At 40.9% G+C, this 288358-nt stretch overlaps 3 protein-coding genes across 12 annotated transcripts in view; all 3 read left to right on the forward strand.

The window, feature by feature from the left end:
• Positions 1-22661: 22661 nt before the first annotated feature.
• Positions 22662-211547, forward strand: LOC140730957 (histone-lysine N-methyltransferase EHMT1-like). Of its 10 annotated transcripts, none has more exons than XM_073052063.1 (28): positions 22710-22792; positions 32238-32410; positions 73096-73180; positions 77882-78495; positions 111591-111708; positions 112128-112255; positions 115648-115863; positions 117035-117142; positions 121923-122040; positions 131916-132023; positions 132248-132393; positions 135736-135879; positions 136996-137219; positions 139157-139345; positions 148517-148599; positions 150683-150789; positions 151365-151487; positions 155979-156080; positions 157195-157299; positions 160625-160779; positions 162205-162372; positions 163708-163852; positions 174278-174355; positions 175731-175846; positions 191363-191449; positions 196782-196860; positions 207801-207976; positions 210783-211547. In XM_073052063.1, exons 3-28 carry the CDS (start codon positions 73105-73107, stop codon positions 210964-210966), a joined length of 3897 nt encoding a protein of 1298 aa, XP_072908164.1. In that variant the 5' UTR covers positions 22710-22792; positions 32238-32410; positions 73096-73104; the 3' UTR covers positions 210967-211547. The 10 variants fall into 10 exon arrangements, with proteins under 10 accessions (XP_072908161.1, XP_072908164.1, XP_072908166.1 ...); XM_073052064.1 differs by lacking the exon at positions 22710-22792 and adding an exon at positions 23099-23177; XM_073052060.1 differs by lacking the exon at positions 32238-32410 and having other exon boundaries at positions 22662-22792.
• Positions 211548-225269: 13722 nt separating this feature from the next.
• Positions 225270-251404, forward strand: LOC140730059 (uncharacterized). The gene is made up of 3 exons (XM_073050201.1): positions 225270-225373; positions 247061-247547; positions 251046-251404. Exons 1-3 carry the CDS (start codon positions 225310-225312, stop codon positions 251212-251214), a joined length of 720 nt encoding a protein of 239 aa, XP_072906302.1. The 5' UTR covers positions 225270-225309; the 3' UTR covers positions 251215-251404.
• Positions 251405-286419: 35015 nt separating this feature from the next.
• cacna1ba (calcium channel, voltage-dependent, N type, alpha 1B subunit, a) overlaps positions 286420-288358 on the forward strand; it is an 846233-nt gene continuing 844294 nt past the window's right edge. Inside the window, exon 1 of the mRNA XM_073052070.1 lies at positions 286420-287016. Coding sequence (XP_072908171.1) covers positions 286754-287016 — 263 coding nt within the window. The 5' untranslated portion in view covers positions 286420-286753. The remainder of the gene's footprint in view (positions 287017-288358) is intronic.

Here is a 288358-nt window from a genome sequence, read left to right on the forward strand (position 1 = left end):
CTCCTCCACACTCACTGTCACCACATGAGTAGAGTCACAGTGAACCTCTCATTCAATGTCAGCAAAAGCCAAAGAGCTGATCAACAATTTCAGGAGGAACTAACCAAAATTCCATGAGCCAGTACTCATTAGGGAAGGGTCAGTAGTCAATATTCTTTGGCATCAACATGTCAAAGAATCTATCCTGTGACCAATGCATACACCTGTAAATGTCATCACAAAGAAAACACGATAACACCTCTACTTTCTTAGAAGCGTGCATAGATTCAGCAAACTTCTGTAGGTGGACAGTGAAGAGTATCCTAACTGGTTGCAACACGGTCTAGTATGGCCAAGAATGGAAAAGGCTACAGAAGAAGGTGGATACTGCCCAGTCCATTATAGGTGAAGCCCTCCCCACCACTGAGTATATTTATGTGGAGTGCTGCTACAAGAGAACAGCATCTGTCGTGAGAGACTTTGGGTATTTGATAGTTTTCTTTTTTTAATGGGTTCTATTAGGTTTCTTTATTTTGTGACTATCTGTAAGGAGATGAATTTCAAGGTTGTATACAGTATACATATTTTGATAATAAATATACTTTGAGCTTTGAACTTTTATTGGTGTTTGTCATTCTTTGTGTTTATGTGTAGTTTTTCATAAAATTCTATTGTATTTCCTTTATCCTATAAATGCCTGCAAGAAAATGAATCTCAAGGTATAATGACATATATGTAGTTTGATAATGAACTTATTTTGAACTTTGAACACTGGACAATGGATCTCCCAAAGCATAACATTTCAGATTTGACCAGATTAAGGATGGCGCGGTAGTGTAGCAGTTAGTGTAACGGTATTACAGTGCCACTGACTCGGTTCAGTTCCACTGCTGTCTGTAAGGGGTTTGTATGTTCTTCCCATGATTGCGTGGGTTTCCTCCAGGTGCTCCAGTTTCCTCCCACGTTCCAAAGACATAGAGATTAGCAGGTAAATTGGTCACATGGGCATAACTGGGTGGCGTGGGCTCATTGAGCCAGAAAGGCCTGCTACATCTCTAAATCAATACGTAAGTTAACCTCCATCTGCTACTTCTCTGTCCACATCTACAAATGATCTATGTCCTGCTGTGAACTTTGGCAGTCTTCAACACTGTCCACAATATCACCAACCTTAGTATCACATGCCAACCTGCTAACCCACCCATCCACATTTTTATCCAAGTCACATACAACAGGGGTCCAAGTACTTTTGCACTAGTAGGTCCCAGTGGAAGTCTCCCACTCAACCCTTTTGGTTTCATACCTGATGCACCATCAATAACTCTCGGAGACGTGAGGTGAGATATCGGCTTTCATTGGCTGGAAGAAAGAACAAGCAGCAAATGACCACCACACTACATCCTGGAGACTGAGGCCGGGGCTGTGTCTCCAATCACCTTTATACCGGGGTCTGTGGGAGGAGCCACAGGAGCAGTCAGCAGGGGGAGTGTGTCCAGACAGGTATCCCTGTGGAAAACCACTGGTCATGGACCTCCAACCAAATAAGTTCACTCGAGCATTGAGGGAGCTTGTCAAACACCTTACTGAAACCTGCGTGGGCAACATCTACAACTCTACCTTCATCACCTCCTTGAAAGACTCAGTCAATTAGCTAAGACGTGATTGCCCCTAAACAGATCATCATTTTCCTATCCTTATTTCCCTTCTTGAACAAAGGAACAAAATTAGCTAATCAGCTGTCCTCTCGGGCCTTGCCTGTGGTGAGACAGGATGCAAAGATCTTGGTTAAGGTCCAGCAGACTTACCTATTGACTCTATCAATAACCTGAGATATATCCCATCAGGTTCTAGGGACTTATCCTCCTGAACATTCTTCAAGGACCCAACACTACCTTTATCTTTGTCTCAAAATGCCCTAGTATATTAGCATGTTCCACATTGGATTCATTATCCTCTACGTCCTTCTCCTTGGTAAATACTGATGCAAAGTACTCATTTAGGACCTCGTCTAAGTCCTCTGCCTCAAAGCACATGTACCCTCCTTTATTCTTGAGTGGTTCTAACCTCTCCCTAGTTACCCTCTTGCTCTTGATGTACATATCTATAGAATTCTTTAGGATTCTTTTTAATCCTACTTGACAAATATTTTCACAGCCACTGCTAGCTCTTCTGTTTCCCCTGCAGAGTTATTTTCTAATTTCTGTATAACTTCAAGGGCTTTGTTTGATTTTAGCTTCCTAAATTTTACATACATTTCTTTTTTCTTCTCGACCTCTTTCTTCACCACCACTTTCATAATCCATGGTTTCCTTATTTTGCCATCCTTCTCCTTCATTGTTCCTGTCCTGTACTTTATACAGTTGGTCTTTAAACAGCTTCCACGTGTCAGATGTGGACTTGCTCAAAAGCAGCTGTTCCCAATTAACTCTCCTTTGTTATTTTCTCTGCTCCAATTTTATACCATTTCAATGGTTCATACTTATCCTTAATAAAACTATCTTAAAACTTCAGGAGTGGAGATCACTGTTTTATAAATATTCTCCCACTCAGTTACCTGGCCAGGCTCATTACACAACGCTATGTCCAATATGGCCCCACCTCCCATTGGACTATCTACATGTGGGATTTAAGAAACTGTCCTAAATGCACCTAACAAATTCTGTCCTGTCTAAACCTTTTGCACTAGTAGGTCCCAGTGGAAGTCTCCCACTCAACCCTTTTGGTTTCATACCTGATGCACCATCAATAACTCTCGGAGACGTGAGGTGAGATATCGGCTTTTATTGGCTGGAAGAAAGAACAAGCAGCAAATGACCACCACACTACATCCTGGAGACTGAGGCCGGGGCTGTGTCTCCAATCGCCTTTATACCGGGGTCTGTGGGAGGAGCCACAGGAGCAGTCAGCAGGGGGGAGCATGTCCAGACAGGTATATGTAGTTCACCACATTCACCCCCCCCTCTTTGTTTTAAAAGAGAGTCCCCAGGGGGCGAAGTTTCTTACAAGTATATTTACAGGTTAAGTCTATCAGGTGGTCGAATCTGTCGCTGTGATCTACGTAGCACCGGCTGTGATTGCACAGGTGCCGGTGGTGATTGCACCGGAGACGGTGGTTGTGCTGGTTCCGGCCTGACTGGAGGTGTCAGCCCACTAGGATTCAGTGATCCCTCATGCGTGTGCGAGGCGCCTGGTATATGCGTGCGCGAGGCGCCCGGTATGGGAGTGTCGTGAGGAGTCTGTGTAGGGCTCGGTGTGCGCGGTGTCACCTCGGGTACAGGGTTCATAGTTACCTTGGAGTGTTCAGGGTAGTGGTCTGCTGCTCCTGCGGGCGCCAGGTCACGGACGGAGACCGTGTCCTCCCGCCCATCAGGTAAGACCACGTAGGCATACTGGGGGTTCGCATGTAGTAGGTGAACCCTCTCGACCAGCGGGGAGTATTTATTGCTCCACGCATGTTTCCAGAGCAGCACTGGCCCTGGGGATGTCAGCCAAGCTGGTAGGGTGGTCCCAGTGGCAGACTTCCTGGGAAAAGAAAATAGGCGCTCGTGAGGGGTGGCATTGGTGGACGTACATAACAGGGAGCGGATAGAGTGGAGTGCCTCGGGGAGGACCTCCTGCCATCGAGAGACCGGCAACCCTTTTGACTTAAGGGCTAAAAGTGTGGCCTTCCACACTGTGGCATTCTCCCTCTCCACCTGTCCATTTCCCCGGGGATTATACTCGTGGTCCTACTAGTAGCAATGCCCCTAGCCAGCAGGTACTGGCACAGCTCGTCACTCATAAAGGAGGACCCTCTATCACTGTGGATATAGCACGGATATCCGAACAGAGTGAAGAGCTGGCGCAGGGCTTTTATGACGGACGTGGTAGTGGTGTCGGGGCAGGGGATGGCAAAGGGGAACCGCGAGTACTCGTTGATAATGTTGAGAAAGTAGACATTGCGGTCGGAGGAGGGAAGGGGGCCCTTAAAGTCAACACTCAGTCGCTCAAAGGGGCGGGTGGCCTTGATAAGTTGTGCCTTTTCAGGACGGTAAAAGTGCGGTTTGCACTCAGCGCAGACTTGGCAGTCCCTGGTCATGTCCTCAAGGGAGTACAGCAGGTTCCGGGCTTTCACGAAATGGTAAAATTGGGTGACCCCCGGGTGGCAAAGATCTGCATGGAGGGCGTATAACTGGTCGAGCTGTGCGCTAGCACACACTCCCCGGGATAGGGCATCAGGGGGCTCATTGAGCCTTCCAGGCCGGTACAGGATGTCATAGTTGTAGGTGGAGAGTTCTATTCTCCACCGCAAAATTTTATCATTTTTGATTTTGCCCCGCTGTTGGTTGCTGAACATGAATGCACCAGAGTGCTAGTTGGTCAGCAAGGTGAACCTTTTGCCGGCGAGATAGTGCCTCCAGTGCCTAATAGCTTCCACTATGGCCTGGGCTTCTTTCTCCACTGCGGAGTGCCGAATTTCAGGGCCTTGAAGGGTATGAGAAAAGAATGCTATTGGCCTTCCTGCGTGATTGAGGGTAGCAGCCAGCACGAAATCGGAGGCGTCTCGTACTAGCAGCTCCGCATGTTGTTCCGCCATCAGTCCCTTGCAGTCGCAGGCTCGCACGAGTGTCTGTAGGGCCCGGACAAACTCCCCGCTCGACTCGCCAGTTCGCTGTCGCCGCATCACTAAGCGATGTCTTGCGTAGACGGTGTTCACCGGCTGCAGGTACTGTCTTTTGAAGGTGTCCAGTGCCCCTTGGTAGGTCAGCAGGTCCCTGATAAGGGAGAATACTTTCAGACTTACTCTGGATAGGAGGATTTTGTACATTGTGGCAGGCTTAGTCACTGGAATCGCTTCCAAGTATGATTGGAAGCATGCAAGCCAGAGTTCAAAGGCAAGAGCTGCTTCTGGAGCTTGGGGGTCCAAGTCTAACTTTTCCGGACGTAAAATACTCTCCATGTTTTAAAACTTCCAGCCAATAAAATTGATGCACCATCAATAACTCTCAGAGACGTGAGGTGAGATATCGGCTTTTATTGGCTGGAAGAAAGAACAAGCAGCAAATGACCACCACACTGCATCCTGGAGACTGAGGCCGGGGCTGTGTCTCCAATTACCTTTATACCGGGGTCCGTGGGAGGAGCCACAGGAGCAGTCAGCGGAAAGTGGGGGGCTTGTCCAGACAGGTATATGTAGTTCACCACAATATCTTTCCCTAATCTACTGAAATATCTGTTCTCAATATCCCAGTGGTCTGTAATATAACCCCATCAGAGTGATTATAATACACCTTTCTTATTTTTGAGCCCCACCTCAGTGAATGAGCCCTCCATCATGTCCTCTCTGAGCACAGCTATGACATTGTTACTAATTGATAGCGCAATTGCTGCATCTTTTTAACTCCCACTCTATCTTTCTTAAAACATGGAAACCTGCAACATTAAGCATCCAGTCCAGTCCCTCTCTCAACCTAGTCTCTCTAATGGCCTCAACATCATAGTTCAATGCAATGATCCATGCTCTAAGCTCATTACCCTCACACATAAATGTCCCAGCAATAAAATAAACACACTTCATCATGTCCATCCTATCGTGCTCACTTCTTCGCTCCTGCCTGTCCCTCCTTGGCATTCACCTTCCTCTCAATCCCTCCTCCTTCTGACCTTGTGCTTTGGTCCCTATCCCCCTGCCAAGTTAGTTTAAACCCTCACACGGATTACCTTATAGTCTCTTAGGGGCCCACCTTTCCCATGACTACCCTCGATACGTGCTTTGCTTTCTGAAAAGGGAACAAAATTCGTGCAATAAATAGTAGGATCTTTGTCAGAACCCAATCTCAGAAACTTTTGGCCTGCTATTGGAAGTTCAACAAATATACCATAGAAAGATGGGAACGCATTGCAATGTGCTCTTGTATTGAGTTGAATTGAATGATCTTTATTGTCATTATACATAGGTACAATGAAACTCTGTTTGGCTTCCTCTTAGGCAATTAAATAAAGCGGTAGATTAAAAACAAGACAGTAATAGAAAAACAGTATTAAATAAGTAGTGGAAAATAAGTTGTAGCAGCACCAGTAATGCACAAAGTGTTAGTGCAAGTAATTGAGTCCTTGTGTGTGCTCACAGTTTCAGTCATTGTTCTGTGGGAGTGGTGTGATGGAGGCCACAGCTCTGGGGTAGAAGCTGTTCCTCAGTCTATTTGTTCTGGCTTTTAGTGTCCTGAACCTTTTGCTGGACGGCAGCGGGTCAAACAGGGAGTGGCCGGGGTGTGTGGTGTCCCTGTAGCACTTTATTCTACCTTGACTGCAATATAAGTAATCATTAAGTATTTGTTAGGTCTATGGTTTCATTGTGCTTATCATTTCATTTTTAATTTGCACCCTATCTCCACAGCTGCTGAAGGGGCTACTGAAGATATGAAATATTTGCAGCTTTGTTTTAAACTTCTGGGCGATTTTCTCTTTCTATCATTTATCATTATGGAACAAAGGGGAAATAATTCATTTGCTCAGTATGAAATTAAGCAAGTTATTTTTTGGCGTTGTTACAAATAAACCATAGAGGCAGTCTCCCAGCAACGGCAGTATCAGGGCATTCTGAGAGAGATGTGCATTAAATTGTTACCATTTCTCTCACCTCATAAACTATCACCAGCTCTCCTCACTTTTCTGCTGGCCGCAGAGGCTGTTCTCTTCACAGGTTCGCGGGATGCTCACCACCAACAGCAGGTTTGTGCACCCTGGAGAGCGCCGTTAATTCTGTGTGTGCACTGAGTTGAGCACAGTCGGTGTAGGTGATGTGACTCCGGTTCTATCACTGCAAAGCTCAGTCCATTCTCCTCACACCTCTGAGTGTGCAAACTATTATGCTGGAGTCATGGAATATCAGCCCGAGAAAGGTCAGCAAGGGTAACTTTTCCAACTGAGCCAAAAGTATTTGCTGCTTCAGGTTTGAAGGTCTGAGGAAATTGACCATGATATTATGCAGGCTCTATAACTAGTGATACAATTCTATTGGTCAGCTGGGATCATTTTATTGATTTTTTATATTCATAATAAACTGAACATTGAGCTTTCCCAAGTACTAATAATCTAAACTCATTCAGTGGTAAGTGAATCCATGATCTTGGAGTTAAATGTGACTTTGTACATGGACAGGAATAGTTTAGAAGGAAATGTGGCAAATAGGGACAAATGGAAGCAAAAACAAAAAAAAAACCAACCTGCTGATGGAACGCAACATCCAAGCAACATCTGTGGGAGGAAAGGATTGTCAACGGTTTGGGTTAAAACCCGGCATCAGAACAAAAAGTGAGTACTGAGAAAGGACGTGTGGGTGCAGTAGTAGGTCTTAGAGCAAGCAGTGGAAACCACAGCGAGGGAGCAACAAGACAGGGTCTCACAGAACCGGCACTGGAGAGAGGAGAAGAACATCTCAAAGTCAGGTCTTTCCTCATTACCTGTCTTTACCTACCAAATTAGGCTGAAGGGCCTGTTTGTACTATGCCTCTATAACTGGCGACAACTTACTTATCAACATTGTGTTAGAGCAAGTTTTCTTTAGGTTTACATCTTTCCATATATCCTATATCTTCAGAGTGTGACTGTACGCCATAAATAATGTAAATTGCTTTAATTATTAGATCCATTAAATCACTGTGAAGCCTAGAATTTAAATGTACAGGTTTATCAATTAAAATCTGATTGCTATTACATAGTAAAAATTTTTTAAAATGAGGTGAAATGTTAATTATTAAACACATTGCACAAATGTCTTTTTACAATATTTATTCCCTCTTTGAAAATTAGGAATCAATTAATATTTATTACTTATAATCCACTGGCAGCACAGTTAATAGTGGTGCTCAGTGGTCTAGGGACTCCGTGGGCACCAGGGCTTGTGACAATGACCTGGCCCGGGCTGCTCAGCCGAGTGAGCAGCAGATGCAGGCTGTGCAAGGGGAAGCAGAAGCGCGGCAAGAGAGCGGGCGCACTAACCGGGCCAGCGGCCCCCTCACTTGTTCCTGGCCAACACTTGCTCACGAGAAAATAAAACGGATTCACTGAGAATGAGCACACAGAAGGAGATGAGAAACTGCTGCACTCTTCTTTTCGCCAAAACGTGGTCAAAGAACAATGCGCCCAACTCGGCACAATGACGGATTAAAAACTCTCAGCTGGCAGAATCCAAAGGAGGTAGACTGTGTGTGCACATTAACAAAGGGTGGCGCATAAACCCATCTGTAGTTAGCAGTCACTGTTCTGGGGCAATTGAGCATCCTACAATTAAATGCCGGCCACAGTACCTGCTCTGGAGTTTACTGTTGTGTTCATCATCGCCGTCTACATTCTCCCAAGCGTGAACAGCAAGGACACACTGGAAGAGCTCACAGTAATTACCAGCTCTCTACAAAACAAGCATCCGGACAGTCTCTTCATAATTGCAGGAGACTCCCATCGCGTCAACCCGCAGGACATTTTACTCAAATTCCACCAACGTAGGCACGAGGGGAACAAACAGACTGTACCGTGTTTATACAAATAGAACCAGTACTTGCAAAGCCATCCCACACCCTCATCTTGGCCTCTCTGATCTCATCTCCATAATGTTAAGCCCAGCATACTGACCACTGCTGAAAATGGAGAAACCATTCAAGAGGACCGTCACTATATGGCCTAATGAGGCGACCTCTATGCTACAGGACTGTTTTGAATGGACTAACTGGTAGATGTTCAAGGAGGCAGCCACAAAAGGAGAAGACACAGACTCATCTATCACCGTTTATATCTGTAAGTGTGTAGACGACGTCGGTACCTCGGGAACAGTCATCTCACAGCCTAGTCAGAAGTCCCGGATGAACGCAGAGGTGCATTCACGACTAAAAGCCTGGGAGACAGAACAGCTCTCAGGGAAGCTAAGAGAAACCTATCTTAGGCATCCAGAGGACAAAGACCACCTACTACAAAAAATCCAGGTAGACCTGAGTATGTGGTTCAGCATCAAAAGCATTATTGACCATGCAAGTGAAACAGCATCGACTGTACCTGTGACACCTCCCTCATCAAGGCTCTACACAACTTCTATGCATCCTTCAGGGCACACAACGCAACACCAACCATGAGAGCTACTCCTTCCCAGGTGAAAAGCCACTGTCTGTAACAGCAGGAAGCATGAGAAGATGAGAAGGGCTCTGCAAAGAGTCAAACCCTCCCCCCAGAAAAGGCTGCCAGGCCAGACAACATCCCAGGCTGAGTACTCAGTGTACACACTAGCTCACTGACATCTTTACAAACATCTTCAACACTTCACTCATCCAGGCTACTGTCCCCACATACTTCAAATCAGCCACCTGTAACAAAGAACTCTACACTTTCAGAACTAAATAACTACCACCCAGTGGCACTGAAGACAATCATCATGAAAAGCTTTGAATGATTGGTAATGACACACATCAAAAACTCTATTCCTGCCACACACCGGATACTGACTGAAATGCTTACCGAGATAATAATCACTGCGACAGATGCCATAGCACCTGTTATATACCTGACCCTGACCCACCAAGAAAACAGGACACGTCAGAATGCTGCTTCTGGATTTCAGTTCAGCATTCAGTACTACTGTCCCTTGGTGAACAAACTCCTACTCCTTGGTCTAAATACACCACCGTACAACTGGGTGTTGAATTTCCTAGCGAGCATAGTTATTCAGGATGCACAACCACTCCTTCCGCCCCATCATCCTCCACACGAACGCCCCCACTCCCCGGGGCTGTGTGCCAAGCCCACTGCGGTGCACTCTGCTCACACACGACTGCACAGCCAAACACATTGTCGACATCACCGGACAATCACCATCAATAAAGAGTCAGCCTACAGAAGAGGAGGTGGAAGAGCTCAAGGCCTGGTGCCAGGGAAATAACCTCTTCCTCAATGTCATATAACCTATATATATATATATTTACAAAATCTATTTACAAATTTATTGTGTTTTTTATTATTGTGTTCTTTATCTTATGGTGTTTTGTTTTTGTGCTGTATCAGATCTGGAGTAACAATTACTTTGTTCTCCCTTAAACTTATGTACTTGGAAATGACATTAAACAATCTTGAATCTCGAATCTTTTCTCTAAAATCAAGCTTTTCAAATGATCTCTCCATCTGTTAAAGCAGAGTACAAAGTAAATGGCAGGATACTTGGTAGTGCGGAGGAGCAGAGGGATCTGGGGGTACATGTCCACAGATCCCTGAAAGTTGCCTCACAGCTAGGTAGGGTAGTTAAGAAAGCTTATGCAGTGTTAGCGTTCATAAGTCGAGGGATAGAGTTTAAGAGTCACGAAGTAATGATGCAGCTCTATAAAACTCTGGTTAGGCCACACTTGGAGAACTATGTCCAGTTCTGGTCGCCTCAGTATAGGAAGGATGTGGGAGCATTGGAAAGGGTACAGAGGAGATTTACCAGGATGCTGACTGGTTTAGAGAGTATGGATTATGATCAGAGATTAAGGGATCTAGGGCTTTACTCTCTGGAGAGAAGGAGGATGAGAGGAGACATGATGTACAAGATATTAAGAGGAATAGATAGAGTGGACAGCCAGCGCCTCTTCCCCAGGGCACCACTGCTCAATACAAGAGGACATGGCTTTAAGGTAAGGGGAGGGAAGTTCAAAGGGGATATTAGTGGAAGGTTTTTTACTCAGAGAGTGGTTGGTGCGTGGAATGCACTGCCTGAGTCAGTGCTGGAAGCAGATACACTAGTGAAGTTTAAGAGACTACTAGACAGATATATGGAGGAATTTAAGGTGGGGGTTATATGGAAGGCAGGGTTTGAGGGTCAGCACAATGTTGTGGGCTGAAGGGCCTGTGATGTGCTGTACTATTCTATGTTCTATCTCTGGAAGCCCTCCTACAATGAACGATATAAATAAATGAGCAAACACGAGGAAATCTGCAGATGCTGGAAATTCAAACAACACACACAAAATGCTGGTGGAATACAGCAGGCCAGGCAGCATCTATAGGGAGAAGCACTGTCGACGTTTTGGGCCAAGACCCTTCGTCAGGACTAGACGACAAAGGGTCTCGGCCCGAAACGTCGACAGCGCTTCTCCCTATAGATGCTGCCTGGCCTGCTGTGTTCCACCAGCATTTTGTGTGTGTTGTTATATAAGTAAATGAACTGTGTTTAGTAACAGAAATTCCACATAAGCAACATGATTACCATATAATCCCACCAAGACTGGAAGTATTATGTGCAGAAAGATTTAATGACAGACATTACGTGCACAAACTCGAATGTTACTCTACAAATGTGCAATTCCAATGTGCATTTTCCACCCCTGCCAGGAGACAGTCAGATTACAATTCCAAAGACTGAACTGAAGGCAGACGGTATTACACCAGAACGAGAAGATAAAGTAATATCTGTAGAAACATCGATATTGAGGGCCTGAAGTACATGCAATGGCTTCTGCATATTCTTTCATACAATCTGATGTAAGTCCATGAAAAAAAATGCACATAGAAGCACCACACAGGACAGAAGGGCAAGAGAATGTTAATGGGGGGAAATCTGGAGCAAATAAAGCAAGCTACTGGAGAAACTCAGCAGGTTAGGCAGCCTTTGTGGAGGTAAAGGGTTAAGGGATGTTCCAAGACCAGAGCCTGCAGCAGGACTGGTGAGTGTTGCCCTGAACGGTAATGAAGAAATTGTTTAATCATGCTGACCAAATATCTTAAGCAATGAAGAACGAATGTGCATGCAAACTTCTTGTCATCAATTCATCAATAAAAGTTGAAGTTTTGTAAGAAATGTATTATTAACCCAGTTCCTAAGACCATAGAGGCACAATAAAGAAAACTAACAATAATTTAGAACAAGTGGGTTATAGATGCCTTTTTCAAGGAAGTCATGCAAGAGTAAAAATGCAAGGTTCAGCGGGAACTGGTATATTACTGAAGTCTTTACAGAACTCAATATTTTGTACTTCTGTATAACTATGGTGATGGAAGAAGAAACTAGAGCTTCCTGGATTCCATTTAAGAGTCCATTTAAAACTATACTTTAAAGGTAGCTTTAAAAATCAAGACGATTGAACATCCAGGGCAATGGACAGCCTGTGATAGGTGGAGTCAAGCAATCCCACAAACAGCAGATCAGATCTCAGCTCTGCGGCCCTGCCACATCCAGTCGCGAATGGTGGTGAACAATGAAACAACTCACTGGAGGAGAAGGAGGCTCCACAAATAACCCCACCCTCAGTCCTAGAGGAACCCGCAGAAAAGAAAAATGCTGAAGCATTTTCAAGAATCTTCCACCAGGACATGGAAGATATTACATAAAACAGTACAGCACATGATGTGCTGAATTAATTAAACTAGTAATTAAATCCCTAACTAATCCCTTCTGCCCACGTATTATCCATATCCCTCCATTGTCTGCAGTTTTATGTGGCCATCTAAGCATCTCAAATGTCTCAGTTGTATTTATATATACATGTGTTCTTTACTAATCAAGTTGTTTGTATGCTTCGCTGTCTCTTGGTTCGATGGTCTGTTTTTGTTGCATCAATTGTATTGTATCTTCAGTTCTCCATTTCTTCTTACTTTTCCGCTCTTTTCGTGGGATGGTCTCTTTTGCAGCTTCAACCATGGATTCCCTCAGTACGTCCCAGGAAGGTTTGCCTCCTTCATCCTGCAGTAATTGAAAATGGTTTTTCACCTTGACTGGTTCTACAGGAGAATGTTAAAAATAGCACGGACTGCACACACATCAAATGAAGAAGTTCTCAGAAGAGCCCAAGCAGTTAGACCACTCAGACCAACAAGAAGAAAAAGACAACTCCAATTCCTAGGACACATGCGGAAAGATGAACTAGAAAAACTCATACTCTCTGGAAAGATCAAGGGGAGCAAAACTAGAGGAAGACCTTGGCTTATGTACATCAAAAGCCTAGCCAGGTGGCTACACATCGAGGAAATGGAAGTCATCCAAAGAACAAGGGATAGATCTGAATGGAAAACCATGGTCACCAATGTCCGCATCGGATATGGTACCTAATACCAGACTTTAATAATAACTTTACTTTGAACTTTAATCTTAATCAGTTCCCTGGAGCAGTACCCGCTTTCTGAAAGCTATGGATTTGTCCGTGTAAGGAACATTGCCGTCCCTCCCACTACCTGCTGCTTAGCTGATGACATCACGCACCAGTAGAGTTTAAATCTAGCACTTGGTAAACATGCGGCCTGCTTTTGGTCTCTAGGTGGCCGTGGACCAGATAGTGAGGGTGACACAGAAAGGTAAATGGTGGGAGTGTGCTGAAATGAAGAGGGCTCAGGCGCACGCTATAGATTGTTATTTGCCACTGTGTGTGTGTGTCAGGTATCTGTTTTGTCCTGCCACTTCACTCGCTCAGTTTAGGGAAGTATCTGAAACAAAGTGTAACTTGAAGTGTTTACTGAATGTTTTGTGTCTGTTTTGTCTTGTAAATAAATATTTAACCTACTTACCCATAGTGAGTTTCTTCAGTCCCCACTCACCAAGGCCGCAAACCTGATTTCACACAATTGGTGCAGTGAGCAGGATTCAGTGATTGAACAGAAGATGAAAATCTTTAGCAGGAACACCCCCCCCCTCTCCCACCTTGAGTGAGGAGTGGCAAGTCCTGGACTGGACCAACAACGGTGCAGGATTTGGGAGTCTTGTCAACCTACTGACAGACTACGGGACACCCACAGACTGGTCAGACAAGTTGGACTCCCACAGGGTGAAAAATGAGACACCACATCAGGTCCGTAATTAATGAGGTACTCTTCCCCAAAAGCAAGGGGAGCCAGGAGGGAGCTTTCTGGCTGCTGGTGGCCACAGCACGCCAGTGGCATGAGGTGATTGCACAAGAGGAAGAGGTCAATAGTTTGAGGAAAGAAGTGGAATTGCTAAGCCAGAGATGAGTTACCATGGAGGTCATTGCCCGGTCAGCACAGCCCTGGTCCAGAAAGGTAGAGGATAAGAGCACAGGGATGGCCTGTTAGCCAGTAAAGGAGCAGCAGTCAGAGGCTGCCCACAGGGCTAACTGGCAACCAGATCCCTTTAAGGTCCAAGCCCTGATGCTGTGGGATGGCAGATGGGGACATTTGGATAGTAAGGATAGGAAAGAGAGGTTAGAAGAGACCCTCGGGGCTCCCCCTGTAGGTGAGTACAGGCCAGACTGTTGGCCATTGCCCCTCCAGCATCCATGGAATGCAGTGAGGAAGAGCATCAGGCTGGGGGAGGGGGACCTGGGGTGGATAACACTATGGGTCTCTCCAAGGTGTTTACCATCAGGGAGTTCTCCGCTAAGGAACCGGCCTGGGGAGTGAGGGCATTCGTGTGGAGGATGATGGGGGAAGAATGTTGTGCATCCTGAATAACTATATTCATTAGGAATAATAGAAAAGCAGATTATTATTTAAGTGGTGAAAGATTGCAGCATGCTGTTGTGCAGAGGGACTTGGGAGTGCTTGTTCATGAATACCAAAAAGTTGGCTTGCTGGTACAGCAGGTTATTAAGAAGGCAAATGGAATGTTGGCCTTCATTGCCAGAGGGATTGAATTTAAGAGCAGGGAGGTCATGCTGGTGAGGCCGCACCTGGAGTACTGTGTGCAGTTCTGGTCTCCATACTTGAGGAAGGATATACTGGCGCTTCTGGCTGTGCAGAGGAGGTTCACCAGGTTGATTCCAGGGATGAAGGGGTTAACCTATGAAGAGAGATTGAGTCACCTGCGACTATACTCTCTGGAATTCAGAAGAATGAGAGGGGATCTTATAGAAACATACAAAATTTTGAAAGTGATAGATAAGATAGAAGTAGGAAAGTTGTTTCCATTGGTAGGTGAGACTAGAACTAGGGGACATTGTCTCAAGTTTCAGGGGAGAAGATTTAGGATGGAGATGAGGAGAAACTGTTTTCCCGGAGAGTGGTGAATCTGTGGAGTTCTCTGCCCAGGGAAGCAGTTGAGGCTTCTTCACTAAATATATTTAAGATACAGTTAGATAGATTTTTACATTGTAGAGGAATTAAGGGTTATGGGGAAACGGCAGGTAGATGTAGCTGAGTTTACAGACAGATCAGCCATGATCTTATTGAATGGTGGGTCAGGCTCGATGGGCCGGATGGCCTACTCCTGCTCCTATTTCTTATGTTCTTATGTTCTTCTGAGCCTCTGCTCGTGTGGTTGCTGAGTCTATCCAACAGGGAGATGGGTGTCCAGTGGAGGAGTTGGCTGTCGTCCCACCACACAATTAGCAATGCCCTGAGAGTGCAACCAGGTTTCCAAGGGGGTGAGCAGTAATAGCAGCTGTGAAGGTTAGATATCCTTCACTCTTCGAGTAGGATTTGCAAACCCCAGGGGGAGTGGAGCCCTTCGGGAGTGGGTCTATCATAACAGTGACAACCCATCAGAGGACCATAGGTTAACCTCAACCATGGTGGGGTAATTAGTTAAAGCAGCATCTCACAGGAGTGGTGCAATGCCAATGCAATATGCCTTATTCCATTCATTTTCATGAATGACTGAAATTGCTCTGCAACAAACTGTGGCCCGTTATCACGAAGTGTTCTGGAACACCAGTCCTTGAGAAGAGACTTCTCAATACATCAGCAGTGCATGACATTGTAGTGGAGGTCATTAGGAACATTTTTGGCCACTTTGTAGCTCCATCCATTACTATCAAGAAATTTCTCTTGAATTCTCTGCTCAGGCAATGCAGGCCATTCCCAGAGATGGAGAGGCATTGCTCTTGGAACCACCTGGATGTGTTGGCATCCCAAACAGTGCATGGTGAGCGCTCGATCTGCTGACCTATACCAGACCACTAACAAAGCGTTGAGCCAACACTTTCACTTTGACCATTCCTAGATGACCGACACGTAGCTTCTCCAACACTTGAGCTCTCAGCTTGGGATGGTACAACAACTCTCAATGCCCGCATAAGGCAACCTGAGTCAAGGCCAAGTTCATCTCGGCGCTGGTAAAAATGAGGGAACTGAGATTTCTGCTGCACATTCCAGTCATTTTTAGTGGCCATGTAGACCTGAGATAGTACGGAGTCATTTCTGGTTTCCCTTTGATCATTGCTCCCATAATAGAGAGACTTTATATTTGCATTAGGAAGAATATGTCAAGAGGAATGTCCACTTCTATAATTCTTTGCAGGTATTTCCTCTTCCAAGGGGAAACGGGATAATCCATCAGCATTTCCCTGTTTAGATGTCTTCTTGAAATCGATCTTGTGTTTGTGTCCTCCAAGTAACAGAGCCCATCTTTGCATTCCTGCTCCTACTGTTGGTGGAGCACCTTTCCGTGGATTGAAAGCGGATACTAGTGGTTGATGATCAGCAATAAGGACAAACTCTCTCCCCTAGTTGAAACTTTTTACACCCCAAACCTGACGCAAGGCCTCTCTGTCCGTCTGTGCGTAAATTTTCTCTGCAGTGGTAAGGGAGCATGATGCAAAGGTTCTGTACCATAAGGCAAGGCATCACAGACAAGCTTCCCTGGATGATATGGATCATAATGTGTGAGTACAGTATCTGACATCACTATTTTCTTTAATTTTGGAAAGCCACCTCACTGCTTTTTCCATTGTGATTTCTCCTCAATCTGTAGTAATGGTTTCAAGGAGTAGAGCATAGTAGCCATATTTGGCAGGATCCTGTTATGGTATTTTAGAACACCTTGAGTCTGGTTTGGGGTGTAAAACATTTCAACTAGTACTTGTATGGGAGAGAGTTTACCCTCACTATCGATCACCTAGCACTAGTCTTTTGGCCTTGAGGCATCCAGCACTGCTTGAAATTTCTAGGCACACTTGTGCAATACTTGTACATCAACGGTGTGACTACAGTAAGTGATGCTTGGCTTAAAGAATTTACACGTGTTGCATTGTGCTCTGAGCCCATAATCTTCTAAGTTTTTTAACACTGTCTTGAGAGTTTGGAGATGTTCTTTGCCATCCTTATTGTTGACAATGATGTCATCCAGATAACACTGAGTGCCTGGGCAGCCTTGCAGCACCTGGTCCATAGCTATCTGCCAGAGCGCAGGTGCAGATGCTACCCCGAAAATAAGCCTATTATAGCAATAAAGCCCTTTGTGAATGTTTGTTGTATTTCACTATTATGAACATCATTCCCACAGAGATTATGTTTTCTCCAGTATAAGTTCTTAGTTGCATATCTGCAGGCTTCAGACTTCATCTTTGATATGCCATTTAAACATTTTGTGTAATGACTGAAACAGCCAAGCCACTATCCTATTCCATTTTAATTAAATTGCTGTTCACTTCTGGTGTAGTCTATATTGTTTCGCTGATGTTAGTTTTCACATTGTAAATCTCAAGGCTACGCAGGAGTGTTTCACTCTCATCATGATATTTTTCATCAACAGCATGCAGATTGCTGGACTTTTGAATTTGTCTTTTTACCCTTTTCTCTTCCCTGTACAGTCCATTTACTTCTGTCTGCCCAACCTGCTCTTTTGTATGTGTCCTACTCTGTTGCACTTTCTTAAATTTTCACCTTTAAATCTGGTGTATGTGAGGTCCTGCCACAATGGTAACACAATCTGTTCAGCCAGGCAGCTTGCTGTTCAGACTTTGCAATTTTGTTCACTCTCACTTTCATCCCTGACTGGAACACAATTGCACCTCTGTCTGCTGTTTCTATTGATACAGCTATTTCAACTGTTCTTTTAAATCTGAGCTGTGCTTCAATTAGAAACCATTTTTGAATGCTTTCTTGTAAGGTTCCACAAACCTAAAAATCTCTCAGTGCATTATTAAGCCCATCACTGAATTCTCAAGCTGTTTTGGATTCCCTTTCTTTCTGATTACACCTATGAAACCTAAAGTACTTTGCAATCAACAATATTTTTTGTTCTAAATGCTCTTGCAATACATTCACACTAACAGCTAATTTTGGCTGGTTTGGTTGGAGCAGTTCAACTTCTAAACAAACTGTGTGCTTTTCCACCTTTTGCACTCAGCAGTCCAAATGTATACCAGATAGGGTAATTGGTTATTGTAAATTGTCCCATGATAAAGTTAAGGTTAACTGGGACATTATTCCATCAGGCGGGCTTCGCCATTCACTTGCTTGACACCAAACTCCTGAATCAGACATTATATTCCAAGCTCTGTCACAGGAAGATAAACGTCAGACAGATGAAAAGATCCACAGGTGTGTTCAAAGTCTCCTTGAAAACATGCATCCTCCCAGATTCTTCGGAAACTCTGGCTCAAAGTGGAAAGGGAGCACTTGGGATGGTTTTGAGCTCTATATGTTGGGAGCATGCTGAAGTTCTGTGTAAACAGCAGAAAGTTGGCACCCAGATAGTAAAGAGACCTCACAAACCAGCTCATTGGACATCTCCCTCCCCATCTATTGCAGAGACCACCACTCCAACATCGGCCTCATCATTCACCTAGGAATCCACAAAGCCAGATTGGAAGTCTTCCACAATATCCTAAATTGTAGAGGTAAAATACTTCTGTTGTGAAGTTACAATATATAAATATATATTTATATCAATTATTTATATTTAATTACTACAAACTATATGTTAAATGAATGAAATAACATTACATCGCATTATATCATGGAGCCTTAATGTAAATTCATTTGCATTAAGGAAATTGAAATGAATATAATGCATTTTATGGATAATTTACTGAAAATACTTGTGTTCCTGAGAAGATCTTCTAAAAGATAATGTGTGAGCTGAAGGCAATAAAACAAGAATTATAGCCCTCAATAAAAATATTGTGTTAAAATTTAAACAGCATCCATCCCCCTGAAGGAATTTGATTGTAATCAAAGTCAAAGTTAAGTTTATTGTCATATGCACAAGAACATGTATGTTTAGGTGCAATGAAAAACTTATTTGCAAGAGCATCTCAGACCAACAGCATCATATAAGCAGCATTCAAGAGAAAAAACGTAAACTATACACAAATTATACAGTTATTTACAAGAAAGAAAATAATTAGAGCAAAAAAGTCTATTTTAATGCAAAGTAATCAAAATGGTCTTAGTATTGCTAAGCTGCACTGATTAGGGTTTCACATAGTGATCAGGGTAAGAGATACATTTGATCTATGCATCTGATTACATGTTTATAATCAAGTTTATGTGCTATAGTACAGCAATGCGCGGACTGCCTTTAATGCCAAAACTTTATAATGTTTCCAATCATCCTTTAGCAATTTTCATCCACAACTAATATATTTTTCAGCTAACTCCTGAATTTCCTGCCATCACAGAAGCCAGACTTCTGACAATTTGATTCACTTTCTCTGATATCAAGAAATGGCTGAAGCCACTTCTTGAGGCAAAGGAATTACACAAGAACCTGGTGATAATGCTCCACATGACACACAATTCTCATCAAGCTGCAAAAGAGTTCTACCAGGCAACATGGAAATGTTAACAATTAAATGCAGCAGACGATAAAACACACCAGACAACAACTTTGCCCATCAACCATACTTCTTTATTAATCAAGATTGATTGAAATATCTCGCAGATTCACCCTGTATTTTCAACCAAGGCTCATTAACTCTTCAGCTTCAGAACTTTTTTAGTTACTTGCACAAATTTTCAGCTTACATTCACGACTTCCAAGCCCTACTACCTGCATTCAGATATTAAAAGCTCTTGAAGAGCCTGGCCTGGGTCAGTCGCGGTCTCCGGAATCACTGCTGATGGCCATCTTATTACATATATATATATGTATATATATATATATATATATATATATATATATCCTCACGTACTTCCAATACTTTACTTAGTGGTTTATTGCTTATATACAGAAGTTGGTCTCTGTACCTAAGGAAGATTGTACTTGCATTAGAGGGAACATAGCAAAGGTTTGACCAGATGGATTCCTGGGATGGAGGATATTAACCAGACTGAGCTATACATCTTAGAGTTTAGAAGAATGCAATTTGATCTCATTGAAATGTTCAAAATTCTCAAGGGCCAAGAACGTTGATGTTTCTCCTGGTGGATATGTCTGGAACCAAGAGTCAGAATTCATAACAAGGAGTTGACCATTCAGCGCTGAACTAAGAGGTTCCTTAGTACAGAGGATAATGAATCTTTATCGAAGAAGTGTGTGGAGATTCAGCAGCTGAGGATATTAAGTTGATTTGTCATTATGCAATTATTATTATTTCCATTTGAAGAGAAATTCTAACAGCTCTCCAAATACCTGCCATTCGAGCAGCTGCACTCAATTCATATTTGTATTGTCTCATAGGTTTGTGATTGTGATTCTCGGTAAATGCTTGGATTCATTATTCTAAACTGTCTAAAACAAGACAGTAATCCACACCTTGAACTCATACATCTTTCACAATTGCACCCCAAGTTTGGTGCAGGAAGACGTTGGCTCCATGTATTATGTGAACCTGACACATGCACTTCAGGACAATCCTGATTTATTTTTTAGCTATTTACCTTTGAATTTGACAGAGTGTGACTACTAGCTAATCGACTGGCTGTAAGTGGACACTTTTCAAAGGCTCGACTTCAGCTTTCAAGATTTCAATTCTCAGTGGTTTTCTACACAAGGCACTCAGAATATAGAGACAAGCGATCAGTGCTTTAGAAAATATACAGATACATTGCTCTTTATCTGTGAGTTGGTTCATCCTCCTCTTGTCTGCAAAACCCATTTTCTCAGCATGCAGTCATTGCTGTGTGAAGTTAGGAGCTTCCACATTGATGTGACACCATCATGGCAAGAGAAGCCCTTTTAAATAAAGTTACACAGTGGATTCTGGTTTATTGGCCCATTGGTTAATTGGAGCAGCAGCATATTTGGGGCAACTCTTAAAGAACTAAAACTAATTGAGTAAATAGCTGCACCTCCCTGCATTTATTTGGGACAGCAGACTGTTGCTGAACAGGTTCGAACAAGTGTCAGTCGTGCACACTTGTGTGGCCGTTAGACACGCTACCCTGTGCTTAGAGCGAACAGTCTTTAAATAGCAACAGTTGTGTGTGTTTGTGTTCAGAAAGCAGTGATTTATTTAAGGGACTGCTTTGTCGAGCACCTCCACACCATCCGCCACAAACAGGACTTTCTGGTGGCCAAACGTTTTAATTCCCATTCCCATTATTGTTCTGACCTGTCGCTTCTTGGCCTCCCCTTGTGCTAAGACAAGGCTACCCTCAGGTTGGCGGAGCAACACCTTGTATTCCATCTGAGTACTCTCTAACCTGATGGCGTGAATATCGATGAACAGATTCCCCCCCCTCCTCTATTCCCCACTCTCACCTTTCACTTCTTCCAACCGACCTATTAATTCTCCCAGGTCGCCTCCTCCTGTTGTTCACTCTCTTCTCCTGTCAAATTCTTTCTTCTCCAGCCCTTATCCTTTCCCACCCACCTGGCTTCACCTATCACTTTGCAGCTGGCCTCTTTTCCCTCCCCCCCACCACCTTTTTATTCTGGCACCTCCCTCCCTCCTGCTCAGTCCTGAAGAAGGGTCTCAGCCCAAAATGTCGAAAGTTTACTCTTTTCCATAGATGCTGCATGACCTGCTGAGTTCCTTTAGTGTTTATGTGTGTTGCTTTGCATATCCAGCATCTACAGACTTTCTCGTGTTTGTGATGTTTTTGTCAATGATAGTTGGCGAGAAGTAGACAGTAAGACAATTCCGAGCTGTTTTGCTCACTGTGGTGTCAAGCATTCAAGCTTGGAGATGTCAGAAATAGCAGGGAGTGAAAATTAAAATTTCAGCAAGTTACAAACTACAAAGAATTTGAAGGTATCGACAATCATCTTGAATGCTTCAATGAACATGAAGATTTGGAAGATGCAGTCATTGATCGCACTGTATGAAGGCAGTCCATTACCTACAGATGCTGGAAATCCAAAGCAACGCACAAAATGCTGGAGGAACTCAACAGGTCAAGATGGCACCCACAGAAATGAACAAACTGTCAACGTTGTGGTCCTGAAAGATGGATCTTAGCCTGGAATATTGACTGTTTCCATTGTTCCTGTTTGACCCGCTGAGTTCCTCCAGCATTTTGTGTAAGTCCATTATCCGCACTGAATTTGTTTGTTGCGTATATTGGAAGAATTGCTCCGATGTTAACTGTTGGGAACTAATACACTGTTTTACAATACTGCAGTACTATTGGCAGTGTTCTAATTTGTTCCATATTTCATTCAAATAAATAATTTGTTACTCAGTCCTGATGAAGGGTCTCGGCCCGAAACGTAGACTATACTTCTTCCTATAGATGCCTGCTGTGTTCCACCAGCATTTTGTGTGTGTTGCTTGAATTTCCAGCATCTGCAGATCTCCTAGTGTTACTCAGTTTGTCTATTTATACCTTTTTAACTATTTCTGTAGGTGTTCAACTAATTGGGGCAGCCACTTAATTGGGCCAAAACGTACTGGTTGCTGATGTATCCCAATTAACTGGAATCCACTGTACTGTATGTGCATGCTGTTGATTGTGAGATCTTCGATGTATGCCTACCCTGGAGAAGTGTTTTATGTGCGTGTTGGGCGGTGGGGGACACGACTGCATTCTTTTCAATGGAAGAGTGTGCAGCAGCCACTCGAGCACATACAAGGGCGAGGAGGAGGGTGGTGATTTCGGTGCTCTGCAATACCTGAGCGTGCAATAGCCATAGACACATAGGCGCGCACTCACACTCACACACACGCGCGAGCAAAGAGCCCCGGCTCCCGGGGTGACGTCACGCGGCGGGCGCTGCGTCAGCTGCGCGCAGCCTGGAGCCATGGCTTCGCCGGATTCTGAGGTAACGACCAACTTTTCCCTCCAACCCGGCACCCTTTCCCCTTACCCCCGCCCCCACTTGCAAACGCCGCCGCCGGGTATTTTCTTACGGGGCGGAGGCCCCGGGCTCGGAGTGCGCCGCCTTGTAGCTGGAAAATACCAGCCGGCAGATCGGGTTTTGTTTTAATTAAAAGTTGGCGCTTTGTGTGTCTGTGTGCGCGTAAAAAAATAGGCTGAGGGGGTGGCCTGTTGGCCGGAGGCGGCGGCCCCGCACCCTGAATAACGAATACGTACTCGGCGTATGCGGACACGCAGCGCAACCGGCAGGCTGGGTCCCGGGCGGTGGTTAATAGAGGGAACGCAAGTCTGACTCCAATGTCGAGGCGCCTGAGGAGATTTTTGTTTGGGTAGGCGACTGGGAAGCGTGTAGGGGGAGAAAGAGAGCATTAGCTAGGGAAAAAAATGCAGAAATACCTCACCATTGAGTGAGAAGAGTGCGTTCTTGCCTCTGAGGTATGAGTCTGCCCGATAGTTGCCATCACATTGAGAGGAAAGGTGATGATTTTTGTGTGGGGGCGAGTGGTTGTTGGGGAAGCGGAACATGGAGGATGGATGGACCGACACCTTTCCCAATGGTCAACAAGAAACCCCTACGAAATTCAGTTTCTGCACGCTGAAATAGTGGTCTATTGCCCAGTCCGCGCATTGCTGTACTTTTTGTAGTTTTATTTGTTTACACTATGGCGATTAATGTGTAAAAGAATTTCTTTTTCCCAAAACCAGCTTCTTCCTCCAATCTAGATTAAAAGACATTTTTTGTTGTTGTTGGGTTGTGCTCAGTCTGGAGTGGATTAGCTCTCTTGAGGTGTCTTAAGATTGTTTTTCATAATCTAGTGGTACATTAAATTGGTTTAAGGTGTGTTGTGATCTGCTCTACTGAGTTCTCAAGTCTGCTTGAATAGCTTATTGTGTTGCAAGTGGACGTCAGAGGAAATTTTACCAACACGACATGTTATAGATCTTGTGTTTGCTTGTTATAAATTGATGATCTTCAGTACTGAATTTCCTTTGAGCTTTTGCTCATTTGACAATAGTTATAAGAATGAATATAGGAGGGGATCCATGTACCTGATTCTGGGGTTTTAGCACCTTGTCTTCTAATCCTTTTATTCTTAGGTTTGTTTTCTTGTTCATGCCAAAATGTTTTTTTCAGCAATTCACTTTCTTGTCATCAATCAGTCTAAAGTTGAGGTCCTTTGGAATATGGCATAGCATTGGATTCTGATACTGGATCAGAAAATTACATTTTTTGGTGGTGGTTAAACAGTTGTTGAGCCAGGAACATTTGTATTTCATATAGAATTTGCTTCCCTTTTGGCTGTTTACAAATTTGTTAAAGTTTGCATTCTTAATCTGCATAAAAATGCAGCACTTTATAGTTTTTTAACATGGTGAACCACTAGAATCTTAAGTTGTACTGCAAGAAAATGGCAAAGTGGTAAAAATATTTTAACAAAATATTATTTTTGATATTCATATAGGATAAAAATCAGACTAAGCAAGATTGTTGAAGTCTCATTTTTTTGTTACTGATTTTTGACTGAGTCCTTCAACTGATAGAAACAAATCATCAAAACTGATAAAGATGTCAATTATTTCTGTAGCTATAATTGGGTTTACTTATGAAAATCGGTAGCAACTGGGAGTCAGTTGGCATACATTTGGACGTTAATACATATTTGTTCTTCTTCTTCATCCACTCTTTTTGATTAACCAGAGGAGTTTATTTTTCAGAACTGAAAGAAAAGGATGTATTGGCTTGGGCATGTAGCATTGTACTTTTGGTAAATGTTGAGCCTTTCTTTTATGTTGTCAGTTAAATGCTATCTAGGTTAAGTTTTAAGTGTTTCTGAGTAAATTGGAGTTGGCATTCCATTAATATAGGATACTTATTGATGGCTATATGAGTGTGCGCAGTGACAAGTATAATTATTTTTTGGGGTTACTCAGGACTAGAAATAAAGATATAAGATCTTGTTGAAGGCTGGGACATTACTATGCCTTTTAAACTGGTAACCCTATCTGGTGGACAAATTTTAGCTGCTGATGCAGGATTAGAGATTATCTTTTACCTAGTTAACAGAACCTCAATTGTTTTGAGTAATTTACTGACATCCAACCATTTCACCTAGTTAACTCAACCATGTGAACTACTGTGACCATTGTTTCAGGCAATTGTCTAATTTTTTTCAGTTGAGTCTGCAGAGTAAAAGATTCTTAAAATAAGCTAGGGTGTTTTAAAGTAATGTATAATTTTTCTTTTACATGTACAGGAACAAAGAGAACAATGTAGCTCTACTTAGTTATGGAATAAAACCTGGTAACTAGATAAATTGTGTTAATCCATAATGTGAATTTGTGTTCATTTTTTTCTGAATTCTAATATAGAAGTAAACTTCATGATGTCATTTGCCTGCACCTTGGCCTTTGAGGTGCCATTGATCTTTCTCTGTATGTGAGATAAAACTGTAAATGAAGTACGTCTAGATTCTTCATTGTTTTTGCTTTGCTTTGTTTAAATGATGCTTCTACTTAATCTGTTGCACCACATTCGTTGATGTCGTCCAATTTGTATTTACACTGAATTCAGTTACTATTCTGTATTAAAATGCTGATACAGGGTATTTACATTGGACCAGATGATTTTAGCAGTGAATTAACATGGTTTATCTTGGTAGGATGAGAGATCTGAATAAGACGTTGGGTTTCAAAATTGTATGAAGCATTGTAGTGCAAATATATAGACTGTATTAAGATCTTAATTTACAATTATATTTTCATTTGTTAAATTAACTGGAAAATTTTGGACTTAAGATCCTGAATTTGTTGATATAAAATCAATTAAAGATGCTTTTTAAAATTAAAAAAAGATTCAAAATAGTGCAGTGTATTAGATTCCAAATGGCAGGCCTTCATGTCTGCCAGCAGCTTGGACCATGAAATGGCTGAATCTGCAGTGAATTTATATCCAATGAGCATGCTCAGAATGCTGTAACTGAACCAATAGGGGGGGTTGAAGAGTTGGCTTATACACTGTATTTAGATGTAGTTGATCAAACACAACTAGAAAAATATTATCGTTAGTTGAGTAATTTGAACTTATTTCTTCCCAAATTCTTCACCTGCTGTGGTTGCAATGTTCTAGTGAGTTTTAGGTGTATTCTTCTGGTACCTTACTGGATTGGTGAAGTGGGACAATGCCAGCCTTTTAGTTGCTATTAATTCAACTTTCTGTAAGGCATATAGTGTACTTTGTTGCACCATTTCAAAATGTTAAATTGTTGAGAATTTGTGTGAAATACAGTTGTCTCTTGCAACTCATCAGCCATCTATTAAAGACATGATTGTATCTACTGAATATAACTGGTGAAATAAACTTTCTACCAAGATGTTGTCATTTAAGATGAAGCTCACTTAGCCATTTTGCTGAAACCCATTTGCCAGTAGTTCTGAGAACATATGTTGTACAGATTGGCAAAATAGATGGAGAATGTGATCCAAAATGACATTTTGAACAGTAGCTTGATAAACAATGTGTAATGAATGATCTTTATGTGTCATCTAGGACTTCAGTGTTTCTTGGTCAAAGACTGAAACTATATTTGATGGCAAGAATACCATTAAATATGGCTTCAGAAATTAAATTTGTTTTATTGTAGATTGATATGAACATTTTTAAACAATAATTAATTTTATAAGCCATACAAGAAATGGACTATGAATACCACTTTATCGAAAAGTCACAAAACCATTGACTGAAGGGCAAACAATGAAATATAGCATTTAGATTTTTTAATATATTTATAAGATATGTCTGTAAAGCTGAAGTTATCAGAATTTTGCCTGATTAAGACTCCGATTTGTTTAAATCTATTAAGTTTTTCTTTCAGGTTGAGTAGTCTCATTAGTCTCAATGGTCATGTCTTCTAGTAAAGTTGATGTTTCTGTTTTATTTCATTAAACATAAGTTAAAGATTTTAGGATAAAAACATTTTGGTGTTTAGCAACATGTTTCTTGTGAACGGATTTGTTGATTTTTTTAGCAAAAGACATTGCTGGGGAAATCCATATACTTGGAAACTTTGATTTACTTGATTTGTACAGTAGGATCATTGGATTTGTGGGGAGCACTTTCAAAATCAGAATGATAACCTGGTGGTGTTTGTGGTCATCCTTAATTTGTATTCTTGGTTGATAGATTATGGGTTTGTTGTATAGTTGCTTTGATCAAAATACTTAACCAGTAACAAACAGGAGATCATTTAGCTTTTGGGTCCTTGCTCAATTTCATTAGTCTCGCTTCCCCTGTAGCCCTACAGCTTAGTCTCTTAAATGGTCAGCATCCCCCGTTAAATCTTCTGGCATTTAAAGGAGCCATATAATCTATCAGCATATCTTTGGAACATGGGAGGAAACTGGACATATAACTGCATAACCATAAAATTCCACAATGAGAGAATGTGCAAACTGAACCATGTAGTATTTGCTTGAAACATATATGTTTAAATTTTAAGTATCTATGTACATGATAAGGAATTGTCTATTGTTAAAAGTTTTATTCAAAACTGGCATTTCAGTTTTGAATATTCTGTACAATAATATGGAATGTTTTCTAAATTTAACAACCATACTTGGTGCAGCATTGAGCATCATTTTACTGTTTTCAGCTGGTTTATTTTTATTTTAGAGATACAGTGTGGAATAGGCTCCTTCTGGGTCTTCAAACTGCGCTGCCCAGCAATCCCTAACAACCCCTTATTCAAGTGCAAAATCCAAAAGCACTATGAGTAAGACATTATTTAAATGTAGTTCACTTCTATCAACGTATGCAAACCAAAGCAAGGTAAAAATTAATTTAAAAATGTGCAAAAACAATAATTGAAGGAAAGCAATGACAACAAGACATCTCAACAATGAGCTTTGTTAACATATTAGACTCTTTCAGATGTTTATTTACAGTGACCAATTAATCTACTAACCGTTATATCCTTGGACTACGGGAGGAAATTGGAGTACGCGTCGAAAACCTACGCATTCCACAGAAGATCCAGGACTGAACTCCAAGCTATAATAGTGTTGTACTAACTGCTATGCTACCATGGCACCCATTTTTGCTATATTTAAATGCCTACCAAAGAACATTTAGGTTTAGATTTTGGACTCTAAAGTGAAAAATGGTTTATTGGCAAATTTTGTTAATGGGTTAAAGTGCCTTATTTCTTCAAAGACCAAATATGAATCATTATGTTTTGAATTCAGTGTTGAGGAATTGTTTTTGTGCTTTACTCTTGGCATCTGTTTTTCAATTTTAGAACTAAGCATCTGAAAGAGTCTGATTTGATATCAGAACTCATTGCTGAGATGTCTTGCTGTCATTGCTTTCCTTCAGTTTTGTGCACTTTTTAATTAATTTTCACCTTTCTTTGGTTTTCATAATTTTGATTTAAGTGAACCATATTTAAGTAATATCTTGCTTATAGTGCTTTTAGATGTATCAACCTAGGAATAGTGTTTATGTTTGCAGCAGCTTGGAAAACAAAATGGCGGTATCTACAGAGAAGTTATCTCAAAAAAGTATTCTTGTAAACACCATCTCAACCAAAAGGGGGAGTTATACTGGAGTTGCTTATGAAGAAAGAATAAAAATGTCCTGTTAATCATGCTGTATAATACTGCAAGTTTTTTTTAATAAGTCAGTGCAGAATATAGACTCTGATGTTTGGAGTATAATACTCTGAATTTGCTTTTAGTGCTGTAGAAGATAGCCTTGGTCATTTATCTAATCTTCTGGAAGAGGGAAGGTATAGGAAGTTTCTAAGAGAAAAGCCAAAGTGATAGTGCAGGGTAGCAAAATGATAGCCAGAGTTTTATTGGGAGGAAATAGTGCATAAAAACATGAAAGGAATTGGATTTAGATCTAGAAAAATAGAAATAGACAATGTTGAAGGTTCTAACTGAGTACTTGCAATGTTTGTTGCAAAATACATGAATTAGTGGCACAAAACAGAAATTAATGTTTACAATCTAATAATCGAAGTGACCAGATTGGTAAATTAAATATTTTTGAATACTGACTTTCAGAAGTGAAGCAAAATGGAAATTGTGGTGTGGTAGCCCAGTACTAAAGAATGGCATGAATGTATTAGAGAGGGAGGATCTTAACTTGGGAAATTAAAAAGTGAATGAGACTTCATGGAATTAAGAGACGATAAAAGACAAATGCATGGTATAAATCAGGAAATTGACGAGGCACATACCTGGGTCATTATAATTTCAAAGACTTTGGATATAGACTTGGTAAACTAAATTGGCAATGATAGTGTGAAGGATGACTTGATAGAGAATATAGAGGAATAAGATGAATTCCTTTTTTTTAGAACAGTATGTTGAAGAGCCAACAATTTCAGATCAGTAGTGTGGAATGAGAAATTGTTAATCAGTGATCCACTAATTAAGGGGCTTTCAGGGAACAATGGAAGAACTTTAGATAAAATTTGAAGATAATTTGGTTCAATCTGAAATCAGAGTCTTAAATCTAAATAAATGAAATTATAAAATCATGAAGTTGTGAGTTGGCCGAGGTTTTTTAATCTTTTATTAAAATATTGGATAATAAGCAAGCAAAGGAAAACAATATTTAAATTTACACACACACATATACTCTTTATATGGCAACAAAATAAATACAGGAAATGTTGTGTTGCCTTGACTATCAGGAAGCTAACAATAGTATTAGGTCAAAAGAAAAGGCCTTTATTGCCAAAAAAGTAGTGAGCCTGAGGATGGGGGAAATTTCAATTTTTAACCAAGAAGAACCAAAGCATCAAAAAAGGAGAAAGCAAACTACCAGTGTAGTGAAAAACATAAACAAAACTTAAAATCAAAAGCAAATGATGGACAAAAGTTCAGAAGAAGAATGTGATTCTTGCCTTGGGAGCCACCAGTTTTTCTGAGTTACTTGAAGTGAATATAGAGTTTCCTTTTGTACTGAGCTGGAAAAATTATATTGAGAAATAAAGAAAGAGCAGTTAAGTATTATCTGTTTTTGTTGAAGGAGACACATCAGACCTCTTGGAATGAGGAGCTCAAAGAAATTAACCTTATCAATTTTCCCCAAAAAATAATTTTTGGCTAGGACTGAGGCAAAAAAGATTCTGATAATCTGCAATCTAGGATTTTGAAAGAAGTGGTAGTAGATATACACTGATTGTCATAAAATTCAAATTCTAGAATGGTTCCCAGAATGGAACATAGAAAAAGGAGTAAAAGAGACAGAAACAGTAGAGAAAATGCTGAAGTTTGTCATTTGAGGAACTGGTAACTGGCACTTGAAGATAATAGACTTGGATAGAGTCAACGTACAGTTATGGAGGAGAAATCTGTTTGATGAATTGACGAGATTTCAGGGGTTGTAACAACAGAATATATACAGGTGAACCAATTAATGTATATTTGGCCATTATGAAGGTCTTTGGCAAACTCAGATTATTAAACAAAATTATGTCAGTTGATATTGGGGTGATTACTATTGTAGATTAAAGATTGGTTAATGGGTAAAGATGGGAAATAAACATGTATTTTTAAAATGGGGAGAAAATAACTCATAGGATGTTTTGGCACTCAGTGCTGGAGCCTAGAGTGTTCACAAACTCTTATCAATGATTTGTTTGAAAAGACCAGGGCAGTGTATCTCTGCTAATGATACAATGCTGGGTGGCAACATGGATTGTGAGAAGGTTGTGGAGGTATATCATGAAGGTTAAATGAATGGGTAAAGACATGGAATATAATGTAGAAAAATGAGGTCATTCACTTTGTTTATAAAAATAGAATTTTAAAAGAATGCAAGTTTGAAAGTTGTTCAGAGAAACTGCGTTGTCCTTAAATGAATTGCTGAAAGCTAATGTGCAGATACAGTAAACAATTAGGAAGGCATCTATGATTTATTGCAAGATAATTTGCAGAAAAGAACACAGATGTCATGCTTCAACATCAAAAGCCCTAGTGACATTGGATCTTGAATATTACTTGTAGGAGCTGGTCACTCTTAAGGAAGGATATAATTTTGATTGAAGGTATATATTAAAGATTAAGCAAGATGATTGCTGCAGTGGTGTGTATGTCATATAGAATGGTTAAGCAAGCTAAGTATTCCTTCCTGAGTTCAGTTGAATGAGAGAGATTCCCATCTAAACGTACACAATTCTAAAGAGTCTTAATGAAATAGATACCGTAAACTGCAGGTGCCAGAGATCTGGAACAACACAGTGCTGGAGGAACTCGGCAGATCAGGCAGCAGCATCCAAAGAAGGAAATGGACATTTGACAGGCAGCATCTAAAGTTGGAAATGGACAATTGATGTTTTAAGTCATGACGCTTCATTCCAACTGGGAAGAAAGAAAGGAATAGCTAATACAGAAAGGTGGGAGGAAGGAGTGTTTTTTTAAAAAAAAAGTAGATGTGGGATGATGCTTTCCTAGCTTAAAATTTCTAGAAGTGACAGTCTTTGTATATCTTGAAGGATTCTAGGTTAGTCTGGGCATGTGACACTGAGGCAGAAGATCAGCTGCAGAGTAATTGAATGGTGGAGTACGCAAGAGGAAACAAATGGCCTCGTTCTGCTATTATGTTTTGTAATTTAGATATTGTGATCTAAATGTTCCTAGAAGAGTTGTCTGTCATAACTTAAATTTGTAAAATAGTATGTTGTTCAAATGAACTCTTCAAATTGGGGCCTGAATTAAAATGAAAATGGGAAGAGTACGAATGGTTAACATGTTTTAAGAGTTTTAGACAACTAATCTTAAATGACCATTTATGTATGTGTAATTTCCTTTAGGTTTAGGAAATAGAGGCAAGAGTAAGTTGATAAAGGAAATGGAAAACTGAATGTTGAAGCTAAACACCCAGGCAAATATATTTTCAATGGCTTACATAAATTGTTCATCCAGAAATTTCTTAAAATTCTTTTACAGATGTTTTGTACATCATAAACTCAGTTAACATTGCCCATTGAATTAATGAATGATAATCATGGTCCTCAAAGCATGGTAGTTTATTGGAAACATCTTGGAGTTTACAACTTTGAATATGATTATCCAACTAAACAACCAAATGGTTACAAAGAGAAAATGCTAGAAACATTCAGTAGTCAGACAGTAGGCCCTTGGTCTAAATACTTGATGACTTACTAACTGGGTTATATTTTACCTAACTATATTTGGATAAGCTGTAGCGATAGCTTTGGTAACTCATGCATTGTATGTTACATTATTGCTGCCTTATAAATGTAATCCAAAGCAAAAATGAGTTGTTACGCTTGCAGTATGAATGTGTTTATAAATACTCAAGCATTCATATCTTAGCTCAATTGATAGCTTAAATAAATTTTTTTGTGTTTTTTTAGATATTTGAAATTTGATAGACTACTAAACAGCAGAAACTTCCCCTTCCTGAAGTCCACAATCAATTCCTTGGTTTTGCTGACGTTGAGTGTGAGATTGTTGTGATACCATTCAATCAGTTGATCTATCTCACTCCTATACGCCTCCTCATTACCATCTGAGATTTTAATGACATGTGAGTTATAAATTCAGTTGCTTGTGTTGTATGTGCAGTATCATAGTGATTTTGTGCTGTACTCAACTTCTGAAATTCAGTTTAATTGAAATCAATAGAACTCCAATTTTCATAGCTTCGAATATATTATGTGATTGGCCCAAGCAGCCTAAGATAATTTCTGGGCTTGTAATTTGCAATTATACTCATGAAGCTTTTAGATTTTCCCATCATTGTTTTCTGTAAAACTGGTATCAGCATCTGATTAAATGCATTTGTGCAGTTAAATATAGAAATTTGGAAATATCTGTCTGTAATATCTTGGATCTCCATATGTTGTGCTGTTGCAGTCTTCACAGAATGAATGGTTTAATGTGGACCTCAACTTTGTTATGCACCACTCACACTTCAAAACACTGCAAGAATCACCCAAAATTGCACTTAGATATATAGTTATTATTTAGTTTAAGGTTAATAGCTTTTCATGATTTCTGATGTCTCAGTCTGTATTTCACTAGTAGTATGCTGGATGTTGGAGAGTGTCAAGGGACAGAAGTGAGTGCAATTGCTATTACCAGGGAGATGGTGCTTGGGAAACTGAAATGTCAAAGTAGATAAGTCATCTGGACCGGATGGACTACATCCCAGGGTTCTAAAAGAGGTAGCTGAAAAGGTTCTGGAGGCATTAGTAATGACCTTTCAAGAATCAGATTCTAGCATGATTCCAGAGGACTGGAAAATTGCAAATGTCACTCCACTCTCCAGGAAGGGAATGAGGCAGAAGAAGGGAAATTATATGCCAATTAGTCTGACCTTAGTGGTTGGGAAGATGTTGGGGCATAGGCTCAAAGCACAGGGACGTCCATTTAGAACAGAGATGAGGAATTTCTTTAGCCAGAGGGTGGTGAATCTGTGGAATTCATTGCCATGTACGACTGAGGGGGCCAAGTCATTGAATATATTTAAAGAGAAGGTTGTTACGTTCTTGATTAGTCAGTGTGAAAACCTGTGAGTGGGAGAAGGAAGAAGAATGGGGTTGAGCGGGAAATGGATCACACTCAGTGGGCCAAATGGCCTAATTCTGCTCCTGATGTCTTATGGTCTTATTATTGTGGTAAAATATTTTGAAAGTGCATTTAATTTGACTTAAATAAGTTAAGTGCATTTCACTTGTTTTCAGTTTTAAGTATGGTTGAGTATTTAGTCAGGCTGATAACATTCCTGCTGAATGTCATAGATCATCTGCAGAGGGCAGCTGATTTATCTCTAAGGGCCAATTTCTTTGAAGTTATTGCTAAGCACCTATAGATTAGGATATTTGCATTGCATGCTTTTTATTTAGAATTCCTTTTTTTTCCAATTTACTGGGATCTGGGCATTGCTGCCAAGGTTGGCATTTATTGCCTCAACTTACCTGCCATTTATTAGTACATGTCTACACTTTGCTGTCGAAAGGCATGGACTGGTTCATTTATTAATGAAGTTTGCAATTATCATCCTCAATTCTGAATATATATTTGAAGGAAGGTCATTGCTCAAAGATGGTTAAAGATGTTTAAACCATGTTTAAAGATGGTTGAAGAACTCCGAGTGATGTACTGGGATTGAGCTTCATCAATCACAACTGTTTTTCTGTAAGCCATTCAAGCTATTGGAATGTTATCCCCTTGATGTCCTTAGATTTGAGGGAGAAAATTCCTGCCATCTTTGCCAAGACTGGGCTATGGGCCATCCCTGGGTAATGAATAGATTCAATTTAACATGTGCATAAGTTGATTTACCCAAAATGACTCGATTATAGTAATCTTACCTCTATAGTACTGTAGTGCATTACAAGCATATAGGACAGATATGAAAGAGCAATTACTAAAATTTTGAAGAAAAAGAGAGAAAACTGCTTTGTCTTTTGTAGGAATGTACACCAGACTTCCAAATTTAATAATATTTATTCATTGTATGTAGGGGGTATCAGTAAATTGGGGTTTGTAACTTAGGGATGGCCTGTATTTGTGACTCCAGGTTAACCATAGAACATTACAGCACAGAAACAGGCCTTTTCGCCCTTCTTGGCTGCGCCGAACCATTTTTCTGCCTAGTGCCACTGACCTGCACCTGGACCATATCCCTCTCATCCATGTACCTGTCCAAGTTTTTCTTAAATGTTAAAAGATGAGTACCACTTCATCTGGCAGCTCATTCCACACTCCCACCACTCTCTGTGTGAAGAAGCCCCCCCCAATGTTCCCTTTAAACTTTTCCCCCTTCACCCTTAACCCATGTCCTCTAGTTTTTTTTTCTCCGCTAGCCTCAGTGGAAAAAGCCTGCTTGCATTCACTCTATCTATACCCATCATAATTTTATATACCTCTATCAAATCTCCCCTCATTCTTCTATGCTCCAGGGAATAAAGTCCTAATCTATTCAACCTTTCTCTGTAACTCAGTTTCTCAAGTCCCGGCAACATCCTTGTAAACCTTCTCTGCACTCTTTCAACCTAACTAATATCCTTCCTGTAATTGGGTGACCGAAACTGCACACAATACTCCAAATTCGACCTCACCATAACAATCCAGCTGTTATACTCAATACTTTGATTTTTAAAGGCTAATGTACCAAAAGATCTCTTTACTACCCTATCTACCTGTGAAGCCACTCTCAGGAAATTTTGTATCTGTATTCCCAGATCCCTCTATTCTACTGCACTCCTCAGTGCCCTACCATTTACCTTGTATGTTCTACCTTGTTTTTTCCTTCCAAAGTGCAACACCTCACACTTGTCTGTATTAAACTCCATCTGCCATTTTTCAGCCCATTTTTCCAGCTGGTCCAAATCCCTCTGCAAGCTTTGAAAACCTTCCTCACTGTCCACTACACCTCCAATCTTTGTATCATCAGCAAATTTGCTGATCCAATTTACTACATTATCATCCAGATCATTGATATAGATGACAAATAACAATGGACCCAGCACTGATCCCTGTGGCATACCACTAGTCACAGGCCTCCACTCAGAAGTAATCCTCCACTACCACTCTCTGACTTCTCCTATTGAGCCAATGTCTAATCTAATTTACTACCTCACCATGTATTCCTAGCGACTGAATCTTCCTAACTAACCTCCCATGCGGGACCTTGTCAAAGGCCTTACTGAAGTCCATGCAGACAACATCCACTGCCTTCCCTTCATCCACTTCCCTTGTAACCTCCTCGAAAAACTCTAATAGATTTGTTAAACATGACCTACCACGCATAAAGCCGTATTGACTCTCCTTAATAAGACCCTGTCTATCTAAATACTTGTAGAGCAATCTGACTCTGTAATTTCTTATCAAGACACTTAATAACTACATTACTGCTGCAATGAAATGAAAAGAATAAAGGAAGACAGATTGCCTGCCACCATGAGGTACTAAATTTGGAATATCAAAATTGCTTCTAGCTTAGCAGACATTGCAAAGTCCTCCTCACAAATATTGAGGATTTGTTGGGAAAGCTGTCCAATATGGCAATGTTTGCAAGCTGCCCCCAGCACATCCTTAGGTTGTGTTGTTTGTTAACGGAAACAATGCATTTTTCTGTATGTTTCGATGTACATGTAATAAATACACTTGGTGGCTAGTTATTAGGTACTTCCTGGATCTAATAAAGTGGCCACTGAGTTTATGTTCGTGGTCTTCTGCTGCTGTTGCCCATCCACTTCAAAGTTTGATGTAGGTTCAGAGATGCTCTTCTGCACACCTCTGTTGTAAAGAGTGTTTATTTGAGTTATTGTCGCCTTCCTGTCAGTTCGAACCAGTCTGGCCTTTCTCCTCATTATCAAGGCAATTTCTCCCACAGTCCTGCCACTCACTGGATTTTTTTTTTGTTTTTCACACCATTCTCTGTAAACTCTAGAGCAGGGGTTCCCAACCTGGGGTCCATGTACTCCATGCTTAATGGTATTGGTCCATGGAATAAAAAAAGATTGGGAACCCCTCTAGAGACTGATGTGCATGAAAATCCCAGGAGATCAGCAGTTTTTGAGAAACTCAAACCACCCATCTGATACCAACAATCATTCCATGGTCAAGGACACTTAGATTATATGTCTTCCCCTTTCTAATGTTTGGTTTGAGCAAAAACTGACCCTCTTGATAAAGTCTGTATGCTTTAATGCATTGAGTTGCTGCCACAGGATTGGCTGATTAGATTTTTGCATTAACAGTAGGTGTACAGGTGTACCTAATAAAGTGGCCACTGAGTGGAAATGAATATGAATCTGAATACTCAAAATTGTACCTTAAGGCAATATGACAGATTTAATCGTAATCCTTAGACATGCTATGATGGCAGCATTAGCTCTGGAAATTATTAACATTAATTTGAGATGTCGTGAAATGTCCTGGCATTAATTCAAACGAGCAAAATTACTTCCTGGTTATCACATACCATCCTCTCTCAGCTGCTGAATCAGTGTTTTACATGTTGAATAAGAATTGGAAGAAGCCAAGGGTGAATGGAATGAGTAGGTTCTCAAGATTGTACTCTGGATGGATGACTTGGTAAGAGCATGGTAGCATCTCATAAGTGACAGGTAGTGAATGAACCAGTATGAGAAATAAACCTCATTGTTCTTAACCTCGCCAGTCTACCTGTGACAGGTGCATTGATCGAAGTAGCCATTATGTGGAGGAGTGTTGAACTGCTTTCATTTCTCTTCTGTTAAATGTAGGATTCATTTTCTTCATTGTGTTTTCTCTTGCCTATAACTTTTCTCCATTGCCATGATCTTTATTTCATTTTAGCATGTATTTTTGCTCCTTTCTATCTTTTCCTTGTTATCTCTTATTGCGCTGCATGCACTTGATACAACCTGTCATTTCCAGTTTGTAAATATCTTTTTATACTTGTGTCCTTCATGCTTTTTTCATTTTTGCTCTTGTGATTATTTATTTTGTCCCCCACTTTTTCATTTAGCAACTCTTAATTTCACTAATTCCCCTTGTGCTTCTCCCCTTTTCTTAACTCTTATTTATGCTCAGTGCTCCATTTTGTTTCTTTTGGAATCTTTAACCATAGTTTCTCTCCTAATTTTCCCAATTACTCTGAAAAATAGAGGGTCACAGAGCCTGAAGCCTACCCAGCCATTCAATATTATTATGAGAGACCCCAGCTCCTCTTCTTTGTAGGTTCCTCATAATTTAAATTCCCTCATCTTTATACACATATATATATGTCTTACAATAACTTCAATTCTGTAGCCTTAACAACTCTCTGGGGTAGAAATTTCTAGAGACTTGCCACCATTTGCAGTAATTGCCCCTCATCTTATATGTCCCCTAATGGAAACATCTCAATATTTACTCCAGTATTATCCCACAGGATCTTGTATGTTTTCATAAGTCAACTCTCTTGCTTGATTTTTATTCTGATCCACTCAGATTTCTGTTCTTTCTCTTGATGCATAATTGTGCATTGTTCCTTAAGCTGTCTTTGTCATCTTGGGCAAACCAAGTTATTCTGCACCAAATACTTATCATGACCCCACTCACACCATTGCCTGGCTTGCTGACATTACTTAGTTCTCTTTATCCTGTCTTTTTGCTAAATTTTGTCTTGCTAGTTGTCTATTTTGAATTGGTTAAGGAGGCTTTGGGAAGTTGTACAGACTGCTGAATTTCGCATGTTCTCAAGGACATTAGAGCATCAAGTATGTTAAGTATAATTTTAGATGTGAAACATCCCTTCTCTCAAGGGCTTTCTCTATTGGTGAGACTAAACGCTGACAAGGCAACCACTTTGTGTAATATTTGTTCTCGGTCTGGCATGACCATCAAAAGCTGGTTGCTAACCATTTTAATTTTCCTTCCCATTACCAGACTGATCTGTCTGACCTCAGTCTTCACTGTCAAGATGACACTAAACACAAACAAGAGGAGCAGCAGCACATAAAATTGCTGGAGTGGTTCAACATGTTGGTCAACGTTCATGAAAGGAAATGGACAATTGACATTTAAGATCAAGACCTTTCATCTGGACTGGAAAAAGAGGAGCTTTTGCTAGTATATTGATGGCAGAGGGAAGGGAGGAAGAAGAGATGAAAAGTTGTAGGTGGATACAGATGAGAGGGTGATAGTGACGGTGGAAACATGGGAATAATGTCAGAAACTGGATAGTGATTGGTGAAAGTGAAAAAGGCTTGAAAATGGAATCTGGTAGGAGAGGATGCTGGAACATGCTGCAAAGGGAGGAAACCAGTGGGAGTGGGTGATGGGCAGACGGAGAGGGTAAGGGAAGGGGAAGAGAAAGAGTGATGGGATCAGGTGCTGCGAGGACAAAGAAGTTTGAGAATGAAGTGTTCATACCATCAAACTGGAGACTTAATTTTCCTCTGATTTGTCTTTAGCCTCAACTTAGCAGTGGAGGAGGCTGATGATTATATGTTGGGGTGTGAATGAGAAGCAGAATTAAAATAGCTGGCCAATGGGTGATACTGGCTAGCACAGTGGATGATTAGAAGTGCTCAGTAAAGCAGTTGCCTATCCTGCATCACCTTCACAAATGGAGAAGAGCCCATAATGGAAGCACCGGATGCATTAGTAACACCACAGGGCTCACATGTGAAGAACTGCCTCACCTGGTAGTGATAGAGCACTGGATTGTGGTGAGAGAGGTGGTGTAGGGGCAGGTATTACGGTACTTTCTGCAGTTACAGAGGCACATATCTGGGAGGAGGGAGTAGGTGGATGAGGAATCACAAAGAGACAGATTCCTGTGAGGGGAGGGGAAGATCTGTCTGGTGGCAGGATATACATAGGCTATGGAAGCTCTCTATATGTTATGACTGGGGAAGGGGTTGGGGGGAGCAAGGTGAGGGCAAAAAATGCAGGAAATGGAGATGTATGCTCAGACTATCAATAGCAGTCATGGGAGCAGGCATCTCGTTTCCTGAAAAAGAAGGAAAGCCTCATCTATTTTGGAGACAAAGGAAATAGTGCCCTTGCAAGTAACAGAGTGAGTGGAGGTGTAGTTGAGGTAGCTACAAGAGTCAGTGAGTTTGTAAAAGGTATCAGTAGGTAATTCTACCTTCTGAGATGGAGGCGCGAGATCAAGAATGAGCTGAGTGGTATTGGAGATGGACCAAGTGAATTGGGGTAGGATGAAAGTTGGTAGCAAAGTTGATGAAATCGATGAGCTCCATATAGGTGCAGGAAGTGGCACCAATACAACCGTTGGTGTAGCAGAGAAAGAGTTGGGGAGTGTTACTCATGTAGGATTGGAATATGAATTGCTCCATGTAGGCAACAAAAAGGCACGTATAGTTGTGGCTCATGCAAGTGTCCATGACTACACTTTTGATTAGAAGAAACTGGCAGGTACCAAAAGAGGAACAGCACCTTGTATTTTATTTGCATAATCTACAACCCAATAGCATCAACCTTGAAATTTGCAATTTCATGTAACGTGTTCCCTCTCCGTCCCTTTTTTCCTCTCTCCTCTTGATTTATCCAGTTCCACTTATAACCACCCTAGCCACCATCACTCTGTTTATTCCTCCTTCTCCACCCATTCTGTCTACCCATCATTCAGACACGCCTCCCATTGGGTCTCATGCTATATTGTTCCCACCTGCCTTATTTGGTTCCCTGCTCCAAATTCATTATCAGATTCCATCATCTGTGACCCTCCGTTGCTTCCACATCGCCTCCACTTATCGCCTCCCAGTTTCTGTCACACTTAATCATCTTCTATTCTCCACCCCCCCCCCCCCCCAATCACCCCTCCTCACTTGAATCCATCTGGCGCTTCCCAGGTCTTACTACACCATTTTCCCTCACTCCTTTATACTGGCAATCTCATCTCTTATGTTTCAGTCCAGATGAAGTGTGCCAATCTAAACTGTCCCATTTCCTTTCAGAGATGGAGTTCCTTCAGCAGTTTGACCCCCTCACCCCCTCATTGATCTCCCTCTATTTGCATCTCCTCCAGACAAATAACTTATGACCGTACCACCAGAGTTGGGTTGTAAGAGATGTAGCACCTTGAGCAGCAAGTGTACTTCTGAAGGAGTTCCTCCAGCAGACTTTGTGTTACCAACAGAATAATATTACTTAGATTTCTTGGTCTTGTCTTTGTTCACTCCTTCTCAATTTAAAGCATGCTTAGTTTCTCACTTTCAGGTCTGATGGAATATCATCAACTGGAAAAATATTGCTTTTTGGAAATCTGCTAGATTTCCTAAGTATCTGTATCATGTTTTAATTTCAGATCTCTTATTGTGGTTGAGTATTTGTAAATTATACTTGTTAATATGCAAGAAATAAAATTTATCATTTTGATGAGAGGACGTAGAGGATAATGGTATTTTTCTGACTGAGTCTCCAACAAGTTGTGCATTTCTGTTTTGGGGCATTTCATATTTTGATAACATATATAAATTACTTGAATAAGAATGAACTTGACCAAATTAGTGAGTATGCAGACAACATGAAAATTGGTAGATTCATAGATGGTGAAGAAGGTTGTCTTAACAACACAGATCAGCTGCAGAGTTTGGTGGAGTAGAAGCAGACTGAATTTGATCCAGACCAACATGAGGTAATCCACTTTGGGAAGACAAATTCTGATAAAACATTTCAAGTAAAGGTTGGGAATATTAGTGTATGGACGAACCTTGGGGTGCAAGTCCAAGGTTCTTCTGTCCATCAATGTTCCTGCCCTTATTGGAAGTGGCAACACATGGATAGAGTAGATTATGTTTTCTTTCACTGGAACATAGAGTTTCTGAAATATTCAAAATGTTAGCTTGCTGCCCGTAGCTTTCGTTACCTTTGTGAACAATGGGAATCTTTTATGCAATAGATCATCTCCATGCACTTCAGTGAGGAATAAAAGAATATTTGATGCCAAATCACAAAAAGAGATGGTTGAACAGCAAACCAGAAAAAATTGGTAAATTTGAAGTTCAAAGTTCAAAGCAAATTGCATAAGGAATAAAAGTAAGCAAATAGCTTCAGAAGTGAAGTTTTACGAAAGACGCAAAACTGCGCATCACTGCAGCTGGAGCAGGACGCAGCCTCAATTCATCACAAAGCTGAGTAAACATTGTGAGACTTCAGGCATGAAACCAGGCATCACTGCAACTGGAACATGCCTCTGCCTCAGTTCAGCACAGAGTAAACTTTACAGAGCAGCAAGCAGAAAAAGCCCTCCCCTTGTCTCCAGTCTCAACACCTTGGCACAACCTGGCCCGGCACTTAAATTGTCCAAATTTTGATCATTCCTTGCTCTCAGACTGCCCTGGGGTCTGAACCCTGCCGCCACGATTCAGCCTGTACCAATTTGACCCAGTACTGAAATCGATCTGATATTGAGACTTGCCTCACTCTCAGGGATACCATGACTCTGCTTCGAACCCTCCTCCGCCTTCAATTGCCTCAACCTTACCTTTCCCCTGCCTCCACTACCGCTCGCCTCCACTTTTAATCATTTCTTGTACTTGTCACAACTGCCACTAACCTTTCCATTGTTAGTGTTGATCATTATCAATAAGGTATTTAGTAGTTTACTGTGTTTAGTTTTGCTGCCAACAAGTAGTTGCTGGACATCACCAGCGCCATCTTAAACTGAAAGCAAATGAATTAGAAAACATAGGGCCTGATAGCGTACAGAAAATTTTTGGGGGGAATTATTAGGAATGGGTATGAAGCAAGTCAGGGAGTAATTTGAAAGCTAGGATGTGATTTGAAGAACTGGCTCTCCTTTTCCCAAGCAATTCTACATTTCTTTAAATGTTTAGTTTGAGCAATCCTTCCAGAAATATCAACCTAACTCATGAAGTTGGCTGGAATTTTTATTAATGCCATATTACTTTACCAAAGCAAAAGAGAAAGGGTAAGAAAGGTGAGTTTAAGAGAATAATAAAATAGATAGAAAAGGTTTAAAAAAAATTGTTGAAAACATACCAGGAATTGAAACTTGAAAGACTGAAAGCAACATACAAAATGCTGGAGGAACTCAGCAGGTCAGACAACATCTATGAAAATGAATAAATAATTGTCATTTGGGTTGAGACCCTTCTTGAGGACTAAAGGAAGGGGGAAGATACCACAATAAAAAAGGTGGGGGAGGGGAAGGAGGACTAGCTAAAAGGTTAAAGAGCTGGAGAGGAAGGAATCTGATGGGAGAGCAGAGTGGACCATAGGAGAAAGGGAAGGAGAAGGGAACTGGGGGGAGATGAGTAGAGTTAAGAGGCCAGAGTGGGGAATTGAAGAAGTGGGGAAGGGGAGGGAAAAATGTTTTTACTGGAAGGAGAAATTGATACAGGTTGGTTACCCAGGTGGTGTTGCTCCTCTACTGTGAGGGTGGCCTCATCATTGCGCAAGAAGAGGCCATGGACCGATTTGTTGGAGTGGGAATCAGAATTAAAATGTTTGGCCACTGGGAAGTTCCACTTTTGGCAGATGGAGTGGAGGTGCTTGCTGAAGTGGTAACCCAATTTACAACGTGTCTCACCAATGTAGAAGAGACTGTTTCCAGAGATGGATATAGAGAGAATGAGAAAGGAGAGAGGTATCAGAGATAGACCAAGTAAATTTGAGGGTAGGGTGGATGTTGCAGGCAAAGTTAATGAATTTGACATGCTCAGGATGGGTGAAGGAAGTAACAGTAATGCAGTAGTCCTGTAGTAAAAGTGCTATACAAGTAACATGGCTTTAGAAGATTGACATCTTGATAAGTAACCCATCATTGAAATGTGTGTCATGTGAAGTTGGTAGTCGGCCCTCCATATCCGCGGATTCCGCATGTGTGGATTCAACCAACCGCGGATCGGGAAAACCCGGATGTTCTCTCTCCAGCACTCGTTGTTTGAGTATGTACAGACTATTTTTTCTTGTCACTATTCCCTAAACAATGCAGTATAACAACTATTTACATAAGTAATCTAGAAATGACTTAAAAGTACAGGCAGTCCCCGGGTTATGAATGAATTCCATTCCTGAGTCTATCTTTAAGTCGGATTTGAAGTCGGAACAGGTACATCTGGTATTATTTAGCGTCAGTTAGTCAAACGTTTTTCTTAGTATATAGTACATATTTTACCTTTCTATGCATATAAAACACTTAAGAAACATACATATTTCAATAATTAAACCACTGCGTTGCTTAGTAATAATTGTAGCTTTCATTGGGGCAGGGCCTTTCACGTGCTCCATTAAAATTGTTCCGATTGTTGAGTGACTGTAGCCTAACACTTTTCCAATGACCGATGGTGTTTCACCTCTTTCTAAGCGCTTTATTATATAACCATATAACAATTACAGCACGGAAACAGGCCATCTCGGCCCTTCTAATCCGTGCTGAACGCTTAGTCTCACCTAATCCCACTGACCTGCACTCAGCCCATAACCCTCCATTCCTTTCCTGTCCATATACCTATCCAATTTTGCTTTAAATGACAATACCGAACCTGCCCCTACCACTTCTACTGGAAGCTCTTTCCACACAGCTACCACTCTCTGAGTAAAGAAATTCCCCCTCATGTTATCCTTAAACTTTTGCCCCCTAAGTCTCAACTCATGTCCTCTTGTTTGAATCTCCCCTACTCTGAATGGAAAAAGCCTATCCATGTCAACTCTATCTATCCCCCTCATAATTTTAAATACCTCTATCAAGTCCCCCCTCAACCTTCTATGCTCCAAAGAATAAACACCTAACTTGTTCAATCTTTCCCTGTAACTTAGGTGCTGAAACCCAGGTAAATTTCTAGTAAATCTTCTCTGTACTCTCTCTATTTTGTTGACATCTTTCCTATAATTCGGTGACCAGAACTGTACACAATACTCCAAATTTGGCCTTACCAATGCCTTGTACAATTTTAACATTACATCCCAACTCCTATACTCAATGCTCTGATTTATTAAGGCCAACATACCAAAAGCTGTCTTCACCACCCTATCCACATGAGATTCCACCTTCAGGGAACTATGCACCATTATTCCTAGATCACTCTGTTCTACTGCATTCTTCAATGCCCTACCATTTGCCATGTATGTCCTATTTGGATTATTCCTACCAAAATGTAGCACCTCACACTTATCAGCATTAAATTCCATCTGCCATCGCTCAGCCCACTATTCTAACTGGCCTAAATCTCTCTGCAAACTTTGAAAACCTACTTCATTATCCACAACACCACCTACCTTAGTATCATCTGCATACTTACTAGTCCAATTTACCACCCCATCATCCAGATCATTAATGTATATGACAAACAACATTGGACCCAGTACAGATCCTTGAGGCACACCACTAGTCACTGGCCTCCAACCTGACAAACAGTTATCCACCACTACTCTCTGGCATCTCCCATCCAGCCACTGTTGAATCCATTTTACTACTTCAATATTAATACCTAACGATTGAACCTTCCTAACTAACCTTGCATGCGGAACCTTGTCCAAGGCCTTACTGAAGTCCATATAGACAACATCCACTGCTTTACCCTCGTCAACTTTCCTCGTAACCTCTTCAAAAAATTCAATAAGATTTGTCAAACATGACCTTCCATGCACAAATCCATGTTGACTGTTCCTAATCAGACTCTGTCTATCCAGATAATTATATATACCATCTCTAAGAATACTTTCCATTAATTTACCCACCACTGATGTCAAACTGACAGGCCTATAATCGCTAGGTTTACTCTTAGAACCCTTTTTAAACAATGGAACTACATGAGCAGTACGCCAATCCTCTGGCACCATCCCCGTTTCTAATGACATTTGAAATATTTCTCTCAGAGCTCCTGCCATTTCTACACTAACCTCCCTCAAGATCCTAGGGAATATCCTGTCAGGACCTGGAGATTTATCCACTTTGATATTCCTTAAAAGCGCCAATACTTCCTCCTCTTTACTCGTCATAGTTTCCATAACTTCCCTACTTGTTTCCCTTACCTTACACAATTCAATATCCTTCTCCTTAGTGGATACCGAAGAAAAGAAATTGTTCAAAATCTCCCCCATCTCTTTCAGCTCCACACATAGCTGTCCACTCTGATTCTCTAAGGGACCAATTTTATCCCTCACTATCCTTTTGCTATTAATATTACTGTAGAAACCCTTTGGATTTATTTTCACCTTACTTGCCAAAGCAACCTCATATCTTTTAGCTTTTATAACTTTCTTAAGATTCTTCTTACATTCTTTATATTCCTCGAGCACCTCATTTACTCCATGCTGCCTATATTTACTGTAGATATCTCTCTTTTTCCTAATCAAGTTTCCATTATCACTTGAAAACCATGGCTCTCTCAAACTTATAACCTTTCCTTTCAACCTAACAGGAACATAAAGATTCTGTACCCTAAAAATTTCACCTTTAAATGACCGCCATTTCTCTATTACATCCTTCCCATAAAACAAATTGTCCCAATCCACTCCTTCTAAATCCTTTCACATCGCCTCTAAGTTAGCCTTTTTCCAATCAAAAATCTCAACCCTGGGTCCAGTCCTATCCTTCTCCGTAATTATATTGAAACTAATAGCATTGTGATCACTGGACCTGAGGTGCTCCCCAGCACATACCTCCGTCACATGACCTATTGCATTCCTTAACAGAAGATCCAACACTGCCCCTTCTCTAGTCGGTACGTCTATGTATTGCTGCAAAAAACTAGCCTGCACACATTTTACAAACTCCAAACCATCCATCCCTTTTACAGTATGGGCTTCCCAGTCTATGTGTGGAAAATTAAAATCTCCCACAATCACAACCCTGTGCTTACTACAAATTTCTGCTATCTCCTTGCAAATTTGCTCCTCCACTTCTCGCTCTCCATTAGGTGGTCTATAATACACCCCTATGTGTTACGACACCTTTCCCATTCCTCAATTCCACCCAAATAGCCTTCCTAGACGAGCCCTCTAATTTATCCTGATAGAGCAGCGCTGTAATATTTTCTCTGACAAGCAACGCAACACCTCCCCCTCTTACCCCTCCGATTCTATCACACCTGAAGCAACGAAATCCTGTAATATTTAGTTGCCAATCACACCCCTCCTGCAACCATGTTTCACTAATAGCTACAACATCATATTTACAGGTATCAATCCATGCTCTAAGCTCATCCACCTTTCTTACAAAGCTCCTAGCATTAAAATAAATGCATTTAAGAAATTCTCCACCTCTTCCTCTCTGTTTATCTCTTAACAGTACAAAGAACTTTACTGTCTTTTTCTTCCTTCTCCCATCCATCTGTTCCTACACTCTGGTTCCCCTCCCCCCTCATATCTAGTTTAAATCCACTGGAGCCTCTCTAGCAAACCTACCTGCACGAATATTTGTCCCCTTCAGTTCAGATGTAAACCGTCCTGCTGGAACAGGTCCCACCTTCCCTGGAAAACTGCCCAATTATCTATAAATCTGAAGCCCTCCCTCCTGCACCATGTCTTCAGCCATGTGTTGATCTGCACTATCTTACTATTTCTAAACCCACCTGCACGTGGCACTGGTAGCAATCCTGAGATTGCTGTCCTGCAGGTCCTGTCCTTTAACTTGGCACCTAGCTCCCTAAACTCACCTTTCAGGACCTCCTCTCTCTTCCTACCCATGTCATTGGTCCCTACATGGACCACGACATCCGGCTGCTCACCCTCCCTCTTGAGAATACTGAGAACTTGATCCGAGATATCGAGCACCCTGGCACCAGGGAGGCAACAGACCATCCAGGATTCTCGATCTCTTCCACAGAACCTCCTATCTGTCCCCCTAACTATCGAATCCCCTATCACTACTGCTCTTCTCTTTTCCCTCCTTCCCTTCTGAGCTGAGGGTCCAGTCTCGGTGCCAGAGATGCAACCACTGCAACTTGTCCCTGGTAGGTCGTCCCCACCAACAGTATCCAAAGCGGTATATTTATTGTTGATGGGAATGGCCACAGGGGTGCTCTGCTCTTCCTGTCTATTCCCCTTCCCTCTTCTGACAATCACCCAACTACCTGTCTCCTTACTCCTAGGGGTGACTATCTCCCTGAAACTCCTGTCTATTTCTGCCTCTGCCTCTTGAATGATCCGAAGTTCATCCAGCTCCAGCTCTAGTTCCCTAACACAGTTTGTCCGGAGCTGCAGCTGGATGCACCTTTTGCTGATGTAGTCATCAGGGACAACAGTGTTCGCCCTGACTTCCCACATACTGCAAACGGAGCACTCAACTGCCCTAACTGCTGCCTCCTAAGCTAATTATATTAATTAAAGGAGCTTACCCGGCCTTACCTCACCTGAAGTGAAGCTCATACTCAGCCTCTGCTCGCTATTTAAATTCTCCCGCTGTCTCACGGGCCGACTTTCACGCGCTTACGCAGTTGTGCCCCATTCAAACCTCGCCTCTGCCTATTCTCGCTGAAGCCTGCTTGAGCCAAAGCTGACCCACTCTGCCTCCGATGATGGCCACTGTATATGGTGGTCTTTCTTTTTAAACCTTTGGTGCGCTACGTCACACACCTGTGCAGTCTAGCCTCTTTGCCACGATCTGTTTAAAAAAAAAATAGCTTCTCTACGAGCTTCTCCTCTTTCCTCTCTGCCTCTTGCTACGATTATTACTTCCACCTTATTTTCGATGGTGATTATTTTCGTGAACAGAAAGACTGCGGATTCAGAGCTGCGCTGGGTCCTAATGTCCACCACACTGAGACATGTTAAATAAAGTCTAGGTTCCGCTGGGTCCTAAAGACCACTGCATTGAGACAGGCTAAATAAGGGACTTCAGCATCCGTGGGGTGTCTCAGAACCAAACCCCTGCGGATAAGGAGGGCTGACTGTATATTGGCATAACAGCTAGTAAATAAGCATGTTCCAGAAAGTTAACTGTCATTTCACTTGTTAAGTAACTTAAAATGAAATGAGTAATGTTCATTCTGCTAATCAATCTTTCTTGCATGAAAAGGAGCTTTTACCAGTATTAGGTTTCATTCCTTAGTGGTAAGAGATTTAAAAATAAAATGAAAACCTGTCAAAGTTTACTTTTCCTTTAATTTCTCTGCTTCATCCTAGTATTAATTTTCCTGTTTCTTGTTATAGCATTATGTTCATCTAATCTTCATTTGGATTTCTCATCTCTGACACTTATTTCATAATTCTGCAATTTGATTGGTTAAGAGGTCACTTCTTTTTCAGGTCCCCAGATACCTTTGCCAACCTGTTGGCAACATGTACTTTTCAATAACCTGTATTGCAAAAGATTTATAAACCTGCATGTCAGTTCAAATAGCTATAGATGCTGTATACTGCTGTACCTCACATACTGTTAATTTTGGATCTTGGAAAAAATCTTTAATGCAGAAGCTTTGTCATCTTATTCTGATCTTTATTTGATTCTCCATTTTTCTAATTGCTGAAGGTAAGTGGCACTCTTCTGTTGGAGGAGAATGCAGATAGGTGTAAGAAAGGGACCAAAAGAGATCTAATCTAAGATTCGACAAATGTTCTTTTACCAGTGCTAGTTTCTGGGAATTTAAAATAAAAGGCGGAAAGTAAAGTTACTTGTAAGACGAATTAGAAAAATTATGTTTATCAAAATGCGTAACTTTATTTCCTATATGTAATTTTGATGTTAATCAGGCAATCATTCATAAATGAGAAGTGAAAAGAAATAGATTTAAAACATTTCAGCAAATTTGCTTTCTTCATAATATAGAAGGTCTATTTTTTTAAGAAACTTGTTAAAATATCTAGTAATTTTAGGCAGGCATTATTTTGGGTCACCTGAGTGAGAAAGATTACAGGTGATTAAATGATTTGTGGGTGGTAATATTAGAACCAATTTGGAAAATAATTTTTGTCTGATTCCACTTGCACATTGTGAATTGTTGCACAATAGCAAATAGCTTTATGTGTAACAGGTATTTGGCCAGTTTAATTTACTTTGCCCTATTTGTTAGTTTTGTTTTTCTAAGCAAGAGTATTTAAATCTATACAGGTAGTACCCGAGTTATGAATGTCCGACTTATGGACAACTCGTACTTACGAACCGAGGAAGGAGAACGTTGTCCGCTATTTTAAGTCATTGCCGTTGACACTGTGTTGAGTGTTTAACTTTGTATTTGGCTTAAAATTTTCTTAAGAAGATTCACCCTGACCCCCCCCCCCCCCCCCCGTTCTGGTGGCGCAGTGAGATCAGCGCCGGGCTGGAGAACGGAGGTTTCTGTGCCGGATTGATGTCGATCCAGTGACTCCCGTACCATCCGTGCCAGGTTGATATTGAGCTCGCAACTCGACCTCGTAAAAAAACACTGCCACTTCCAGTTTAAATTCCCACGCGGAATACTGTGGATGATCAAAAACGTAAACCTAGCACAGTCCCCACTTGTCCCATTCAGCCTGTCTCAGTGCGGTGGTCATTAGGACCCAGCGGAGCTCGGGATCCGCTGCCCGCAGTGTTTCTGTTCCGTTCACAGTGTGCAGTGATCCTTAAGACCCAGCGGAGCTCGGGACCCGCTGCTCGCAGTGTTTCTGTTCCGTAGACGGTGTGTGGTGGTCCTTAAGACCCAGTGGACCTCGGGAGCCCGAGGTCGGGACCTGACACCTGTAGTGTTTCTGTTCCATTGAAGGGAAGCTATCGTGATTGAAAATAAAGTGGAAATAATAAAGCATTTGGAAAGAGGTGAAATGCCATCGGTCATTAGAAAAGCATTAGGCTACAGTCGGTCAATGATCGGAACAATTTTAAAGGATAACGGATAAAGTGAGAATAATGGAGCATTTGAAAGGCCCTGCCCCGATGAAAACTACAATTATTACTAAGCAATGCAGTGGTTTAATTATTGGAATACATACGTTTCTTAAGTGTTTTATATGCATAGAAAGGTAAAACATATACTATATACTAAGACAAACGTTTGAGTGATGCTAAATAATACCGGATGTACTTGTTCTGATGTACGTACAAATCCGACTTAAATACGGACTCAGGAATGGAACTCATGCGTAACCCGGGGACTGCCTGTAATTTATGTATGCAACGATTACTCTAGTTTATTATTTGCTGTTTGATAAATTTGTTAGTTTCTACCTCAGTCAATCACTTCTTTCAACCTCGATGATCTGCATTGAATTTATGGAGTATCCAGTAATTGGAAACGTAGTGACAAATATTTTTTTCACAAACCCTAAATTGGCCAGCTACTCACAATAAAACTAAACTTCCCATAAGAACGAAGTACTCGCCAAAGCTCTGAATGTGAGGTGTCAAATGAAAATCCTAAAGCTTCTTCTCTAGGAAAGTTTAAGAAATTAGAATTATACTGTATGGAAATTTATCCTTTGGCTGAACCTGTCCAAGGTACCAACCTAAGCTAGTCTCATTGCCTGTGTTCAGCCCATATTTCCTGTCTATGAACCCCTGTCTAAATGTCTTTTCAATGTTGTATGGGTACCTGTATCTAGTACTTCCCCTAGCAGCTTGTTCCATACCCTACTACCCTTTGTGTTGTGGAGGAGCTTTCACGTCAAATGTTATATGTGTTATAAGGAGAGGCTGAGTAAGTTAGTGTAGTTTGTCTGGAGTGTTGTAGGTTGAGAGGCAACCTGATAGGAGCATAATGGATTTGGTTAATTGGGTCATATCAGGACCAGTATATTTTGGCCCAATTAAGCAGCTGCCCCAATTAGTTGAAGTTTCTTGGAAATAGTTAAAAATATATTTTTAAAAAGCCGAACTGCTGTTTAAGTGAGTAGCAGAGTATGTATTTAAGTGAGTGAATAACAGAATAAATCAGAACACTACTAAAACTACTAAGTACTATAAAACTGTATTAGTTCCTAATAGTATCGACAGAGGATTTCTTTTAGTGTATGCTGACATGTTCTTTGTTGATACCTTCAAAATCTTTGTAGTTCTGAACTTGAAGCAGTGAAATCATTTCATTTTTACTGTCTGCTGTTTCTGGCATCTCCAAGCCTGAACACTAGAAACTGCAGTGAGCAAAACAGTTCGGAATTGTCTTACTGTTTATTACTTGCCCACTATCAGTGACAAAAGTCACTGTTTTTTGAACACAAATATGGAAGTGACACTGTTTAAAAACTTCATTTTAGTGTCTAATGGCCACATGATACACATGTAACTGCTGCAGTCTCCAAATGACTTGCCATCTATAAATTTGCTGATGATACAACCATTGTTGGAAGAATCTCAGTTGGAGATGAGAGGGTATACAGGATCGAGATATACCAGCTAGTTGAGTGGTGTCGCAGCAACAACCTTGCACTCAATGTCAGTAAGATGAAAGAGCTGACTGTGGAAGGGTAAGGCAAGGGAACATGAACCAATGCTCATGGATGGATTAGAATTGGAGAAGTGAGTAATTTCAAGTTCCTCGGTGTCAAGATCTCTGAGGATCTAACCTGGTCTCAACATATTAATGTAGCTATATATCATTAGGAATCCAGGTTTCCCTGCTATCTGAAAGTAGAGCATTCCTATGAAACTGTAAGCCAAAATGTCGTAAAGCGAAGAAGCGATTACCATTAATTTATATGGGAAAAATTTTTGTGCGTTCCCAGACCCAAAAAATAACCTACCAAATCATGCCAAATAACACATAAAATCTAAAATAACACAAACATATAGTAAAAGCAGGAATGATATGATAAATACACCGCCTATATAAAGTAGAAATATTGTATTACGGTGTAGTTTCACTTATCAAAATCGGGAGGACAGTAAGCCAAAATCGATTTAGAGAAAAAAAATCGGCATGTACACGCATGCGCACACAATTGCCCACATAAGGCTTCACGGTTATGGTAGCTTTTCTCGGGGTAAACACACATATAAAGCGGGCATCTTTTTTTGTAAAAGTGAAAATCCTCTTTGGTTAGCGGAAACAGGTACTATTGTAGGTCTTCAGTAACAGTGAGCTGTCGTAAAGCAAACGTTCGATAAACGGGCCACCTGTATGAAGAGATTTGGTTTGTCAAATAAAATACTTAAACTTCTACAGATGTACCAAAGAGAGCATTCTAACAGGTTGCATGACTGACTGGTATGGGGTTGGGGGTGGGGGGGGGGGGGGGTTCTACATCACAGGACCAAACGAAGCTACAGAAAGTTGTAAAATTAGTTGGCTCCATCTTGGGTTACAAGCCTCCATAGTATCCAAGACATCTTCAAGGAGTGGTGCCTCAGAGAGGTAACATCCATTATTAAGTACCTCCATCACCCAGGGCAAGCCACTTCTTGTTAGCGTCAGGAAGGAGGTACAGAAGCCTGAAGGCAGACATTCAGCGATTCAGGAACACTTCCTTCCTCTCTGCCATACGATTCCTAAATGGGCATTGAATTCATGACCACTCCCTCACTTAAAAAAAAAATTATTTGTTTTTATACTATTTTAATCTATTCAATGTACATATATACTTACTGTAATTGATTTTTTTCTTTCTATATTATGTATTGCATAGTACTGCTGCTGCTAATTTCATGACACATGCCGGTAATAATAAATCTGATTCTGATGGTAGCCCAGTTACCTTCATTCTGCACCTTGGGTGAAACTACCTCCTTGTATATTCTGTTGATTATAATACATAATACATAATCCAACATATTCAAGGGAACTGTGGCACACAAAATTTTCCGACTGCTGTGACCTCCATAGTAAATAAAGATGACAGGTATTAATCTAAGTCCTTACCCATCACCCATGATTTTGCATATTGATGACCACATTGATTTCTGCCTAGTTCTCCCTATCTCTTAATATACTTATATAGAATCTTTCAGAGTTCTATTTTGCATTATCTGCCGAAGCTGTTTCATGTCTTATTATCTCCTGATTCCTCTCAAGTGTACTCCTACGTCTCTTTTTTACTCCCCAAGTCTATACTGGGCAAATGACATTTTTTCTTCTCAGAGCCTCAGTATTCCTCATCAACTAGGGTTCCCTATTCTTGGCCTTCATTCTAAGTGGAATATGATGGTTCTGAACGTTTTCGATCTCACTTTTAAAAGCCTCTCATTTGGTGACATCCCTTTGCCTGTTAACAGCCTTTCCCGATCAACCTTCACAAATTCTTTAATTTGTGGACCAGTCCTCTATTTATACATAACTGTTATAAAGTTGTATGGTCACTGGTCTCAAAGTGGTTAGTAATGATACTTCATCCATTTACTTAGTCTTATTTCCCCATTAGGACGCTAAGCATTGTCACCTTTCTAGTAGGCTTATCTACATATTGCTGGAGAAAAATTTCATGGAGACACAAGTTCTACACTGCCCCGTCCCTTAGCACAGTGGTTGTCCTTGTTGACATCAGGAAAGTTATATCAACCCTATTATTACTACACCTTTTAGTTATTTCCCTGCATATTTGCTCCTCTAATTCCTGCTGACTATGGGGGGGTCAAAAGTGCAATTTCATCAAGGTGATCACCCCCTTATTTATAAATTCTATCAATATAACCTTGCTACCCCAAAATATCCTCTTTTCAGTAGTACTGTGATGTTCACCTTTATCAATATTGTAACTCCTGGGAGAGTACTACCCTTCCTTTTCATCTCTAGAGCAGTTCTTTTCCTGTTGATAATTATTTTTTTTCAACATCTGAAATTTCTCCATCTTGAGATTTTTCTGACTATAAGTAATTGAACAAATACTTACAGGAACATTGCACTTCCAGCTTTTTAAACCCATGTGTTGTAATTCAGTGACAAACTAATTTTGAAGTTGTAAAATACCATTTTATTCATTAAAGGAAACCTTAAATGGTAAATTGATTTGTGGGAGTCTGGAATTAATAAAGGCAATTCTGTTTGTATGTATGTGTAATGATGTAACGTAGCATCATAACTCAGTTATGCAAGCAAATAGAGCTAACTCGGCACTTCAGGTGACAGCAAGAGGCTTTTAATCCACTAGCTTGACAATTAGTTATCTACTTTGTTTGAAAACTGGTGATTACCTCCTTTTTAACTGAGTGATGGCAAAAGGTAATGAATCTGAATTTGATGGGAGCTTCTTCAAGTAAAAATACCTTGAGAAGAAATTAAGACAGTTACATGAAAATCAAGGAATTTGTGTTAGAGTAAGGTGTCCTGTTTCAGCCAAGTTACGTTTGGCGAACAATGTATTTTTTAATTTCACTGAAGCCAGATTATGCTATTGTATACTTTTTTCTTCAAGACCATTCAGCCAATTCATTTTTTTTGTGGAGTTGTACATTTTAATTTTATAAATTGATTCCAAGATTTTTATGTAATGGCAATCCTTGAATAGTTGGCTCATCAAAAGATTTTGTGTTATTTGACTTTTGGTACACTTACAGATCTTAACTATGAAAGTCTACATTTACATTTTTTTTGCAGTATTAGTTCTTAACTGTTTCTTAGGTGCTGACATGTTTGGTGCTTTCCAGATTGTCCAAACCTGAGTCTTCTCTGATCGGAAGCTTCAGAGTCACCTTCACACCCTGGTTGATGCTAATAACCTCGTTTGCCTAGATTTCTGGTTTGCAGTGATCCTGCCATTTCTTTGGTATTTGACAATCTCAGCAAATTCGAGAAATGATGTCATAGTGGTGTCGAACAACTATGCTGTGGTTCCCTGCAAAATTTGAGCATAAAAGAAAGTATAATTTGTCTATGAATGTGAAGCTCATAAAGTGGTTTTTACATAATTCGTGTGCCATAGATTTTATCTTTGGTCTTTAAGCAGGAGCATGAACAGAATCAAAACTCAGTGATCATTGTTAAATATCTTAATAATGAAATATTCCTGTGATAGGTCATCTACCTGAAATAATTTTTTTTCTTTCTTTTCTGAAAAAGGATCTTTGTCCTGGAATATTAGCTTTGTTTCTCTTTCCAGGAATGATTCCAGAATTTTCTAATTTATTTTTGATTTTGTACATCTGCAGTTTTATTGCTTTTTGAGATTTCTGGTCTTTTTAAGTGTGACTCGAGCATGTCTAGGGCAGTATAGTCATCGTTCACCTAATTTGATTTAGTCATATTCGGCTTGCTAAGATTTTGCCAAATGTTGAAACCTCCAAAAAGAGGTTAGATGTTCTGCACATACAAACAAGCTGGATGAACTTAGCAGATCGGGCAGCATCCATTGAAATGAGCAGTCAACGTTTTGGACCGAGACCCTTCTTCGTCAGGACTGAAGAAGGAGGGGGCAGGTTTGTACGTGTTGATTGGACCACAGCATCTGCAGTGTACTTTGTGTTTACTGGATGTTCTGCAGCTAGTCACTTATCTCCTGACACCCCAAATTATTTGCATCATCAATGTTGAGCAAGTTGAAGTTATAATAGAATGATTTTTGCATTCTTGGCAGTAGAATGCAGTTGCTCTAATGCCCAATCAAGATTATATGAAACAGAATTAAACAGTTTTTTTTGATGAGCACACCATATATAACTCTAAACCAATGGCTCTCAGCCTGTGGTCTATGCGCCAAATGCAGCTCAATCAGCATATTGCTATGGCTCATGTGATGTGGGAAGCTGGAGAAGAATTTCAGAGCACTGGTGGAGATAATCTTATGTCAGGGTGAAATACAAGAAGTCTAGAGGATGGCTAATATTCCCTTATTTAAGAATGTACTTAACTAAAGTTTTTTAAATATTGAAATTGTACCTACCCCCTTTTTTGTGTAGTTTGTCCTATATATCCAGCACCTTCTGTGTGAAAAAGTTTCCTCTTTGATTCTTGTTTAATTCTTTTAAGACTCAAGATTACTTACTGTCATTTTTCAGTGAATAATTGTGAAGGAGAACAAAATGATGCAGCATTAAGAAAAAGACAGTAAGCATAAAGAACCCAAAATACACAATAAATATAAATGATGAGATTGGCTTATATACATAGTCTAATTGTATGTACCCTCTGTCACCTTAGATCAATGTCTCTGTGCACATAGACACAACATTCATAGATACTGCCCTATCTGTCAAACAATTTCAGGTTCTGACACTGCTGCAAGCATGTTTTTCATTTTACCTTAACTCACTGTACTTGATTATTGCATTTGACAATAATCTTGATTTCCATCTCTTAATTTTTAGTAAGTTAAAGCAGATGGGACATTTACAGTAAAATGGTAGGGCCATGGCAAACGTAGTGCAGGGATACAAGGAAATATTTCCCTGAAGGTGATGACGCTGATAGGCTGCTGAAGAAGGCATTTGGCATGCTTGCTTTTTCGTTCAGTACATTGAATAGAAGATTTGGGATGTCATGCTACAAACATAAATTCATTGATAAAACCACACTGTGGTATACAGTTCTGTTTATCTAGTTATTGGAAGAATGTAATTGAGCAGGTAAGGGTATAGAAAAGATCTACAAGAATGTTACTGGGACTGGAGAGCTTGAGTTATAAGAGACTGGTGCTGTTTTCTCTGGGTGACTTTAGAGGTATACAAATTCAGTAGGGGCTTGGGTAAGGTGAATGGTCACAGTCTTTTTACCAGAGTAGCAGAATCTAAAATTAGAAGGCATAGATTTTAGGTGAGAAGGACCTAGAGAACAAGAATTTCCACAAGAGGTATTGGGTATGTGGAATAAGCTACCAGAGGAAGTGATAGAGGTGGGAACAATTACAATGTTTTAGGCAGGCCCAAGGATAGCAGAGGTTTAGAGGATATGGGCCAAATGTAGGCCATGGGACTAACTCAGGTAGGCATGGATGAGCTGAACTAAAGAACCTTTTCATTGTGTAATGTAATTCCATGATCATGTGAAGCCTTTTCCAATGACAAAAGCAACTTAATCCATGAGGCAAAAAAGCAACTTCATTTGACATCAGGATAGCCATTGTCTTTGTGTTGCAAAAGAGCTCTAAGCTCCAAACTGGTCTAAGCTCCAGTGACTGATGTTAATACTACCATGTTGAAAGTGGTTATGATTATTGGTGACCAGTTATTTCAACTTCAGGACTTGCTGCATGAATTTCTCAGGTTAGTGACAGTTCACTTGGATTCAGATTCAGATTTAGATTTATTTATCACATGCACATCGAAAGAGAAAGATGAAGATAATCGTTTTGTGTTAACAACCAACAAAACTCAAGGATGTGCTGGGGGCATTGCTGAAGTGTCACCCTGCATTGCAATGCCACAATAGCATGCCTGCAATGCTCAACAGATAAAAAGAGCAGAACACAACAAGCAACTGAACTACAACAAAACAGACCCACTTCCTCCTTTCCATCCACCCCACGGTCCTTCAGCTGCAGGCTAAGCCTCCAGTCTTTCAGCTTCCTGTGGATTCATGAACTCACAGTCAACAAGCCTCTGATTTCCGCAATAGACTTCTGACTCGTGGATCCAGGGCTTTGGCCATCGGACTTTGACCTCTGGACTTCAGTTGAACTTTAGGCTTCTAGCTTTGACCCCAGGACTAGCCAGTGATGGGACTGCAAACTTTGTGCTCCGAATTCTGGATTTGCCAACTCATGTACCTAAAGGGGTCACTGGCCTGTGTGCCTCCTGCTCGCACGGATATTTGATCTCAGGACCCACTGACCTGGGGAGACACGCTGACTCAGTAGGACACCAGTCCTTGCCTTTGCTGGTCCTCATCCACAGTGCTTGACAGCCCAACAACCATGGATGTACTTCGTCACCTGTCCACATCACTGGCCTTCAAGCGTGGAGCGAAGTCTAGATTCTGGCCTGACCTTTAACTTCTCTACATTTCTGTCCCTAAACCCTAATCTGACGTCGGACTCTCCCACACCCCTGTATCTAAACTTTAAGTTGACCCCTAACTCTCCTCTCTGTTCCCAAACCTACCCATCCCTGGGTCTCGGCCTAAAACATAGACTGCTCATTCTTCTCCATAAATGCTGCTTGACCCGCTGACTTCCAGCAACATTTTATGTTTGTTCCTTTGGATTTCTAGCATCTGCAAAATCTCTTGTGTTTCTATTATTAATGGATAAAACATTTAAGGCTCTGTATCAATGGGATTTAACTATGTAAAATTTTTGTCTAGAAAGTGGAAATTACCTAATGGAATTACCTGGGTTTTAGTAAAGTTGAAATGAATGTGCTGTGTTTGGGTTTGTTGTGTTTATTGTGACAATAGAATTGTTTGATCAGATAATTCTAAGTTTAAATTTCTTTCATTTGCAGAGATTTGCATTGGTCTGAAATCAATAAATAATCTTACATTTTAGGAATATGTAAGACATTTTGCTTATTTGTTCAAAAAAACACAAGTTATTTCAAGAAACTGGCTTTTGAACAAATGACCAAACCAATTTTAAAGGTTGAAAGAGTTTGCATTAAATTAGATGGCCTTTACCAGATATGCTTGAGAAGCATAGCTACAGTATTTAATATTAATAGATAATTTCTAATCTGAATGATTTACGTGCTGCTCAGGTGTACTCCTGTCTTTGCATTGATCTTGAGTTACGATTTGTAGTCAAATAATAAAATCCTGTATTTTTAGATCAATAGACAGAAACACCTACACTTCCTTGGACCCCTGATCTTTGAAGTTGTTGACATCTTTTCTGGAGAATGACTTTTCATCAGAACTGGAAATAGAAACAACAGGTTTTAAGCAAATAATATGGGCAAGAGAAAGATTGAGGTGGGGAGAGAGGAAAGAACTAAGGTCTGATGCAACTGAAGGATGTTGGTGTAATGTAAAAGAGAATGTCACAATATAACAACATAAGAGATAAGAGTTGTAAGTAGGAGTATTAAAATAGTAATAATTGTTAACAATACACCCCCTCCCCAATTATTCTATCTTGTTCCTGAAGTTGATATGCATGTTTTCCGTTGTAGGTCATTGGCGGGAAAAACATGGATTCAGCAATTATAATTGATTTTTGTTTGCCCAAGCTAAAATGTGCCAGATCATTTAGTGACCTGACTCAGCTGAAAAAAGACAATTTATCACACATCAGAAATAAAATTTATGTTTTTGCTCTATGATATGTAGCAACACTTTTCCTTTGCTCAGTAGTTATTGAGAACATGTTACAATAGTTCAAATCATGGTCTTCACAGAAAAGGAGTTTTCCATTTTAATTATAACTTTCTATTGTTAATAAACCAGCCATGATGGAATGGTGGAGCAGACTTGATGGGCCAAACAGCATAATTCTGCTCTTATGGTGTTAGGTTCTAGACAGTAGTTTGAGACCCAAGTTATATACTGCATCTTTAAAAATCATAAGCATGTTGAAATTGAGTGAACAGAATTCTGTTTTTAATCAATAATAACATAAAACTTCCTTAAGCTTTCTTTGGTTTAGAAAAAGTAAATCCATAAACAGTGGCTGCTAGTGAGTTTAAAATTAGAAATTTTGGAAAACACGAAATTGCTTTTCCTGTTTTGCTAAAGCTTATATTGAAGACACGAGCCTCAGTTTTAAGTACAGTTTGGCTGTTGTTGACTAGATTAAATGAAGGTCGCTTTCTAAGTGCTAATATTGCTCTCCATGTTGGGGGGGGGGGGAATAAGTTACCATGCATTCAGAGATGTAAAATAAAAGGAAAAATGCTTATAGGGCTGAGATAGATTTTGTACATTGATATTAAAATAGAGTATTGTAAAATAGAACCTTAATTTTTTTTTGTTTTTCTTATATAGAGTTGTGACCAATGCTGATAAAATTAGGTTTGTGTTGACTTGCAGAGAATATCTAATGGACTGTTTATTTGAAATAGAGCATTTAAAATATTTTTGCCTTCCTTCCCCATCTATTGAAGAGTTTGCAATTGCAACATTGGCCTCGTCTGTCACCTTTGTATCCACAAAAGTAGAAGTCTTCCTTGATATCCTAAATAGTAGAAGATGATCATGAAATAACATATTTCTTTGTTCCTCAGAGGGTAATGAAAATAATTTTTAAAGTCAGAGGCAGATAGATGCTTGTTAAACAAGTGGGTATAAGGTTATTGGGATAGGCAGGAATGTGGAGCTGGAATTACAGTCAGCCTGTCATGATCTTATTAAATAGCAGGCAGGCTTGGGAAGCCAAATGGCCTATTGCTCCTGGTTTGCATGTTGGAATGCTGGATGCTACTTTAGGTGGAAGCTGACAGGACATTTTCTGACAGAATGAATGAATTCCCCAACAGACTAAAAATGTCTGCAAACATTACAGATTCAGATCACATAAAAACAATTTGTAGTTGTAACTTACTGTTAAACTAACTGTACCATAAAGTCCTCCTTTTAGTCTGTGTACCTCACTTATATTAACATGGAAAAATGTGAAGGTGGAACAATGTAACGTATAGAAAGATGTTTGCTAATTGCATGCTTGGTTTTGTTTTCAGAGAATTCAGTTCACTGAGCAGAATTGGAAGAGAGTGATGTTACATAAGTAATACAGTATGCAAGAGTATATGTTTGTATTGTCTTGATTTAGTAGATGGCTGGCTGATCTAATTAAACTGAAGAATTGTATAGTATGGTGGTAATGTCATATTGTGGTCCAGATCCTTCTAACACAACAGAATGTTACAATAATCATAATCATGCCATTATGATTGTTGTGTTAGTGTAGCAAATTGCAATTCCAGTTGAAATAAAACTGCATTCTGCACTAGCAGATTGCTACTTGTTTTAATATTTCTGAGCTATCGTTAATCTTCAACTGTTATAATACATTACAGTTTGGTTTGATGTATTCTGATAATTTTTAAACAATCAGTTTCATTCATCATGCAAAATTTCATACACTTTAAAATATTTATCTTAAGTTCAGGTTTGGTATAAATGAGGTAATCGGAGAAATTTCGTGATACAAGATGATATCATATGACTATCGATTGAAAAGAGCCTACCCCGCCTAATCTCATTTTACAGCTCTGCTGTGTCCTTTCTTTTTTCATTTTTTTATACATTATGAAAAATTCACACAGGTTAATGAGGTACATTTAACAGACTTCTAAAATACTTGTATATGAGTAAAAATCTTGTCTCCAGACTTTTCTGTGTTCTTGCTCATTTATTCACACAATTCCAAAAGGTCTCTTTGTTATTTGTGTGGAACGAGAATTGAGTATTATTGGATTTATTTTTTTGCCAGCTGGAGTAATTTGATTAGATGTTTACATTTAGAAATTATTGAACTAGGTTATTTCTCTGAGACAATGGTATAATTTTCATTTTGGGAATAATTTCTTAATTCCTTAATAACTTGCTTAATTTTTGATTTATTGAGACTGCAGCATATATAAAATGATGCAAATTCCTAGTTTGTTGCCCCAACTGATTTGGTGGAAAATTAGTGGAAAATTATTGAACATATGTCTGCATGCAAATAGTTTCCATATAGGTGCAAATTTCAGAGCATTGTGCATTGAGTTCCATTTGAGCATGCTCACTTCAGTGAATTAAGCCCTAATATGAAGCTGTAGCATATGATCACAATTCTTTGAATATGAGGTAAACATTAGTGATTTTATGAAAAGAAAGGACTTGAATATTAATTGTAATGATCTAATTATTTTTGTTAATCTTGATGATTGTGTATAGCCACAGCCCACTGGAATTCATGTTTTTTTTATCATGAGGGAAATTTTCTTTGTCTATGGATTTTTGTACATGTCTACATATACTGACATTTAAAAGAGCACATTTTATGTAGATAATTACCATCTGCAATTTGACTATCGTTTAGGTGCTCTAATTATGAAAGACAGTGAATGGATATAAATGTTGTGGAGCAAATGAATAAAATTTCTTTTGACACATTTTTATAAATGAGGGCTGATCACGTCTAAAGAATCTCATGCATTGACATGTTCAATGATTGGTTTATTACCACTGCATTTCACTGAGATGCTAACAAAATCTTGGCTGGTGGATTTTCTTATCAAAGGCAAAAGAATGTTGGATACAAAATTATTTCATTGTTTTTAATAAGTGATAATAAAATGGCTGTGATCGTGATGTAACAGTACTGTCTGGGCTGCAGTGCTTTCAACAATGTGCATTAGAGTGTATTGGTATTTTAGATTGGAGAACATTATCCTTTCGTCCTTCTTTGTCTTAATTTATGAATACATAATAGTGTTGTATGTTTACAACCTATATATTTATGTGTGACCATAAGATAACACCATTTTTCCTCCCTTAATGTTATTTTCAATTGCTCTAATGCACCTTAAGTGGTTTCAGGGGTGTTTGTCTTTGTAATCATTGTTCATTTCAAATTTTTGAAATTAAATACTTGTAAATTTTTGGAAAATGGGAAAGCTGTAGGAACTCTAGCTGGAAGATTGTATTTACTTGAATTATTTGAAAATCTGTGTATTGCATAAATGGGAAAATGTGTCAGTTTTATTTGTTTAAAGTAGTGTATTTTAAAAATGTGTGTATGTTTTGCACAAGGATTAAGATTAAGAATAAGATTAAGATTCTTCCCCCTTCCCCCACACACAAAATGTTGTCATGGATTGGAATCTTTTGCCTCATATCTGCAATCTCCATTTGGATAAACCGTAACAGTTCTTCACATTTCTGCCTTATTTATAAATTGTACAATATTCTTAAGACCAACCATATCAGAAGTTGATGTAAATTTTAGGGTTAGTACAGAGGTATCATTTTGCTGTCTTTTAATGACTCGCTGGAATATTGTTCCAATTAATTATTGGGCTAATTGCAGTTTATTGGGGAAATAGGCATAGATGAAATACTTTTTGGTTAACTATTAATAATGTGGTCTATATGTTAAAAATTAAATCCCTATAACTTTTGGTGATTCAGTTGTACCATCTTTTCAAAAGTCTTTTGCCACTCTAAATTTCAGCACTTTTTAATCTATTTTATTTGAAAGCTAGTGACTTCATTTAATCTCTTGTTGCTCTCAACTCCATAGGTTTCATATATAATTATGGCTAGGAGTGCTGGGAGTGTGAATCTCATAACTGAACTAGATTCTGACTTGCATCCATATGAAAACCTAGATCCTAAGCTGATTTTTGTCTTCCCTGGCCCATAGGTACTGGGAGGACATTTGTAAAAACCAGCTGCTGCCATTGGCTGAAAATCACAATTCAAGTTCTCTATGATTCTGCTTAGAAATAAATTGAGTATGACAAGGTCTTTATTGTAATTACATAAATTCGTTACACCTTGAATGCCTTTTGTCTGGTTTATTGTTCAAGAGAGGATTCAAGAGAGAAATAATAGTCAGATTGCATTTTCTTGAGGTTGTCTACATATAAAATGGCTGAAGGTCAAAATATTTTTTTAAGACTAAAAATATTGTGTATAGTTTAAATGGGAAGTGGCCTTCAAGTATTAATTAAATGAGTGGCACTTGGATAGACTAAGAATCTTCATGAAATACAGAACTACAAAACACAGGTCATAGTTTACTTCTGTGTTTGAGATATGAAACACTGGATAACATAATGTTGTTTTCCCTTGTTATTTGATCCTGATTTGTTTGAGAGCAATAAACTTATTTTGAAAAGACCTGATTTGTTTTTGTGCAGACGATGGTTTTGCTTCATCCATTTGTTCTTTTCTTTATTGTTTTGAAAAGTTTTCGCATGGCTGAAATGCTGTCATTTTATACATGGATATTTCTAAAGAAGCTTCTTATTGATATATGTAATTAATTTCAGATAAAGTACATAATCTGTAAAACATTCTTTTTACAGTTCAGTTGTACAGTACCCAGCACTGAGCTAGTGTAGAATTAATGCACTTACACTTTAAAATTCATAAGCAATGCCGGCAACATTTGGAATTTGTGAGTGGTTAAAGACTTTTTTGTGTTTTAATTTTATATTGAATGACTATTTGGCTTGACAATCTAAAATCAATAAGGTATCATGGCAGTTCCTTCCATTGAATTGTATTTTGGTCATTTTGAAAATAGATTTATTAAATTATAATGAGTTCTGAACATTTTAATGAAACAAATTATTTGGAGATGTGTGAATTATATTTCATTTTTTAAAATCCCAAAAGATGGATTAGTTAAATAAGATTTCTGGAATAAGCATTTTATCAATCTTTAATGGCTAATGTTTAGAGGCTGGGTGTATTTATTCTTTTCTTTTGAATCACTCTTACGGATCTGGGATTGCGCATTTGTCACTGTAATCCTAAATTTGTAAGGAAGCTTTGCTGCTTTATACCTGGAGAAGTTACCCAGTATGTCTTGTATGTATTTTTTATTATTATGAACTGTTTAGAATTGCCATGAGAAAAAATGTATTTTGTTTGAGGCATCCCACTTTTGCAGTTCTGAAGCAAAGATCAATCTGTGCATTGCATTTTTCTTAATATGACTAGTTTCATGAACTTCATGAGACTGTGGAGCATTCTAGCCCAAGAAGTGTGGGATAGTCAGTCACAAAATGGCAGATAATCGAGCCTGCAAGGAAACATGTTATGAAATGGTTGAAACTGCATTGAAGAACCTACATTGAGCATGCTCAGATTATTGAATTATAGCCTATAGGGGGAGACGAAGAGTTGAAGCAGCAAACTGTCTTCAGCCGCAAGTAGGGCTTACAAATGCTAGTCTTTGTCCAAAGAAAGGCATCAGAATGACCTGTAGAACGCCTATGCAGGTAATTACTGCCTGCTGCTTGTGCTCTAACACTTTGAGCTTTCAAATTGGACAATAATATGCACAGGTTGTTTGTACTAAAATTATCCTGTCCTAAATTTAAAAATGAAAAACATTCAGTACTTTGAAGTCAGGTTGAATAAATGTACAAAGTAACTTTTTGATGGAGAAACTTTATACAAGTCTTAATGTTAAATCTACATTTAAATGATTGTGTTGCTCCATGTAAGAAGTATGCAACATTGATTTTTTTTCTTCAAGAAGTTTTGAGAATAGAATAAGCCTCTTTTGTTTGAGATAACAGTAGATACTTGTGGATTCCCAAAATCTATTTGGAGAGACTCTAGGGACTAAACAGATCTGTGATTTTAAAAAGAAATACAGCAAGTATGTTTGCACCTGGTTTCATAAATAATGTAACAATTGCTAACCCAATAAATTATCAGGGTATATATCTTAGAATATTTTGTCTTGTAAAACATACATTTTCCTCAAATCCTGAGTTGCGGACATTGATGGGGCATTGTGTATCTCATGGTTGAAATTGCACGATTCCTAAATCTTGCAGTGACTCATGATGTGATGGGTGACATATATTGGTTGTCAAGTGACAACATCTTTCTAGATTAAATTAAAATTTAAACTCATTACTTTGTTGGATCTGGAAAATGGCATATTTATTGTTTTGTTACTTAAGAAGATGCATGTTGTTTGCAATGTGGACTTAGAAGAAACCTGATCAAACCCCTCAATTGTCTGTGATTTTTTTTTTGCTGTGAGCAATTGAAGTAGGTCAACTTGCAAAATGCTGTTTTTAATTTTTGTGAGTTTATCATGCTTCTAGATCTTTTCTAGTTTCCAAACACATGGTCTTATTTTAAGAAACTACAGTATGTTTGCTAGATAGAGGAGAATAACTGATTTGATAGTCATTTTGTTGAGAACCCATTTTGAAAGTAGTTTAAATTTACAAAAGTGCCACTGGAGCATCTTGTATATGGGAGCATAGGAGTTTTATATAATACTAGCAAATGATGTCAGAAGTTTACATAGAAAATTGCATCCAAGGCTTTATGTACTTGTGTTAGTTTACAAATGGCAGAACAATAAGCTTGTTCAACCATTAAATTTTAAAGGTGTCACAGTAACTTGTACTTCAAGTAATAAAACTGTCCACTGTTTAATTTTGATGCTTAAATCTTCAATAAATGAGCAATGTTGTGCATGGCATAAGCAGCAATACTTCATAAATAGCATTCCTGTGATTTCTATTCTGGAGTATGGGGCAATCTCTTGGGTATATTTATTGAATCAGTTAAAAATATTTTGAATAGGTTGGCAATTTGGCTGCAGTTACAGTATCCAGTTGACTATAAGCATTTCAGTGTGTGATGCCATTATTTTCCTATGCTAGTTTTGCAGATCTTAGTGCATGAATGCCTTTTTTTCTGTAGTGTCAATGGAGCCTACAGAACTTTTATAATATACAGTTCTTTTGTAATATATTCTTTGTCATATATATGCCACAATTTAAGAAACTAAAGCCTGAGAGGAACATGAGAGGTATTTCACTGACATACAAGCATTGTGGATTAAGGAAGGGTTTAGGAAGGAGAAAGGTGATGTCGCATTCAGAGGGATAATGTGTTAAAGTGTAGTGACTTAGTGGAATTGGAGTAAAGGCTGAGGAAAGACTAGAAGGAGCTAGCCATGGCTACTGCAGCTTCCCACAGTGCAATGTATCAGTAACAATGTCTTGCAGAAGAAGAGTGCAGCACTGCTGCACTCTGAGACGTTTACTTACATGTCCTTGTCCGAGGCAAAGGGAGGGATTTCATAGCGATTGCCAACCCAATCAACATAGTGACGACATATATAAATCTTATTGTCCTACTGTAATGAGTGACTAAAAATAGAAATTTGTTTCTTGCATAGTTAGTGTTTATTTTTTTTTACCTATATTAATTCTGTAAGAGTGGAATTGTATTCTGTATCTCAAATTTTGGATTGGTGATTTCTAAATTCTGCAAAGGCAAATTTCCATACTCCAAACAGCCACTGGTGGTTGCCAGTAATTAACGTCTTTGCATTCATTAAAATACCCATCAGCCATTGCACATTGCTTTCTCCCAGTGAGACATCAGCCCTCTTTGTGGGTGGTGTAGTGGAGAGTGAAGAAGGATGTCTACATTACAGCAGGATCTAAGGTGGAACTTAACTTGGACAAAATTGAAGTGACACATTTCAGGAAGTTACACATGTAGAAATGCACAGTGAATGGTAGGCCCTTGGGGAGTGTCGGCTAGTAGTTGTAGAAAAGATTCACAAGAATAACGCTGGGGTAGTTTAGTTACAAGGAAAGACTGGATAGGCTGGAAATAATTTCCCTGTTGTGAAGGAGGCTGAGAGGTGACCTTGTACAGTTTATAGAGAGTTGTAAACCTCTTGTGGATGCAGTCTTCTGCAGGGAGGGGAGTCAGAATTAGAGGATACAGTTTTAAGGTGAGAAGGGAAGAAACATTTAAAGTTGACCAGAGGGACAGCTTTTTCACATGATGAATATATGGAACTAGCTGCCAGATAAAATGGTAGATAATTAATATCAGGTTTATTATCATTGACATGTTGTGAAATGTGTTGTTTTGTGTTAGCAGTACAGTGCATTACATAAAAATAACTATAAATTGCAATAAGAAATGTATATAAAAATAGTGGTGCAAAAAGAGGGCAAAATAGTTAGCTGGGGCTTACAGAACATTCAGCAGTCTGATAGCAAAGGAAAAGAAACTTCACAAATATACTCAAGAGGTTTGGAAGCTTGAGGAGATTATGGTTTTGAACACTGAGCTGTAATTAGTCAGCGGCCTGACATGGTATTACTGTTGTCCAGGTGGTCCAAGGCCAAGTGGAGAGCATCTTCTGTAGACCTGTTGAGGCGATACAGTTACAGTGCCTAAAAGGCATTTATTCAGGCATGTACCTTTAGAGCAGGGGTCACCAACCTTTTTTATGCCATGGACTCCTACCATTAACCGAGGGACATAGCCAAATGCAGGTAACTGAGACTAGCTCAGCCGTGCACCTTGGCGTGGTTGAATTAGCCATAGGCCATGTTTCCATGCTGCATAACTCTGTGACTAATGTTGGTGAAAGCTGGTTTGGTTTAATAACTGAATCTGATTTTTATGCACTTTTGTCTATTTTTATCAACCTATTACATGCCCTCTTGCTTTCACACTTTCTTTTGATTATTCTTCCTCAGTTTTCGTTTGCAAAGTTTAATTAAAAGTCCCCTTGTGCTCATGCCCCTGTTGTCATATAAGAACAACATAAAATATCACAGCACAAGTTTTTATGGCACATCATTTCATGCATTCCAGCAATTCAGAGAATTATATCTACTCTTAACATCTTACATTTGTCCCCCATCCATCTCTCTATCCACACTGCTATTTTTCAAAGGTGGAACATTTCATTAAGGCAAGAATCATTTTTTGTGAGTCATCTGTGATAAAAATGTTAATCTGTTTCTATTTGTTTTAATTTTCAGAAATATTTTAACATTTTAGGAAATAATTTCTGAAAATTATGTTGTTTTTCTTTTGAAAAGATTATTCTTAATAAAGAATAACCACTTAACTAAGCTCATGTTTTTCTAAGACCCTAATTTTTTTTCTGTCTCACTTGACAAGACAGGAGTGTTAACCAAGAACTGAAATGACATTAGTTAGATTTAATTTTCTCCACTATCCTCTTGAACAGAACTGTCTTAATCCTTGATTTAAGTATTTTCCAGATTGTTTTACAAAACTTCTGTTCTTGTCTTTACCATCCTTTTTTCTGACTTCAGGTTATTCTGAATGTTCAACTTTTTTGTCATATATCTTATTTCCATTAATATCACATGATATAAAACTAATTGTATTTTGTTTGTATTCTGTGTGGCATTATAGGCTACAAAATATTAAATAAAGGTCACCATTTTCTATTAAGTAAAGTTTTGTTTTCATCTGTAAGTGGTCTTTTCTTTTATGTATTTGTGCTAATTTCCATATGGTTTGAGCAGCAGTCTTATTTCATATTCTTGTACTTCCTAATTTCAAATTTGTTTTTGTTTTCTGTAGTTTTATAATTTTAACAGTAAGCAAATTATCCTTGCTAGAATTTATGCAAGGCCTTCCTTTATAGAAGCTGTAATGATTTAATGGGAGGATAACATTTAGAGCAACAATGGGAAGCATTGAAAGAGCAGCTGAAGATGGAATATATGTATCATTATCCCGAAAGGGGGAGAAAGGGCAATGGGGTGGGGGGAATACTGGAGATGTGAAGTCAAAGCATTAAATGTTGAATAACCTTAGGTTGGGTGGCATCTGTGAAAAGAGAAGTAAAATTAACATTTCAGGTTGAAGATGCCAGAACTCAAGAGAAACAAATTACCCGGTAGTTTTAAATTGCAGAAAAGGTATGGAAAGATGGCTGGGACAAAGTGATTACCTTTGTTGGGTGAACCCAGTGGTGAAGCAATCTGGTTGATAGGTTAATGAAGAAAATGAGAGAGAGGAACAGAGAAACATTAATCCATGAAGGAGGCTGCAGAGTCTGTCAATGTAGTTAAGGCAGATGAAATACACAATAATAAAAAACTAAATTAAGATATGAAATGTATATTAAATTTTAAAATTAAGTAATGCAGTAAGAGAGCAAAAATGTGAGGTGGTGTACATGGATTCATTGTCCATTCAGTATTCATTGAACATAGTACAGCACAGGAGCAGGTCCTTCAGCCCATGCATTTTTGCTGAACAGGATGCAAAATTAAATGAATCCCTTCTGCCTACATATGATTCATGTCCCTCCATTCATGGCATATTCATATGCCTATGTAAAATCCAATGCCGCATCTGCTTCTGCCACAATCTCAGTGCATGTTCAAGGGGATGCACCCATATATAAGAAAGGTCTGCTATATATTTAAAAAAATGCCCTCTACATCTCTAAAATCCCTGCCCCTCTGCCAAGTTAAAGCTACGCCCTCTAGTACTTGACATTTATAACCTTGGAAAAGTGTTCATCTGCTTTAAGGTGATAAATCTATGGGGATTTTGTTTTGTCTGGCAAGCATTTGAGGAACTATACCATGAAGAAAGTATCTTATTTAAGTTCAGGCTTGTTTTATGATACAGACAACAGAGATTCTTTTCAGTAATTAAGGATTGTTCAGAGTAGAATTAGGAAAAATGGGCTGTTAGAGTACTGGTGTCGAAGGGTAACAAGGACGGATGATGAGTTCAGCAGTGACTGAGCTGACCATGTTTGGAGTCATGTGATTCAATAAAGGTGAAAGTTCAATGTCAAAGTAGTGGAAAGAATATGTGCTGCCATCACGAAAGTTACAAATAGTCTGGTTGAATTTTGAATGGATGGGAAGGTATGTAATGGAATTGATTGCTGGGGAGCAGAGTTCTGGATGATGGAAAGACATTTTGAATTCAAGGTAACTAATATTGAGGAAGAGCAGATAGATCTTACAAAGCTCTGCTGTGCTATCCCTAATTAGCCCCAGCCTTTCTAAATAAATATAAATCCTGCCACTTAGAATTTTCACAAATAATTTCCCTACTTCCAATCTACAGTAACCCGGCTTATCCCAGCTGCCTTTCTGAAATCAAGGAAATCTTCCAGTCTTCGTGTACTTTGCTTTTCACTAATGAATGTGCAAAAATCTTCATTATGGCCCTAGCAATCTCTTCACTGTCTTTTGTTACCCAAATTTCCTTAATTTTGTCATCTTCTTTTCACCCTTACTGGAACATGCTATCTCTGAACTTGATAACTCTTTAAGACTGAATTATCAAATGCTTATTTTGCTAGCATCTGCTCCCAATGCACCTTTGTCAGGTCATCTTGTGCCATTGAATTTGGGAAAGGCTGATTTAAGATTGTAATTTGTGGGCCTGTGTCCTTTTTTTGACTAGCTTTGAAACTTACAGAACAGTGATAATAAATTTTCTTTGAATTTTGAACTTAGAAATATTAGTAGTAAACAATTTTAGTTACAATGACTGAAGTACATAATGTTATCATATGCAATACTGAGATTCATTTTCTTGTGGGCATACTCCATAAGTCCATTAACCATAATAGAATGAATGAAAGACAACATCAACAGGGCAAACAATCTGTGTGCAAAAGACAACAAGCTACAAATATAAAAAGACATAAAAAAGGAAGTAATAATAAAAATGTAATAAATACCAAGAATATAAGCTGAAGAGTCCTTGAAAGTGAGTCCATAGGTTGTGGGAACAGTTCAGTGGTGGGGCAAATGAAGTTGAGTCAAGAGGTTGTTGTTGTTGTGGTATCACTCAATGAAATTTTCAATCTTCCTATATGCTGATTCATCACTTCCTTTGATTTGGCCTACTGTGGTGTCGTCGGCAAACTTAAATATGGAATTGGAGCTGTGCTTTAGCCATACAGTCATAAGTGGAAAGCGAGTAGAGCAGGGGGCTAAGCACATAGCCTTGTGATGCATCTTTGCTGATGGAAATTGTGGAGAAGGTGTTGCTAATCTTAAACTGACTGAGGTCTGCAAGTGAGGAAATCCAGGCTCCAATTGTACATGGAGGTATTGAGGCCAAGATCTTGGAGCTTACTGAATAGTTTTGAGGGGATGATAGTATTGAATGCCGAGCGGAAATCAATAAAAAGCGTCCTGTGTATGCATCTTTGCTGTCCAGATGTTCCAGGGTTGAGTGAAGGGCAATGAAAGAGTAGTGACAGTAGGCAAATTAGAGCAGATCCAAGTCACTTTTCAGGCAGGAGTTAATACATTTCATCGCCAACCCCTCAAAACACTTCATCACTGTGATGTTAAGTGCTGCTGGATGATAGTCCTTGAGGCAGATTACCATATTCTTCTTAGGCACCGGTATACTTGAAGCAGGAAGGTATCTCAGACTACCAAAGTGAGAGGTTAAAGATCTTGGTCAATACTCCAGCCAGTTTCATTACCTACTGTTTCAGTTACTTGGATAAGGTGGAGTACCATCTCCATCTGTTTCATGAGTGCATTTAAGAAATCAAAGTCCCTTGCACTAAAATAATTCCAGCTAATATTTGGAAAATTTTGATTCCTCACCACTAACCACTTTTCTCTCACACCTTTAAGATTTGTTTACATGTATGTTCCTCTAATTCCTGCATACATTTGTGAGTTCTGTAGTTTAACTGCAGCAATGTGATCACCCTTATCTTATTTAGTTCCACTGTGGGGTATTCTCTTTGGATAGTACTGTGATGGTCTCCCTAGTTAGCAGTGTGACTTCCTCTTGCATAGCCCTCTCATCTCAAACCACTTTTCTGGGTTACAATAATATTGTAATTTTTGCTTTATCACTCTACTTGATATGATCTTCGTAGTGGAGTACGATTGAGGGCCTACTCTCTTGTTTCTGATGTTCTTATTTCAGTAATTTTTTAAACTACTATTACAGAACTTTCCTGCCATGATCACTGGGTCATGACTTTTTCTATCGGCCACGAATAATAGTGTAGGTTACATTTCAAGTAATAGACTTGTATCAACCTGAATTACAAAGAGACTATTGAAAATGGTGAATTAGTCCCTAGATCTGAACTTCTAAAGTATTGCACTAAATTTTGATGAGTTTTTTGTTTTCAAGCTGCAAATCTTCTTTTGAGATAATTTTGCATTGTATACCAAGATATGCCAGTCCAACAAATCTGCTGCGTAGAATATTTGCACCTCATGAATACAAAGATACGTTGAGAATACATCCACGTATTTCTTCTGTGTGAGTTCCTGTCTGTCATTCTATCCTGTTTGTCTTATTCTGTTAATGGTAATCCACTAACTTAGACAAAGTTAAGTGGATGTATTAGTAGTTTAGGAAGGAGTTACAACTGCATGCTTGAACAGTGATTTCAAAATAAATAATTTCATCAGCAAGCTGATACTGAACTCCTTTGGCAAAAGCTCAGGAAATGCTTGTTTACATTAATGCATGTTATATTTCCTACAGATTTTATGTACTTGATCTAAATATAAAATACAGGAATAAAAACCTGTAAATTCATTTCTGCAGTAAATATACATGTTGTTTCATGTACATATTTGTTTCTCAGTCTGCAGGCATGACTGGGGCAGACACAGCCGTAGAAGATGGGAAACGGGAAGTAGCAAAGGAATCATCCACTACTGAAGACAAAGGTGAATAATTATGCTGGCCCAGCCTAGAGGCTTTGCTGTTTTTTGAATGTTTTGTACAAACATTCAAGTTGATAATTAACAAATTGAATGTTATTTTAACTGAAACAGTTTGAAATTAAGTCGATTAAAGAATATGGATTACTTAACTGTTTTGTCAATTTGATAGACTTGAAACTCTGCAAAAGCTATTCCACTCCGAACTTCCTCAAGTAATCATGAGTTCTATATCTGCTCAGCAACGCTGTTTGGGATCTTGCTCTTACAATGTACTGTCTCCTTGCATTTGCCCTATCGAGATGCAGCACCTCACATTTATCTGGATTAAGCTCCATCTGCCACTTCTCAGCCCATATCTGCAACTGATCTATATAGTGCTGTACTCTTGGCCAGCTTTCTACACTCCATAACTCCACCAATTGTGGTATCATTCGCAAATTTACTAACCCAGCTACCTACATTTTCATTTGGTCATTTATATACATTACAAACGGCAGAGGTCCCATCACAGATCCCTGTGGAATTATACTAATTTCAGACCTCCTTCCTAAAAAGCCCCTTTGACCACTACCCTCTGACTTCTAGTTCTGAGTTTAAGAACTAGTTCTGAATTAAACCAGTTCTGAATTAAAGAACCAACTCACTGTGGATCTCATCCATTTTAATCTTCTGGATTAGCCTCCCATGAGGGTCTTTGTCAAATGCCTTACTAAAATCCATGTGGACAACATCTGCTGCCCAACCCTCATCAGTATCTCATTATCTGTTCAAAAACTCAAATTAAGCTGGTAAGGCACCACCTGCCACACACAAGTCCATAGATTTCCAAATGCTGATATATCCTATTCCTAAGAATTTTTCTCCAGCAATTTCCTGACAACTGACGTGGACTCACTGGTCTGTGGTTCCCAGGATTTCCCATGTTCCCTCCTTAAATAGAGGTACAATATTAGCCACTCACCAGTCCTTCGGGACCTTGCTTGTGGTTACAGAGGACACAAAGGTACTGGTCAAGGGCTCAGCAATTTTGTTTCTTGCCTCCTTCAATAACCTGGAGTAAATCCCATCAGTATTGGGGACATCCATCTTGATGCTCATTAGGAGGCCCAACACTTCCTCCTCCTTGACCTCTAAACACCCTTATATACTTATAAACTCAGCATTGATCTCCTGGTCCTCCATGCCCTCTTCTGTGGTAAATACTGAAGCAAAGTATTCATTAAGTACCTCACTCACATTCTCTGTATCCAAGCAAATATACCCCCTCCCCCTTTATCCTTGAGTGGTCCCACCCTCTCCCTGGTTATTCTCTTACTTTTGATGTATGCATAGAATGACTTGGGATTCACCTTAATCCTACTTGCCAAGGACTTTTCATGGCCCCTCCTGGCTTTCCTAATTCCCTTCTTCAGTTCTTTTCTGACTTCTTTATATTCCTCATGTGCTTTGTTTGATCCTGACTTCCAAAGCTTTACATACTTTTCCTTTTTCTTCTTGACTAAATTCATCATCCCTCTGGACATAAAAGGTTTTCTTATCTTTTCATCCCTGTCCTTCTTTCTAACAAGCATACCTTTCCTGTACTCTGTGCAATTGATCTTTAAACACCCTCCACATGTTTGATGTGGACTTGCCAGAGAAAAGGTGTTCCCAGTTAACACTTCTTAATTCCTGCCTAATGCCCTCATAATTTACCCTACTCCAATTTAAAACTCTCCCACAAGGACTATACATATACTTATTTGAAAGATAAGGAGTTATGGTCACTATTCCCTAACTGTTCACCCACTGAAAAGTCAGTCACCTGGCCAGGTTCATTACCCAACACCAGGCCCAGTATGGTACTTATATGGTTTTGTACTTACAGGTTTCTTAAAATACATATACTTAACAAATTCAGCCCATCTAAACCTATTATGCTAAACAAGGTCCCAATTTATATTAATGAAGTTGAAATCCCTCATGACATCAATTTTTACACATTTCCTTAATCTGATTATTTATCTGTCTTGGTGGCTATTACAGGGTCTGTAGAACAATTCCATCTGAGTGATTGCACCCTTACTATTCCTGAGTTCCACCCAAATGGACTCATTGCCTGACCCCTCCATTATGACTCCTCTGAGTGCAACTGTGATACTGTTCCTGAACAGTAGTGCAACTCTACCCCCTCTTTTACCTTCTATAGCTTCTAAAACTTTGAAAACCTGGTACATTTATCACTCATTTCTGTCCCCCTCTCAACCAAGTCTCAGTAATGGCTATAACACTGTAGTTCCATATACTGATCCATGTTCAAAATTTATCTCTCTTGCCCATAATACTCTTAGCATTAAAATACATACACACACTCAAACTATAGGACACATCATTCCTGTTGATATTGATTTTGTGTTTCAATATTTACCTTTCAATACCTTTTGGTTTGACCCTTCCTTTACTGACCTGATGCTCCTGAGTAGCATTAGCAAACCTCCAGGATGTTGGTTCCCTCCAGTTCAGGTGCAACCCATCCCTCTTGTACAGGTCACCTCTTCCCCAGAAAAGGTTCCAATGATCCAAGAACTTGAAATCTTGTCCATCTCTGCAGCCATTTATTCATCTCTGCTGTCATCCCATTCCTAATTGCACTAGCCCATGGCACAGGGAGTAATTTGAATATTACAATCTTGGAGGTCCCACTCTTCAGCCTCTTTTCTAACTCTATATACTCATGGTGTTGGACCTCCCTTTTTCTGCCTATGTCATTGGTGCCAATATGCACAACAACCTCTGGCTGTTCCCTCTCCCCTTTGAGAATATCCTGCAGCTGCTCCAATACATCATTGACCCCAGCACCCAGGAGGCAATGCGTCATCCCGTCTCTCTATTTTGGCCATAGAATCACCTTTCTGTCCCCTTAACCATCAAGTCTCCTTTCACTACTGCACTGCCTGACTTCCCCTTTCCTGTTGAGACTCAGAGCTGGCCACAGTGCCACCAGCCTGTCAGCTGCTCCCATCAGTCATCCCCCCCCCAGCAGTATCCGGAGGGATGTACTTGTTGCTGAGGGAAATGGCCATAGGTGAACCTTGCACTGACTTGATTTCCTTAACCTTTCTTTTCCTGGTGCTCACCCATCTACTGTCTGAAGCCTGTATTCTGGATTTTACACTGTGTGTGTTTTCCAACACTAAGGCTGTTTACAAGTTAGGGGATGAGCAGCTCTATTTTGTATGGAAGGTGAGATCCTTCAACGTGTGCCGCAGGATGTTGGAGATCTTTTGCCAGTATGCTGTAGCGAGTGCAGTTTTCTTTGCAGCTTTATGCTGGGGAGGCAGCATTGGTGCTGGTAATGCAAAAAGACTAAATAAACCCATCAAAAAGGCTGGATCCAAATTTGGCTACAACCTGGGCTCTTTTGAGTTAGTGGTGGAGAGGAAGCCACTAAACAAATTGTTTTCCATTATGGACAATCTGGCACATCCTCTCCATGGTCTACTGACTAAGCAATGGAGCACCCTTTCGATCAGACTCATTCAGCTCCGCTGTCACAAGGATTGTTATTGAAAATCTTTCCTACCAAATGCAATAAGCATATACAACAGTTCATCTCTGTGCAACAGGAGTACACACATCATAGTGCAATATACTCTTTTATTAATTCATACATTATTATTGCACATTGGTACGTTATTATTGTGCATATTATTCTGTACTTTAAGTCTGTACACTAAGTGTTTTTAAATGCTGCTGTAACAAAAGAACTTCCCTCTCGAGATCAATAAAATACTTATTATCTCTTCAAAAGTCTTGTCTATAATATCTTTAGCCTCCTGAATACATCCACCTCCAGCTCCAACTCCTTGACCTGGTCAGTCAGACGCTGAATTTGGGCACACTTCCTGCAGATGTAGTCATCGGGGAAACCTTCAGGTATCCTGAATTCCCACATCTGACAGGAGGAGCAATCCATCCTGACGACTCTATACCAAAAAGGAAAAGGCTTGCACCCTCTTCACACTCTATCAGAGGTACATTCAAGCAGTGGGTGCTGCACTACCCTCCTTTTATTTGCAGCTGAGGTTAGGTCTTTTATCCAAAACTTTCTGTGTCTGTGCAGCCTTGCCCTTATCTGCTCCTTTTATCAAGTCAAGTCAACTCAAGCCACTTTTTATTGTCATTTTGACCATAACTGCTGGTACAGTACACAGTAAAATCGAGACAATGTTTTCAGGACCCTTCCGCTTCCGCTCCCGCTATCTTTCTTCAAGGTCAAAATTTAAAATTAAAATGCCATTGTATTGGACATTTCAACCCTGGGAAAAATATACTTGCTGTCTAGTCTAAACCTTTAAATTTTTTAAACCTCTATCAGATCTCCCCTCAGCCTCTGCTGATCCAGAGAAAACACCCCAGTTTTGTCCAAACTCTCCATAGAGCACATGCTGTGTAATCTAGGCAGTATCCAAGTAAACTACATCTGTACCCTCTCCAAAACCGACATATCCTCCCTATAATGGGGTGACCAGAACGGAATGTAATATGTAGTCTACAATCCATAATTCAGCTTTAAGGCTCCCAGACCTGAAATATTAACTGTTTCTTTTTCCACAGATGCTGCCTGACCTCTTGATTTTTTTAAATTTTAGAGTTCCTTTTGATTTTCATTTACAATTTTTGTGTGATTGGGAAGTAATGAAGCTGTTGTGACCTCTTCTACAGGAAGTGACCTCACAGCTGCTAATTTGAGTGTCACCGAAGCGCCACTGGAAATTTGTGAGATGTTTGCAGATGGTGAAACCAATGGTTCTTGTGGAGAGAGTGAAGAAGCATCTTCAACCATTAATCATCAAATGTCAATTAAAAACACTCAGGATACTGTGAAAACTACATTGCAGGATTTAAATGAACTGAAACAGATCAATGAAAATGGAATATTAGAAGACAGTAAGACAGTTAAAGCAACTAGTCATATGAATTCAGATGATTTGACACTAGCATCTGTGACCGGAAGTAATGGATTTGTTTTAAATAATAAACCCTTATCGCAGGTACAGACTGGGTCTCCTCCCTTAATTGGACATGCTGCCAAAACACTTCCTTCATCTCCCAGCAAGGCTGGGGGAATTAACAAAGTAAAAACCTTAAGTTCAGTGTTAGCTGCTGAAGTTCTGCAAAATCAAGCCATGAAACCGCTTACTCTGGCATCAGCCAAATCAGGAGAAGAAAACCTCGAAGAAAACACATCTCAGGCTAAAATATTCTCACAAGGCCTCAATACTGAGGTCAAAGTTCATAGAGCAAGGAAGACAATGCCCAGGCTCAATCCAAATCAGGTAAGAAGCTTCATCTTCAAAAGTTATTGGTACTGGTTATACTTTTCTGCACATACCCTCTGGAAATTGCTTAAGTTACTCAGGATTAACAACAGTACTAATGAAGGAATTGTTACTTGTGGAACAATTTGGCATTTTGTTTTGGAAAAGAATCTAACTATCCATTATGCACATATCTGAAGCCTTGGAATCTTCAGTAAGATTTATCTTGATATCATTTTAGTAAATTTTAAAATTAGACTATGAGCCTCCATAAAGTCTGTTCAACCAAAAATCAAAGTTGGTGTGTGGAGCAGTTCTAAACTGTATTGATGGCTGTGTGGATAAATAAGGTTAACAAAAGTTGAGCACATTTGAGTTGCTTTGATTCAGATTCGCATAGCACAAAATCGGGTCCTTTGATCTATCACATTCATACCAAATCTTTTGCCCACTAATCCATTTGGGCGCATTAGAACCTTGTCCTTTATACCTTACATATGGGCCTAAGTATCTCAAACATGGTGATTGTGTCTGACTCCACCATCTCCTCTGCAGCAAGTTTCAAATAATGACTCTCCAGGTGGGGAAAATAAAACAACCACAGATCCCATTTAAAACTCTTTCCTCTGACCTTAAGCCTGTGTCTCTTGTTTTTGATTCCTCTTCTGAGAAAAATAATTCTGGATCTTGTGTTACATCCCTTGGCCGCCTCCTCTCTAGGGTAAACAAAGGCAGCCTATTTAATCTCTTCTTCCCATAGCTAAAGTCTACCAATCCAAGCAACATCCTCATCTATTTCTTCTGAATTCTCTCCAGTGCAGTCCGATGCTTCCTGTAGTATAATGAGCACACAATACTTCCAGCTGCTGTGTAATTAGTGTTTTGTGGCATAAAATTCATCTTACAGCTTAAGAGGGAGAAGCTAAAATCAGATGTATTAATATTACATTTGAGTAAAGGTAACTACAGAGGCATAAAAGAGGAGCTGGAAGGAGTCCCTGACAGATGATGGTAGAGCAGTAGTGACAAGAGTTTCTGGAAGTAATTTGGAAACTACAGGATCCTTTCATCCCAAGGAAGAAGAAATATTCTAAAGCCAGGATGAGGCAGCTGTAACTGAAAAGGGAAGGCAAGACAGTGCAAGTTCAAATGTCATTCAGCTATACACGAATACCCATGAATATTACCAAATGAAACAGCATTCCTCCAGGGCCAAGGTGCCAAACTGCCATCAGTCATACATAGCATAAGGCACATGTAGCACATATAAAGATAGCAGTAAACATACAGTTGCACAAAAAATATAGTGCAAGTCCCTGAGTGTCATGTCCTGTAGAGACTGATGGTGCAGGATATGCAGAGTAAAAGAGAAGCAAGAGTGAACAATGAACTGCTGGAAAATGATGCTGGAGAGTTATTAATAAGGAGCCAAGAAATTGCACACAAACTAAATAAGTATTTTGCAATAGTTTTTACTGTGAAAGATAACAGCAATGTGCCATCAATTTAAGAGAAGAGGCAGAACTGAGTGTAGTTGCTATTACTAAGGAGAAGGTAGCTGAAAATTCTCAAGATGGATAAGTGACCTGGACTGGATGGACTTCACCCCCAGAGTTCTGGAAGTGGTTGTGAAGGTGTAAGTCGTATTTCTTAGAATCACTAGAGTCAGGAATGGTTACAGAGGACTGGAAAATTAAAAATGTCACTCTTTCAGAAGGGAGGGAGGCAAAAGACAGGAAATTTTAGACCGGTTACCGGACTTCAGCTGTTGGTAAAATTTTAGAGTCCATTATTAAGGCTGAGGTTTTTCAGTACTTAAAGCACATGAAGTTAGCATACACGAGGAAATCTGCAGATGCTGGAAATTCCAACAACAACACACACAAAATGCTGGTGGAACACAGCAGGCCAGGCAGCATCTATAGGGAGAAGCGCTGTCGATGTTTCGGGCCTGACGAAGGGTCTCGGCCCGAAACGTCGACAGCGCTTCTCTCTATAGATGCTGCCTGGCCTGCTGTGTTCCACCAGCATTTTGTGTGTGTTGTTGTTTGAAGTTAGCATGATCTCCTTAAAAAACCATGGTTCCACTAATTCTGATATTATGTTAATGATCTGGACAACAGATCTGATGCCTTTGTGCCACATTTGCAGATGATTAAAAGATAGGTTGGTGGGGTGTGGGTGGCATGCCAGGTATTCTGCAGAAGGACTTCGACAGGTTGGGAGTATGGGTGCAGAAATGGCATTTGGAATATTGTGTAAGGAAATGGATAGTCATGCACTTTGCTAGAAATAATAAAAGGCATAGACTATTTCTCAGTGGGGAGAGAATTCAGAAATTGGAGATGCGAAAGGACTGCGGAATCCTAATGCAGGCTTCTATTTAGGTTAACTTGGAGGTTAAATTGGTAGTAGGGAAGGTAAATGAGATATAAATATCCATTTTGAGAGGACTCTAGTGTAAAAGCAAGGATGTAAAACTGAGGCTTTATGAGGCATTGATCAGACCACATTTGGGGTATTGTGAGCAGCTTTTGGGCCCCATATCTAAGGATGGATGTGCTAGTGTTGGAGAGATTCCAGAGGATCCCACAGATAAGAGGGTTAACATGAGGAGCCTTTGATGACTCTGGTCTATTCTCATTGAACCCTACTGAATGTGAGAAGTATTGTAGGAAAGGCAGATGAGTTCAGGGCATGGATCAACACCTGGAATTATGATATAATAGCCAGATTGACAAGTCAGTATTCCAGGATTCCGTTGTTTTAGACATGATCGAGTGGGAGGGATTAAAGGAGAGGGGTGGGATATTAGTCAGGGAAAATCAGGGCAGACTGGAGAACTCGTCTTGTGAGCAAGACTGAGTCTTGAGATCCGCTACCCAGAGCAGCCAGAGTAGGCCCAAGCCTCAATCTCAGTTCATTATATTAGTGGGGCAAGAAACATAAGTTTGTTACAGTAGGTGACACCAAGATTGGGGGTGTAGTGGATAGTGAGGAACACTATCGTGACTTGCAGAAGGATCTGGATCAGCTGGAAAAATGGCAGATGGAATTTAATGTAAGCTGGTGCGAGGTGTTGCTCTTCGGTAGGACCAACCAGGGTAGGTCTTACACAGTGAATGACCAGGGTACTAAGAAGTGTGGTGGAATGAAGGGATCTGAGAATACAGGTTCATAATTCATTGAAATTGGCATCACAGATAGATAGGGTCGCAAAGAAAGCTTTTGGCATGCTAGTTGTCATAAATCAGTGTATTGAGTACAGGAGTTGGGATGTTATGTTCTATAAGCATTGGTGAGTATAGTGTGCAATTTTGGTCATCCACCTACAGGAAAGATGTAAATACAGTTGAAAGAGACCTGGATTATAAGGAAAGATTGAATAGGTTAGGTCTTTATTGCTTGGAATGTAGAAGATTGAGAGGAGATCTGGTAGAAGTATACAAAATTGAAGGGTATACATAGTAAATGCAAGCAGCCTTTTTCCATTGAGGTTGGGTGAGACTACAACCAGAGGTCTTGGGTTAAGGGTAAAACGTAAAAAGTTAATGGGGAATATGAGGGGAAACTTCTTCACTCAGAGGGTTGTGAGTGTGAAAAGAGCTGCCAGTGCAAGTAGTGCATGCAAGCTTGATTTCAATGTTTTAAGAGAAGCTTGGAAAGTTACATGGATGATGGGGTATGGTGAGCTGTGGTTCTGGTGCAGGTCGATGGGAGCAGACAGTTTAAGTGGCTTGACATGGATTGGATGGGAGGGTCTCTTTCTGTGCTCTACTTTTCTAGATTCTATGAATATTGAAGGGCGTGGATAGAGTGGACGTGGAGAAGATGTTTCCATTTGTAGGGGTGCTGGGGGAGAGTCTAGCTCCAGAAGGCACAGCCGCAGAATAGAAGGATTCTCCTTTAGAAAAGATGAAGAATTATAAGTAACGCTTATTACTATAGGATAGAGAATGTGAGGAATTTGTTGCTACAGCTAGCTATGGAGACTGAGTCATTTGGTATACAGGTTTCCCCCACTATCCGAAGGTAGAGTGTTCCTATGAAACCATTTGTAAGCCGAAATGTTGTAAAGCGAAAAAGCAATTACCAGTAATTTATATGGGAAAAAATTTTGAGCGTTCCCAGACCCAAAAAATAACCTACCAAATCATACCAAATAACACATAAAACCTAAAAGAACACTAACATATAGTAAAAGCAGAAATGTTATGATAAATATACAGCCTATATAAAGTAGAAATATTGTATGTACGGTGTAGTTTCACTTATCAAATTCTGGAAGACAGCGAGCCAAAATCGATTTGGAGAAAAAAAATAGGCACGTACATGCATGCGCACACAAGGCTTCATGGTCATGGTGGTCTGTCTCAGGGTAAACACACATATAAAGTGGGTGTTTTTTTCGTAAAAGCAAAAATCCTCTCTGGGTTAGTGAAAACAGGTACTAATGTAGGTCTTTCGTAACAGCAAGCTGTCGTAAAGTGCACGTTCGAAAAATGGGGGCCACCTGTATTTAAAGTGCTGGTTGATAGGTTCTTGGTTAGTGTAGGTGTCAAAGGTTGTGGGAAAAAGGCACTATAATGGGCTTGAGAGGGAAAAATAAATTAGTGATGATTGAATGGCAAACCAGGGTTGCTGAGCTAATTCTGTTCCCATGTTTTATGGTTTGCAGATCGCTGGCTTATCCCTGCTGCACTTATTAAATAATGGAACAGCATTTGCTAATCTTCAGTCTTCTGGCACTTTAATTGTACTTAATGATCATTTGCAGAATTTTCTTGTCAGAGCCCCAGCAATCTCCTCCTTTGTTTCCCATAACAGCCTGGGACAGATGTTGTTAAGTCTTGAGGATTTATCAACACTTTTCTGTGTGCCCATGGCATGCAACTGATTCTTAATAATAACTCCACAAAATTATCCATGTGCAAGAACACAAGAACATGGGCACTTGGCCCCTCAGCTCTGTCCCACAGTTTGATAGTTGCATGGTTGAGTCATGCAGGTCTGAATTCCTCAGATGCCAGTTACATATACATAATCCTGAGGTGTTTAATCTTTCACATTTATCTTCACTCTTAAGCATATCTCTATGTACTCAGTATCTTCAATGAATATAGATGGGAAGTATTCATTTAGGTCCATGTCCATATTGCGTGTCTGCACAAATCCAAGCATTTACCCATGCTTTTTCTTACTCTCCTGTTGCTCCTGATATAATTAAGTCTTCAGATTGTCATCTTACTTGGCAATGATATTCTAGGACTTTCATCCCAGGCACTACCATGCCACCATAAAGGACACCTTCAAGAGGTGGTGCTTCAAGAAAGTAACATCTGTCATTAAGGACCACCATCCAGGATATGCACCTTGTCTAGTTTAATCAAGTGCTTCCGTTAGAATGGTGCGTAGAACTGCATACGGTATTTTGTGCTGTCCAATTAATATTTCATTCAATTGTAACTTGACGTCCCAGCATTTATACTCAATGCCACGGTTGATGAAAGTAAACTTCACCACCCTGTCCACTTGTAATGCCACTTTCAGGGAACAAAGCATTTTGCACCCTGAGGTGTCTCTGATTTACAACCATCCCCAGTATCCTGCCAGCCACTGTGTCTTGGTTTATCTTCCCAAAGTGTATGATTTTGTAGTTGTCTGAGTTAGGTTCCATTTGTCATTTCTTTGCCCATTTCCCGTTGTAGTCTTAGGCATCTACCTTCACTTTCCACTGTACCATCAATTCTGGAGTCATCTGCAAACCTGCTAATGATGCCAACTACATTCTCATCTAAATCAATATATGACATACCTCTGCATTTTTTTCCTTTATATTTTTCTCTTTATCTGCTATACTGCTGTTTCGCTTCCTGGCCTCCAGGCAAATTAATTAATTGAAATTGTCTTGAATAATGTGAGAAGGTCTCCCTGTTGGATATCAGTCCCCTTCTGTTAGGACTGTTCATTTCTCTCTCTGTGGCGCCAAGTCTGTGAACTGCTCTAGCAGCTACCGTCTCTGCAACTTTCGCAGCATTTTTGCCCCACTAATATAATGAACTGAGATTGAGGCTTGGGCCTACTCTGGCTGCTCTGGGTAGCGGATCTCAAAACTCAGTCTGTGGTTCGGAGTGCTGTCGTTTGCTTTTATTGTTTGCATGATTCATGTGTGTTTTTCTTCCCTCTTTCAGCGCAATGGTTATGGTCTTTTTAAAATTGTTCTTCGGATTTCTTGCTTTGTGGCTGCTCGTAAGCAAACAAATCTCAAGGTGTAATTTATGCATTCTTTGATAATAAATGTACTTTGAATCTAGGGTGCAATATTTCCTCCTTGTACAGGACACCCCTGCCCCACAAGCTATTGCAATGATCTAAATATCCAAAGCCGACTATCTTGCATTAGCTTCCCCACCTACTGCTTGCTTAGAGTTTTCCCATAACTGCTATGCAACAGTGCTAACTGTGGCACCACAAATTTGTCTTCTGTTGCTGCCGTTGCTCCTAACAGTTACCAGTTGTATGTCGAATTCTTTTATTTCTTCTAGCACTGAAACTTAACATGAAGTAATTCTGAATCGTGGCTCTGCTTTTTAACTTGTCTAAATTTCTTAAATTCGCTTATAGGACCACCTTCCTCCTTTTATTTGTGTTTTCAGTACTGTCAACTTCTATGACCGCTGGTTGTTCTCCCACCACCTTCAAAAAATTCTGTACTGGATCCACGATACTTCTGACCTCAGCACTCGAGAGATAATAGGCAATTCTGGAATCTTACTCTTGGCCATAGAAGCACCTGTTTGTTCCACTTATGAATCCTCTACCACTACTGCTTACTTAGTTTTTTCCCCATACCAGCTGTGTAGCAGTGCCAAATGTGCCATAAATGTGTTATTTGTTGCTTCCGTCCCTCTTAACAGTATCCAGAATGGTATGCCTGCTTGAGAGGGCAAATAACCACAAGGGACACAACATTTTTGGAAATGCTGGTAGTTTTGCACTAAGCTGCTTGTGTTGTTGCCGATAATAAAGTAAAATAACTGGGCCCAGAACATGTGCTCTCTTACAACTCAAACAATTTGTATTGACCAATTAGCCTACCAATTGGTATATCTTTGGTCTTTGAGAGGAAACCGGAACACCTGGATGAAACATATGTGGTCGCAGGGAGAATGTAACAAACTCCTTACACAGCAGTGGCATTGATTATTTGGTAAACTGTATGTGTTTGAATTCACTTGCTAGATCAGTTGCCATTCACAATAGTGTTGTTAAAAAATCAATCAAAACTTCAAGCTGACAACCAATGATATTTTGAAGTTAGTAAGTAAAGCAGATGTCCCTTCGTTGTTGGGTATATTTCACATCTTTCTATTATTACTATATCACCTGTCTCTGATACGCCCCTCTGAACAAAGGGAACCTAACTCCCCAATAGGCATTTTCACCTATCTGTCTGCAATGGGCAAGATTGATTCCAGTGGTTTCATTTCAAAGGTTTCCCTTGTCTGGATTTGACTACACACCACTGCAGTTACCATTGCCTGGATGTTGTCTTTAACCCTTGCCTCACTGTAACTTCAACAATGGCATTTTGTTTAACTGGCAGTATTCAGGATTCCCATATAAAAGTGGATATCCTGGAATTACTTAGCACTTCCCTGTGCTCTGTCGTTGGAAACCAGCAGTGGAGCATGAGCCTGTAACATTTCCCATGCACTAATTCTGGGTAGTTTTCCCATTGAGCCTGTGCCAGAGGAGTTGGTAGAGGAGAAGCTGGGATATAAATTAATGTGGCAAAGGAGAGTTTTGAGGAATATGAATGTATTAATTTATTTTCAATTTTATAGTTAATTGAGATTGGTTAAACATTTAGGGGCAACACGAGTGAATCTGCAAATGCTGGAAATAAATAAAAGCACAAAATGCTGGCAGAACTCAGCAGGCCAGACAGCATCAATGGGAGGAGGTAGTGATGACGGTTTGAGCCGAAACCCTTCATCAGGAGTGATGAAAATGCCTATTGGGGAGTTTAATCAATCTACAAGAGCATAGGTTCCCTTTGCTCAGGGGGCTTATCAGAGACAGGTGATATAGTAATAATAGAAAGATGTGAAATACACCCAACAACGAAGGGATATCTGCTTTACTTACATCACTCCTGATGAAGGGTTTCGGCCCAAAACGTCGTCACTACCTCCTCCCACAGATGCTGTCTGGCCTGCTGAGTTCTGCCAGCATTTTGTGTTTTTTTTTGGTTAAAATTTTGAATTGGTTTTGAATTTAAATTTTTAGTTCTAACATTTTAATAGTTCCCTTTATTTTAATTGGTTTGCAAATGTCTTTGAATGTTTCTGAATGCTAAGGATTTCAAAAATAGTCCAAGCCTTTGAAAGGTTTGATAGCCATATAAACATGGATATATAACTTAACCAGCAAGATATCACCTGTTTCTTGGTTCTTTATGGGTACTCACTTCCATTTGACCGAACGTTTGATCTCCAGATTACTTCAGAAAAGTGACCAACAGTTGTTTACTTGATTTTTTTTATAAAACATTAAAATTTTCACTATTCCATTTATTTTTCTAGAATTCTTTTGACTTTTCCAAATAATAATAGTTAAGTTGCCACGAAGTTAATAGTGAAAACATTGAAAATCGTAAGACTGAATAACTTTGCCTCAGATTTATTGTAAATGATCTTGGTGCTTAAAAAGCTCATATTATTTTTGGTGACACACTATTAAAGATACTAATTTCTTATATGCTGTCCTTGGAAATCACTATTTAAATGGGCATAATATAACTTTGATCATTTAATCTCACTTTGAAAGATCTGTTGGAGGCATACCATTGTTGGTGAGTGGTAAACTTATTAGCTGGTGCTGTAGTGGGATCAGTACTGGACTTCAAGGCAGATGGTCCTGAGTTCAAACCCAGCCTGGTCCCAACTTGGGCAGCAACAATATTTGCGCAGAAGAAAGGCCTGCTTCGGTATCTTGCCATGAAAACTTATTGACCCTATAATAAGTTTTCAAAAAGTTTCCATGAGGTCGCGAAGAGTCAAACTCGACTTAACAATTGAACAACAACAATCCTACTAGATCAATTTATTTAGTTACATACCTATGATAATCTGGCTAATTCACAAGTTCTGATTGTCATACAACCTCTTTAAGGTTGCCTTCAAGGAACGAAAAACTGCAGCATTGTTTTAAATCTGCAAAGAAGAAGCTTGAAATAGACAGACAGTAACACTGCTTGTTGGAAAGAAGAAACCAGTTAACATTTCAGGTCTTCTTTAGCCTACTCCATGATGAGGTTATGTTACACGTGAACAACTTAAAATGATTGATTCAAGAAACAGAGGAAAAGAGAAACAGAAACAAGAAATTGAGCTACCTTTGAAATTAGTTGGACCACAGTTGATTACGTGGGCATTTAGATTTTAGCAGGAGAGATCAGAGGTTAAATAGTCAAATCATACAGGTAGAAGGAGAAGGTGCAACATATGACAAGGCCTTTGGTGGAAGGACCAAGAACAAAATGATAGCAGTGGTACAGATCATGCTTTAGAATTAGGAACTCAGAAGGATAGTGTTTGTTTTGTAATGTCTGTGTCATTTGAGGAAACTCTTGGTTAACTATCTAGCTTATAGTAAGTGCTCACCTGAATACTTTGTGCCTTTATATCCTATTAAGTGAAAATTCATTTCCCCAAATTTGTCCATTATCCTAAACCTATGCCCTTTTTATTATACTCCCATAATTTTGTGAATCACAGTTGTGCAAAAGAGGAGAAAGATTCTAATGGGATTGTTCCAGCACGAATCTAGAGGGAACTTGAAGGAATGAATGGCTTCCTTGCATGCTCATTGGTTCAAGAAAGTGTGATTTAGATTGGCCCTTCCTCAGTTTTTAATTTTTCTGCAAAAATAATATTCTTTCATGTTTGCATTCATTCCTTTACACTTGTGTATGGGAAATGACATTAAATAATCTTGAATTTTGTGATAGTATTGTAAATTATTCTTTGCAACCCTTCTCTTACCTTGCCTCTATATCCTGTTTGATCTTCTAAAACACAAACACTCCAATCACCATTCTCTGCCAGGAACAAGAGCTGCAGTGAAGGTCTGAAGTCATTGTTGAGGGCAAAAAAATTGTACAATGCCTAGTGGAAGAATGAAGTGCTATTTCTGAATTTACACTGAACTCAATGGCATGTTTTGGAAAAGTGTAGATTTCATTAGTCTGTGAGTGGTATGGTGAATTTACAGTCAACTGATTACTCAGGATTGCATTTAACAACAGAATGTAAGTGGATGTCAAATAATCACATCCATTTTTGATATTCCTCAGTGTGGTGAAGATTACACAGGAAGTAGTATCACTTGGTTAGAGGACCTACAAATAAATTGCTGCCTTGCACTATGGGCATGGGGGGGGGGAGGTGGTTAGCTCCCAGTAAAACTTAACAAATCACTGCTGGAGTTGTGTGCTTGAATGTTTGAGACTGTTTGAATGTAAGTTATGCAGTTTGCAAATGTCTGGGGAGATGTTGAGCAACAGCTTGTGCTTTCCTACAGAGAGAAAAAAGCAGCTTGTATGCAAATTGCATGCCATTTCTGTGTTAAACAAGGCATTTGCCAAGAGTTTGATAATGTAAGAGAATTGCATTGAAGTAGAATGTTTCCCTTGAACTGGGGTTCTATGGGGATATGAGTGATAAAGAAATTGTATATTTTTTAATTGTTCACAATTAATTTGGGCAACAAGGTGTTGCAGTAAACATTTCCAAGGTGTTAGTTTTTAAAAGGAGCAAAGGAGCTTAATTTGTCATTCGCTGATAGCACCAAACCTAATCAGCTGGGAATTTTGCATTGTTTGCAGTATTGGCTGTTCTGTTTCCAGTGCTCTAATCTCATCTGTATTTGAAATGTACCTTTTTGCTTTTAAAATGTTTAGGAACAGCCTGAGGGAATGAGTTGTGCTATATGAATATTGATACAAGCCTGGGTTGTTTTATTTGCTAATAATTATGAGAAAAATATGAAGTTAAATAAAACATTTAAAGAAAGTTATTTTGTGTTTCATTTGCTATTTTTAACAACATAATGTAAAACTATAGAAGGAACGGGTAGAGGAAATATTGAATGTTTAACAGTTACTTGGACAGATTCATGGATAGAAAAGGATTATAGAGGGCTATAGGTAAGCCTAGTAATTTCTAAGGTAGGGACATGTTTGGCACAACTTTGTATTGTGCTGTAGGTTTTTCTGTGTTTTCTATAATAGAGGGCTATAGATAAGGATTATTGGGTTATGGGACAAATACGGGCAAATGGGACTGGCTAGATTGGATTTTAAGTCTGTATTGACCAGTTGAGACAAAAGGCTTGTCTTGTGCTGTATGACTCTTAAGACAATAACACAGAACAATAAACTTCAAGAACAGTCCATTCAGCACAGGGTTTGTGTTAATTATGAATGCCAATCCAAACTAAACCCATCTGTCTGCACATGGACTGTTTCCCTTCATTCCCTTCCTGTGTATTTCTCAATGCCTTTTTAAATGTTGGCCTAATATCTGTTCCACCACTTCCCCTGGCAGCATGCTCCAGGCATTTAAAATTGCCTCATAAATCCCTGCCTTACCTTAAATGTTATGTCCTGTAGAATTTGATATTTCCACCAAGGGAAAGAAGACTACCTTGTCTATGCCTCAAGTAATTTTACATATTTCTGCCAGGTTGCCCCTTAGCCCCTGACGTTCTAAAGAAAATGATCCAATTTTGTTTAACTTCTAACTAACATCCTCATAACCCAAGCATTCTGGTGAATCTCTTGTGATCCCACTTCAAAGCCTCCATATAACTTCCTACAATGTGGCAACTGAAACTGCACACACTACACCAGTCATTCCTGGGTATTGTTCTGAGAGGGGGATAATTATGTATAATCTCACAGACCTTTTGAAACTTACTACGTTTGCACATAGGAAGTAGTATACAGCATGTAACAGGCCCTACAGCTCACCTCATTCATGCTGACTAAGGTGCCCACCTGAGGTAGTCCTATTTGCCTGAATTTCACTGATATCTCTTTAAGCCTTCCCTATCCATATATCTTTCCAATGTTGTTTAATTGAAATTGCAATTGTATTTGCTATCCTTTTGCAGCATTGTGCAGAAAAAATTGCACAAGGGAATGAGGATAGAAATTGAAATGGTTGGCCACCGGGAAATTTTTCTTTTTGTGGATGAAGCTGAGGTACTCAACGGAGCTGTCCACCAATCTACATCGGAACCCCCCTACGTAGAGGAGGCCACACCAGGAGCACAGGATACATTAGATGAACCTCAGCAGATTCGCATGAGAAGAGTTGCCTCACCTGGAAGGACTGTTTGGGGCCTGATTGGAGATGAGAGAGGATGTAAATAGGCGGGTGTAGCACTTATGCCACACGCAGGGATGAATGCCATGAGGTACGAATGGACAAGGGCACGATCCCTGTAGAAGGTGGAAAGTGTAGGAGGAGGGAGGTTTAGTAAAAGATGTGTTTGGTGGTAAAATCTCATTGAAGATAGTGGAGATTGTGGAGAATGATGTGTTGGATGCAGAGGCTAATGGGGTGGTAGATGAGGGCAGGAGGAACTCTATCCCTGTTAACTCTATCTGACGGGCAGATGGAGTGAATGTGGATGTCCAGGAAATGGAGGAGATGTGAACAAGAGCAGCATCAGTTGTGGAGGAAGCAAAATAAACATTTTTTGAAGGAGGACATCTCTAATGCCCTGAAATGGAAAGTGTTTTCCTGGGAACAGTTATGCTGGTAATGAAGCAACTGAGAAAGTGAATGACATTTTTACAGGTGAGAAGAGGTATAGTCAAAATAGCTGTGGGAGTTGATGGCTTTATTAAAGAGATCAGTAGACAGTTTGTCTCCCATGATGGAGACAGAGATCAAGAAAGGATCGAGAGGTGTCAGAAAGGGACCAAGTGAATTTAAGGGCAGGTTGGAAGTTGGATGCAAGGTTCTTGAAATTGATGAGCTCAGCATGGGTGCATCAAGCAGCACCAATGCAGTTGTCAGTGTTGCACAGAGATTTAGGGAGCATTACCAGAGAAGGCTTGGAACATGGACTGTTCATGTGGCTAGTGAAAAGGCAGCCATACCTCGGGCCCAGGCAGGTACCCATTGCAACACCTTGAGGTTGGAGAAGAGGGAGGAGATGAAAGAGAAATTGTTGAGTGTTAGGATGGTGGTGGTGGAGGGGAACTGGTTGGGTCTGTTAAGAAAGGAGCAGTGAGCTGTAAGGCCTTCTTGACAGTAATAGAAGTGTATAGGGACTGGACATCCATATTGAAAATGAGGTGATCAGGCCAGGGAATTGAATATTTTTGAGAAGGTCGAGAACATGTGAAGTGTCGTGGATATAGGTGGGAGGGGACTGAACTAAGAGGGATAAAATGGAGTCAAGATATGTAGGCATGAGTTCAGTGGAGCAGGAGCAGGGAGGAACAGTAGGCTTACCTGGACAGTTAGGTTTGTGGATATTAAGTAGAAGGCTGAAATGAGCAGTGTGGGGTAAGGGAACTCAGTTTGGTAGCTGTGGATGAGAGAGCTGCAGAATTGATGAGGATGGTGATGGTGTCGGGAGGCAATTTTCTGATGGTCCTGAGTGGGGTGCTCTTCAAGGGGCAAGTAAGAGAAAGTGTCCGAGAGTTGTCGCCTGGCCTCAGCAAAGGAGAGGTCAATCTCAGTAGCCCAACACAACTACAGTAGCCCCTTCATATGCGGGTTTGATGCTGAGTTTGGAATTGGTGTGGAGAGGGTAGAGGAGAGAAGAATGCTGTTCGAGCCTGAGGTGAGTGTGGATATCCGGATAATGGAGGAGATTCAGGTGAGGGCAGCATCAATGCTGGAGGAAGGGGAACCCTGTTCTTTGACGAAGGAGGACATCTCTGATGTCCTGTAATCGAAAGCCTCATCCTAGGAACAGATACAGTGAAGATGAAGGAACTGAGAAAAAGAAATGGCATTTTTACGGGAGACAGGTTTAGGAGAGATATAGTCAAGATAGCATGGAAATCAGTGGGTTTATAACAGGTATCAGTAGACGTTTTGTCTCCATTGCTAGACAAAGATTGAGAAAGAGAGATGTCTTCCTGTACAGCGACCTGACCTAGCTACTCCAGACCACGGGTCTTGCTGTCTCCAACTCTGGTTTGGATGGCCTTGGATACCTCCAGACTGTGGATCCTACTGTTGCCAACTCCATTTCCAACAACTCCAGATTCCTTCAAATCACAAATTATACGGCTTCCAATACTGGCTCCAGCCCCAATCTTGGCTGTCCTCACCACCAGGTTGAGACTTTACTCACTACCGCTGCACCCTTGGACTCCCCTTGTCCCCTCACTACTCCCCAACCCCGGGTGCCTCAGGCAACCTCATCATCTCTTGGGTCTTTGAAACCTCCACCTTCCTCCCACCCTATCTTCTGTGAACACTCCTATCATTCTCTCTGTCCTCTAATGTCACTATCTTTTATCCGCTCCCCCCCCCCCAATCATTGCCATGTCTTCACCATTCCCTCTGACCTTCTCTGAGGCAGAACATTCTGCCTTCAGCAAGGGCCTTTGTCCCCCTTTGTCCACACCTCAGTGAGTTCCATACCCACTCTTCTATGTCACCTCTGGTCCAAGCCTACTTATTTGGCAAAGATTTCCCCCCCTCCCCCCCACCAATGACCCACTTCTCCCATCTGCAACCCTCCTCCTCTTGGAAACCTTGCTCTGGGTCTCTGCCTGCTCTGGATCTTTCTATCTCTAATTGCCGACAAGGCCAACTGGCTCAACTTCAGCATTCCTCTGTCCTCTTCTTCCTCTGAACAAACTGCCTTCCACTCTCTGCACACCAATCCCAAACTCAGTCAAACTGCAGACAAGGGCGGTGCTGTTATAGTGCGGTGGACAGATCTGTACCTTGCTGCCAGGCAACAACTCTCAGACACCTCTTACTTGATTCTTGAAGAGGACCCCACTCAAGACCATTTAAAATTGTCTCCAACATCATCAGCAACCTCATCAACTCTGGAGATCTCCACAGCACCAATCTCATTGTTCCCTTGCCCCACACTGCTCATTTGGTCCACCTCCTAAGATCCAGAAACTTAACTTACCAGGTAGGCCTGTTGTTCCTCCCTGCGCCTGCCCCACTGAATTCATGCTCACATGCCTTGATTCCATTTTATCCTCTTGGCTCAGTCCCTTTCCACCTGTATCTGTAATGCTTGATGTTCTTTTTCCCTGGCCCTGATCGCCTCATTTTCAGTATGGATGTCCAGTCCCTATACATGGCTATCCCCCATCAAGGGGGCCTTAAAGCTCTCTTCTTTATTGAAAGCAGACTAACTAGTTTCCCTCCACTACCCACCTTCCTCTATCCTTACTGATCCTTACCCTCAACAATTTCTCTTTCAGCTCTACCCACTTACTCTAAATTTAAGGTGTATCCATGGGAGCACACATGGGTTTCAGCTATGCCTGTCTTTTTGCTGCTATGTGGAACAGTACATGTTCCAAAGCAACACACACAAAATGCTGGAGGAACTCAGCAGAGCAGGCAGTATCTATGGAAAAGAGTAAACAGTCAAGGTATTGGGCCGAGACCCTTCATCAGAACTTCGAAGTCTTCCCTGGTAATGCTCCCCAATGCTTTCTGTGCTAGATTGACGACTGCAGTGGTGCTTGCTGCTTCACACATGCATGCTGAGCTTGTCAATTACATCAACATTGCCTCTAACTTCCACACTACTCTTAAATTCACATGGTCCATTTCTGGCACCTCTCTCCCTTTCTCAATCTGTCTCGGGCTGAAATGTTGATTTTTTTAAATTCATTTGCATAGATGCTCTCTGACCTGCTGAGTTCCTCCAGCAGTTTTTGTGTGTTGCTCTGGATTTCCGGCATCTGCAAGATCTATTCTCTTTATGGTCTTCCAAGTAGGCCTGGTACTTCTGCTGTTTTGTACGAGAGGAAAGTTTGCATTTATTAAGATGAAGAAAGAGAATGATCAACAATAAACTATTTCCTGTTTGGATATCCTGTGTAAATAGCAGGTACTCTGAGTTTGACGTGGGATAGGAAGCCACAGTGGTGTAATGTTAGTGTGATGCTGTTACAGTTCAATGAGTCAGAGCACCCTCTGTAAGGAGTTTGTACATCCTTCCCATGGAATATGTGGGTTTTCTGCGGGTGCTCCGTTTCCTCCCACATTTCAAAGGCGTGCTAGTTAGTAAGTTAATTGATTAATATAAATTGCCTGGTATTTAGGCTAGGGTTAAATTGAGGATTGCTGGCGGTGCGGCTCAAATGGCCTGTTCCGTGCTTTATCTCTAAATAAACTAAATAGTTCATCCTGGTTCTAGTGGATTTCCGAACAATTCAAGTATGTTCAAGTAGGGCCTTCTGACTGAGGTCTTTGACTTTATCTGTCTGGGTCAGATTTAAAACTAATTGTTTTTATTGTACAAAAAAATTTCGTTGTCTTTTATTATCATCAGTGTTGTTTGACTATTGTATTTGTGTGTTGATGGGGTCAGAGACCACTCTCATTTGTTCCAAAATTTTAGTATTTGCCATTTTACAAAATATGTTGGCTGTCTGAACATCATATGAATGATGCAATCTCATTGGAGATATTTTAAACAAATTAGTTTCTGGAAGAAACAAATTTGACAATAAAGTTGAAATATATAAACCATGGTGCAAACTATTAATTGGATTGTCATCACAATGCAATCATTGAAATAGGCAGTTAAATAGATTTTCCAGTAGTAGTATTCTCCTTTGTTATTGCCAGCAACGTGTGGCTGATTGTGGCTTAATTAGTAGAACTGCTGCTTTACAGATGCAGTGACCTGGTTTAAATCCTGACCGTTTGTCCTGTCTGTATGAAGGTTTCACTTTCTCCCAATGATTGCCTGGGTTTCTTCATGTTCTTTCCTTCCATATTCTTAAAGGTAGTCATGTAGCACATAAACGGACCTTTTTCTCCAACTGGTCCATGCTGATCAATATTACCATCTGAGCTAGTCCTGTTTGCCCTTGCTTGGCCCATATCCTTCTAAACCTTTTCTGTTATTTGGTCTTGAAGTTGCCTATATTGTGTGAATGGTAGAATATATGGAATTTGATGGGAGTATGGGGAAAGTAAAGGGGATTAATGTACAGTTATCATAAATGGATGCTTGATTACTTCTGTGGCGCCATTAAGAAGGCAATGTGCAAGTAGCTCCAATAGAAATCATCAAATATTCACTTTTTTTTTACTGCTACAGTTGAATTCCTCAGCTACAGTCACAGATAATACAGTAATTGACCTGGTTTTAAGGTGATTAAAAAATCTATTGCTACTCAAATGTTGACGAATCTTGGACGGTCTCTGGTTGCTAGTGCAGTTCCCATTTAAGACTCAATCATTCCTACAGGTTTGATCAAAATTTTGTTTTAAGGAGAGTTCCAGATAGCATTACCATCTATTCTGGCAAATGTATAGTCTCTGGAGAATAAAATCTAAGACCTCAGAGAAAGATTGCTGATCCAGAGGGACATTAGGACCTGTTGTGTTTTATGTTTCATGGTGTCTTGGATATCCCCCACAACTCTGGATGCAGCAATACAGCTTGCTGGCTTCACAATTCATCGCCGAGATTGGACAGAGTCTTTCAAAGGAAGAGGAGGTGGAGTAAGCTTTATGATAAGCTCCTTGTGGTGTACAAATGTGGCGTTGCTGTCCCAATCCTGCTAATCCAACCTGGAACATCTTGTAATCAAGTGATGTCCATTTTATCTGCCGTGGGAGGTTTCAGCCATCATTTTGGTAGTTGGTTCATTCACCTCAGGCCTGTGTCAAACGAACTGAGCAATGTAGTCAACAGGCATGAAATCCTGAAGCTGTCCTTATCATTTTGGGGAATTTTAACCAGGCCAGCTTGAAAAAGTCTCTAAGTAATCATTATCAACATATCACATGGAACCAGCGGAGCCAACACACTGGACCACCGTAATACTACCACCAAGAGCACTTATTGTGACATCCCAAGGCCACACTTTGGAAAGTCTGATCATCTGGCTGTACTTCTACCTCCTGAGTATAGGCAGAGACTGAAGACCACAGCACTGGCAGTGAGAACCAAGAAGGTATAGTCAAGGGAGTCACAGGTGAGCTTGAAGGACTGCTTTGAGTGGTGGACTGGACTGTATTCAGGGATTCATCCTTGAGTCCAGATGTGTGTGCCTACGAGAACATACTGTACATACAGGAATCAAAAGCCGAAGATGAACCAGGAATTTCATAATCTGCTGGCATTCAAGTCTAGTGATCCAGGACTAAACAAGATGGCCAGGTATGATTTGTGGAGGGCTATCTTGAGCAAACAAACAATTCTAAACTAGGCTAGGGATGTAATCGGATGCATGTCAACTCTGGCAGGGTTTGCAGTCTATACCCTTCCTACAAAGCAAAACCTAACATCATGAATGGCAGTGATGTTTCACTCCCAGATGAGCTGAACGCTTTTTATGCACACTTTGAAAGGGAGAATAAAACTGCAGCAGTGAGGATCCCTGCAGCACCTGGTAACCCTGTGGTCTCGATGTCTTGGAGGCTGACATTAGATTGCCTTTCAAGATGGTGAACTCGCGCAAGGTGGCAGGCCCGGATGGAGCACCTGCTGCGGCTGTGAAAACCTGTGCTAACCAACTAGTGGGTGTATTCAACTATAGTCGAAAGTTTCTACCTGCCTCAAAAAGCTAACAACAGTACCAGTGCCCAGTAAGGGCAGGGTTGAGCTATGGTGATGAAATGCTTTGAGAGGTTGGTTATGGCTGAAATCAACTCCTGTCTCAGCAAGGACTTGGACCCACTGCAGGTTGCCTATCGCCACAATGTGTCTACAGTGGATGCGATTATCTGGACAATACTAATATTTATGCCAGGCTGCTATTTATTGACTATAGCTCAATCAATCCTACAGGTTTGATCAAAAAACTCCAAAACCTGGGTCTATGTACCTCCCTCTGCAATTGGTTCCTCAACTTCCTCACTGAAAGACCACAGTCTGTGCGAATCTGAAATAACCTTGCCGATAATCAACTCTGATGCACCTCAAGGATGTGTGCTTAATCCAACGCTCTACTCTCTACACCCATGACTAGGCACAGTTCAAATGCCTTCGAAAAACTTGCTGATGACACAACTATTGTTGACATAATTCCAGATGGTGTTGCAGCAACAACCTTGCACTCAGTATCAGTGAGACAAAAGAATTGATTGTAGACTTCAGAAAAGGGTAAAACAAGAATATTTCATTCGGAGTTTGAGGAGATGTATGTCACCAAAGATATTTGCAGATTTCTACAGCTGTACCATGGTAAACATTCTAACGGACTCCATCACCATTTGGTGTGTGTGTGGACACTGCACAGGATTGAAATAAGCTACAGAGTATTGTAAACTCTGTCAGCTCTATCATGGGCACTAGCCTCCCCAGTATCCAGAACATCTTCAAGGAGCAATGCCTCAAAAAGGTGGCATCGTCATTAAGGATCCCCATCAAGTAGGGCATGCCCTCTTCTCATTGCTACCATCATCAGGAGGTGGTACAGGAACCTGAATATACACACTGAGTGATTCAGGAACAGCTTCTTTCCTTTTGTCATCTGTTTTGTGAATGGGTATTGAATACTACTTAATTACTTTTTTGCACTAACGTTAAACCTGATTCTGATTGATGGTTGGCACAGACTTGGCAGAAGGTTCTGCTTCTGTGTTGAACAAGTTTAACTTCTGTGATTAAGATCAGCTTTTTCTATAATACTGAGTGCCAGAATATTCAGAGTAAGTGAAATAGGATCTAGTGCATTCTTGCGTATATGATGACTAAATTCTTCTTGGGCTTCTTAGCCAGGTAGAGGTATCAATCTTAACTGACGTTTCGATGACAAACTCTGCCATCTTCATCAGGGATGATGCCTAGGCATGTCTAGTCTGGTTTTATATATACCTCTGTTGTCCGTCCCTCCTGATTGATTAGTACTTATCCAGTCAGGTTGCCACTGTTTCACCTTGTTTCCAATTGAACTCCCGTTCTTAGTTAGAGTGAGACCTTTGTCTTTGTTAATATTCTTTTTCTCTAGTTTTAGAGACTGACAATGGTGGCTATATATACCACCGAACTAGACATCATCCTTGATTAAGATGCCCGAGTTTGTCTTCGAAACGTCAGGTTAAAATCAATACCTTTACTGGGCTGGAAGTCCAAGTAGAGTTTATTCTTCATTTAGAATAAGTCGTGAAATTTGTTATTTTGTGGAATTGTATAGTGCAGGCATAATAAATAATTACAAGTTACAAATTAAGTAAATAGTGTGAAAGAGCAATAGCAAGATAGCGGTTATATACTGGAGTCTGATGGTGGATAGTGTGGGTCCGAGATGATGGATGCTGCCATTTTGCAACACAGCCTTTGGAAGATGTTCTTGCCAGTTCTATATGTTGTGACTAAATTTTCTTGAAAAAACAGTGTTGCTTGCTTCTGACCACAGCTGCATAGACAATACAAGGAACTGACAGCTTTAAGGTTGATTGTTTCGGAAGCTTGTGGCTGGATCGCTGAGTTTGGTGTCTTCTGTTACATGTCTGTCTGTAGCTATGACTGTAAAACAGCTTGAAAGAGCACTTGCGATTATAATTGAAATTATGAGTGTTGGCGTGATAATTGAAGTTGTTAATTAATGAAAAGGAAAAATGAAATTGAGCTCAAAGGTGATCAGAATGGCCAGTAAATGCTGGATATTTCACAGTCATAAAATGGATAGTAGTCAAACTTTGCGATTGCAGTGAGATGAGCAATCAGCTTGTATTATTAGATAGATAGATAGATACTTTATTCATCCCCATGGGGAAATTCAACTTTTTTTCCAATGTCCCATACACTTGTTGTAGCAAAACTAATAACATACAATAGTAAAAAAATATGATATGCATCTAAATCACTATCTCAAACAGCATTAATAATAGCTTTTAAAAAGTTCTTAAGTCCTGGCGGTTGAATTGTAAAGCCTAATGGCATTGGGGAGTATTGACCTCTTCATCCTGTCTGAGGAGCATTGCATCGATAGTAACCTGTCGCTGAAACTGCTTCTCTGTCTCTGGATGGTGCTATGTAGAGGATGTTCAGGGTTTTCCATAATTGACCGTAGCCTACTCAGCGCCCTTCGCTCTGCTACCGATGTTATACTCTCCAGTACTTTGCCCACGACAGAGCCCGCCTTCCTTACCAGCTTATTAAGACGTGAGGCGTCCCTCTTCTTGGACGCTTGAATTCTTATTGGAATGATATGGTGTGGAGGAATTAAGCCCAGCTTTCCTTAATATTACTGTCCAGTTAATCACAGTCAAGAGCAATATCTGCTCTTTTCTTGAAACATCAGATTTTTTTCCCCTTTAAAAATAAGCTCTTCTCTCTATATTAGCAAGAACATGTAGAAGATTGTTGCAAGAAATCTGACAATAGCTGTTTGTAACTTTACTCATATATTGACTGGAACTCACATATTGTAAAAAGGCTGAATGGGATAGAATTTGTCATATGTGTTCAGGAAAGTTTCCTTAATAGGTACATAAGAAGTCCCAACTGGAGATTGTGCAATACTAGATCTCCTATTAGGGAATGAGACATAGCAGGTGACAGAAGTGTGTGTAGGGGAGAACTTTGCTCCTAGTAAACCTATTGCCATTAGTTTCAAGATAATTATGGAGAAGGATAGGTCTGGTCTTAGATTTGATATTCTAAATTGGAGAAAGGCCAATTTTTTTATTATCACTAATTTTTATTGCAACACCAACAAATTACATTCAATACAACCAGTTGCTGATTACATTTTGACTGTTTAACCCAGCCATCCCCAACCCTCATCCCCACCCCCCTCCCTCTCTCTCCCCCCACCCCTCTTCCCTCCACCAAACCAACTGAATAGTAGTGCATACACAGACAGAGCATTCCTATTTTACTAATTTATCTGTGTTGCTCATCTTCACCTGGATCTGTTGTTGTAAATTGGTGGTGGAGCCCTGAGTTACCCCTTCCCATTACCCTTCCCATTGAACCCTTTGTAACGTCTGTGAGTATCACTTAGCAATGTCAGACATTGAACATTAATCGCACCCCCCTCTAGCACCAACAAATTAGAAAAGCAAAGCGGTTCTCATAGACAATCATATCAAAGAGACAAGGAAAAAAACCCGGTCAAATCCATTAACCTATATAATTAAAACCATTCCCATCTCAAATATAGTATAAAACGTAATCAAGACCCCAACAGCTCTCTTGCAGGAGACTGTTGCTTTAATAAACTCACTTAGCGATGACGCCAGTGACTTCTTATCTCGTACCCAGGAACGTAAACAAGTCTACTGGAGACATAACCTGAAATTAACTTGTACAACTAAAGTTATTCAGAACAAACTGCTGTTTTTCAGCTTCATTCTTGATGAAGTAGACATTTGGGTGTGTTGAATATCACCTTAGAAAGTAAAGATAAAAAATGTATTCTAGGCGGACTTGTATCATATTACCATGTTATCCTTGTACTAATAAGTTAACTGAGCCATTGCCTTAAAACTCTGACCTGCAAAACTCAAACGTACTTAATTAACTAAATACAAAAGTGCATTGAATGACTTCCGAATAAAAGAATAACCTGAAAACTTCACACCTAGGATGTTAACTTGCCTGTGCCTGTTAGATTGCGCATACAGGCTGGTCTGAGCTCTTAATGCGGTTCCATCTCCTCCTGAGGGGTGTGTGGACTTTGCCCAGAGTCGTCTTCCATATCTCCTAGCACCGATGATTTCAGGGATTCTTTCGCTTCCTCTGCTGAGTTAAACGACATCTCCATGCCCTTGATATTCGCTCTCAAAATCACTGGGTCGATGAGGAACGAGTTGATCCCCTTTTGTTGAAGTTTAGCGCGGATCCCCTTGTATCTCTGCCGTTACTGCATTGCACTGGGGCTGTAGTCGGCGAAGAACTGCAGCTGGATGCCATCAGGGAGAGTAGGTGTGGCTTTCCTCACGCTCTCCAGTATAGCCTACCGGATGGTGTACCGCAGAAGCCTAAAGACCATGGTCCGCAGTCTTGAGGTGTTATTGGAAAAGATCCTATGTGCTCTGTTGATCTCCAATGGAGTGCTGTGGGAGTTCTTGAGCGCTGGAATCCAATTAGGCAGCATCTTCTGGAGATAGCCTCTCAGATCGTCGCCCTCAGCGCCTGTCGTTAAGTTGACCAGCCGTACATTGTTTCTCCTGGATCTATTCTCCAAGTCACTTAACTTTTTCCGTACCGTAGTCACCTCAGCGAGACGGGAGCTAGTATCTTTCTCATTCTTGCGTAAGCTAACCTGAATGTTGTCTATTTTGTTGAAGACCGTGCTAAATTTTTTAGCATGAATGTCTGAACAACCAGAGAATGTTGCCATTCTCTGCCATATACTTCTGTATGGGGTTGAGAGCCTTTTCCAGCACTTACTTAACAAGTGGGTTACCGTTTCCTGCAGTGATTCCATCTCCATTGCCATTATTTGCTTAATTAGCATTGCTGTTTCCTCGGATGAATCACCACTAGCTTGGCGTCGTCTGCTGGTATCTTGTTTTTTGGTTGAATTTGGATCTTTTTTTGAGATCATGTCTTTAGTTAGATCTTTCTCCAACTGAAACTTGTATTAAGACCGTCTGTGAGCCCTAAAGAACATGAAAAAGGAGGGTTATATGTCAGTGCTCAGTGCTGTGCTGCATCTTGCCTCGTGCTCACCAGAAGTCGAGAAAGGCCAATTTTGATGATATCGGAAAGGGTCTTGCAAGTATGGATTGGGATGGTTGTTTTCTGGCAAAGTTGTGCTTGGTAAGTGGGAGGCTTTCAAAAGTGAAATTTTGGGAGTACAGAGTTTGTATGTTCCTGTCAGAATAAAAGGCAAGAGTACCAGGTTTAGGGAACCTTGGTTTTCAAGTGATGTTAAGCCTAACATGCCCTAGAAGTTCACAAACCCAGATGAAGCTTCCAAATGTGTCTTTCTCATCAGTTAATATAAATGAAAGGTATTCAGTAAGACTCCAAAGTTGGTTTTCAAGAGATATTGAAGTCCTGGTTATGAAAAAAAAGGAGGTGCATAGCAGGTACAGGCAGATAGGAACAAATGGGGTACAAATGGCGTATAAAAAAATGCAATAGAACACTTAAGGAAATCTTTTCTGTTATACACCTCTCTATATCTTATTGACTGTAAAACAGCTTGAAATGACACTTGTGATTATAATGGAAATGGCAAGTGTTGGGGTTCAGGTTGAAGCTAGAAGTTGCAGGGGTATCGAAACCAGAGTGCCAGACAGTTGATGGAGAGGTTGCAGACTCAGATGTTGGTAAAACCTCAGACAAAGTTGGGATTCGAAAGGTTGAGCATGGTGCGACTAGTGTCCTGAGCTGCGTATAGCTCAGTGCAAGAAGTATTGTAGGAAAGGTGGATGTTAGTGTTGAAGATCAGATAGCTGGTTTACAAACAGGGGCAGTGCATAGTAAAGAGAGGATGAGTTGCAATGTAAAAGGCGGACCAAATTGAAAAGGGTGAATACCCTAAAGGGGTTATATTTGAATGCGCACGGTATACGGAATAAGGTAGATGAACTTGTAACACAGTTGCAGATGGCAGTATGATGTTGTAGGCATCATGAATCATGGTTATAATAGAACAAAAATTGTGGTAAGCTAGAGTTTTGGGAAGGTTTTAAAAACCAACAGAAGGCAACTAAAAGGTCTTTGAGAGGGTAACAATGGAATACAAAAGTAAGCTAGCCAGTAATGTTAAAGAGGAGACCAATAATTTCTTCAAATACATTGTGTAATAGAGAGGCGAGAGTGCATATTGGACTGCCAGAAAACAGTGCTGGAGAGGAAATAGCGAATGAACTGAATAAGTATTTTGCATCAGTCTTCACTGTGGAAGACGCCAGTAATATGGTGGAAGTTCCAGTTGTCCGTGGTCATGAAGTCTGTGAAGTTACAATTATAAGGGAGAAGATTCTTGGGAAATTGAAAGGTCTGAAGTTAGATATGTCACCTGGACCAGATGGTTCTACATCCCGTTGTTCTGAACGAGGTGGTTGAAGAGATTGTGGAGGCATTAATAATGATCCCTCAAGAATCACTAAATTCTGGAAAGATTCCAGAAGACTGGAAAATTGCAAGTGTCACTCCACTTTTCAAGAAGGGAGAGAGGCAGAAGAAAGGAAACTATAGAATATTTCATCTGACCTTAGTGGTTGGGAAGATATTGGAGTCAATTATTAAGGATGAGGTCTTGGGGTACTTGGAGGCACATAATAAAATAGACCGCAGTCAGTATAGTTTCTTAAAGGGAAAATCTTGCCTAACAAATCTGTTTGAATTCTTTGAAGAAATAACAATCAGGATGGACAGAGGAAAATCATTTGATGTTGTGTACTTGGATTTTCAGAAGGCCTTTGACATGATGCTGCTTAACAAGTTACAAGCTCATAGTATTACAGAGAAGATTCCTACATGGTTAAAGCAGTGGCTGATTGACAGGAGGCAAAGAGTGGGAATAAAGGGAGCCTTTTTTGACTGGCTGCCAGTGACTAGTGGTGTGTCACAGGGGTCTGTGTTGGGACCAATTCTTTTTATGTTACATGTCAGTGATTTGGATGAAGGGATTGATGACTTTGCTGCAAAGTTTGCAGACGTTATGAAGACAGGTGGAGAGGCAGGTAGTTTTGTGGAAGTGGAGAAGCTACAGAAGGACTTAGACAGGTTAAGAGAATGGGTAGATAAATGACAGAGGCAATAGTGTTGGGAAGTGTATGGTCATACAATTTTGTAGAAGAAATAAAAAGGTTGACTATTTTCTAAATGGAGAGAAAATCTGAGGTGCAAAGGGACTTGGGAGTCATTCTGCAGGATTTCCTAAAGGTTAATTTGTACGTTGAGTCTGTGGTGAAGAAGGCACAAAGCATTCAAAGCATTCATTTCAAGAGGACTAGAATTTTAAAGCAAGGATTTAATGTTGAGACTTTACAAAGCACTGGTGAGTCCTCATTTGGAGTATTGTGAGCAGTTTTGGGCCCCTTGGAAAGGATGTGCTGAAACTGGAGAGGGTCAGAGGAGGTTCACGAAAATTATTCCAGGATTGAATGGCTTGTCATATGAAGAGCATTTGATGGCTCTAAGCCTGTATTCATTAGAATTCCGAAGAATGAGGGGTGACTTTATTGAATGGTGATAGAGTAGATGTGGAGAATATGTTCCCTATGGTGTGAGAGTTCGAGACCAGAGGACTGTGGAAAACTGGATGAGCCGTGATGAAATGCTGGAGCAGACTCGGACTGAATGGCCTGATCCTACTGCTATATCTTATGGTCTTATGGAAATCAGGAGGGCTAAAGGAAGTCATAAAGTTGTTCTAGCAGACAGGGTGAAAGAGAATTCCAAGGCCTTCTACAGATATATTAGAGCAAAAGGATAGCAAGGGATAAAATTGGTCCTCTGGAAGATCAGAGTGGTCACCTATGGATGGAGTTGAAAGACAAAGGAAAAGATCTTAATGGATTTTTTTGTATTTACTTGGGAAATTAACACAGCAGTGTGATCATGAACCGTTTAAAAATTCCAGACAGGAAAGTGCTTGCTGTCTTGTGGCAGATTAGGATGGATAAGTCTCCAGAGCCTGACAAGGTGGCCCTTTGGACCCTGTGGGAGGCAAGTGCAGAAATTGCAGGGGCTCTAGCAGAGATATCTTTAGTCATGGGTAAGATGTTGGAGGATTGGAGGATAGCTAATGTTGTTCCATTCTTTGAGAAAGGCTGTTAGAGTAAGCCAGGAGATTACAGGCCAATGAACCTGTTATTAGTAGAGAATAAGTTATTGGAAAGTATTCCGAGGGACCAGATTTCTAAGTATTTGGATAGACAAGGTCTGATTAGAGTGGCAACGTGGCTTTGTGAATGGTAGGTCGTGTCTTACCAGTGTTACAGAGTCTTTTGAGGAAGTTACCAGGAATGTTGATAAAGATAAGGCAGTGGATGTTTTCTACATGGGCTTGAGCAAGGCCTTTAACAAAACCCCACATGGGAAGTTCATCAAGAGAGTTCAGTTGCTTGGCATTCAAGATGAGGTAGTAAATTGGATTTGACATTGGCTTCATGGGAGAAGCCAGAGAGTGGTAGTAAATGGTTGCCTGTCTGAATGGTGGTCTGTTAATAGCTGTGTGCCACAGGGATTGGTGCCAGTTCCATTGTTGTTTGTCATGTATATCAATGAATCTGGATGATAGTGTGGTAAACTGGATCAGCAAATTTGTGGATGACACCGAGATTGGGGATGTAGTGGACAGCGAGAAAGGGCTGAAAAATGGCAGATGGAATTTAGAAGTGTGGGGAGTTGCATGTTGGGAAGACATACCTGGGTAGGATTTACATGGTGAGTGGTAGGGCGCTGAGGGGTGTGATAGAACAGAGGGATGTGACAATCCAGATACATAATTCCTTGAAAATGGTGCTACAGGTAGCTAGTGTTGTAAAGAAAGCTTATGGTACATTCATAAATCGAAGTATTGAGTACAGGAGTTGGGATGTTTTGTTGAAGTTGTATAAGACGTTGTTGTGGCCTGATGTAGAATATTGTGTGTAGTTTTGGCCACCTATCTACAGGAAAGATGTCAATAAAATTGAAAGAGTGCAGAGAAAATTTACAAGGATGTTGCCAGGACTTGGGGATCCGAGTTATAGGAAAAAGTATGGAATATGTTAGGATTTCATTTCTTAGAGCATAGAAGAATGAGGGGAGATTTGATTGGGTTTGTACAAAATTATGAGGAGTTTTGATAGGGTAATTGCAAGCAGGCTTTTCCGACTGAGGTTGTATGAGACTAGAGCTAGAGGTCATGGGTTAAAGGTGAAATATTCAAGGGGAACATAAGGGGAACTTCTGCACTTGGAGTATGATGAGAATGTGGAATAAGCTCAAGTCAAGTCACTTTTATTGTCATTTCAGATTCAGATTCAGTTAATTGTCATTTAGAAACCATAAATGCAATGCAGTTAAAAAATGAGACAACGTTCCTCCAGAATGATAATCACAAAAGCATATGACAAAACAGACTACACCAGAAAATCCACATAACGTTTGGCAATCCCCAATGCAGAGTCCAGAGAGGCTGCTGTGTATTAATATCGTGCTACCGTCTTAGTGCGTTCCCCGGAAAGGAGCTCCAAATCCACCAGACAAAACAAGACCAAAAACTAAAGCTACAAGACCTGCACAAAACCATATAGTTACAACAGTGCAAACAATAGCATAATTGATTTAAAAAAAACAGACCATGGGTACAGTAAAAATAGTCCAAAGATGTTAAAGGACCATAACTGCTGGTACAGTACATAGTAAAAATGAGACAATGTTTTTCAGGACCATGGTGTTACATGACACAGTACAAAAACTAGACTGAACTATGTAAGAAAGCAACACGGAAAGTTACACTAGACTACAGACCTACACAGGACTGCGTAAAGTGCACAAAAACAGTACAGGCATTACAATAAATAATAAACAGGACAGTAGGGCAAGGTGTCAGTCCAGGCTCTGGGTATTGAGGAGTCTGATAGCTTGGGGGAAGAAACTATTACATAGTCTGGTTGTGAGAGCCCGAATGCTTCGGAGCCTTTTCCCAGACGGCAAGAGGGAGAAGAGGTTGTATGAGGGGTGCATGGGGTCCTTCATAATGCTGTTTCCTTTGCGGATGCGTGTGTAGTGTAAATGTCCGTGATGGCGGGAAGAGAGACCCCGATGATCTTCTCAGCTGATCTCACTATCCGCTGCAGGGTCTTGCGATCTGAGCTGGTGCAATTTCCGAACCAGGCAGTGATGCAGCTGCTCAGGATGCTCTCAATACAACCCCTGTAGAATGTGATGAGGATGGGGGGGTGGGAGATGGACTTTCCTCAGCCTTCGCAGAAAGTAGAGACGCTGCTGGGCTTTCTTTGCTATGGAGCTGGTGTTGAGGGACCAGGTGAGATTCTCCGCTAGGTGAACACCAAGAAATTTGGTGCTCTTTACGATCTCTACCGAAGAGCCGTCGATGTTCAGTGGGGAGTAGTCGCTCCGTGCCCTCCTGAAGTCAACAACCATCTCTTTTGTTTTGTTCACATTAAGAGACAGGTTGTTGGCTGTGCACCAGCCCGTTAGCCGCTGCACCTCCTGTCTGTAAGCTGACTCGTCGTTCTTGCTGATGAGACCCACCACAGTCGTGTCATTGGCGAACTTGATGATGTGGTTCGAGCTGTGCGTTGCAGCACATCCGTGGGTCAGCAGAGTGAACAGAAGTGGACTGAGCACACAGCCCTGGGGGGCCCCCGTGCTCAGTGTGATGGTGTTGGAGATGCTGCTTCCGATCCAGACTGACTGAGATCTCCCAGTCAGGAAGTCTAGAATCCAGTTGCAGAGGGAGATGTTCAGGCCCAGTAGGCTCAGCTTCCCAGTTAGTTTCTGAGGGATGATTGTGTTGAATGCTGAACTAAAGTCTATGAACAGCATCTGAACGTATGTGTCTTTTTGTCCAGGTGGGTTAGGGCCAGTTGGAGGGTGGTGGCAATGGCGTCATCTGTTGAGCAGTTAGGACGGTATGCAAACTGCAGGGGGTCCAGTGAAGGGGACAGCAGGGTCTTGATATGCCTCATGACGAGCCTCTCGAAACACTTTATGATGATGGATGTAAGTGCAACGGGACGGTAGTCATTTGGGCAGGACACTGAAGACTTCTTTGACACAGGGACGATGGTGGCGGCCTTGAAGTATGTTGGAATGGTGGCGCTGCTCAGGGAGATGTTGAAGATGTCAGTGAGAACATCTGCTAGCTGGTCTGCACATCCTCTGAGCACTCTACCAGGGATGTTGTCTGGTCGAGCAGCCTTCCTTGGGTTGACCCTGCACAGGGTTCTTCTCACATCGGCCACGGTGAGACGCAGCACCTGGTCATTTGTAGGAAGGGTGGACTTCCTCGCCGCCACGTCATTTTCCGGGTGTAGAAGTTATTCAGCACATCTGGGAGGGAGGCATCACCTGCACAGTCAGGTAATGTTGTCCTGTAATTGGTTATGTGCTGGATGCCCTTCCACGTGTGCCGTGTGTCGCCGCTGTCCTGAAAGTGGCTGTGGATTAGCTGGGCGTGTGAACGCTTTGCCCCTCTGATGGCTCAGGACAGTTTGGCCCTCGCTGTTGTTAGAGCTGCCTTGTCGCCTGTTTTGAAGGCGGAGTCGCGGGTCCTCAGCAGCGCACGCACCTCCGCAGTCATCCATGGCTTCTGGTTAGCGTGTATAGTGATGGTCTTGGACAGAGTAACATCATCAATGCACTTGCTGATGTAGCTGGTCACTGATGCTGTGTACTCTAAGTTGGTAGAGTCGCCATTGGTTGCAGTCTCCCTGAACATATGCCAGTCAGTGTGCTCAAAGCAGTCTTGAAGAGGAGAGATGGCTCCTGCTGGCCAGATTTTCACCTGCTTCTGAACTGGTCTGGAGCGCCTGACGAGCGGTCTGTATGCTGGGATTAGCATAACAGAGATGTGGTCTGAATAACCAAGGTGGGGGTGGGGCTCTGCCCGGTATGCGTCGAGGATGTTTGTATAAGCAAGGTCCAACGCGTTCTCCCCTCTCGTTGCAAAGACCACATACTGATGGAATTTGGGGAGCACTGACTTAAGGTTTGCGTGGTTAAAATCACCGGCGACAATAAACAGTCCATCAGGGTGTGCGTTCTGCAGTTCGCTAATAGCCCCATACATTTCACAGAGCGCCTCCTTAGCATTAGAGCTGGGAGGAATGTAGACACCGAATATAAGAACAGAGGTGAATTCCTGTGGCAAATAAAATGGTCTGCATCTAACAGCCACAAACTCCACTAGCGATGAGCAGCTGCCAGTGGAAGTGGTGGATGCGGGTTCTATTTCAAGATTGAAGAGCATTTTAGATAGGTACATGGATGGGAGGGGTATGGAGGGCTGTGGTCTGGGTGCAGGTTGATTGAACAAGGCAGATCAATAGTTTGGCACATGTGATCAGTAACTGAATTTATGATGTAAAACAAATAGATTGAAGTGAATATAAGAGCGCATTTCGCTGTTCAGAGAAGTCATTTTTTTGGTAAACATATTCTGGATAAAGGGCAGGTGAATTAGAGGGAAATCATTTCACTTGAAGCAGGAGGAGGGCATGAATTAGAGGGTTGGAAATTGTTAGTGGAAGTGGAAGCATATATCACTGTGCTGTGATCCGGAAGGATGTTGGGAAGTATAATTAATTTGTATAGTTCTTGGGTGGCATACGTACATGAGCCTAATGGCCTCTTGCGCTGTAGTTGATTTTGTGATTTTTTTTAAGCCAATCTAATAAATCAACCTTTCCTGGTCACATAAATTGTGACTGGAAATAAACCTAGACTATCAGCTTCGATGAAATTTGCATTGTTTAACCAGGAAATTATAAGGCAGCAAATGTTTCAGACCAGTTTACCTATTGGAAATCAGAAACAGCAGTAGACTTTTCATCAGAAGTGAGGTTAGGAATCTGAAACATTAAGTGCTTGTACAGATTTTGTCTGAACTGCTGGACATTTTCATCTTTTTCTAATTTTATTTCAGACTTTCAGTATCTGCAGTGTTTTAATTTTGTTTTATTATTTAATTCACATTGGAATCAATCCTCTACACAGTTTCTTTTAGGTATCAGTGAATATAGAATATTAATTCAGAATATCAGGAATGCTAGTATTTTCAATAGTCTATACAACTAGAAAGCTAATACTGGTTTATTAATTTTGCATGCAATCCAGATGGTTATATTTTGTATTTTCACAAGTCTGTCACAAGTCTAAAGGTTTAAATTATTTTCTAAACAGAGAGAAAATTCAAAAATCATAGGTGCATAGGTTCTTGTGCTGAATTCCCTTAAATTAACTTGTAAGTTGAGTGGATGGCAAGGAAAGCAAATGCAATGTTAAAGTACTTATTTCAAGAGCACTAGAATATAAGAGCAAGGATCTGATGCTGAGGCTTTATAAGACATTGATCAGACTGCATTTGGAGTAATGTGAACAGTTTTGGGTCCCTTTCTAAGTAAAGATGTGCTGACATTGGAGAAGGTGCAGAGGAGATTCACGAGAATTATTCCAGGAATGTAGGGGTTAACATATAAGGAGCATTTGATGGCTCTGGTCCTGTACTATTTGGAGTTTAGAAGACTGAAGTGGAATCTCATAGAATCCTGTCAAACATTGAAAGGCTTAGACAGTGTGGATGTGGAGAGGTTGTTTCCTTATAGTGAGTGAGTCTGGGACCAGAAGGCTCAGTCTGAGAATGAAAGGATGCCTGTTTAGAACAGAGATGAGAAATTTCTTTTGCCAGAGGATGGTGAATTTGTGGAATTCATTCTCTCATATGGCTGTGGAGGCCAAGCCATTCAGTATATTTAAAGCGGAGGTGGATATGTTCTTGATTAGTTAGGGCATCAGGGGTTATGGGGACAAGGCAGGAGAATGGGATTGAGAGGGATAATAAATCAGTTATGATGAAATGCTGGAGTAGACTTGATGGGCTGTGTGGCCTAATTCTACTCCTATGTCTTATGATCTTATGGTAATAAGATAGCTTCATATTAAATTGCTACCAGACACAAGGATTACATAGCATTTTGACGTTTACTTCTGTTTTAGCAGCTGAGAAGATTTTTTTTTTGCCAAAAAAACATTTCGAAATCTTTTGAGCAAATTATATAAGATGTCGTGCATCTTTTTAGAGAGAAATTTTATTGATCAAGTACTAGTTACATTTTTTTTCATTGATTGGAGTGGGCTTTGATTAGGTTTGTATTTATATGTAGATTGTGCAACAGGTTTAGCTGGGAATCTTTGTTTGTTATTGTATGTGCAGTGGTACCTTGCAAACCATAGTGTTAGAAGACATTAATTTTCTACTTCTACTTTTAAAGCCACCAAACAAAGACCCAAAGAGTCTAGAATGTGGGAAAAATCCACCACCACCATCACCACAGAAACTGATACTACCTCAGAATCAGAACAATTCAACCACTAGTAAGCCACAGTCAGGTAATAACAGTAACTGAACTGGAATACAGTAAGTTTTATTTTAAATGTGCATTCATTGTCACGAAAATTCAAGTGATGAAGATATTATAATTAATAAATTAATTAACAGTAAATATTTTAAGGCTGCTAATTTAGAGGTAAATTTCCAATAGTAAATTTAAAATTTCCTAACAATACAACAATAAAATATGCTATGGCAGAAATGTTTTTAAATATAGTATTTTATTTTAGTGTATATATTTTGATTAAATAGTTCAGATTGATGTATGTCTTTAGATAGTGTAGACATTTCCAATTTGAATGAATAAGTCTCAGTGCAATTATAATTGAGATAGTAACACATAAACATGAATGGCAGCCATACCCTTGTAGACCATACATTTCTTATTAAATATTCAAAATAATTAAAACTTTGACAGTGGCTAGGAAGAAGAAAAGGAAAATGGGAACTTATAACCTGGCTCCTAAGAAGAAGACCAAACTGTTAAAACAGCGCACCGTACTTGAAATGTTTCAGAACATGTCACAGTCTGCATCTGACATGCAGGTGGGTCTAGAAAGTGTAAGCCTTCTACTCAGATTTTATTTTCCATTTCCACTTCAGAAAAAAATGTTATAGTGTAGTTAAGAATAGGATTTCTATTTCAAACTTTGTTTTTTGCTTTGGTTAGGTGTTTTATTTATTGTCCATTTTAAGGAAAAAAATCTGATATCAAGTGAGTATTGGTACTGGTCAAGCAAAGCTCTACTGAGATCATCCTTTGTCCTTTTTTAAAATCGTGCTGAGGTTAGATTCTGCTTGGCGAAATGCATTCTGCAGCTTCAATTAAAATATGATACAGTGCCATGCAAAAGTTTGGGCACCCCCCCACCCCGGTCAAAATTGCTGTTATTGTGAATAGCTAAGCGAGTAAAAGATGACCTGATTTCCAAAATGCATAAAGTTAAAGATGACACATTTCTTCAATATTTTAAGCAAAATTACCTTTTTAATTCCATCTTTTACAGTTTCAAAGTAACAAAAAAGGAAAAGGGCCCGAAACAAAAGTTTGGGCACCTGCATGGTCAGTACTTAGTAACACCCCCTTTGGCAAGTATCACAGCTTGTAAACACTTTTTGTAGCCAGCTAAAAGTCTTTCAATTCTTGTTTGGAGGATTTTCGCCCATTCTTCCTTGCAAAAGGCTTCTAGTTCTGTGAGGTTCTTGGGCCGTCTTGCATGCACTGCTCTTTTGAGGTCTATCCACAGATTTTCGATAATGTTTAGGTCGGGAGACTGTGAGGGCCATGGCAAAACCTTCAGCTTGTGCCTCATGAGGTAGTCCATTGCAGATTTTGAGGTGTGTCTAGGATCATTATGCTGTTGTAGAAGCCATCCTCTTTTCATTTTCAGCTTTTTTACAGATGGTGTGATGTTTGCTTCCAGAATTTGCTGGTATTTAATTGAATTCATTCTTCTCTCTACCAGAGAAATGTTCCCTTTGCCACTGGATGCAACACAAGCCCAAACCATGATCGATCCACCCCCGTGCTTAACAGTTGGAGAGGTGTTCTTTTTATGAAATTCTGCACCCTTTTTTTCTCCAAACACATCTTTGCTCATTGCGGCCAAAAAGTTCTATTTTAACTTCAACAATCCATAGGACTTGTTTCCAAAATGCATCAGATTTGTTTAGATGTTCCTTTGTAAACTTCTGACGCGGAATTTTGTGGTGAGAACGCAGGAAAGGTTTTCTTCTGATTGCTCTTCCATGAAGTTTATATTTGTGCAGGTGTCGCTACACAGTAGAACAGTGCACCACCACTCTAGAGTCTGCTAAATCTTCCTGAAAGTCTTTTGCAGTCAAACGGGGGTTTTGATTTGTCTTTCTAGCAATCGTACGAGCAGTTCTCTTGGTCTTCCAGACCTCAACTTGACCTCCATCATTCCTGTTAACTGCCATTTCTTAATTACATTACGAACTGAGGAAATGGCTACCTGAGAATGCTTTGCTGTCTTCTTATACCCTTCTCCTGCTTTGTGGGCATCATTTATTTTAATTTTCAGAGGGCTAGGCAGCTGCTTAGAGGTGCCCATGGCTGCAGATTGTTGGGACAAGGTCTGAGGAGTCAGGGTATTTATAAAGCTTTGAAATTTGCATCACCTGTCCTTTCCTAATGTTGACTGTGAACAAGCTATAGCCCTAACAAGCTAATTAAGGTCTGAGACCTTGGTAAAAGTTATCTGAGAGCTCAAATCTCTTGGGTGCCCAAACTTTTGCATTGTGCTCCTTTTCTTTTTTTCACTCTAAAATTGTACAAAACAAAAATAATACACTAATCTTGCTTAAAATGTTGAAAAGAATGCTTCATCTTTAACTTTACGACTTTTGGAGATCAGTTCATCTTCTACTCACTTAACTATGCACAGTAACAGAAATTTTGACCGGGGCTGCCCCGGTAGCCCATGTAACCCATTAAAAAGCAGGTCATTTATTTTGCATTAATATGTTTTAATTTGAGGAAGAAGTTACTTCATATGTAAATCAACTATCTTGTTAGATCTGGAAAGTTTGTATTGGAGCTAAAAGTGTTGCATTAAATAAATTTATTGATGTATTTGAATTTAGATTTGAGAAACCATGTTGCTTGCAATTTATCTTTGCAAATTCTGAGTAAACGCTGAGTTTTATCAGAATTAGTTGGGAGTAATTTTAGGGAAGTTGTGCAATTGGATAAACTACAGTAGAATTTAGGTGACAAAGCAGTGATACAGCAAAGTGGGCTTGCAAACTTTCCGGCATTTGATCTCTCATGCAATCTTTTTCACAAGCCCATCATTTTTCTTCCCTCAGTACTGATGAAAAATAACTGACAAACCTTTAATACTTCTGTTCTCTTTTTGTGGAAGCTGCTGAAGAGAAGAGCATTTCAAGTTATTTCTATTTTTATTTGCGATCTCTAGTATTTACTATAGTATTTTTTATGAACTTCATGGCATAACTGATACTTTTTTTTTACCCCGGAGCATCATTTGTCTGAATCTTGCTGGACAAAACTTTAGGACAATCCTGGATCTACCCCTTCCCTTTTCTGCTTCATCAGACTGAGCAAGACTAGTTTCCAGGAAGACTGCTTAAAATACAAGACTTTTCCACATTTCCCTTTTTATAAAATTTGGAAATTTCTCTTAAGTAACCTAGAGTGATGTAAACTCAAAAGAATATATATTCTTGTTCCAATGGTTGCAAGAGTTGGCCAGGTAGACAATATTCAGTATACTACTGTCCTTGCATTTGATCATGAATGCTGGAGCATTGCTTTAGTTGCAGTTCCCTCTATCATGGATTGAATTGCAGAACTTTAAATCTTTAACAGGTGAAAAAATTTTGTTAATCAGATTTAAATTTCCGCAAAGATTTGTAGTGAGACTTTTGATGCACCAGAGGGTGCTGTGCTATGCTGGAAATTTGCATATATTGAATGATAGTGCGAAAATACTGATGTACCAAAAAGGTATATGAAAGCTATAAGGAAATTATTTTTTCTTGGAAGTAGCACAAAGTAAGCTGTCAACTGGTTTATCATGTGTGGAAAATACTAACATGAATTCACTTGTGCAATTTATAGTAAAAATATTTGAATGTTCAGTACTTGTAAATGTTTGCTAGCTATATTTACCAAAGCATGATTTTCAAGTGTATAACATGATGCATGATAATTCTAGAGATGACTTATTTTTATAAAAATTGAGCGAAGTTTAGAGATGTGGGCAAATGTATTCAGATGAAACAAGGCACAGCAGACTACAAGACAACATATGATGAATCAAGAGTGTTTTGGTTGGATGATGCTGCACTTGACATTTTAAGATCTAATAGTCCAGATCAATGAATCATGCTCTTCTGTTTTCAGGTCTGAAATATTGTCCTGACCTTTGTCTTTTTCTTATATATTGAAGGAACAGACTAACCCCTCCAATGGTGTTACCCAGAACATAAATGGAGAAAGTATTGACACATCTCAAGGTATGGAATCTGAGGATGATGAAGAGGAAGAGGACGAAGAGGAGGAGGAGGAAGAAGAAAAGTATAGTATTGTAGATCAACCAGATTCGGAGTTATCCATGGACTTTAGGGGGCTTGAACACATTCGCAAAATGGAGATTTCTAAGGAAGTATGTACTTAGTGCTGCTTTGCCAGTTAATTTTCACAGTCCAAGACTTTTTACAGCTAATGAATACGAATATTTGCAACTTTGAGAATAAGAAATCCTGGTTATGTTTAACTTCCAGCCCTGATATCCATAATTACATAACAGAACCAATAACCAGAATTCTTACTGATGGTCCTCAAATTGCTATTTTAACAATCAGGGTCTGTTTGCAAACTTTGTAAGCTTCTGATTTGCATAGAAGTTTCTCTTTAACTTTCAAACAAATTTATGTTCCTGTTGTTTATTTGTTTTCCGTGGGGTTTCTTATCAAATTTACCTGTTGCTTTAATTTCTAAACAGACTTGAACATTTAATTCAATTTATTCATGGTTGAAATTGCAAATGTACTTAAGAGAGTCCATCAAAAATTATTTTTTCATGCAAGCTGGCTTTCTGATAGTGTTAAAACAATTAATTCTCTGCAAATAATTGGAAAACTATAACAAAATAAGTTGATTTAAGTTATCCTTGACTATGTAGATTTGTGAGGAAGTGATTTGATTATCCTGTAAGTAGAAATTAATGTTTTCTTAAAGCAAAAAAAAAGCTACATTTATAAATTGCCTTTGTTTCCTTCTGCAGAAATCCAGATATCCATTGCACATCTCCATTAAATGTATACTGTCTATGTTCTGCTAAAATATGACAAATGAAGTATTGAGATGTGAATAATTTTATTGATTGATTGAGATACAGCATGGAATAGGCCCTTTGAGCTGCATCACCCAGCAAACCCCTGGCCTAATCATGGGACATTTAATAATAACCAATTAAACTACTAATCAGTATGTCTTTGGATTGTGGGAGGAAACCAGAGCACCTGGAGAAAACCCCACATGTTCCATAAGGAGAATGTACAGACTTCTCATGGATGACATTGGAATTGAACTCCATATTCCAAAGCCCAGAGCTCTAGTAGCGTTGCACTAATCACTTTGTTACTGTGGTGCCAGTAGTAGTAAATTCCTCCCATTTTTCCACTTGCTTTCCAATGAACCCAGAATTATTTTATCAGTTATCTTAGCCACAATTACTTTATTTTTGTTATTTCTTTCCCTTGAGGCTCATGATACCTACAAATTTACTGGCTGTAGGTTGCAGTTTGCTACAGAAATTTTATTTCTCCATACAGGCTAACTACCAGCAGGAAGAATATGATCTTGAAGAGGAACAAGATTCTGATGACTTTGATGATGATGATGATGATGATGATGATGATGAAGACTTTGAATCTGATGTGGTGAGTCATTTGTGCTGGATGTGTATACACTCTAGATATTTGACTCAGAGGACATTTGGCTTCTGAATATCATTATATGTACATTTTTATTCCTCTCAGCATGTTGTGGTGCATTGGATGGCAACCTTGCCATTTCTTTAGCATTTTGTCTTGATTTTATGAGACCAGGTTCTAACTCGATGCTCAACCCAGGATGGATGGAAATCCGAACCTGGGATCACTCACCTCAAAGTCCAGTGTTGATGCCACTACAGCACCGGGTGGCTATCTGTGCATTGTTATGAATCATTTCTTAAAATCTTCTGTTCTATATTTTAGTTTCCTGGTTCATGTTGTGGTTATTCTCTAGAACAAGGACCAATTGAGGAAACAACTTCAAGGAAGGTGGCTTACTCCTTGACCTGTCATGTGTATTTGTGAAATAGTGATTAGATGTGAATGGGTGCAATGAGAATTTGTGAATTAACTTTTATATTCAATGGACATTATTGATTATGCTCCTGATTGTTGATTTCAGATTTACTGTGATACAGGCAAGTTAATGTTTTTCATCTAAGAACAGATGAGCAAACACACTTGCCAACCTCAAAAGAAAAATTCACAATCCAATAAAGAAAATGGAACCTTCACAAAAGTTTGAATTAGAATGCCCCCTCCTTGATTTGTAGAGTGTCAGTGGGGACGGTGGCATGATTAGGTCAATAAAACCAATCTGATTTTGTTATTGGGGGTAGTGGGATGTGGAATTGGTCTTGTAGCTAGGAAGAAGAAATGTATATTTGAAAGACTATGTTTGGTGCCAAAAGGGCAGTTACCTTTTCCTTGCAATTCTCTTTGACTCTTTGTCTTCTGGGTTTCCAGAAGACTGCAGTATATATGCATACCAGTGAAATGGGCTAAGCCAAAAAATAAGTTTACTGCATGTTCTTGTTGCAACAGAGAAAAATAAACACATCATGAAATGGGAAGGGTGGAAGAAGCCTCTAATATCATTCCCACTTTCCCCTCCTTACCCAGAGCAACCTATCCCTTGCTCTTTTGCTCCCTCACACCTTTTTATACTATCTTCCCTCTTTCTTTGTAGTCCTGCTGAAGGATCTCAACTTGAAATGTTAGCTGTTTACTTCCATCCAAAGATAATTGCCTGACCCACTGAGTTTCTCCTGCTCCGTTGTGTGTTGCTTTAGGCTTCCAGAATTTGCAGTTCATCGTGTCTGTGTTTATTATTATTGGACTGTAGACACGTGAGGAATGATGTTATATAGGTTTATAAAATATAAGAAGCAAAGCTTAGGTGGATAGTCACAGTCTCTTCCACAGCAGCCTTGTAAACCTCTTCTGCACCCTCTCCAGAGCTTCAACATCCTCCCTGTAGTGGGCCAATCAGAACTGTATGTAGTACTCCAGATGTGGCCTAACCAGAGAGTTTTTAGCAAGGTATCTGTTAACATCCCTTCTGGCGGAGTGACCCGGAAAGAGGAAGCCAGTGAGGTCTAACTGTAATTGGCAATTTGATTAAATTATCCTTCTCTGTGTAAAGTCTCATAGCTCACTTCTAGAATATCCAACTAGAAGAAGAGGCCTCTTGGAGCTTACCATGCAACTCCTTCACAGAGTCTGGAATATCCCAGTGTCACTGGAGAGTCATGTTCTATCTGATTGGCAGGATAGTTGAGCTTTAGGTGTTGGGGACAGGGCTAGTAATCAAGCTGTTGCACTCCTACTCCCTTAAGAAATGTAGACTGAAGATGTATATAGTTCTGTTTGAAACCAGAGTTAGATAATCAGAGTGATTGTTAGTGTGATTAGTTTTAGAGAAATCTCCAGAGAGTTTATTTTGCTCCTGTGTAGTATTGATATGGTTTGCTTTGAGCAATGTTCTACAGTTCATGTATAAGCTGATTTGTATTTTGTTCAATTGCTGTGAGTAAAGTAAATAAACCTGCTAATTTGTCATGAGTTCATTGGACTGCATTTCGTGAAACTTGTGTATTTGGAAGTTTTTCTGGATAATTGATTTACCATGAGATTTCATCATTTGCCTAAATATAGGACATTGGTAGTCTAGTTCATAATGGTTGAGAAGTTGGTGTCTGTGAGAGATGAGTGGTACTTAAACATGTGAGAACATTTGCACTCAGTGTTCACTTTATTAGATATAGGAGTGTATGTTCATGGTTTTCTGCTGCTGTACTCCATTCACATCAATGTTTAACATGTGCGTTCAGAGATGTTGTTTTGCACACCACTGTTGTAATGCATTACTGTTGCCTTTCTGTCAGCTTGAACCAGTCTGGCCATTCTCCTCTGACTTATTTCATTAACAAGATGTTTTCGCCTATAAAGCTACTGCTCACTGGAGGTGTTTTGTTTTTTGTACCATTCTCTGTAAATTTAGAGACTGCTTTCCGTGAAAATCCCAGGAGATCAGCTGTTTCTAAGATACTCAAATCACCCCATCTGGCACCAACAGTCATTCCACGGTCAAAATCACTTACATTCCCCATACTGATGTTTGATCTGAATAATAAGTGAACCCCTTGACTATGTATGGATGCTTTTATGTGTTGAATTGCAGCCATGTGATTGGCTGATTTGAAATATGCATTAATGAGGTGTACAGGTGTAACTCTCTCGCCGTAGACTCATAGTGAGTTAGCTTGTACTGCGAATGTAAGCTAACAGTAACACCACCCTGCAGTGCTTTGGGAATAATGATGAAAAAGCCATTTCCAATAAATAAACATGTCTAGTGTAAATATGATTGGGTAAATACAAAACCTCAAAGTTTGAATGTTCCTTTAAGGGAAAGTAGGACATTTTCTTGTATGAATATTGACACACCCATGCATATGTACTGTTCGCCAGGAAGCAATAATTTAACTCACACCAGTATAAGCTTAGATTAAAGTTGTATTGACAAAATATTTTAAACTATAATAAAACAATAAAGAAAAGGGCCCATTACACATATATAAATAGCCAACAGTGTGCACATTATCGTTGGAGCACATGGTTGCATAACCAATCTGGTTTGCTTCACTTCATTTACACACGGTACTGAACAATTCTGCCTGGATACTCAGTTAAAGTGGTACATAATATCCATGCAACGTCCAAGGACAAAGCATTGAGCTGTCCCGAAGGTCATGTCATAACTAGCTAACTAAAACTGACCTTCACATTCTCTGTGAGATCATTGTCTGCATGATGATTTTCTGACAGTAGTATCTGTCCTTCCAAATGAGTTCATGTTCTTCTGTTCATTTGTTGTCCGCTTTCATTTTTCTTCTTTCTCCTTCTTCCAAAATTCCTCCACTCTCCTGCGAACCCTCCAGAATGTTCTGGGGCATCTTGTTGGTGAAATATTAACAAGACAAATCCTGTTGTCTAATTCAACAAGCTTAACTAACTGAAATGCATAATATAATTAAAGGAACACATTGGATTTATAGAAAATATGCAAAAATAAAATAACCAATAGCATAAATCTGTGTATAAAATACAGCATGGTCTTAAACAAGGTGTATTACATAGTTGTACCTAATAAAGTGGCCACTGAGTGTAGGTCAGGTGACAAATTTGGGTTTGTTTTATATGGTTATAATTTTTCTTTCATCAATGTAATTAAAATAAGCGCTCAGAGTCTAGACTGACATCTACATCATTTATTATTATATTGTAATTTGTCCTGTACTGTGCCTATTGTCTTGTTTATTAATTATTATACTGCCCTGCATTGTTTTGTGCATTTTATATAGTCCTGTGCAGGTCTGTAATCTGGTGTAGTTTTTATGCTGTCTCACGTAGTCTAGTGTAGTTTTGTGTTGTTTCATGTAGCACCAGGGTCCTGGAGGAACATTGTTTCATTTTTACTGTGTACTGTACAGCAGTTTATGGTCGAAATGACAATAAACTTGTCAAATAGATGGAACACATTTAACCCTTTAAATCTTCATCAGGTCTTGTAAAACAGTGGATTTGGTCTCATTTTCCAGCCTTTTTCTACTAGCTATCTAAACTATATTCCACAAAAACAATTAGCCAATTGCCTTTTGAAAACCTTAATTGAATGTTCCACCATAATCACAAACTTTGTGAAAGTGAGGCCAGGAATTTGAGGCAGCCTGTCCTGAGGTTGGAGATCTGCCTATAGGCAGAAAGGTGGGAAAGGAGCTTGTGTTGTTATTAACACCAGATTCTATAGATGCTGGAAATCCAGAGGAACATACCGGATGATGGAGAAGCTCAGGCCGGGCAGTATCTGTGGAGGGGAATAAATAGTTGAGATTTTGGACGGAGACTTTTCATCAGGACTGTTTTGTTGCTGCTGCTAGAGATATTTTGCTAAACGTTGTGAGTGCTGGAATGTGTGGTGACACTTGCACACTACCTCTAGCACATCCTAGAGTATGTTGGATGGTAATTTCATTGTAGGTTTGTGTCCATGTGGATAAATAAATCTGAATGTAATATTGAGGATCTGTCTCAAAGTTCCAAGTCCTTTGTTATTTGGTGCCTGCATGGCCTTTGGGTTCAAAGTTTTATAGGAAACTTGTCGTATTTGCTAATCTTAGTGAAGCTAAATTTATAGTTTCTCTCTGTATAATTGTCTTTTTGAAAAAAAGTAGCAAACGTAAGTTTAATTGTTTTGGTTCTAAATCAGAAATTGAGTAGTATTTTTATTGAAATTGAAATGTTACCCATGGAAGGGTGGTTCAAAGGGTGGTTTAATTCACTGTAGCAAATAATTTTGTAACTGCTTTTCTTTACCATTCAGAGTTCTGAATCTAGTTTGAAAAGGAAATGGAAGAAGAAAGGGAAGAATGACAGCCCTTGGATTAAGCCAACCAGGAAACGAAGGCGGAAAAATCGACCAAAACCAAATAATAATGCAGGTAAAAAAAATCATCTTGGATATCATGCTTGGAAACAGTTGCCTACTACACATTGAGGCCACTGTAGTTACAACTTCAATATAGTTAAAGTCTAATATAGACTAATGTGTGAATTACCTTGCTGATATAAGATGATAAAACATAGGATTAGAATTAGGCTACTTGGCCCATCAAGTCTACTCTGCTGTTCCATAATGGCTGATTTAATATCCCTCTCAACCACATTCTCCTACTGCCTCCATGTAACCTTTGACTCCCTGACTAATCAAGAACTTATGAACCTCCACTTTAAATATACTCAATGACTTGTCTTCCACAGCTGTCTGTGGGGATGAACACCAAGAAATTTGGTGCTCTTTACGATCTCTGCTGAGGAGCCGTCGATGTTCAGCGGGGAGTGGTTGCTCCGTGCCCTCCTGAAGTCAACAACTATTTCTTTTGTTCACATTAAGAGACAGGTTGTTGGCTCTGCACCAGTTCGTTAGCCACTGCACCTCCTCTCTGTAAGCTGACTCGTCGTTCTTGCTGATGAGACCCACCACGGTGGTGTCATCGGCGAACTTGATGATATGGTTCGAGCTGTGTGTTGCAGCACAGTCGTGGGTCAGCAGAGTGAACAGCAGTGGACTGAGCACGCAACCCTGGGGAGCTCCCGTGCTCAGTGTGATGGTGTTGGAGATGCTGCTCCCGATCCGGACTGACTGAGGTCTCCCAGTCAGGAAGTCTAGGATCCAGTTGCAGAGGGAGATGTTCAGGCCCAGTAGGCTCAGCTTTCCAAGCAGTTTCTGAGGGATGATTGTGTTGAATGCTGAACTAAAGTCTATGAACAGCATCCGAATGTATGTGTCTTTTTTGTCCAGGTGGGTTAGGGCCAGGTGGAGGGTGGTGGCAATGGCATCTTCTGTTGAGCGGTTGGGACGGTACGCAAACTGCAGGGGGTCCAGTGAAGGGGGCAGCAGGGTCTTGATATGCCTCATGACGAGCCTCTCGAAACACTTCATGATGATGGATGTAAGTGCAACGGGACGGTAGTCATTTAGGCAGGACACTGAAGACTTCTTCGGCACGGGGACGACAGCCTGCCCACTGGGAAGGCACCAAGATTGGATGGCATTCCACCAGAGGCCATTAAGTGCACAAATGGCGTCTTGCTAAACCATCTGCACGAACTACTGTGCCAGTGCTGGATAGAGGGAGCAGTGCCGCAAGACATGAGAGACTGCAAAATTGTCACCCTATATAAGAACAAAGGGGACAGAAGCGACTGTAACAGCTACAGGGGAATCTCCTTGCTGAGCATTGTTGGGAAGGTATTCACCCGCATGGTCCTGAACAGACTGCAGAAAATAGTTGAAAGGCTATATCCCGAGTCTCAGTGCAGTTTCAGGTTATAACGCTCCACATTGATCTTCTTCCTTCGACAGCTACAAGAGAAATGCAGAGAGCAAAGAGAACCACTCTATGTTGCTTTCATTGACCTAATGAAGGCCTTTGACCTTGTGAGCAGAGACGGCCTGTTCAAAATCCTTGCCAGGATTGGTTGTCCCCTGAGGCTCCTCAGGATAGTTCAGTCATTTCACACAGACATGAAGGGCGTCGTTCAGTTTGATGGCTCTTCTTTGGAGGCCTTCAACATCCACAGCGGTGTGAAGCAGGGCTATGTGCTTGCCCCCACCCTTTTTGGCATCTTCTTCATAATCATGCTGAAGCACGCCTTTGGAACATCAACTGATGGTGTCTACCTCCACACCAGATTGGACAGGAGGCTGTTCAGTCTGTCCTGGCTGTGGGCGAAAACCAAGGTTCGAGAAGTCTCATCAGGGACGTGTCGTTTGCAGATGATTTGGCACTGTCAGCACACTCTGAAAAGCAACTGTAACGCCTCATGGACAGCTTCTCAGGAGCATGCCAGGACTTCAGCTTGACCATCAGTCTGAAGAAGACCAACGTGTTGGGCCAAGGCATTCTGCACCCCTCAGCCATTACCATCAACAACTATGAGTTGGAGGTAGTTTGAGTTTACATACCTTGGCTCCACCGTCATGGACAGTCTCTCCCTAGACCCCGAGATCAGCAGACGGATCGTACGAGCAGCCTCAACATTTGCCAGGCCTGACAAAGAGAGTCTGGGAGAACGGAAAGCTGATGATGCACACCAAGGTTGCAGCCACAACAGACGCTGTTCAACCAACACAGACTGAAGCAAGACTTTCCAGGCGCAGTTCCATGGTCTCGCGAGACTAGCGGATGCCTCAATGTTAAAGTAAGGCTCTTGACAGTGTGGAGGATCAGAGGGACCTGGGGGTCCGAGTCCATAGGACACTCAAAGCTGCTACACAGGTTAACTCTGTGGCTAAGAGGGCATACAGTGCATTGGCCTTCATCAACCGTGGGATTGAGTTTAAGAGCCAAGAGGTAATGTTACAACTATATAGGAACCTGGTCAGGCTTCACTTGGAGTACTGTGCTCAGTTCTGGTCACCTCACTACAGGAAGGATGTGGAAACTATAGAAAGGGTGCAGAGGAGATTTACAGGGATGTTGCCTGGATTGGGGAGCATGCCTTATGAAAATAGGTTGAGTGGACTCAGCCTTTTCTCCTTGGAGCGGCAGACCATGAGAGGTGACCTGATAGAGGTGTATAAGATGATGACTATCGTGTGGATAGTCAGAGGCTTTTTCCCAGGGCTGAAATGGCTAACACGAGAGGGCAGTTTTAAGGTGCTTGGAAGTGGGTACAGAAGGGATGCCAACAGTAAGTTTTTTATGCGGAGAGTGATGAGTGCATGGAATGGGCTGCCGGCGATGGAGGTGGATATGATAGGGTCTTTTAAGAGATTCCTGGATAGGTACATGGAGCTTAGAAAAATAGAGGGCTATGGGTAACTCTAGGTAATTCCAAAATAAGTACATGTTCGGCATAACATTGTGGGCTGAAGAGCCTGTATTGTGCTGTAGGTTTTCTGTGTTTCTATGTAGTAAGTTCTAATAATTGCCAATTAAAATGTCTCTACTTAATGGTAGTGTTTGAAAGACATATTTTGCTAAGGATTTCCTTTTCTGCCTTGAACCTTAGTAATCCACTAGATATTACAAACAGTTCTTCACTTTAACCTCATGCAAAATTTGTTATTTGCAGAACATAACAATATGTTCTGTCACATAGAGTTGTTAATGTTCTGTCACAGAATGTAACAATATAATGTAAATGTAAGTGCCTGGCCAGACAATTATGCCTATTTGTAGAGCAGATGTGAATCACAACCAATGGACCTGGAGATTAAGAACTCTACCAGTGAACCAAGCTGCCAACTAAATAAACTGATTGTAATTATTTTATATATTTGAGTGTTTTGTTCTTTTCACAAGGCGGTTAAGAGTTAAACTGTTAAACTGGAGTCATGTATAGGCTAAAGCTTAAAAAATCACACACTAGTCTTCATATCCTGACAAGCATGGGCGAACCAGGTGGGTCAGTTTCCAGAACTGATAGTCAGAGGCTATCTTAGATAAACAGTTCAAATCGATTGTAATTGGACCGATGCAGTGGTATAGGCAGTGAATCTGCTGTCTCACAGCTGCAGTGACTGGTTTCAGTACTGGCCTTGGGTGCAGTCTGTGTGGAGTTTGCACAGTTCTCTTGTGGCTATATGATTTCCTCTGGGTGCTCTCACTTCCTTCCACTGTTGACAATTTAGGTTGAAATATTGCATTAATCCTGATTAGAGGCTTTGACACCAACAGTTCACTTCCTGCCATAGATGCTGCTAAACCCACTGAGTTCTTCCTGTAGATTGTTGATCCTGCATTTGCTGTGGTTGAAGAATGTAAGTGGCTTGCTGAGCTCGCACCAAGTGATGTAGGTATCCAGACATAGGAAATACACATTACCTTTACCTCTCCAGTTCACCTGTAGCGATTTTGAATCTCTCATTTAGCAGAAAACTAGGCATCCCTGAAGACCTATGGACAATTTGCATCAGTGCAATGACATTTTGCCAAAGTGCAACTTTGTGACATAACACATCTCTCATATAATCATTATGCAAATTCATTTTGGAAGGCATGGCGTTATAAGCATTGTTAAAGCATTAAAGAAAATGTTTTGGACTTAGAGCTAAATATATCAGATGATCAAGATTTTTGGAAAGATGAGAAAGTACAGTGGAGAAGTGAACCATAATTATTAATTATTAGATCACTTCCACTGATGAGTGCCTAACAAGCACTGGAGACATCTTTTGGAACTGAAACTTAGAAAGCATTAAAACCAGTGGAACAACAATGTGAGTGCCTTAATGGCAACCGTGAATTGGTAACATATATAAATATTTGAAGATAATTGCAGATTGGTTTTGGTGGATTTTTTTAGTTCTCATAGATTTGGAGAAACTGGACTGGCTTGTCTCAAGACTGATAGTTTCTGGAGTAGCCTTTGGGTGGTTTCTGCATCAAACTGTTACAGAACCAACAAGTGAGCAGACTACACTAAATCTTGTAATGAATCAAGGGAATCTGGATTTTGCACTGGATGTCAAGTTGCAGGCTTCAAACATGATGTCAGGTCTGCTCAGTCTTACCACCCAAATAATCTGACACATCTGTGACCCAAGTTGCTCAGCTTCAGCTTCACGGAGGGGTGCATCTTGTTTTGTGGCATGTGAGGATTCCATGTGGATTGTCTGAAAATTCCTGATGTAGTTTTCTTGGTGCCATTGTACTGTACTGTCAACAGCAAGGGTGTTTATCCCTACAGAGCAAAATCTGTCATTTTCCTCATGCCCAACCTGAAAAGCTGACTTTAGCTGAGGGATAATGTTGTAGCAAAGGGTTGTAATCCTCCCCTCATGAAGTCATCTATGTGACAGGTAAGTACTCCAATCACATGATATCCTGAATCTTGCCAGTAAAAAAAGACAGCTGGATCCACTCGAGACATCTTCCCACCTGTTTCCAACATAATTTTCTTGACCTTTATGCTAGCAGAGTGATGCATCTGATAGATCCTCCACAGACTTTTTGAGTTTCCACATGGTTCTTTCGCTTATGGCTTCAGATGGGTTTTAATGTAAATGTCATGTATCAGCTCCATTCCTTGTAAGATTGCGGATTTTATGTCCATGCAATGGGGTTGCCAGTGCTCTTGACGTATCTCTGAGAAGTAGTCGGAGAGACTCTGATGCACATGTTGTTGAGTCTTTTTGGAGTTCTTTTATGTTCAGTTCCTCAAAACTTCTAGTCACCAGGAGTGATTCTGGTATAATTCCTGCCTGAGTTTCTTTCAGGGTGTGCACCCATCTAGTAGACACTGTCTTTTGGCCAATGTTTCTGGCTTCCTCAAACACTCCATTATTTCTCCAATGTCTGATTTCATACTGTTTTGCTGATTCAAACAACACCTCTTTTGTTACTAGGGCATCTGTGTTCACCAGTTTCTTCACTTCATTCTGGTTTTGTTCACTTACATAGCTTCCAGACCATTTTTCTCCACACACTGTGTGTGTGTGCATGCTATATCAATAACAGCAGATCTTACAGATTCTATCATCAAAATCTCCGCCTCAGATGTCTCTGCATTACTAAGTGATTTCTTCACAAGCAATGTGATATGGTACTGTTCTACATTTTCAGTTTTGTTATATTTTTCAGTTAGCCTAGCTTGTTTGGTTCTGTGCAGACAGCTTTTCGCCCAGTGGTAAATACTTTGACATACCGCACATTCTGATCTCCTACTGTACTTGTTTATTGGATTTGTGCCAGGTAATGGTACCCTGTCTGGTCACTCTGGGATCTACACTTTCTATACTCTTCTTTCTGCTCAGTGAAGTATGCCGTTTCCTGACTCAAACTAATTCCGACTGTTGTCTTAGTTGCCTTTTCTGCAAAAATCCTCTTCATTGCTGCAAATATTTGCATAGATGCAAATGTAAATTCCGTACATGCAGTTAATGGTACCTGTCTGTCCTTTATGTCTAGACATGGAGTATCCAACAATTTAAAAGCTAATAGCAGTGCCAGGTAGTTCCATTTTGTATTAATGCATGCGACTACATTAAAAAAAAAATCAACAGTATAATCAGCCATATTTTTAGAATTGTCTCTAACTTTTGTCAAAGTCTGAATATGCCTCGTACGTTCAATCCTTCCTTCAAAAAGAAAACTCAAGCGTATTTATTAGCATATTCATACAGTCATCTTTGTTCAAATCTTTCACCGAAATTCCCATGGTAATCTGTCTCATTTTTCCCAAAAGCACCAACACAACAGCCAAGACTTGCTTGCTTCTTCTGTAGTTCCGTAACGAGTCCATGTTCCAGTTTTATATTTCCAGCTTTCATAAGGCTTGCTCTCGTCAAATACTGGTGGTTTCCTTTAATTGTAAAATATCCTGTGCCACCACTGTAAACTGCCAACCAACAAAGACATGTTTTTCTTCTGTTTAAACAACTTTCAATGTTTCGGTTCAATATATGAGAGCTGCCACGTTTTCATCCTGCAATTCCCCCTCTTCCTTCAGCACACACACGCGTAACAGGGAAAGTACACATGCCTACTAAGTATTTATATAGAATAAATGAACAGAACTCAACATTAGGGACAGATAGCATGGCTTTTAGTAAGGTAGGTCATGGCTTACTAACTTGATTATTTCCATGAGGTGACCAAGGTTATCAATGAGGATAGAGCTGTATTGTATTTTTATATAAATAAATCAATAACATCAGAGTGGGTTTGTAACTTTGCCCATGAATACAAAAATAGATCATGCAGAAGGTTGCCAGTGGATATGGTAGGTACTCGATCATTTGTAGATATGGGCAGAGAAATGGCAGATGGAGTTTGATCTGGCCTTGTGTGAGGTGTTGTACTTTAGGAGATTGAATCTAAAGGGACAGTACACAGTTAATATAGCATCATTAATATTGTTGATTTATGGAGAGATGCTGAGTCCAACTCAATATCTCCCTAAAAGTGACTGCAAAGGCTGATGGGGTGATAAATACTACAGTGCCATGCAAAAGTTTGGGCACCCCTAGTCAATATTTCTGTTACTATGAATAGTTAAGTGAGTAGAAGATGAACTGATCTCCAAAAGTCATAAAGTTAAAGATGAAACATTTTTTTCAACATTTTAAGCTCCTCAAACCTTGTCCCAACAATCAGCTCCTCTAAGCAGCTGCCTAGCACTCTGAAAATGAAAATAAACGATGCCCACAAAGCAGGAGAAGGCTATGAGAAGATAGCAAAGCATTTTCAGGTAGCCGTTTCCTCAGTTCGTAATGTAATTAAGAAATGGCAGTTAACAAGAACGGTGGAGGTCAAATTGAGGTTTGGAAAACCAAGAAAACTTTCTGAGAGAACTGCTCGTAGGATTGCTAGGGAGGCAAATCAAAACCCCCATTTGACTGCAAAAGACCTTCAGGAAGTTTTAGCAGACTCTGGAGTGGTGGTGCACTGTTCTACTGTACAGCGGTACCTGAACAAATATGACCTTCATGGAAGAGTCATCAAAAGAAAACCTTTCCTGCATCCTCACCACAAAATTCAGCGTCAAAAGTTTACAAAGGAACATCTAAACAAGCCTGATGCATTTTGGAAACAAGTCCTGTGGACTGATGAATTTAAAATAGAACTTTTTGGGTGCAATGAGCAAAGGTATGTTTGGAGAAAAAAGGGTGCAGAATTTCATGAAAAGAACACCTCTCCATCTGTTAAGCACGGGGGTGGATCGATCGTGCTTTGAGCTTGTGTTGCAGCCAGTGGCATGGGAAACATTTCATTGGTAGAGGGAAGAAAGAATTCAGTGAAACACCAGCAAATTCTGGGAGCAAACATCACACCGTCTGTAAAAAGAAAAAGCTGAAGATGAAAAGAGGATGCTTCTACAACAGGATAATGATCCTAAACACACCTCAAAATCCACAATGTACTTCCTCAAGAGGCACAAGCTGAAGGTTTTGCCATGGCCCTCACAGTCCCGTGACCTAAACATCATGGAAAATCCGTGGATGGACCTCAAAAGAGCAGTGCATGCAAGATGTCCAAGAATTTCACAGAACTGGAAGCCTTTTGCAAGGAAGAATGGGCGAAAATCTCCCAAACAAGAATTGAAAGACTTAGCTGGCGACAGAAAGCGTTTACAAACTGTGATACTTGCCAAAGGGGATGTTACTAAGTACTGACCATGCATGGTGCCCAAACTTTTGTTCCAGCCCCTTTTCCTTTTTTGTTATTTTGAAACTGTAAAAGATGGAAATACAAAAAGTAATCTTGCTTTAAAATATTGAAGAAATGTGTCATCTTTAACTTTATGCGTTTTGGAAATCAGGTCATCTTTTACTCGCTTAGCTATTCACAATAACAGCAATTTTGACCGGGGTGCCCAAACTTTTGCATGCCACTGTATGTTGCCTTTATAAGTCAGGATACTGTGTTCAAGAGTATTCAAGAGTAAGGAAGTTATGTTTTCGTTTGATAAAACTTCGGTTCAATTCTGATTGCCCAATTATAGGCGAGATGCTGAAGTTCACCAGGATGCTGCCTGGATTTGTGGGTATGTATTGCAAGGACAGATATGGGTTTCCTCTGGGGTATCAGAGGCTGAGGCGAGACTTAATAGAAGTTTATAAGATTGTGAGAGGTATTGATATAGATAAATTGATACCTTTTTCCTCCATGTTGAAATGTCCAATACTAGAGTGTATGCATTTAAAGTGTGTGTGTGTGAGAGTGAGAGAGAGAGAGAGAAAGAAAAGACTGCCCACATTAGGACCATATCCTTCCATGTCTTGTCCATCTAATTATCTGTTAAACACAGTAGTTGAATCTGATTCTATTACTGCTGATGTTCCTGTTGATCCTTGCCAATTTTTATTGATGCTTTATAGAGCACATTTTACCTGGATACATAATGGCTTGGTTTGGCAACTTCTCCGCCTGTGACTGCAAGAATCTGCAGAGAGTTGTGGACACAGCACATCACTGAAATCAGACTTCTATCCATGGACTCTGTCTTTATTTCTCGCTGACTGTGAAGAAGCCAGTGTAATTAAAGACCCCTACCCACCCCAGCATTCTCTTTTCCACCTTCGATCAGACAGAAGATACAAATCCTGAAAGCGCAGACCACGAGGTTGAAGGACAACTTCTACCCTACTGTTATAAGACTATTAAATCATTCCCATGTATAATAAGATAGATGCAACTTGAGAATCTACCTCATTATGATCTTATACCTTATTACTTAACCAGCACTGCAGTTTCTCCTTAGCTGTTTCATTTAGTTCTGCATTGTGTTATTTTATCTTGCTCCACCTCTAATACACTATGTAAGGACAAGTTTTTCATTATATCTCAGTACATGACAATAATAAACTAATCTGAATTCCATTTCAACCCTTTCCTCAACAGCACATTCCAGATATCATCTCCTCTGTGTAAAAAAAAAAAAGAAATGTGAGAAATTAAGCTCCTATCTCAATTTAAAACTGCCATTTTGTTTTTGGTTTTCCTACTTTTGGGAAAAGATTTTGCTTGAAAAATGTTTGAGGTGGAACTTGGGGATGACCTTGTCAGTGTGCAGATCAGTGGATATCAATTCAGCATATGGGAGAAACTATATGTCTGCTGTCCATTCCAGCAATGTTTAATGTAGGATACTCTGCCACCAAAGTTTGAACACAGCCACCAAATATTAGATTATTTAATCCTGATATCCTGTCCTCACCAGAAGGTTCAGAATTCTTTAGCCAGTAAAAACCATGGAGAAAATGGTTTATAATTCGTCAAAGACAAATGTCTTTCTGAATCAATCTGTGTTCAGGCTATTGTGTGACTTTTCATAAACTTCTCAATGTAAATTTAATTAATTACAGGTGCTGACACAGAGACCCAAACTTTGACAGATAATAATGAGTATACCGAGGTTCCCCTTGACTCATTGGATCTGCCTACAGGTGGTCTGTTTTCTTCACAGTCTACAGGTAAAGATGATATGGTGAACTTAAGAATACTTGTATACAGGAACTTATTTCTGAATGTGCAACTTGGATAAAATAATTATTTGTTGTTGGGTGGAAACATTTTGGACTTGTATTTGATTTAAAGGATTAGTCCATTTGAGGTTTTGCATGATCTGTATGAGTACTTTTGACAATATTTTATGTAATAATAAAAGTTAATTTTGAATTTTGCTATTTCAATGTAGGTATTTCTCAAAGCTCTGACTCAGTGGAATTAGATAAACTGCAGGAGTTACCGCTTTGTAGCTGTCGGATGGAAACACCAAAAAGCCGAGAGATAGTTAAACTGGCTAATAATAAATGTATGGCCACTGAGAATATAGATGAAGAGGTAAGGAGCTCTTGCTTAAGTTTGACAAAGTAATTAATTGGGCAGGTATCAGTTAGTGGATACATTGTTAGGACTGGATTGCGTAGTTAATTATGCTAGAAAACTAATTCTTAATAGTGAAATTGCATGAAAATTAGCTTTTTTAGAAACCCAATCAGATAAAAGGAACCAAATTAACTAAATAACACAAAAGGCAATATACTTATTTATTTATTGAGAAAAATAATCCAATATTACATGTATATGAACCTCTGGGGTAATGCCTTCTATAAAAGCTATTTGGAGTCAGGCATCCCAATCAATGAGATGAGATTAGAGGCATAGGTTGTAGAGGTGCCCTGCCCTATTTAAAAAGAAAAGACACGAAGTCAGGTTACAGACAGAGTCTGCCATTCTCAGGAAATAGCTGTTTATGCCTCAATCAAAACAGCTTGCAAAGGACCTTAGAAGAAGAATTGTGGAGATGCATGAAGCTGTGGAAAAGGCTACAAAAGCATTTCTAAAGGCCTGAGAGTTCATCAGTCCACAGTAAGAGAAATTGTCACAAATTGGAGGAAACTCAGTACTGTTGCTACTCTTCCTAGAAGTGGACATCCTGCAAAAATCACACTAAGAGCACAACGTGCAATGCTGAAGTAGGTAAAATACGACCCAAGGGTAACAGCAAGAAACCTGCAGAAATCTCTAGAACTTGCTAAAGTCTCTGTTCAAGAACTACACTGAACAAGAACGGTGTTTGTGGAAGGACAGCACAGAGGAAACCACTATTTTCCAAAAAAAATCATTGCTGCACATCTCAAGTTTGCAAAAGACCACCTGGATATTCCACAACACTTCTGGGACAGTGTTCTGTGGACAGATGAGTCAAAAATTGAACTTCTTGGCAGAAATGCACATTGCTATGTTTGGAGGAAAAAGGACACGGCACACCAACCCCAAAACCTCAACCTAACTGAAGCATGGTGGAAGGAGCATCGTGGTTTGGGGAGCTTTGCTGCCTCAGGGTCTGGACAGCTTGCAATCGTTGAGGGAGCAATGAATAGAAAATTGTATCAAGGCATGTCAGGGTAGCAGTCTGTCACTTGAAGCTTAATAGAAGTCGGATAATGCAACAAGACAATGATTTGAAAGACGACTAAATCAACAGCAGAATGGTTTAAAAAGAAAAAGCTTCATGTTTTGGAATGGCCAAGTCAAAGTCCTGACTTTAATCTGATAGAAATTTTGTGGAAGGATCTGAAGCAAGCAGTTCATGCAAGGAAGCCCACCAGCATCCCAGAGTTGAAACAGTTTTGTATGCAGGAATGGCCTAAAATTCCTCCGAGCCTATGTGCAGGATTTTTCAACAGTTACTGGGCATGTTTGGTTGAAGTTGTTACTGTACGAGGGGGTCACACCAGTTTCTAAAGGAACTTTTTTCAGGAAATAAATGTATAATTTTTCTCTGTAAATAAATGAGCAGACATAATGTTTTGATGTTATTTATTTACTCGGGTTCTCTATCTAGTTTTAGGACTTGCATGAAGATCTGATCACATTTTAGATCATTTGCAGAAATATAGAAAATTCTGCAGGGTTCATGAACTCTCTAGCACCACTGTATTTACTTGTAATTTATAATTTGTTTCTTTGCACTGATTGTTGCTGCAAAGCAACAAATTTAATGACATACACGGTAGAGATAGTAAATCTGATTCTGAGTAGTTGATGGTCAGACTTGGTTGAGACAGTGTGAGACAACTTGGTTGAGACAAATTGCATTTACCTACTGTGCCTCAAGCTCTTTTTCAGAATGATGCTTTGGAGTTCTTTGTTCCTGCCTGAGAGGGTTGAAGTTCCTCAGTCAGATGATTAATTCGAAAGATGCCTGAACTATACCTCTTCCCACTCTGTTAATTGTAAAAATGCCATCCCTTCTCTCAATTCCTCCGTCTCCACTGCATCTGTTCTCAGGGTGAGGCTTTTCATATCAGAGCAATATTCCTCCACCACCAACTCTTCCCTCACCCCATCCTCCTGCCATCCTAGCAGGGATAGGGTTCCTTTTGTCCTCACCTACCACTCCACTACAATTCTCCACGTCCAACACAATTCTCCATAACCTCCAGCATCTCCAACAGGATCCCACAACCAAATACATCTCTCCCCCCACCCCCCTCCACACTTTATGCTTTCCACAGGGATTGCTCCCTCTGTGACTCTTTTGTCGATTCATCCCTCTGCACTGATCTCCCTCCTGGCATTTATCCTTGCAAGTGAGCAAGTGCTACACCTACCCCTACAACCTCCTTCCTCACTACCATTCAGGGTCTCAAACATTCCTTTCAGGTGAGGCAACACTTTACCTGTGAGTCTTTTGGGGTCATCTACTGTATTTGGTGCTCTCAATGTGACGTTCTGTATATCAGTGAGACCCAACGTAGATTGCTGAGTACTGCTTTGCTGAGCACCTACGCTCCACGACAGAAAAAGCGGGTACTCCCACCCATTTTAATTCCACTTTCCATTCCCATTCCAACATGTCAGTGCATGGCCACCTCTTCTGTTGTAATGAGGCCACACTCAGGCTGGAGGAACAACACCTTATATTCCGTCTGGGTAGCCTCCAACCTGATGACATGGACATTGATTTCTTTAACTTCCAGTAATGCCCTACCCCCACACTCCTCCCCTCACCTCATCATTCCCCATTTGCTTTTTCCTTTCCTCCTTACCTGCCAATCACCTCCCTCTGATGTTCCTCCCCCTTTCTTTTATGGCCTTCTGTACTCTTCTATTATATTCCCCCTTCTCCAGCCCTGTGTCTCTTTCACCAATCAAACTTCCCAGTTCTTTCTTCACTTCTCTCCCTTCCCGGTTTCGCTAATCACCTCTTGTTTCTTCCTCTTCCCCACACCTTCTGACTCTTGACTCCTCATCTTTTTTCTTCAGTCCTGATGAAGGGTCTCAGCTGGAAACATGGACTATACTCTTTTTCATAGATGCTTCCTGGCTTGCTGAGTTCCTCCAGCATTTTCTGTGTGCTGCTTGGATTTCCAATATCTGCAGGTTTTCTCATGTATGCGTCATGAAATTTCTTGTTTTGCGGCAGTGGTGCAGTGCAAGACACAAAAAATTACTGTAAGTTATAAAAAAAAGGTGCAAAGGAGAAATAGCAAAGTAGTGTTCATGGTATCATGGAAGAACCTGTTCCTAAAATGCTGAGTGTGGGTTTTTAAGCTCCTGTACTTCCTGATGGTAGTAATTCAATGCTTTGTTGTTGATTTTAAAAATAATTCAGTGATAATAGTTTAGAACATAACTCTGTAAATAAGAAGCTGATTGCATAATTGTTTCTTCCAGTTAAGTAGCTGCATTAACACAGTGATTAAGCAAGAGTTGATGCGACCTTCCAATAAGGTGCAACTAATGGTGTTATGTGAGGACCATAGATCCCGGATGGTTAAGCATCAGTGTTGCCCAGGATGTGGATATTTCTGCACCGCTGTAAGTATAGAAAGCATCAAAGCATTTAAGTACAAATATCACATCAAAAATATTTTCTCATTGATTTAAAATTCAACTTATGTATTTAATATTGGACAAAATTTGAAATGGTATCTTGTGATGTGTGAAACATTATTATCTTTTTCTTAGAGCAGGCTACCTTGAAAGCCACGAGGCTGCCTGCATGCTCATAAATGGCAGCAAGCATGTAAATATTATTTATTTTTAAATAGCTGAATGTCTCTGAATAATAGAATATTTAGAGTTAGCTTGCTGCTTCATTTCCAAATAAAGGAAAGAAGATAGCCTGGTTCCAATTCTAGGCACTCTGTGCCTAGATTGTCCACCAGATGACACATGAGACTTCAAACTAAAAGGCTGCCTTTTTGATAGCTGTGGCAGGGCTATTTAGATTTAACTTGCTGTCATTTGTAAAATCCCTTTACGCATTGCACGTATGTTATTTGGAGATGTAGCTCTTCATTTTTGTTCTTAGGAATTTAATTTCTTTGTAAGTTGAAGAGTGCGGTGTTTTATAACTGGGGGCATGCCTCTTGGATGCATTAAAAGTAATCAGAGACAAACATTGTTGAAGGATTAGATTGAGATGCGACAATTTTGATCCTTTTTTTAATTAGTTATTTCCGTATAACTGATTGTGGGCATGACATTACATTGCATTATCAATCATCCTTAGAAAACAACTTTGCGTATGTTGTTGTATAGTTGTATAGTCCTTTATTGCAAGTCCATTAGTGTTTCATCTCCAATAATTGTTTAGACTGGATGATTTACTAGAAGTTCAGTAGGGTAATAAAGCTACTACTTACATGGTATAAGTTAAACTTGGGTTTAAAACTAAGGATTCCTGTAGTCAATTTCTTTATTTCAACTAGGGTTAGTTAGGTAGACTTGATCTCTTGCAAGTGAAAAATTATGAACATTCAGAAAAGCTGGCCAGTACTATCATTAAATTTATTGAAGAGTTTGGGAAGATGCTGATATTAGCTCCTTCACTCACTCGTCATGCTAGAAGATTTTGAAAAAATAATACAATTATGCTCAATTTATTGTATGTTCGTAAAGGTATGTAATAAAATAAGGTGCCTTTTCCAGGGGACGTTCATGGAATGCCAGCCTGATAGTACCATTTCCCACCGTTTTCACAAAAACTGTGCATCATGTATAAATGGCTTATCTTTCTGCCCACACTGTGGTGAGGATACTGCTCAAGCAAAAGAAGTGACGATAGCAAAAGCAGACACTACTTCTATGGTACCTCTTCCAACACAGGAGAAGATGATTGCTATAAATGGAAAAGCAGACACTACAACAGCAAGGTGAGTCTCTGAGTCTCCTTTAGTGAGCTGATAAGCACTCTTGTTGAAAATAATTGTCAACATTTAGAATCTAACTACTTGACAGGTCATTAATTACTTGAGTGACTATGAACATCACATAACGGTATGTCAAATTTGAATCTGAATACGGAGTAGAAATAATTTTTTTATTAATGTGTTTTTGACTTTGTTAAAATTGTTAACTTCAATGTTTTTATGATATCTTTTTTTTAAGTTAGATGTCTAACTAGATGTTACTGTATAGCTATCTAGTAGCTTGGACTATTGATTTTGTGACATGAATTCAAATCCCATTTAGGTAGCTAGGAAGTTTAAATTAAGGTGAATTATTTCTGTGTTTAAGAAGCTAATTTCATTGAAGATAGCCGTGATTCTGTTGGATTGTTGTGAACATGCACCTGGTTTAACTAATGTCCTTCCAGGAAAAAGGATCCATTGTTGGTGTGTCACCTGGCCTTTGGCCCTTCTGAATTGCACTTGAAATTGCTTTCCAAAGAAATTGGAAATGGGCAATAAGTTCAAAAAAAAATGTACAAAGGTTGTGGAAATTATTACCCAAGAACAAAAATACTGCTGCTGTTATAAAATATGAAATAAAAGCTGAAAATACTCAATATTTATAACTAATCCTTCCGGTCTTTCATTAGTTGTGAAGGATTAACACTTTCTTTCCTGATAGATGTTGCTTGACCTACAGATTACTCCCAGCATTTTCAGCTTTTATTCCAGGTTTCCTGCACCTACAGTATGTTAGCATGCATAAAAATTTCCAAGTAGATCACTCTTGCATTGTGTGTAGTTCTGATCATTAAAAATGACATTAAGCTGCAGTGGATGCAGAAAAGATTCACAGAATTGTTAGTGGGACTGGAGGGTTTGAATTATAAGGAGAGACTGGATAAACTGGGGCTGTTTTCTCTGGGGCATCGGAGGCTGTGGGGTGACCTTATAGACATTTTAAAAAACACGAGGAACATCAATAGGGTGAACGTTTAGGTTTTTTACCCAGAGTAGGGGTATATACAATGAGAGGGCCTAGCTTTATGGTAAGACAGGAAAAGTTTAATAGAGGCCTGAGGGGTAACTTTTTCACATAGAGGGTTGTGGGTATATGGAACAAGCTGCCAGATAAGCTATAAAAGACATTTGGATGGATACATGGATAGAAAAGGCTCAAAGATGTATGTTCCAAATGCAGGCAAATGGGGCTAGCTTAAAATGTTTGGTATGGATGTGTTGGGCCTGTTTCCATACTGTACAATTCTCTGACTTGATGATTAAAAATTCTTGTTGATTAAAATTTAATGAGATATTGATATTCTTATAAGGCAGTTACTTAAATTTGTTTATCTGCAAATGGATTTGATGTTAATTGCACCTTTAAGTTGAAATTTTTTACATGAAGTACTGACTCTGTTATTGTCAAGATTTATGATCTTTGGAGATAAGTTTCTTGATAGAGTTTTAACAATTTATTTTCTCTTTTACATATTTATGTTCTGCTCATGTAGTAGAGCACTTGAAATGATGTGATTTAGCATTTTTTGCTCTGCATATATTACTTTTCTCTTTCATATTTAAAAAAAAATTGGTGCTGTTTACTTGGATTGCCAGTTTAAGGTTGAATGATGGCATGTTGTTTCATTTCACATTGTTGGTTTTTCTGTAACCATGTTACTCTTTGGGAACAGATGTGTAACTGAATATTTTGAAAGTCTGAAATGAAAATATTTATTGGTAAATTTCAGAATTTTATTTGTAAATGTTCATCTTGCATATTTAAGCTGACATGGTCCACTTATAGAACTAGGTGCTTTCAAAGCGGTGGCTATTAAAAATATGATCTTCAGAATTGCCATTTAGTACAATACATAATTAATTTTTATCAAGTTAGTATAAATGTTGTCTTTTTACAGCAGTGCTCGGATGAGGATGTCAATGGAAAATAAGCCTGAAAGTGCCGTTTCCAAGATGGCTGATAGTTCAGACATATATAGCTCATCCACTACTTTGAAATCTGGAGCAATCTTACCAGTTACAGGTCTGTCAACTGCGCCTGGGAAAGAGACAATGGAAAGTATTCTTATTGCTCTTGATACAGAGAGGTAAGCATTCAAAAAGGATGTGTTAATGATACAACTACAATTTAAAAGCAATACATTAAAGAAAAATTATCTAAATTACTGACCTGAAATAAAAAAAGCAATTCTGAAGGTTCTAAAGTGAAGTTAATATATTTATGTTCTCTTGACACACTATGGATACAATTTCTGTGAGATTAAGCAGACAGACCCATTACAATTTGCCTATCACCACAATAGGACGACAGCAGATGCAATCTCAATGGTTCTCCACACGGCTTTAGACCACCTGGACAACACAAACACCTATGTCAGGATGCTGTGCATCGACTATAGCTCAGCATTTAATACCATCATTCCCACAATCCTGATTGAGAAGTTGCAGAACCTGGGCCTCTGTACCTCCCTCTGCAATTGGATTCTTGACTTCCTAACCGGAACACCACAATCTGTGCGGATTGGTGATAACATCTCCTCGCTGACTATCAACACTGATACACCTCTACTCTCTATATACCCATGACTCTGTGGCTAGGCATAGCTCAAATACCATCTGTAAATTTGCTGATGATACAACCATTGCTGGTAGAATCTCAGGTGATGATGAGAGGGTGTACAGGAGTGAGATATACCAATTAGTGGAGTGGTGCCGCAGCAACAACCTGGCCCTCAGCGTCAGTAAGACGGAAGAGCCGATTGTGGACTGCTGGAAGGGTAAGACGAAGGAACACATACCAATCCTCATAGAGGGATCAGAAGTGGAGAGAGTGAGCAGCTTCAAGTTCCTGGGTGTCAAGATCTCTGAGGGTCTAACCTGGTCACAACATATCAATGCAGTTATAAAGAAGGCAAGACAGTGGCTATATTTTATTTGGAGTTTGAAGGGATTTGGTATGTCAACAAATATACTCAAAAACTTATATAGTTGTACCGTGGAGAGCATTCTGACAGACTGCATTACTGTCTGGTATGGAGAGGCTACAGCACAGGACCGAAAGAAGCTGCAGAAGGTTGTAAATTTAGTCAGCTCCATCTTGGGTGTTGGCCTACAAAGTACCCAGGACATCTTCAAGGAGCAGTGTCTCAGAAAGGCAGCATCCATTATTAAGGACCTCCAGCACCCAGGGCGTGCCCTTTTTTCCACTTTTGTCATCACGTAGGAGTTACAGAAGCCTTGAAGGCACACACCCAGCGACTTAGGAGCAGCTTCTTCCCCTCTGCCATCCGAGTCCTAAATGGACATTGAAACCTTAGACACTACCTCACTTTTTTTTAAAATACAGAGTATTTCTGTTTTTGTATGATTTTTAATCTATTCAATATATGTATATGTATATAATGTATACTGAATAAGATTTATTTATTACTATTTTATTTTTTTCTTCTATATTATGATTACTTGAACTGCTGCTGCAAAGTTAACAAATTTCACGTCACATGCTGGTGATAATAAACCTGATTCTGACTCTGGAAAAAAAAGCTGTGTCATTATTGTTTTGGAACTGAATGCTTACAGGTGCACAAAAATAGGAAGTGGTTATTGTACTCAATTCCATATCTATATCATGAAGTAGGATGTCCCTTTTAAGCCATGGTTAGCAGTCCAGGAATCTAAAACTTGGGAATCGGAGTTCCCTTGGTTGCACAGCTTGCATTAGGATATGTTGTATATTTCTCACATCTGATATTAATAATTATTTTGAAATTGCTTTAAACTTTTTAAGTATTTGAGTTGGTTCATAAAGTGGAAAGTGATTTTTAGTAAAACAGTAGTCCTAAAATACTTAATCAAGGGTTCAGTATTTTTGATTTTGGTGGGATTTTTGTTTTGATCAAGCAAATACTCATCAAACTCACAGAGTAAATGAAGATGAAAAATGACTGCAGTGTCTTGAAATCCTGCAAGAAAACAAATCTCAGGGCTGTATGTGGTGACGTATGTACAAGCCCCATTTCCAGAAAAATTGGGGTATTTTCCAAAATGCAATAAAAACAAAAATCTGTGATATGTTAAATCACGTGAACCTTTATTTTACTGACAGAAGTACAAAGAAAAGATTTTCAATAGTTTTACTGACCAACTTAATTGTATTTTGTAAATATACACAAATTTAGAATTTGATGGCTGCAACACACTCAACAAAAGTTGGGACATAGTTAAAATAAGATTGAAATGTGCACAGAATATTCAAGTAACACCGGTTTGGAAGACTCCACATTAAGCAGGCTAATTGGTAGCAGATGAGGTATCATGACTGGGTATAAAAGTAGCGTCCATCAAAGGCTCAGTCTTTGCAAGCAAGGATGGGTTGTGGCTCACCCCTTTGTGCCAAAGTTCGTGAGAGAATTGTTAGTCAGTTCAAAAGGAACATTTCCCAACGCAAGATTGCAGAGAATTTAGGTCTTTCAACATCTACAGTACATAATATTGTGAAAAGATTCAGAGAATTCAGAGACATCTCAGTGCGTAAAGGGCAAGGTCGGAAACCACTGTTGAATGCGTGTGATCTTTGAGCCCTCAGGCGGCACTGCCTAAGAAACCGTCATGGTACTGTGACAATTATAGCCACCTGGGCTCGGGAGTACTTTGGAAAACCATTGTCACTTAACACAGTCCATCGCTGCATCCAGAAATGCAACTTGAAACTGTATTACATAAGGAGGAAGTCATACATCAACTCTGTGCAGAAACGCCGGCGAGTTCTCTGGGCCTGAGCTCATCTCAGATGGACCGAAAGACTGTGGAACTGTGTGCTGTGGTCAGATGAGTCCACATTTTGGCTAGTTTTCGGAAAAAACGGGCGTTGAGTTCTCCGTGCCAAAGATGAAAACGACCATCCTGATTGTTATCAGCAAAAGATACAAAAGCCAGCATCTGTGATGGTATGGGGGTGCATCAGTGCCCATGGCATGGGTGAGTTGCATGTATGTGAAGGTACCATTGACTCTGAGGCGTCAATTAGGATTTTAGAGAGACATAAGTTGCCATCAAGGCGATGTCTCTTCCCGGGACGTCCATGCTTATTTCAGCAGGACAATGCCAGACCACATTCTGCACGGGCTACAACAGCGTGGCTTTGTGTGCTTGACTGGCCTGCTGCCAGTCCAGATCTATCTCCTATTGAAAGTGTATGGTGCATCATGAACAGGAGAATCAGACAACGGAGAACACGGACTGTTGAGCAGCTGAAGTCTTATATCAAGCAAGAACGGACAAAATTTCCAATTGCAAATCTACTACAATTAGTATCCTCCGTTCCAAAATGATTAAAAAGTGGTATTAAAAGGAAAGATGATGTAACACAATGGTAAACATGCCTCTGTCCCAACTTTTGTTGAGTGTGTTGCAGCCATCATATTCTAAATTTGTGTATATTTACAAATTACAATTAAGTTGGTCAGTAAAACTATTGAAAATCATTTCTTTGTACTTATGTCAGTTAAATAAAGGTTCACGTGAATTAACATATCACAGATGTTTTTATTGCATTTTGGAAAATATCCCAACTTTTCTGGAAATGTGGTTTGTACAAACGTACTTTGATAATTTACTTTGCACTTTGAACAAACAAAAAAGTGATAGAAACAATTAGTACATGCCGCATCCATGGAATAAGAAAGAAAATTAGTATTTCAGATTGAAGACTTTTTTTACTTCTTTAGTGTTTCAAGGAGAAACTTCCTGCTTTGTTTCAATGTGTTTTACACAGTATGTTTCAATTTTACCCATTAAAGCAAAGTTCTTTCATTGTTCCATTAATGGCTATGGTTTAATACTGTAGCAATGCTTTCTTTCCAATATTTTTATTAATTTATATATATAAGAATACAGAGTACAGGAAAAAATATATATACGCCAATACATTAAACTAAATCGCATATAAAGACTCCTTACCCTATATTCTAACAAGTCAATTAGTTTGTAACATTGAAAAATAATAATTTTATTATATATAAAAAAACTAACCCACTACCAAGACCAAAGCTGATTAGTAGAAAAAAAAGAAAAAAGATAGTTAGTCATCATCTGTGCTTGAACAGCAAATCAAAGGCTTTGAACATAATTCAGTAAATCTTGTTCCCAAAGATTTTTAATTTTATCTAAAGGAAGACTTCTCATTCCCAACAGCATATTATAAATATTAGATATAGATCCATTATATAAAATGGTTTCAGATTAAAGATTACATATAGTAGATTCTTATCAGGACTTTTAGGAAATATACTTACTGGAGACTGTAAAAAAATCTCTTATTTGTAGATTTCGAAAAAATGCGTTTTGGTAAACTATATTTATTTGATAATTGTTCAAACGAAAAAAGACTTCCCTCTACAAACAAGTCCTGAAAGCATTTAATACCTAATCTGTCCCATTCTTTAAAAGCCACATCACTCATAAGAGGGTTTAAAAAAATAATTAGTAAAAAATGGGACTCGAAAGAGAAAATCTCAGTGAGCCAAAATATTTTTGGAATTGCATCCAAATCCTCATAGTGTGTTTAACCACCAGATTATCAGTTAACTTACTCATAGACAAAGGAAGTGAGGATCCAAGAAGAGAAATAATAGAGAATTTATTAACAGAAATAGCTTCTAAAAAAAACCACATCGGGCAGTCCTCACAATTTATATAATGTAACCAAAATGTAAGATTTCTTATATTAACTGCCCAATAATAAAATCTGAAGTTTGGTAAGACTAATCCTCCATTCTTTTTATCTTTCTGAAGATAAATTTTATTTAATCTAGAACGCTTATTCTTCCATATATAAGTAGATATAATAAAGTCAAGAGAATCAAAAAAGGATTTAGGAATGAAAACCGGTAATGCCTGAGAAAGATATATAAATTTAGGTAATATATTCATTTTGATAGAGTTAATTCGACCAATTAACAATAATGAAAGATGCAACCAATTTGTTAGTATTTTTTACATGATTCAATAGAGTAAGAAAATTTTCTTTAAACACCCATTAGTATCAGAAATTACTTTATGTTGAACAAAGGGAACTTTATTATCTATGGGGATCAAAACCCCTCTTGCTTTGCCTTGAAATGAAGAGTTCTCTCCATCGAAAAACAATGCATACTTTAAGTTTTTTAATATATGCAAAAATCTTTTTTTTCATGGGGTGATTTAGTCCTTTTACATTAAAACTAAGTAAATTAATACTTTGATCCATTTTTAAGGTTCTTTGTAAGAAAGATTAAAATAACAATCAGAAAAATGTATATCAAAACCAAATAATAAACCTTGAAATATATTAACTAAGCAACAGAATTGACTAGATTCCCAAATCAGCTTAAAAAAAAGACTCCCCATCCCTCCTCCCCCTCCCAAAGAGAGAAACTCAGTCATAGAGCAACCAATATCTACTTCCCCTAAACACATTCCCTTAGAAAGCCTGTTGGAACCACTCCAAGAATTCAAGGTTATTTAGTATTCCAACCAGATTAAATAAAATACAGTGAGAAACAAGCTTAGACAAGTTTATAAAAAATATATAACAATTATTCATACTAAAAATATAAAAGTCATTTTTAATACATAGTATTTCTGTGTTTGCAAGATTTTTAGTCTATTATATATATATAGTCATTCATTTTTAAGTCTAAAAATTCTTGCGCATGTTCCTTCATATAAAACCATTTAAATGATCCGTTTTTCAGTGTAATCCTCAGTCGAGCCGGAGAATGAAGAGAGGGTTTAAAAATTTGACTGTATAACTATGTCATAACTTTTTTGAAATTAGCACGTTCTGCCATAACTTCTGATGAAAAATCTTGAACAATATGTATCTTTTGATCTTGGTAGTCAATCATACCTTTTCCATGGGCAGCTCGAATTAGACAATCCTTTATTTGAAATTCATGGAAACATATAATGACTGATCTTGGTTTAGATTTTGAAGCCGATCCATAGATAGGTGACCTGTGAGCATGGTCAATCAAAGGCAGAGACTTTATAATATCAAGGAATAGTTCCATCAGAAGATTTGCAAAGAATTCTTTAGGATTATCTCCTTCCATTTGTTCTTTAAGTCCCAAGATTCGTATGTTGTTACTCCTACTTCTGTTTTCCAAATCAATAATCTTCTGTCTCATCATTTCGTTGGTTTTAAATTGTTTTTCATATAGCTTTTCCATATCATCCATTCTCCTGTCCAGTAAAGTAATAACATTTTCATGTTCCTTTTTCTTCTTATTCTTCTTATCCAATTCTTCCGTTAGAATTGCTTGAATATCTTCTAGTTTCGTACCTATTTGTTTAATTTCAGTGCTGATTTCTTTTCTAAACTGTTGAAACTCCTCAGTAAGCTTTTGAATTGAACTTGTAATAGCTTCCAAAGCTGCTTTAGTGGTCATATTAAATAATATCCCGTCTAACAATAGTATTTCAAAAAGTTGGAGAGAAAAGTAAGTAAATTAGGAGCAACAGTAGAGAGCTGTTACTCCATCAGCGGCCTACAGGCAGTATCAGCAACACTTTGAATTGGAAATTGGCTCTGGGAATTGTGTGCCTACTATAACATATTTGGTCTTTGCACACTTCCATGAAAAAGAGAACCCCAAAAGAATGAATGGCAGAAAAATGTTTGAGCCCCAAAGCCCCCTCTCCCACACAAGCAGCAGCAAAGCATCAACACATTAATCCCCCTCCCCCCCCCATTTCAGCAAAAATTGTTGGTGCTCACCACCCACCAAGTAATAGCACAGCACCCAAAGAGAGACCATGATCTGCAGTCAACACAGACAATTATTTACCCAAGAGTGGGCCACTTACTCAGTTTCCTGCTCCCTCTCCTCCTCCCCCTTCCCTTTTTTGCCTTTTCACTGTTGCTGAATCTCTATGTTAACTTCCAGTGATTTGCAAATGTAGACAAGAAGACTAAAGCCACACTGAACATAATAATGTTGTGCGTGAAAATCCCAGGAGATAGCAGTTTGAGATGCTCAAACTATCCTGCCTGGCACCAACAATTATTCCACGATCAAAGTAGTTTAGATCACATTTCTTGCCCATTCTGATGTTTATTCTGAATAGCAACTGAACTTCTTGCCCTTGTTTGCATGCTTTAATGCATTGAGTTGCTGCAATATGATTGGCTGATTAAATATTGGCAGCAATTTAGTGCCATCATAATGGGGTGGTTTTCTGCTTAGACATAAGCAAGCTATTCTCACTTCAGTAGTCTTGTTGGGAATTTTCAGAGAAAGCTGAGACAGTTTTCCATGGTAAGCTCTGACACATGAAAAGGGCCTTTTGTCATGTCTGGGACAGTTAGAACAAAGCTTGCCCATCAATTTGACTGGTGTCACAACACCATTCATTCTGAAACTATACTTTCAAGCTTTTAAATTCTTTTAACAAGGTTGATTATTTATGTGACGTTCAAAATAGTTTTTTAAAGAATCAAATCTTAAAAATTAAAAATAAGAATAAATTGGGAACAGATGTTCTCAGCAAAATGTACGGAAGAAATGTGGCAAATGTTCAGGGGATTTTGCGTGGTGTTCCAATGAGACAGGGAAAGGATGGTAGGGTACAGGAACAGTGGTGTACAAAGGCTGTTGTAAATCTAGTCAAGAAGAAAAGAAGAGCTTATGAAAGGTTCAAAAAACTAGGTAATGATCAAGATCTAGAAGATTATAAGGCTAGCAGGAAGGAGCTTGAGAATGAAATTAGGAGAGCCAGAAGGGGCCCTGAGAAGGCCTTGGCGGACAGGATTAAGGAAAACCCCAAGGTATTCTACAAGTATGTGAAGATCAAGAGGATAAGACATGAGAGAATAGGACCAATCAAGTTTGACAGTGGAAAAGTGTGTATGGAACCAGAGGAGATGGCAGAGGTACTTAATGAATACTTGGCTTCAGTATTCGCTACGGAAAAGGATCCTGGCGGTTGTAGGGTTGACTTACAGTGGACTGAAAAGCTTGAGCATGTAGTTATTAAAAAGGAGGATGTGCTGGAGCTTTTGGAAAGCATCAAGTTGGATAAGTCACCGGGACCAGACGAGATGTACCCCAGGCTACTGTGGGAGGTGAATGAGGAGATTGCTGAGCCTCTGGCGATGATCTTTGCATCATCAGTGGAGACGGGAGAGGTTCCAGAGGATTGGAGGGTTGTGGATGTTGTTCCCTTTTTCAAGAAAGGGAGTGGAGATAGTCCAGGAAATTTAGACCTGTGAGCCTTACTTCAGTGGTTGATGAGTTGATGGAGAAGATCCAGAGAGGCTGGATTTATGAACATTAACATTTGGAGAGGCATAATATGATTAGGAATCGTCAGCACGGCTTTGTTAAAGGCAGGTCTGCCTTAAGAGCTTGATTGAAATTTTTGAGGATGTGACTAAACACATTGTTGAAGGTAGAACAGTAGATGTAGTATATATGGATTTCAGCAAGGCATTTGACAAGGTACCCCATGCAAGGCTTATTGAGAAAGTAAGGAGGCATGGGATCCAAAGGGATATTACTTTGTGGATCCAGATATAGTCTGAGGCTTTTTCCCAGGGCTGAAATGGCTAGCATGAGAGAGCACAGTTTTAAGGTGCTTGGAAGTAGGTACAGAGGAGATGTGAGGGGTAAGTTTTTTTTAATGCAAAGAGTGGTGAGTGCATGGAATCGGCTGCCAGTGACAGTGGTAGATGCAGATATGATAGGGTCTTTTAAGAAACTGGTAGATAGGTACATGGAGCTTAGAAAATTAGAGGGCTATGTATGGGTAACCCTAGGTAATTTCTAAGGTTAGGACATGTTTGGCACAGCTTTGTGGGCTGAAGGACCTGTATTGTGCTGTAGGTTTTCTATGTTTCTAAAACATTTACGTAAGTTATAAACATTTTAAAGTAACAATATTTTAAACATTAGAACCACTTTTGAACATATATACTTTCCCTCTGGCATCCATTGTGGTGTTGTTGCAGGGAGAGGGAGATGGAGTTGTTATTCTCCCTCTAAATCTGGGCCAGTAGAAAAAGGTACATTTTGTTTCTTTAATCTGGACTGGAGAGGCAGTAGAGTGGGTACACTCCATGAATCATCTGGACGAGCATGTAGAAGGCTGTGGATCAAGTGCTGTTGAATGGGATCAGTGTTGATACTGGATGATTAGCATGAGCGGGGTGAGCCAAAGAGTCTGTTTCTGTAATGCTTGCCTCTGTCTCTAATATTGAAATCTTTTTTTCCTGATAGACCCAAGAAGTTGCGGTTTCATCCAAAGCAATTATATATCTCTGCAAAGCAGGGGGAGATGCAGAAAGTTCTTCTAATGCTGGGTAAGTTTTCATGTGCATCTAAATATAGAATATAAACTCAGTGTCCACTTATTAGGTATAGGAGTGGAATGCTGTGTGGTCTTCTGGTACTGTAACCCATCCACTTTAAGGTTTGATGTGTTGTGCGTTCAGAGATGCTTTTCTGCGCACCACTGTTGTAACCTATGGTTATTTGAGTTAAAGGTCATCTTTCTGTCAGCTTGAATTAATCTGGCCATTCTCCTTGGACCTCTCATTAACAAGGCATTTTCACCAACAGAACTATTCTCTATAAACTTTAAAGACTGTTGTGTGTGAAAATCCCAGGAGATAGCAGTTTGAGATGCTCAAACTATCCTGCCTGGCACCAACAATTCTTCCATGGTCAAGTCGTTTAGATCATATTTCTTCCCCATTCTGTTGTTTAGTCTGAATAACATGCAGACCATGTCTGCATGCTTTTATGCATTGAGTTGCTGCAGTATGATCGGCTGATTAGATATTTGCATTAACAATTAGGTGTGCCTAGTAAAATGGTGACTGAGTGTATATCAAACAGCTATAAAAATGGAGGGGTCTTGTATAAATGGAGTTATGCTGAAGGGGTATAAAAAGGGAACATCTAGCTGTTGTTCATCCAGTTAAATTTCAAGAGTTTTTACAATCTATCCTTGAGTTTATAAGTTTTGTAATAGAAAACTGAAATACATATTTTAAAATGTTTCAAGAAAGTATGATTCAGATTCTAGATGATGTATACCTTTTATGGATAATGTAGCTTGCTAGTGCCTTAAATGTAGGATGATTTGTTGCCATTGTGGATGTGCGAAAGGTGCAGAGGAGCTAAAATTGAATTGACCTTATCTCTTACATCCTTCACATACATGAGGAGTAAAAATCTTTGTTATGTCCCAATCTGAATGTGCAATTATAGTAATTTATAATAATTTATAATAAATAGAACAGTCAATGTAACATAGAAATACACTCAAACCTGCGTGAGTTAATCTTCTGATGGCCCGGTGGAAGAAGCTGTCCCGGAGCTTGTTGGTCTAGGCTTTTATGCTGCAGTACCGATTCCCAGATGGTAACAACTGGAGTAGATTGTGGTTGGGCCCTTTTTTCACACCTGTTTTTGTAAATGTCCTGAATTGTGGAAGGGGATATACAAGCTAGATGAATTGGCAGAAACAGAGCAGAAGGAATATATTGTGGAAATTTGGGGTTGTCCACTTTGGTACATGTATATAAAAAATCAGGAAGGCAGAATATTTCTTAAGGTTTTGGTCTTCAGTGTGACTTTTGCCTTCTGGTCTGCATTTGCAAATCATCAAAAGTTAACATAGCAATTTAGCAACAGTGAAAAGGCAAAAAAAGTATGGTTTTATTGTGATATGATTATATATGAATTATTTTGATTAAGGGTAGGTCATATTTGAAAAAACTTTGCAGCAGTTTAATCTTGCACACTATCTTTAAAAACAGGATTTTAAAATATTGGCAGTAGTTATTGAAGACCAGCAAGCATGATTTTGGACCCTGGACCGAAACTTCAAAAATTGGGGACTTCTAAATTAGAAACAAAAATATTAGAGGAAGCAATTTTTGAAGAATAGTATTGATTGCTGAATCACATGATTTGTGTATACATAAGCAAACTATTGAGCTGAATCTTTACATCATTATGTCAGATTGAAGATGTTTAGGATAGATGTTGCTTCAGGCATTGGGAGGAGCTTATTTCAGTGCTTTTGGAAGCAAGGGAGGAAATGTCTGTTATGAAAACTAATGCGGGAAAATTCAATCTTTGATCGGAAATAGATATTTTAAACATGGGCCTAGGAGTCTGAGTAAAGCAACAGTTTGCATTTGACTATTAATAGATTTTCAAAGACACTTTACAAAAGTTGTATATATGGAGCAAATGTTAGGGCTGAAAGTTATTTTAGTACTATTTTCTTTGTCTTTATCTTGGTATAAATTGAAAAGTAATTGTGTAATAACTTATTATTTGGTCTACTGGCATGAAAACAGATCTAAGTTAAACAATATAACTTGAGAAATTTGCTCAAAGCTTACAGTTTTTCAATTCTTATTTCCCTAGTTGATGGGATCGATCCTAACTTCAGAGCTGAGCACCAGAATAAGAGAACACCTCTCCATGCAGCTGCTGAGATGGGCCATGTGGAAATTTGTCATATGCTTGTACAGGTTAAAATGTTTTTGTGTTGCTATATTTTAACCTTTTAAGGAAAAATGTGTGTCCTTATTCTACAATTTAAAAAAACAGTTGGGATAAAAGGTCATCATACTCATCATTGAATCAATCTCCTTTTAAATTTCAGTATGTGAAATTGATTAGCAGTGTTGCGATTTGTTACTTTCAAGGAGGTCGTGATTGAGTCCCTGTAGGCTGAAATGTTGTAATTTTAACATCTATGTTTCATGCTGTAAACAGTACTGTTAGAAAATATTATTGTCATTGGGAATTTAGATGGCAGTTTAATTAAGAGGAAGTAGGCTGTTAATTTTTTACCAAAATTATCAGACCATTTTACTGAGAAATTAATTCATGAATATTTTGATTTTTGTGCATTAGGAGCAGGTTTATTATAACTGACTTGTATGATATGATATAGTTGCAAGAAAAAGTTTTTTGAGTAATTAATGCAGAAAACCAGGTAATTGCAAAGGATTCACAAACTCTTTATTGTAACTGTGTGTTTTGCAGCGGCAGTACAATGCAAAGATATAATTATTTTAAAGCCAGTTGACCTCTTTTGCAGGCTGGTGCTAATTTGGATACCTGTGATGATGATCAGAGAACCCCGCTGATGGATGCAGCAGAGAACAACCAGCTTGAAACAGTAAAATATCTCTTGAAGGCTGGTGCACTGGGAGATCACAAGGTTAGAATTGAAGTAATAATTCAAATGCTTGTAGCATTAATTTCCATATAGATTATCTTTTCTCCCCCAAGTTGGGTGTTTCCATATTGTTCTTGATTCCCTGTATTGTAGGATGAAGGGTTAAAAGATGGGCTGGAAGTCTTTTTCAGTGGATGTAAAGGTCTTATGCTGGGGTTCCCAATCTGTTTTATGCCATGGAGTCTGGCCAGTATCCAAGTGGAGTCCATGGACCCCAGGTGGGAAACCCCTGGTCTAAAGTGAAAGTAATTCAAAGATACATTCCAACAGATTTGTGAGTGAAGTGAGTCAATGGAAGCAGATGTATTTTTAGTACTAAAGGAGGTATCCTTCTGAGTGTGGAGTGGAAGCATGATATTGAGAAATTTATGGTTGAAATTGGTGCAGGCTGGCAAGCAGCATTCTGCTTCGTAGTGCTGTTGAATGTCATTTGAGCTTTAACAGAAAATCTCAGTACAGTGGATTCCAGTAATTGGGACAAATCAGGACCTGTACCTTTTGACCCAATTTAAGGAGCTGAATTAGCCAAAGTTTCTTGAAAATAGGTTAAAATAAAGCATAAACAAAGACAAATTACCATTGAAGTGAGTAGAAAATTGTATTTTAAATGAAATACAGAACAAAGTAGAATTAATACAGTAATGTAAAACTGTATTAATTCCTAATAGTTATCGATGGACGAATTCATCCAGTATACACTGTCGTGTTTTTTGATTGATTGTATTTGATCAAAATCAGCACAGACGTTTAGTGTGGACAATGGACTGCCTTCATTGAATGTTTTCAATGATTGCATCCCCCAAATCTTCATTTTCATTTTAACATTCAAGATGATTATCCATATCTCCGAACTCTCTGTAGTTACTAACTTGTTGAAGTAAAAGATTGTTTCATTTTCACTCTTGGCTGTTTCCAGCATTTTCAAGCCTGAATACTTGAAACAACAGTGAGGAAAAACAGTTCTGAATTGTCTTGCTGCTTATTTCTCGCCAACTATGAGTGACAAAAATCACTGATTTTTTTTAACACAAACACACACAGCTGATGCTATTTATAAACTGTTTGCTCTAAGCACAGTGCACTGTTGAACGACCACGCAAGTGCAAGTGACTGATGTTAGTTAGAAACAGTTTGGCAACGAGCGGTCTCTTGCCCCAATTAAACGGCAGTGTCCAAAGTAAAGTAAGGGAATCCCAGGTATTTCCTTGATTAGTTTTTCTTCTTCAGGAATTGTCCCAAGTAAGTGGCTGCCTTGATTAACTGATAGTCTAATTTACCGGAATCCATTGTATTTATAATTTGATCCTATTGCATTCTCTAACCTGGTATTTCAACAATTGCTAACTTGCTTAATCATCTCTGTATGCCCATTCTTGATAATTCCATTCCATGTAGATTTTTTCATGGATTAATTACAATTTTTGAACATAAATTTTTAAGTAATTATTCATTAGTCATCCTTCAGTATCATATATAGTACAGGTAATTTATGTTTAATTATGTCTGCAAAAGAAAGAAAATGTCAAATTTAGTTGGATGGTTTAGGAGCACTGTATGCTGTACCATTGGGAATAATTACAAAATCTGAGCTTTATTATTATGATATGATGAGTATACAGCCATGTTAGTTTAGTTTAATGATTTCTTTGAAATCTAATTTCAGCAAATTATTTGATGGCAGTACACACAGTTGCAAGAAAAAGTTTGTGAACTCTTTACAATTACCTGTTTACTGCATTATTTACTCATAAAATGTGGTTTGATCTTCATCTAAATCACAATAATCTGCCTAAACTAATAATACACAAACAATTGTACTTCTCATCAGTACTGAGTACACCATTTGAACAATCACAGTCTAGGTTCAAAAAAAGTATGTGAACCTAGGAATGGGTGTCCTGCAAAGATCACACCAAGAGCACAACGTGCAATTCTGAAGGAGGTTAAAAAGAACCCAAAGGTAACAGCAAAGGACGTGCAGAAATCTCTAGAATTTGCCAAAATCATGTGTCCACTATAAGAAAAGCACTGAAAAAGAATGGTGTTCATGGAAGGACAAGACAGAGGGAAACCACTGCTCTCCAAAAGAAAAATTACTGCACCTCTCAAGTTTGCAAAAGACCACCTGGATGTTCCACTATGCTTCTGGGACAATGTTCTGTTGGACAGATGAGACAGAAATGAAATGAACACCACTGTGATTGGAGGAAAAGGGGCACTGCATGCCAACACCAAAACCTCATCCAGCTGTGAAACATGGTGAAAGGAGCATCATGGTTTGGGGCTGCTTTGCTGCCTCAGGGTTCTACAGCTTGCAATCATTGAGGGAACAATTAATTCAAGATTGTATCAAGACATTTTACAGGAGAATGTCAGGGTAGCAGTCCGTCACCTGAAGTTTAATAGATGTTGGATGATGCAATAAGACAATGATTCGAAACAGAAGAGTAAATCAATAACAGAATAGTTTTTAAAAAAAAGAAAATTTGTGTTTTGAAATGGCCAAGCCAGAGTCCAGACCTTAACCCAGTTAAGATGCAGTGACATGAAGAGAGTTGTTCAGGTAATGTGTCTCAGAAATATTGATAAACTGAAACAGATTTGGATGGAGGAATGGTCTAAACTTCCTCCTCACTATTGTGCAAATCTGATCAGCAGCTACAGGAAACATTTGGTGGAAGTTATTGCTGCTATAGGAGATTCTACCAGTAAATAAATACAAGGGTTCAGATACGCTTTCCAGCCTGGACTATGTATAAATGATTAAGTCATGTATTCAATGAAGACATGAAAAGTACAATTTAGGTAGATTGTGTTCATCTATTACTGTGACTTAGATGAAGATCAGACCACATTTTATGAGTAATTAATGCAGAAAACCAGGTAATTGCAAAGGGTTCACAAACATTCTTGCAACTGTATGTATAGTTGATTATTAGTGAATCTACAGGAGACACTTCAATGCCACAATGCTAACAAAAATAAATCCTCTGACAATATGGAACCATTTTTTTGTTAGAACATATAATGCCATTACTTCTTGTTATCTTAGGTTATTATTTTAACATGTACCAAACTAATGTTAGGCCAAGTTTATTGACCTCAAAGTTTCAGAATGACATCATTTTATGTAGTTCTGTTCTGCTCAGTTGAAGAAAACAAATGATAAAAATTATTCCAGTAGTTACATTGTTTTAAATAATAGAAAACATCACTACATGCGCCATTTACAAAATGTGATTCTTATATGATGTAAGTAATAACTATACAAATTTGTTTGGAACACCAGAAATGCTGTTAGAAACCACTAGAAGTTAGAAGCCCACAGGAAATGAGAGGAAGGATGGAAAACTCCAAACAGTATTTCAAAAAAAAAAAAGCTGAGAATGGTTTGTATTAGACTTACATCTACAAATACTAAGCTTCGTTAGGCATCAAATGGTATTGCAAAATGGAACCCTGTCTCACTCTGGGTAGCCAGCTTCACTATCAGATAGCTTTGACACAGATGTGTAAACAAATCTGTCAAGAATAGCCTCACTTTCAAAGAGAGAATTTGAACTCCACTAACTTATTTGTCTAAGATTGTAAAACTAAGGTAGCTTGTGCATTGGGATCTAGTACATTGGCAACAAGCTTAAACTATCAAAAGTTATATGATTTTAACTCTTGAAATAAATTAGAAAATAAATTGATTCTGTTAATTTGGGTTATATTTAAGCTCAATATCTGTTAAAAGGGGGCACCTATCCACTGCTGCCCTTTATTCTTTGACTTTGGGGATCATTTAGTGTTTTCAGTATTAAGATTAATGTGGAATCATAATGTATTAAACAGCAGGGTTCTTGGTTTGATGATCTTTGTCAATTGAAGAAAGAGTAAAGGTTTTATTTTTAGAAACTGAATACATTAAACTTCTTTGTTGGCATATTGAAGATATCTCATTTGTATTTATGATTTCCGAACTGTTTTTTTTAACAGCAAAAGGTCTAAACAAAAATATAACTTTTGGCTTGTCCACTGCATAGAGTTTATGAAGCAGAACTGGTGCTAATTTTCTGCTTATGGCTTTGTATTGGAAATGATTCCTGAAATATGAATCTTCTTATTTGGTTTAAATGATAATTGTCTATGTATCTATTGATTTATTCTAAAATCATTGAGAATTATTTTTAGATTGTCTAAGCTTGCGGCCAATAGACTTAATCCCAAAGCTCAAATCTATCTTAGTTTTGTAGTATCAGAGAAATAAATTAGTGATGTGAGAACTCTTCCCTTTGAAACTGAGGATTAGTCTTGACAAATCAGACTTCTATGGATCTCTGCAGTTTAGACTTTAACTTGAGGTAATTGTTCTGTGCATTCCTAAATGTTGATGAGGTCAAAATATGGGCATTAGAACTCCATTTATCTAACTACGTATCTTTATGTTCTTCTATACTTTTTAACATCATTGATAATCCTCTTTTATAGGATGTTGAAGGTTCAACTTGCCTTCATCTGGCAGCTAAGAAAGGACATTATGATGTGGTTGTACATCTTCTGTCCACGGGATTAATTGATGTAAACTGTCAGGTGAGTAAGTGTTCCATAAAGATATTGTCACATCTTAACAACTATCCTCCCCTCAGCTTTACTAGGGTTGTGAAGGCTAATTGGATACATTGCTGGATGCTTCACATGGCCAACCTCAAATATCATGCCTTGTACTTCCATCATTAGCTCTGTACTAATTGGAAAGGAACAGTATCTGTTACTCAACTGAAATTGAGGCAGTTTTTCCTGCTTCTTGAATGTTTATTTAAGAAATTAAAAGGTAATGCAATGAAACATCAAGAATGTATTTAATATTTATGAATTTGTGGATTGATGTCAATTCTAATGAATTTATCCCTACTACGTGTTACATCTAGATTCCTCAGTAAAATAGATAAAAAGGCTAGTACTAAATTGTTCTCAATCCAGAGACCTCATTGTGAAATAACTGTGAACTAGTGAGAGGATAAAAGGTGTAAAATTTCAGAAAATATTGATGTTTTTTCCTAAAAATAAAAGGGTATTAATGTTGAGCGTGGTACCACATCATGTAATTTAAAGTGCATAATAAGATTGAAAGGGTACAGAGGAAATTTGCATGGCTGTTGCTGTGATTTGAGAACCTGAGATATAGGGAAAAGGTGAATACATGAGAACTTTTTTTCCTCTGGAAAATCGGAGAATGAATAGAGAGAGAGAGAGAGTTATACAAAACTATGAGTGGTATAAATGAGGTAAATGCAAGCAGACCTTTTCCACTCAGGCTGGGTGAGTCTAGAACTAGAGGTCATAGGTTAAGGGTAAAAGTTGAAATATCTAAGGGGAACTTGAAGGGGGATGTTAGGGTGGTGCAAGAGGAAGTGATGTTATGCAGGTTCATTTACAATGTGTAAGATTTGGGTAAATGCATGGATAAGAGAGGTATGGAGGGTGTAGTTCAGGTGCGAGTCGATGTGACTAGGCAGAATAACAGTTCAGTATGAACTATATAGGCTGTAGTTCTCTACTATGTGTTTAATGCTGATGCTGAAAATTTGAAATAAAAACTGGAAATGCTAGATATGCTCAGTAGATGGCAGAGTTCAGTTCTTATTCCTTTTCCATGTTCTTGTTTCACTTGTGCACTTACTTATAATTTTATTTTTTTGAAAAGGACGATGGCGGTTGGACATCCATGATTTGGGCCACAGAATATAAGCATATAGATATTGTAAAGCTGCTGCTGTCAAAAGGTGCTGATATCAACATTAGGGACAATGTAAGTTACTTAATCTCTTATGCATAAACAAACTTAATGGGATAAATCTGGAAAAACAAACTGCTTTAACATTTTGAAGCATAAACAAGAGAGTTTCTAATGTGCTTTCTAGCTATGTTGTGTCCTAAATTTTGGTTTAAAGTTGCACAAGTGAAGAAAAACTAAATTAAACTATTAATTCTATTCTGATTTAAAAAAAACATGTGGTCTTTGCTCATAGTGATGACTTTTCTGGTGCCAGACTACAGTTAACTGAGATATTTTAATAAATACACATTGATTTATGGGATTTGGTTACAGTTTAGCATAAGTTTGATGAAATATAGTCTGCCTTTTATTCCCCCATAGTTGCAATCAATCCATTAGAATTGAATTTGGTCTGTATTGACACAAAACCTTCGGGTGCTGATGTTTAGACCATATTGTTGCTACATTGGCACTTTACCTTGTATAAAAAAGAGATGGCTGGAGAAGATTTTTGTTGATGCTTTAATTGTAGTTCTTCCCTCAGTTTGGCCTATTGGACAAAGTGAGGGAAGCATTATTGTGTATTTGGTTCATCTTGTCAGGATAAAATTTTGCTGCTAAAAATTGTTTTAGCAGGATCATTTCCTTTGTTTCTGGATGTCTCTATAAAGCAGTTTGCATTTAAGTTATTTAGTCTTGGTAGGAATAACAAGTGTCACTTTGAACATTTGTCAAAGTTGGTATTTATGTGTAGAAGGTGAAACATGGCAAACTCAACTGTGTGTCAGGATACAGGATCAACATAGATAAAACCCAATTACTTTCATATAACTATAGCCCACCAAGAGAAATTGAAAGTAGATATTCCTGGGCATGGCAAACAGAGTCTTTCAAATACTTGGGCATCATTATGCCACAAAATTTGGCAAAATTATCAGAATGCAAGTATCAGCCTATATATAAAAAATTAAGGAAGATATAACAAGATGGAACCTAATTCCTTTTTTTTAGTCTCAGTTCAAGGATTGAATCTATTAAAATGAATATACTGCCCAGACTATTATATCTCTTTCAGACCCTACCAATACAGATTAATCAAAATCAATTCAATGAATGGAACAAAATGTTATCAAGATATATTTGGCAAGGTAAAAGGCCTAGAGATTGTCTCAAAACTTTGCAATTAGCCAAGGAAAAAGGGGGATGGGGCCTACCTTCTCCTAGAAATAATTATTTTGCAGCACAGTTGAGAGCTGTGACGTGTTGGTGCAACCCATCATATGACATTCAATGGAAAAACATTGAGGAGGGGATACTTCCCATCCCCATACAGGCAATTTTGGCTGATAACAACCTACAAAGGTACATAAATACTATTGATAACCCATGGGTGAAATGGACTCTTAAAATATGGAAAACTATTATAAAAGAATATAAACTAGAGGGAAATATTCCAATTCTTAAATGGTGTGCATATAGCTCAGATTTTACGCCGAATAAACTGGATGCTAGATTTAAGGACTGGACAGCTATATAATGAAAGAAGGAACACTGTTCAGTTTTGAAATGCTTAAAGAGAAACGCTTATTAGAAAAACAAGCCATTTATCGGTATTTACAGATGCAACAATATGTTAATAGGACAGTTAAAAATGTAACCAAGGCAAGTACATGTTTGATAGAGCTATTTAGAAAAGCATATAATTCAGATAACGGTAGTAGAATCATTTCAAGCGTGTATAAGGGTTTGTCAAATCTTAAAACACATTCAACTTCATATATTAAAACAAATGAGAGAAGGAAAGAGGGATAATTATATCTGAGGAAGAAATTACAATAATATGGAGGTATCAATGGAAGTGTACTAGTTCACAGAAATGGAGGGAGTTCGGATAGAAAAACTTGATAAGATATTTTATTACACCGTCTCAGAAATCCCATTATGATAGTAACCTCCCTGTTTGTGGAAATCAAAATGCAAACCATTATCATATTTTCTGGGAATGCTCCGTTATCAAAGACTATTGGAGTAGGATACACAATGCCCTACAAGCCATCTTTAAATGTGAAATACCCTTAGAAAGTAAGACCATATGTTTTGGGTATATACCTCAAGAATGGTTGAAAATGAATATACTGCTGGTGGCTGGTAAAAAGACTTACTAGGAAATGGTTATCACAGGAGAGCCCAACCTTAAATGCATGGATGGAAATTACAATGGACATTTACAAAATGGAGAAGATAACAGCATCTATTAATCATAAGTTGGAACAATTTGATTCATACTGGAAAAAATGGTTTAACTATTGAACACCTTCTCAGCCTGATTTTATTCTCACAAATCAATGAATATGTTGTTTTTTTAAAAAAAGATCACTCCCTACTTGTACGTAGGTTACTCCTTTCAATTGTTCTTTCTTTCCTCTCTTTTCTATAAGTGTATACCTCAGATAAATATTATGTGCAGATTTGTGGCATATATGACTATGATATACATGTACAATATCTGAAATACATCTTATGGAAATGTTTGTTTGATGATGAACTTTAAAAAATAAATTACAAAAAAAAGGAAATGGTAAAGATTGATTTTTAATATTAATGCAGCACACTATGTTTGGTTGTTCTAAATTAGCAAACTCTGTAACACCCATGCCATCTTCAAGGAGCTGTGCCTTAGGAAGATGGTGTCCATCATTAAGGATCCCCACCACTTAGGACATGCCCTCTTCACACTGTTACCATCGGGAAGGAAGCCTGAATACACACACTCTGCGATTCTGAAACAGCTTCTTCTCTGCCTTCCTAATTTCTAAATGGACATTGAGCTTATGAATACTACCTGACTACTTTTTTATTTCTGTTATCTTGTGCTACTTATTTTAACTTAACTATTTAAAATACATATATACACACACATACTTAATGTAACTCAGTTTTTTGTTTTTTTCTATATTTATTTAACATATTTCATTGTTCTGTTGCCGTAAAGTTAACAAATTTAATGACATATGTCGGTAATGTTAATTCTGATTCTGAACTTTATCTCTCTCACTCCATAATTTGTCACATAAAACTATTTTATAAAGGTAACTTCATTTCTGGGTTTATTTAAATTCAGAGAATATTTTCATCTCTCTGAATGGACCTAGTACATTATTGACCTTGCACTTGTGTACATACTGTTGTGAATATTAAAGTTGGTAGTACTTAATTTCAAATGATATTTGTAGAACCAGTTTAAGACTTTTTGCCAAAAATTGATAAATAATTGAATTTGTAGAATTTGTTTTCTTTCTTTGAAGTTGGAAAAGAATTTAAGCTTTAAAATTGTTCTCTTCCTATTTTTGTGGCACAGGAAGAGAATATTTGTTTGCATTGGGCAGCTTTCTCAGGATGTGTGGATATTGCTGAAATATTCCTGAATGCAAAATGTGATCTAACTGCAGTGAATATGCATGGTGATTCTCCTCTACATATCGCATCAAGGGAAAATCATTATGAATGTGTCGTGTGAGTATTAAAATACTTTTGTGTGTGACTGGTATTTGTAATAAATATTTGTGAATTCTGAACTCAATAATATTGACATAAATTATCAGAGCAAGTTTCTGTATGATAGGAATTCAAGGTTAATTTTTACTGTCTGCACATGCCCAGAGCTGTGGCACATTTTCATGTAGCCCCTTTCAGTATACACCTCGTTGACCACACTCACCGCACCCATAACATACATAACTGCAGCATTCAGGATAGGGAAGATCCCAGTGCACTTTTCATTGATTGGTAGTGAGCTTTATGATGGACAAAAATTAATTCTTCCAAATTCTGTGTGTTTTCTGATCATTATTCTTATAGTCCCTGCAATAATATTGTGCACCAGTACTGCAATTGCAGTCAGATAACTTGCAGAAGTTTGACGACTAAGGTATGAACACATTGTTTTGGCTGATTGTATCCTTTTGAAGTAAATTTGGTCTCCTTTGCAGCGGCCCTTACTTCATTACACATTCACTTATTCTTACCCAAATACATTAAAGTTTGCTGTTTAATTTTAAAATTATATCATAGCTAATCCTTTCTGGAAGTACAAGATAAATTGAATAACAGTATAACTTCTTAAGACCATAGTAGTTTCATCTCTAATCTAAAAGTATCAACAGTAACCAATTTTTTTTTTTCTTTTCCACTCAGGGAAACTATTCTTTACATTACACTGTGCAAAGTTTATCTGTTTTTGTAGTCCTTTGGGAATATTTTCATAGAAATTATCTGTGGTGGCTGTGGGGGGAGAAAATAAAAGTTGTTATTTGAAGAATAACTTCCAAGACTCATTCATCACTAGAGCCACTGTTCTATACTTTTACAACTCTTGGTGCAGAAAAACTCCATTTTGAAAAAGTGTAGAATATTGAACGTTACAGCATAGTACAGTCCCTTTGGCCCATAATGTTGTTCTGCCTTTTTAACTTATTCTAAGATCAATCTGACCCTGCCCTCTCAGATAGCCCTCCATTTTCTTAATATCCATGTGTTTATCTGAGTCTCTTAAATACCCCGAATGCGTCTGCCTCTGCCATCACTTCTGACTGAATGTTCCATGTACCCAACACTCTCTGTGTAAAGAATTTGCCTTTAACATCACCCCCTGTATGTTTTCCTCCATTCACCTTAAAATGATGCCCCCTTGCATTATACGTCAGTTTTTCTAATCTGGTGAAATAGCTCCAAATTTTGTTAAGCACCAAACCAGTTATGGGAAATCAAATTCAGGGTTATATGGTTTATAAATATTGATTTGTAACTAGATAACATGGGTAATACTTGTAGAATGATGCATTATATAAATAATTCTCCATGGAAATATACTTAATTGCAATTGAACTGTATTTCAAGGATATTCTGGCAATAAATCTGCTTGCAATTGTACATATTTAGGCTTTTCCTTTCACGTGGTGCTGCTGTTAACATTAAGAATAAGGAAGGTGAGACTCCACTTGAATGTTCAAGCCTGAATTCACAAGTCTGGGTTGCATTACAAGTGAACAAAAAACTGAAGCAAGCATCGGCTAATAAGCTTACCCAGGTTGAGAAGCTAGTTAGTAGGTATGATATAGTAAATTTCCCTATTTCTTTTGTAATTTTCTTTACATATTTTAATATGAATGTATTTGAGTTTCCTGTTTGAAAGACCACCGTCTGTACATTCACCTTATTAAAGGCCACTACATGCATACACCATATTTGAACTTGTCTTGGGCACCACCACCAATATTATGTTAATTCTTAACTTGCAATTTTGGACAAAGCCTACAAGATAAATTAATTACATTAAAAGTAAATCTTGTTTATTTGTGATATTGTATTCTCTATTGTATGTACTTGCATTGAATATTTTATTTATATAGTAAGGAGATAACAGGCAGGATTGATGAAGGAGAATCAGTAGATGTTATTTACTTGGATATTCAGGATGCCTTTGACAAGGTGCCTCACATGAGAGCCCATACTATTACAGGAAAGATATTAGCATGGACAGAAGATTGGCTGACTGGTAGAAGTCAAAGAATAGGAATAAAAGGGGACTTTTATGCTGTATACATGAATTTCAGTACAGCTATCAGCCTGGTCACTTGTGGTAGGCTGGTCCAGAAGATTGGTATCTTGGAGACTTGGTAGATATGATTCAGAAGCATCTAGACCTTAGACAGGATAATGGTGAAGAGATGTTATTCTGACTGGAGGTCTGTGGCCAGTTGTGTTTTGCAGGGCCAAGTAAGTACTGGGTCTTTTGTCTGATAAATCAATATAATTAGTTTTGATGAAAATGTAGACATGAGAGTCTACAGATACTGTAACCTTGTGTTAAGCTGGGTGAAAATGTAGGTGGACTGATTAGTAAGTGTGCAGATAAGTATATTTGGTTGACTGTAGAGAGAAAGGTTGCTAAAGGATTTGGCAGGATATAAACAACTTAGAACTGTAGGCCAAGAAATGGAGCTTAATGTTGACAAGTGTGAGGTGTTGCATGTTGAGAAATCAAAGTTAAGATGGAAGTTTACAATAAATTGCAGGACCCTGGGGAGCATTCATGTACAAAGGAATCTCTGAAATTACTAACATAAATAGATAGGGTGGTTGAGAAGACTATGGCATATTTTTCTTCATAGGTCACGGTCTTTAGTACATGAAAGTTGAGAGATCATTGTGCAGTTGCATGAAGCTTCAGGTCATTATCTGAATAGACAGCAAGTGTAAAAGTGTTGCTTGGATATTTTAAGTTAATGCTATGTGATTTGTTGCATCACATCTTTCGGCAGAGTGTGAATCCTCTGCATCTTGTTTTTCCAGGTAGTATTTTCACTTCTTTTCATTGTTCACATTGTTTATTAGTCAGAGTTCTTTTTGTAAAAACAATTGCTTTTTGATCCTCAAAAACAGAGATATTGGTAGAGGATATGAACCTGTACCAATTCCATGCGTCAATGGAGTGGATGATGAACCTTGTCCAAATGACTATAAATATGTTTCCCAAAATTGTGTAACCTCTCCAATGAACATTGACAGGAACATCACACATCTGCAGGTATGTCCAAAGGAAGATGAATCTCTGCAATGTTGATTTAAAGTGTTATATTTCTGAGACATGCTAAATAATTGTGGGATTAATGTAAGCCACTAACTCTTTTAATTACCGCCATGGCAAACAATGAAACTAAATTCAGTAGAAATCTGCATTACCTGCAGAATATAAATGATTTCTCGACTGGGAAATAAACCAGACTGGCTTAAGTGTGACTTCTGTCACAGTGTGAAGTTGACTTAATGTTTTGGGATACAAAAGATGGACAGTACAATTTGCCCTGTGATAATAATAATCACAAATAAAAAATAAAAAATAAATTGACAAAATAATAAAAAGAATGTTAAAAGGCATAAATCAATCGGCAGCTTGTAGCAAAATACATGCAGCTGGAGGAACTTAAAGGTCAAGCAGCATCTATACGATAGTCGACATTTCAAATTACATCAGGATCTGAAACATCGAGTATCCCTTTTCATCCACAGTTACCATTTGACCCACTGTGTTCCTTGAGCAGAGCATCTGCAGTCTCTTGTGTCTCTTCAGCTTCTAGTAAAACTAATAGAAACAAATTCTTACCCAGTCATTTGAGTTTTATATAGATTTTGTTACTGGAGTTCTCGATACAGTGTTGTTCTCCCAATGATCTACTTTCATCATAAGGTTAGAAATGAGAATATTTCCTGTTGACTGACTCTGTTCAGTTCCATTTATAATTTCTCGGATATGAAGCAGTCCCTGAATCTCTGCATCTATCACTGAAAATTGAGCTAAAAGTGGGAAGTAAAATCTATAGCACACAATTTGGTGTACTACATTGAGCAAATAATTTTATCAAATAATATAAAATTTGACTAGCACCTCTTAACCAGTGAATAGCATTACTGGGGTTGAATTCCCCACGATCAACATCTAGTATGTTACCATTTAACTGGTCCAGCCAGATAAACATTATGGTGAGTGACTTCCATTTATTCCTTCCTCATTGCTGTCAACAATAATAATGTATCCATTTATATAGCAACTCGAGATGCTCAGAAGACCTATCAACTAAATGAATTTGATGTAAAGACATTTAAGGAGATATTAAGGCATAAAAATTGCTTAAAGAAGTATGGTTTATGCAGCAGCTTAAAATTATGAAAAGTGAACAGGTAGAGCTGTTTTGAGGAGCAGTTCCTGAGCTAAATACCTTGGTATTTGAAGACATGAAGTATGGAGAGGTGAAGTTCTAGAATGCGTGTGAGGGTTTAGGTTGCAAAGAATTGTAGTGTTGGGGGGGTAGGGCAAAAACTTGGAGAAATTAGGAAGAGAATTTTAAGTACGAGGCGTTGCTTAATCTTTTCCCATGTGGATCAAATTCAAAGTGATTAAGCAAGATTTGGTATGAGTGTATGAGCATCAGATTTCTTTTATGACCTCTAGTTTATGAAGTGTTTTTGACTCCAAATTCACGGGAGTTGCCTGGGAATACATAGGAATAGTCAAGGCCCAAGGTAAGACAGGCACAGATGAGGTTTACAGTAGTGAGACAAGGTGAATGTTGGGCAGTATTACAGAAGTGGGAATGTGTTTGTGTTGGCACACAGTTGAATTTCAAATCTTAACTCAAGGTCAGATGTGAGTTGCTGATTGTGCAAAGTCTGTGGTTTGTAAGGGACACAGAAGAGTGGCTTTGAACTTCCCAGACATTGTCTTGGGAAAAATTGTACTCAGAAACTATTAGGTCTTGCATAATAGTTTGATAGTTTACAGGCTAAAGAGGTCAAGCAAGCTGTCATCAAAATGTACGTGCTAACAAGTTCCATGTTTTCAAATGAAATTTCTAAGACCCAGCATGCAGGTGGGGGGGGGGGGGGTGGAAATTGATTCTTGGGAACACCAGCAGTAAATTTATGGATGCAAGTTGAAAAAGAGGCCATTACTGAGGATTTTTGCAGATGGGTCTAACGCTGGGACTAATTTTAGAAGTTTAGCCTGGAAGCATGATTTGTGGCTAAAGACCATGAGCACCTCACATTTGATGTTACCTGTAAGGGTAGAGGAGATGGAAGAGAATGATTAAATCAGTTAGATTTTTTGATCATGCTAAACCAGTTGCCATTATTATTCAAACCTGCTACATTTTGACTTAAGGGATTAGTGATCCCTTTTAGCAAGAGTAGCAGCCGAGTAAGAAAATCATGGTTTCTTAAGGGAACCAAGACAACAGTGGCAAAAACAAAGTTTAGATTTTGGCAGGTGGAGATCAAAGACTAGATTCCTTAGATTTTGAAATCACACATCCCTTTGCCAGCTGGCAAACGTTCAGGTAAGGAAAAAAACTGTTGGTGGTAAAGGGTCTGTGTGTGACAAGCAACACTAGAAAGTGAACAGAGATAAACTGTAAATGATTGAGGTAATGGAAAAATAGCCACATGATAATGTAGCATCAAGTGGGTGGCAGTCAGAGGATAGATTTACTTAGAAGATTGAGGAAGGACAAACTAAAAGAGCAAGCCAGTTGTAAGAGTGTGGAATGTGAGTGAATGTTTTTACAAAACTAGGACGTAAAACCCACTTGACACTTAAATGTTAAGTCTTTCACTGGTGCATCATATCAGCACTATGCAGCACATCAGGATTTCTTCAACAATATCTCTCAAACTTGCACCCTGTACTAACTTGAGGGACATAGGCATTAGGCTTCTCCTTAAAGTCTCACTGTCATGACTTGGAAATGCATTGTTTTTGCTTTGACGCAGTCAAAAATCCTGAATCAACTTGCCTGACAATATAGATTGTAGTACCTTTACTAGAGAAACTGCATTTGTTCAACATTATAGTTCCTGTGAAGGAAAAGCAATAATAGTTGCACAGCTTGTTTAGTAGATGACCAATATAATAGCACGTTATGTCCATGTTTACTCCTGAAAATTATATGTTAATGAAAAAGATGGCGGAAATAAACTGTCAGCAGTTGATGTAATGCATCTTCTCACTTGATTCCTTAGCTCCAATGGTGTCCTTGGGTAGCTAAAACAAAAATTAATGGGAAGAAAAAATATTTTAATGGTTCAGTCTAGAATTCAGTATCAGAGTTATTGCTGTTACAGACTTTCCAAAGGTGCTACTTGATATGCAAAAATGTGCGGTGACTTTTTTTTATAAATCACATTTGGCACTATTGAAGGTCATTATTATATCTGTCTAAATGTGATCGTGCTTGAAACCTACTGAATTTTCTGAAGTTTAGCTGATTATTGATTTTCAAAGGTTCCTCTTCAGTTTGCGTATAAGGAGAAGGTGGGAGTGGAGGATGCTATCACGTATTTGCTGCACAAATCCCTCTCTCACCTGGATGGGGTCAGTGGTGCTGTGAGGATTACATTCCTGGACTTCTCTAGTGCCTTTAACACCATCCAGCCCAAGACCTTAAGGCACAAACTAACGGAGATGGGAGTAGACTCTCACATGGTGGATTGGATAGTGGACTACTTGACAGATAGACCTCAGTATGTGCGGTTGGGAGACTGTAGGTCTGACACGGTGGTCAGCAGCACAGGAGCGCCGCAGGGGACCGTGCTCTCTCAGGTCCTGTTTACCCTGTACACATCAGACTTCCAATATAACTCGGAGTCCTGCCATGTGCAGAAGTTCGCTGATGACACGACCATAGTGGGGTGTGTCAGGAATGGACAGGAGGAAGAGTATAGGAAACTGATACAGGACTTTGTGATATGGTGCAACTCAAACTACCTGCGTCTCAATATCACCAAGACCAAGGAGATGGTAGTGGACTTTAGGAGATCTAGGCCTCATATGGAGCCAGTGATCATTAATGGAGAATGTGTGGAGCAGCTTAAGACCTACAAGTATCTGGGAGTACAGTTAGACGAGAAGCTAGACTGGACAGCCAACACAGATGCCTTGTGCAGGAAGGCACAGAGTCGACTGTACTTCCTTAGAAGGTTGGCGTCATTCAATGTTTGTAGTGAGATGCTGAAGATGTTCTATAGGTCAGTTGTGGAGAGCGCCCTCTTCTTTGTGGTGGCGTGTTGGGGAGGCAGCATTAAGAAGAGGGACGCCTCACGTCTTAATAAGCTGGTAAGGAAGGCGGGCTCTGTCGTGGGCAAAGTACTGGAGAGTATGACATCGGTAGCAGAGCGAAGGGCGCTGAGTAGGCTACGGTCAATTATGGAAAACCCTGAACATCCTCTACATAGCACCATCCAGAGACAGAGAAGCAGTTCAGCGACAGGTTGCTATCGATGCAATGCTCCTCAGACAGGATGAAGAGATCAATACTCCCCAATGCCATTAGGCTTTACAATTCAACCGCCAGGAGTAAGATATGTTAAAGTGCCGGGGTTAGGACTCAATGTATTTAAGTAAACTACTTAAGAACTTTTAAAAAGCTATTATTAATGCTTTTTGAGAGGGTGATTTTAGATGCATATCATATTTTTACTGAGTTAAGTATTGTATGTAATTAGTTTTGCTACAATAAGTGTATGGGACATTGGAAAAAATGTTGAATTTCCCCATGGGGATGAATAAAGTATCTATCTATCTATCTATCTAAAAGGTATATTTAATATCAGAGAAATGTATACAATATACATCCTGAAATGCTTTTTCTTCGCAACCATCTACAAAACCGGAGTGCCCCAAAGAATGAATGACAGTTAAATGTATGTGCAAAAATAAAACACACCCGCTACCAGCACTCAAGCGTGAGCAAAGCAATAGCAAAACCACAGACTTGCAGTTACCCCAGAAACTACATTGTTCACCTGATAATTTGACATGCTGCAGTCTCTCTCCCCCTCCCCCTCCCTCTCCCAATAAGGGAGAAAGAGGTGACTCCATTCCATTTTCCAACGAGCAGGAGAGATAAACAACTTGCTGGTTTATGATGTTAAAAGTCCGTTATGTCACTTTTTTCAAGCTCTGTGCCTGGAGATTGCAAAGATCCCGGGCCCCCAGGCACACAGCAGATGTTCCGACCCCCCCCAACGACAAACGGATCTCCTGTGGCGACACCGACCCTTGATTCGCCCATCTTCAGTTACTCGAGATCCTAGGCTTCTGACACCGTGCCAAAATCTTAGGCCGAGACTTTGGCATGCCGAATAGCAGCCGATTGCGGAACCCCGAGAGCGGATCCCATTCCCACAAAGAACCGCAGTCAGTGTGTAACTCCAGGTCAGGGTCTTCAAAAGAACCCTGAAAGGAAAAAATATAAGATATTAAAGATGGAAAAGGACTGTTTTCAAAGATGCAAGTAAAGGAGTTGCTGTTGGGTGCCTTAACTACTTAGCTCTGCAATGATTTCAAGTATCATGTCAGAACAAGGATAAAAATAATTTTATTTTCTATTAATTAATTTTAGGCAGAGCTGACTTTAATTGCTAAAGACAATAATTGGTTTAAAGCTAAATCTTTAAATAATATTTCATGCAACTTAAGTAACAATGAATTTTTCACTTCATCTGCATTTGCACATTTTTGATTTTGGTAGAGAGGTTTTGAGATGGATTTTATTATCTCAGCTAAAGAAGGTTCAGATCCCATGCATTTGAAGGAAGGTTGATTGGCTATTGTTTGATTTACAAAGTAGATGTTCATCACTTTTTAATTCAGAAGTACCACCTTGGACCAATTTGTTAATAAAATCAACACAAATTTGAACTATTATTTCTTCAAAGTTACACTGTAATACTCCAAGCAGTCTGAAATAAAATAATATATAGGTCCTTAGTTTTCCAGTCTACTGTTTGAATACTATTAAGCTTTTATGCTCTTGATGTCTGTAGAACCACCTCCATTGCAGAGTTGAACAATCTTTTACATACATCTCACATTGATTATTATTTGTTATGGGAAAACTGTTACCTCTTTTCCTGCATCATGCATAGCTGTGCAGTGGATTTAAAGATTTTTCAAGATGAAATTCTAGTCTTTTATTTTCTTTTGGAAGACATTTTCACACTGGCAGGATAAGTCAGTTCATGGTGGAATAGTTAGTAGCGAGTTCTAAGTTTTGTATTCTTAAAACGTTTGGGTAGGGAGTGCAATAGAAATTGATATTCAAAATATTTTCAGAAATGGATCATAACAATTACAGAAAATTAAGTGTCATCCTATGGTAGAGGCCACCCAAAGATTTGTGGCTAATGGTAAATTGTTTTATTATTATGTATAATTATGTATTATGTATTATTATGGAAGGGCATCCAGGACATCACCAATTACAGGACAACATCACCTGACTGTGCTGGTGATGCCTCCCTCCCAGATGCGCTGAATAACTTCTACGCCCGTTTTGAGGTGGAAAATGACGTGGCGGCGAAGAAGTCCACCCCTCCTACAAATGACCAGATGCTGTGTCTCACTGTGGCCGATGTGAAAAGAACCCTGTGTGGGGTCAACCCACGGAAGGCTGCTGGACCAGACAACATTTCTGATAGAGTGCTCAGAGGATGTGCAGACCAGCTAGCAGATGTTCTCACTGACATCTTCAACATCTCCCTGAGCAGCGCCACCATTCCAACATGCTTGAAGGCCACCACCATCGTCCCCGTGCCGAAGAAGTCTTCAGTGTCCTGCCTAAATGACTACCATCCCATTGCACTTACATCCATCATCATGAAGTGTTTTGAGAGTCTCATCATGAGGTATATGAAGACCCTGCTTGCCCCCCTCACTGGACCCCCTGCAGTTTGCGTACCGTCCCAACCACTCAACAGATGACACCATTCCCACCACCCTCCACCTGGCCCTAACCCACGTGGACAAAAAAGACACATACGTTTGAATGCTGTTCATAGACTTCAGTTCAGCATTCAACACAATCATCCCTCAGAAACTGATTGGAAAGCTGAGCCTACTGGTCCTGAACACCTCCCTCTGCAACTGGATCCTAGACTTCCTGACTGGGAGATCTCAGTCAGTCCGGATCGGGAGCAGCATCTCCAACACCATCACACCAAGCACGGGGGCCCCCCAGGGCTGTGTGCTCAGTCCACTGCTGTTCACTCTGCTGACCCCCGACTGTGCTGCAACACTCAGCTCAAACCACATCATCAAGTTTGCCGATGACACGACCGTGGTGGGTCTCATCAGCAAGAACAGCGAGTCAGCTTACAGAGAGGAGGTGCAGCGGCTAACAGACTGGAGCAGAGCCAACAACCTGTCCCTGAATGTGAACAAAACAAAAGAGATGGTTGTTGACTTCAGGAGGACACGGAGCAACCACTCCCCGCTGAACATCGATGGTTCCTCGGTAGAGATCGTTAAGAGCACCAAATTTCTTGGTGTTCATCTGGCGGAGAATCTCACCTGGTCCCTCAACACCAGCTCCATAGCAAAGAAAGCCCAGCAGCGTCTCTACTTTCTGCGACAGCTGAGGAAAGTCATCTCCCACCCCCCCCATCCTCATCACATTCTACAGGGGTTGTATTGAGAGTATCCTGAGCAGCTGCATCACTGCCTGGTTCGGAAATTGCACCATCTCGGATCGCAAGACCCTGCAGCAGATAGTGAGGTCTATGTAGCAATTTCTTCTCCCAAGCTATCAGACTCCTCAATATCCAAAGCCTGGACTGACACCCTCTACTATGCCTATTGTCTTGTTTATTATTTATTGTAATGCCTGCACTGTTTTGTGCACTTTATGCTGTGGTCTGTAGTCTAGTGTAGTTATTTTTTTTCTCTCTGTGTTGTCTTTTACGTGGTTTAGTCTAGTTTTTGTACTGTGTCATGTAACACCATGGTCCTGAAAAAACGTTGTCTCATTTTTACTATGTACTGTACCAGCAGTTATGGTCGAAATGACAATAAAAAGTGACTTGAGTTGATACTAAGGTACAGTGGAAAAGCTTGTTTTGCATACTATTCAAACAGGTTGATTCATTAGAATGGCGCATCAGATAGTACAGGGTCAAATAATAAGTGTACACAATGAATGATAGGGCGCTGAAGAATGTGATAGAACAGGGATCTGGGAATACAGAGCCATAATGCCTTGAAAGTAGTGTCACAGGAAGATGGAGTTGAAAGAGAGCTTTTGGCACATTGGGCTTCATAATTCAAAGTATTGAGCACAGGAGTTGGGATGGTACATTTATTTATTTAAAGATTCAGCCTGGAATAGGGCCTTCGAGCCGTGCTGCCCAGCAACCTTCCGATTTAATCACAATTTACAATGACCAGTATGTCTTTTAACAATGGGAAGAAACCAGACGACACAGAGAAAACCCACGCATTTCATAGGGAGGAAGTACAGACTTCTTACGGAGGGCGCTGGGATTGTAATCTGATCTCCGACGCCCAAGCTGTAATAGCATTGCACTAGCCACTATACTTGAAGTTGCATAACGTTTTGTTGAGCCATATTTGGAGTGTTGTGTGCATGGTTGGGAAGAGTATGGAGGGCTATGGTTCAGGTGTGGGTCAAAGGGAATAAATCGAATAACAGTTTGGCTAGTTGGGCTGAAGGGATTGTTTCTGTACTGTACAACTATATGACTAATGAAGTATTAGAGTTACAAAGAACGTACGCTGCAAGTATACAATCTGTTTCAAGGTCATAATGAAGTAGATTATGAAGTCAAGAGTCCATATTAACATACTAGGAAATCATTCAATAGAGTTAAATCAGTGGGATAGAAGCTGTCTTGACCGTGGTGATACATGCTTTAAGGTTTTTATATTTTCTGCCTCATTGTAGGAGAAAGTGAAGAGAATGCCTGTACTGGCTGTGGTTTTTCATTATTTTGCTGCTTTACCAGCGCAGAAATAAGTATAGAAAGAGTCCATTTAAAAACGCAAACACGAGGAAATCTGCAGATGCTGGAAATTCAAGCAACACACACAAAATGCTGTTGGAAAGCAGCAGGCCAGACAGCATCTGTAGGAAGAAGTACAGTCGACGTTTTGGGCCAAGACCCTTTGTTAGTCCTGACGAAAGGACTTGGCCTGAATCATCGACTGTACTTCTTCCTGTAGATGCTGCCTGGCCTGCTGCATAGCATTTTGTGTGTGTTGCTAGAAAGAGTCCATAGCTGGTTTCCATAATGTGCTGAGCTGTATTGACAATTGTCTGCAGTTTCTTGTAGCCATGGGCAAAGCAAATGCCATACCAAATCGTTGATGCATCTGGCTAGGTTGCTTTTTATGGTGAATAAATGAAAATAATGTTCAAAGGGGGCATGCAAAATTTCTTTAGGTTACTGAGAAAGGTGAGCTGATGACCTTTCTTGGCCATGGTGTCAACGTGGTTGGATCAGGACAGGTTATTGGTGATGTTTGCTCCTATGTAATGTTTTTGGAAATATGATGGTAAAATAATATTTAAAATTATAGTTATTTGAAGCTACTGTGACAAATTTCCATCTGTTTATTTTTACTATTGTGTTTACTATAGTTTTATGCAGGTTTCTGTGTGTAGCACACCTTTAAATTACAGATTGAAGAGTGAATTGGAATAAATTGTTCGTATTTCGCCGTAATGTTGGGGATCTCAGGAGGAAACTAAGGTGTATTATTCACTGAGCATTTCTGGTGGAACTCAACATTCACTTGCATGCTGGGTCCAGCTATCCTTAAGTCTTCTCCCATTAGCTATTTAATTGTGATCACAATTCCTGATGAGAAACAGTAGGTCTAAAGAGCTTTTGACTGATTCATTGATTTGGGGTTTATTAGCTCTGTCTGTTCACTGCTATTTTTGATGTTTAGCGTGCACAAAATTTTTCATTGTGGCTTTATCAGGTTGCCACTTTGTTTTAGATGCCACTTCTGGTATGATATTTTCTGTATTTCTCAGTGAATGACTGTCAGTTGTCTAGGTTGAAAATAGAATGAGGGATATGTTGGGTTGTGAAGCTAAAAATTAGTGAAACATATTTCTGCTTCTCTTGGTGATCCACAGAGCCTCCTATCTAGATGGCTAATTTTGAACTATCATGTCTGTCTATCTCATTGAGCATTATTGTACTGCCACATAGAGCGGAGGGTGACCTCGTCTCCGTAAGGACTGTGTGGTAGTCACTTATATCAGTCATCATCTGCAAAGGTAGATTATTGTGGACAAAGTTAATTAGAAATGAGGCTATATTTGAACCAAATGTCTGAGGAAAAAGTGATTGAAATACCTGATGCTATGCAATAGAATTTCCCAGATAAACTTAATTAGTAAATATGTAAAATTTAAAAATCCAAATGCAAAATACAATAAGCTAACTAACTTTTTACCAGATGCTGGTACATTTTAATAGATAATGAAATGTCTGAGAAAGATTAGAGTTTTTTAAAAAAAATTAAATGTTTTCATCTTATCTCATTAAGGAATTCTAATAATTAGTTACATAAGAATTTCATTTTTAATGCATTTATTTTCCCTGTTGAAATCTTTCTAACCACTTGTCTCATTTCAATGTACAGTACTGTTTTTGTGATGATGACTGCTCTTCCAGTGCCTGCATGTGTGGCCAACTAAGTATACGTTGCTGGTATAGCCAGGTAAGCAAGATAACTTCAGCTGTGAAAACTGATTTTTTTTCCCAGTCTGTAGAATCCTTCAGAGCATGGTTTCTCTAAAAGGTAAATGGAAAACACAGTATAATTCTCAATGCTACAAAGAAATTTAATTAAAGTTAATTTTTCACCATGAGGCAGTTTCTTCAGTTGAATAACTTGGAGCATTCAACTTAGTTAACAAACTTATTAAAGTTAAACAGTTAACACACACAAAATGCTGGTGGAACGCAGCAGGCCAGGCAGCATCTATAAGGAGAAGTACTGTCGACGTTTTGGACCGAGACCCTTCGTTAGGACTAACTGAAAAGAAAGATAGTAAGAGATTTGAAAGTAGGAGGGGGAGGGGAAAATGTGAAATGATAGGAGAAGACCGGAGGGGGTGGGGTGAAGCTGAGAGCTGGAAAGGTGATGGGCAAAAGGGATACAGAGCTGGAGAAGGGAAAGGATCATGGGATGGGACGCCTAGGGAGAAAGAAAGGGGGAGGGGAGCACCAGAGGGAGATGGAGAACAGGCAGAGTGATGGGCAGAAAGAGAGGGGGAAAAAGGAGAGGGGGAAAAAACTAAATATATCAGGGATGGGGTAAGAAGAGGAGGAGGGGCATTAACGGAAGTTAGAGAAGTCATTGTTCATGCCATCAGGTTGGAGGCTACCTAGCTGGTATGTAAGGTGGTGTTCCTCCAACCTGAGTGTGGCTTCATTGTGACAGTAGAGGAGGCCATGAGAGTTAAGCAGTTATCTTATTGTCAGAAGCACACACAAAATACTTTTGAAGATGGTATGAGAGGTACAAAATAATACAACCAAGAGTTAGGGAGAGGGAGCATGGTAAGGTTTAATGATTCCGTGGGACGAACATGCAATAAATGCAGGGTTAGGTATAGCAGGAGTGATCATTTTGAAAACAGTATAGACATACATTTGTGAGAGGGGCAATAGTCAGGGGGATAAGCAGATATTTTTGGATATGTGTGAGATTCTAGTGTTGTCTCCCAGGTGCCAGGTTCAAGGATGTCTCAGTGGCACTAAGCATTCTGAAAAGGGAGGGTGAACAGCCAAACATTATGGTCCATATTGGTATTAATGACGTGGGTGAGAAGAAAGTATGGTCCTGTGTAGAGTATTTGGAGAGTATGGTTGGGTATTTTTAAAATCTAGAAAAACTGCAAATCAAGAGGAATTGGTAATTGGTGCTATGAAAATAAAATGTATTTTTTACTGATCTTTCTAATCACAGTATCCTGGTCCTTATTCAGTCGAATGTGAAAGGTGTTTTAAGCAGTTAATGTTCTTCTCAGTTTTACAGAGTTTAAGCTCAACGCAGTGAATCTGACAGTTGTCATGATTTGTATTTTAAGGATGGGCGGCTTCTTCCGGAATTCAATATGCTGGAACCACCACTCATCTTCGAGTGTAACCATGCCTGTGGATGTTGGAGAACATGTAAAAATCGTGTGGTACAGAATGGAATCAGGTAAAGTGGGAGTTCCTGTTAGGACAGTGTAATACAGTGGGTGCCACAGTAGCATAGTACTTTGCGCAACGCTTTGCAGCCTGGGCGGTTCCAGAATTTGGAGTTCAGTTCTGGCACTGTTCTGTCAGCTGTCTCTGTACATCCTCCCCATGGAATACGTGGGTTTTCCTCAGGTGCTCCCGTTTTCTCTGCAGTCCAAAGACCTACTAAGTAGATTAATTGGTCATTGTAAATTGTCCCATGATTAGGTTAGAGGTAAATGGGATTGTGGGGTTTACTAGAGTGGTGTGGTTTGAGAGGCCGAAAGGACCTATTCCTTGCTGTATTGTTAAAATAAAAATAGTTAATGCTGTGGACAGCTTTTAAGCAAGTTTGGTAAGGACGCAGAGTACATGTAAAGTTGGGGGTGGGTTACATTTCCATCTGGAAGAGAAAGTACTTCAGTCAAGTAGGCATGGGTGTGATATAGCACATGGGAGGACTGGAAGACTAAATAGCATCTAGTTTAATGCAAAGGGACTGGTAAGAGAGACTAACTTAGAGCATTGATCAGTACATTGGAATGTGATATTTTTGTATTGGCTGAAATATGATGACTCAACATTATGTAATATAGAAGTTTCAAATAGTGACAGGTTAATGTAAAAGAGGAAGGAGAGTTCAATACTGGTTATCGTTGTATCACTTTATTGGTGAGGGAGGAGGTCTTAACAGGCTGTTCAGATGAGATTATGTATAGACCTTAAAAACAAGGTGGTGTAATTTTGTTGGGGGGTCTACTATAGACATCAACAGGATAAACTGACAAATCAGAGGTCTAAGAAGAACAGGTTGTAACAGAAGATTTCCTCTTCTCTCTTATTAATTGAAATCACCTTTGTGTGAAAGGATTAAACAGGTTGGAATTCTTAATGTGCATCCAGGAGAACTGTTGTTGTCTTGGTACATAGATAGTCTGGCTAGAGATGGAGTGGTGCTAGACCTAATTCTGGGGAGTGAAGCTTGGCAAGTAGATAAAACCCAGAATATGGGGTAAGCCTTTGGGCAGTACTGACCGAACTTGGTAAGTTTCAACATTTTCAGGAAATGGATAGGGTGGTTCATACAGTCTGAATTGGGGAAAGACTTAATGTAGTATCATTAAACGGGGCCTTACAAGCATAGACAGAGAGCAGCTACTTGCAGGTTAAGGGAAGTGGGAGTCTTTCAAAAGTGAAATAGAATTCAAGGCCAGCGTGTTGCTGTAAGGATGAAGATGGCAAGTTCAGGGAACCCTGCTTGTCAGAGAATACCAATGGTTTGATAAAGAAAAAGAAGGCATATAGTAGTTGTGGAGCACTGAAAATGGGAAGTTCTTCAGTGTTATGCACTGCTTAAAAAGGAATTAGTGCAAATAGGGCCATGAAGTACTACAGGCTGGTAACATAGAACATTACAGCACACTACAAGCCCTTCAGTCCAGATATTGTGCCAACCTTTTAACCTACCACAGGATCAATCTTAACCCTTCCCTTCTACATATATAGCCTTACATTTTTTTTCTGTCAGCCATGTACCTATCTAAGAGTTTTTTAAATGCCCGTAATATGTCTGCCTCTACCATCCCCTAAGTCCTTTGGCAATGATTGTAGTTTTCCTCTCTGGTCAATCACTGTCTATCAGACTGTCATGCTCCTTTGTTTCTGACCTTGTATGGTGATCCCTCTGGACATAGTAATGTAGTTAGGAGGTTTTGAACAGGTTATTTTTAAAGTTCCATTTCCAATGCCTTCCCAGAGTGGGGTGAACAGAGTGAATCCTAAATAGGGCTGTTCATTCGAGGGTTCAGCAAGCCAAGGGCTCTTTCTGCCTCAGTCCAAGAGTCCAGTGACAGAATCAAATGCCCACTGCCCAATGTGCTAGCTCATGACTATGGCCTTTCAGACCGCACAATCCTACCCCCCTACAGCACTTGCTGATTTTCATGGGACTTAATCCAGGATGTTATGGTAGATTCTCTTAATGGAGAATGTCTGTATGTGACTTTGTTTAGTGGGGAGGCTGAAGCCAGGCAGCCACCACCTGGTCCTTGACAGCTTGTGGTTAGGGTCCAAAGGCATGGAATACAAGATGATTGGGAGCCCTTCACTGCTGTAGCCTTCCTGTGGCTTCACTGCCATTGTGGTGGGTCTATCATCTTCTGCCAGCTCCACCATTGAAGTCTTTGTTGGATCACTCTTTGTCTGGAGCCTCCCCCTGGAGCTTACCACCATGGGTGACCCTAATAGGAGCTAAACTCCTGATAATATCACTTTCGAAATCTCAGGAACTCCGAAATCTCTCCATCATGACAATGTAATAATCTTCGGAGAAGTCCATCTGGCAGATGAAGGACAACTAAAGGAGGAGAAGGCCGGTTGCACCTTCTGGAAAGGGAAGGCAGCTGGCAAGCCCAGGATAAATGGTGTTGGGTTTGCAATAAAGAACCAGCCTGTCAGTCAACTCTCTGAGCTTCCCGTGGGGAACAGTGAACGTCCCATGGTGCTTGGTGCTTGCCAACAATCAGATGTCAATTAACTCTGATCCTACATAGGAATGAAAAAGAGGCCTCAGTGTTTGCCTCGATGCAACACTGTCAAGCATCCTCAAGGAAAAAAGATAATTCTCTTAGGGGACTTCAATGTCAGGGTCAGTCAGGACTTCAGCCATTGGAAGGGTACCATAGGAAAGGAAGGGTTCTGTTCAAATCCACCATCCTCAATACCTGCAAAAGCATCCTTGGGTACGTCCAGAATTGGTTTGATGATAATGACATTGAGATGGAACAAGTTTTCTTCAAGAAAAGGAAAGCCTTTTGTGCCTGACAGAATAACATCTGCAGCAAGGCTATAGGAGAAGCTTACTCCAGAGCCAAGGCAAGTGTGCAGCAGAGAGGAAGCTAAAAAATTCTTGGTGGACTGCAAAAGCTGATTAAACCAAAGTTCAGAGGATGGGAAGAACTTGCCAAAGGATCAGAAGGATATCAGCAGTCGAAGGAGAGAGCACTTTCAAGAACTTAACCACTGTTGAACCAAAGGCTACTAACTAAATTCTTCAGATACTGGTGAAAGAAGACTTGGGGAAACCCCTATGATATTTTCAGGAGCCTGCAAAGTAAAAAGCCACTGGTCCTGACAGGATCCCAGCAGAGATCCTCAAGGAAGGTGGACCAGCACTCCTGCACCTCATACATGCCCTGCTTCTGAAGGTCTAGGAAAGGGAACAACTGTCTTCAGTTCATTGGGATGCTCTAATAGTGACCATATTCAAAAAGGGAGATGAGGGAGATTGTAGTCGTTACAGAGGCATCTCGCATCTTGTCAACAACAGGGGAAGTTCTTGCACATATCCTTGACAACCAACTCCTGCTATCTGAAGAAATACTTCCTGAATTGCAATGTGCTTTCTGCCCGTCTAGCAGTACTGCAGACATGATCTTCACAGCATGCCAGTTACAGGAAAAACGTGTGAACGAAGGAAGCCCTTGTACTTGGCTTTCATAGATTTGACAAAGTGATTTGATACAGGAGACTAAGTTCTCAGGCATATACTATCAAAACATGGCTGCCTGACAAGTTCTTAGGAATACTGAGACTACTGCATACCAGCCACAGTGTTGAATCAGAACTCTTCACTGCCAAGACAGTCCAACAGGACTATATAATTGTGTCCTATTTGCCACCTTTATCACTGCCCTCCTTCACTTCATTGGCCAAGACCTGCCTGAGGGAATCCCAATCACACATAGAATGACAACAGGCTTCTCAACCTCCACTGCTTCAGGGCCAAGAACAAGTTCAGCACCACCACTATCATGGAATGCAGATGACAGTGCCATTACAGCACACTCTGAAGAAGACCTCCAAAAGTATCCGTGAAGGCCCTGATTGCCTTTGCCCAAACATATAGGGCACTGGGTTTTCTTTTGAATATAATGCAGACAGTTTCTATATCAGTCACTGCTCAACCAGCAATGTTTCCAGCCCTCCATAAAATTTGACAATATTGTAGTTGCGCGCAAAGTGCTACGAACGGAACACATGGAGGCAGAGAGAGCTGAACTCGGAATGACTTTACTGATTCAAACTTGCGCTTAAATCTCTCCTCCCATGGGTCCCTGCGACCAGCAGGGCGGATGTGATGTTAGACCGTCCCCGGAAGGTCCACCCCAAGCAGGCTGCGCATCTGCCTGTGACTCCCAGTGGCGGTTCGAGTCCCATGTGTGCAGACCGCCACACCGCCCCCGAAACGTCCATTGGGGTAGTGGAGCCCCCCAGTCTGTGTGGCTTGCCTGGGTGGCTGGCCTCGCCGGCGTGGTGCAGGTACTCTCACTGGTTGCTCAGTGTCCAAGTGCGCCGGTTTGAGGTGGTCCACTGTAAAAGTCTCTTCCTGGCCACCCACCTCCATGACACACATGGATCCGTTGTGCCGGATCACTTTGAAGGGTCTCTTGTACGGCCGCTGTAGAGGTGACCTGTGCATGCCCCTGCGAATAAAAACATACTCACAGTCTCGGAGGTCCTTAGGGGTGAAGGATGGCGTGTGACCATGCCTGGAGGTCGGGACCGGTGCCAGGGTCCCTACCTTGTCCCACAGCCTTGTTAGCACCGCTGCTGGAGTTTCATCTGAACCTCGGGCCTCTGGTACAAACTCGCCCGGGACTGTCAGTGGGGCGCCATAGACTAATTCCGCTGAGGAAGTGCCCAGGTCCTCCTTGGGGGCTGTGCGGATGCCCAGTAGGACCCAGGGACGCTCGTCCGTCCAGTTGGGGCCCCTGAGGCGCGCCGTCAGGGTCGATGAGATGCCGGTGGAATCACTCTACCAAACTGCTGGACTGGGGATGGTACGCTGTGGTGTGATGCAGCTGGGTGCCCAGGAGCTGTGCCAGTGCTGTCCACAAACCAGACGTGAACTGAGCCCCTCTGTCGGAGGTGATGTCCACTGGGAGGCCAAACCTGGCGATCCAGTTTGCAATGAGTGACCTGGCGCAGGACTCAGTGGATGTGTCTGCGAGCGGTATGGCTTCCGGACATCTGGTGAACCTGTCTACCATGGTAAAGATATACCTGGCGCCCCGGGAGACTGGCAGGGGGCCGATAATGTCCACGTAGATGTGTTGGAACCTCCTTTGCGTTGGCTGGAACTGCTGAAGGGGAGCCTTCATGTGCCACTGGACTTTGGTGGTCTGGCAGTGTATGCAGGCCCTGGCCCAGTGTCCGACCTGTTTGCACAAACCGTGCCAGACGAATCTGCCCACCAGCTTGATGGGCGCCCGGATGGATGGGTGGGCCAGGTCGTGCAGCAGGTCGAACACCCTGCGCCTCCATGCCGCCGGTACCATGGGTCGGGGTTTGCCAGTAGATATGTCACACAGGAGTCGATCCGCCGCCAGGCCGATGGAGACGTCCTCCAACTGGAGCCCCGAAACGGCAGTGTGGTAAGCCAGGATCTCGGTGTCCAACCGTTGTGCTTCCGCCAGTGCTGCGTAGTCTATTCCTGAGGACGATATGTCTACTGAGTGGAGGCAGGGGCGAGACAGTGTGTCGGCGATGGTATTGTTCTTCCCTGCGATGTGGCGGACGTCCGTGGTGAATTCTGAAATAAAGGACAGGTGCCTCTGCTGCCGAGCTGACCATGGGTCCGATACCTTGGCCAGTGCGAAGGTGAGGGGCTTGTGGTCCGTATACACGGTGAACTCCCTTCCCTCGAGGAAGTACCGGAAATGCTGGACAGTCAGGTAGAGTGCTAGCAACTCTTTGTCGAAAGCGCTGTACTTCACCTCTGGTGGCCATCAGTGCCGGCTGAAGAAAGTGAGTGGTCACCACTGGTCCTCGACGAGCTGCTCCAGGACTCCGCCGACTGCCATTTTGGAAGCGTCAACTGTGAGTGCCGTGGGTACATGGACTCTCGGGTGCACTAGGAGGGCTGCCTTTGCCAGTGCCTCCTTGGTCTGCTCGAACACCTCCGTGGACTCCGCATCCCATGCCACTTCTTTAGCTTTGCCGGCCATTAGGCGGAAGAAGGGTCTCATGATGCAGGCCGCCGCCAGCACGAACTGTTGATAAAAGTTGACCATCCCTATGAACTCCTGCAGGCCCTTGACCGTGCTGGGCTTGGGGAACTGGCGGATGGCCTGGACCTTGTCCGGTAGGGGAACTGCGCCATGTCGGTTGACTCTGTGGCCCAAGAAGTCGATCTCCATCAGCCCAAACTGGCACTTTGCCAGATTGATTGCCAGTCCATGGTCGCTCAGGCATTGGCAGAGCTGGCGCAAATGTGCCACGTGCTCTTGGTGCGAACTGCTGGCCACCAGGATATCGTCCAAGTAGATGAAAATGAAATCCAGGCCACGTTGTACTGAGTCCATGAGCCTTTGGAAAGTTTGGGCTGCATTCTTGAGAAAGAAAAGCATCCTCAGGAATTTGAACAAGCCGAACGAGTTGATGAGGGCTGTCTTGGGCACGTCGTCAGGGTGCACTGGGATCTGATGGTATCCCCTGACCAAGTCGATTTTGGAGAAGACGGTCGCTCCATGCAGGTTCGCCATGAAGTCCTGGATGTGATGTACCGGGTATCTGTCGGTCGTTGTGGCATCGTTGCCTTCTGTAGGTAGTCTCCGCAGGGTCTCCATCCTCCTGCGGACTTGGGCACCGTGTCCAGCAGGGATGCCCACAGGCTGTCTGAGCAGCGTACAATTCCCAGCTCTTCCATTTTATGGAACTCCTCCTTGGCGAGGTGGAGCTTGTCGGGTGGGAGCCTGAGAGCTCGGGCGTGAAGCGGCGGTCCTTGCGTGGGGATGTGGTGCTGCACGCCATGCTTGTGGTCGGCCGTGGAGAACTGCGGGGTGACAACGGAGGGGAATTCTGCCAACACCCTGGCGAATTCGTTACCCAAGAGGGTCACAGAATCCAGGTGGAGAGCCGGTAGCTTGGCTTCTTCAAGCTGGAAAGTCTGGAACGTCTCGGTGTGGACCAAACACCGGCCTTCAAGTCGACCAGGAGGCAGTTGGCTCGTAGGAATTCTGCCCTTAGTAGTGGCTGTGACACCACTGCCAACGTGAAAGTCCAAGTGAAACGGCTGGACACTAAATGCATTGCGATAGTTCACAGGCCGTACGTCCGAATACTGGTGCCATTTGTGGCAGTGAGTTTGGGGCCTGAGACCGTGTTACGAGTGTCCATGTTCGAGGGGGGGAGTACGCTGACTTCGGCCCCAGTGTCTACCAGGAAGCGCTGCCCGTAGTGTCAGTCCCGGAGGTACAGGAGGCTGTCTTGGTGGCCAGCCTTCGTAGCCATTAGCGATGGCTGGCCCCGGTGTTCCTGGAAAAGCACATGGTGGACGGCAGCGGCGTGTGCCTGAGCCCTATCTTTGGTGATAGAAACACCGTTGTTCCGAACTTTCGTCTTTTCCCCCCGTGGGTCTCGGCGACTTCGGTTGCAGGGCCTGAGCTTTGGGGCGCGCAATCGTGGCTAGGCCCATGGAGGCTGCTCTGCGTTGCTTGCTCTGCGTGGGTCGCTGAAATCCTCACTCGTGAGGAGGAGGCGAATGTCCTCTGGCACTTGCTCGAGGAACAACTGTTCAAATAAAAGGCACAGCTTATGGCCGTCCATGAGCGCCAGCATGTCATTTCATGAGCTCGGATGGTGTGCATTCGCCAGGCCGTCCATGTGTAGGAGCCGTGCGGCGGGGGAGTCCGAAGGTATGGATCAGGAGCGCCTTAAGCTTAGTGTACCTGTCCTCTGTTGGTGGCTGGCGTAGGAAGTCGATGATCCGGCCTGCCGTTCCCTGTCGAGCGTGCTGACCACGTAGTAGTACCGCGCAGCGTTGGTTGTAATGTCTCTGATATTGAACTGGGCCTCAGCCTGCTCGAACCAAACGTGAGGCTGAGTGGCCCAGAAAGTCGGAAGCTTCAGAGAGACCGCGCTGTGTAAATTGCTCGGATTCATGGCTGGCTGCAGAGTCGCTGGTTCCAGATGCTGTCTGGAACGTCGGGGTCACCAATGTAGTTGTGCACAAAACGCTACAAAAGGAACACACGGAGGCAGAGAGAGCTGAACTCGGAATGGCTTTACTGATTCAAACTCACGTGCTTAAATCTCCCCTCCCATGGGTCCTTGCAACCAGTGGGGCGGATGTGATGTCAGACAGTCCCCGGAAGGTCCGCTCCGAGCGAGCTGCGCATCTGCCTGCGGCTCCTGATGGCGGTTCGAGTCCTGTGTGTGCAGATCGCCACACACCCCCCCCCCCCCCAAGAAACGTCCATCGGGGGAGTGGAGCCCCCAGTCTGTGTGGCTTGCCTGGGTGGTCGGCCTTGCTGGCACGGTGTGGGTACTCTCACTGGTTGCTCAGTGTCCAAGTACGCCGGTTTGAGGTGGTCCACTGTAAAAGTCTCTTCCCGGCCACCCACCTTCACGACACACATGGATCCATTGTGCTGGATCACCTTGAAGGGTCCCTCGTACAGCCGGAAGCCAAACTCTCATCTTCCCAAACAGTTTAAAGTTCATTGTCATCTGACTGTATATGTTTGCAAGCAAACGAAACAACATTCCTTCGAACCATGGTGCATCCCCAATACATATATCACACATAGCAAATAAAACAAAATATTACCTCAAATCAGTTAATAAAACATAATTCAAAATGCAAGTAAAGTGAGCAGCACAGGTAATCAGTTACAGTAAACAGCTTGTTGTCCTAGTGACAAGAACTCAGTGGTGGCAGGGTATTTATATTCTCATAGCTTGGGGGAAGAAGCTGTTACTCAGTCTGGCTGTAGTAATCTGATTCTCCTGTAGCTTTCTTCCTGACGGTAGTGGGTCAAAGAAATTGTGGGGTGGGTGGTATAGGTCCTCAACAATGTTCGAGACCTTCCTATACAATACTCCCAGTAAATGTCACAAATAAGGAGGAAGGGAGACACTGGTGATTCTCTCTACAGTTTTTACTATCCTCTGTAGGGTTTTGCAATCTGATTCTTTTTGTGAATAGATCCTTTACTTCCAGTTGAAGGAAGGTCAACAAGCCCCTGTTGGGCAAAGAAAACGCTTCAAAGACAACATCAAAATCAGTCTGAAGAAATTCAACATTACATTTAAAATCTAAGAGGACATTGCACTCAGTAGATAGACCCGAGGAAATCTGTTCAAGAAGGAGCTATGCTACATGAGAATGATCTCCATTGTGCTGCAGAGAATAAGTGGCAGCTGCAGAAGAAGAGTCTGAACAGCCAAAAGACCCAATCACTTACTCTTGCCCACATGCACCAGAATATGAGAATTCCAGATCAGCTTCTACAGACACCTGAAGACCCACCAAGAGACAACCCCTTAGGAGAGCATCAACCCCTTAGTTGAGTATGATGCTATTCACACTATTACTACTATTGTCTGCCTCTACCAGCACCCTTGGTAGGGTGTTTTACCACTTCTGTGGAAGAAAGAACTTGTCTCTGATATCCTCCCTTATACTTTGCTCCAATCTCCTTAAAATTGTGCTCTCCTGGTTATCCTCTTGCTCTTAATACACTTACAAAGTGAAGGAACAGGAGAGTAACAAGGTAAGAGACCAAAGGGTTGGTGTGTGTATGTGGAACCAGAAGATATGGAACATTGAGGCATAGGAAAGTACAGTACAGGAACAGGCCTTTTAGCCTATCTCATCCATGCAGAACCATTTAAACTGCCTAGTCTCATCAGCCTGCACCTGGACCAGAGCCCTCCATAACACTGCCATCCATGTACCTAACCAAACTACTCTTAAATGTTGAAATTGAGCCCGCATGTACCACTTGTGCTGGCAGCTCATTCTGTACTCTCATGACTGTCTGAGTGAAGAAATTTTCCCTCGTGTTCCTGTTAAACTTTTCACTTCTCTGCCTTAATTCATGACCTCTAGTGAACTTTGTGATCTACTGATCATTGACTTCCAGTCAGAAAAGCAACATCCCACCATATCCTGCTTCCTATTATCAGAATCAGGTTTAATATCACCCACATCAGTCATGAAATTTGTTAACTTTGCAGTAGCAGTACAATGCAATACATGATAATATCAGGAAAAACTGTCAATTACAGTTAAGTTTGTGTATTTTTTTTCTCACCCCTTATGGGTGGTGTGTGTGTGTATTTTTCCCTCAATCTCGGGTCCTCTACCAGAGGCCTGGGAGCTTGAGTGTTCAGTGCAATATACTTGCTGCTCCTAGTACTACTCTCTTCTGGACCAAGGTCTCAGATGTTGTTCCGGCATTTGTTGGAGTCACTCTCCTAGACAAGGTGTCATAGCTCCAAATGCTCTTACCGCCACTGGGATTACTTTGGTTTTAACCTTCCACATTCTTTCTTCCTGATGTTGCTGTCATTCAAGATTGCTACATCTATTACTATTGCTTTCTTCTATTCTTTGTCCAGTATTACTATGTCTGGTTGGTTGGTTGGCCAGTACCTGCTTTTTTTTTGTAATTTATTTTTTTATTGAAGTTCACCATCAAACAAATATTTCCATAAGATGTATTTCAGATATTGTACATATATATCATATGTCATAAATGCCACAAATCTCCACATAATATTTATCAGAGGTATACACTTATAGAAAAGAGAGGAAAGAAAGAACAAGTGAAAGGAGAAAACTATGTACAAGTAGGGAGTGATCTTTTTTACAACATATTCATTGATTTGTGAGAATAAAATCAGGCCTATGAGGCGTTATGTAGTTAAACCATTTTTCCCAGTATGAATCAAATTGTTCTAATTTAGGATTAACAGATGATGTTATCTTCTGCATTTTGTAAATGTCCATTGTAATTTCCATCCATGCATTTAAGGTTGGGCTCTCCTGTGATAACCATTTCCTAGTAAGTCTTTCTACCAGCCACCAGCAGTATATTCATGAAATATTTATCTCTTTTCAACCATTCTTGAGGTATATACCCAAAATATATGGTCTTACTTTTTAAGGGTATTTCACATTTAAAGATGTCTTGTAGGGCATTGTGTATCCCACTCCAATAGTCTTTGATTATGGGGCATTCCCAGAAAATATGATAATGGTTTGCATTTTGATTTCCACAATTTCTGCAGCAAACAGGGAGGTTGCTATCATAATGGGATTTCTGAGAAGGTGTAATAAAATATTAAGTTTTTCCATCCGAACTCCCTCCATTTCGGTGAACTGGTACACTTCAATTGATACCTCCATATTATTGTCCATTCTTCCTCAGATACAATTATCCCTCCTTCCTTCGCCCATTTTATTTTAATGTACGAAGTTGAATGTGTTTTAAGATTTGGTAAACCCTTATACACTCTTGGAATGATTCTACTATTGTTATCTGAATTATATGTTTCTCTAAATAGCTCTATCAAACATGTACTTGCCTTGGGGGTTACATTTTAAACTGTCCTATTATATACTGTCGCATCTGTAAATACCGATAAAAGTCTTGTTTTTCTAATAAGTGTTTCTCTTTAAGCATTTCAAAACTGAACAGTGTCCCTTCTTTCATTATATTGCAAAGAACAGTTTTTCCTTTAGCTGTCCAATCCATAAATCTCGCATCCAGTTTATTCGGAGTAAAATCAGAGTCATATATGCACCATTTAAGAATTGCAATATCTAGTTTATATTCTTTTATAATAGTCTTCCATATTTTAAGAGTCCATTTCACCCATGGGTTATCAATAGTATTTACGTACCTTTGTAGGTTGTTATCAGCCAAAATTGCCTGTATGGGGATGGGAAGTATCCCCTCTTCAATGTTTTTCCATTGAGCGCTATATGATGATGTACCTGCTTTTCAGACCGTATTTGGAAATCCCGCAAGATCTCAACTCTGTCATTCTCCACTACCTTCTTGAGTGTTTCCCATTTGGACTTGGGAATGTCCAAACCATACTCAGCGCAGATGTTCCTGTACACAATTCCTGCAACTTTTAGTTATGCCGTTCAGTATGTGCTGGCCCTGCCTTTACCCTGCTACTATGTGTTGAATGATTTCAGCAGATTTCTTGCACAGTCTGCATCTTGGGTCATGCCTAGTGTGATGGACCTTTGCTTCTATTGCTCTTGTATTTAGTTTCTGTTTGTGTGCAGCCCTGAGCAGCATCTCTGTGCTGTCCCTCAGCCCTCCCATTTCCAACCATTGGTAGGACTTTCTTATGTCAGCCACCTGTGCTATCTGTTCACAGAACCAGCTTCACCCACTTCCATTTTCATGTCCCCTGCCTGCTGTCTGAGGTATTCTCCTAGAAGTTGTCCTTGGGGGCCATCTTCCTGGCATAGTCATGGATAATTTGCATTTAACTATCTATCTATCTATCTATATATATAGTTAAATTAAATTTGTGCAAAAAAAAATAGAAATAAAAATAGTCACTTTTGAATCCAGTTAGCCAGTTTAAGTTGGATCCTGAGAGCACTTGTCTTTTGGACCAGCCTTTCATGCAGGTCTTTGTTGAAGACCGCACTAAAGTTAACATAGACACTATCTGCTGCACTATTCTTATCAATGCACATTTTTTTGTGTGTGTGCCATACTCTGCCAGAGCCTTGGCGACCTCTTATTTCAAGTGGTCGTCTTGGAGGAAAGATTCTGTGAGTGGTCCCTCCCCCCTGCCCAACGTCCTTCTCACAGCGCAGTGTTTTTTTTTTACGAGGCCTAGTTGCGAGCTCAACACTCAACCCGGCATGGATGGAAAGCGTGTCTAGGTGCGGTCCGACTGGATTCGAACTCGGGAACCTTCATTCCAGAGTGATGTCACCAGCCACCAGCCGGACTATCAATATATACTTAGTTTCCTCTTTGAATATTCAATAAGACAGGATTTTTAACCCTCAACGCTGTGCTGATAATCCCTGCCTTTCTGATTGTAAATATATCTTGTCTGTTGTAATATTTTCCAATAAGGCTCACTGCCCTGAAGTAATCTGACTTATCTCTGCTGCCCTTTCAATTAAGAGAAACACATTAGCTGTCATCCTGTCATCTGATACCTCGCCTGTGGCGAGCATTGGTGCCAAAATTTTCATCCAGGGCCCAGCAATCTCTTCCTGTACTTGTAGATTTCTTGCCATAGCGAATTAGCTTCCATTATATATTTTAAAATATCGAATGCCATCTCTTTAATATTAATGTTTTCTAGAATATCTCCAATCCTCTGCCTGAACTCTCCATCTATGTCTTTCTCAATGGTGAATACAGCTGCGAATTATTAACTTAAAGCCTTGCCCACATTCCTTGGCTCCACACATAGTTTGACCCTTTGGACCCCAAAGGAACTTACTCTTTCATTGGACACAGTCTTATCCCCTTAATATTGTCTGCTAGTGATATTTCATGGCCTCTCTTTAACTTTATTTATTTTTAATGACTGCCCATACACTCTGTATTGGGTCTCTTCTGTTTTGTAGTCATAGAGGTGCACATCAAGTCAGTCAACCCTTTGCAAATTTATTGATGCATTTGAGCTGTGCCTAGCCACTCAGTCATGGGTACAGAGAAAGTAGAGCAGTCAGCTAAGCACACATCCCTGTGGTGCACCAGTCATGATTGTCAGGTGTTATTTTCGATCTCCATAGGCTGTGACCTTCCGGTAAGCAAATTGAGGATCCAGTTGCAGAGAGAGGTACAGAGGCCCAGGTTTTTGGAGCATTTTGATCTGACCTATAGGAGTGGTTGTATTAAGTGCTGAGTGTAGTCAATAAACAGCAGCCTGGCATAAGTATTAGAATTGTCCAGTGAATCCAGGGCCAAGTGAAGAGCCAATGAGGTTGTATCTATTGTAGACCTGTTGTGGCATAGGGAAATTGCAGTGTGTCCAGGTCCTTGCTGAGACAAGAGTTGATTCTAGCCATAACCAACCTCTCATAGCACTTCATCACTGCAGATGTGAATGCTACTAGATAGTCGTTTTTTAAAAAACAAAATATACTTTATTCAAAAATAAAATTATGTATAATAAATTATTCGATGTCACTCAATCCTTTACAGATGTTTCCATTATGTTCTATACATTTTCACACCCTCAGCCACTCACGTGGCACTATGTTGGTTCATCTTTACACACCATTGTTGAGGGGTAAACTCCCCGCCACCTGACCCCTCAACTCCCGCGGGAGAAGAACCCTAAACTGTGGTCCTTCCCCACTGGGCCTTGGTGCACCAAGTTTCAGTGCGTCCGTCAGCACATACTCCTGCAGCTGAGAATGTGCCAGTTGGCAGGATTCTCCCATGGACATCTCCATGTGGTGGTAGACCATCAAGTTTCGGGCTGACCAAAGAGCATCTTTCACCGAGTTGATAATCTGCCAGCAGCACCGGACGTTGGTCTCCATAACGTTGGTCGATAAGGCAGCTCACCCTGCCCTCCTTGGGCACTGGTATGATTGTTGCCCTTTTGGGGCAGGTGGGAACTTCTGAATATAGTTGAACACACCCGCTAATTGTTCGGCACAGGTTTTCTACCTTTAAGCTTCTTTGGAGTTCTTATTTCTGTGCTCATTGAGATAATTGGTGAGTATTCCACCATCGCCCTGACGTGTTTTGTAGACAGAAGAAAGGCCTTTGGTTTGGTGGTGCAGCTGAGCTGCTGCTTAGTGATGATCAACATTATTGATGGCAGTGTCATTAAATGTTACTGATGTGTGTGGTTGGACATTCTTTTGTTGTAGTTATTGTCTGGTATATTAATGGTGCTATTGTATAGACCATTTATTTGCCCATGTCTAAATATTGTTTAGGTCTCTTTGCATCCAGGAATGGGCTGCTTCATTTGCTGAGGAGTTGCAATTACTACATATATTAGTAAAGATGGTTGGGTCCAGGATACTAGACAGAGGAACACCTACAGTGATTTCCTGGGACTGGGGTGATTGACTTCCACTTGTTATAACATTCTACCTTTATTTAAGGTCTGACTTCAGCCGCTGGATTGTTTTCCCCTCAGTTCATTGGCTTCAGGTTTATAAGGAGACAATGCTGATGATTTGAGTATAGTCTGTTGGAATCAAAGCTATGGCTTCTAACCCATTGAATAATTAATACTAAACAATATGAATTTTATAGGTTTGAATTCTCCATGTTACTAGCAGTAATTTTGCAGGCTTAACTTCATTTCATAGAAAATTCCACTTGCAAGTTAATAGCAATTATCCATTCAAGAAAAACTAAACAAACAACTTACGTGTGGTATCGGAAGGGTTTCCTCTGAAATATTATCCCCATGATTTGTATTTACATATGACGATCAGAAGATTTGCTGACATTACCTGTATTATCTATACATATTGAATTATTTTGAAATGCACAACTTGCCATATGGGACAAGTGCTGTAGTCAGTTTTCATGCAAAATAAAAATCTTGCAACTAACGGGGAGGTAAGTGACTAGGTAATCACTGGCAGATAACCTGTGTTTAAAAAAGCAAGTTTTTTCTCAACAACTTGCTTGGAACCATGGTGTAGTTACAATTGATTTTGTTGTTTATTCTGTCTGCTTAGGGTTCGACTTCAGACGTATCGTACACACAAGATGGGCTGGGGTGTTCGGTCACTGCAGGACATTCCCAAGGGTCATTTTATCTGCGAGTAAGTGTTTCACTGCACTATGGTGATGGAGCAATGTATGGCTAAACTGATCGTACCATTGTATCAGCCTCTCCTGTCCATCAGATTGATCTTAAATTGTTACTTACAGTTTCCTGTAGTGCCAACTGCCCACATAATTCACATTATCCACTTCAATACCCTAAATCCTTCCTGTTTTGCACAAAAATATTCAAGCTGTATTGAGATTCAGTCATACAGCAGGGAAACGAACCCTTTGGCCCAACTGATCCATGCTGACCAAGTTGCCCATTCAGACTGGCCCTGTTTGCCAGTTTTGAGTCATAACCTTCTAAATGTTTCCAATCCATGTACCTGTTCAAGTGGATTTAACAAATTGTTATTGTACCTGCTTCAACTATTTCCTCTGGCAGCTCATTCCACATATGTATTATCACTTTTAGAAAAAAAATGCTCTTCAAATTCTTATTACATCTTTCCCCTCTTACCTTAAACCTATGCACTCTAGTTCTTGATTCCCCAGCTCTGGGAAAATAACTGAGTGCATTCACCCTGTTTATGCCCATCATAATTTTATACTCTACAGGAACATCTCTCTGTCTACTGTGCTCTAAGGAAAAAAATCCTACTCTGTCCAGTCTCTCCCTGTAACTCAGAACATCAAGCCCTGGCAATGTCCTGGTAAATATGTTCCGCAGTATTTCCATTTTAATAACATTTTTTCTATTACAGGGTGACCAAAGGTGAACTTAAAATGCAGCCTCACAAATGCCTATGTTCAATACCCTGCCAGCATGCCAAAAGCCTTCCTCAATACCTTGTTTACACTGTTTGGGAACCATATTCCTGAGCTTCCAGATCAATCTGTTCTGCAACACTGCCTGGGGCCTTGCTGTTAACCGTAAAAAATTGCTATGTTGATTTGACTTTCCAAAATGCACTACATCATACTTATTATAAAAGCACTCTCATTTGCCTTTCCTCAGCCCACTTACTCAACTGATAAAGAACATTCTGTGATATTTGATACACATTGCTGTGTGCTGTACCATTTTTTCCCCCCTTTTAGTGTCAACCATGCCTTGAATATTCATTGATATAGATGACAAACAACAATGTGCCCAGCACCCCTGAGTGACCCCATTAGTTACAGGCTTCCAGTCCAAAAAAATGTCTTCCACTACCACCCTCAGCTTCCAACCATCAAGCCAATTGTGAGTCTAATTAGCTAGCTCTCCCTGGATTCCATGCAATCTAACTTTCCAGAGCAGCCTACCATGTAGAAACTTATCAAAGGTCTGACTAAAGTCCATATAGACAGTGCCTACCATGTAGAAACTTATCAAAGGTCTGACTAAAGTCCATATAGACAGTGTATTGCACACATCAGCTTTCTTGGTTACTTCTTCAAGGAACTCAAATCAAATTTGTGAGTTATGCTTCCCACGCACAAAGCCATGCACCCTACCCTGAATAAATCCCGTCTTTTCAGATAATTTTGTATTTTACCCCTCGGAATCCTCTCTAGTAACTTAACAACCATGGAATTTAAATTTACTGGTTCTAAAGTTCCCAGGTTTTTCTTTACAGCCCTTCTTAGTTAAAGGCACAATATTTGCTACCCCCCAGTCTACAACACCTCACTTGTGGTTAACTGTAATGCAAGTATCTCAGCTAGGCCTCCTGCAATCTCTTGAGTAGCCTCCCAAAGTGTTCTTGGATATACCTGGTCAGGCCCTGGAGATTTGTTTATCATTTCAAGATTTCCAGCAGCTCCTCTATCATTATGATCTGGTCTACTGGTACTGAATGAACAGTAGTGCATTTCAAGTTTTTTTCATGTTTGTTATGTTTTCTAACTCCCAAGAATGTATGTTTTTATATACAAGAACTTGTATATAAAAACATTTAACCAGGAATGAATTATGTAAACAATAAAGAATACTTTATTAAACAATGTATTTTAAAGTTCAAAGCTAAAAGTAAATTTATTATCAAAATATGTATACTGTATACAAATGAGATTGGTCTTACAGGCAGCCATGAAACAAAGAAACCCAATAGAACCCATTAAAAACAAAAGAAGACCGTCAAACACCCAGTGTGAAGAGAGAGAAAGAAACAAATTGTGCAAGCAATAAAAGCAAGCAAACGGAATTCAGAACTGAAGTTCACAAAACCAGGCATCACAACAGTTGATCCAGAGTCCACTAGTTGCAGGCCACATTTACAATATTACTCAAATATTACTGAACTGTTAAGTACACAACACTCTTTCCTGCTTAGCTATACAACGTGTATATAATATACTATATAACACAAGTACTATATAGACATCCACAGCAGAGTAAATTTTAAATTATCCCATTCAGGCCTAAAGATTTAATCGCTATAGAGGATTTCTTTCTTTTGTTGGATAATGTCTTTCTTGACTAAGGGGTCACTCTGCTTGGCTGTAAAACAATCTCAGGTTCTAGGGCTGAAACTGTTCTGCAACAAACTGTGGTCCTTTGTTACTGACTACATGTTCTGGAAGACCAGTCTTTGAGAAGAGGCTTCTCAACAGTGTGCAAGGTTGTGGTGGGGATCATTGGGGACACTTTGTAGCTATATCCACTACTACCAAGAAATTTATGCGCATGAATGATCTGGCAAAATCCACATGAATCCTTTGCTGGGGCGATACAAGCCATTCACGGGGATGGAGAGGCACTGCTCTTGGCATCTTCTAGGCATGTTGCTGGTTTGACCTTCCAAAATGTCACTCACACTTTTAGCTGATCAAGATCCCCCTGTAATCTACAAAAACTTTATTTATTTATGACCAACATCTTTTAATTTTATGTCATCTGCAGTCTTATTAGTTAATCCTTGTGTATTTGCACAACAAAGGTCCCATCACTGATATCTCTGGCATATCACTTTATAGCAGTCTCCATTCCAAAACAGAACCTTCAACTACCACTCTGCTTTCTATTTCTGAGTCAGTTTTGGATCCACCTAACTAGCTCTCACTGGATTCCATAGGATCTAATCTTCCAGATCAGGAAGAAACAGTTAATGTTCTTCAGAGGTGAGTTCTGGACCTGAAATGGTAACGAGACAATGGACTACAGGTGCTGGAATCTAGAGCCAAAATACAGACTGCTGGAGGAACTCAGTGGATCAGGCAGCACATACAAAGGGTAATGGGCAGTGAGCATGTCAAGTCAAGACCCTTAATCTTGATTGAAAGATTGACGGCCAGTATAAAGAGGTGAGGGGTAGGTCACGAGCGGACAAATGATTGGTGGATCCAGGGTCAATCAGCAGATGGAGTAGTGAAGAGTGGAAACGGTGAGAGGGTTGGGAGGTGATAACTAAGACAACAAAGGGCTGCAAATGATAGAGTCTGGAAGGACACAACTTAGAGAAGCAGCATATCATGTTTCACCTGGGTAGTCTACATTGAATTGTCCAAATTTAGGTAAGTTGATCTCTCTCTTCCCATTCTGTTCAGTTCTGCTTACATCTGCCCACCCCATCTCCATCAGCCCCCAATCATTTGTTTTCTCTCCTCCAACCTTTCCTTCTGCCCATCAGCCACACACTCCCCCACCAGATGCCCTCCTTTCACTGTTCCGTGCTCCACCCTTTCCCCTTCGTCTGCCATTCACCCTTTGTCACCTGAAACAACTTATCACTTGCCATGTCTTGCTCCACCACTCCTCACCTCTTTATACTGACTACCTCCACTCTACTCTTTAAGTCCAGGTGAAGGGTCTTGATCCAAAATATTAGTTGTCTATTTCCCTCCGCAATGCCTGATCAGCTGAGTTGATCCAGCAGTGTATTTACATCTGAAGTATTCTCTCTCTTTGCACAGATGCTGCTTAACTTATTGACCATTTCTAACATCTTTTTAAATTAAATTTGTTGTCGCTTTTACTCAAGCTAAAGTTAATGTGTTTTCCATCTAAATGGTACAACACTTAGAAATTTCTATTGAAGATAAAGGCAGAAATAGCTGCTTTGCATTTATATTTGATTCTTCAAATCTTATTCCAAAATCAAAAGCAACATCAACCTGTCTGTTGTACCGGTGGATTACATAGGAGAGTGATGTATTTTTCTCAGATACTTTGTTATGTGAGGTACTGGAGCACTTGTATTGTCAATTTGCTTCTGACGTTAATATTTTGCTTAAAAGTTGTTAAAGGAATCATATAATTATCCCTGGAGACAAGAGGACCTGTAAAAGTTGATTTTCAATCTTCTGGTGTGTTTGTCTTTAAATATTGGCAGCCTTGTTCATGGTTTTGCTTCTTCTTTGGCAAAAAATGACGTATTTGAGTCATTCTTCAAATCAAAATGTACATTAGCTTGTAACTGCCTCCATTAGCCTTGAGTTTGGATATCCTGATAAAGCATACTTCTGTTGAAATATTCCAGTGGCAATATGCATAGTGTAATGGGCTGGATTAAATCCTGGGCTACTTCACATATGCTGTGAAGCACAAATACTCAGCACTTGCTGACAAATCCTATGCCAGGTCTGACTTTGTGCATGATCTGAGACTCAGTTCATTTCGCTGGGGATAATGAGTTTGGAACCAAAGTGGAAAGGAAAGCCAAATTGGAAGGTAAATTTTATTTTTAAATGGATTGTGTTAGTTCAGTTCTTTATTTGCATTTTAATTTTCAATTTTTAAAAAAAAATTAGATAAAAAAAAATATTTTACTTCAATAATTTTTAACTGTTAAAGCTCATTGCTTCCTTTGTTGTCTGCCAGAATGTTTTGTTGGTAGATCCTGGCTTTGTAACATCTGAAGCCTTGGTGTTGTCCAAACTGCACCTAAGGACTCTGGGATGTGGAGAGTCAGCAAAACAGGCCTTTTATAACCAGCCTATGTAATTGGCAGTAGGAAATGGGGAATGGGCATGTTAGCCCACAATTCAGAGGTTGTTTCAGTTCGCCTCAGCACTGGGATTTTCAAAGTCCAGACACAGCCCTGGAATCTTTATTGGATTATTGATGAGTGTTAATGTATACTGTGGATTGTGCTGTAAATGAGCTGCTTCTCACAATCACTGTTGGCACATTATCCTCATGATTACTTTGTAGAATACCATACATTGAATTTGAATAAAATTGATATTTATTCTTCATGTATTGATAATGGCAAACATTTCTCAATGTGCTCAATGATTCACCTTTTAAAATTTGTGTTGGAAAATAAATAGTTTTTAAGATTCCTAAAAAAGAAATCCAAGATCAAATATTGTTCCATCAGTCAGGCTGGTTAATGAATTTTTTACTAACACCATACAAGATCAATTAAAACAATTCAAATACATTCTTTTTTGTGCAAGGTATGTGGGGGAACTTATAACAGATGCAGAAGCAGATGTACGAGAAGATGACTCCTATCTTTTTGACCTTGATAATAAGGTACTCATTATTCTATTAATGTTGTCATTTTGTGTCAGATTAACTATATCTCCTGTGTTATCGTGAATTAGACTAGCCTTTAATTTGAGAACTAGTTTACTTCCTTAAATCCACAGAAGTTTTTGTTGGTGTTCTAACAAAAATCCTACCTGGTAATCGGAAGTGATATAAAATGAAAACTTCTCAACAAAAGCTTTGAATAAATTAATTGGACAGAAAATGTGTTTTTAATATCACCAAATGTACTTATTAGCATTTTTAACATTGTATTAAACAGTACTATTGTGCTGCTATGGGAAGCTGGGGAGGAGATAGCTGCACCCCTGTACTTCTGCGTCTTCATTAATCACAGCTGAAGGCTAGAGGGCAGCTAATGTAGTTACTTTATTTCTGAAGGGCGCCAAAGATAAGCCAGTTAACTGCATATTTGTGAATCTTACATCAGTGGTAGGAGAAAATCTAATGGGAAACACAAGGATAGGCCTCATGGCTTTGTGTTGCAAGGTAACCCTTTTTCACCAATTTGAATGAATCTTTTCAGATGGTAACTAAGAAGATTTAACAGTGCAGTAGATGTTCTCTATATGGTGTTTAGTAATGCATTTGCCAAGATTTTGCATGGTTAGGCTGGTCCTTAGATAAGGTGTCTGGGACTTGAGGTGAGTTAGCTAATTGGATTCAAATCTGGCCTGATGATAGGAGGCAGGGGGCAGTGACGGGGAGATGTCTTACTGATTGGAAGTGCATGACCAGTGGTGTACAGCAGGGTTTATTGGTGGGATATTTGTTCGTGATTATATGTCAGTGACTTGGATGTGAATATTTGAAGTATAATTCTCAAATTCATGGAATAATGGGTAGTGAGGAAGGTTGTCTAAGGATAGAGGAATTGTAGATCAGATTGGCAGATGGAACTTAATCCCAACGAGAGTGAGATGATATATTTTAAGAGATGAAATAGGTGTGGGTTCTATACAGTAAATAGAAGGGCAGAAAGAAATGTTGATGAACAGAGAGGCCTAAGTCCATGGTCCCCATAAGTGGCAAGACGAGACATAATAGTGAACAAAGGTATATGGCATTCTTGTCTTCATTGGTCAGGATATAGAATACAAAAATTCAACTTCACAAAACACTGGTCAGATCACATTTAGAGTATTGTGTATAGTTCTTGTTTGTACACTTTATGAAGGATGCAGTAGTGCTTGAGAGTGTGCGGGGGAGATTCACCAGGATGTTGGTTGGTTTGGAAGGTTCTAGATCAAGAGAGATTGGATAGGCTGGGTTTGTTTTCCCTGGATGGAGTAAAGAAAGCTGAAGGTGACCTGATCAGGTGATATAAATTATAAAAGACATAGATAAGGTAAATAGTCAGAATGCTTTCCCAGGATGGAGTTGTCAAAAACAAGAAGATAAGGTTTAAGATGAGAGAAAGGAGTTTATGAGGGGATCTGAGTGGAATGGTTTTTATACAGACAGTGGTGGGTATCTGGAACTTGTGGCCAGAAGAGGTGGCGGAATCATACATAATCACTGCGTTTAAGAGACATCTAGACAGATGCAAGGCATAGAGGATCCAGACCTAATGAAAACAAACGGGGTGAGTGTAGATGGATAACAGGTTGGTGCAGGTACGGTGGGCCGATCCTTTACAACTCCATGCCTGTGAACGTGGATAGATTCACTGGAATATGGAAGACAAAGCTTTTTCAAAAAACAATTGGCCCTGCTAATTTTGATGTGCAAAAATAACGTACAATCAGATTCCAATGGCAACCTTGAAACTAACACTGATCAATTAAAAAAATACATAATTATTTTCTGTAGACAAAGTTCTTTGACCAGCTTGTGAAGAAACCCTCTGGCAAGGGAACGATAAGCTACATTTTAATTACTCTCTTCTCATCTTGTTGGTCTGGTGGGCTGCTATCAGTACAACCAAATGATTCTACTGGAAAGTTGGCATCCAGTGCATATTGACTTGGTTCAGGACTTAGTACAGAACTTTGCAGACTCATTGCCTCCAATTGAAGGCTGAAGATCCCAGGATACACAATTCCATATAATTTCTCTGACAACTGTTGCTGTTGATGTCAATGGAGTCTTCAGTCATTGTCATATCTTACTTGGCTTATTTTCCATTCTATATCTATCTAAATTAGTCCCATTGGCCCATGTCCCATTAAATCTTCACTATCCATGTACTTGTCCAATTACCTTTTAGATGTTATTGGTAATTAATGTACTCCAACATAGTAATTCTCCACAGGAAGCAAAGGACAATTGTGACTGTCAACTTCGAATGCTTTGCAGGTTATTTAGCTCAAGAAGAACTTGAGTTTGAAAGTATAATTGTTGCTTCCGATTCTTTAAAATTGTTCTTAACAAAATACAATGTACTTTGTATCTTTGGATCTCAAGAGATTAAACAAATTCCCATTTTCTTCAATGGCTAACAGTTTAAAATTTTCTTTTTTAATTTTATATATACTATGCTTTTGGACGAAGTACAGTGGCAGGCAAAAGTTTGGGCACCCCGGTCAAAATTTCTGTTACTCTAAGCGAGTAAAAGATGACCTGATTTCCAAAAGGCATAAAGTTAAACACTTCTTTAATATTTTAAGCAAGATTGCTTTTTTATTTCCATCTTTTACAGTTTGAAAATAACAAAAAAAGGGCCCGAAGCAAAAGTTTGGGCACCCTGCATGGTCAGTACTTAGTAACACCTACTTTGGCAAGTATCACAGCTTGTAAACACTTTCTGTAGCCTTCTAAGAGTCTTTCAATTCTTGTTTGGGGGGATTTTCGCCCATTCTTCCTTGCAAAAGGCTTTTAGTTCTGTGAGATTCTTGGGCCGTCTTGCATGCACTGCTCTTTTGAGGTCTATCCACAGATTATCCATGGCAAAACCTTCAGCTTGTGCCTCTTGAGGTAGTCCATTGTGGATTTTGAGGTGTGTTTAGGATCATTATCCTGTTGCAGAAGCCATCCTCTTTTCATCTTCAACTTTTTTACAGACGGTGTGAGTTTGCTTCCAAAATTAGCTGGTATTTAATTGAATTCATTCTTCCCTCTACCAGTGAAATGTTCCCCATGCCACTGGCTGCAACACAAGACAAAAGCACAATCGATCCACCTCTGTGCTTAACAGATGGAGAGGTGTTCTTTTCAGTAAATTCTGCACCCTTTTTTCTCCAAACATATCTTTGCTCGTTGCGGCCAAAAAGTTCTATTTTAACTTCATTGGTTCACAGGACTTGTTTCCAAAATGCATTGGTCTTGTTTAGCTGTTCCTTTGCAAACTTCTGATGCTGAATTTTGTGGTGAGGACGCAGGAAAGGTTTTCTTTTGATGACTCTTCCATAAAGGTCATATTTGTGCAGGTGTCGCTGAACAGCAGAACAGTGCACCACCACTCCAGAGTCTGCTAAATCTTCCTGAAGGTCTTTTACAGTCAATCGGGGGTTTTGATTTGACCTCCACAGTTCCTGTTAACTACCATTTCTTAATTACATTACGAACTGAGGAAAAGGCTACCTGAAAATACTTTGCTATCATCTTATACCCTTCTCCTGCTTTGTAGGCATCACTTATTTTAATTTTCAGAGTGCTATGCAGCTGTTTAGAGGAGCTCATGGCTGCTGATTGTTGGGACAAGGTTTGAGGAGTCAGGGTATTTATAAAGTTTTGAAATTTGCATCATCTGGTCTTTCCTAACGATGACTGTGTGCAAGCCATAGCCTTAACAAGCTAATTAAGGTCTGAGACCTTGGTGAAAGCTATCTGAGAGCTCAAGTCTCTTGGGGTGCCCAAACTTTTGCATGGAGCTCCTTTCCTTTTTTACTCTCTAAAATTGTGCAAAACAAAAATAATACACTAGTCTTGCTTAAAGTGTTGAAAGGAATGTTTCATCTTTAACTTTATGACTTTTGGAGATCAGTTCATCTTCTACTCACTTAACTATTCACAGTAACAGAAATTTTTACTAGGGGTGCCCAAACTTTTGCATGCCACTGTATCTTTTATACCAAAATGATATATCTAAGAGTATTTATAATTTAGTGTGTTAGATAATTATGGTGGATGAAATAGTTCATAATTTCTATAGTCCTTTGTGATGCTTATGAAAATGTATTGAACCAAGAAAAATGGGAAGAAATGCTGTTGTATCAATATTAGGGGGTAGTCTTAAGAGCTAGAAGTATAGGGCATGAGGCCTGGAATATGGTAAATCAGGGAAGGAACACTGAGGGATATTCTGTTTATGTCTTCAAAATACTGGAATGAAAATCTGCAAGCTTGTGAGGTAGGTTTTTAATATCTTGAAACTTTTGTCAGTTTTTGAAATAGGAATTCTGATTAAGGTGTTTCTGAGCAATTACTAGAATTCTAGTGCATTCGCAGGAGTCCTAAGATTTTGGTAGGATTTAGAAAGAAAACTTTGTGACCTAATAGGGCCATTCTACAGTAATTTTACAGATTAGTTAAAAATTTAAAAAGCTGGAAAGAAGCACTAGATGAATCAAGTGGACTACATAGTTCATAATTTCAGTGTTACAACCTTTCAGTTCTTAACTTGACTAGAAATACAGCATTTTCAAAAATGTTTAGAATTGTTTTACCAAGAATTTAACTTTTTCCCCTCACTGAGCAAGACTTCCCGCTTATTAATGTCTGCCCAGGCATTTTCAACCTTAAATACTGACACTGAAGCTGAAAATTAAGAGACATTTAGGATTGGGGACAGGAAAAGTGAACCCTGTGCAAGAATTTATATATGTTAATATGTAGAGGTATTGTATTTCAAACTGGAGAATATCTATTTACCTACTTGTGCTTGTTTAGTTTTTGTGTTTTTAATCTGAGATCTTTTTGTGAAAATGGAGCTTCTATGGTTGCTGAAGCCCTCACCCATATCTTCTCTGTTTCTTGTACTTCTACTCTTACCCTACCTTTCCACCTCACTCCAGACAAAATACGGATAAGAGTTCCCTTGGTCCTTGCCGTTTACCATGCCAGCCTATGCATGAAGCACATAATTTGTCAACGTTTGTACCAGCTATGATGTGATCTCACCAGCAAGCAGATCTTCCTTTCCATTCACCTTTCTGATTCCCACAGGGCTCCCGCTGTTCTGACAACCTGATTCACTCATCCCTGTCCATCCACCTTCCTCCCAAGACTCTTCACCCAGTAACTGCAGAAGGTATAGGACTTTTTGCTATACTTTCTCCGTCGCCACCATCCAGAGCTCTTCATAGCCCTTCCAGGTGAGGCACATGCACCTCCTCCGGCCTCATCTTGCATCTGGTGTTTTTGACGTGGCCTGTTGTATGTCAGTGATACTAAGTGCAGACTGGATGTCTGCTTTCCTAGAAACCTTTTTCTCTATCCACCATGGCCATCTGGTTCCCCTGGTTGCCTCTACCTATTACCATACCCACGTCTGTCCTTAGCCACCTCCACCACCAACATAAGGCTAAGCACAAACTAGAAGAACAGCACCTCACATGCTGCCTTTGTGGGCTGCAATGATCAGTGGCATAATTCAATTCAACTTTGTCATTTAACCATATATGAATACAGCCAGTTGAGACAACATTGCTATGAGGTCATGGTGCAAAGACACATTACCAATGGTCACTCTCAGCACACACAAGATCACAATCATGTAATAAGAGTCCTGGTGCCCACCTCCCCATGCCCCCCCCCCCCCCAGAGATGCTTCAGCTTGATGCATACAGGTCAACAGACCCACAGAGAATATCAGTAAAAGCACAATGACCATTGCATATATATAGTCCAGAACCCCCAGCCCATTGCTATCTGTCGACTGGCCCCCGATGCCTGTTCGGCGACACCGTAGCTTTGAAGCCCTGTCCTTGCCCCAATGCCCAACTCCTGGTAGGCGAATCTGTGACTTTGAGGCCTAGTCCTTGCTTATATAAGTGTATATCAATTAGTAAAAACACAACCCGACAAATGTCTGCATATATACATATAGTCCAGACCCCTCGGTCGGGCCATTTAAAATCATCAATTGCCACAACTGCGCTACACCGCCCCCCCCCCCCCATAAATGCATTGGCTTAAATGCATCTCCTGCGGCTGAAAAGCAAGCGACCCCACAGCTTGAGGCCCGAGTCCACTGAGTGCCGCTAAAAAACCTGCAGTCAGCCACAACGGAGCTTGTCTTCTGCCGACCAAAACCCTGGGAGGGCAGCTCCAACTCCATTCTGGATGGTGTACCACACTGACCCTGGAGAAGTGCAATGGTTTTGTCTCCTTACTTCAGGTGCAACAGGCAACACCATGGCTTCATGCCTAATCCTGGCTATGATCGAGGACTAGGCCCCTTCCATCTGCCCCTGCTCGCATCCGATAAATTATTGAATTGAACGTGGCATACCAGGTTAGCAATGAACTCTTCATTGGATTCTTCGATTTCAGATACTCTGATCCTCCTTTGCCCCTTTTCTCTTTCCTCCTGATTTACCTGGTTCCTTCTACACTTCTCCCCCAGTTTCTTTTCCCACACACCTTGCCTCCTCCCCCGCAGTTCGCAGTTGCTATAATCAGTGCCCTGACTGAACACCACCTTCACTCCCCTGTCTATCTGTGTCACCACTTTTAATAAATTATGTGTTCCTAGATCCCTCTGTTCCATTACACTGTTTAGGTAGAAGTTTCTTCAGGTCAACATTTTCATGCAAAGGGTGGTGAGTATGTGCAACAAGCTTCCCAGAAGAAGTGGTTGAGGCAGTGGCAATAGTATCATTTAAGAAGCATTTGGATAGATACTTGGAGGGAAATGGACCGAAAGCAGGAAACTGCAACTTGCTGGGTCGACAACATTGTTGGCATGAACTCAAACCTGAAGGGCCTGTATCCCTGCTATATGCTCTGTAAGCTCTACTACTGACCATGCTGATTATCATCTTAAATAATCTATTAATTTTTCAACAAACTTGAAAATGGAATTAGTGTTAGGAAGATCTTTGTTCCTCATGTTCTTCTACCTGGTTTTATACATAAGGAATCAATGACAGAAAGGAAACAACATTGCAAGAAATGATAAATATACATGCAATATTATGTTTGGAATATTTGGTGTAAGCTAAGTTATACAGGGTGCTAAATTTTAAAAATTACAGCTGGCTCAAAGAGAAAATGCAATGTAAAGTGTGAAAGTAAAATCCTCAAGGCTAATGTCAACAGCAAGGATGGCTGAGAAACTGGCACGGTAACAAAAAAGTATTTAAAAAGGGGTAAATCATAGGCAGGGATTCACTTTTTATAAACTATCATTTCCTTTCATTTCCTCTAGCAATTCATTCTATAAACGTCCATTGTGACCCCTTTAAATCTTCCCCTCTCACTGTAACTTTAGATTTCTCTACACTGAGAAAAAGACATGGTTATTTATCCTATCTCTGCCTGTCATGATTTTATAAACTGATAAGGTTAATCCTTGGCCTCATTCACTCCAGGGAAAACATATCAGTCTTTCCTTAGAATGGAACCCTCCAGCCCCAGCCCCTTGTTAATGTTTACTGCACTTTCACTAGCTTAATCACATCTTTCCTATAGTGTGGTAATCAGAACTGCATACAGTGTAGCTGTAGCGTGATGTTGCAGCTCCTGAACACAATGCCTTGACCCATGAAGGTAAATGTATCAAATTCCTTCACCACCATGACTACCTATGTTGCCATTTTCAGCAAACTGCACAGCTTTGTTATTCAGTGTGTATATTCTGCTCTGGTTAAACATCCCAACTTGCAATATTTCACACTCAATAAAAACTTTGTTTTTATTGGAGCTAACAAATTTTATTTAACACATTTTAAGGAAAAAAGCATTTAAAGCATAGAACATGGAACAATGTAGCACAAGAACAGACCCTTTTGCCTACACAATGTCCATGTCCTTCCATTTTCTTCACATTCATGTGCCTATTTACATGTCACTTAAAAGTTTCTTATGTTTCTGTCTTTATCGTCGCCGGCAGCTAAAAGATTTTCATCAGTACACTGTACCAGCCCCTACATGTAGTGTTACTGACTCTGAGCCATGGGTTTGACAGAGCTTTCAGTAGATGTTATTACTTCAGTTTCTTGTTTTAGATTGCATCGACAGCTAATGGGAAAGGGTGTGGATATTCTTGTTGTTTACATAGGAAAAACTGTATAAATCTTCTAGAAGTCAGTCTGTTAGTGATTAAAACTGATCTTGTGAATGAGACTATGGCTTTGAAAATAATTACTTAGAATGAAATGGAAAGATATGGTCTAGATTCAAGTGAATGCTTGATTATTGATTGATATCATTATAGAACCAGGTAGATATAAATTCTTCAGGTAAAAATGAATGAAACGTTTTTCCCGATATAGTCTAAATTGAGGATGATCAGTCATTTGGTTATTCTTGAATGTGGAGAAAGGATCCATCTTTTGAGGTTACTCTATGCTGAAACCTGATTATACTTTTACCACGGGATTCGATAGGCTAGTATGTTTTCCAACAAGTGAAGAAGATTGAAGGGTGTAACTTAAAGGTTTATAAAGTCATGTCGGGCATAGATGAGGTCGATTGTCAGTCTTTTTCACACTGTGGGCATGGACGAGTTGGCTCAACGACGTGCTGCTATCTTGTATTACTCTATGAAAATTGCACCAATGAAAACATTTGAGATATTTCACCCTCTCTGATGCCCATTAATTAGATAAAAGTTATCATTTAAGGGGATGAAAAAATTAGGGAGAAATGGTATATTAATGGGGGGGGGGGGGGGAAGAGAAATTACTAACGATAAGTGTATTTTTCAGATTATTAAAAGCCCCAAGAGTAATCGGTCCAAAAGCCATAATTTGCAATATTTTGTAGATATTAGAAGGATTGATTGTACAGGTGCTGTTTGATATTTTAAAGTAAACAAATTGATGTATCTGTTCCAAGTAAAGAATGCCTTTTGACTTTGATAGCACTGGGTAAAAGTCAATATTTTACAAAACTATTAGTAGCAAAGCACTAAGAAGAAGGTGCTTGGATAGCTGAAAGATCTGAAAGTCAATTAGTCACTTGGCCTAAATAGACTACAGCCCAGGGTTCTGAAAGAGGTGGCTGAAGAGATTGTGGAGGCATTAGAAATGACCTTTCAAGAATCACTAGACTGGAAAACTGAAAATGCCACTCTACTCTTCAATAAGGGAAAGGAAAGTATGGCCAGTTAGTCTGACCTCAGTGGCTAGGAAGATGTTGGAGTCGACGGTTAAAGATAAGTTCTCAGGGTACAAATTATGGTTTCCTTGAGGGAAAATCTTGCTTGACAAATTTGTTGGAATTATTTGAGGAAATAGGCAGGATAGACAAAAGAGAATTGGTGCATGTTGTGTACTTGGATTTTCAGAAGGCCTTTGACAAGGTACCTGAACATGAGGCCATGGTATTACAGGAAAGTTACCGGCATGGATAGAGTGGGAATAAAGGGACCCTTTTCTGACTGGCTGCTGGTGACCAGTGGTGTTCCACAGGAGTCGGTGTTGGGACCACTTTATTTTTACACTATATGTCAGTTATTTCGATGATGGCTTTCATGGCTTTGTGGCCAAGTTTGCAGATGATATGAAGAGAAGTGGAGGGGCAGGTAGAGTTGAGGAAACAGGGAGGCTACAGAAGAAGTTGGCCAGATTAGGAGAGTGGAGAAAGAAGTGACAGATGGAATACAGTGTCAGGAAGTGTATGGTCATGCACTTTGGTAGAAGGAATAAAAGTGTAACTATTTTCTAAAAGGGAAGACAATTTAAAGATCTGCAGTGCAAAAGAACTTAAGAGTCCTTGTGCAGGATTCCCTAAAAGGTTAATTTGCAGGTTAAATCTGTGTGAGGAAGATCAATGCAATGTTAGCATTCATTTCGAGAGTATTAGAATATAAAAGCAAGGATGTAATGCTGAAGTTTTATAAGTTACTGACGAGGCCTGACTGGAGAGGGTTCAGAGGAGCTTCACAAGAATGATTCCAGGAATTAAGTGGTTAACATATGAGTAACATTTGATTGCTCTGTGCTTGTACTCACAGGAATTAAGAAGAAATGGGTGGTGGTGGGGAGAATCTCATTGAAACCTATCAAATATTTAAAGGCCTAGACAGAGTTGATGTGGAGAGGATCTTTCCTGTAGTGGGTAAGTCTAGGGCCAGAGGGCACTGCCTCAGAATACAGGGGTGTCCATTTAGAATGGAAATAAGAATTTATTTCTTTAGCCATAGGGTGGAGAGTCTGTGGAACTGGTTGCCACAAGTGGCTGTGGGGGCCAGGTCATTGAGTGTATTTAAGATGGAGGTTGATAGGTTCTTGATTAGTCAGGGCATGGAAGGTTTAGGGGGAGAAGGTAGGAGAAAGGGGTTGAGAGGGAAAATGGATTAGGCTGTGATGAAATGGCAGAACAGACTCAATGGGCTGAATGGTATGATTCTGCTATCTTTTATGGTCTTATGGAAATTCTTCTGTATAAGTTCATATATTTTAAAAAGGAGACCATTGTAAGTTGCTTCCTTGAAACTTTGAAGTAAACTTCTTGGATTATTGTGCCTATCCATCATATTGTTGTTATTAAAATCTTTTATTCAATTTCTGTTCTAGAAAATCCTTCAATTTATCAGAATGACTTGATCAAATTTGATGTAGATTAATAGTTTAATTTACTATATATATGGCAAAATGTTAGTAACTTTGATAATTCTGATGGCTAATGGCTTGAGTTAACTGCTGCTTTTAAGCTTTTACATGCATTAGTTGAACCAAGGAAACAAAATTGAAAGTAAATTTATTGTCTGAGGTACATCAAACTATTCAGTAAGTATAAACACTCTAATTGTATTTGCAGCATTTGTAACTGAGGAAACAAGTAATCAAATACGTATTTATCACTCTAATTTTAAGGAAGGGGACGTATACTGCATTGATGCTCGATATTATGGAAATGTCAGCCGCTTTGTTAACCATCTCTGTGAACCAAACCTCATTCCGGTACGAGTGTTCATGTCACACCAGGATCTTCGTTTCCCAAGGATTGCATTCTTCAGCAGTAGAGACATAAAATGTGGCGAGGAACTAGGGTAAATATTTTTTGAGATTTCCTTCCAATATCCAAAACAAGATAATTTTCAGATATGGTATCCTGTGATGTGAAAAGGCTTTTCTAGGTACCCAATGTAAAAATAGGCCATACAAGTGCCTAAGTAGGAGTACATGATTTGGAATTGCACATTTGATGAATTGTCTTCAGTCCTTTATAAAATAACAATTTAGGTTTATAAAGAACATTAAATGGAGCAGAATGTCCCAAAGTAGCTCACATCTAGCAATTTATTATAAATATTGATTTATATTTTTACTAAATATTAATCAACAAAGAAGATAGTGCTTTTGCCTGACCAACACTTCTCTTGATTGTCTCCAATTTGGCCTCCTGAGATGTTTAGCAAACAGGATGGTGAGAAGATCCATTAACTGGGAGTTTGAATTATGACAAGGGACTGCAGAAGCTTGGGCTTAGCAGTAAAGGCATTTAACAGAGAATATAGTTATTTAAAATGAATAATTAATGGTATGTTAGAAGTAAATTAAGAAAACTAGAATCGCAATTTGTTATTGCCCATGTTACACTGAAAACGTTTGAAGTGTGATCATGCCTTAAAGGTAACACCAGAGCTACTCAGAATGCCAGATTTGGGTTCAGTTAGCATTATAGTGTGTCAGCTTTAGATGCATGCTGCAGACTCTGTTCCTTTGAACAACATTTTTTATTTAAATTTTTCCTGCCAAAATGGATTACTTCACGTATCTAGGAACTTTGCATAATACTCCAAATGCCCTTTTTGTTGCCCATTTATTTTAGCTATATACCGTAGATTCCGGACTACAGAGCGCACCTGATTAAAAGCCGCTGGCTCTAATTTTAGAAATAAAATCAATTTTTTAATTGTAAAGGCCGCACCGGATTTTCGGCCGCAGGTGTCCCACGTTGTAATATGAGATATTTACACAGAAAGATATTACACGTGAGGATTTTTTAACTTTTAATTAAATCCATATGGTAACAAAAACAAATACATATTGCAAATGCTTTTTTTCGAACCGTGCCCGTAACGCGGCTACTTTTAAATATACGTTGCGTATACTTCTTTACTGAACAACATTCCAATATCTCCTAACGACTGGTAAAAAATATATATACTGCAGCCTACCAGGAAAAGTTATTGATCGCCTTTAACTTAAAAGCAGCGTTCGCTCAGATCCAAAGCCGCTCGCGTAATGCGCTCCCTCCCTCCGTCCCGTTTCATCGCAAACCGGCGTTTTCCCACAAGACACCGCGAAACCGGGTGTGACGTCGTAGCATCCCACAATGTAGTACAGAAAACAAATATAGTTAAAACTCTTCTAACTTTAACTAGAAAATGAATTACTAAGCGAAAATATTATAAACTAAGTAACTGCCATAAGGCAGCACAATGCTTCGAGTGTTTTCCATGTTGATGAGGGTGAGTACAAATGACTGATTTACAATAATTTAATTGTGAAAGTGCGCTTGATTTATCGTACAATTTCATTGGACCTCTGTGAACTACTCATCAATTTTATTGGTCTACTGTTATGAGGCAAAATGTTTACGAGGCGGCATGAAAAAAATCATGTATTAGCCGCTCCGGATTAAAGGCCGCAAAGTTCAAAGCTGTTCAAAATGTGGGAAAAAAGTAGCGGCTTAAAATCCGGAATCTACGGTAATTCCTTTTTGGTCCCTGTGAGTAAGTTCCTTTTTGTAACTTTTCTATCAGTCATTGTGTCATTGCTAATTAGGCAACAATGCACTCAGTCTCTTCCTCCATCTAAATTGTTGATGCCTGGCGCTAATCTGTATAGCACCCCACTAGTCGCAGCCTGTTGACCTGAAAATGATCTGTTAGACCTAACTTTATGTACAGTTAGTTAGCTAATCCTTAATCTATGCTATTATATCAGCTGCAATTCATGTGCAAATGGCTTTTTTATAGTATCTGATAAAATGTCTTTTGGAAATGCAAATACTACAATAATAATACAGCATCTACAGGTTTCCCCTTTGTTTGTCCTCAAATAATCATTAAACATTAGGTGCTTTGAATAAAAGATATTATCTCTGCTGAATTGTACAATAACATTGTAAATGTCTTACTACTGTTTCCGTAAAATCAATCCAGCATTTTTCTAGCAACATGTAGTTGATTGGCTTTTAGTCTCCTGCTTTCTGCCTCTACTTCCATGAATTGGGATATTAAATTTGTAGTTCTCCAGCCTGCTGAAGACTTTACAGAATCTAAGGAATTCTGTAAGATCATTTTTGGAGAAACTTGGAATGGAAGGAATCTTTCTTGAAACTCAATTGCTTGATTTCTCTAGTGCCCTAAAAGTTTAATGTTACATAAATGTGCTCACCTCTTTATTCTTATAGGGTGAACCTGAATGCATGGGTAGCAGACTGCTCAATTATGTTCAGTTAATCCACTTCAAAAAGATCATCATTGCAGGACAGTTGCTGTACTTGTTTTTAGTTCACTTTGCAGAAATTTCAATGTCACAGCCAATATGGTACAATTAAGGCTTATATATCAAGTGAATCTTGGCTATTCAGATACATGAAACATTCCAGAAAATGATGGAACTAGCCTTGTACTACTTCTAGTTTCATCCACTTCAAACAAACTACTAGTAATAAACGGACAACTATAATGTAAAGTGGGGTTCAATTTATATTAAAAGAAAGTTGAATTGCAAATTTGTCAGCACTGTTAACCTAGAAAATAATAATGAGAAGAGGTATCAAATTTGTATTCAGAGTACTTTTTTATGCAAGCTGTTTTAACATGTGCTGTATTTACTTCCCAGTTTTGACTATGGTGACAGGTTTTGGGACATCAAGAGTAAATATTTTACGTGTCAGTGTGGTTCAGAGAAGTGCAAGCATTCAGCTGCTGCCATTGCTCAGCGACAAGCCACAGTATCTCAAATGGAAGCACAACAAAACAGACTCCCAGACACCAGTTCAAGCACATCTGCCAACGTTTCTTGACATGCTAGTTACCTGGACCACATTGAGCGGTATTAAATGGAATGCCTCCACTTGTGTGAAAGACTTCTTGAAGCACCAGCTCAGCTGTACTGACAAATTCTTCCTACAAATTGTCTGTCTAGTTATTGATGATAGGACATTTAATAAATTGAACTTTTGTTATAGTGAGGGCCAACAGTTATGGTGCTGATAGTGTGATTTTACTCCAAAGTTAAAGTCACCACAAGATTGTATAAAGGAACAACCTGTTTTTAACATGAATTTAAGTAAAAATTTTTTACATGTAGTATTATCAGTAATAGTAAAAGTAGTAATAGTTTGTCTTTATGAATTTGCCATCTGCTGTTGATGCATGATGGTTGGACGTTAAAAACACCATTTTGCATAAGATTTTTAAAGGTTTCCTTAGTGCAGGTCAGGTTTTTTTGTGCAAGTACTTCAAGAACTTTACAGAAACATTACTGTTAGCATTCATTATAATTTTCACCGGTTTTAAGGGCATTTATGCTTGATCCATTAGTGTTCTGAATTTGTATGCAAATCTTGCTCAGATGTTATAAATAAAAGCAGTTCATAATGGATTTGTAAAGTGTGAAAATGCTTATTCTAAACTGATGTGAACATGTGCTTTAGAAAATGCATAGACGTCGTGAAAGTTATAATCCGATTTCCAATAAGCTGTCGTACAGAGGTTTGGATACTGCCTGCAATGGAGTTACTTTTATGTGTGCCACAGCAATGCAGCTAGTAGAGCTTCTGCCTTGCAGGGCAAGAGACCCAAGTTCAATCCTTAACAGGGGCTGTCTGTATGGAGTTTGCACATTTCTGGATTCTTCCTATATTCCAAAGATGAGAGGTGGCTGGCTAATTAGCTGCTATAAATTGACCTGTGGGTGGGTGTATGGTAGAATCTGGAGAGAATTGATGGGAATGTGGGGAGAGTAAAGTGTAATTAATGTCTGATTTGTGTAAATAGGTGAATGATGGTTGGCATGGACTCAGTGGACCAGAGAACCTGTTCTCTCTCTGAACTTAATTTGAAGTTCAATTTGTTGCAGCTCAGCATAACATTTACTTGAGATCATATAAAGTCACACAAACAATTAATACAAAATGACCATCCCTGTTTGAAGTGTGCTTGGGGCTGCTTCTTTACTCAATAAATACAACACAAATGGTTTTTGTAATCTGTTTAAATGGACATTATTGTTTTAATTGGATTCAGTGGCTAGAAATAAATCAGTGATCACCATTTATGCTATTGTTGAGATATGTAAGAAGGTGTGAGGGAGAAAGGTAAGGTTTCAAAAGGCAGCAGGACTGGTGGTACCTGAGTTTGCAAGAGCAAGAGGGAGCAAGGAGAGGCGTACAAGAGCTATAGAAACCGAGGTAGGTACATTGGAAGCAGACATTTTGAAGTGAAGTACTGTGGCTAAGATCAAAATGGAGAGTCCTAGACAAGAAGACAATGTGGCAACGTGGTAAGACAAGGTAAGGTTTTTAATTTACGTCAATAGTTAGAAGGATTGGTAATGGCAGTCAGTGGAATGGTATGCTCCTCCAGTGAAAGAGATCAGAAAGATATCAAGAGTCTCTGATCACCATATTTACAGTATGTTGTCCTGCTAAAACTCCTCTCGAACTACACAGATTGGGCTGGAGCTGCTGTTGACTCCCTGAGGAGTGTAGGGGAGGCAGCAAGTATTATTGATTAAAGCTTTAGGAAGGAGGCCAGATTAATGGGTGACCACCAGAAAAGACAGGTGTACTATTTTGGACACTGTTGGAGAGATGGTCTCTGAGAAAAGCAGCAATAGCCAGTGGTGGCTCCTTAACTAGCTCCTTTGTACAGCAGGGAAGCACAAGGTGTAGACGTGCATTAGTAATAGAGAACTCAAAACTCCAGGTGCCAGGGCAAGGGTGTCTCTGGGTAGACACAGGACTGTCTGAAAGGGAAGGGTGAGCAGCCAGAAGTCATGAACCATATTAGTACCAATGACATGAGTCAAAAAAGACTCATAGGGAAGTTAGGGAGTTTGGTAGGAAGTTGAAAAGCAGGACTTCCAGAATTGGAATCACAATTGGTGTGTGCCACATACTAGCAAGTACAGAAATAGAAAGATAGGACAGATGATTGGCTAAAGGGCTTGGTGTAAACAGAGAAAACCTATGGTTTTAGGATCACTGTACCCTCTCCTGTACAAGAAGGATGGGCTGCATCTGAATGGAAGGAGATTTGCTGGTGCCACTCAGGAGGATTTAAATTATACAGGCAGTGGGGTAGGAGTCAGAGTGATAGTGCAGGTGGGGAAGGAGGCTTCTCATACATAGAAGAAAGAACAGGCAAATCTATAAGGAAGGGCAGACATGCACAGCATGAGAGCTGGTATGTCATTTAAGGTAAAATTGGATCGGTATATGGACAGGAAAGGAGTGGAGGGTTATGGGCTGAGTGCGGGTAGGTGGGACTAGGTGAGATTAAGAGTTCGGCACGGACTAGGAGGGCCGGAATGGCCTGTTTCCGTGCTGTGATTGTTATACGTTTACCTGCATTTACTTCTGTAGAATAGAGAAATCCAGCAATGAAAATGGCCTTTACAGACTGCATTATCCATGCTGATTAAGAGGCCTATACACACTAATCTCATTTCCCTATATGAGGTCTGTGTATCTCAACATTTTTCCTATCCAAGTACCTTCCTGTTTATAATGTAATTTTGTCTGCCTCCACCACTTTCAATGGGAGCTCATTCCAGATAATCTCCCCTTGAAAATAAGTGCCAATGGAAGTGGTGGATGTGGGTTTGATTTTACCATTTTAAGAGTAATTTGGGTAAGTGCATGGATGGGAGGGGTATGGAGGCTATTGTCCAGGTGCAGGTTTGGAGTATTTTATACATGTAGCAATTAGAGACTGCAGAAGGGATTCACCAGAATATTGCCTTGAATGGAGATCTGGAAGTATAAGAGAGATTGGACAGCTTGGGAACTGGAATGTAGGAGGCTGAAGGATGCCCTTAAGGAGTTAACATTGGCATGTGGCAAAGGTAATGTTGCAGTAGTTATGGGGGATTTCAACATGCAGGTGAACTGGGAGAATCAGGTTGGTGCTGGACCCCAGGATAGAGAGTTTGTAGAGTGCCTACGGAATGCATTGTTGGAACAGCTTGTACGAGAGCCGACCAGGGACAAGGCTATTCTGGATTTAGTGGTGTGTAATGAACCGGATTTGATAAGCGATCTTGAAGTAAAGGAGCCATTAGGAGGTAGTGACCATAATATGATAAGTTTTTATCTGCAATTTGAGAAGGGTAAGGGCAGACCGGAGGTGTCAGTGTTGCAGTTGAACAAAGGAGACTGTGGAGCCATGAGGGAGGAGCTGGCCAAAGTTAACTGGACGGATATCCTAGCAGAAAAGACAGTGGAACAGCAATGGCAGGTATTCTTGGGAATAATGCACAAGGTGCAAAATCAGTTCATCCCCAAGAGAAGGAAGGATTCAAAGGGGGGGAAAGGGGCCACAGTGGTTGACAAAGGAAGTCAGAGATTGCATAGTATTAAAAAAAAGGAAGTATGACAGAGCTAAGGTGAGTGGGAGGACAGATGATTGGGAAATTTTTAAGGAACAACAGAACTTAACTAAAAAGGCAATACGGGGAGAAAAAATGAGGGTACCAACGCAAGCTAGCCAGGAATATAAAGGAGGATAGCAAAAGCTTTTTTAGGTATGTGAAGAGAAAGAAGATAGTTAAGAACAATGTTGGGCCCTTGAAGAATGAATTGGGTGAAATTGTTATGGGAAACAGAGAAATGGCAGAAGAATTTAATAAGTACTTTAGATCTGTCTTCACTAGGGAAGACACAAGCAATCTCCCAGATGTATGGATGGGCCAAGGACATAGGGTAACAGAGGAAATGAAACAGATTGACATTAGAAAGGAAACGGTGATGAGTAGACTGATGGGACTGAAGGCTGACAAATCCCCAGGTCCAGATGGTCTGCATCCTAGGGTACTAAAGGAGGTGGCTCTGGAAATTGTGGATGCATTGGTAATCATTTTCCAATGTTCCTTAGATTCAGGATCAGTTCCTGAGGATTGGAGAATGGCTAATGTTATCCCACTTTTTAAGAAAGGCGGGAGGGAGAAAACAGAACTATCGTCCTGTCAGCCTAACATCAGTAGTGGGGAAGATGCTAGAGTCCATTATTAAAGATGAAATAGTGGCATATCTAGATAGCAGTGATAGGATTGGGCTGAGCCAGCATGGATTTACCAAGGGCAAATCATGCTTGACTAATCTATTGGGAGTTTTTCGAGGATGTAACCAGGAAGTTAGACAAGGGAGATCCAGTGGATGTAGTGTACCTTGATTTTCAGAAGGCATTTGATAAGGTCCCACATAGGAGATTGGTGGGTAAAATCAGAACTCATGGCATTGGGGGCAAGATATTGACATGGATAGAAAACTGGTTGGCAGATAGAAAGCAAAGGGTTACGGTGAATGGGTGTTTCTCGGAATGGCAGGTGGTGACTAGTGGGGTGCCACAGGGCTCGGTATTGGGACCACAGCTGTTTACGATTTACATCAACGATTTAGATGAAGGCATAGAGAATAACATCAGCAAACTTGGTGGCAGTGTGACATGATGAGGATATTAGGGAAATTCAGGGTGATGGATAGGCTGGGTGAGTGGGCGGATACTTGGCAGATGATGTTTAATGTGAATAAGTGTGAGGTTATCCACTTTGGGAGTAAGAACAGGAAGGCAGATTATTATCTGAATGGTGTGGAGTTAGGTAAGGGAGAAATACAAAGAGATCTAGGAGTCCTTGTTCATCAGTCACTGAAGGTGAATGAGCAAGTGAAGAAGGCTAATGGAATGTTGGCCTTTATTACAAAGGGAATTGAGTACAAGAGCAAGGAAATCCTTTTGCATTTGTACAGGGCCCTGGTGAGACCACACCTGGAGTATTGTGTACAGTTTTGGTCTCCAGGGTTAAGGAAGGACATCTTGGCTGTAGAGGAAGTGCAGCGTAGATTCACAAGGTTAATTCCTGGGATGTCCGGACTGTCTTACACAGAGAGGTTAGAGAGACTGGGCTTGTACACGCTGGAATTAAGGAGATTGAGAGGGGATCTGATTGCAACATATAAGATTATTACGGGATTGGACAAGATAGAGGCAGGAAATATGTTCCAGATGCTGGGAGAGTCCAGTACCAGAGGGCATGGTTTGAGAATAAGGGGTAGGTCATTTAGGACAGAGTTAAGGAAAAACTTATTCTCCCAGAGAGTTGTGAGGGTCTGGAATGCACTGCCTTGGAAGGCAGTGGAGGCCAATTCTCTGGATGCTTTCAAGAAGGAGCTAGATAGGTATCTTATGGATAGGGGAATCAAGGAATATGGGGACAAGGCAGGAACCGGGTATTGATAGTAGATGATCAGCCATGATCTCAGAATGGCGGTGCAGGCTCGAAGGGCTGAATGGTCTACTTCTACACTTATTGTCTATTGTCTAAAACTGTGAGAGGGATAGAAAGTATAAATACTGTTAACACTCTTAGCCCAGAGGAGGGGAGTTGAGAACTGGAAGGCATAGGTTTAAGTGGGTGGTGTGGGGGTGGGATTTAAAGACCTCAGAGGTAAGCTTTTCCACCCAGAAGAGTGAGTAGGGTCAGACACTAACTATCTTTAGAAGACATCTGGACAGGTACTTAAGTGGGAATGGTGTAAAGGGAAACAGGCCTAACATGGCCAAATGGGATCAGCATTGGTAAGAATCACAGTCAGCACTGTTGATGTGGGTGGAGAAGTCCCTCTTCTGTGCTGTGATTTATATGGTTTTATTCTGCTCCACTTTGGTAATGGACTAAATGAAGTATGTATTAATTAGTAGTTAGGAAGAAAAATCACTTAAAAAGGTTTACACTCTTGAGTTTCCTGTTTCCTTATCTCAACCAGTCTAACTGCCATGTAAAATGTGACCACATATCTAACTTTTGCTGAAGGTCACAATGATTTTCCTTATATGACAAGTTATTTTACCAAATTTGCTCAGTGTGGAAAGATTGAGACTTAAGTGCATATTTCAGTGAAATTATTTTCTACACTGGTTGTATTTAAACATTCCCTGTTGTTTTGAAGACAGACAAATCTATTTGATTGTAAAAAGGTATTTACAAAAAGTTTCAGATTATAAACTGAAATGCTGAGATATATATTTTAAGTCAGAAACTGATAAAAAATGTTTTAAATATTTTTCATTGCATTATTCTCTCCTGATAATGATTCTTGTAATGTGTATTTAATTTGACAAAGGGCTTTCTAAGGTTTAACAATACCTATCACTGAATTTTCTTTTCCTCTGAAATATTCCTTCCAAGTCAATCTGAGTGGATAACCACCTGGATATGAAATACATTAAACATACCTGAGAGGATTTTTACAACTTGTGTAAGACCTACCATGTTCAGTTTTTAAACCATTTTCATTACTAAATCATTTGATCAGTGATTTCATTCTTTTGTCTATTTTATCACCTGTAAAGGATTCAATTTATTAGCCGAGTTAAAATAAAGCTATATATAGAATTCTGTAACAAAAGCAAAAAAAAAAAAATGCTTGGAAAACTCAGGTCAGGCAAAGAAAAATAAGTACTTGGGTAGCAGTGAGGTGTGGTGAAACCAAGGGAATTCCTTTGTTAGAGTGAAGAAGTGTGGCCAATGGGAGAAGATAGTTAGGATTGTGTGAATTGTTGATCTGGTTCTGGCTCACAGGGCATGTTCAGCAGTGTTGGGGATCTAACTAGTAGCAATCTAGATTGAGGATTTGGATGAGGGGACCATCTGTAATACACTAAATACTTTATTAGGTACACCTGTAGATCTGCTTATTAACACAAATATCTCAATCTGTCAATTGTGGCAGCAACTCAATATATAAAAGCATGCAGATGTGGTCAAGAGGTTCACTTGTTTAGATCAGACATCAGAATGGGGAAGAAATATGATTTAATTGACTTTGATCGTGATGGTGTCAGTCAGGGTAGTTTGAGTATCTTCGAAACTGCTGGTCTCTTGGGATTTTCATGCCCAATAGCTCTAGAGTTTACAGAAAATGGTGAGGAAATACAAAAGAAATCCAGTAAGTGGCAGTTCTGTGGGCAAAAATGCTTTAAGGGGAGAGTTTAGAAGAGACTGGCCAGACTGGTTTAAGTTGACAGAAAGTGACTAACTCAAAATAATCATGTGTTACAACAGAGGTGTGCAGAAGAGCATCTCCGAACGTACAACATGTTGAATCTTGAAGTGGATGGGCTGTAGCAGCAGGAGACCCTGAACATGCTCTCAGGGGTCTCTTTATGAAAAGCTACAGAAGGTACCTTATAAAGTGGTTGCTGAGTGATTATTCATTTTTTGTTAATGATGCAAAGCAGGGTGGTTGCGTAGTTCATAATGATGTAGCAGCGAGACATTGTGTGTGTAGGGGTGGGGGAACCTGGATAAGCAGATGAGTAGTCTCAGCAAATTGACTTATCTGTGTTAAGAAGTTGGGAGTTGGAACTGGATGAACTCTGGTTCATTTGGGAGGCTGAGGGGGTGATTAATAGGACATATGGAGAGGTAGTTACTCCCCAGATACAGGAAGCAGGGAACTGGGTGACAGTCAAGAAGGGGAAAGGGGTTAAAGAGCCAGAGCAGAGTACCCCTGTGGCCATCCCCCTCAACAACAGGTATATCACTTTGAATACTGTTTTGGAGGGGGGCTGGTGGTTGACTTAACAAAGGAAAGTCACCGTGGCTGGGTCTCTGGCACTGAGTGTGCCTCTGGGATTCAGAAGGGAAAGGGTGGGAGCAAAAGGCATGCTGTGGTGATGGGGGGTTCGTTAAGGTTAGAAGATTCTGTGGGCGAGAACAAGATTCCCAGGTGTTATGTTGCCTCCCACGTGCCAGGGACTGGGATATCTCGGATTGTGTCCTCGGTGGGAGGATGAGCAACCAGGAGTTGTGGTCCATGTAGGGACCGACAACACGGGTAAGATGAGTGATGAGGTTCTGCATAGGGAGTTCAGGGAGTTATGTGCTAAGTTAAAGGGCAAGACCTCCAGGGTTATGATCTCAGGATTGTTACATGTGTCACATGCCAGTGAGACTAAAACTAGGTAAAATTATTTAGTTTAATTTATGGCTAAAGATTTGGTGTAGGAGGGAGGGGATAAGATTTTTGAATTATTGGTCTCTCTTCCAGGGAAGGTTGGACCAGTACAGAAGGGACAGTTTGCATCTGAACTGGAGGGAGACAAATATTCTAGCAGGAATGTGCAATAATGCTACATGGTGGGTTTTAAACTAGAGTTACAGGGGGATGGGAACCAGAGTGCCGGAACAGTTAGTGGAGAGGTTGTGGAAGCAGATGTTGGTAAGACCTCAGACAGTGTTAAGAAGCAAAAGGTTGAGCATGGTGCGACTAGTATCCTGAGTTGCTTATATTTCAATGCAAGAAGTATCGAAGGAAAGGTGGATAATAATACTGAAGATGAAGTAGCTGGTTTACAAACAGAGGCGATGTGTGGTGAGGAGAGGCTGTTAGGGCAAATTTGTAGTCACGGGATGAGTTGCAATGTTAAAGGTGGACAAAATTGAAAAGGATAAATACAGGACTGAAGGTGCTATATTTGAATGTGTGCAGTATATGGAATAAGGAAAATTAACTTGTAGCACAGTTGCAGGTTGGCAGGTATGATGTAGGCATCACTGAATTTATTGACATATTGGGTGATGGAATTGATGGTTTTGTTGCAAAATTTGCAAACAATATGAGGATAGGTGGCGGGACAGGTGGTTTTCCGAAAGTAGAGAGGCTACAGAAAGACTTAGATTAGGAGAATGGGCAAAGAAATGGCAGATGAAATACAACATTGGGAAGTGTATGGTCATACACTTTAGTAGAAGAAATGAAAGGGTTGACTATTTTCTAAATGGAGAGAAAAAACAAAATACTAAAGTGGAAAGGGACTTGGGAGTCCTTGCGCAGGATTCCCTGAGGGTTAATTTGCAGGTTGAGTCTGTGGTGAGGAAGGCAAATGTAATGTTAGCATTCATTTCAAGAGGACTAGAGTATTAAAGCAAGGACATAATGTTGATACTTTATAAAGCACTGGCGAGCAGGTTTGGGCCCCTTAGAAAGGATGTGCTGAAACTGGAGTGGGTTCAAAGGAGGTTCATGAAAATGATTCCAAGATTGTATGGCTTGTCATATGAAGAGTATTTGATGGCTCTGTGTCTGTATTCACTAGAATTTAGAAGAATTAAGTGTGACCTGATTGAAACCTATTGAATAATGAAAGACTTTGACAGAGTGGATGTGGAGAGGATATTTCCTATGGTCTAAGACCAGAGGATGCAGCTTCAGAATAGAGGGGCATACTTTTAGAACAAAAATGAGGAACTTCTTTAGCCAGAGAGTGGTGAATCTGTTGAATACTTTGCCACAGGCAGCTGTGGAGGCCAAGTATTTTTGTATATTTAGGGCAGGTTTATAGATATTTGATTGGACAGGACATGAAGGGATATGGGAAAAGGGCAGGAGATTGGTGCTGAGAGGAAATTGGATCAGCCGTGATGAAATGGCAGAGCAGACTTGATGAGCCAGATGGACTAATTGTGCTCCTATGTCTTAGAGTCTTATTATGTGGGAAAACACAAAGTTATCCACTTTAATGGAGAAAGAGAAAGCTGTAAATGGAAAGCATCGGTGATCACAGAGACAGGAGATACCCTTGCACAAAATTCACTGTAAGTTAATGGCTAGTAATATGTAGTTATTGACTGATAAAGAATTGAAGTATTGGTAAAGATGTCTTACTGCAATTACATAAAGTCCTGGTGAAACTATGCCTGTTGTAGAGATCTCCCTATACATGGAAAGATGTACTGGTAATGGGGGGAGGGAGTAAGCATTTATCAGATTGATATGTCAAGGGGTAATTGATGCATTGTCCTATCACTAGAGTTCACACAGACTGGGCCTATACTGTCTTGAAGTCAGAAGGTGTAACCTCATTAAAGCATAAAGTTTTCAAGCATGACAGAAGGGATGCAAGGATACTGTCAACTGGAGTATTTAGAACTTGGAGTTAAGAAAGGGGTGGCTACTCATGTAACCTATGGATTCACATTCGAGGACTCATTTTCTTATTTATTGCTTATTTATTAATTATTATTTTTGTTTATTTTTCTTTAGTATTTTTTTCAGTTTGTTGCACATTGCTTTGTCCATCTTGTGTTTTTTTTGTTGATTCTATTGCTTTTCGTACTTGCGAAGGCGCCTGCAAGATAATGAATCTCGTGTATATGGTGACATATACGTACTTTAATAATAAACTTAGTTTAACTTTTTCCAACAGTGATGAGGGGCATTTGTTAGCCCAGAAGGGAGATAATTTTAAAATTCTCTCTTCAAAGTACATTTATTATCAAAGTATGTATAAATTATACAATTTTGAGATTCATCTCCTTACAGATACAAAAGAAACAAACCTGAAAGAACCCATTTTAAAAAAAGACCAACAAATATCCAATGTGCAGAGAGAGAGAGAAAAAACTCAAATAGTGCAAACAATAAATGCAAGCAACAACATTTAGAACAAGGCGAGTCCATGGACGTTAAGCCCGGAGCAGACCCACAGCCTCAATTCATCACACAGTGGAGCAAGATGTTGCACAACTCGCAGACATGAAGCCCAGAGCACGCCCACAGCCTCGGCCTTAGTACAGTGGAGAACAAATCAAATGTCGCAGAGCAGTGAGCAGAACTGGCCCAACCCTTGCCTCTGGTCCTGATGCTCTGTCTTTTCAATTCATCTGGCCTGGTGTTTAAATTGTCCTGTCACAGGTTGTTCCCCTTGGCCCAGTCACATTGATGTACTGGACCTGTACCTGACCTTTACAAATCAGGCCTCGCTCTTGGTTTAGGTGGACCAGCTCTGAACTCCTCTGCTCTGGTTTTTCTCCGCTTTGCATGCCCCAACTCCGTTGTGACCATGTCTCAACCTCACTCCAACTTTGCATCACACCTGCACGCCTCGAGCCTCGAGTCAGCCTTGTCTTTGCTCGCCTCTGCATTGTTTGCAGTGATCATTTACCACAACTTTTACACAGATAAAGTGTTTGTTAATAAAGTATTTAGTCATATTTCTTGTTTTATGAACCGCCAGTCGGCTGCTGCCTGTCTTCAGTAGCACCATCTTAAACTGGAATATTTACTCACACAAGAGACTGTAGAGGTTTAGTCACTGAAAATGTGCTAGACAGGGTGATAGATATTTGGATTTTCAATTTTTTTTCTGATTCAATGATTCTTCTGCCATTGAATACTACAACACAGAAGCAGGCTGCCTATTCCTATTGTTTGTTAATCTGCCTATTCCCATTGACCTACACCGAGATCACAGCCCTCCAAGCACCATCCATGTACCTACCCAAATTTCCCAAATGCGGAAATTGATCTGCTCCTACTACTTCTGGCAACTTGCTCCACACTCTCGCTGCCCTCTGAGTGAAGAAGATTCCTCCTCATGTTCCCCTTAAACATTTCACATTTAACCTAAGACCTCCAGTTTTAGCCTCACCCAACCTCCATGGAACAAGCCCGCTTGCATTTATCCTATCCGTATATTCATAATTTTGTGTACCTCCATCAAATCTCCCTTCATTCTTCTTCACTCGAGGGAATAAAGTCCTAACCTATTGAACATCTCCCTGTAACTCAGGTCTTCAAGTGTTGGCAACATCCTTGTAACTTTTCTCTGCACTCTTTCAATCTTATTGACACCATTCCTCTGGATAGGTGACCAAAACTGCATATAATACTCCACATTAGGACTCAGCAACATTTCTTACAACTTCAACATAACATGTCAATCCTGTACTCAATACTCTGACTTATGAAGGCTAATAAGCCAAAAGCTTCCATTATGACACTATTTTTCTTGTGATGTTACTTTCAAGGAATTAAGGATAAGGTAAGTCCTACCCTATCCAAAGGGTAATACCTCACACTTGTCTGCATTAAATTCCATCTGCCATGTTTGTAACTGATCCAGATAGCCTTCCTTTCTGCCCACTATACCCCCAATCTTTGTGTCATCCATAAATTTGCTGATCTAGTTTACCACATCAAGATCATTGATATAGGTGACAAACAACAGACCCAGCACTGATCCTTGTGGTACACCACTGGACACAGGCCTCCAGTCAGGCAACCATCTGCAACCACTCTCTGGCTTCTCCCATGAAGTCGATGTCTAATCTAATTTACTACCTCTTGAATGCCAAGCCACTGCACTTTCTTGACTAACCTCCCATGTCAAAGGCCTTGCTAAAGTCTATGTAGAAAACATCCACTGCCTTGCTTTTATCAACTTTCCTGGCAACTTCCTCGAAAAACTATAACACTGGTTAGACATGATGCACAAAGCCATGTTGACTATCCTAACTTCTTGAACTTCTGCTGCAGGAGGGAAGGCTTTAGATTTTTGAATCGTTGGGCTGTCTGCCAGGCAAGGTGGGACCTACACGGGCATGTCAGTTTACACCCTGAAATCACTTTGCAGAACCTCATCACCCTTCCTACCAATGCCTTTGCTACTTACATGGACCATGACCTCTGCCTCCTTGCTCTCCCACTTTAGGAAATGCTATGAACTCGATCTGAGATGTCCCTGACCCTGGCACCTGGGAGGCAACATACCATCTGGGAATCTTACTCTCGTCCACAGAATCTCCAGTCTGTTCACCTAATCAATGAATTCCCTATCATTACAGTTCACCTCTTCACCTTCCATTTTGTGCTGCGGAGCCAGACTTGGTGCTATAGAGTCTTGACTGCAGTGGTTTTCCTCTGTGAAAGTGTCCAAAATGGTACACCTATTGTTGAGGGGAATGACCACAGGGGTACACTGCACTGGCTACGTACTCCCTTTCCCCCTCCTGACAGGCACCTACGTCCCGTGTCTTGGGTGTAACACCCAGGGATGTAGATCTACCTCCCTGTATGTCCAGTTGAGTGACCATCTCCCCCCCCCCCCCCACCCCCAGTTTCCCAAATCCAGTTCCTTAACATACTCTACAAGAAGTTGCAGCCAGATGCATTTCTTGCATGTGTAGTCTTCAGGGATACCGAAGGACTCCCTTCCCACATTCTCAAAAGGAGCATTCCGCTGTCCTGCCTACCCATAACAAAGAAAACTTAATCAACCCACAGTCTCTGCCCCTCCTCGCCAAAGCCTAAACTTCCCACGCTTACACTCACGCAAAAGCCATTCCGCTTGCACGTAACTACTTTTTATTGGCCCTTGCCAATTGCCTAGTTATACACCATCTAAAGTCTTCTCGGGAACTGCGCTGTGCAGAATGTCCTGACTCGCTTTAGTTGAGTTCTCTCTCCTCCTGTGAATCCAATGTCTCGGAACTATGGCATGTAGAAATCTATTGCAATATTTCTTATTTTATTTGAAATCTACAATCCCAGCCCACCTGCAGGTGGAGAAAGATATTAACCGCACGGTGGCAGAAGGCAGAATTATGAATAGGAAAAACAGGGATCTTCACAGGGATGGAACCAGACAGCTGGGTTTGGAAAGTTGCACAAACGTAAGCATTTTAAGTCTAGTCACTAAAGATAACATTGGCATTCAAAGTCAAAAACTCAAAATTTGGTGTGCCAAAGAGGTGAGTGGGATATAGTTTTACTCGTGTGATGTGGGGCTGAAGCAAATAACTGACTATCTGTTGAGCAATTACGGTGGGACAGTGAAATGTTGAAGATTTGGTCTAGTCCTCGCCAACCAAGCTCGACCTGTTGTGAGGTATGCGGGGTTCAGACCTCCACCGGCTCTCCTCCCCAGGGCCGCTGAAGTCCGACCAGGTGAACGCACGTCCAAACCGGCTCCCGTCCCGCTCACCCACACATGGTAACTCAGGCGTCGTCTGTTGTGGGAGGAAAGCCGAGGGTTGGTCTCAGGACACCGCCTCGCTTCCACAACCTTCTCCAACGTCCGGAGTCGGTCTGCCTCAGTCAAAGGGCAGCGGGAAAAGCCCACCAGGGTCCAGCCGTCCCTCCCTTTCCCCTACACTCCCCTCTCCCACTTTACCCTCACCCTTTCCACTACATACCCCTCGCCAAGCCACACCTCTTAACACGTCGCCTCCCACATCGCCGAAAGCCGGACTACTCCCTCCCGGGACCGCTTCACCACCCCACCCCTCCCCCAGGTGCCCGCCCCCTGTGTCTGAGAGCGGCTTCACTCTCAGTGCGCCGGGCAGGTCTTGTCCCGGCAGAATGGCTGCGGCGCCGGGTGAGGAGGACTCGCTGTGGGAGCAGTGGATGTCGGCGGCGGTTTACGGTGAGCGGAGCGCTCCGGGGGCGACCGGGGACACAGTGGTAACTGGTTCAGCGTCGGAGTTCACCTACTTTCCTGTCCCAGTTACCACGTTTGGCTGTAGTACGGGGGCGCTCTAGAAACGTCCATCGAGCCAGGTAGTAGTTAGTGGAAAGGTAACGGCCAAACTTTTACGTGTAGGATGCAGTTCAGCGATTGAGTTACGCCGGCGAGGTTCTTCGGGCAACATTTTCTAATTTTTTTTGTCAGATTTTTAATTTTGCGATTTATAATTGTCCTATCAGTGCTGTAAATCACAAGAGTTTGCGGTTATTGTCCCACCTGGGTCAGACAGGTTTCCAGTCTTCAATGGGGAGCCTTTATTTTTCCGGAATTTCTCGGTCTCCCCAGCCTGGCTCTTTGCGCCCCTTCACTCCTTTGTCTTGTATGCCAACATCCGATTTACATTCTCGGCATTGCTGTGTTACGAGACTGCGACTTCTGATGAGCGTCTCTCGGGGAAACCCGCCCAGTTTCCCCGGTCCCGCCGTTATCAGTGAGGAACAAACAGGATACTGCTAATTAAACACACGAGAGATTCTGCAGATGCTGGAAGTCCAAATCCGACACACAAAGTGCAGGAGGAGCTAAGCAGCATTATGGAAATGAATGGATGGTCAACGCTTCGGGCCGAGACCCTTCATCAGGACCAGAAAGGAAGGGGGAACATGCTAGAATAAAAAAAAAGGGCAGGAGGAGGGGAAGGAGGATAGCTAGAAGATGATAGATGAAGTCAGGTGGGTGGGAAAGGTAAAGGGCTGGAGAGGCAGGAATCTGATAGGAGAGGAGAGTGGACCATAGGGGGAAGGAGGGATGGCAGCAGAGGTGAAGGTTAGGTGAGAAGAGGTAAGTGGCCATAGTGGGGAATGGAAGGGTGTGGGGAATTTTTTTTTACCAGAAAGAAAAATCGATGTTCATGCCATCAGGTTGGAGCCTATCCAGATGGAAATTAAGGTGTGTCTCCCCCACCCTGAGTGGCCTCATCGTGTTGAGGTGGCAGAGTAGTTAGCACAACGCTTTACAGTACCGGTGACCCGGGTTCAATTCCCACTGCTGTCTGTAAGGAGTTTGTACGTTCTCCCCGCGGCCGCGTGGGTTTCCTCCGGGTGCTCCAGTTTCCTCCCACAGTCTAAAGTCATACCGTCTGGGGGCTAATTGGTCGTCGTAAATTCTCCTGTGATTAGGCTGGGATTAAATCGGGGGGTTGCTGGGCAGCACAGCTCAATGCCCATATTCTGCACTGTATCTCAATATTAAAATGGTCGGCCTTTCGGAAGATCCATTTTTGGAGAATGGAGCAGACGTGCTCCACCTCACGTCTGGGTAACTTCCAACCTGATGGCAAGAATATCAATTTCTCCTGGTTAAAAAAAAAATCTCTCTCCCTTTCTTCTTCTCCTACCTCCCACTCTGTCTTCTTACCTCTTCTCACCTCCCCCGGGTCCTCTCCTCACCTATCAGATTCCCTCCTCTTCATCTGTCTTTGCCTTTCTCACCCACCTGGCTTCCCCCGTCATTTTAAAGCTAACTGCCTTCCCTTCCCCACACTCTTTTATTCTGGTGTCTTCCCCCCTTCCTTTCCTGTCCTGAAGAAGGGTCTCGGCCCCGAAAGGTTGACTGTGTATTCGTTTCCATAGGCATTGCCTGACCTGCTGAGCTCCTCCAGCATTTTGTGTGTGTGTTACAGCCACACGGTGGTAATATTCGGCCTTTAATTTTTTTTTAATAAAGTTAGAGATAACTTGGTAAATGGAAATCTGAAGCAGTAACTAAAACACTGGGAATGCTAATCAGGTCAGGCATCGTCTGTGCTGAGAGGGCGCCACTGTGGCGTAATGGTTGGCACGGTGCTTGTGGGGTTAGAGTTCAATAATGATGTCCTCTGTAAGAAAGTTTGGAGGTCAGGCGTCGTCTGTGAGGAGAGGGTGTTACTGTAACACCCCAAGTGCCGTGCCAGCCATTACGCTAGAGTTCAGTTCCGGCGTCCTCCGTAAGAAAGTTTGTAGGTTCTTCCCGTGAGCACTTTGATTTCCTCTGGGTGTTCCAGTTCCCTCAGGGTCAGTAGGTTAATTGGTCATTGTAAAGTATCCTGTGATTAGGCGAGGATGAAATGGTGGGTTGTTAGGCGGTGCAGCTCATTGGGCCAGAAGGGTGTGTTCCACACTGTATCACTAAATATAAATAAATAAAAGCAGAATTAAAATTTCCTGAACATCAGACACATGGAGACATTTCAAGGGCATTGCTCGTGTGTCCATTCTTACCCTGTTTTCACCCCTCCGCTCAGTGTGTGGTGTGCTGTTGCAGTGTGAAATGCTGAAGACCGAGAACCCCAGTAACATTAATCCATCAGCAACATCCCAACTTCGACCTGAACAGTTGAATCCAAACTTGCTGCATCTGGATAATCACCTGGAGTTGTCATCTGGCCAGTGTCAGGTGGGGACGGTCAATGTCAGTGGCCATCCAAAGCAGAAACATCTCTCCCTCTCCCTCTCCCTCTCCCTCTCCCTCTCCCTATCAATGAAAATAAATAAACAGTCGACGTTTCGTGCCCAGACCTTTCTTCAGGACTGAGAAGGAAGGGAGAATATTCTGGGAATAGTTCACAAGGTGCAGGTTAGATATGTACCACAGAGGAAGAAGTTCTCAAATGGCAGGGGTCGGCAAGCATGGCTGACAAGGGAAGTTAAGGACCGCATAAAAGCCAAGGAAAGGACATATAAGTTAGGAAAAGTAAGCTGGAAGTTGGATGACTGGGAAGTTTTTTAAAATCCAACAAAAGGCAACTAAAAAAGCTATAAGAAGGGAAAAGATGAAATATGAAGGCAAACTAGCCAAAGCAGGATACCAGAAATCTTTTCAGTTATATAAAGAGTAAAAGGGAGGTGAGATCACTGGGGGTTGGATCACTGGAAAATGACGCTGGTGAGGTGGTAATGGGGGACAGGGATAGCGGATGAACTTAATACTTTGCATCAGTCTTCACTGTGGAAGACACTAGCAGTGTACCAGATGTCTGTGACTGTCAGGGAGCAGGAGTTAGTGCCATTGCTATTACAAAGGAAAAGGTGCCAGGCAAACTGAAAGGTCTTAAGGTGGATAAGTTACCTGGACCAGATGGACTACAGCCCAGAGTCCTGAAGGAGGTTGCTGAAAAGATAATGGATGCATTGGTTATGGCCTTTCAAGATTTGATTCTGATTCACTTGATTCTGGTATGGTCCCGGAGGATTGGATAATTGCAAATGTCACTCCATTCTAAGAAGGGAGGAAGGCAAAAGAAAGGAAACTATAGGCCAGTTAGCCTAACCTCAGTGGCTGGGAAAATGTTGGAGTCTAGTATTAAGGATGAGGTTTGGGATACTTGGAGTCTAATGATAAAATAAGTCGAAGTCAGCATGGTTTCTGTAAAGGAAAATCTTGCCTGACAAATCTGTTAGAGATCTTCAAGGAATCAACAAGCAGGGTGGACAAAGGAGAGGTAGTGGATGTCACTTGCCTGGATTTTGGAAGGCATTTGATAAGGTGCCACACATGAGGCTACTTAACAATATAAAATCCAATGGCGTTACAGGATAGATACTGGTGTGGATAGAGGAATGGCTGACAAGCAGGAGGCAGCGAGTGGGAATAAAAGGGGCCTTTTCTGGCTGGCTGCCAGAGGCTAGTGTTGTTCCTCAGGTGTCAGTATTGGGACCGCTACTTTTCACATTGTTTATCAATGATTTGGATAATGGAATTGATGGCTTTGTAACAAAATTTATAGATGATACGAAGATAGGTGGAAGGTTAGGTAGTGTTGAGGAAGCAATGCGATTGCAGCAGGACTTCAACAAATTGGAAGAAAGGGCAAAAAATGGCAGATGGAATATAGTGTTGGGAAATGGTCGATAATGCATTTTGGTAAAAAGGACAATAGTGTGGATTATTATCTGGATTATTAAATGGGAAGAAAGTTCAAACATCGGAGGTGCAGAGGGACTTAGGAATCCTCGTGCAAGACTCCCAGAAGGTTAATTTACAGGTTGAGTCTGTGGTTAAGAAGGCAAATGCAATGTTGGCATTCATTTCGAGGGGAATAGAATATAAAAGCAAGGAGATAATACTGAGGCTTTATAAGACACTAGTCAGGCCTCACTTGGAGTATTGTCAACAGTTTTGGGCCCCATATCTCAGAAAGGATGTGTTGTGATTGGAGAGTCCAGAGGAGGTTCACAAGGATGATACCGGGAATGAAGGGTTTAACATATGAGGAGCCTTTGGCAGCTTTGGGTTTGTGTTCACTGGAATTCAGAAGAATGCGGGGGGGGGGGGGGGGGATCTTATTAAAACCTATCAAATGTTGAAAGGACTAGATAGGATGGATGTGGAGAAGATGTTTCCTATGGTGGAGGTGTCCAAAACTAGAGGGCACAGCCTCAAAACTGAGGGGCTTTAGAACAGAGGTAAGGAGGAATTAGGGAGCTTAAGGTAAAATAACCCTTAGGAACCAGAGAGCACAATATGATTGAGTTCAACTTGAAATCTGATAGGGAGAAAGTAAAGTGTGATGTGGCAGTATTTCAGTGGAGTAAGGGAAATTACAGTGGTACGAGAGAGGAGTTGGCCAAAGTAAATTGGAAGGAGCTGCTGGCAGGGATGTCAGCAGAGCAGCAATGGCATGCGTTTCTGGGAAAAATGAGGAAGATGAAGGACATGTCTATTCCAAAAATTAAGAAATATTCAAATGGTAAAATAGTACAACCATGGCTGACAAGAGAAGTCAAAGCTATTGTAAAAGCAAAAGAAAGGGCATACAACAAAGCAAAAATTGGTGGGAAGATAGAGGATTGGGAAGCTTTTAAAAAAAAAACTACAGAGAGCAACTAAAAACAGCATTAGAAGGGAAAAGATGAAATATAAAAGCAAGCTAGCAAATAATATAAAGTGGATAATAAAAGCTTTTTCAAGTATTTTAAAAATAAAAGAGAAATGATAGTGGATATAGGACTGCTAGAAAATGAGGCGAGAGAAATAATAACGGGAGGACAAGGAGATGGCTGATGAACTACATGAGTAATTTGCATCAGTCTTCACTGTAGAAGACATTATCAGTGTGCCAGATGTTGTACTGTGTGACGGAAGAGAAGTGGGTGCAATTACTGTTACAAGAGAGAAGGTGCTGAAAAAGCTGAAAGACCTAAAGGTACGTAAGTCACCCTGGGGTTCTCAAAAAGGTAGTGTTAAAGATTTTGGTGGCATTAGAAATGATCTTTCAAAAATCACTGGTCTCTGGCATGGTGCTAAAGGAATGGAAAACTGCAAATGTCACTCCACTTTTTAAGAAAGGAGGAAGGCAGCAGAAAGTAAATTATAGGCCAGTTATCCTGACCTCAGTGGTTGGGAAGATGTTAGAATCAATTGTTAAGGATGAGATGATGGTGACACAGGACAAGATAGTACAAAGTAGCATGGTTTCCTTCAGGGAAAATCCTGCCTAATGAACCTGTTGGAATTCTTTGAGGAGATTAAAAGTCAGATAGATAAAGGGGATGCAGTGGGTGTTGTATATTTGGACTTCCAGAAAGCCTTTGACAAGGTGCCACACATGAGGCTGCTTACTAAGTTAAGAGCCCATGGTATCACAGGAAAGTTACTAATATGGTTAGAGCATTGGCTCATTGGTAGGAGGCACCAGTTGGGAATAAAAGGATCCTTTTCTGGTTGGCTGCTAATGACTAGTGGTGTTCTGCAGGGGTAGGTGTTGGGATCACATTTAATGTTGTATATAAATGATTTAGATGATGGAATAGATGGCTTTGCTGCCAAGTTTGCAGATGATATGAAGATTGGTGGAGGGGCAAGTAATGTTGAGGAAACAGGCAGGATGCAGAAGGGCTTAGACATTAGGAGAATGGGCAAGAAAGTGTCAAATGAAATACAATGTTGGAAAATGCACGGTCATGCACTTTGTTTGCAGAAATAAATGTGTGGACTGTTTTCTAAACGGGAAAAAATCCAGGCAGAGGGAATTGGGAATCCTTGTGTAGAACACCCTAAAGGTTAACTTGCAGTTCAAGTCGGCGGTGAGGAAGGCAAATGCCATGTTAGCATTCATTTCAAGAGGTCTAGTATACATGAGCAAGGATGTGCTGCTGAGGCTTTACAAAGCACTGGTGATGCCTCACCTTGAGTATTGTGAACAGTTTTGGGCCCCTCATCTTAGAAAAGATGCTCTGGCATTGGAGAGGGTTCAGAGGAGGTTCACAAGGATGATTCCGGAATGAAAGGGTTATCATGCAAAGCACGTTTGAAAGCTCTAGGTCTGTATTCGCTGGAATTTAGGAGGATGGGGGGAGGGGGGGATCTCATTGAAACTTTTCGAATGCTGAAAGGCCTAGACAGAGTAGATGTAGAAAGGATGTTTCCCGTGGTGGAGAGTCTAGGACAAGAGGGCACAGTCTCAGAATAGAGCACTACCCTTTCAAAACAGAGATGCGGAAAAATTTCTTTAGCTAAAGGGTGGTGAATTTGTGGAATTTGTTGCCATGTGCAGCTGTGGAGGCCAGGTCGTTGGGTGTATTTAAGGCAGAGCTTGGTAGGTTGTCTGATGTCCTGGAATGGAAAGGAACAGATTTGGTGGAGGTGAAGGAACTGAGAAAAGGGAATAGCGTTTTTACAGGAGATAGGGTGGGAAGAGGTATAATGAAGATAACTGTGGGAATCATGGGTTAGTAAAAGATGTCGGTTGATAGAGATGGAGACAGATCAAGAAAGGGGAGGGAGGTGTCAGAGATGGACTACACAAATTTAAGGGCAGGGTGGAAGTTAGAGGCAAAGTTGATTAAATTGATTAGCTCAGTGTGGGTGCATGAAACAGCACCAATGCCGTTGTCAGTGTAGAGGAGGAAGAGTTCAAGGAAGCATTACCAAATAACGCTTTGAACAAGGACTGTTCTATGTAGCCAACAAAGAGGCAGGCATAACTGGGGCTCTTGTGGGTGCCCATGGTTACCTTTGAGTTTGGAAAATTGGGAGGAGCTGGAGGAAAAATTGTTGAGAGTGAAGACCATTCTGCCAGACAGACAGAGGAGGGTGGTGGTGGAGAGGAATTGGCTGGTTCTTTTGTCAAGAGAGAAGCTGTGAGCTTTGAAGCCTTCTTGATGGGGGATAGAAGTGTATGGGACTGGACACCCATGGTGAAAATGAGGCAGTCAGGGCCAGGGAATTGAAAGTTAGAGGGGAGATTGAGGGCATGAGAAGTGTTGTGGATGTAGGTGGAAGGGACTGAACCAAGGGGGATGGAATGAAATCGAGGTATGAGGGCACGACTTCAGTGGGGCAGGAACTGGTCTACCCAGACAGTTGGTTTATGGATCTTGGGCAGGAGGTAGAAGCGGGCAGTGCAGGGTAAGAGAACTATGAGTTGATGGCAGTGGATGGGAGTTCTCCAGAGTGGATGAAGTCAGTGATGGTGTCGGAGTTTTCTGATTGCCCAGAGTGTGGTCTTCTTCAAGGGGTATGTTATGAGGAGGTATCTGAAAGTTGCCATCAGGCCTCAGCAAGGCAGGTGTCAGTGTGCCACACTGCAACAGCACCCCCTTTTGTCTGCAGGTTTGACGGTAAGGTTGGGATTGGTGGAGGGATGTGAGTTCCAAGGAGATGAGGTTTGAGGAGCAGAGAGGAGTGCTGAAGTTGATGTCTCAATGGCCGTTCGAGAAGAAAAGATCCAAAACGAGCAGAGAACCAGAGCAGGGTGTCCAAGGATAGGAGGAGAGTTGAAGAAGGGAGAAGGGGGTCGTCTGTGCGGCGTGTGGAATTCTTGCCAGAGAAGTGAGCTCGGACACAGAGGTGATGAGAGAAGAGCTTAACATCGTTGTGGGCGTGAACTCACTGAGGTCTGGGTGAAGGGTGACGAAGGTGAGCCCTGCCTCAGAGAGGAGAAGGTCGAGGGAATGTTGAGGACATGGCAAGGATTAGAATTGGGATCAGAGGGGTGGAAGAGTGTTGGTGGCGCCGGAGGAGAGAGGGATGTTGGGGTGCTCAAGGAAGGTGGAGTGGGAGGAAGATAGAGGCTCCGAAGACCCATGAGGTTGTGGTGGGGTCTGTAAAACATGGGGTTGGAGAGTGGTGGTGGGGGAAGGGAAGACTGGGGTCCAGCAGCAGTGAGTAAAATCTTGGCCTAAGGGTCAAGGTCCAGGCTGAAGCTGGAGCTAGAGGCCAGGCAATTTGCAGCCTGAAGGTATCCGACGTCATAGGAACTGGCATTGTCAGTGGTGGAATCTAGGTTCTGGATCTGCTCCAGGACATTGGAACCAGTGTTGGCAATAGCAGAGTCAGAGGCCCAGGGCCATTGGGGTCGGGGATGGAGTTGGCATGATCCATGATCTGGGGACGTTGGATGGATTTGAGGTCCAAGCGGGAGGTAGCAGGGATCACAATCGGGGGGTGTCCAGGGCTATTGGAATCTGAGTTGGAGGTGGCAGGATCTGCAGTCTGGAGATGGGTGATCTTGTGATGCTTACTGGATATGAGGAAGGTGAAGAACTGGCGGTTGAAGGTGTGGATCCAGCAGAGGATCAAATGTCACGGAGGTCCATGACAGGTGGAAGCCTGGAGCTGTGGCAGAGACTGAGACAGGGCCACCGGTTATCTCCGCAAAGCGGAAAGAGTGGCGCGTAGAATTCGGAGGGAGAAGCAGTCAATTTTACCCGAGTACCCAGGATCCTCAGTGGGTCCAAACTGGAACACTTGAAAATAGATCTGGAAGCCATGTGGAAGAAGATGATGGTGAAGACAAGCTTCCAGGAAGGATATGTGGCTACGGTGGCGGGCCTGGGTGAGCACATGTTCGAAGAGTTGAGGGGAAAAGAGATCGCCAAGGGGGAGCAGTGAGAGAGGGTGTCACTGAACTCCCATCAAAGAGAAGATTTAAACTTCTTCAGGGAGGGCACCTCTCAAAGAGACCTTGCAGAGGAGCAACAAATCATAAGGAAAGAAATTCTACAGATTCTGGAAACCTGAAGTAACACACCCAACATGCTGGAGGAACTCAGCAGGTCAGGCAGCATCTATGGAAATAAACAGATGATGTTTCAGGCTGAGACCTTTCCTCAGGACTGGGGAGGGAGGGGGAAGATGCCAGAATAAAAAGGTGCAGGGGGAGGGGAAAGTGATAGGTGAAGCCAGGTGGGTGGGAATGGTCACGGCTGGTGACCGTCCACCTGCTGGAGCTGACTGCTGGGTCATTGCACATTTTATTAGCCAGGAGGTTGCAGAAGTTAATCAAAGAAAGTTGTTTGCAAAATAAATGGGTGTGAGGCTTTGAAAAGTGAAGTTGAGAGTTGAAGATCTGAAATGTTCCTGTCCAGGGTAGCAGGGCCAGGGAACACTGTACGATAAGGGATTTTAAGGCTCTGCTCAGGAAAAAGGAAGCATGGGTCCGGTACAGGCAGCTGGGATGAGGGATGATCTTGCAGAGGTATATAAAATTATGAGGGACATAGAAAGGGTGAATGCACACAGAGTCTTTTTTCCAGGGCTGGGGAATCAGGAACTGGAGGCACAGCTTTAAGATGTTGAAGGGAGAGATTTCATTGGAACCTGAGGGCAATTTTGTCACCCAGAGAGGGGTCAGTGTATGAAACGATTTGTCAGAGGAATCGTTTGAGGCAGGTGAGCAACAATTAAAGTGTGTGTAGTTGGAATGGTTTAAAGCTATATTGGCCAAATGTGGCCATGTGGGACCAGCTTGAATGGGAACCTTGGGAGACGTGGATTAAGTTGGGTGAAATGCCTGTGTGACTCTGTAACTCCATGAACACATTGACCTTGGAGAGCATTCTGACAGGCTGCATCACTGTCTGGTATGAGGGGGGGGGGGGGGGGCTACTGCCCATGACCGATGTAAGCTGCAGACGGTTGTAAATTTAGTCAGCTCCATCTTGGACACCAGCCTACAGAATACCCAAGACATCTTCAGGGAGCGGTGTCTCAAAAAGGCTGCGTCTATTATTAAGGACCTCCAGCACCCAGGGCATGCTCTTTTTTCACTGTTACCATCAGGTAGGAGGTACAGAAACCTGAAGGCACACACTCAGCGATTCAGGAACCGCTTCTTCCCCTCTGCCATCCAATTCCTAAATGGACATTGAATCTATGAACACTACCTCACTTTTATATATTATTTCTGTTTTCTGCACCATTTTTAATCTATTCAATATATGTCTACCATAATTGATTTACTTATTTATTATTATTATTTTATTTTTTTTCTTCTATATTATGTATTGCATTGAACTGCTGCTGCTAAGTTAACAAATTTCATGACACATGTCGGTGATAATAAACCTAATTCTGATTCTCACCTTCAACCTGGGATGTTGACCAGGAGGAACCAATGGAGCCGGGACATTAATTTAATTCAAATCCTTGATGCATTTTTAATAATTTTAAACGCCTGACACTCAAGAAAAATAAAGCTCATGTAAATAATTAAAGGAAAATAATCATTTAATCAAAATCTTAGAAATACTTTGAAAACATTAAACTAATTTTATTTTAAAACATTCTGACCAAGATACCTGATTGAAATGTTTCGTAGTGACTATTCCCTAATATAACACTGAGGAATCCCAGCAAGAGTCCTTGCCCAGAAACAAGGCATTTGAACATAGAACATAGAAATTTACAGCACATTACAGGCCCTTCGGCCCACAACGTTGTGCCGACCATGTAACTCTGGAGACTGCCTAGAATTACCCTAACATATAGCCTCTATTTTCCTAAGCTCCATGTACCTATCTAAGAGGCTCTTAAAAGACCCAATTGCATCCGCTTCCACCGCTGCTGCTGGCAGTGCATTCCGCACACCCACCACTCTCTGTGTGAAAAACTTACCCCTGGAATCACTTTGGTACCTATCACCTTAAAACTATGCCCCCTCATGTTAGCCATTTCAGCCCTGGGGAAAAAGCCTCTGACTATCCACATGATCAATGCCTCTCATCATCTTTTACACCTCTATCAAGTCACCTCTCATCCTCTGTCGCTCCAGGGACAAAAGGCCAAGTACACTCAACCTGTGTTCATAAGGCATGCTCCCCAATCCAGGCAACATCTTTGTAAATCTCCTCTGAACTCTCTCTATAGTATCCACATCCTTCCTGTAGTGAGGTGACCAGAACTAAACACAGTACTCCAAGTGGGGTCTGACCAGGGTCTTATATAGCTGTAACATTACCTCACGGTTCTTGGACGGTTGATGAATGCCGGCGCATCGTACGCCTTCTTAACAGCACTGTCAACCTGCACAGCAGCTTTGAGTGTCCTTTCAACACGGACCCCAAGATCTCTCAGATCCTCCACACTGCCAAGAGACTTACCATTTATATTATATTGTCTTTAAACTGCACCTGCCAAAATGAACCACTTCACACTTATCTGGGTTGAAGTCCATCTGCCACTTCTCAGCCCAGTTCGGCATCCTGTCGATGTCCCGCTGTAACCTCTGACAGCCCTCCACACTATCCACAACACCCCCAACCTTTGTGCCATCAGCAAACTTACTAACCCACCCTTCTACTTCTTCATCCAGGTCATTTATAAAAATCACAAAGAGGTAGGGTCCCAGAACAGATCCCTGTGGAACACCACTGGTCACCAATCTCCATGAAGAATACGAATCATCTACAACCACCCTTTGCCTTCTGTGGGCAAGCCAATTCTGGATCTACAAAGCAAGGTCTCCTTGGATCTTCCCCAATAACTTGCCCATCACTGAAGTCAGACTCACTGGTCTATAATTTCCTAGGTTATCTCTACTCCTTTTCTTGAACAAGAAAACAACATTTGCAACCCTCCAGCCCTCCAGTGCTTCTCCCGTCCCTATTGATGATGCAAAGATCATTGCAAAAGGCTCAGTCATCTCCTCCCTCGCTTGCCACAGTAGCCTGGGGTATACCTCATCTGGTCCCGGTGACTTATCTAACTTAATGCTTTTCAAAAGCTCCAGCACATCCTCTTTCTTAATGTCTGTATGTTTAAGCATTTCAGTCCGCTGTAAGTCATCCCCACAATTGTCAAGGTCATTTTCCCTGGTGAATACTGAAGCAAAGTATTCATTGAGTATCTCCGCTACCTCCTCCGACTCCATGCACACATTTCCACAATTGCACATGATTGGTCCTATTCTCACACGGTTCATCCTCTTGCTCTTCACATACTTTTCCTTAATCCTGCTCACCAAGGTCTTCCATTGGCCCCTTCTGGCTCTCTTAATTCCATTCTTAAGCTCCTTCCTAGCAACCTTGTAATTTTCTGGAGCTCTAACAGCACCTAATTTCATGAACCTTTCATAAGCTTTTATTTTCTTCTTAACTAGATTTTCTACATACAGTACTTTGTACACCACGGTTCTTTAACTCTACCATCCTTTCCCTGCCTCAATGGAATATACCTATGCAGAACACCATGCAAATGTTCCCTGAACATTTGCCACATTTCTGCCATGCATTTCCCTGAGAACATCTGCTCCAAAGTTCCTGCCTAATAGCATCATATTTCCCCCTACCCCAATTAAATGTTCTCCTAAATTATCTGCTCCTATCCCTCTCCAGCACTATGGTGAAGGTGATAGAGTTGTGGTCACTACCTACAAAATGCTATCCCACCAAGAGGTCTGATACCTGACCAGGTTCAATTCCCAATACCAGATCAAGTACAGCCTCTCCTCCGGTTGGCTTCTCTACATATTGTGTCAGGAAACCTTCCTGAACACATCTAACAAACTCCACCCCATCTAAACCCCGTGTGCTAAGAAGATGCCAATCAATATCAGGAAAGTTAAAATCTCCCATCACAGTAAGTCTAATATTATTGCACCATTCCAGAATCTGCCTCCCTATCTGCTCCTCGATGTCTCTGTTACTATTGGGGGCTCAATAATAGAGTTATTGCCCCGTTCCTGTTTCTGACTTCCACCCATACTGACCCAGAATCAGAATCAGGTTTATTATCACCGGCATGTGACGTGAAATTTGTTAACTTAGCAGCAGCAGTTCAATGCAATACATAATCTAGAAGAAGAAAAAATAAAATAATAATAATAATACATAAATAAGTAAATCAATTACAGTATACATATATTGAACAGATTAAAAATTGTGCAAAAAACAAAAATAATATATATTTAAAAAGTGAGGTAGTGTTCACGGGTTCAATATCCATTTAGAAATCCGATGGCAGAGGGGAAGAAGCTGTTCCTGAATTGTTAGAGTGTGTGTCTTCAGGCTCCTGTACCTCCTCCCTGATGGTAGCAGTGAGAAAAGGGCATGCCCTGGGTGCTGGAGGTCCCTTAGAATGGACAACTGCTGCTACTTGGGTCGCTCCAGAGCATCCCTCCGTGACTTTCTGCTTTCCTGCAGCCTTGACACTATTCTTGATTAGCAATGCCACACCCCCATCTCTTCTGCCTCCCTCTCTGTTCTTTTTGAAACATCTGAAGCCTGGCACACTCAACAGCCATTCCTGCTCCTGAGACACCCAAGTCTCTGCAGTGGTCACAGCATCACAGTTCCACGTATTGATCCACGCTCCAAGTTCATCCGCCTTGTGTATGATAAAATAGACTCATCTCAAGCCATCAGGCTGAGTGCATCTTTGCTCTAACATCTGCCTATCCTTCCTCACAAACTCCCTACAAGCTGTCTCTACTTGTGCTCCAACCTCCCCAGCCTCTGCTTCTTCATGTCGGTTTCCACCCCTGCAAATCTAGGTTAAATTCTCCCCAGTAGCATTAGTAAGCCTCCCTGCCAGGATATTGGTCCCCCTTGGATTCAAGTACAACCCTTCCTTTTTGTACAGCTCACATCTGCCCCAGAAGAGGTCCCAATGATCCAAGAATCTGAGTCCTTGCCCCCTGCTCCAATCCTTAAGCCACGCATTTATCCTCCACCTCACTCTATTCCTATACTCACGGTTTCGTGGCACAGGCATCAATCCTGAGATTACTACCTTTGAGGTCCTGCTTCTCAGCTTCCTTCCTAACTCCCTGTCGTCTGATTTCAAGACCTCCACCCTTTTTCTACCTATGTCATTGGTACCAATATGTACCAAGACCCCTGGCTGCTCACCCTCCCATTTCAGGGTATGTGCTGAGAAACTTCACGAACCCTGGCACCTGGGAGGCAAACTACCATCCTTGTTTCTTTTTTGTGTCCACAGAATCGCCCATCTGTCCCCCTAACTATAGAGTCCCCTATTACCGCTGCCCTCCTCGTCCATTCCCTACCCTTCTGAGCCACAGGGCCACACTCAGTGCCAGAGGCACGACCACTGTTGCTTCCCCCAGGTAGGCCGTCTCTCCCCCAACAGCACTCAAAATAGAGGACATTGTTAAGGGAGACAGCCACAGGGGTGCTCTCCACTACCCGACGCCCTCCCTTCCCTCTCCTCACAGTCACCCACTTATCTGTCTCTTGAAGCCCCGGGGTGACTGCCTGACAGTGGCTCCTGTCTATCACCTCCTCACTCTCCCTAACAAGCCGAAGGTCATCGAGCTGCAGCTCCAGTTCCCTAACTCAGTCTCTGAGGAGCTGCAGCTCGATGCACCTGCCGCAGATGTGGCCATCAGGGAGGCTGGAAGTCTCCCAGACATCCAACATCCCGACACCCAGAACAGAAAATTGTCCTTGCAGTCATACCCACTATTCTAATGCGCTGAGCCCTGCGAAATGCTCCTTTTCCCCCCGACCTGTGTGAGGCTCTCTCTCTCTCTTCGAATCACCACATTTGCCCCTTGGTAGGCAAATTCTTTGACTTGCTTGCTGAGAGTTTGAGCTACTTGCCTTGAGAGCTGCTGGCCATGGCCGGGAATAGTTGGCTTCCTAACTCCGTTTCAGTCTCCACACATGCTGTTTGACCTGATGAGCATTCTCTGCAAGTTATATCTCCAATCCAGTCTCCCAGAGGAACTCAGTGGCTCAAGCGACATTGGTGGAGTGGAGAAGGATACCAGCATATTTTTGACCTGAAACATTTCGACCTGAAACATTGACAATTCCTTTTTTCCTCGCATGTGCTGCTTGACCAGTCCTCCTGATTGTAGAGTCTAACATCTGCCGTCTCTTGTGTCTCCAGTTCACTCTGAATGAAATTGCTAACTGATTCTGTCCTTCAAGGAGCAGTCTTCAGAAATGGGTCCCAAAAGTGCGAACAAAGGTTTTATTCTCGGGGGAAGCACTTGCCCCTAGTTTATTGATCACAATAACACCCATGTGATTTGCATGGGACGTTTTGCTGTTTCAAAGATGCTTTGTAAATACAAGATTTTGTTTTCTCCTCTTCCTGACTGAACACAGCTGAATGTACGTGGATTTGCACTCAGTCGCCATTTTATTTAATGCACCTGCTCAGCTGCTTGTTAATGCAAATACCTAATCAGCAACTCCATGCATAAAAGCACACAGACATGGTCAGAAGGTTCAGTTGTTGTTCAGACTGACGAGCAGAATGGGGAACATCTGTCATCTAGGTGACCTTGACTGTGGAACGATTGTTGGTAGTTTGAGTCTCTCAGAAACTGCTGATCTCCTGGGATTTTCACGGGCAGCAGTCTCGAGAGTTTGCAGAGAATAGTGTGAAATGTGAAAGAAAAGCTTCCAGTGTGTGTCTGAAAATGCCTTCTCGATGACAGAGGTCAGAGGAGAATGGCCAGACTGGTTTAAGCTGAATAGAAGGTGACAGTAACTCAAATAAGGACACATTACAACAGTGGTGTGCAGAAGAGCATCTCTGAAAGCACAGCATGTCGACCCTTGAGGTGGGTGGGCTACAGCACCAGAAGCCACACAGGGTCCCATTCCATTCCTCTCCCTAATAAAGTGGCCACTGAGACAGGCACAAAGATTACGAACCTGACTGGCTCACTGGGCATTAAGAGATTTGGTGGGTCAAATGTTGCACAGTTATGATGCAATTGCATTCTGTTTGTTAATAATGCAGCGCTAATGCGTCGTACACTGGTGGTGGTGTAGTGGCATCAGCACTGGACTTGGAGGCGAGTGGTCCCAAGTTCAATCCTGGCTGGGTCCCAGCCTAGACAGCAGTATCCATGTGGAAGAAAGGCCTGGCAATCTACTTCCGTATCTACCCTGTGGAAATCTACACTATCCATAGGGTCGGCAATGACTCAATGGCACTCAACACCTGTTGGGGTGACGGGGTGGTGTGACAAAGTCGCTCTAGTTCCATTTCTAACAAGACCCCTGTTCCACAGTAGCAGCACTCGCTGGCACCACCCTACACAGCCATAGGATCACAGAGTACTACATATTTTGCTGCATTCAAATGCCAGATCTAGTTGGATTTTATTTACACCAGGATAGATGGTTGAAGTTTTGAGGCCATTTTTAGGCTGTCCTTTCCTTTGCTGTTCTGCTCTATGCTCATTGGCGAAGCTACCAGCAGGGGGAGCTGTCTGTATTCTTTGTAAAAGATTAATTCATCACAGGTTAGGTACAACAGTACTGAAGCATGTTCATACCTGGAGTTAATTATTGCTGGTGACACCAAGTGTCAAAATACTGTACATAAACATGATACTTTACAGTTGTTGGAAATCAGAAACAGAAACAGAAAATGACAAAATATTACTCAGGTCAGGCTGAATCTATGAAGACGAAAATAGAATTAGCATTTCAGTTCACAAATCTTTCAACGCATTTGGGGATGATTAAAGTGGTCTTGATGGAGAGAGAAAGGGGAAGGGAAGAAGAGAACAAGTGGGAAGTTCTGTGAAATGTTGGATGGCAGGAGATACCCAAGAACAAGACGTAAAAATACAACGTGAAGTATATAGTATTGAAGGTTACTAAATCTTTCTGGGAACTTGCAGAGAATGATCATATGAAACTACCGGGGGTGCAGAATGAATGCTGGAAATCTGAAACTAAAACCTGTCTGCCTTGTTGGAAGTGTTGTGTCTTGAGTTGATGTTGAGCTTTACTGGAACAGAATATAGGGAGTTCATCCCTACTCCAGGATTACTCCCAGTACACATGCTAGTCAGGGCAGGAATAGGAAGATAATATGGTTGAATGGCTGGCTGAGAGTGTGGTGCAGGGAGCAGAGTTTCATATTTCTGAATCATTGGAAGCTCTTCTGGGGAAGTTATGACCTGTACAAAAGGATTGAGTTACATCTGAACCTAAGGGGGACCAATATCTTTGCGGGAAAGTTTGTGAGAGTGGTTTGGGAGGGTTTAAAGTAATTTGGTAGGGGACCAGCAGGGCTGAAGATGGGCAGTTGGTGTACAACTAGATGCAGTGTGTAGCAAGGCTGTGAAGAAGGACAGGTAGATGATAGGGCAGAAATATGGTCAGTGGGATGAGTTAAAGTGTAACGGGGGGCCAAAATCGAAAAAGGGTGACGAATACAGGACTTCAGGTGCTATGTTTGAAAGCACACTGTATATGGAATAAGCTAGATGATCTTGTAGCACAGTGAGAGATTGGCAGGTATGATGTTGTGGGCATCACTGTGTCGTGGTTGAAGGAAGATCATAGTCGGGAAATTAACATCCAAGGACACACCTTTGCATCAAAAGAGCAGGCAGATACACAGAGATGGTGGGGTAGTTCTGTTGGTTAAGAATGAAATCAAATTCTTCGTAAGAGGTGACATAAAACTGGAAGATATAGGATCATCGTGTGTAAAGTTAAGAAACTCTTTAGGAGGGTTTAAACTAATTTGGCAGGGGAATGGGAACTGGACTGATAGGGCTGAGGATGGGACAGTTGGTGTACAACTAGATACAGTGTGTGGTGAGACTGTGAGGAAGAACAGGCAGAGATAGGGCAAAACTGCAGTCAGTGGGATGAGTTGAAGTGTAACAGTGCTAAAATCAAAGAAAGGTGGCAAATGCAGGACTGAAGGTAGCAAAAATTTAGTAGGAAGTTAGAGGGTTGTAAAGCTTTTAAAAGCCAACAGAAGACAACTAAAATGTCGTAAGGAGAGAAAATAATATAAAAAGGATATCAGAAGATTTTTCAGATATATAAAGAGTAAAGAAGAGGCGAGAATGGATATCAGACTGCTGGAAACTGATGCTGGAGAGGTAGTAGTGGGGGACAAACAAATGGCAGATGAATCTGATAAAAATTCATGCTGGAAGAAACTAGCATTATGCCAGAAATTAGAGAGTGTTGGGGGGCAGAAGAGAGTATTGTTGCTACTACTAAGAAGAAGGCTCTTGGGAAGCTGAAGGGTCTGAAGGTAGGTAGGTCACTTGGACCAGATGGACTAAACCCCAGAGTTAGCTGAAGAGATTGGTGGAGACAGTAATGATCTTTCAATACTCATTAGATTTTGGAAAGGCTCTGGATGATTGAAAATTGCAAAAGTCACTCCACTCTCTAAGAAGGGAGGGAGGCAGAAGAAAGGAAATTATAGGCCAGTTAGCCTGACTTCAGTGGTTGGGAAGATGTTGGACTCCATTATTAATGCTGAGGATTTGGGGTACTTGGAGGTGCATTATGGTCCAATATTGGAAGTGTAATTTAATGTTATATGTCAATGATTTGGATGATGGAATTGATGACTTTGTGACCAAGTTTGCGGACGATACGAAGATAGGTGGAGAGGCAGGTGGTGTGAGGAAGTGTGCAGAAGGACCTACATAGATTAGGAGAATGGGCAAAGAGTGCCAGATGGAATATAGTGTAGCGAAGTGTATGGTTATACACTTGATTGAAAGAATAAGAGTGTAGACTATTTTCTAAACAGGGAGAAAATTGAAAAAAATAGAGGCGCAAAGGGTCTTAGGAGTCCTTGTGCAGGATTCCCTGAAGGTTAACTTGCAGGTTGAGTTGGTGGTAAGGAAGACAAATGTGATGCCAGCATTCATTTTGAGAGGATTAGACTATAAAAACAAGGTTCAATGCTGATGCTTTATCAAGTCAAGTCAAGTCACTTTTATTGTCATTTCGACCATAACTGCTATGTACAGTACATAGTAAAAATGAGACAATGTTTTTCAGGACCATGGTGTTACATGATGCAGTACAAAAACTAGACTGAACTACGTAAAAAACAACACAGAGAAAAAACAACTACACTAGACTACAGACCTACCCAGGCCTGCATAAAGTGCACAAAACAGTTCAGGCATTACAATAAATAATAAACAGGACAACAGGGCAGTAAGGTGTCAGTCCAGGCTCTGGGTATTGAGGAGTCTGATAGTTTGGGGGAAAAATCAATGAGACATCAGACCACACTTGGAGTATTGTGAGGGATTTTGGGCCCTTTATCTAAGTAAAGATGTGTTGGCATTGGGGATGATCCAGACGAGGTTCACGGAAATGATTCTGGGAATGGAAGGGTTAACGTAAGAGGAGCATTTGGTGGCTCTGGGCGTACTCAGTGGAGTTTAGAAGAATGGGGGAGGGATCTCATTGAAACCTATCAAACATTGAAATGCCTATATAGAGTGGATTTGAAGATGTTTCCTTTCCTAGGGGGAGTCTAGGACCAGAGGGTACAGACTCAGAATAGAGGGATGTCCATCTAGAAGAGATAGGAGGAGAAATTCCTTTAGCCAGAGTGTGGTAAAACTGTAGAATTTATTGCCACAGACAGCTGTGGAGGCCAGATCACTGGGTATATTTAAAGCGGAGGTTGTTAGTCAGGGTGCCAAAGTTTACGGAGAGTAGGTCTTCCGGTCTTATGGTCTAACAGTTTTGGAAGGTGAGGGCAAAGGTGGGAGTGGGAAAGGGATGGAGAATTAAGGTGACAGTGACTGAATCAAAGTGATCACATGTTCTGCATTTAACTCCCTGGAAGGCCATAATGTAAGCAGAAAATGTCAAACACTAAATTGTAAATGGCAGAATTATACCAGCTTAGATGGTGTGATGGCTTCCCAGTGGAAGGCTGAGAACTTGCAAAGGAAAATCTGTTGGATGTGAAGATTACAGAAGTGAAGAGTAAAAGAGGACATTTTTGACTTTGGGGAATTCCGAATGTTTGTACTTTTGAAAATGGATTAATCTTGAGTTTCTCCTGGGAGAGCTAGTATATATTTCTGGGGAAGCTGAGAATTTATTTTCAGAGCTCTTTTCAAACCACATTCGTTTCTTACAATAAACGCCTCCCTGAAGTTCTCCTTTTGTCTCAGGAGCTGAAAGGCCATTTACAGTGGGTGTATTAGTGCTTCTCTCATCACCTGGTGGGTGGTTTATTGCCACCATTTGCCATGTGTGTATTGGAAGAATGAAGATATCTATGCAAAAAAAACCTTTAAAATCAAAGTTCCTAAAAAAAAAATCTCATTTAAAATTACCAGCAATCAGCTGTTCTTTCTTCTTGGAAAAGATTGATTTTGGATACTTTAGAATATTCTGGTCATCAGTGAATTAAAAAGTAAGCAATGTCTACTTATCAGTAAGGATAGCGCCTGTCTTTGAACAGAGATGAGATTACCTGCTCTCTGCTTTGTACTTTGGACTCAGTGAGACACGACGTGCTTTGTTGCAATTGGCGCTGAGCAATGGGGCTGGTTACCTGATACCAGTTGAGAGAACAGCATCGTAACAAGGTGTGAACAACTGTCTCTGCCTCCCGTACAACAGTCTTAATACACCACAGGTGGCATCTTGCAGCCGTCCCTGACAGAAGTTGTCCAGTGACAAGCTGAATGGTGGTGACTAAGGGGAATTGGTCATATTTTTATATCTGAAGTCGTGTTTGTCTTTCGTCAGGGAAACGTAAAAGGAACTGAACGGTATAAAGGTTATAGTGTACTAAAGACTGATTGGATCAGCCATAGCCTGCTGGTAGCTTAGTACCATAAATTTACCCATTTCGCACTTGGCACAACTGAATTTAATCAGAATTTTATAATGAAAATGTATTTGGAAGTGCCAGTATATTCTCTCACTTACTTGCATGAGCATCTCTTCCCCATCTCAGACATAGAACAGTACAGCACAGAAACAGGCCCTTCGGTCCGCAAGTTAAACCAATGACACCTAAAATCCCTCCTGCCTACACGATGAGCACAGGCCTCCATTCTCTGCACATCCGTGCATCTGAATCTCTCACCACCGCCCCTGGGTGCACGTTCCAGGCACCCACCACTCTCATAAATATCTTACCTGCGCGTCTTTGAACTTACCCACGCTCCCTCGCTTTAAATGTATTAGATATTTTAACCCTTGGGGATAAAAGATCCGAGCTGACTATCTGTGCCTCTCAAAACTTTATTAATTTCAATCAGGCCCTCCCCCACCAGCTTGAGAGAAAACAGCCCAAGTTTCTCCTGATAGCACATCCAGACAGCACCCTGGTTAACCTCTTCTGTACCCTCTCCAAAGTCTTTGCATCCTTCCTATCATGGAGCAACAAGACTTGAAAGCAATACTCAAGATGTGGCCTAATTAGCATTTTATGAAGCTGCAACGTTAATACATTAATATGCACGTGTAAGTGTGTGATCGTCCCTCCCTTCATCCCTGTTACTGGGTCGCATTGTTACTGAAATGCACCAACTGCTACACAGCAAAAGCTATCTGATAGTAACCTCTGTATACACACTATGAGCGTTTTTATGAGTGTGGATAGACTGTGACGTGAAGTCGTTTAACAAATGCTTCTGTCGTTGCCATTCAGCTGTTCGCTTCTTTGGTCTGAATACCTGGAACAAGCTGAGATGGGGCAGCGAAGCAGAGGGGGCCTGGTCCCGCAAGGCACTCACACGGAGCAGGAGGTCCGAGGTTAATCTGGAAATGACTTGCACTCAGGATGAACAGGATGCACATGCCCCTCCTGAGCCCACAACGTATTATAATGCCATTTACGAGCTTCATGAGGGAGAGGAGAATAACAGTCAAAATCCACCATTTTTATGGGAAGATGAGTGCAATGCGAGAACAAATGAGCCAGTTAATGAAGAATTCCAGGACATCGATCAGGCCCCAAGGGGCAAGAAGCAGATTGTGCGACAGAACAGCATAATCACCACGCATGAAATCTACAAACACGACCTATGGTGGAGCAGTTCCCAACAATCTGTCCATGAGAGTGAGTCACCAGCACAGACTTCACACAATAAAATACGCAACAGCCAGAGTCCCAAGTCAAAGGATCCAGGACCGGGGTAAGCAAGCAAACACCACAAGCTTAAATAGCTGACTGAATCTGATTTGCTTTTGTCCGCTGTGGTCAGTTCTCCAGTGGCATGAGTGAAGGCTGAGAGCCTGAGGGTGGTGTTCCTGAACAAGCACCAGTGCTGAGAATTCTTGGTGCCGTGGATTCGTAGTCACAGAATCATTGCTACTTGTGTTTTCAGTAATCTTTATGTTTTTTAAATTAGAAATCCAGATGAAGATTCGATGCCCTTAAAACCTGTGTGAGACTTCGGTGGAGTACACTGCTTTACTCTGATAATCAGAGGGTGGTACAGCTCGGAAGCTGTCCACCTCACCCATGCTGTCTGTCCTAATCCCGTTTTCTTACAACTGACACATCCTTTTCCCTCCTATCTAAATACCCATTTAAATGCCCTTTAATTGGATCTGCCATCTTCACTTCTGTTGGCTGCTCTTTCCGGGTATTCCCCACTGCTTCTGGATAAAAATCTTCTCCCTTGGAGCTCCTGTAAATTCCTCCCTTCTCACCTTGAACCTGTGCCCTCTGCTTCTAGACTCCTATCTTGTGCCTTTCTTGATTTTATAAATCTCTGTAAGGTCAGCCCTCCTGCACTCCAGTGAAAATTAACCCATCTTATTCAATCTCTCTTTGGAGCTACAACCCTCCATTCCAGGCAACATTATGCTGAGTCTGTTTTGACACTCTCTTGTCACTGTGTGGGGCAAGTCATGTCTTGCTAACTTGACAGATTTTCAAAAAGGTGGCAGCGATGATTGATCAAGGTAGAACCGTGGATGCTGTCTACAAAGGGGTTTGACATAGTACTTTATGGTAGACTCATGCAGAAGATTACGATGCATTGGATCCATGGTTTGTTAAATACTGTGTCATATGATGTGGGTGATCATGGTCTTTGCATGGTGACTTGGCTATTTGGATCCAGAACTGGCATGCTCATAGGAGACAGGGTAGTAGCTGGTGGGAGGTCTGTGACTAGTGGCGCCTGTCGGTTTCCATACTGCTGTTTGTAATGAGGATGCATGGTTCAGCAAGTTTGGAGAGGAGGCTAAGGTTGGTAGTGTTGTGGATAATGTAGACGATTGCCGGAAGTTACAGCAGGACCTACATCAGCTTCAAATATGGGTGGAGAAATGGCAAGATAGAGTTTAATCTGGCCAAGTGTGGCAATGTTGAACTTTGGAGATCAAATGTAAAGGGATAGTGTACTGTAAATGGCAGAACCCTTAACAGTGTTGATGGGTTCTTGGGGTCCAAGTCTGTACCTTCCTGAAAGTGGTTGCACAGGTTGATACAATGATAAAGAAGGCACAAGGCATGCTTACCTAATCTATTATCTAATGCACTGTGTTCAAGAATCAGAAAGTTATACTGCAGCTTTATAAAACACTGTTTAGACCACATCTAGAGTAATTCATTCCATACTGGTTGTCCATTAAGGGAAGGACGTGGAGACCCTAGAAAGGATGCAGAAGATGTTTGCAAGTATCCTGTCTGGATTAGAGAGCAAGTACTATTAAGGGGAGATTAGACAAACTAGAGTTGTTTTCTCTGGGGCAGTGGCAGCTACCGGGAGACCTGATGGAAGTTTAAAATTTATGAGAGACATAGACAGGAGAGATATTTGGCATCTTTTCCCCGTGGTCAGAATGTGTAATAGTAGGTGAGGGAGGGGATAAGTTCAGAGAAGATTTGTGGGGCAAGATTTTGTACCCAGAGTGGTGGGTGCTTGGAATGTGCTGGAGTGGAGACAGTTCACCCAGAAGTGCTTATGTGTGAAGAGGAGAGAATGGAGGAATATGGGTGTTGTGTAGGCAGCAGGGATTCATTTAGTTAGGCATTTAATTACTAGTGTAATCAGTCTGGTAAGCATCATGAGCTGAAGGTCTGTGCCTGTGCTGTATTACGTGGTACTGCAGCCGCATTCCTTCCATTTCACTGTACACCACACTCCATCTGAAACAGTGCTTTGTGATCTCACTTCTTACACTCAGTGCCTTAGCCTGTGAACTCAGACGTACGTAATGCCTTTTTCACCTGCGTCATAACTTTCAGTGAGCTATAGACCTGGTCTGTCTGTACATCAATGCTCCTAAGATCCTTCCCATTTACTCTGTATATTCTACAAAATTTGACTTCCAGGAATGTATTGTCTCACACTTACCTGGACAGTCTTACACAGACACACACACACACACAAACTACACACACAGATACACACACACACACTCACACAGACTCACACACACACACATGCATGCACACAGATATGCGCACACACTCACACAGATATGCACACAGACAGACGCACAGACACACACACACTCACAGACGCGCACACACACAGAAAGTGTCACAGAGACAGACAGACAGACACACACACACAGACACCCACACAGACACATACCACGCACACAGCCACATGCATGCACACAGATATGCGCACACACTCTCACAGACACAGTCTCTCTCTCTCACACACACACACACAGACACATACCACGCATACAGACACATGCATGCACAAAGATATGTGCACACACTCTCACTGACACACACACAGTCTGTCTCACTGACACACACAGACACTCACACATTCCAACGACAAATATCCCAGCAATTATTTATTTTATTTTTATTGAGCTGCAGTGTGGAATAGGCCCTTTGAGCCATAGCGCCCAGCAATCTACTTTCTGTTCCTGGGCACTGGCGTTTCCATACCAAGCTATGAGGTAACCAGTCATTATACTAGTCCACTGTGCATCTATAGAAGTTTGTCAAAGTTTTAGATGATGTGTTGAATCTACACAAACTTGTAAGTAAGTAGGAATATGCTTTTGCCTGATTTATGATGACACTTATGTGCTGGTCCCAGGACATATTCCCTGAAAAGAATTGTTACTGATCATCTCCACCCCCAATCCCTTAATGAGGACTGGTTCATTGATCTCCAGCTTTTCCTCCTACAGTCAATAATCGATCAGTGCTTCAGTTTTGCTGACATTGAGTCAGAGGTTGTTGTTGTGGCACCACTCAGCCAGATTTTCAATCTCCACCTCTATGCCGACCTGTCACCACCTTTGATTCAGCCAACAACCATGGTGTCTCTAGCAAACTGAAATATGGCTTTGGGGCTGTGTTTTTAAACCTTTCTCTTCTAGTTCTGGAGAAGGGCCTTGACCCTAAAGTGTTAAATTTGTTTCTCTTTCTATAGTTACTGCTTGACCTGATAAATACTCCCAATGTTTTCCTTATTTTTTTGTTTTCGATCTGTAGTTTTTATTTTGAAGTATGGCAGTGCTGGTATGTCTTACTCCACTTCAGTAATTTAAGTCAATAGTCCTGAAATTTGGAAACAAATTACAAATACCAATGCTGCTATATCACTGGGGATAGAGGACAAATTGAACCTCCACTTCTGGTTCACTGTCTTAGTTCTTCCGAGTCAGTGGTTACTCAATAGCGCTCTAACAATTTTGCCCTGCAGATGGCGCCAGACTTCAACCGACTTCAGAGCAGGGAAAATCCAAACAAGTGCCAAATGTCTGTGGTCACTTCTCTGCATTGGTCTAAATTGGGATAGCGTGCTTGATAATTCTTCGGCTGAAATGACGTTTAATAAAGATGGAAATCCTCAAATAAGAAGGACATTTTAAAGAAATTGCAAAGTATATGGTAATTCTAAAGTATAGTTTTAACTGAACTAAAAGAGAATTAAAAAATTAAAATGTTGTGGTTGACGGAGGATTTGAATTAAGTTAAAATTCTATATCTTTTGATTCATTAAATTCCCAGGCCTTACACTGTTTGATGCAACAAACTATTCTCGTTGATATTTTTACTTGACTGGAGGGTCTAACAAGAGAAAATTAAATAAATTGTAAAAATTGTGTAAGGAGTTTTCTTTTATAATTTTGTTATTTTAGATCTAATTGAGAGCAATTTATTTTCCATAGAAAATATATGTCACAGCGTTTCATAGACACTTGGGCTGTAATTTACTGAAAGGGCAACAGTAATACCATGTTATTCCTGTCATACTTGGGCCGAAGTTGTTGATGCTGTCTGTAAAATATTTAAGGAACCAAGCACAACAAGGTGGGCCAGAATAACAAAGCCCAGGCAGAGGGCAACTGCTGGAAGTTCTACACTGAAAGAGATAACTCATGGGACTCAGTTTAATAACTCATTAAAAGTCTAGTCAAATAACAGACTTTAAATTGTTCTGAAGATGGGGGAGGTGAGGCTGTGTGGATAAATCAGTCTACCAGTGACGAGATTGAGAGTGACCACAGCAACTAGGGCAAAGTAGTAGGAACAAATCTTGGTCCTGAAGCAACTTTAAACACAAAGGCATGGCCCACTCACAACATTGAGCTCACTCATATATCTGCCGCTTCAAGTGAAGTTTATTGTCGTGTGCGCAGGCACTGTAGGGTACTGGTTCAACTCAAACCTGTTTCAGCAGCATCACTGACACGTGGGTGCAGGCAACACACTGAATATAAATTATAGAATTATAGTGAAGCGAGAGAGAAGAATCTACACAAACAAGACCTTTGTGCAAAAAAAGACAATCAGAGGCAATCCAGAGGTGGTCTATAGTGTTCCCTTGTTGAGTAAGGTTGTGGTTGTGCAGGTCAGCTCAAGAACCTGATTATTGTAGGAAAGTATCTGCTCCTGAATCCGGTGGTGATGGACTTTAGGTTTCTGTACCCTGCCCGATGGAAGAAGCGAGAAGAGGACATAGTTTGGATAATGGCGCTCTTGAATTTAAATGCTTCCAGGTTGTGGCAAAGCTCAAAGTAAGTTTATTATCAAAGTACGTAAATGTCACCGTATAGAACCTTGAGATTAATTTTCTTGCAAGCATTCACAGTGGATCCAAAAAGCACCATAGAATCAATGAAAAAACCTGTGCAAATGACGGACAAGGGAATGGGGACGGGGATCGAGAGGAGGACTGACACAGGTTGGCGAGTGTGCTTTGTGGGAGTTTTGGCATTTGAACAGCAGCCAATCGGAGTTTGGAATTCATTAGCAAGTGTGTATTAAAATAAGATAGGGGCAGGTAGAGCAGCCTTTGTTGGAGTGGGCAGTGTTAGAGTAGGGATTTTTGAGGCTTTTCTTCTTCAAACCTTCAGTGAGGAGAGGCTTGAATGAGACAAGGTGAAAAGCTGTAGGTACTGTAACTACAGGACCTTTTTCCAGTCTATTTATTTAAAGTTTCCTTCTTTATCCCATTATTGCACAGTTAGAGCGGTAGGGATGCCAGGCAGAATAGTTGAATGCTCCTCTTGTGGGATGTGGGAAGGCAGGGAGACTTCCAGTGTCTCTGACGACTTCATCTGTAAGAAGTGCATCCAGCTGTAGCTTCTAACACTCCTCTTTAAGGAGTTGGAGCTGGAACTGGATGATCTTCAGGTTGCTTGGGAGGCTGACGGAGTGACAGGACATATGGAGAGAGAGTTACACCCAAGGTGCAGGGCACTGGAGACTGTGTGACAGTCAGGAAGGGGAAAAGGGTTAAACAGCCAGTGCAGAGTACCCCCGTGGCCATCCCCCTAACAGAGGAAAGTCACAACATTTAGTTCTCTGGCACTGGCCCTGTGACTCAGAAGGGAGTGGGGAAACAAAAGGCAAGCTGTGGTGATAGGGGATCAGAAAGGAGGTTCTGTGGACAAGAATGAGATTCCCAGATGATATGTTGCGTCATAGGTGCCAGGGTCCAGGACACCTTGGATCGAGCCATCAGCGTTCTTAAGTGGGAAGGTGAGCAGCCAGAGATTGTGGTCCATGTAGGTACCAATGACATAGGTAGGAAGACTGATGAGGTTCTGCAAAGTGAGTTCAGGGAGTTAGGTACTAAGTTAAAAGATAGGAATTCCAGGGTTGTGATCTTGGGATTGCTACCCGTGCCACATGCTAGTGAGGCTAGAAATCAAAAGATTATACAGTTTAACTCATGGCTAAGGAGTTGGTGTAGAAGGAGGGGAATAGATTTTTGGATCATTTGGCTCTTTTCCAGGGAAGGTGGGACTTGTACAGAAGAGACAGTTTGCACCTGAACTGGAGAGGGACTAATATCCTAGCGGGAAGATCGGTGTGCTGCACGGCGGGTGGGGAGGGGTAGGGGAGTGGATTGATACTAGAGTTGCAGGAGGATGGGAACCAGAGTGCCAGAAGAGATAGTGAAGAGGTTGTGGAGACAGATGTTGTTAAGACCTCAGACAAAATTGGGAAACTGAAGGTTGAGCATTTTGCGATGGGTGTCCTGAAGCAGCAGATATCTCAATGCAAGAAGTATCGCAGGAAAGGCGGATGAGCTCAGAGCATGGATCAACACCTGGAATCATGATATCGTAGCCATTAGTGAGACTTGGTTCCAGGACTAGCAAATAAATATTCTGGGGTTCTGTGGGTTTAGACGTGATGGAATGGTGGGGATTAAAGGGGGGAGGGGTGACGTTACCAGCCAGGGAAAATGTCACAGCAGTGCTCAGTCAGGACAGATCGGAATCTCATCTAGTGAGGCTTTATGGGTGGAACTGAGTAATAAGAAAGATATGACTATTTTAATGGGGATATTTTATAGACCACCCAACAGTACGTGGGATTTAGAGGAACAACTTTGTAGAGAGATCGCAGACTGTTGCAAGAAACGAGGTTGTGAAAGGGTTGCAAGGGACAAAATTGGCCCTCTGGAAAATCAGGATGGTAATTTATGCATGGAGCCAAAAGAGATGGGCAAGGTCTTGAATGGAGTTTTGAGGATGGACACAGGGTCCATAGAAGCAGCAGCGAGATCATGGACCTTATACTGATTACAGAAGAGGAGGTGTTTGCTGTCTTGAGGCAAATCAGGGTAGACAAATCCACAGGGCCTGACATGGTGTTCTCTCGGTCCCTGTGGGGGACAAGTGCCGAAACTGTGGAGGCCCTACCAGAGATATTTAAATCATCCATAGTTACAGGTGAGGTACTGAAGGATTGGAGGACAGCTAACGTTGTTCCATTGTTTAAGAAAGGCTCTTAAGAATAAAGCAGGAAATTATCGGCTGGTGAGCCTGACATCAGTAGTGGGAAAGTTATTGGAAGGTATTCTAAGAGACTCGATATATGAGTATTTGGATAGACAGAGACTGATTAGGAATAGTCAGTATATCTTTGTGTGGGGTATGTAGTGTCTAACCAATCCTATAAAGTCTTTGAGGAGGTTACCAGGAAAGTTGATGAATGCAAGGCAGTGGACTTCTGCAAGGCATTTGACAAGGTCCAGCATGGATGGTTGGTCAAGAAGGTTCAGTTGCTTGGCATGCAAGATGAGGTAAATTGGATTAGACATTGGCTTTGTGGGAAAAGCCAGAGAGTGGTAGTAGAAGGTTGCCTCTCTGACCAGAGGTCTGTGACAACTGGGGTTCCGCAGGGTCTGGTGCTGGGTCTGTTGTTTGTCATCTGTATCAATGATCTGGATGATAATGTGGTTAACTGGATCAGCAAATTTGCGAATGACACCAAGAGTGAGGGTGTAGAGGAAGGCTATCATGGCTTGCAGAGGGATCTGGACCAGCTGGACAAATAAGCTGAAAAATGGCAGACTGGATTTAATGCAGACAGGCGTGAGGTGTCGCTATGTACCATGTCATGTGATGTGGGCGATCATTGTCTTTTCACGACCATAATTGTTCATGGCAATTTTTTCTATAGAAGTGGTTTGCTATTGCCTTCTCCTGGGTAGAGTCTTTGCAAGATGGGTGACCCCAGCCATTATCAATACTCCTCAGAGATTGTCTGCCTGGGTGCAGGTTGATGAGGACTGACTCATGGATCTCCTGTAGTCAATAATCGACTCCTTGGTCTTGCTGATGTTGAGTGTGAGGTGGTTGTTGTGGTACCGCTCAGCCAAATTTTCAGTCTCCCAGCTATACGCTGACTCGCCACCACTGTTGATTCGGGCAATGACAGAGGTGTTGTCAGGATGGCATTGGAACTGTGTTAGTGTTACAGCCGATATGTATAAAGCGGGTAGAGCAATGGGATCAGCACACAGCCTTGTGGTGCTCCTGTGCTGATGGTGATTCTTGTAGCCAATCCAAACTGACTGGAGTCTGCAAGTGAGGAAATCAAGGATCCAGTTGTGCAAGGGGGATTTGAGGCTAAGGTCCGGGAGCTTATTGATTAGTTATAAAGGGATGATAGTATTAAATGGAGAACTGTAGTCAATGAAGAACACCCTGATGCATCTTTGCTGTCCAGATGCTCCAGGGTTGAGTGAAGAGCCAATGAAATGGCATCTGCTGTTGACTATGTTGTGATGGAAGGAAAACTGGAGCAGATCCAAGTCGCTCCTCAGGCAGGAGTTGATATGTGTCATCACCAGCCTCTCAAAGCTCTTCATCACAAAGGATGTAAGTGTTGCTCGATGACAGACATTGAGGCAGGTTACAATGTTCTGCTTAGGCACCGTTACAATTAAAACCTGCCCGAAGCAGTTGGGTACCTCAGACTGTTGAAGTGAGAGGTTAATGATATCAGTGAACACTCCAGTCAGATGATCAGCACAGATCTTTAGTCGGGGCCACATGCTTTCCGTGGGTTCACCCTCCTGAGCTTAATGAGACTGTCCAAGAAATTTGTCTTATATCTTGATATAGGGCTTTGACCCGTAATGGTGACTGTTTATTCTTTTCCATAGACGCTGCCTGGCCTGCTGAGTTCCTCCAGCATTTTGTGTGTGTTGGTTGGATTTCCAGCATCTGCAGACTCTCCTTTGTAGGAAAGAACTGGTTTTGTTTCATCCTGCAATAGTAAGAAGTTTGAATCGACAGAAATGACAAAAATTCCAGATCCTTTGCTGTTTTTGCAAATGAGTTCTGAAGCACTCATACATTTATATCTGTGAATGTGACGCTCACAAGAAGTAGAGAAGAAACTGGAGCTGGAGGCACAGGAGGCTGAGAACCTCACAGATGAAACTTCTACTGAGGTGGTCACACCCAGAGCGCAGGCCTCAGATGGTAGATGGGTGTCCACCAGGAGAAGTGCAGTCCCCTCAGAAACAAGTATACCTCTTTGGATACTGTTCGATGGGCCAGGGGAGGGGTGTGACTGCCTATCAGGACATAGCATCAGCAGCCAGGCCAGTGGAATTGTGGCCAACTTTGAGGCTCAGCAGTGGAGGGTAAAGTCGGGCAGAGCAATAATGATGGAAGACACTAGGGGGACAGACAGGAAATTCTGTCGCTGAGAAAGAGATGCCAGAATGGTGTGTTACCTCCCAGGTCCTAGGGTCCAGGTTGTCTCGGAGTGGCTGCAGCTTATTCTCACGGGGGAGGAACCCTTGAGGTCCGGGTGCACATTGGCATCAAAGACACGGGTAGAAAGTGGGGAGAGGTCCTGCACAATGGATATAGAGAGCCAGGGAAGAGGCTGAGGAGCAGATCAGCCAAGGTAATAACCTTTGGATTACTCCTGGTGTCACGTAATGAGTGGTTGAGGAACCGGTGCCTGTGGCAGGGCCTCAGGCTTTTGGATCAGTGGAACCTTTGGGCAGAGGTGACCTGTACAAAGGGACAGGCTGTACCTGAACTGGAGGGGAACCAATATCCTTGTCAGGCGGTTTGCTAGTGCTACTCGAGAAGGCCCGAACTTGTTTGGCAGATAGATGGGAACCAGAGCACCATGTCGGGAAGTGGAGGGATGTAGAGCAAGGTAGATATCAGGGCCAGTGAAAACAGGCCAAAGCAAAGTAATAGATGTGATGGGATGGATAGCGTGAAGTGTGTGTACTTTAATGCTAGGAGTATTATGGTTAAAGGTGATGAACTTAGAGCATGGATCAGTACATGGAATGATGATGTTCTGGCCATTACAGGGACACAGTTGAGACAGGAGAAAGAATGAGTGATTAATGTCCTAGTGGTTTCGATGTATTAGAAAAGGTAGGTGAGAGCAGGTTGGTGGGACTAGGTGAGAGTAAGCGTTTGGCATGGACTAGAAGGGCCGAGATGGCCTGTTTCCGTGCTGTAATTGTTATATGGTTATATGGTAGAGAAGGAAGTTAAGGGTTGGGGAGGGGGGGTTGGTAGTTGCTCTACTAATCAGAGATGGTATCACAGCTGCACTCAGGGGACATAATGGAGGGTTCTCTTTGGCTAGAACTCAGAAATAAGAAGGGTGCAGTCACGCTGATGGGATTGTACTACAGAAACCCCCAAAAGCCACTGGGACATTGGAGAACAGATATGCAGGTAGATTAAGGAAAGATGTCAAAAAACAATTGTTGTCATGGGGGACTTCAACTTCCCTAATAGACACTGGGAACCTTCTTAGTGCAAGTGTTTTAGATGGGACAAAATTTGTTGGGTGCATTCAGGAGGGTTTCTTGAATCTAAATGTAGATAGTCCACCAAGAGAAGGGGCTGTACTGGATCTGGTGTTGGGTAATGAGCCTGGCCAGGTGACCGACCTTTCAGTGGTTGAGGAATTAGGAAACAGCGACCACAACTCTCAAATTTTAAGATGGCTATAAATTAGGATAAGCAGACCTTGTGAGAGAGCAGAATTGGAGCAGGGCATGTTACGAGATCATTAGGCAGAAACTAGAGAGAGCTAATTGGGAATGCTGTTTTTGGGCAAGTCCACATCTGACATGTGGAGGGTGTTTAAAGACCGCCTGCATCGAGTTACAGGACGGGTGTGTTCCAGTCAGAGGGAAGGACAAGATGGTAAGGTAAGAGAGCCTTGGATGTTGAGGGAGGTGACGAATTTAGTCAAGAAGAAAAAGGAAAAGTATGTAAAGCTTAGGAAGCTAGAATCAAAGAGGATTGCTCGTGTTGTGGATAGCACAAATAACTGGCAAAGAATACAGTGGGATATAGATCAGTTCAGATCGGGGCAGAGAAATGGCAAGTGGAGTTTAATCCGGTTAAATGTGACATGTTGCACCTTGGTAGGTCAAATGCAGAGACAATACACTGTTAAATGCAAGATCCTTAACAGTGTTGATGAACGGAGTGATCTTGGGATCCGAGTTCATAGTTCAGTGCAGGTGGTTACACAGGTTGATAGGGTGGCTTGCCGAGGCATTGAATTCAAAAGGTCAGGAAGTTATGTTGCAGCTTTATAATACTCTAGTTAGGCTGCATCGGGAGTAATGTGTATAATTCTGGTTATCCTATTATAGGAAGGATGCTGAGGCTTTGGAGAGGGTGCAGAAGAAGTTCACCAGGAATCTCGATCAGAGAGCATGTGCTATAACAAGAGGATGCACAAACTTGTGTTGTTTTCTCTGGAACAGCAGAGGCTGAGGGGAGATCTGAGAGAGGCTTATAAAATGATGAGATGCAAAGAAAATGTAGACAGACAGTATTATCCCAGGGTTGAAATATCTAATACCAGTGCACTTGCATTTAAGGTGAAAGGCGGTAATTTTAAAGGAGATGCGAAAGGCACGCTTTTTACACGGAGGGTGTTGGGTGCCTGGGGTGGTGGTAGGGTCAGACACATTAGGGAGTTTTAAGAGAGACTTAGATAGGCACATGAATGTGAGGAAAATGGAAGGAGCTGGACATTAGTTTAGTCGGCCATTTGATTACTAATTTACTTAGATTGGCACAACATTGTGGGGCAAAGCGCCTGTTCCCCTGTTGTACTGTTCTATGCTCTATTTTCTATCTTCCATGAATAAAATATGCATCACAATCCACTGGTTTTATCACAACCAGTTTGCAAAAGACAAAAAACTGTGCAAATGCAAAAAAAACCCAAATAATAATAATAATAATAATAATTTAAAAAAAAAATACATTACTTGAGTTGTAGAGGCCTTGAAAGTGAGTCCATAGGTTGTAGGTTCAGTTTAGTGTTGGAGTGAGCAAAGTTAGCTATTCTGGTTCAAAAGACTGACGATTGAGGGGTAATAACTGTTCCTGAACCAGGTGGTGTGGGACCTGAGGCTCCTGTACCTCCTTCCTGATGGCAGGAGTGAGAAGAGACCATGGGCTGTATGGTGGGGGTCCCTGAAGATGGATGCTGCTTTCCTGTGACATCACTTCACGTAAATGGGGCACCACGGTAGCGTAGTGGTTAGTGTGACGCTATTACATTGATAGATGATTAATAGGTTAATTGGTCATTGTACATTGTCCTGTGATTAGGCTAGGATTAAATCAGTGGGTTGCTGAGCAGTGAGATTTAAAGGGCTAGAAGGGACTGTTCCCTGCTATATCTCTAAATAAGTAATTAAATATGTGATTGCTCTATCTCCAATAGACTGGCTGTATCCAATACCTGTTGTAGACTTTTCCATTCAAAGGTATTGGAGTTTCTGTACCAAGTGGTGATGCAACCTTGTCAGTATACTCTCCACTGTTCATCTACAGAGGTTTGTCAAAGTTTGAGATGGCATGGGAATCTTCACAAACCTCTAAGAGACTCGAGGCACTGCTGTGCCTTCCTTGTAATGGCAGATATTGTAGCAAAAACTGGTATGGAAATTAAAGGTTCCTTAAGGGTGTTGTATCCGGGAGAGATATTGAGGATCAGCTCCCGCTACCTGCTAAATGCTTCCAATGGCACGCATCTCAGATAGCCTCTGACAACCAAGTCCAGCTTCTGGCCTTCATGTGTGGCTTAGCTACTAAATTCAGTGGAACTGTTTCTACTGACAGGAAAAGGGGCAGAAATGGGTTACTGGTCCCTTAAAACCAGTCGCTTTTGGGCAGACAGGGCTGGTCAGTCATGGCTGGCAGCTCATCTAGGAGAAGGAAAACTGATCTCAAACACTACTGTCTAGTGTCTTTACCACTCATGGGGAAGGTTCTGATGTGAATTTCAAGGGAAAAATCCGGAACTGGAGTCCCTACGACAGTTCAATGTTTAGTTCAAAGCTGATTGGCAACTCCTGGAGCACTGCTGGCGCCAAACTGCCATTCCTTTTGGATTCATCAGCTCGCATGGACAACAGCTTGTTCCCCATGTTTTACTGCCTTAGGCTTGGGTACTGGCTCGCATATCACATAGGCAGCTCAGGCGCAATACCCGTGGTTGACCGCAACCAGTGGAGGGTTTCATAGTGGGGAGAGACGAGAGTGGATGTTGGACCACTGGAAAATGACACTGGAGAGGTAGTAGTGGGGGACAAAGAAATGGCGGATGAACATGAGTATTTTGCATCAGTCTTCACTGTGGAAATGTCTTCAGTATGCCAGAAACTCAAGAGTGTCAGGGGTAGATGCTATTACTAATGAAAAGGTGCTTGTGAAACTGAAAGGTTTGAAGTTAGATAGTCACCTGGACCAGATGGGCTACATCCCAGGAAGAGACTGTGGAGGCATTAGCAGTGATCTTTCAAGAATTAATAAATTCTTTAATAGTTCTGGAAGACTGGAAAATTACAAATGTGTCTCCACTCCTTAAGAAATTATAGGCCTGTTAGCCTGAATTCAGTGGTTGGCAAAATATTAGAGTCCATCATTAGGAGGGAGGCTTTGGGGTATTCAGGTGGCACTGACACTGATAGGCTGAAGCCAGCATGATTTCCTTAAGTGGAAATCTTGCCTGACAATTCTGTTGGAATTCTCTGATGAAATAACGGGCAAAGTAGACAAAGGAGAGCCAGTGGATGTTGTTTACTTGGATTTCAGAAGGCCCTTGACAAGGTGCCACACATGAGGCTGCTTAACAAGATAAGAGCCCATGGTGTTACAGGAAAGATACAAGCATGGATAGAGCATTGGCTAATTGGCAGGAGGCAAAAAGTGGGAATAAAGAGAGCTTTTTTTGATTGGCTGCTGGTGACTAGTGTTTTACAGAGCTTAGTGTTGGGACTGCTTTTTTCACATTAAATGCCAATGGTTTGGATGACAAAATTGATGCCTCTTTGGCCAAGTTTGCAGATGATAACAAAGGTAGGTGAAGCGGCAAGTAGTTTTCAGGGAGCCGGGACTTGGCGAAATTCGGATAATGGGCAAAGAAGTGGCAGATGGAATACAGCGTAGGGAAGTGGTCATCGGTTTGGTAGAAGGAATAAAGGTGTAGACTTGGGAGTCCTCCTGCAGCATTGCCTGAAGGTTAACTTGCAGGTTGAGTCAGTGGTAAGGAAGGCAAGTCTAATTCTAGTATTCATTTTGAGAGGACTAGAAATAAAAGTAAGGATGCAACGCGGAGCCTTTTTGAGCCACTGGTCAGACCGCATTTGGAGGATTATGAGCAGTTTTTGGACCCATATCTAAGAAAGGATACATTCGCATTGGAGAGGGTTCAGAGGGGTTTATGAGGATAATCCTGAGAATGAAAGGGTTAACACATGAGGAGTATTTGATATCCTGGCCCTTTATTCACTGAAGTTTAGGAGACTGAGGTGGGATCTCATTGAAAACTATTGATATTGAAAGGCCTGGATAGAGTGGATGTGAAGAGGATGTTTCCTTTGGTAGGGGAATCTAGGACCAGAGGGTACAGTTTCAGAATACAAGGACATCCCTTTGGAACAGAGATGAGGAGGAATATCTTTAGCCTAAGGGTGGGGAATCTGTGGAATTCGTTGTCATAGATGGCTGTGGAGGCCAAGTCACTGGGTATATTTATTAGGGATGTTGATAGGTTTTTGATTAGTAAGGGTGTCTAAGATGGCAGGGAGAAGGCAGAGGAATGGTGTCGAGAGGGATAATAAATCAGCCATGATAGAATAGTTGTGCCTAAGTCTGTTGAGCTCTGTCTTATGGTCTTAGGCTGAAACCTTCATCCATGCTATGATCTTTCTGGATTCAACCATGCCAAACCATTCTTAATTAGCTGGAACTTTCTACCACTGTAAACTGAAGTGATGGAAAATCCAGTTGCTCATTCCCAATCTCACACCTGCTTACCATCACCATGAACTCATTGACTAACAATGGCTTCTGTTTTTTTTTAAAGTTACATCACATTGTTGAAACACTCATACAGTGTTCAAATCTTTCCCTGAACTTCCCCTTCCCTAAATCTATATCTCTTAATATACTTTTCTATTGGTTAGTGTAATTTCAGCTGCCTCAGTTCTATTGTCTTAGGTTCTCTTCTTAAACTTCTGTGCCTCTTATTCTCCTCCCTCAGATTGCACTCCTCTCCCTTCCTTCCCTCCACACCAATCCACCTCCTCACCTCAACTCTCTTCATGGAACGTAGAACACAGACAGTACAGCCCTAAAACAGGCTTTAACCCACCAACTCAGTTTGGAGGAACAACACCTTATATATCGGCTGGGTAGTCTCCAACCTGATGGCATGAACATTGACTTCTCTAACTTCCGTTAATGCCCCTCCTCCCCTTCTTACCCCATCCCTGACATATTTAGTTGTTTTTTTTCTCTCTCTCTCTGCCCATCACACTGCCTGCTCTCCATCTCCCTCTGGTGCTCCCCCCCTCCCTCTTTCTTTCTTCCGAGGCCTCCCGTCCCATGATCCTTTCCCTTCTCCGGCTCTGTATCACTTTCGCCAATCACCTTTCCAGCTCTTAGCTTCATCCCACCCCCTCCGGTCTTCTCCTATCATTTCGCATTTCCCCCTCCCCCCTCTACTTTCAAATCTCTTACTATCTTTCCCTTCAGTTAGCCCTGACGAAGGGTCTCGGCCCGAAACTTCGACAGTGATTCTCCCTATAGATGCTGCCTGGCCTGCTGTGTTCCACCAGCATTTTGTGTGTGTTGTTTAACCCACCATGTTGTTCAAGGTTCAAGATTGTTTATTGTAATTTCCTGTACACAAGTGTAAAGAGAACCGAAAAAGTGGAATAAATATAAATATATAAGATAGCTTATATACATAGATAAATTGTATGTCCGTAAAGTGATGCTAGGCTGTACATAAGGTGACTGATGATAGAGTTAGTGCCAAATTAATTAACTTAGTAATTAAATGTCTAATTAAACTAATCCCTTCTGCCTACACAGTGTCCATGTCCCTCTATTCTTTACACATTCGTGTGCCTATTGAAGAGCGTCTTGAATTTCTCTTTTGTATTTGGCTGACAACCACCCCTGGCAGTGCTGGCAAAAAGATACCAGCTACATATCTGTGCCTTTCATAATCATTTAAACTTCTACCAGGTCTACCTCAGCCTTCAGCACTCCAGAGAAAACAACTCAAGTTTGTCCAACCTCTCCTTCTGGCATATGGCCTCTAATCCAGGCAGCATACTGCTAAACCTCTTCTGCACTTTCTCCAATGTCTCCACATTCTTCCTACAGTGGGATGACCCAAATCAAATGCAACACTTCAGCTGCAACCTAAAATTTCCTTAATCTTGAGCCCAGTGTCTCAGCTAATAAAGGCAAGTGTGCCACGTGCCTTCTTTCAGAGAGCTATAGACTTGGATCACAATATGCCTCTGTATATATACCGTGCCTTTACATTTGATCTCCTAAAGCGCAACACCTCACATGTGGCTGGATGAAACATTATTTGCCATTTCTCTGTCCACGTCCGAAACATATCTATATCCCACTGTATCCTTTGGCAATCTCTTAAGCCATCCACAATGCCAGCAATCTTTGTATCATCCATGAAAACTTAATAACACATCCATTCACATTTTCATCCGACTTGTTTACATATATCACAAACAGTGGAGGTCCCAGTGCAGATACTTATGGAGCACCACCAGCCTTGGACCTCCAGCCAGAAGTCGTGTCTCATTGACCACTACCACCTGTCTTCTATGAGCAAGCCAGTTCTGAATCCAAATACCCAAGTCACCATAGATCCCATGCATCTCAATCTTCTGGCTTAGCTTTTCACGAGGGATCTCGCAAACTGTAAATCTTCCTTCCCTTAGAATGATTCATCAGATTTCTCCCTTTGTTCATTTGCCTTCTCAAATGTTGTTTGAAAACTCTTGCCGAGCACCAAGGGACATGTCACTTTATCAAATGCACAATGATAAATACAAATTGTTGTTGTTGACAGAAGAGCTGAATCAAACACCTCGGATTGGATAGCAGACTATACAGGTGTGACTGAGTTCTGTGGAATGCACCTCAGGTGGTTCATCTTTTACTCCTGGTTCATCAATTACCTGCCATCTGTTTTGATCATAATAACAAGTTTACATTTGTGTGTGTTTTTAATAATGTTTTTACCAACCTTTCCCCACGCGTTTCTAGCCTATTTACTTTGGCTGCAGTCCAGATGTTGTACACGGTGCCTCTGTGATGCTGCTGTAAGCTGCAACGCAGAACTGATGCAACCATTACACTTCTGTGGAGAGAGTGTACACTCTCAGGTTAGATTGCCTGTGTACATTGTTCACTGGTGTTCATAGGAAGCTCTTACATTTTAACACAGGGTCTTCAAACACTTGCTACATTGAGCAGGAGTTGTGGATTTACTAGTTATTTCTCTGCTACATATAGAACGTTGAGCGAATTCCCACTGCTGTCTTGTACATTCTCTCCTTGACTGCATGGATTTCCTCCGGCTGCTCCGGTTTCCTCCCACAGTCCAAACCCCACTGGTTAGTAGGATAATTGGCCATTATGATTAGCCGAGGATTAAATCGAGGTTTGTTCTGTGCTGCATCTCAATAACTGAAGAAATAATCTACACATCAATACATTCCTGGAGCGGCAGTGGTTAGGGCAATGTTTTACAGAAGCAGCAACCCATATTCAAAAGCGAATGACTGGTATTCCATTCTTAAAGCATGTAAGCTTGATAGTTCTGATAAAGCACACATTTCTATAATGTGAATTGATAATAATGATGGATTAGGAAACACTATCTGCATTAAACAGACCACATTGATTAGTATTTACATATATCTGTATGACTTTGTTGAACTTGAATTGTGAGGATACATACTGTAGATAACCTGATATTCTCTTTACAAGTGAGGTCACCACCATACAGTTGATTCATACTTCCAGTGTTTTTCAGTGATTATGCCTCAGCCTTTCACAGAACCAGAAACACAGACTCTGTCAGGAAAATAATGTTAAATTACTTTCAACTCCTTTGTCATCACATTCCCTTAAATAACATCCCACTGCTTCGTGAGTGAACCGTTCAGCTTCAGATTTCTGTTATCAGGTGAGTCCTTGGATCAGTTCTGAAGATGTGCTTTGATTTAGGCAACAATTTTGTGTGAGATATCATCAAATGCTTCCTCAAAGCTGATAATAGCATTAAACCATATCGCATAATCACTGATTTCACCGTCTCTGAGTTGCTGTTCCGTGTTGGACAGAATTTGCTTAACTTACACCAAAGTTGTGCTTAATTATAAAACAAAGAAGTATTCTGACCAAGTCTTGCATTTTACCCAAAGTAAGTATAAATCAGCATAAATGTGAACACACTGTCATTACTAACACCATGCTATGAACAAACATTTTTAAGAACATTTTATTACTGATTTCACCTATTACCAGGAACTAATAGAAATGATTCTCTGCTTTCTGTATGATTGTCTCAGCAGTTAGCAAATTTACTCAAAATTAATTCTGAAATGAAAAAATATTAAGGAACATAGTTATTGAAGCTGCTGGATTATGTTACTAATACGAATGTAATGAAAGCTATTGAAGGTCATGCTTTGATATGACCATTGAGATCTAGTTTGCAGGTTTGAGTTCCAGATGTGGATATGATAAAATGGTTCAATATCCAGGGGACTTAGATTTAAACTCTTGGGGAAAGATATGAGGATGGTTTGAAGAAAAGTTTCAGGGGATATTTGCAGACTGGGACTCTTTGATTGTACAGTCGGTAGCAATAATGATAACTTCTTGGGAGTTAGGGAGTTGAGAAAGAACAATTATCAGGGCTGAGTAGAAGGGGCATGAAGCTGGCAGGATTTTCAGACTCAATGGACTGAAAAGCCTCCTTTCCTGATTGATCAATTTTATATTATTCTTCTGTTTTCTTGGAGCGTACCTGTGATGAGATTGTACCATAATGCCAAAATGGGGAAAGGAGTTGGTTCATTGCAGAATAAAATTCCCGATGACATGAAAGCACATGGAAGGACCTACTTAGTCTATTTACAGTCAGTTGTGCAAAAGGATGTAAATAGACTGAGTGAGTAGGTGGATACCTGGAGTTTAGTCTGGAAAACAGTGAGGTATTGATGTGAATCCTCATCAGAATCCAAATTATTATCACTTGTTATTTAAACACAGGACAAGGGATATTACAGCACAGTACAGGTCCTTCAGCCTTCGATGTTGTGCCAACCTCTCAAACTACTCTAAGATCATTATAACCCTTTCCTGCCACATAACCCTCCATTTTTCCACCATCCACCTGTCTAAGGGAGTCTTAAATGCTCCCAATGTTTCTGCCTCTATAACCTCCCCGTCAGGGTATTCTATACACCCACCACTCTCTGGGTAAAGAATTTACTTCTGACAGCCCCTCTATACTTTCTTCTAGTCATCTTGAAATTATGTCCCCTTGCAGTAGCCATTTCCACTCCGGGAAAAAGTCTCTGGCTATCCATTCTGTTTATGCCTCTTATCATCTTGTCCACCTCTATCAAGATGCCTCTCATCCTCCTTTGTTCCAAAGAGAAAAGCCCTAGCTTTCTCAACCAATCCTCATACGACATGCCCTCTAGTACAGACAGCATCCTGGTAAACTACTTGGCACCCTCCCTAAAGCTTCCACATCCCCTGCCCCCTATAATGAGGAGACTTAAACTGAACACAATATTCCAAGCAACACACCCAAAATGCTGGAGAAACTCAGCAGGCCAGGCAGCATCTGTGTCCAAGTATGGTCTGATCTGGGTTTTATAGAGCTGTAACATTACCTCGCAGCTTTTGAACCCAATTCGCCCGACTAATGAAGCCTAACACACCAGACGTCTTCTTAACAATCCCACCAATTTGTGTGGCAACTTTGAGGAATTCACGAAAGTTCCCCCACACTGTTCCGGATCCTGCCATCAACCCTTCAAATTCGATCACTTCACATTTTCTGGTTGAACTCCATCTACCGCTTCTCAGCTCAGCTTTGCATCCTGTCACTGTCCCATTGCAAGCTGCACACCATGCACAACTGCACCAACCTTTGTGTCAACTGCAAACTTACTGTTTTATTTCCTCATCCAAGTCATTTATAAAAATCACAAAGAGCAGGGGTCCCAGAACAGATCCCTGTGGGACACCAGACAGATTACGGTCCATCTACTACCACTCTATGCCTTCTATGGGCAAGTCAATTCTGTATCCACACAGCCAAATTTCCATAGATCCCGTGCCTCCTGAATTTCTGAATGAGCATACCATGAGGAACCTAACAAAATGCCTTACTATAATCCCTATACACCACACCCACTGCTCTAATTTCATCAATGTGCTTTGTCACATCATTCAGTCAGGCTTGTGAGCTATCACCTGCCCCTCACAAAGCCATGCAGACTATATCTAATCAGACATTGTTTCTCCAAATGCTCGTAAATCCTGTCTCCAAAGATGCTGTCCAATAATTTGCCCACCATTGAAGTAAGACTGATCTATAATTCCCAGGGTTATCCCTACTCTCTTTTTTGAACAAAGGAATAACATTTACTACCCTCCAATCATCTGGTACCACTCCTTTGACCGGCGAGGATGCAAAGATCATTGGCAAGAGCACCGCAGTCTCTTCCCCTGCTTCCTGTAGTAACCTGGGGTATATCCTGTCTGGCCCCACAAACTTATCGACCCCAGTGTTTTGCAAAAGTTCTCACACATCCACTTCTTAACATAAGCACGTTCAATTCTATCAGCTTGTTTTGCGTCACCCTCACAATTATCAATAGGGCGGCACATAGCGTAGTGGTAAGCATAACGCTTCACAGCACCCAGTAACCAGGGTTCAATTCCCGCTGCTGTCTATAAGGAGTTTGTACGTTCTCCCTGTGACCACGTGGGTGTCCTCTAGGTGCTCCAGTTTCCTCCCACGTTCCAAAGACATACAGGTTAGTAGGTTAATTGGGTGGTACAAGCTTATTAGGCTGGAAGAGCCTGTTACTGGGCTCTATCTTCAAATCAATCAATCAATCAATCAATAAATAAATAAATGAATGAATGAATGCTGTCTTTCACAAGTGAGTACTGAAGCAAAGTATGAATTAAGGACCCCCCCCCCCCCCCACCTCATCCGACACCAGGAAAATTCTTCCTCTTCTACCCCGATCAATTTTACCATCGCTTTGGCCATCCTCCTGTTCTTCTCATATGAGTCTTGGGGTCTTCCTAAATCCAACTTGCCAAGGCCTTCTCATGCCCCCTTCTAGCTCTCCTAAGTCCATTCCTAGCTGCCCCATATCACTCTAGATCCCCGTCTGCTCCTTGCTTCCTTAAGTAAGTTTCTTTCTTCCTCTTGATTAAGTGTTCCACATCTCTTGTCACCAATGGTTCCTTCACACTACCATCCTATCCATGCCTGAACAGGTCACACCTATTCAGAATTCCCAGCAAGCGCTTTCTAAACAACGTCCACTTTGCTGTTGTACATTTCCCTAAATACATCTGTTTCAATTTATGCTCCCCAATTCCTGTCTGATAGCATTATAGTTCACCCCTCACCATACTGTCTGCTCCTATCCCTCTCCAAGGCTATGGTAAAGTTCAGGGGGTTGTGCTGACTGTCTCTGAAATGCTCCTCCAATAAACAATCTGACAATTGACCTGGTTAATTGCCTAGCACTAAATCCGGTATTGTATCTCCTCTGCCCTGTCTACATATTGAGTCAGGAGTCCTTCTTGGACATGCATAACCATGTTGCCCCATCCAAACCTTTTGCACGAAGGAGGTTCCAATCAATATTTACAAAGTTGAAGTCCCCCATGACAACAACCCTTTTATTACTGCACCTTTCCAAAATCTGTATCCTGATCTGATCCTCGGTGTGTCTGTTGCTATTCGGTAGTCTATAGAATACTCTCAATAGAGTAATGCACCTTTCCTGTTTCCGACTTCCACACACACTGACTCAGTAGACAATCACTGTACAAGGTCCTTCCTTTCTGCAGCTGTGATCCTATCCCTGATTAGCAATGCCTCTTTTACTTCCCTCCCTGTTCCTTTTGAATCATCAAAACCCCAGAATATCCAGCAGCCATTCCTGCCCTTGTGACAGCCAAGTCTCTGTAATAGCCATGACATCATAGCTTCAAGTACTGATCCATGCTATGTTCATCACATTTGTTCTTGATACTTATTGCATTAAAGTAGGCACACCTCAACCATCGCATTGACTGCAATTTTTCCCAATCGATTGTCTCACAGACTCTTCACAATGCACCTAACTGTACACCAATTGCCCTATCCTTTGACCTATTAGTCTGGTTCCCAATCTCCTGCCAAACTAGCTTAAACTCTGCCCAACAGCTCTGGTAAATCTACCCACAAGGATATTGGTCCCCTTCAAGCTCAGATATAACCTGTCCTTTTAGTAGAGGTCATACTTTCCCCAGAAGAGATCCCAATGATAGAAACATAGAAAACCTAAAGCACAATACAGGACTTTCGGCCCATAAAGTTATGCTGAGCATGTCCCTACCTTAGAAATCACTAGGCTTACTCATAGCCCTCTATTTTTCTAGGCTCCATGTACCTATCCAAAAATCTCTTAAAAGACCCTATTGTAGTGTTGTTGAAGCAGAGAGTCTGAAGAAGGACTTAGATAGACTAGGAGACTGGGCAAAGAAGTAGCAGATGGAATATAATGTAGGGATGTGTATGGTCATGCACTTTGGTATAAGGAGTAAAGGTATAGACTATTTTCTAAACAGGGAGAAAATTCAAAACTCAGAGGTGACTTGGGAGACTGCACAGGATTCCCTAAAGGTTAACCTGGGGATTGAGTTTGTGTAAAGGAAAGTTAATACAATGTTAGGATTCATTTGAGAGGACTAGAATATAAGAGGAAAGATGTAGTGCTAAGGCTTTATAAGGCATTGGTCTGACCGCACCTGGAATATTGTAAATAGTTTTGGATCTCTTATCAAAGAAAGGATGAGCTGGCATTGGAGAGGGTCTAGAGGAGTTTCACAAGAATGATTCCAGCAATGAGCCTTTCCTGGCTTTGGGCCTGTACTTGCTGGAGTTTAGAGGAATGAGGCAGTTCTCGTTGAAACCTATCGAATATTGAAAGGCCTAGATAGAGTGGACCTGGAGAGGGTGTTTCCTATAGTGGATGAGTCTAGGACCAGAGGGTACATCATCAGAATAGAGGGACGTCCATTTAAAACAGAGACGAGGGTGGTTAATCTGTGGAACTCATTGCCTCAGATGCTGTGGAGGCCAAGTCATTGAGTTTATTTAAAACCGAGGCTGATAGGTTCTTGATTAGTCTGAGCATCAAAGGTTGCGGGGAGAAAGAGGAGAATAGGGTTGGGAGGGACAATAAATCTACCATGATAGAATGGCAGAGCAGACTGAATGGGCCAACCAAATGGCCTAATTATGCTCCTATGTCTTATGGTCTTATCATCCCATTCTCATCCTCAGTGGGAGGTGGCACAGGCAGCAGTTCAGAGATTACTACCTTAAAGGTCCTGCTTTTCAGCTTTCCTCCTGGCTCCCTATGTGCCCTCTTCAGGACCTCATTTCTTTTTCTAGCTATATCATTTATAACAATATATACTGTAGCTTCTGTCTGCTCACCCTGCCCCTTAGAATGCTGTAGAGCTGATCTGAGATGTCCCTGACATCTGGGAGGCAACATACCATTTGGGTGTCCTTTTCATATCCACAGAGTCTCTGGTCTGCTCTCTAACCAATGAATCCCCTATCACCACTGCAATCCACTTCCCTCCCCTTCCGTCCTGAGCCACAGAGCCAGAGACCTAGTCACAGAGCCCTTCCCTTGGTGGTCATCTCCCCAAACGGTATCCAAAGTGCCACACTTGTTATTGAGGGGAAAGGCCACAGGGGTACTCTGCACTGTTCTTTCCTTCTCCTGACAGTCACCCAGCTACCTGCCTCCTGCAACTGAGAGGTAATTACCTCACTGTAGCTCCTATCTATCACTTCCTCATTCTCTGTCGGAGCTGAAGGTCTACCAGCTGCAGTTCTAGTTCCCTAAAACAGGTTGTAAGCAGCTGCAGTTGGATTCACACCATGCAGATGGAGCTGTCAGGGAGAGTGGTGGTCTCCCAGAATGACCACATTTGATTAAGATTGTTGTTTGTGACAGCAGTACAGTGTAAAGGCATAAAATTACTATAATTTAGAAACTAAATAAAATAGCAAACGAAGGAATAATGAGAACCATAGGGAAATCTGTTGGCAATCAGGAAGGTGGTGTTGTGAATCATTGAATGCGGGTCTTCAAGCTCTTGTACCTCCTCCCTGATAGTAATAACAAGAAGAGGGCATGTCTCAGATAGTGAGGGTCTTTAGTGATGAGGTCCACCTTCTTGAGAATGAGGGTTGTGCAGCCAATCAAAATGTTCTCCACTGTACATCTATAGAAATTTAAAAGCATCCTTGGTGACATTGGTGCTGATTTATTATTGTCACATGTACCAAGATACAGTGGAAAAGCTTGTCTTGACAACTGTTTATACAGATCAAATCGTCACACAGTGAATTGAGGTAGAACAAGGCAAAACAATAACAATTAACACAAAAGTGTAGTATCTATAGACAAAGTTCAGTGCAGGTAAACAAAGTACGAAATCATAATGAGATAGATTGTGAGGTCGAGTCCTTCCTTTTGTTCAACAGGTCCATTCCAGGGTCTGATAACTGTGGGATAGAAACTGTCCTTGAGTTTGGTGGTACATGTTTTCAGGGTTTTGTATCTTCTGCCCAGTGGGAGAGAGGAGGGGAGAGAATGTCCAAGGTCTTTGATTATGCTGGCTACTTTACTGAAGCAGTGAGAAGTGTAGAGTCCATGGAGGGGAGGCTGGTTTCCATGACTCTCTGCAGTTTCTTGTGGTCAAGTGCAGAGCAGTTGCCATACCAAGCCATGGGGCATCCAGATAAAACACTCTCTATGGTGCAGCAATAACAAAGTAAAGGGTCAGTGGGGACATGCTGTATTTTGTAAGCCTCCTAAGGAAGTAGAGGCATGGCTGAGCTTTTTTGATCTTGATATCAACGTTATTGAACCAGGACAGGTTATTATGTTGTTCACTCCTTGGAACTTCAAGCACTGAACCCTCTGAATCTTAGCTATGTTGATTTAGAGAGGAGCGTGTGGACTGCAACCCCTTCCTGAAGTTAATAACCAGTTCTTTTGTTCTGTTAACATTGATGGAAAAGTTGCTGTCATGACATCATGTCACTAAGCCCTCTGTATTCTTTCTATACTCTGAGTCATTGTTATTTGAGATATGGTCCACTACAGTGGTATCATCTGCAAATTTGTAGATACCTGGTTGACTTACCTATTCTCTTCAAACTCATAATGAAGTAGAGGCACTGACATGCCTTCTTCATGACTACATCAACATGTTGGGCCCAAGATAAATACTCTGGTCTGTCGACACTCAAGAACTTAAAGCTGCACACCTTGTCCGTCGCTGACCCTTCAAAAATGACAAGTAGGTGTCCTCCTGATTTCTCCTTCCTGAAGTCCACTATCAATTACTTGGTCTTGTTGATGTTCAGTGCAAGTTTGTTGTTGCGACACTGTTCAGCCAGTTGATCTATTTTGCCTCGGCACCTTCTGGTATCTTACCAACAGTAGGGGCATCAGGTTTGTATTTCTTGATGGCATTTGAGCTGTGCTTAGGCACAGTCATGAATATAAAGAGAGCAGCACAGTGGGCTAAGCATAAATCTTTGAGCTGTGCCTATGCTGATTATCAGTGAGGAGGTGGTGTCATTATTGATCAGTATTGACTGTGGAAGTCTTTTAAGAGAGAGCAAAACTTCAGAGAAATCATGTTCCATAAGAGTTGAATGGAAAATATGGCAAGATTAGGGAACTCTGCATTACAAAGATTATTGAAGATTTGATCAGGGAGGGAAAATGGGAAGTGTCTGACAGGTATAGTCAACTGCGATCAAGAGTCCCTGCAAATTTAGAGGGTGTGGAGGTGTTTTTGCATTGGCACATAGTTCAGGATGGGCAGGAATGGCAGCTCAGTCTTCTAGGGTTCTGATGCTTCCACTTTGACCTATGTGGAAGTAAGAGAGGAAGGAACATTGTGATACTGATGAGGAAGAACATTATGGATGTACTCAGAGAGGATATTCTGAAGGGGGCAGAGGGGGGAGTGTAGAATGTCTAATGAAGACATATAACTAGAATGTAGTAATAGAAAAGGGATAATAATGTTCATGGGATTAAACCAATGACCCCTATTAGTCAACAGGAAATAGTGGAGCATATACAGTATGTAGGGACATGTAGGGTTTTAATTATAGGTGGTTTTATCTTCTCTAGTATCAACTGGGATTGCCTTAGTGAGCAATATTTGCTGAGTGTTTCCAGGAAAAAATTCTGAAACAATATGTAGATGGGCCTACAAAGGAAGGAGCTACACTCCAACCTGAGGGGTTCAGCTGGCTAGATTATGGAATCTTGGTTGACGAGGGATACTGAGGCTCAGGTCAGGAAAATGGAGGAAGAATATGCCAGATATAGGTAACGAGGATTAGAAGAGTTCCTTGAATAGTATATAGGGACACATTTATGAAGGAAATCAGTGCGGACAAAAAGAGAACTTGAATAATCTCAGGCAGAGAGATAAAGGAGAATCTTAAGGGATTCTCCAAATGTACTAAGAGTAAAATGGTAGCTCGGGAGATAGTAGGTCCACTTAAGGATCAATGTGATCATCTATGTCTGGAATCACAGGAGATGGATGACATTCTAAATGAATATTTCTCATCTGTTTATCATGGTAAAGATCATGACAGCAATTGAGTTGATGGGAGGGAATGTGGTATCCTGGAGCACGTCAACATTACCACAGAGGAAGTGTTGGTGCTGAAATGCATAGACATGGATAAAGCATCAAGGCTTGACTTTGTGTATCCTAGAATACTGTGGGATTGCTGGGACTTTGGCAGAGATTTAGAAGGATCAGATTTGTTTGTACTTGGAAGGGTGAAGAGTAGTTGGAGATTGTCAGTACAGAAGTGTTTAGGAAATAATGTCTCCAAAATTTGACTGATTGCTTTTGAAGTGGTTACTAAGAGGGCAGGGTGGTAAACATTGTCTACATGGTCTATAGAATGGCCTTTGAGAAGGCCCCACATTGTAGGCTGGTTTGGAAGGTTAGATCACATGGGATCCAAGGCAAACTATAAGACTGTAAAACATAGGAGCAGAATTCGGCCATTTGTACTATCGAGTTTGTTCCACCATTTCATCATGGCTGATCCAATTTTCCTCTCAGCCACACCCTCCTGCCTTCCCCTCATATCCCTTCATGCCCTGACCAATCAATAATCTATCAACCTTTGCCTTAAATATACATAAAGACTTGGCCTCCACAGCTGCCTGTAGCAGCGATTTCCACAGATTTACCACTTTCTGGCTAAAGAAATTCCTTCTCTTCTCTGTTCCAAAAGAATGCCCCTCTGTTCTGAGACTGCATCCTTTGAGTCTTAGACTCTCCCACAATAGGAAGGGTATTGCGGACTCCAGGAAGGGTAAGACGAAGGAACACATACCAATCCTCATAGAGGGATCAGAAGTGGAGAGAGTGAGCGGTTTCAAGTTCCTGGGTGTCAAGATCTCTGAGGATCTAACCTGGTCCCAACATATCGATGTAGTTATAAAGAAGGTAAGACAGTGGGTATACCTTATTAGGAGTTTGAAGAGACTTGGTGTGTCAACAAATACACTCAATAACTTCTGTAGTTATACCATGGAGAGCATTCTGACAGGCTGCATCACTGTCTGGTATGGAGGGGCTACTGCACAGGATCGAAAAAAAGCTGCAGAAGGTTGTAAATCTAATCAGCTCCATCTTGGGCACTAGCCTACAAAGTACCCTGGACATCTTCAGGGAGTGGTGTCTCAGAAAGGCAACGTCCATTATTAAGGACCTCCAGCACCCAGGGCATGCCCTTTTCTCACTGTTACCATCAGGTAGGAGGTACAGAAGCCTGAAGGCACACACTCAGTGATTCAGGAACCGCTTCTTCCCCTCTGCCATCCAATTCCTTAATGGACATTGAACCCGTGAACAGTACCTCACTTTGATGTATTATTTCTGTTTTTGCACGATTTTTAATCTATTCAATATATGTATACTGTAATTGATGTACTTGTTCATTCAGTACTATTATTATTTTTATTTTATTATTTTTTCTCTCTGCTAGATTATGTATTGCATTGAACTGTTGCTGCTAAGTTAACAAATTTCACGTCATATGCAGGTGATAATAAACCTGATTCTGATTCTGATGAATGCTAACGTTGTATTTGCCTTCCTCACCACAGACTCAACCTGCAAATTAACCTTCAGGGAATCCTGCACAAGGATTTCCAAATCCTTTTGCACCTCAGATTTTTGTATTTTTTTTCTCCATTTAGAAAATAGTCAACCCTTTCATTTTTTCTACTGAAGTGCATGACCGTACACTTTCCAACACTGTATTCCATTTGCTATTTCTTTGCCCATTCTCCTAATCTGTCTAAGTCCTTCTGTAGCCTCTCTGCTTCCTCAAAACTACTTGCCCCTCTACTTATCTTCAAATCATCTGTAAACTTTGCCAAATAACCAGCAGTTCCATCATCTGAATCATTGACCTATAACATAAAAGAATAGTCACAAAATTGGCTTGGTGATTCAAGGCAGAGGATGGCAAAGAGGAGTTGTTTTACAGATTGAAGGCCTGTGTGTGCCACAAGGATCATTGATGGTGTATCTGTTGTTAGGCATATATATATTAACAATTTGGATGAGAATGTAGCTGGCATAATTAGTTTTCAGATGACATCAACATTAGTGTTAAAATGGAGATTGAAAATGGTTAAAATAGGATATTGATAAACTAGGACAGAGGGAAAAGGAACGGTAGATGGAATTTAACTCAGACAATTGTGAAGTGATGCATTTTGGAAAGTTAAACCAGGGCAGGACTTGCACAATGAATTGCAGGGCTCTTGGGAGTTCTGTTGAACAGAGAGACCCAGGGCTACAAGAAGATAGTTTGTTGAAATCACTGATAGAGGTAGACAGAGTGATGAAAAAGGTGTATGGTACAGTTTTTCTTCATCAGATGAGGCGTTGAGTAGAAGACTTGGGAAGTCATGATACAGCCGAGCAAGACTCTGTTTATGCTACACATGGAGTCCTTTGTGGAGTTCAATTGCAATTGAATTAGGGACGGTGCAGAAAAGATTCACAAGGGCGTTGCATGGACTGGAGTTATAGGGAATGATTTGACAGGCTGAGACTGTTTTCCCTGGAATAAAGGAGGCTGAGAATTGAAACGATGGAGGTTTATAAAATTATGAGGAGCCAAGATAGAGTAAAGAGCTACAGTTTCTTTCCCATGCTAGAGGCGTCCGAAGTTAGCGATCATTGGTCTAAGGTGAGAGGGAGCAGGTTTAAAGGGAATTTGAAGGGTAAATTTTTCCCATTGACCAGTTGGTATCTGGAATGAGCTGCCAGAGGAGGTGGTAGAGGCAGACAGAGTAACAACATATAAATGACAACTGGACAGGTAGTTGAATGAGCCAAGTATAGAGGGTTACGGAATTCATGCAGGCAGAGACCTGGTGCACTACCTAGGTAACCTAACTCCATATTCTTATGCATTTCGGCAAGATAGGGCTGTTGCTAAGTTGTAAAGAGCAGGGCAACTCAGATAGCCCACTCCTCTCATCCAGGTTTGACTGCTGATTTGTGGCTGGCTGAAAACTTCTCAGGGATATATTCCTTCATAATGGTGAATGTTGATTGATCACTGCTATTCTCTCTGAAATGTTGAGGCAAGTGTTTAGTCCAGGAAAGATTATATAGTTAAGGCAGAAAGATTACCTTCAAATGGAATCTCTGATAAAGTTTTTGACATTTGCAACAACTGAGTTTATTCTTGCTCTATTTCCATGAGTCCTCTAAGGGCAGATTATCTGAATTCCTCTATTATACATTCCAAGATCATTCTGCATTATCTGAACAGCTATGAGAACACTTAACTTTTATACTCAATGTTTTACTGAGAATAATATTCTCATTAAAAGATAAGTAGAACTTTTCATTAAAATCTTTCATAATCTGTTGTAATGGAAGACTTTCTGAGATGTGAACTTCCTAAAGTCATTGGTACATTAACTCACTACAATTCATCAGCCATGTTGGGTGCATATCCATAGCTCTCTGAAAGTGGAATACAGGAAGAAATAAAGCCTGCTTATCTTCATCAGTAAAAGGAATGAGTCTAGAAGTTGAGAAGTCATGTTACTTATGGATACTTAAGATTCAGATTCATTTATTTATGACATGTACATCGAAGCATACAATGAAATTCATTGTTTGCATTAACAATCAATAAATCCTAAGGATGTACTGGGGGGCATCTTGCAACGTTGCCACACATTCCAGTACCAACACAGCATGCTTCTAAATGCTAACTGCCCTAAACTCTAACCTGACCTCTAACTCCTCTCTCTGTCCCAAATCCATCCTTTATAACCATATAACAACTACAGCACAGAAACAGGCCATCTCGGCCCTTCTAGTCCGTGCCGAGTGCTTACTCTCACCTAGTCCCACCGACTTGCACTCAGCCCATAACCCTCCATTCCTTTCCTGTCCATATACCTATCCAATTTTTAAAAAAATGACAAAATTGAACCTGCCTCTACCACTTCTACTGGAAGCTCATTCCACACAGCTACCACTCTCTGAGTAAAGAAGTTCCCCCTCGTGTTACCCCTAAAGTTTTGCCCCCTAACTCTCAACTCATGTCCTCTTGTTTGAATCACCCCTACTCTCAATGGAAAAAGCCTATCCACGTCAACTCTATCTATCCCCCTCATAATTTTAAGTACCTCTATCAAGTCCCCCCTCAACCTTCTACGCTCCAAAGAATAAAGACCTAACTTGTTCAACCTATTCCTGTAACTTAGGTGCTGAAACCCAGGTAACATTCTAGTAAATCTTCTCTGTACTCTCTCTATTTTGTTGACATTTTTCCTATAATTTGGTGACCAGAACTGTACACAACACTCCAAATTTGGTCTTACCAATGCCTTGTACAACTTTAGCATTACATCCCAACTCCTTTACTCAATGCTCTGATTTATAAAGGCCAGCATACCAAAAGCTTTCTTCACCACCCTGTCCACATGAGATTCCACCTTCAGGGAACTATGCACCATTATTCCTTTGTGCAGGTTTTGTACAGTTCTCACTGATACATCACAGGCAGGTGGTGGAAGCTTTGAAAAGTTTGCAGGACAAATTCACCATATGGTTGCCTGGTTTAGAGGGCATGTGCTATAATGAGAGGCTGGACAAACTTGGGTTGTTTTCTCTGCAAGGACGGAGGCCGAGGGGAGCGGTATTGGAAGTATAAAAAATAAGGAGGCATAGATAGTGTAGGTAAGTCTGAGTCTTTTTCCCAGGGTGGAAGTGTCAAATTTAAGAGGGCATAATTTTAAGATGAGAGGAGGAAGCTTAAAGGAGATGCAGGGCAAGTTTTTTTTAAATACAACCTGCCAGGAGAGGTGGTAGAAGCAGAGAGAATAGGAATCTTTAGGAGACATTTCAATTGGCACATGAAAAAGCAGGGAAGAGAGGGATGTGGATCATGTGCAGGCAGATGGGATTTGTTTAATTTGGCATCACGGTCACCAGAGATTTTGTGGGCCAAGGGCCTGTTCCTGTGCTGTAATCTTCATTTTTCTAACCACAGAGGAGGTGCAGACTGTCATTTGGAGTGTCCAAACAAGTGGGCTGAGGAAGAGACCTGCTCGTGCTACATGAGACTGACCTTACAAATGAGTGGGTGATAGTGATGTGTTAATTTGGATCACAGAGTCATTCGGTGTAGAAATAGTTCTTTCAGCTCGACTGGTCCATGCCGTCTAAGATTCCCATTTACTGTTCGCGTTTGCCCACATTTGTTCCATATCCCTCCAAATCTTCCCTATCCGTGTTCCTTTTAAATACTGATAATGTGCCTGCTTTAGCCACTTCCTCTGGCTCTTCATTCCATATAAGACCATAAGACATAGCAGTAGAATTAGGCCATTTGGCCCATCGAATTTTCTCTACCATTTCATCATGCCTGATCCATTTCTCTCTCAACTCCATTCTCCTGCCTTCTCACCGTAACCTTTCACACCCTGACTAATCAAGAATCTATCCATCTTTGACTTAAATACACCCAATGACCTGGCCTCCACAGTTGCCTGTGGCAACGCATTCCACAGATTCACCACCTCCTGGCTAAATAAATTCCTCCTCATCTTCATTCTAACGTCTGAGTCTGTGTCTTCTGATCCTAGTCTCCCCCACCATCAGAAACATACTCTCCACATCCACTCAATCAAGTCCTTTTAACATTCGATAGGTTTCAATGAGATCTCCCCCCACTCTTCTAAATTCCAATGAATAAAAGCCCAGAACCATCAATCATTCCTCAGGCAATAAGCCTTTCATTCCTGAAATCATTCTTATGAACCTCCTTTGAACCATTTCCAATGCTATCACATCCTTTATTAAATAAGGGGCCTAAAACTGCTGACAATACTCCAAGTGCGGCTTTACCAGTTCCTTTCAAAGCCCCAGCATTACATCCTTGCTTTTATATTCTAGTCCTCTCAAAATGAATGCTAACATTGCATTTGCTTTCCTCACCACCGACTCAACCTGCAAATTAGCCTTTAGGGAATCCTGCACAAGGTTTCCTAAGTCCCTTTGCAGCTCAGATTTCTGAACTTACTCCCCATTTAAAAAATAGTCTATGCTGTTATTCCTCCTACCAAAGTGTACGACCATACACTTACTGACCTTCTGCAGCCTCCCAGCTTCCTCAACACTACCTGTGCTTCCACCTATCTTCATATCTTCGACAAACTTGGCCACAAAGCCATCAATACCATCATCTAAATCATTGACATACAACGTAAAAAGAAGCAGTCCCAGTACCGACCCCAGCGGCACAGCAATAATCACAGGCAGCCAATCAGAAAATGCTCCCTTTATTTCTTTACTTTGTCTCCTGCCAATCAGCCAATATTTTATCCATGCTAGTATCCTTCCTGTAATTCCATGGACTCTTGTTAAGCAGCTTCATGTGTGTCACCATGTCAAAGGCCTTCTGAAAATCCAAGTACAGTACACAACATCCACCCGTCACCAATTCTTTATCTATCCTGTTTTGTTAGTTCCTCAAATGATTCTAACAGATTTGTCAGGCAAGATTTTCCCTCAAGGAAACCATGCTGATTTTGGCCAATTTTGTCATGTGCTTCTAAGTACCCCAAAACCATATTCTTAACAATCGACTCTAACATCTTCCCAATCACTGAGGTCAGGCTAACTGGCCTATAATTTCCTTTCCTCTGTCTCTCTCCCTTCTTGAAGAGTGGATTGACATTTTCAACTATTCAGTCCACCAGAACCATTCCAGAATCAAGTGATTCTTGAAAGATCATTACTAATGCCTCCACAATCTCTTCAGCCGCCTCTTTCAGAAGCCTGGGGTGTACACCATCTGGTCCAGGTAGCCTATCTACCTTCAGACCTTTCAGCTTTCCCCAAGTAACAGCAATTGCACTCAATTCTGCCCCCTGACACCCTCAAATTTCCAGAGTGAAGATTGACACAAAATATTTATTCAGTTTGTCTGCCATTTCTTTGTCCCCATTACTACCTCTCCAGCATATTTTCTACTCTTGCCTCTTGTTTATACTGACCGCTCTATGGGGGAAGCAGTTGCTCCTCAGGTTCCAATTAAATCTCTTCCCTCTAGTTCATTACCCAACCCTGGGAAAAAGACTGTGCACAGTCACCCTATCTAAACCCCTCATAACTTCTGCCTCTCTATAAGATCATTCGTTATTCTCTTATGCTCCATTGAAAGGTCCTACCCTGCTCAAACTCTCTCCATAACTCAGTCCCTTGAGTCCTGGCAACATCCTCGTAAATTCCCTCTGCACTCTTTACAGTTAGTGGCATCTTTCCTGTAGCATGGTGATCAAAACTCATCACTGTATTCGAATCGTGGCCTTAGCAGTATTTATTTATTTATTTATTTATTTAAGAAACCATAACATCACAACTTCTCTACTTAGTGCTTTGACCGATGAATGTCAATGTACCAAAGGCCTTCTTCACTCTGCCTACCTGCAACCTTATGTTCCATCTGTTCTACAGCATTACCCAGGACCCTGCTGTTCACTGTGAATGTCCTATCCTCACTTGCCTTTCCAGAATGCAACACCCCACACTTAAACCAAATTAAACTCCATTTGCGATTCCTCGGCCCACTTACCCAGCTGATTAACATTCCTCTCTAAATGCTAATAACCATTTTTACCGCCAGCAACACCATCTATTTTAAACATAGAAGCATAGAAAACCTACAGCACAATACAGGTCCTTCAGCCCACAAAGTTCTGCCGAACATGTCCCAACCTTAGAAATTACTAGGCTTATCCATAGCCATCTATTTTTCTAAGCTCCATGTACCTATCCAAAACTCTCTTAAAAGACCCTATTGTATCTGCCTCTGCCACCATTGCCAGCAGCCCATTCCATGCACTCCACCACTCTCTGAGTAAAAAACTTACCCCTGACATCTCCTCTGTACCTACTCCCCAGCACCTTAAACCTGTGTCCTCTTGTGGCAACCATTTCAGCCCTGGGAAAAAGCCTTTGACTATCCACACAATCAATGCCTCTCATCATCTTATACACCTCTATCAGGTTACCTCTCATCCTCCGTCGCTCCAAGGAGAAAAGGCCGAGTTCACTCAACCTATTCTCATAAGGCATGCTCCCCAATCCAGGCAAGATCCTTGTAAATCTCCTCTACACTCTTTCTATAGTTTCCACATTCTTCCTGTAGTGAGGTGACCAGAACTGAGCACAGTACTCCAAGTGGGGTCTGACCAGGGTCCTGGTCATTACAGTTACTTTAGTGTCATCTGCAAACTTACTAACCAGGCCTTATATATTTCCTGCTGTAGTTATGAGAGTTATTCAACCAGAGCTAGTATTTCAGAGTGGGTAACAGAAAACATTGCTCAGAGATTTTGTTTTTCCCCATTCATCAGATCATCTCTGCTGGAAAAGGTTTCTTAATGAGCACACCAAATAGCAGACTAGCATGGTCATCACCCTTCAATGAGCAAGTCAAGGCTCACATTCAATACTTCCACCAGAAAAAAGCCATGGATGTGATAAAACTGTTATTATGAAAAGTTGGTCAATTTCAGCTGCAAGAATACTATTTTAAAATCAAATTTACTTTCACTTGGAAAATAATAAATAATCCACATTTCAAAATTGCATTGCATTTTGACAAGTAAACATTTAATAAATAACATTTCTGCAGGTAAACTTGGATTTTGCTATTGTAATTTAGATCTCCTGCATTTTGTACCACAAACATTACCTATTTTTTCAGCATAATATAAATAATGAAAATGCCAAGTTAAAGAAATATAATATCAAGTTTCAGCTTTTTAAATTGAGTACCAGATCCATGAATTAATTGGCTGGGTGGATTATGCAAGAGTTAAAATTAACTTCAGATTACTCCAGTGCTTTACAGAGTTGGCTGGGCTGCTGGAAGAACCCAATTTGTCCAAGTTCTGGAGAAGCTAAATCTAGGGAGCTGGTTATTTAAAATACCCTAGTTTTGTGATAAATACAGTGCAACATATTAGTATTCCTTGAGTTTCAGATTAAAATGTGGTTTGACTTAGGATTTATCACGCCACATCAAATACTATCTGTAGCCTAGACCATAAAATGTATCGTGTAATATATTTCTAAACAGAAGTAGAAGGTGTTAAACCTAAGGGCTGTTCCCAATTTTATCAATTGCAGTTGGAATGAAGAGTATTTGAAGGGGTGTGTATCTTCTCCTGCATAATCAACAGACTGAATTTAGGGCAACAATCTGCTGGAGGAACTCTGCAGATCACTGGATTGTGGGAAATCTCTGGGATTGTGTATTCTCTGATATATAACTGACAAGGAGAACCCTTGTCAATGGATTTTATTATCAGAAGAATTTTGTAAGCCAGTTGCATAGAAACTACATCCCCAAGTGACAAACTCAGAACAAAAGGTTCAAAGTTTTGGAGGATATCTGAAAATCATAGAACATTGAACATGGAATAGTACAGCACAGTACAGGCCCTTCGGCCCACAATGTTGTGCCGACCCTTAAACCCTGTCTCCCATATAACCTCCCACCATAAATCACAACTGAACCATTGAGGAGGAAAATTAAAAAAAAACACTTACCCACACAAAGCCGGTGGAAACCTGGAATGCTGCCAACCTTTCCTACCCACCACCCAACTCCCCAAAATAGCGTGTGAGTGTTAGAGATCAGATTGGTTAGCGTTTCAACGGTTTGAGAAAACTGGGTAAATGGAGTGTTGATGGAAGTGATGATGAAGGAGGGTTGAGTGAAACCCTTGAAATTCGTGGGACTTCATTTGGATGAGTAACTAGCAGATTTGAAATGAAGGCGATAAAGAATCTGTTACAAGACAGACATACTTTATTGATCCCGAGGGAAACTGGGTTTCATTACAGCTGCACCAACCAAGAATAATGAAGAAATATAGCAATATAAAACCATAAATAATTAAATAATAATAAGTTAATCATGCCCAGTGGAAATAAGTCCAGAACCAGCCTATTGGCTCAGGGTGTATGACACTCCTAGGGAGGAGTTGTAAAGTTTGATGGCCACAGGTAGGAATGACAATTACAATTTGATTTCGCCTATTGAAATCCTTAAGGCTTCACGGAGTGGCCAGATTCTTATTTTATATTTTTTATGTTCGCGCTTTATGGGGGGGCTGGGTGGCCATTTTAAACTCGGGATTCCGCTAAAAAGGCGCTAAAGACCTGAATAGCCTCTCTTCCTTTCTCGTCTTTTGCTCTGCGCTACCATACCCATACCATTACTAAACGCCTCTTTAGACTTGATCATTGGTGATGCATTGGAAACCCAAAAAGACGTTACACTTCCAACAGATTTGATTTCACCCTAGATGTTACTGTGATCCTTGGAGATTTCCCAACAGTTGACGGGACCTGGTCCTCCAGTGTTTGTACTCACAACTCTCTGTTTTGTTGTGGTTAATTTTCAGTAGTTCATTACTGAACTGGCATCGGAGATTGTAAGATCAAGTGGTGGTAGAGTTTGGCACTTTTGGAATAATAACCATTTCGGAAGAAGTTCGTTCTAGAAAGAAGGGGATGCCTTCTTTTTTCAAAGAAAGAGGCTTCCCTTCCTCCAACATCAACGCTGCCCTCAATCGCACCTCTTCTCTTACCCCATCTTCCCGCCGCCCTACCAGGGATAGGGTTCCTCTTGTCCTCACCTCCCCACTGATCTCCCTCCTGGCACTTATCCTTGCAAGCGGAACAAGTGCCCCTACACCTCCTCCCTCACTACCATTCATGGCCCTAAACAGTCCTTCCACGTGAGTCTATTGGAGTCATCTACTGTGCTAGGTGCTCCCGGTGTGGCCTCCTGTACGTGGATGAGACCCGACGTAAATTGGGAGATCACTTCGCCGAGCATCTATGCTCCGCCCGCCAGAACAAACGGGATCTCGCAGTAGCCACCCATTTTAATTCCACTTTCCATTTCCATTCTGATATGTCCATCCATGACCTCCTCACTGTGAAGCCACACTGAGATTGGAGGAACAACACCTTATATTCCGTTTGGGTCGCCTCCAACCTGATGGTATGAACATCGATTTCTCAAACTTCCAGAAATGCCCCTCAACCTCCTTTCTTCTCCATTTTCGTTTTCCCTCTCTCACTTCATCTCACCAATCAATCTCCCAGCTCTTTACTTCATTCCTCCCCCTCCAGGTTTCACCTAGCACCCGGTGGTTGTCTCTCTCCCCCCCCCCCCCCTCACCTTTCAAATCTACTCCTCAGCTTTTTTTTTCTCTAGTCCTGCGGAAGAGTTTCGGCCTGAAACGCTGACTGTACCATAGATGTAGCCTGGCCTGCTGAGTTCCTCTAGCATTTTGTCTGTGTTGCTCGGAAGAACTTATTCAATTTTCTTTAAAAATGTAAAATTCAATTCCCCTTGGAATCTAGTCAGCACCCTTATGGAACTCGTTCCCACTTGTGACCAATATTTGGTAGCTTCCTTAGAAATCTGTTGATTTTTTTTTACCATAATGGATCAAAGCTCAGTGAACCATGAATCACGCTAAAACGATTGAGAAAAGTAATTTACTGCATTATTTTTAAAGCCAACGATCCAGCATGTACAGCCCTATTTGCATTGTGGGGGCGCGGGAGAGAGAGAGAGAGAGAGAGAGAGAGAGAGTGAAGTTGGATTTGCAGATTGTGCGAAAGTTTCATGTGAATATGTTTGCGCGCGTACACGGTGAGGTGTGCCTGCTGTTCTCTGTGCACGGTGCGTGTACACGCCAGACACGCCTGTCTTTGTTGGGCTGTTTTGTTCCTCTTGTAATTGACCGCGGGGTTGGCGTGCACATCCCCTGCTGGGAAGCTTGCCCCGGGCTCTGAGTTCCCCCCGGCGCTAGCGGAAGAAGCCAGCCAACCATTCTTGATATTTTTTTTCATCTTTCACAAGGCAGGAACGGGCACCCTCCCAATCTAATGATTTGGAGATAAAGGTGGAGATTTCTTCCTGATTGGCTTCCAGGAATCACATGGGTAGGTTTCTATAAGGAGCTGAGATTCGCAAATTGGTTACTTTCAGCATTTTGAAACTGACAACTGCCTGTATTAGTCGCGGCTCCTGTTTAAAATACAGTCAGAGCAATATAAGGAAGAGGGTGTATTTTAGCAACTGCTCCGATTATCCAGCTGTTCACCCTCCGATTGCCAGCTGTTCCTCTGGATATGTGGAGAACCTATTGGAAGTTATGGGAATAAAAACAGATATTTGCTTTGGTGCTGCTTAGATCGCCAGAAGACTGAGAGAGCGATCTCGCTCGTTCCTCCTACTGATGTACACCCGCAACCAGGAATAGACGACCAATGCGTTTGTGATGCGTCTTCCTCCCGTGTTTTATCTGAGGTGGGATTTTAACGTGTGGTTTACTTTCCTAGAATGGCTCGCTTCGGAAGCGACGTGTCGGCTCGCTATGGAGGAAGCACAACGGGCGGGGGCAGAGGTGCAAACCGCCAGGGTGGACCCCATGCCGGCCAGAGAGGCATGTACGGCTCGAAGTCGATGGCCCAAAGAGCCCGGACTATGGCCCTGTACAATCCCATCCCCGTCCGTCAGAACTGCTTCACAGTCAACAGATCACTTTTTATATTTAGCGAAGACAACATTATACGAAAATATGCCAAACGAATAACCGAGTGGCCATATCCTTTTTTTTATTTCGCCGGGGCAGCCTAGATTCTCTGCAGAATCACAGCCATGGGTTTATTGCTGGTTATTGGGCAAAGGTTCAGCCAGCTGTTGCCTGGGCGTGTATGTAGAAGGCGTGTGCCGGTGGGAGTGCTTTGTACTGCGTATCTCAAGGGAGGCTGTTGTTTTTTTTTCATCTATAATCTCAGTTCCTATCGATTCTTCGTAACTGCAGCGGGTCTTATTCGCAGGGTACTGAGATGAATGTCAGGACGTGTGATAATCAACGCGCTTTCGTTCCTCATGTGCTGTGGTCCAAACTATTGCAAGGAACGGGCATATCGCGTTCAGTTTAACATAACCATCCCCACGATCACTGTTCCTCTCTCAACCCCACCCCCAACCCCGTTTCCCAGTCTAGTACAACTATGAGTCTGGGCAATCACTTGTGTTAAAGTGGGCTGACATTTGCATGAAGCGATCATCCTTATTTCCCGTTTGTTAAGTGAACAGCAAAATTATTATTTTTAAAAGTACCTCCTAAAAATACTGCTCGGGGGAAATCACCCCGTACACTTCCTTGTATTCCTCCCGACATTTCTAACATACAGCCCTCGGAGCAGCCCTTGCCCAGTTATTTACACTGCAGATGTACATCGGCAGTGCGAGAAGATTTTCGGTTTGCTGAGAAAGTTGCCACATTTTCCTGCTTGTGCACCACGGTTAAAATGGTGTTCGGAAGGAGAGTGCTGGTGTGGAGGCGCTGTTCACTGCTTTCAGGCGCTGTCCTAGGTGCTGAAATGCGCCCACGCCTTCACGCAGAAGGGAATCCACGATCCGGCGAGAGATGGCAAAATCCATGTTATTGGCGAAAAAGGCAGATCGGGCACCCTGGCTACGTGTGAGCGATAGACTTTTAAAAAATGCATTTGGTGCACATTATTACTATTATTATTGTTATCATCATCATTATTATTATATGCAGATTTTGTCCCGCTCCATGGCTAATATTTGTTTGTTGCTCGCTTCTTTAAAAATGCTAAACATGTACGTCAAGTTACATGATGTAACGATGGTTTTCCCTCGGAAATGCAGTTAGAAGAAGAGTTGCCAAAAGAATATTCATCTCAGTACCCCTCAAACTTTTTTTTTGACCAGCCGTAGTTAAACCTGTTAGAAAGACAGCCGGAGGAGCCGCAGCCCGCCAATTTGTACCAATATTCACAGGCTCAACCGAACCATCTCCTCCGGGCGTCTCGCCCCTGTTGTTTACCACCCTCGGGATTAGTACTGAGTTAAGGACAAATTTAAAGTTACCCTTACAATTACACTGCGGTGTGATCAATTACAAGCTTG

The sequence above is a fragment of the Hemitrygon akajei genome, chromosome 7 (genome assembly GCF_048418815.1).
Source record: "Hemitrygon akajei chromosome 7, sHemAka1.3, whole genome shotgun sequence".
NCBI lineage: Eukaryota > Metazoa > Chordata > Chondrichthyes > Myliobatiformes > Dasyatidae > Hemitrygon > Hemitrygon akajei.

Bases quoted from the DNA above. Each gene is read 5' to 3' on its own strand.
- LOC140730059 (XM_073050201.1), top strand. From the start codon at position 225,310: ATGGCTGCGGCGCCGGGTGAGGAGGACTCGCTGTGGGAGCAGTGGATG. The intron at 225,374-247,060 runs GTGAGCGGAGCG...GTTGCCATTCAG, and splicing joins GATGTCGGCGGCGGTTTACG to CTGTTCGCTTCTTTGGTCTG. The intron at 247,548-251,045 runs GTAAGCAAGCAA...TTTGCCCTGCAG, and splicing joins TCAAAGGATCCAGGACCGGG to ATGGCGCCAGACTTCAACCG.
- LOC140730957 (XM_073052059.1), top strand. From the start codon at position 64,922: ATGACCTGTAGAACGCCTATGCAG. The intron at 132,024-132,247 runs GTAAAGATGATA...ATTTCAATGTAG, and splicing joins GTTTTCTTCACAGTCTACAG to GTATTTCTCAAAGCTCTGAC. The intron at 160,780-162,204 runs GTGAGTATTAAA...GTACATATTTAG, and splicing joins AATCATTATGAATGTGTCGT to GCTTTTCCTTTCACGTGGTG.